Here is a 275,610-nt window from a genome sequence, read left to right as displayed (position 1 = left end):
TCCAAATTTTCAACCACTTCAAAGGATTCTTTCTCTTCAATTCTAGGCTCGATCTATTACATGTATTCATCTGATGGTGCTTCTACTGTATTCAAACAACTCTCATAAATTTCGTTATTTGAGTTATTATCCTTAAAACTCTCTGAATCCTGCACCATTAAATTATCACATAGAGCTTTTACCATGTCCGCCAATCGATTAATCTCTTTTGGAAGTGATAGTATATCCTCCTCTTCTTCAATTGGTTGGGGTGAGTTTGGACAATAAGGAGGGTATTGATGACTCCAACCTTGAAGTGATGGATTCCAATGCCAATCATAATCAAAATGTTGCCATATCATTCAACGATTTATTGCTTCATGGCCTCTCCTTAACAAAGGCTCTCCGGTAACCTCGCTCCATAATCCACCCGACTTTTTGTTTCATCATCAAGTCCATTATAAAAGAGCCACGTAAAACATCCACTTGAGAAAGTGGGATAACATCTGTCTCGGCTCTTTAAATCTCCTCCAAGCGAGAATAGAATGATTCATTGTGTTGTTGGGCAAAATCCTCGAAGATATAGCATACGGATTTATCTTCAGGTCAAACTCATAAGTACAACATTAGTAAAATAAAAAAAAAAACAATAAAACTAAATTAGTAATTAGAAGATAAAAATTCGAAACAACAAAATTAATACTAAAACTAAAAAGAAAAACCAAATTAGAACAAAATTTAATTTTTAATAATATTACAAAATTTAATCTAAAAGAAACAGATTAGAAATAAGCAAAAAGAATTAACCAAAGTAGAAGTTAGTATAATTTTATGTAATATCAATCTTTAAACAATTCCCCGGCAACGGCGCCAAAAACTTGTTGCGAAAATTATTAATTACTACGCAAGTGCACGCAATCAAGTAGTATACTCACGCAAGTGAGAATTGAACCACAGGGAATTGGATTAATTACTACTAAACTATACGTATAATTCTATTTGGCAAATCAAAAGTATTTATGATTGAAAAAGGAAGAAAGAAATTCAAGAAACTTAAAGAAACAAGTGAATATTAATCAAGATGAGAGAATAGGGAGACGAATCCTGTTGTTAAGTTACCAATGTTAATGTCTAATTGCTATCCTTCTCTTGAAGTGAATGACAGATTATAAATTAACCTAGCTCTTTTCAGATCTTCTAGGTTCTAAATCTCATGCTCTCTAATTAATCTCTTAATTAAATTAACATGAAATCAGCATTAAGCAATAATCTAAATGTCACAAAGGCTATGTAAATACTTTCGTTTCACATCAAAACCTAGACTATCCAATTTTAGCATTCTCAATTCTCACTTTTTAGATTTCGAATTGAGATCATAAAACATGTAAAAGGTGATCAATCTTGCACATGGAAATTAAACACAAATATGAATAGTATTCACAATCAAGATGGAGGAATGACAATTAATCATTAACTAGGAAAAACTTAAACAACATTCATCATTCTCCCTAAATAGGAGTTTAGTTCAAAACATCCATAATCAAATCCATAATTAACATTGAAACAGAAAATAGCATAGAAAAATTAAAGAGAAGAGAAAGAACTAGTTGAAGCAATTGATCCGGGTCGCCACAAGCCGCTCTTCTAGCCTCCTTCTTTGTTTCTAGGGTTCTAATTCTGAATCATCCCTAATTTTCACGAACCCTCACTATTTAAACCAATTCTCATCTTTAAAATTCGTGAAATTACGAAACTGCCTAAAAATCCCGTCATTGGGGTCCCCGTCGCGACTGGCAAAGCCCCCGTCGCGACGGGGGTTAACTTTGAAACTTCGAGATCCTCTCGCGATTCCGTCGCGGCGGCATGTTCCGAGTCCGCGGCGCGCATGTTCCCAGTCGCGACTCGAACAGGCAGCGACACAAACTTTGGTTTTTCTTCTCGATTCTTTCACCACTTTTCCTAAATTCTTGTACATACTTTCTTTAAACACCCAAGGACCTGAAACAAAAGAATCAAGCGTAAAATAGCCCTAAAACTAGAAACAAAGAGTGAAAACTAACCGAAAATATAACCCGAAACTTAGACTAATTTTGGCCTAACAGAATATACATATATGGAACACTTCTTAATGGGTAATACCCATTGATGGGAACTAAAAAAAATTAATAAGGTAATAATCCAACAACCTTTTTATGGAAAGTTTCTAAAAATTATTTTTTTTTTTAAAAAAAATATATTTATTTTTTATAAAATTAGAAATAATAATTACAACTAATAATTTAAAAAAAAAAATTATAAATTATTTTTAAAAATTAATTAAAATTACTACTTTATTATTTTATGAAATTATGAGTTTATTAATAATTTATTATTGTAAAACTAAAAATCATTTACATGTATATTAATGTGTTTTTTTTATTAGAAGAATAGGAGCTTGATTGTGGAATCCAGTTGTCTTAATATTATTCATATTCTTAAAAATAAAACGCTACAATACTTCTTAGTTCTTACTTAGGTTATCATTGTTAGAAAAATATTATTACCATCAAATGATTTTTTTGATATTACCATGAATCATTCTCCTAGAATAACTAATGAGGTGTTGTTCATTATTTATATTTTTAAGATTGGAAGATGATAATCTTGTCTAGGGGTCAAATATAATTTTTGTCTTTGAAATTCTTGTGTCGGCAATTGCCATTATTCAATAATGTTTATGACACTTTTTTCTTCTTTCATTTTTTTTTTGTTAAAATTTTCTTCATTGGTTTTGTTCTTATAGATTTGGTAAGCTCAAGTATTTTAAAAAAAAAATAAAAACATATAAATAATTGTTAATTATTATAAAATTAAAGATTTTAGGTTTAAAAAAAAATCTTATACATTTTATGTGTATTACAGTTTAAAGTTTAAAATTATTATTTTTTTTTTATTTTCAGTAATGCAATTTAGAATTCTAGTATGAAGAAATTTTATAAAAAGATAAATATACATTTTTTTTCTTTTTAATCTTTAAAATAATTTTTATTAAAAAAAAAATAGTTTGTTAATTTTTTTAGTTGTGTTTTATTTTCTAAATAATAATTCCATTTATAAATTTTTCATTTCTATTAATAGTTTTATCTATTTTAGGAATATAGAGAATAACAAAATAGGAAATATTAATTTTTTAATATTTAATTAATGATTATAAATATCATCCATTAGATATTTGATCCAATGGTCAAGAATAAAATACCCATATATGGGTAATACCCATTAAGAGCATACCCATACATATATATATTGATACATACTGTACTCAATATATGTATATACGTATATGTACGAATGCATGAATCTGGGAGATCAAATATTTGATGTTTGATGTAATTAAAATTCTTTTGTCTCAACTAACCATAGCGTGGTAACACATATTTAGCTATTGTGAAAGTCGGGTATGTTAGCCACGATCTTTATATATATATATGTATAAATGAATGAAAAAAAAAGAGATTTACTGTGTATAAAAAATATGTGATATACGAAAAGTTAATTAATTACATTCATACATAACAATATGAACATGACTAAAAATACAATCACAATATTTTTCTTGTCAAAAATATTTCTCTCAAACATTATGAAATTTAACTTCATAATATAAGATTCAAATTACTTTTATAAAGACACAAGATTTAGAGTAGTTTTGAATTTTATGTTACAATTCTCATCAAAATAGAATTGTAATCCGAGTGATCTTCCAATTCACTAAAATTAGACCAAAATGAGTTTCGAACCAAAATAAACTCAATGTCTTTAAAGAATAAGAGATCATGAAGATGCAATTTTTTATGAACTACGTTCGATTTGATCCCATTTTGGGTACGTAGGCAACCTAATTGCCAATATTAGGTACAATCAAAATTTCTAAAATTCTCAAAGAGGTCATTAATCTCATCAAATCCCAAATGAGGTCATTCACCTCTATAAAAATTCTAAATGAGGTCATTCACCTCAAAATTCTCAAATGAGGTCTTTTACCTAAAAAAAAAAAAAATCTCAAGTGAGGTTCTCTTATCTCAAAATGCTAAATGAGGTCATTCACCTCAAAATGGCAAAGTGAATTAACTTTCACAAAGATTGTCGGAACTACGTTTGACTTGATTCCTATAAAAGGATACGTAGGCAACTTAGTTGCTAAGACTAAGTGCAGTCCCCGATACCGCAAAATGGTATAAAACATAACTCTCAAAATTCCATAAAAGGTCATACACCTAGGAATATTTCCAAATTTTCAAAATAGCAAATGATTCCTGAAAGTGGTCATCTACCGGAATCCTTATATCCAAATTCTAAAATACCGCATTCTGAACTACAAGTGGCTTGATCCTTCACAAAGAAGGTATGTAGGCAGCTCGGTTAATTGAATGGACTGAGTTCAGCTGCAATTCTAAATTTACCCCAAATTTTCCAAATTTATTTTAATTATTTAATATCGTCGTAATTGGAATCAAATGGTATTTCCTTTATTTGAAAGGATTGTAATTAAGAGGTTATTCTTATAATCTTGGATGGGTCGAACTTAAATTAATAAACTCTTATGCTATAATTTTGGCATAGGTGAAATTATGTTTTGCATTTATTTTTAATATTCTAAATGTGAAATTTTTGCTTAACAGTAGCAACGACATTTTTTTTTTTTTTAGTTTTTTTAATAATTTAATTAATATTTATATTATTATATTTGTAAAATTAAGAATTATTTTTTGGGAAATTTTTTAATACACATTTTTAAAAGTGATGTACGAATCTACTCCTATTTATTTCGGCACCCGACAAACTTTTTTAGTCTATTTTTTTTATATAGTAGTGTATATTATAATAAGACATCCTGTAAAATTTAAAAAAATTTAGAAAAATTTAATAAGCCGAAAATAAAGCACTTCTTTAAAAGTGGTGCACTGATTTACTCCTACCTGTTTCGGCACTGATTTATCGAATTTCGCCGATTTTACAGTATTATTGTCTTTAATCACATTAGTAAGTTTATTTAAATTATTAATTAAATATAACAATTGTGGTAATTTTTGTTAATTAATATGATATTATTTTTTTAATTTATTAAAAAATTAATATAATAATAAGGAATATTTTTTTTAGTGTAATTTTTGGTGTTGTGGTTGGAGTAGAAATAATTTTTGACACCAAATTTAGTGATAGTGTAACACCAAATTTGGTATCTCTTTGGAGATGCTCTTAGTATTACCCTACTCTCTTGTTGACTGTTAATTCCCTATGCACTACATTTATTGAGTATTCTCGAAAATAGACTTTATGTTTTTATTTTTATAACAATATTTACAAAATAAATACATGGCACGAGTGTTCATTCAATTCAATCCCTATTATTTTACTCGTAGTAGTGCATCTGATTCACACTAAGTGTATATTTTATATTTTGGATCCAATCCAATTCAAACAATAGCTCAAATCCAATCTAATTCAATCCGCAAAAGTACGAATTAGATAAGTTATTTTTTAATATTAAATTATTTAATGTCTCCTACAACAAATTAAGATAAATAAAATAACAAACAAATAACAAATTCAAAGGAAGAAAAAAAATTTATATGTTTAAAGAAATGTAATTTTGCTTTAAATTGTATGTACAAAAAATATTATATATAAGAATAGAATATACATTTGATCTATTAAATTTTAAAATATAATTGTATTATATGTATTAGACTTTTAAATTACTATTTTTATTACATTAAAATGTTCATTTTATATATAATTTTTTATTTTATTTTTTATAAATATTTGTAGATTGAATTAGATCGGTTTTTATATTTCAATCAACATTCAATCCGCACAAGTATAGATTTTGAATTTTCCAATCCAATCTAATATGCACAAGTCCGAATATTCACATTTTACGGAATGGATCGACTATTTTATGAACACCCCTAACAGCCACTCTAAAATTGCAATTACATTGTGTCATCTTAAAATGATTTGGATGTGGTTATTTTGTAAATTTTACACTTTTTTATTATTAATTTGACATATTTCTCATATTCAATCAATAAAGAAGTGTTAAAGGATATTTTAATGTGCACTACTATAAAAATAGTTTTTCTTGGCGTTTTTAAACAGTCGTTTAAAGTAATCCTGTCAGTTTCTATAACCGTCGCATATACGATCGTCGTAAAACGGGCAAAATAGGCGACAGTTAAAAAACTGTCGGGAACATAAAAAAAGGGAAAAAAATACAGATTTGTATTTTCCTTTATTTTTTTCCTGCATTAGTTTATAATTTTACCTAAATTAAAATAAAACAACTAATTTAATTTTATTACAATAACAACTAACTTTAAAACACATTAAATTTATATAATAACAAAATAAATATATATAATAAATAAAAAAGTATATAAATAAATGTATTTATACCGAGCTCAGAGAGAGAGAGAGAGAGAGAGAGAGAGAGAGAGAGAGAGAGAGAGAGAGAGAGAGAGAGAGAGAGAGAGAGAGAGAGAGAGAGAGAGAGAGAGAGAGAGAGAGAGAGAGAGAGGAGGTGGTGGTGGTCTGACGTATGAGACGAAGATGAGAGGGACAACGATGGGAGGTGGTGGTGGTCCGATGTATGCGACGAAGAGGAGAGGGAGACCAACGAGAGGAGGGATGGATGGAGATTGATGGATGAGAGAGACGATAAGAGAGATCAAGAGAGGGAGGAAGACGACGAGAGAGGAGGGCGATGGTGCGGATGCGTGGGTGGGGTTTCGGAGAGCTAAGATTTTCGTTTTAGGGTGTGAGAAATAGAGAAGATATAGGTGAGAAGAATTAGGTGGGCATGTGGGAAATAGAAAAAAAAAGTAGGTGGACACGTGAGAAATGTGACGAAAAGTAGGTAACGATTTTTTATTGGGCTCTTATACCTGACGGTTTTAAAACCGTCGCCTATAAGGGCCCAATAAATTTTACTTTAAACAGGTCGTTCCCTTTTCATATTAGGGCTTAAATTCATATTTTATTTTTTTTCATATAAATATATTTTTTATAATTACTAAAATATATGTATATTTTATACATTTAGTTATATTTATATGACTTTTAAATAATATTATATATAAAAAATTATTAGCATCATTAGAATTCAAAAATATTTATTTAGAAATACTTAAATTTTTATATAAATCGTATAAATAAATTAATATATAATCTTAACTTTTTATTTTTTAATATTTTTAATTATAAAATTTTATAATTATTTAACTTATTTATAATTGATAATTCATAACTTATTATTATTACTATAATTATCAATAATAATAATAAATTATATATAAGGTTTTTAATATGTCTTACTTCTGTACTTTTGGGTTTGTCGTATGTCATGTATTTCAGACTGATCTACTAATCTTTCTTATGTGTTGTACTTTTAGTGCTTCCCATGCTATGTCGTGTTTGAAGATATATTTTTGTGTCGTGTAGTGCCATTTTATAGCATCGTGTCTAAACTTATATTTTTTTGTGCCTAATCATGCTCGTGCTAATTTTGTGCTATGTCAAAAAACCCGACCTTTATTTGCAATACTAGATCGAATTTGATTAGTTTAGTTAATTTTGATTGAATTATTAAATGTATAGAGTTTTGTGGTGTGATTTTTCTTTTTTCTTTTTTCAAAAAAAAAGTATTCTCAAAAACGATAAAAGTAATTGAAAATATTCCTTAACAATTGCAGTATGAGAAACTATGTAAGTATAAATTAGCTAAAAATCAAGTTTATTAATAATTTATTATTTTATATATTTATTATATGTATTTTTTATTTGTACTGGGGAGATTAGCATTATTTTATTAGAGTTGTACTAGCAAAAAAATTCAAAAGAATTAATAAACAGAAGAGAGTAATAGAATATTTGGAACAATTTTTATCATTAGAATAAAAAATCAATGGACAAGCTCTACAGCTAATTGTGTATAAAAATTGTGGCTTGAACTTGCTCTCAGTTCACAGCCAAGCTTTTTTTCAATACTGTTACCTCTTTGTTAAGGCAATACGTACAGCTTTTGACAATTAAATCAGTTACATTTCGTTTTCTTATTACTAATTATAATTAATAACGCCCCTCTTGTATTCTGTCCTACACCCTTTAGGTTTTTTCTTCGGCTCCACTCTACAATTAAGCTGTGCATTAATATATGTAGACGCAAAAGCCATATAAGTTAATTTCTTTTAAATCTTGATCCGAAAGTCACTGAACATTATTGACTATGACGACATGAGTAATGGCTCCTCCTCCTCCTATTCTCATACACGCAACTCTTTCAATTATTTATTAGGAAATATATTAATTAAAGAAAACAAAGTGACAAATTAATCACCACAATAAAGAAAGAATAGCCAATTTACATATACGGTATATGCTATGCTGGCACTACAAAAAGCCATACAAAAATACACATCTGTGTTTCTTTGTTTAATTATTATTCAATTCTAATATACGCTATGTATTTTCGATTGGCGTTATTATTTTATTAAGAAGCAAATTAATTTCGTCATACAGTTTCATTAGTCTGTCCTACATTTTAGCTATAAATACGAGTTTAGTCTTTGAGAGTTTGCTTCAAGAAAAACACCTTAAAATATTTGGTTCTTTCTTTAGCTCCAAAATCTTATTGTCTCTTTCTGTCCATAGAGAGATAGAAGAGAGAAGAGAGAGATGGCAGCCTTGAGGTGGGTTGTTCACTCGGCGTGCCACGTTTTGGGGTACACTACTAAGGACACAAACAGCTGTACTCCGTCTAATCAGATGGCCTCTGCAGTGGGGTACCCTAATCACCAAGCCAATATTGTTAATGGGGATCATCATGATCAGGTGAAGAGCTTACAAGTGAATTCTATTACTAAGGAGGGGCTGTCGTCTAATTACCCTTCTGGTTTCCAAATGCCTCTTCATTACCCTCGTTATTCCAAGGCAGACTATGAGAAAATGGACGAGTGGAGATTGGACACTCTTCTCATGGAATATGGTCTTAATTTTAAGGGCACTCTTTATGAGAAAAGGGAATATGCAAAAGGAGCATTTTTGTGGCCTGATCAGTACTAGATTGATGCTATATTGCATGTCTCGTTCCACTTCCAGATATAATAAACAAATTCGCATGTTTTGTGTATTGCTATTACTATATATATATATAAATATATTTCTCTCTGGTTCAATCGTATGAAGCCTTATTGTACTAGCTAGCGCCTAGCGAGCGATCGAGCCTGTAATATTTCAAAAAGTCAGTCTATGAAATTTTCTGGTGGTATTAGTATATGGTACTTTTTCACTTGTCTTTTGTGCATAGAAGAAAATGTAGTAGCTGTACTACTTTAGTTTTGAAGGGGAGAAGGCTGCCATGACATTGAGCTATAGACTATAGTTATTACAAGAAAAAAGTGTATAACAGTCAGAGCTTATGTGGAATTGCTTTTCTGGGAATTAATATACATGCTTTGCTTATTGAATTCCACTTATGGATTTTCAAAATTAGTTAATTCATTAGAAACCACTAGCTGTAATTACGAGGTTGCATTTTTCTTTACAGGGTAATGAACAAGAAATGAGATTTGTCCATATATTGACAAATCGATCACTATTATTGTCAGGGTTATTATCGTATTTTCCCGATGTGGTATAATCGTGTGGCAGATCATGAATACCTTTTTGTTGGTGAGTTACTTTCTGGAAACTTCTGGCAATCTTTCTCTCACGACTCACGAGCACTTAAATGTACACCTATATATATATTTCTGACAATATATATTACCATTATTTTTTTCCGAAAATTATTATATAGTACACATACGTAAGCATATGAGATGTCAAATTTGTGGCTAACCATAGTTAGAGGTCTGATAAATGATAGTATGCTTCTTTGGTTAATTCATCACGTTATATATATTGAGATTGGGTTTATTCCATTTTCTGCATTTTTTAGTACGTAAATATTTTCCCACTTTGCAAGGTTTGTTAGTTTTCAATGTACAAATAATAATTAATTAGCATAATCTTGAATTTTTAACAAATTCTTAGAGCGAAAGATTCTTTATTTTTTTTAAAAAAAACATAATTCATTGTATTTAATTTAGTTAGAAAAACTAGTAATATTTAAATTATAGGGTCGACAAATTCATAATGATTGATAAATTAAAGCTGTAAAATCATTTATTTTTGTAAGGATTTAAGCTGTAAAATCATAAAGATATAACTTTAAATTGAAAAATTCATGTCTAACAAAATTCCCATATATTTTCTCAAAAAAAATAAATGATAATAATATGATATTATAAATCCTAACAATACACTACGCGATTTTAGACATTGTTTGTTTTGTTTAGCTTTGATTAGTTTCCTTTTATTTCTATATATCGCTCGATCGTAGATGACTTTTACAACAAACCTTCTTCATAATAATATTACGTCACAATATATATGCAAAGAAACATTATTTGTCCATGTATACAAATATAATAAAGTATTAGTTTTTATTTAGGAAAAAATAAAGTACTAATTGACATGATGATTAGTTCATACTGAATCAAGTTTCGGGGGTTAAATACTTAATAAGTCATTGAACATAATAATTACTTGTGCTATACTTCTCATAAAATACATATATATTTTCAAATTTCTAGGGTAGATATATATGTGAATCATGCGCTAGCTAACTTCACTTAATCATTTTGATTATTTTTAATGTTTAATTTAGTTGCCTTACGTACTCTACTGTGACTTGATTTTGTTTCTTTCCTTTTATCAATTCTTAGAAGAGGAAATAACTTGGGCCAACAAGCGTTGTATCCATAAATCAATCAATGAAACTTGACGTACTATTCATTTTTTATAAAATATACTTTCGTTTCGAACAAATAGAGTACTTGCACCGTTGACAGACAAATAAATAAATTATATATTAATTGAGCAAAAATAAATTAATATTTTTTCGACCTGACTCACTAGTTTTGGTGGTTACTTGTGGACCCCTTTAATTATTTTATTAATATAGCAAAGAATTATTCTTAATCTAATTTATTCTATCATGTGAATGAGGTGAACAAAAAGACCAATTTTCTCACTGTGACAAGGCTCACATTATCACGTACGGTAGTGGTGACAACTAGAAACTTCAAAAGAATCTGATCTTTTAAGACAAAATCTATATAAATAAATAAAATATAACAGTGATGAAGGGATTTTACAAGTACCTAAATAGTCTACCCTAAAAAAAAAGGTACTTAAATTGTCTCCATAATTAATTGAAAGTTCCATTTTTGCCCATTACTTATTCAATCACAAAGGTCAACATTGGTAATTTGGCAAGTATACCCCATGGAATTATGAAACTGTTAGGACAACTTGTAGGACTAGCTAGTACCTATATATAAAATATAAATAGAGAAGGAGAGACATCGATCATCAATATTCAAAAGAAACTAAAATCAAGAAATTTCATTTTCACATATCAACGAAAGCAATAATTCCCTGTTAAGCTTATTCTTCTCCTTCTCCCTAGCTAGCTTTTGCCTTTTATTATTTTATCTTTCAATTAAAAGAAATAATATAAGTAATATTAATGGATGAAATTCATGAATACCAGAAGCTCCAGTCATATGGTTATGGTGATCATTATTCAATTGTTGCAAAGTCTAACAATAATTATAAAAGTACCAATATTTGTTGAGAAGGACTTTGCAGGTTGTTGTATCAGTCACTATTTTGTCTTTTTTCTATTGTTACTCCCATGGCGTTTCTTTCTTCCCTCATTCATTCAGTGTCTACTTCTCAACTTTCCTTTTCTCATTGTTCACTCGCACACTTGAAAGAAAGTACATGTTCCTTATTTGTAACGGAATCCTTGTTTTTCTCGCCAAAACCTCTGTTTCATCAGGCGATTACATCTCCTCTTGTTTAGACCAAACCACAATTAATTCAGCAAAAACAGCAACAGCAGCAGCAGCAACAGCCGTTGTCGTTGAAGAACATCAAGTACTGGAGTCTAATTCAGCTGATCATGATGTCGTTTTTGAGGAAGAAGCGACAGATCAAGATGAACAAGCTCAACAACAAGAAGCTGATCTTGAACAAGTGAAAAAATGTGCTGATCAGGATGATAATAATGATGGTGGTGATGATCTGAGTCTTATCATGAATAGTACTTCTACTACATTATTTGATGATGAGAATGAAAACGACAATGGTGATGATGGTGGCAGCGACTACATTTTGAGTAAGCAAGAAGCGAGTAAATACGATGAAGAGTTGATAAGTACTGATGAACTCAACAAAAAGATTGAAGAGTTCATTAGGAAAATGAAGGAGGAAATCAGGGTCGAAGCTCAGCAACAACAACAGCAACAACTAATAGCCGTTTAATTATTCATAATAAGGTTATTTACAAATTTAATTTTACTAATAATTATTTATATTGTATCTTTGCATGCATGTATGCACTAGATTGATCAGTATACGTGTTCTTAAGTCTTTTGAATTTAATTATAGCTAGTGTCTTTTTCTACTTCTTCTTCAGAAGTACTTCTTTTTAGATTAGTGCTTTTGAGGATGTTTCAATGATCAACATCATTTATTACGTACCAATATGTTAAATCAATTTCTTAGTTGTGTTTTAAACCAAATTCCATATAGTTCTCATATTTCAAGATTTTGATGTAATTAAGAAGTTTAATTATGATTTATTATTTATTTAATGTGTGACGGGAGTTTTGTAGAAAGAACTAGAAAAGGCAAGACTCGTCTACGTAAAAAATAGGGACATAAAATTTACAGCAATAATAATAAGCCGTACAAATACAAAAGAATAAGATATATCTATCAATTAATAATTTGGGTTGTGTGAGGAGGAAGCGTGATTATATAATTAATCAATCTATATTATAATAATAAGGAATTTTTTTTTTTTTTTGAAAGAAACTTAGTTCTAATAATAAGGAAATTAGTAGAGTAGTTGAAGTAAATAATAGTGAGTGATGTCACGTCATATCAGCAATATCAGGGGCGGACGTACTATATAGCATAAAGAGGCCATGGCCCCCCTAGATATTCTATATGCCTGTGGTTAAGTTTCTATATTTTATTTGATTTTTTTTTCTTCTTTTGCTAGTTATGTAATTCAATTTGTTTTTATAATTGAGTACATTGGAGATCTTGTTTGACAAAGTCAAACTAAAATTATATATATATATGGTATGTTCTAGAATTAATTTTATATACTTAATTTTATAAAATTCTATTCTATTTTCTTTTTTTTTAAGATATTTATTTTTTCTCTAATAATATTAATTTACTTGGTAAGATAAGCTATTTTAGATTTTTCTAAGTATAAAATGATAATTCTTTCTCTTACTCTTTCATTTTTTATAGCTACCACAAAGTAATTTTTCTCAACTACCAATATAGTGAAGACTACATTCTCCGAAAAGATAGAATGAATTTTTATGTGATTGTTTGTAAATATATATTGAAAGAGAAATCACCAAAAATTTAATATAAATTCCTTTATCGATGAATTTTGTGATATACAAGAAAAAAATTATGTATTTTAATTTAATTATGAATTTAATAAAGAATATTTACAATGAAACTCCCATAATATTTGCAGTACACATATGATCCTAAAAAAAATAGCGACAAAATTATCTTATCTTACGATATTAATTATTTATATTTTTAATTAAAAATATACAAATTTGAATAGAAAAATAAAATCAATTTTTCTTAAGTTAAATAAATAAAAGCTTTTTTAGTGAAAAAATCGTAAAGTACAATATTTTTTACTACTTTTTTATATTAGGATCATATGTAATAAATGTAAATGCTAAGAAAATTTTACTACGAATATCTCATTTAATAAAGTATTTCTAATTTATTTATCACCTAAATTTATAATATAGTTTGGCCCCCTTAATTTTTTATCCTGGCTCCGCCCCTGCCCTGAGCAATATGCCAATTGTGCCAATTGCCAAGTTCCAAATGCAAAATCACTATTATTGGCAAATTAATGATGAACACACTGCACTGCACCTCCATACACATGGGTGAAGGGTTCATCATATATATATGGCAATTAAAATGTAATAAAAATCGTATGAGTTGACGAAGATCACATCAATATATATTTTTTCTAAAATTTATTTTACTTAATTCTTTTTTTTTTCTCTTTTCTTTTCTATAAAGCCATATAGTTTATAGTTGTTGGCCGCGTAAATATAATAAAGTTGATCCATCGATAGTAGCGGTAAAAAGAGAAAGCAAAGATAGTAAATTATGTTGATACCTACTGATGTTGTTCTATTTATATAGTCTTAATGAGAATCTGCTTTTTATTTCTGTAAACTTTTGACCACTTGCTACTTCTATTCCAATCTAATTAATCATAATTATTATAATATTAAAATCACCACTCTATTTCATTTATTAATTTTCAAATTAGACTAACATTTCTCCCTTTTTTGTTAGACGTCGCTGGATCAGACCCTTTATTGTTTTTCTTTTTTGAAAGAACCCTTTATTGTTTTTCAAAGAGCGAAGAATAAGTATTTTCAGTCAAAATTCTGCTATTCTAGTCAAACGAGCGTCTTTTTTTTTTATTATTTTTTTTTTTAAAAGGGAATCATCTTTCTTACTAAAAAATTCCATATAAATTAAAAAAAAGTAATAATTTACTTAGAGTAACTCCTCAATATACAGGAGGCTTTTTTATCATTAAATTACTTTTAGAGACTAAAGGAATTGGTTTTGATCCTCCAAAGGAAAAAAAAAAAAGACAATGGAGATTGACACGTTTCCATGAACTTCCATAACTATTATATATATTCTTGTACCTAAAAACAAGGCCTGCCACTATCTAGAATTCATTGAGGGTACGTGTGGGATTTAACTGTCTATACATGCAGCTGAGATATATGAACCATATAGCTATAGTTTTAAAACCTTTCCCAAAGTCACGACTCAACGATCATATATGTGCATATATATTATAAATTTATAATTAATAGCAATGATCTATATTTTACACAAGCAAAAATAAAATTAATCACAAGTTGAAGGGTTGATCCAAAGTATCGGACGTACTCTAATAGTCAGTGCCAACTCCAATAAAAATACTTCTAATTCTTATTCATTTCATTCATTGATATAATCTATGTATTTATATTAACTATTTGTGAAACATGTATCACAATAATTAAGGTGTGAATGTGACGATGTATCATGTATATATATTTATATAAATTATTATCTTTCACGGCAATTTCTGTCAAAATAATTCTACATTATACATGCATTACGTACAGCCACCGACCAATCGAGAATCGAGATACAATTCTACCCATGTGGCTACAATTATGTAGCTTTTCACTTTCACACTTAATATATCATAATATATTCTAATATCATGAAATAACTAATATCATAATATATTCTAGTAGAGGGACCCGATCAATTTCATTATTCATTAAAATGCCAAACTACTACCAGAAATTACAAACCCCCATTATGGACAGAGTTATCTAGAAGGGTACCCCAGATTTGTTATAAGCAACAACATGATGAAAAGTACTTATAGACTCTGTCCCTAGTTAAGTGACATAAAGAATGCCAAATAATAAATCCCTATTTGTTTTCTGTACAGTACATCTCGGCTATCATTTAAACAGAAGAAAACAGTTACGTACAAATTTTCTTAAGAGAAAATTGAAAGGGTAATAATTGTGTTCGTATGCATGAAGATAAGTACAACTTTTGCCACCCTACGTGTCATCCAAACGAGACATGTGAATGTGTGTACGTGTTATTCTATAATTGGTTAGTGATATATATTCTCTAAAAGTTATCAGCAAACTCGATATAGTAAGGTGCATGTGGTTTTATCTTAAAACTAATTGATTACAAGCCGCGGTTCTGGTACAATGTTAGAATTTGGTAAAGATACATGAAATTTTATCTCAAAACTAATTGACAATAATAAAAAATCATCTTATGTATAGTATTTAGTTTCCACTCATTATCATTGTTTGACAATAAAACACCATTTTTTGTAAAATATTTACATTTTTACGTGCAAAGAATATATTTTTTTTTTTTTACATTTGTACGGTTTTCCAAAAAATAACACGAAAAATAACATAAAATCAACAAGAAAACAACATAAAAGTAACATGAAAATAACAAAAAATAACATATATATAACAAAAAATTAACAACAAATGAACAAAATTTCAACATAAAAGATCGTATTTTATGTAAATAAAATCAAAAAAATTGTAAAAATGTTTAAAATTCCGGAAAAAACCGTATTTTTGTTGTTTTTGTGCATTTCTGAAATTAACCCTAAATTATGGCCATGAGAAATATGAACACAAGTAGAAGTATTCACTCTTTATTGGCTTTCTGATGTTACTATAGCTATAAATTACTTTTCTAATCTGCGGAGGATTTGCAGAGTTATGTTTGTAAAGTTATGATTACGCTGAAGGTTAGTCTTGAAATTTAATAAGCTATAAAAAAAAAATTGCATTTTTTAAAATTTATAAAACAAATGTGTAATTTTGAAAGAGGAAAAAAAATTTAGAGTCTCTAAATTAGGTGGATTCCAAACATATGTCTAGTTCGTCTATATATGCCCGGAATCGGGCCTAATTACGTTTAACAAATTGAGCAACGCTACATGTCTTGAAAAATTGTCATGAATTGTCATCTTGAGTGATCGATGTGATAATATATTTATTAAAAAATAATTCAAAAAAGTAAAATATAATAAATTGATAAAATAAGAAATTATAAAATGCTATACCATTCATGATAGGTTTTAATTATAAATTTTCATGATATATAGTATTTTTCTAACAAATTTAATTTCATAATAACTAAACTCTAATGCCATGATAATAATTTGAGAATAAATAATAAAACAAAGAGACTAGAAGGTTGCAAAGTCAAAAAATCAAGTAATACAAATAATAAAAAAGTTTTATATAAACTACTAACATATAGAAAAAAAAAATCAGCTGTCCTCAATTTTCCTATCCCAACCTGTCCTTCCAATAAATAATTAACTTAATTTTTTAAAAAAAAACTAAAAAAAAGTTCCTAAATAATTATTTAACAGTGCATTATATAAATTATAAGCTGGGGCTGCGTACTTGCTACCACATAGCTAGGGCGCACTAATTAACCAGTGGAACCTTTAATTTTTGTTAACCACAATAGGTGATGACAACTTCAGTATGTAAATTTCTAACCTCATTCAAGCGTGCCTATGTTTTGTCCGTTCAAAATTAATCCCTGCCGATAAATGATTTTATAGATAGATTTTAGATAAGACTAATTATTGGGACAAATATAGATAAGTGATTATCAAAATAGAATTTGGTGGGTTAATATATATGTGTTTTTTTTTTATATATATATAAGAATCGATCAGTACGTAAATACATGAGATGAGTTCAAATAAATATCATTTTAGACAAATGAGATGGCGCAATTGTAAGAGACATATATATATATATGTACATTTATATATAATTTTCGAAGGACCTATTCAAGCTAGCAAGATCAGGTCTCATCTTCTTTACTCTCGTAGAAGATACCCAATATTGTTTGTTTGGCAATCCACCAAAAAAGCTATAGCTCTACAAAAATGGAATAACATACGCCGTATTTTTATATATATATTTCAACTAGTTATTACGTACGTGTCGTAATTTTTTGTATCCTTATTTAATCAAATTAAATCCCCAATTAATATGGAAAGTTGATTAATAAAATTAATTCCGAATTAATGTTTGAACAGTCAGCTGCATGCACGTATATCCTTTCATTTGAAACAAATTAAGAAGCTTTTAGACGTGGAGGAGTATTGGCCAATTTGTTAGCCACATAATCCTGTTTTTTTTTACACATTAATTTCTTCTTTTGCTTTTCTCTCTGTCTCTACATTTTCTTCCAAGCTTTTCCATCTTCCGCTTCTGCTTTCATCTTCCATAACGACGGTACAATTTTTAATTTTATATTCTATTTTAATTTTTCTTCATTAATTACGTACTATGTATAAAAATGTATATGCTAATATTGAGATATTAATAGATTACTGTTCTAAATTCCAGTTCGACTTATATTTGATAGTGTAAAAGCTAATTGGTCGATCAATCAATACGTCATATTCTAGTCACATTTCATATTAAATATTATTGGTAATGACATGCATATGCCACTTTTCTATTGAAACGTTACAATTATATTGTCATGGATTATACAGGGGAAATTAAAGATATAATCGATAGCTAGCCTTATGACAGTACTCATTGATGATTGCACAATAGATCTTGATCTTATGGTATAATTAATTCTTAATTATTAATTGAATTGAATTCGAATTCTGCAGGTATATCATCAAACCGAGCCAACCATACCCTTTGGTTATTAGTTAATATTGATCAATGAGTACTAATACCGAAGAAGTTGAAGAAGCTTTGCTTTCGGAATCTAAAAAATATGAGTTTCCTTCCTTTCCAAGAATAAGAAGCCGTCTTCAAGTTCAATATAATAATAGTTATAACACTATTGCATGTACACCTTTTGTAGACGCAAACTGCTCAGATCAGCAAATATACGGATCTGATTATGTAAAACGACAATTTAATATAGTTCAAGTGCTTGTCGTTTTGGCTACTTACTTAGGTGGAGGAACCCTTTGTTTCTTCCTCATCAGAGACCAAATCAAGGGTCAAAAAACAAATGGGTTTCTCGATTCAATGTACTTTTGTGTGGTGACAATGACCACCGTTGGATATGGTGACCTTGTTCCAAATAGTATACTAGCAAAGCTACTTGCTTCAATTTATGTGTTCATTGGTTTATGTCTTGGTGGTTTAATAATTGGTAAGGTGGCTGATTACATAGTAGAAAAACAGGAAATACTTTTGGTCAAAGCTATTCATGTGTCTGAAAAAATTGGTCCAGTTGAGCTTTTAAAGGACATGGAAACTAACAAAGTGAAATATAAGTTTTTTACAGCCATGGCTCAGATTTTGGTGCTCATCATAGTAGGGACTGTATTCTTACACTTAGTTGAAAATCTTGAGTTGATAGATGCTTTTTACTGTGTTTGTTCCACTATTACCACTCTAGGATATGGGGATGAGAGTTTTTCAAGTAAAGGTGGTCGTGTATTTGGGGTTTTTTGGATATTGAGCAGTACAATTTGCTTAGCTCAATTCTTTATCTACCTTGCTGAACTTTACACCGAAACAAGACAAAAGTCATTGATCAAATGGGTTCTTAATCGAAAGTTGACTGAGTCAGATCTTGAAGCAGCGGATCTTGATCAAGACGAAGTTGTAAGGTATGAGAATTTCTCAAACCAAAAAGGAATTTAATATTACTACATATGTAATAATGACCTTAAATCTTGCAATTACCACAATTGCACTGTCTCTGTCCCCGTGACAAGCGTCATCTAATAGTTGTAGTGTATCCCATCATTATAGGTATTTACCGTGCAATTTGGTATTTTCATATTTTTGAAAGAAATTATACAAATTTTGCTCTTAATATTATTAATTTGCTTTGGATTCTGATGCACATGTTTGATGCTTGGCAACTTTTTTTTATTTGCAGTGCTGCAGAGTTTGTCCTGTACAAGCTAAAGGAAATGGGAAAAATAAGTGAGGAAGATATCTCAATGCTGATGGAAACATTTGAGCATCTTGATATTGATCAATCAGGGTCTCTCACACCAGCTGATCTTTTACGTCCTTAATCTCTCTGAAATCATACCATATATATAATCATATGGAATATCTTATTTTTTATTCTCTCTTTCTCTTGCTATTTATAATTTTTTATAGCCATATATTAATTTGATATGTGATCAGTACTACCATATATATATAGATGCACCCACCCACTAATTGGGACCTTAATCGATGCTGTAATATTCTTATTCGGATAATCTAGTTAGAAGTAGAGTACGTAGCTTGCTTATATTCATTAATCCACTAACTGTCACATGAAGAGACTGTGCTCATTGCCATTGGTCCCAAGCAATTGTCAATCAACTATCCCAGTGTAACCATAACTATATATATACATATATTTTGTTTTTATATATATATTTTTAAAAATGGTGGCAAGAATTTGAACCTTCAGCTAAAAATGAAATAAATAAATGTACAATGCCTTTTGTTTTTATTGGTATGATTTGGTTTTTGGAGAAGACATTATTGGTATGATTAAGAATTACACTCTTACCTTTTCCTAAGAAAATAAAATTTGCAACTAATTAAAATTAAATTTGTGGCTTAATTTATTCAGTTAAAATTATCCACATATATAAATATCAAATATAATTTACATAACATGATCAATAATTATTCAATAATTAAATAGGTATGATGTGTTTTCTAATAATGATTTATGGTGTAATAAATTAATTTAACAATATCATATTAGATAAATATCAAATATAATTTACATAGCATGATCAATAATTATTCACTAATTAAATAGGTATGATGTGTTTTCTAATAATGATTTATGGTGTAATAAATTAATTTAATAATATCATATTAGATGATTAAAAAAAATGCAAAAGAGTACAATAGAAAACTCCATCGATTCTCTCCACCCATTAATTTGTGAATCTTAAATAATTCTATGTTAGTGAAGTTTGAATGAAGAATGGAGATACGCATGATGTTTTTTTTAATGAGGATTTCTATTTGGTATCTAAGGTCTAAAATAATAACACTAATGGCATGCATTATGTTATTATATTGTGGTAATTTTCACCTTAAAATATTATTTTTGTATTTTTCTTTTTTGATTAAGGTAAAAAGGGTAAATCATGACGATAAATAATGTCCGTTGATTTATTAATTACATTTATTTATTAATATTTTGGTTATTGAAAGTTAATTATGTATTGATACCAAATGGCAACTAAGATACCAAACACTACAACAATATGTGTCGTATTGTTAATTGTTAATTAGTGTATAATAATATTGAGACTTATATAGTTTGATTTAATAAATAATCAATGTGACATATAACGATACCATATATGTTTTTAAGGGAGCAGCATCGTCTCATAAGGTAAACTAGGGCTGTACATCGGTCGGTTTGGGCGGTTTATCCTATATATTTTCTAACCCAATCTAAAGTTCGGGTTGCTAAAATTTAAGTGCAACCCGCCCAATTTAAAAAAAAAATCTATAAACCGACCAACGGTTTGGGCGGTTTGGTCGGGTTAACCCGCCCAAACCGGCCAATTTTTTTTTTTTTTTTTTTTTTTTTTATAGTTTTAAAGTCAAAATTAACAAAAATTTTAAAAATAAATTTAAAATATCATATTCCACCAAACTACAATACCATATATATGACTTTAAAACTAATAATTAAGTATATAACTTTATATTATTATATATTTAATCATTTATATTATATATAATAAAAACTAAAAAGTTTTAAAAAAAAAATAAAAGTGCAAAATCAGGTTGGTCGGTTTAATTGGGCGGGTTGGACCTATTTTCAACCCGCCCAATTAACAGATTGGGCGGTTTGTAATTTTTTCGGGTTATTTCGGTTTGTAATTTTTATCGGTTTTTTCGGTTCGGTTTGGGCGGGTTATTCGGTTTAGGCGGTTTACAAATTTTTTTGTACAGCCCTAAGGTAAACGACATATAATTTGCGTTAGTGCATGAATTGATGACACGGATTTTTAATTAATTATAAGGCTAATTAGTAATTTTTTTTCCCGAACTTTCACACATACCAAATCATGTCCCTTAAACTTTTTTGGCCGTTAAAAATTCCTCCTGAACTATTGAGATTGTTAAATTTAAGGACTTTTGTCTAATTTCATTCAATTTTACTGTTTCAGGTACTAAATCATGCTCTCAAACTTTGATATCTACCAAATCATGCTCCTCAAACTTTTATATGTATTAAATCATGTTCTGAACTTTCCTCATGTTAGAATTTTATTACTAAAATTAGATAAAAGTCCTTAAATTTAACAATCTTAATAGTTTAGGAGGAATTTTTAACGGCAAAAAAAGTTGAGGGAGAATGATTTAGTGGGGGAAAAATTATTAATTACCCTAATTATAATAAAGCTACAAGTATCGATCTTATTCTAATAAAAACGCGTACGACATGATTTATATAAAGGAAGTAACTGAAGACGACACATTTTTTTCTCCCTCTGCACATGGAGAGAAAGCGACAACATTATTTTTCTCTTGCTCCTCATTCCTCTTTCTTCCTCTTTTATGAAAAAATTAAAACAAGAAACAAATTTGATAGGAAGATAGAATAATGAACAAAATATTTAAACAAGAAATTAATGAGCAACACTACGCCTTTACAATTATTCATTCATTTTACAATATTGTGAGGGGAACTCGTAAAGTTTTCAAAGATATATTATCTAAACTTAAAACATAAGGGATAATACAGATTTCAATTGTAGTACTAGTAGTAACATATCATACATTGATCATCGATTACCACAATAGATTATTAATCAATAACATGATATGATCTAATTAATTATCATCAGCTTTTTAATTCAAAACTTTGACGATCTTCATGTTGATCAATATCATGTTCTTGCAGCCCTGCAACGTAGTCTACGATATCTTCGCCGGCCTTATCGCCACGGTGTGCTTCGACGGCGAGCTTGGATACACCGGTGAAGGCAATTATAGCGACCACGAATAGAGTTGTGGAGGCGAACAAGGGCCCAAAGTAGGCCATTATCGTTGTCAACCGAGGCGCCGCGTATAACACTAATGAAATCACTACCGAAACTGAAATTGCGATGGCCAAGTGGTATTTGTACTGAACAAGCTGTGGTGGGATTTCCATATATATGGCTTCTCTTGATGACTTGAGTAACTTAATTATAATCTGAAAATGAAATTATAATAAAGAGAGAGACAGAGAGAGAGATTAATTGGGATTAATATTATCGTGTGTTGTTATGCATATATCTCTTTTTTCTTTTTTCTTTTTTCTTTCTATAGTTTTTCTCTTTGTTTGGAGAATAATAATATAATGTATAGATACAAAAAAAAAATAAAAAAATTAATAGACAAAGTTTGCTTTCTCCATGTGTACATGTTATTACTATTTTTTTTTTATTTGGGGAGTTCTATTTACACCCCACAAAATGATAAGTACACCCCATTATTAAAAAAAATATAAACTTAAATAATTTTTAAAAAATACTCTTAATATTTTTTTAAAATTTTTTTCTCACATTATTTTATGTTAATTTCAATACTTATTTTGATTTTATTTTCATAATTTTTTCTAACTCATGTATATTTTTTTAAAATTTTTTCTAAGAAAATTTTATATAATTTTTTATTTTAATTTTTTTCTCATAATATTTAAAATATAATTTATTTTTGTTTGATAGGTATATTTTTTAAGAATATGAATTAGAAAAAAAAAGTTAAAAAAATTTAGTACAATTAAAGATATAAATTTTATATAAAATAAAAATTATTAAAATGGGATGCCTTTAGAAAATTTTGGGGTGTAAATAAAATTTCCCTTTTTATTTTTTTGTTTGGACAATTTTGCTTCCCTAAAGTATCCTCACTTCGCTTTTGACTCATAGCTTCTTTAATTACATAATTACCCTCCTACTAATAACATAAATTTCTAATCATGGTTTTTGTGGTTGAAACGTAAGTCCAAACTGTACCAACACTCTTTCAATTATTTTCAGTTTTGTCTATCATTATTTATTGGATTTGGAACCCCATTTGATATAAAAATTGGTTGCATTTTATTATTTTGTGATCCAAATGTGTCTGAGGCTAATTGGTTGGTTGTGACAAAATTGGAGGGTATATTAGTCATTTATGGCAGACACTAAGGAAATGCATTGAGGTAGATGCTTTGTCCATTTCTTTGATTGGTCGGTTACTTTGAACCTTTTAAGCCTTTCAGGGTTTCATCTTTTCAAATGGAATGAATTTCAGTTGATTAGGAAAGGAATGGCATCTTTTATTATTTCTTCTTTGTGGTTATGGATTTCATGATAAAGATAAGCTCATCTAAAACATTAGCATTCAGAATCTTAATCATATCTTGCCTATGTTGATTCTTTGTTTAGCCTAAATATATTATATATTGAAACAGAGGGATAACTTTGTTGAGAGGGCTTTCTTTATAAGTTGGAATGAATTTACAGATAATTAATAGGAAAAATCAAATTAAAAAAGAAAAGGAGAGAATTTGTTGAGGGTTTTCTTGTCAATTCCTTTTTCCACTTTGTGATTCTTGTCTACATAATTCTTTTGTTTTTTTAATTGACAATAGGGTTAGTTGGCAAAATTAGAATAAAATCGTCTAATTTTAGATTTAGTATATGTCAAAAATTTATATTTATTATATTTTCAAAAGATGATTCTTGGTCATTTGGTCATTTACTAACTACTACTATTAGAAGAAGGCTGGGCCTCATCTGAAAGATTTGCGCACATAAATGGCAAGTGCAGTAAGGTCCTTGCACTTGCACAGTCATGATACGGGCCCAAACGTTGACGCTGGGCTTTAAACAGAATGTGATGAAAATGGAAAAATCAAATGAAAAGAGGAGAACACGATTACAAATACAAATGGATAAAAGCACATTTATTGCACTATAATTATTATTCTTAATTTTTGTTTTGATTACATGTATGTTTAGTCATATATATTTTTAAAAAAAGTAGAAAGATTTTTTTTTTCGTAATTATAATAAATAACGAAATTATATATCATAAACAATTTTTCTATTTTATTATTTTTAGAAAATATTAATAAAAATATTTTTTTTTTTCGATATGTATAAAATTAGTAATAGAAATATATATATATTTTTAAATATGTATAAAAAGAATAAAAGAAAAATAAAATAATATATTTTTAGTGAGAATTATTTCATATATCATTTTTTCAATTTTTTTTTTCAAATTTACAGTTTATGTTACTTCGGTAATTTCTATGTAGACTTTTGTTGTGATTTAAGTTATTATGTTAGTTGCTATATGAGTTATTATATAGATATCCGAAAAAAAATATAAAAAAAAACGGCTTTAAAGTGTAAAAATAAAAAATTCTTATATTTTTTATAGATTTTTTTGAAAATATGTGCAGGGAATTTAAATTTAAATTACAATACTTAAAAAAAAAAATACTTTTTATGTTAGCCATATTTAATATAAAAAAGATTTAAAACAAACAAATACAATTCTATTTTTTATAATAATATTTAATTTAATGTCGTATCTCTATTTTTTTTTTTAATATCGTATCTCTTTTTTAAATACCTTATTAAATAGAGCTTCACACCATGTAGGCATGTAAATGTAATGCTTCATATCAATATTCTATTTTTTTTTTTCACAAATATATATTTATTTTTGAGAGGGGGATTAATTAGAACTGCTAACAATATTTTATCAACTCTTGTGTTTCTTTCTCTTTTACTTATATAAAATAGAAATATTTGTGGGAAACCTCCTCTACATTTATAATTATTACACATATAACTTTAATAAAAAAATATTAGTCACAAAAATCACAATTTGTTTTTGTGACTAAATGTATTTTTAGTCACAAAAAATATTGTGACTAAAACTAAATTAATGACAATTTGTATTTAAATACTATGTTTAGTATAAATAACTTTTTTGTTGTGACTAAAAGTCACATTTAGTCACAAAAAAAATTTGTAGTAACTAAAAGGTTGTCACTAAAAGTGACATTTCTTTTTCGTAGTGAGTCCACTGCTCCACTTCATTGTCTGCGTGTAAAATAGGTTATGATGACTTAATAATTTGAATATTATTATTTAATTTACCATAATAAAATAAAACTATATTATACTCATATATAATTCTTGAAATAAACATTTTTAATATATAAATAAAAATATATTACTTTCTGTAACCAAATTAATATTTATTAAAAACAATTATCACAAATAAATGATGCTGGCTCAAAATATTTTTCCAACATATTTACACAACAAATTTAATTCTATTATTAGTACTTCTAACTTGGGAGTAAGTTACATGATAACTTTAGAATAAAATTCATAAGAATCAATCCTCTTTAGTGTTTAAATAGGTAAATTATCCACTTTTGTTGAGGGAATCAATCCCCTACTCCCTTTTCTTCCATTATTCCACCATGCCAGCCAAAATTTAAAATTAAGGACTTGTAAAGTCAAATTTTAGAGTAAATTAATAAATATTTGTTTTCTCAGCTCAAAAAAGAGGCCGAGTACTGAATTATTTCTCATTTATAGACAAATGCAAATTAGAAGCAAAAAGGAAAGAGTCATTGGCTGGCTTACATACATCTATCTAATCAAGAATAACAGAAAAGGGAATATTCTAGAATTGTGTTAGCTAATCATGCTATAATGATTTCTCTTTAACGGATTTGGGGACCACGTACAACATCTTTTGACACCAATGCACATATATGCCATTTGTTCATCTGTATTGCAGACTACAGTAGTGACTTAATTATGAGCTGCACCATTTCATTTCATTTCTTTAAACCTTACTCCAAGTTTGCTTCCTAGGAAATGAAATTGTGATGAGTTTGTTAAACCTTTGGTTAAGCAATCTGCTATTTGATTAGAGGATGGTATGTATCTAATTACTAGCTGTTTGTTGAGTACTTTGTCCCTGACAAAATGAATATCATGTTTAGTCCTCGCATGAAAAATGGGATTGGATGTTAGAGCATTTGCACCAAGATTATCACAACAAGTAACAATAGTTTAAAGAGGAAAATTAAATTCTTTCACTAGAAATTCAATCCAAAAGATCTCATGTACTCAGATTCTGTGCTTGACCTTGAAATACAACATGTTTCTTTTTAGATAACCATGAGACTAAGTAAATGTTTGACATCATGACTAAAACCTGTTTTTTATTTTTAAAAATAGAAAATTATTTTTTAAAAATAATTTGGCTTGTTTGATCTTGTTTTTTGAAAACAGTTTTCAGAAAACAAAGTTACAAAAAACAAGAATTTTAAAAATAACAAAATGTTGTTTTCTGTTTTAAAAACCAATTCACTTTTGGTCAAAATTGTTTTTAAAAAACACTAACTATACACGACTTGTTTTTAAAAACTTCAAAAACTATTTTTTGTTCTCATTTCTAAAAATAATTTTTTGAAAACAAAAAACAGAAAACAATACCAAACATGCTCTAAGGTGTTCCCAGGATACACACAATATCCAACAATTGATTTCCTGTCATCAAGGTAGCATGCCCAGTCCGCATTAGTGAAACATGTTATGTTAAGTCGAGTATCACAACTAATATGAAGATCTTTATTCATAGTTCCTTTGAGATATCTCAAGACAAGTTTGGCACCACTCTATTGCACTGTGGTTGGAGCTTTTAGGAACTAACTCGACTTGTTTACTGCATAAAAGATGTAAAGATGAGCATGACAAAGGTACTGCTGACCTCCAATGATGCTTCTATAAGCTGCGACATCGATGATCGTGTAAAGGCTCTCCTTCATTTAGGGACATTGGTCTTGCTGCTAGCTGTAGATGGTGTAGAGCATGGTTTAAGGTTGATGAAATTAGTTCTTCTCAACAATTTTTCAATGTACTTAGTTTGTATTAAGAAGAGCCTTGTTTCATCTTTTTACACTTAAATTCCCAAGAAATAATATAATAGTTCGATATGAATTTCCTAGTAAGTTTAATAATATATTTTTTATTGTTGTTTCTAGTGATAATAATGTCATCAACATAGATTATAGTATCTGCATTTTTGAAAAAGAAGAGTAAAGTGCTTGCCGTAGAATTCTAAAATCTCCAGCTTATCAATGTTGTTTTCAACTTATCAAACTAAGTTTTAGGTGTTTGTTTTTAGGCCATACAGAGATTTGTTAATTAATTTGCACACAAAATGTTCTTTACCTTTCTCTTCAAAACCTTCAAGTTGTGCCATGAATACATCCTATGTCCCATTAAGGCATTGTTTGTCTAATTTTTCTTGTATCCCAACCACTAGAGACAACAATGGCTAGAATAATTAATTGGACTGAAAGTCTAATTGTACTTAATTAGCATTTTTCAACATTATATCAAAATAACCAAACTTCCTTTTTTTATATTAAAAAAAAAATATTAACAGGTACAATCAACATGATATATTTTATTATAACCTATAGTAATATAATTTAAATATTTACTTCTACAAAGAAAATAGTCATTTAAAAATAGAACCCGTTCCTAAAATAAATAAAAAGAAATGCTCTTATATTTATCTATCAAGAGTAACGTTCCTGGCTTCCACCAGAAAAAAAGGAGTAACTTATGTAATTATGTAATGCAAATAATTGGTAACAATAACGTTTATCCACGTTTAACATCATCATAATTTTAGTAATGATATGTTATCAATTAATTATTACTGTTATTATTATAATGTCCCTACTTGTGCGAAATCGAAAGCATACTTTAGAAAGAAAAACAACAAAGCTATATATATATTTATTATTATTTATTTATGTTGTTTAAGAATAATGTTGTAAGTTCCCGCGTTTTGTTTTGTGTTGGCCTGACCTATATTTATCCACGTTTTTTGAAAAATAGATTATGTCGTGTTGTATCACAGAAAAATATAGGTCATGCCGTGTTGTGTTACTATTTTTAAAAGGTAGCTTTGGTATTTTCGTGTTGTGCTTAAATTCATATAGTGTTTTGTTCATGTAAGTTCATATTTTTTGAATAAGCCAGCTTATTTTCATATCCAAACTTAAATTCGTGCCATACTTTTTTATATATATATTTTTTTGCTATTACTAAAGTATATGCTTATTTTATAGCATTAGTTATATTTATATAATTTTTCAACAACATTTTACAAATAATTATATAAAAAAATTATTAGCATCATTAAAAAATCGTATAGAAACCTTTATTGCAACAAGCGCGGCAACCACTTTAGAAACTCAAACTGTAAATTTTAAAAAATAGTGTATGGAGTAATTTCCCAATTTTATATCACACTCTATAAATAAATTAATATATAATTTTAGTTTTTTATATTTTAATAATTTTAATTATAAAATTATAATATTTAGTTTTATATTTAAATTTTATTATTATTTTAATTTATTTATAATTGATAAATTTATATTTTATTATTAATTTTTAATATATCCTGTTGTCTTGTCGTGTCTTTCGGGTTAATCTATTTGTGCTTACGTGTCATGCCTTTTATTTTTCTTATGCCGTGCTTAAGGATATATTTTTCGTGACATATCGTGCTAATTTGTAGTATCGTGCGATGTCGTACCCAAATTCGTATTTTTTCATACCTAATCGTGTTGTACTTTCTAGACTCGTGCCAATTCCGTGCCTTGTTAAAAAGTCCAACCCGTATTTACAATACTATTTAAGAGTAAAATAATTAATTTTTTTTTCGAAAATATATATATATTAAAGAGTAAGATTATTAATAAGAGTGGAGCTTATTAAGTTATTATATTGGGGTTGAGATTTTCGTTAATAATTTAATTCAGCTTGTGTTGCATCCAAACTAAGGTTATGAGTCTGGAAATAGAACATCGATGAATGATTCAATTGTTTGGACTCCACCAATTGAAAAAGCATTAGCTAATAATAGCCAGGCTAATAAGGTCCAAATCAATAATTATTTATCCTATATTTAATTATATATTATTTAACCCATACTTACTTGAAACTATCTAATTGATCCATGGTTCTACATCTCAACCATTCCATTGAGTTTATTATGTCAACAAAGCCATTAGAAGTCTCTACACTATCTTAAACCTTTGACATCATCATCTTCATAGAAAAATGAACAAAAACACTAAATTTATTAGCTTAAAATATAAGTATGGTACTATTACGAATATTATTGATACAGTATATATTCACCTACTCAAAACTAGCTGGGACACGCAATTATATAATGTAATATATACAATATAATAATATATAAACATATTTATTACATGTACAAGGAGAAGCTTAGCTTGATTCCACTTTGAAATCACTTTCGAAAGGAAGAAAAGTTGTAAATAATTCAATTAAGAAATTATTAGAATGGAAACTCTAAATAAACCTTGTAGATTTCTAATCAAATCCTTATTTGACTGTTTTGGCCAGTAGTGGCACAAGGATTTTGGTCACGGCCTTTTCTCTAATATTAAAAGGGAATATTGGGTGTTGTTGGTAGGCCTAAGTGGTAGTGGAGTCTTTCCTTTTGTCGCTTAAACAAAATTCTAAGTATGATCTTTAAACCCTTTGTCTTTAGACATATGGAAAAGTGTGAATAAAACATAGCTGGAGTTTCAAATAATTTTCTCCTTTTTTTTATTTTAAAAAATTATTCTTATAAGCAAAGATCATCAAAGTTGAGAAACTCTCTATCTCTCTCTTTCTTTAAAATGTATTATTGTTAATTTGATTTGATTCTTTCAAGCCACTTTAGTTGGTCATTTTCATGGTCAGAATCACCAATACCTCATTATCTTTAAGTTTAAATTCAAGAATTCATTTGAGTGACTTCCACTAATAAGAGCACAAAAAATGCAAGTATTAGGGAGAATTTAGCGCTTAAGCAACAAGGTTTACTCTAAAATATATATTTAGGAGCTTTCCATCAACGTAGCCAGATTTTGACAATATAGTCTGTCGTTTTAATCATTTGTTACGGACTTATATCTCTTATCTCTATCTATCTAAGCTAATCTCAGTAAAATAAAATTTTAAATAAATCATATAATATTAAAAAGGGCACAGATCAGCATTTTGTCATCAAGTCACGACAAAACTCCCCAATTAATTAATTTTCTTAATTTTTGTTTTGGCAAACTTTTCGTGGCTCTTATCTATCACATAATAAGGTTGCAACAAATGGCACCAACTAATACACTTTTTTAACACTCTTGACAATGTACCTGTCCAACCTTGATAATTTGAGAGTAAAAAAATATATGAATATTAATTAATTAGGTGAGAGAACATATTTATTTGGTATAGTTATCTAGATATGCAATTACATACGTGGATTTAGAACTTAAGGAAAGAAATAACGGAAGAGATTTCTAATAATTAAGTTCTGAATTAAATAAAGAATATAAATGTTAATAATATAGAGAAAATAAAGAAACCGTTACAATCAAGTTGCGATAATGCCGGCAATTCTTAAAATTTGCTTCACAGCAAGGAAATTCCTATAATCATTTCCTTAAACCTCACACACAATTACCCATTAAAACCCACCATATTCCATTCATTCAGAATCATTAAACCATTCATTACCCACTAATACTCAGCCATTTTCCCAGTCCTTCCTCTATTAATTGGTCTAAGCGTTTCATTTCATTACCAAAAAAAACCAAAAGACCATAACCATGGTGGGTCATGAAGAACACTACAGTTCAGAGGAGTCCTTTCACTCGGACCCTGTTGTCTTAGAACTCAATCGTTTGAAAAATCTTCTCAAAGGTTCTGACTCTGACTCTCTGTCTCCTTACTTGTATCTATATTTTAGGATTATGATGTTTACATTTTTTTGGTTAATATCATGAATATTTTTTAAAAGCTTTAGTATTATTTGATGTCTTTTTTTTTTTTGGTTTGGTTTAGTAAACAAAATTTCCTTTCATATTACTGGTGATAACATGTTTTTTCCTGTTGTGATTGGGTAGTTTCGAATAATCTCCTTAGTTTTAGTTCTCTCACTACTTAACATTTAAAATATATTTATATATATATATATTTATATCTATATAATTTATTGTGAGAACACTATGCAGTTGCAAACATGTATTTCACTGTACTTATGACCTCAAACACCGAAAGAGAATGACTCCGTACTCACTTAAGTATATTCCTTTTCTAATGAAAAACTTTTTTCAAGTACTCTGCTTGAGTAAATTAAGTTGATTATGAATACTTTGTTATGCTCTGATAATATATGTACATAATTATCTTTCTATATCAGTAGTTTATAATGAGAATACTATCTATGCATGTATTTGACTGTTTTAATAAGTTAATTATGAGTATTTAGTTTCATCTCTATATGTGTTCATACAGAGTTGTAAGTAAAACGAGAGACATTTATAGTGATACTATATTTTGCTTCCATCTCATTTTGCAGAAAAGGAAAGAGAGTTGGGGGTTGCTCAAGGTGAAATCAAGTCGCTGAGAGCAACTGAAGCTCTTAAGGATAAGGCAGTAGAAGAGGTACCAAAGTAACTTTTTTCAATATTAACTTGAGTTTCACAAACAATAAATTCAGTATTTTAACACTTAAATTGTGTCTGAAGTTATGGCTTTTCTTTCTTTTTCTGTGTTGTCATTTCTTTTCCAGCTCAAAAACGAGGTTCAGAAAATGGATGAGAAAGTTTCAGTCACTGAAAATCTTCTCGATCACAAGGTGAGTTATGGTCTTTCCATGAGATATATTCAAACATGCGTGTATACTTCAAATTCAAATATGATCTAATAGAGGAGTTTGTCATGTAAAAAACAATATTTCCCAGAATCTTGAAATCAAGAGACTAACAAATGACAAAAAAGATGCGCTGGCCGCACAGTTTGCTGCTGAAGCAGCTCTTAGAAGGGTCCATACAAATCAAAAGGACGATGACTCTCTTCCTCTGGCTTCTGTTATTGCTCCACTTGAGGCTGAAATCAAAATGTACAAGAGTGAGGTACTGCACGAAAGGGAAAATAAGTTTTATTTTGACAATTATGGCTCAGAATGAAACAACTTACTAATCAGTATTGTTTTCATGTTAATACTATTAGATTGCAGCCCTCCAGGAAGATAAGAAGGCTTTGGAACGCCTTACAAAATCGAAAGAATCAGCTCTGCTTGAAGCAGAAAGGATTTTGCGAAGTGCTTTAGAAAGAGCTTTGATTGTTGAAGAGGTTCAAAATCAGAACTTTGAGTTGAGGAGACAGATTGAGATTTGCCAGGTGTATATTCATGTCACACTGATTTGGTATAAGACATATAGTGAAGATGAATTGTCAAGGTAATTGACATGTAATATATTTGCAGGAAGAAAACAGAATCCTTGAGAAAACAAACCGCCAGAAGGTTCTAGAGGTGGAAAAGCTTAGCCAAACCATTAAAGAACTTGAGGAGGTTGTTTTAGCTGGAGGAGCTGCAGCCAATGCTATTCGTGACTACAAACGACAGAATGAAGAATTGAATGTGAGTCAAGTATGAATATACTTGTTGTCTTTTGACAATTGTGTGGTATGCTAAACTCGTTTGAGTAAAATTTTCAGGAGGAAAAGAGAACTCTAGAGCGAGAACTTGCCAGAGCAAAAGTTTCAGCAAACCGTATAGCAACTGTGGTGGCCAATGAGTGGAAGGATGAAAATGATAAAGTTATGCCAGTTAAGCAGTGGCTTGAAGAAAGAAGGCTTATGCAGGTATAGTTTGTTTACCCCAAAAATTTCCACAATTTTATTACTCTTCATTCCCTTTTTTTACTGCTTTTCACTCTCTCTTCACTTAATTCTGTGAATGTTCAATCCTATTATGTAGGCAGATATGCAACGTTTGAAAGATAAACTAACTGTATCAGAGAGAACAGCTAAAGCAGAGGCACAACTGAAGGTAAATATTTTACTTAAAAATGCTTCTTATGATAACACATGAATCCAATTATTAATTGGTGCTCTCTGGCTATAGGAAAAACTTAAGCTGAGGCTGAAGACACTTGAAGATGGGCTAAAGCAAGTTTCATCATTACCCACCAACAGTCCTAATGTTTTTTGTGGATCTCCCAAAACTGAAAAGTCTAGCAACATCTTAGCCTTTCTAACAAGCACTGGAGGCCTTAGAAAGAGGTCAACATCTCAGCCAAGAGCATCCACTTTCATTAGAGGCTCTCCTTTTAGACATACAGATGCAGAAAAGGAAACGGCTGTTGCAGAACTTAAAGGAGAAATGAACTTGAGGAAAAAAACTGGTTTAGGCGAAAATACCACAAAGAAAAGTTTATGGGCATCCAGAAGTAAAGTTGTTGACAGTGGTGAAAAGGAAAACACAGAAATGCAGGCAAATAACAATGTTAACAATTGTGATAGAGCAGTTTCTGGAGAGCATAATGGAGAATCACCTAACCAACAACAAGCTCATACAAACTCTGATGATTTGGTCTCAGGGTTTCTGTATGATAGGCTTCAGAAGGAGGTGATCAGTTTAAGGAAATTTTGTGAAGCCAAAGAGAGTGATTTGAGCTCTAAAGATCAAGAAATAAAGGTAAATTCAGAAACTTCATATTTCTTCCTTACGTATAAAACAACACTTGTTATTATTCAATATATATTGAGAGATGATAAAATTGCTTTACAGACTCTTATGAAGAAGGTTGATGCATTAACAAAAGCCATGGAAGTAGAGTCAAAGAGAATGAAAAGAGAAGCTGCAGCCAGAGAGAAAGAATCTGCATCAGTTAAGTCTGATGACAACAGAAAGAGTAGAGTTAATATCTCTTCGAAAAGGTAATTTCAATAACATAAACAAAGTAGCTTACTTAAAATCTTAACCTCAAGAAGTGGACTTTAAAAATAAAAATATGAAGGGTTGTAATTTACTCAAAATGAACTTTCCACTGCTGCAGGGCGACGAAAGCAACTTGACTAGAAATACTCGAGAAATTTGAAGAGTACCAAATTCGTTGATTTTATCAATTGCTGTATGTGAAACTGATACCTATTCTTGCTTTATTTCTAATGTAAATACAAAGAACAGAGTGTTGCCATTTGCTAGCTAGGGAAATAAAGTCCCAACAGATAACCGATCTTTGTACATGATAGAGTGGATTTGATTTGTGTTTTCTCCTGATTGAGATTCACATAAAGGATAATTATTGTTTCAATAATTTTTCGTGCCTTGATTAGTTGATTGTGCATATATACATATACATATACACTGTGTTTACAAAGCTTGTAAGTGACGAGAAAGAGTTGTCAATGAAATTTGTAATTGAATCGAGCAAAATTGATCATGTTTTTATTTTTTAAATCTAATAAAATGCACAATGAGTTAGTGAAAATGCTATGAAAATTTTACACTGTCAACTATACTTAATCGAGGTAATTTTTTTTCCTTGGTCGATTATGACAGTGCAAATTTTGTTTGTCTCTACATGTAGTTATTTACTCTCAAAATACTAGTGAAGAATTTTGGAGACATTATTCTTATAAGGACAAATTTATATAAACGACACAACCAAATTGACAATAGACACTGATATTTTCCTAACATGATAGTAGACTAGAAAACATCCATAAATTTTAAAATAAAAATGTAATTACTAAATTATTATATAGTGCAACAATCTAGACGAATTGTCACTCTGTTTCTTCCGGAATTCAATTTTCCATTAATAGATTTTGGTTTGACGATGAGTTTTGGTAATTATCAAATGTAATATATTTATTTCCAAAAATATCAACAAGTTACGATTTGATTATAATTATCATGAAAAAACATGATTAGCACTCCAGAATCTACCATAACCAAACCCACCACCACCATAGAAAACTAATTCCTCCACATTCAAAAAAAGCGTACATTACATTAAGATACACAAATTCCTCTTAACCAAGCTTAGCAAGGACAGAGTTAAGGGTAGATACAGTCTCGGCGTAGTATTTCTCTGCTTCAGTTGAGCTCTTGATCTTGGCTGCATAGTCCAACTGTTTTGCACCAAAACAAAAGAAAAAAAAAAGTTAAATTTTTGCCATCAAAGTATTTCCTTAATTATACAAATTCTTTTAAATATAAACAAATGAGGATTTGAATGAGCTTCTCACATTGTTGATGTCTTGGAAGAGCTTTCCAGCGAGTTCCTTAAGGGGCTTTTTCTCTTCTTTGGATTTGGAAGAGATAATAGTGTTGAGATCATAGCGAAGATACTCAGCCCTGAGTCGGAGATCGTTCTGGACATATGGCCAAGCCTTCTTCTCTATCAATCCCTTAACATTAACAATCTCCTTGGCTGACTCCTTAGTTCTCTGAGCAGCCTCAGAAGGAGTTAGTGGCTGCAAGAAGAACCTATTCTTAAGAGGTAAATTAAGGTCTCTTGCCTCATCTGAGTTCAGAGTTCCAGCTGCCACAACACAATTTCTCCATCTTTAGTTACACAAATTCCTTAAAAACACCAAATGGAGATACAATATATACTATTAAGGATCGATAACTTACGCAATCCACCGGAGGGAGGAGGAGGTGGGCCAACTTTGATGGACCTGGCCTCAGCGAACACGGCCTGAACAAAAGACCCAGAAGCCAAACCAGCGGCCACGAGGCCCAACACAGCCCGACGGCTGCTGGTTTCGGTCTCGGTTGACCCCTGTTGGGCCCTGACTGTGAACCCAGTTCGGTTGTTCAGAGCCCGGTTGTTGCTGACAATGTTCAAGCGGTTGGAGCCACTAAGTTGAATGCTGCCTTCCAAGACAGTCTGGGAGGAGCCATGTAAACCAGCCATTGAAGCCATAGCGTGTGCCATTTTCTCAACCTCCCAAGATGATTATAATTGGTTATTTCTTTAGCTCTGTGTTATTGGTATCTAAAGTGATTAGGCTGAGGGAGTGATGTGGAAATATATTTTTGGGTGTTACCAGTGATGCTCTCCTGTTTTGGTTCTTAGTTTTTTGTGATGTAGAGTCATTGTGGACAATAATGCCTTATCTGCCATTTTTCCAAATCGGATAAGCTGGATATGGTTTCTTCCAACCGTATGTCGCCACGTGTTACATTCAACTTTCTTATCGGAAGCTTTTTTCGTTTAATTTCCCTCAATAAAAAATATTTTATTTATTTTTTACTTTAGTACGAAAAACCAAATATGAAAACTCCAAGTAACAAACCAGTTGGACTACAAATGTTTAACGAGAGATAAGATAATAATGGATTAATCGTCATGACTCATGATCAACAATTAATCATTATAAACCTAAACTCACACATAATGCAAACTAGCTTAACTTTACCAAAGAAGCTTGAACACTAACACACTATATGTCCCATGTCACTACACGGTGCTGCTGGTAGTCTTCCCCAGTGGCAGTGGAAGCAACTATCGTATTGATTACATTTACATGGTGAAGCAGGTTGGCTGTGGCTGCTAACATGATCCTATCAACATGGCCCACAAGGTCGTCTACCTTCCAAACACTCCATATACAGCTTCTTTGGTAAAACTGGCCTAGGCAGGGGCAGCTACATGACATTACTACCTACATCTCAAGTTCTCAACCTTTATTATGGGAGCTGGGAACTTTTATCGCAATGCTAATAAGATAGTCTCCAGCCTTGCAGATTGTTGCTGATACAATGAGTAGGTACTTTAATTATCAAAATATGTTGCTGATTGTATGAAAATATAATTTTATGTGTTTTTTTCTTTTTCTTTTGGAGAAGAATGAACTTGTGTTAGTCAAAGTATAACGCCAAAATTACAGCAAACAGGCGCAATACACAAGAAGGAAATCTCGGACACTAAACCTTTGTTTGTTCCATACTCAATGCAAGATTGGCTAAGCAATAGTATTAGTGTCCCTACTGCAATGAAAAAAAAGATATGAAATCAAAGCTGTCACAGAGCACATGATTCTCATGCACTAAACTGCCAATTTATTAACTAGAAAATATTTTTCTTCTGAATTTTATATACGTACAATGATAACATATATATTACATATTAGACGGGAAATTTGCACAGAACTTTTTTGATCTACTTTTTATAGCATACATGACACTTAAGGTCCACCTGCAACACCTTTATCGTAACTTCCTGAATCCTGCTGTAACAAAGTTAAACAAAAATTCCTAAACACATATTTTATATAAAACTAACAACATAGTTAACATGCTGAAATTAAGATCAATACAATTCTAAGAAAAGATTAAATTTTGGCCTTAATTTCCATTTTCCAGACAAAAAACTCCAGATCATGTACCAAGGAATCAATCACTTCTCTAACTGGAAGACAATGGGTATTGCAAGGAGGAAATAGACAAAATTAAAAGAAGACATTGGTTTTGAGCATATATACTTCATCTACCATGGTTGTGAGCCTTCAAAGGTGACCCCTAATACATGTGGTTTTGTTTTGGCGGCAGTATGAGTAAATAAGGTAAACGTAGACAAATTTTGAGTTTTAGATGAACTCTCATCTCATACCAGGTTCCTATTTTTTCGGGTTCTGAAATTTTGATCGCTCAAGGGTTGCTTTGTTTAGTAACTTTTAAGAGATGATTAATGACCAAGATTCAAATTAGTTATTTGATTGATTCTTGTCCTAGAACTTCTGTGATAACGTTCTCAATTTTGTTTATTGCTAACTGGAACCGTGAACTAGCTTTTCAGTTTTCACTACAAGAAACAGGGGACCCCTTAGACTGACTACCACAACAGTTGCCCAGAAAATACAACGGAAGTAAATTCGAGGATTATTCATACAACAATTTTTTTAATGGAAATGATAAATGTTTAGAAACGACATCCCTTCAAATGGCATAACTCTTCATTGAAAACATGATCAAATAATAACCATAGATTATAGATAGATAATCTAAACCAACAAAGATGTAAATAATTCTTAACATTTCTTTAACTCTATAAGCATCAAAGGAAGAGTTCGATTTGAATTCTAAAGTACAAAAATGATCTCTATCTACGAGAGAGAAGATGCCAGCAAGATTAAGATACAACTACAAAAGGTAAAGGAAGAAGTATACCGTGCAATCTAAACCCTTGCATGTCAGTAGTGTGTAGAGAATACATAGAAAAGCAAATCAAGGACGGTACAAAGTTAAGCTGCAACTAACTCCGAAGATTTTCGAGACTCCAACCACGACTTGGCTGCAACCTTCGTGGTCAAAAACCAACCAGCGTTATCCGGAGCCTCATGGAAAGGAGCATTTAATTCCTTCAAGCGGGAATCAAAAACACCTGCCAAAGTAAAGCCTTTGTCCGAGTACTTGTGCTTCCCATGTCCAGTATTAATTCCAAGCAATGGTGGAAATTCTTCTCCAGATTCCAATATCTTGGTCAAATCATTTATCCAAACATGTAATGCAGTGAGAGCAGCCCCAAGAGAAAGACCCTTCAAATTAAGAGACCATTGGGATGGAGACCTGGTCTGTATATCAGTATATACTTCTTGTGTGACCCCAATGTTTAGTATCTCACAAGCTCTGTCTAACTGATCCAGGTTCATGGAAAGATCAATCAAGCAATTGCAGTAAGCCTTTCTTACATCAGCACCAACCGTTTCAAAAAGTTCTGAGGCTTCATTTTTGAAATTTTCACTATTGTCATCTTCTAGCAAAAGTTTTACCACATATCCGAGTTTTGGATAGGCTATTTCGATGCAAGCAGTAAGCTTAGAAAGTTCTTCCTTTGGTGTTTGAGTCATCACATTCAATAGACAACCACAGAAGCGCTCATCTGGACTAATGTCCAATTCCAAGAGGTCATTGAATGTCTTCACAACATCATCTATGCGCTTAGCTTTACCGTAGCACTGAATAAGTGAAGTCAAAACAAATATATTAGGCGCAAAACCTGCTTTCAACATCTCATTCAACATTGCCTCGGCTTCTGGTACTTGCCCGCTGCACGAATATATAGTAATCATTGATGAAAATGTCCAACTATCAGGCATGGTCTCAGAACTTTTCAAGTCTTCAAAAATGGAAATAGCTTCGTCAGTGTAGCCAAGATCAGCACACATAGATAAAATTGTGTTGTACAGAATCACATTCAGCTTCATCCCTTTCTCCTTCATCTCCTTATACACATTAACACAATCATCACCATACCGGGATCTACCAAAAGCCCTCAAGAGAGCAGCATAAGTAACAAAACTCGGTTCAAACCCGCTGCTGATCATCTCTTGGTAAATCTTCTTAGCCTGCCAAGGTCTCTTAGCTCTACCCATAGCATCCAACAAAGTGTTGTAAACAACAACGTTCGGTTTAACCCCTATAGCCTTCATCTCCTCAAACACGTTCAAACACCCATCATAGTTTCCTGATTGACCATGAATTCTGATTAAAGTCGAGAATGTTACTCGGTCAATGCGCCATTTTTCTGTTCTAGCACGGTCATACAAGCTGAAAGCCATATCAACATTACCAGCACGTCCATAAGCATCGATCATAGCCGAGTAAGTAACATCATCTGGGTCACACCCAAAACTACTCATCTTTTCAAACCACTCAACAGCCTTCTCAGGCAAAGAAGAGATCCTAGCGCAACTAATCATGGTCGAAAACGTAACATTATCCGGTTTAATACCTTTCTTGAGCATTTCATCAAACAACTTCTCCGCACCAGGCAAATTCTTAGACTTTCTAAAAACCTTCAAGGTAACATTGTAAAGAATAACCTCCCTCTCAGGTTTCAAGTTCTGCTGAAAGTACTTTAGTGCAAGAACCGCAATCTCGGCATTAACCATATTATTAAGAATAACAACCGCATCTTGCTCTAAAAGTTTACCACTTAAAGTTCCCAAAACTTTTAAAACTTCATCCTCATTTGCATTACAGGAGTTTAAAGATTCAGCTACTTCGACTAGATTAGTGTACCTGGTATGATACGATTTCTTCCGAAGTTGCGGTGCTCTGGGGCTTCTGGGATTGACCCAGATATAGCTTTTTGACGAAGAACCGGAATTTCCATCTGGGTTTCCAGTCGTCGCAGCTTCGCCAACAACCTCACTCTTGGTTTCTTCAGTAACTGGGTCGTGTACAGATACATGGCTTATCTGGAGAGAAGGTGTTTTGTATTGAGAAGAAAGAAAATTGAGCTTCGAAGGGTGATTGACGTTTCTTATTCTAGGGTTTTTGGTTGAAGAAAGAGATAAGGAGAGAGTGTGACGTTCGTGGACGATTGGGGAGTGTGATGAGCAGAGCGAGTAAGCCATGTTCGTTGCTGGCTCTCTAAACTAGAGGAGCAGTGCCTCCGTGGTTGTTTCTCTACGATTGGCTTTATGGATTAGGAGGAGATGACTTTGATTACGATAATACCCTTAGATTTGGACAGTGTGAGATTATGTAGGAATGAACAAAATTGTCCATTGGAATTATCAAAACCGTTGTGGTGTAAAATAGTAGAAACACGTTTGAAATGGGCTTGGGCCATAACTCTGGGTAGTTTGGAGGATTTCCTGATTTGATATTTCTGGGCCTCCTTTCGGTTTGTATTACTGTCATCATTAATGGGCTTGGGCTGATAATAGAATCTGTCTGCAAATGAGTGTTTTATCAAGAATGAAAAAAATACAAAACAACCTCTCAAAAAAAAAAAAAAAATACAAAACAAACTCACAAAGTAGGACATAATCATGTATGTATAACATAATATAATTTTTTTTATTCTTTTCAAAGCAATACAACAGTATAGTCTATGTATACCTAATTATCTGACTACTGCTACTTCCCAAATTGGCAGGTTATTAGCTATTGAAGATAATTTTTTTCTGGGAAAAACAATAAATGGATAAGATTTTAAGGTTTCAAATTAACTGTTAGGATTAGTAAAAAAATTCAATATATTTTGTATCACAGCTGTTGAAAAGAATTACGAAAAATGAGACATTGAACACAATGCACTCTCCACCATTCATTAATGAGGAAATTTGAAGCCACACATAAACTGGATATTCCTCTATGTTATCACCACTCTTAGGATTGAGAAATTCCACGTGGCCCAATAAAAAGTAACACGCAAGCCACATTAGCCAATGACAATCCACTTTTGGATTCACCCAATATCTAATACATACTTCACTGCTTCTTTAATTTCCTACACATACCCAAATCTCTTTGAGTCTTCAACTCTAAAAAAACAATAATAAAAAATGGCAGCAAATACCTTAATGAGCTGTGGCATCGCCACCGCTTTCCCCTCTGTCCTTTCCTCCTCCAAGTCGAAATTCACCACATCCGGCCAGCTTCCCTGTGCCAATGCCTCGTCACGGTTCTCCATGACCGCCGACTGGATGCCGGGTCAGCCCCGCCCTCCTTACCTTGATGGCTCAGCACCCGGGTAACTGGAAAAAAAAAAGTGTTATGTGAAGTGTGTGATTATACTAATGTATTCAACTTTCTCTAACTATATTTTGGTTGATTTTGGGGTTTTAGTGACTTTGGTTTCGACCCACTTCGCCTTGGTGAAGTGCCTGAGAACTTGGAGAGGTTTAAAGAATCCGAGTTGATTCACTGCAGATGGGCTATGCTTGCTGTTGTAAGTCTTTCAAGTTCCACTCTTCACCTAATCAAATTTAATTTCAATTTTATATCATTGGCTAATAAAATCAAACACGTCTGATAGTAAAAATCTGTAGCAAATATACCTTAATCACTACAATTTTTGTTTGGGCAATGAGAACCTTTAAGTTTTGAGTTGATTAACTGCCTCTGAAAATCTCAAACATGGTTGTCCTTAAGCTTTTCCTGCATGAAATTTTGAAAATTTATCTATTTCTGTGTCACCATCAAACGTTTGTTTTTTAAGTTTACAAACCAATCTTTTTGCTGAAAAAAACTATAATATAACAGGGGAGTAGTAGCTCTACCTGAGGGTGCAAATGTCTACATTGCAAACAAAATAAATACGTACGGATCCCAACCAAGTCTCATATGGCCATTATAAAAACCATGAACCAAACTATAGAATGTTCTGAAATGATAGCTGCGTCTGTGGATGAATTAGTCTTTACCAAATCCAAAATCCCCTTAGCGGAGCTTCCCAGATGGCTTAGACAATATTTTTAGGATTTAATTATTTATAATAAGGGTAATTTGGTTATATTAAAAAATGTTAGGATGACAAAATATATATTCTTAATGATTAATATTCTATTCTTTGTTTTTCAATAATTTTGCAGCCAGGAATTTTGGTACCTGAGGCGTTGGGTTTGGGAAACTGGGTGAAGGCTCAAGAATGGGCAGCAGTTCCAGGAGGGCAAGCTACATACTTGGGAAACCCAGTTCCATGGGGTACTTTGCCTACCATTTTAGTCATTGAGTTCCTCTCCATTGCCTTTGTAGAGCACCAGCGTAGCATGGAAAAGGACCCTGAGAAGAGGAAGTACCCTGGTGGAGCTTTTGACCCCTTGGGCTACTCCAAAGACCCAGTCAAATTCAAGGAATACAAAGTCAAGGAGATCAAGAACGGTACGTAGAAATCACTATTGGACCCCATTATTGCCTACACAAAACAAATCTTTTACATATATATACAGTTAACTCACATTTATCAATTTTCGTGGTATGTATATATAGGACGACTTGCATTGTTGGCTTTCGTGGGGTTCTGTATTCAGCAAACAGCTTATCCTGGAACCGGTCCATTAGAGAATTTGGCTACTCACTTGGCTGACCCATGGCACAACAACATTGGAGATATCATTATCCCAAGATCGCTTTGAATTAAAAGTTTTAAATTAATTTACACTGATCGATCACATGTAAAATTCCATGTATCCACTTTGTAATATTGAATCCAAAGTCTTCACTCTTGATTTGTTTGGTAATTAATGTATGTGAAGTGACTACCGGATATTCATTCGGAAGTAACTAGTAAGGATCTGTATGTGACCTCATGCATATGTGTTTAACAGATCTTTATTATTACTGTGTACGACTAATTTTGTTTGTTGGTTTCATATAATAGATAGTTATAACGTACAAACATTGGCCGTCAACTACTCTGCATTCATGGCTTCAAAATTCTTACCGTAAATATGTATAACTGTACGTAATAATTAACATCCACAAGCAATAAAGCTATTATATAGTTTGTTAAGGGACTGAATGTTAATCTTATCATCTCATATATATACCTGATACCACATAAGACACAACTAACGCACCTTAATCTAAAACGTCGTACGTTGCATCGTTTATTTTATTTTATTTTTCTTTGAGGGGAGTAGCATTTAGTTATTAAACAAAGTTTCTTAAAAATAATTAATAAAAACAAATACATATATCATATATGAATGATGACACATAAGAGTTTCTTAATGCATTATGTTTTTAGTTTGGATAATACATTTCTAACAGAAGGTGGCCTAAGTGACGAATTGCCACGCAATGCATTGTATTTCGTTCGTTTGTGTTTTATTCAGGAATCAAATTTAATTTCCATTAATCATTGAACAAATTTATTTGACTAAGATAAGTTTTGGCAATTAATAAAAGATTACATATAACTGTTTAATTTTAATTTATTTTTTTTAAATAATTTATATATAAAAAGTTTCCGAAAATTCTAAAAGATTACCATGAATTTAAAATAATCATGAAATAACATCCATGATCACTACTTTTGTATAGCACACCAGAATCTACCATATCCAAACCCACCCGTACAGAAAACTTTCTTATCTAAAACATTTTTGTTTAATTTATTATTTAGATAGTTCAGTACTAAAAAACCAAATATGAAAATTCCAACAAACAGGAGTCTTGACCGTACAAACATTTCAAATCGATCGATCTTTATGATCAACAATTAATCAAATTATAAACCTATAAACTCACACATAATGCAAACTAGCTAGCTAGCGTAAATTACCAAATAACAAGTTCTGCACACACTTATTAATAACTTTAGTAATATACTTATTATATAATATAATAATACAATTACATGATTGAGCATGGTTCGGGAGTTTGTTGTTGATAGAAGACCAAGTAACAGTCCTTGTCATCACACGGTGGTGCAGTTGGTGGCCTTCCCCAATGGCACTGGCTCCAACAACCATCGTGTTGATGACATGGTTGACATGGTTGGCCGTGCCAGCATGGCCCACCACGTCGACCTTCTAAGCACTCCTTACAACACCGTCTACGAAACTGGCCACCTGGGCAGCCACATGGCGGTAATACCTCAACCTCAACTTCGACCTTAGAAATAGGAACTGGGCCTGGTTTTTCTTTTTGATCAATTTTGCCCATATTATTGTTTGGATTATTTTTATTAGAAATAGGAACTGGGCCTGGTTTTTCTTTTTGATCAATTTTGCCCATATTAATATTGTTATTAGTTCAACTAAATATACTAATTTTATATAATTTAATATAATAATTTTTAAAAAAATTAAGATTATATGTATGGAAATACTATAAGTATCACTGGTATAACCATATCAATAATCTTCTAAACATGAGATATTGAACGTGCCTGTACCTGTACGTAATTGTGCTTGAAAGAAAGTAATGCCAATATATACAGATTACGACAGTGCATGCTCAATATATTTACATAGATTATTAATGTTACCTAATTACCTGATATATATATATAATTTAAATTACATGCAATTATTCTTTAATTTATATCTATGCATGGACCATTAATTAATTTCTTTCGCAGTCCAATCTTTTCTCCACAGGGTGCGTGGAGGTTTCACCTCCCACTTTGATTTAATTTAAAGTTAATTAATTATATCTTCTATATATATATATAATATAAATCGTCTTAATTTTTGGTGCTTTCATTTTTATATTTTTAGCATGGCAGGGTGGGGTTATACTATATTTAATAAAACTAACTCTCAACCTGTCCACTTTCACCAATTGAGCTACCCACAACCAACCACTTTTAAACCCGCAAATAAATTAATTTTGAAAAGTAATTATAAATTCTAATTAAATACGATACACATAATAATTTCCAATATTTTACTTAATTAGTGCCATCCCTTTAAAGAAAAAATTATATATGTATAGTAGGCATTGACTCATAGCCATGCTTTATATTGCTAGTAGTAGGGATAGAAATGGAAAATTGTTATAAGGTATTATGTGTCTGTATTAAATACTTTTATAAGGTGGCATATACTATAAATAATAAATAATTTTTCATAATTATTATTAAAATAAAATAAATAGAACAACTTTTATGTGCTTTAAAATAATGTAATTAGATATATCATAAAAAAAAAAAATTATTTTAGTGAAATTTTTTTAGTTATAATATAACAAAAGGTTGTTTTCCAAAAAATATATATTTTTAACTAAAACATATATATAAATATATATATATACATATACAGCACATCCTCTGTAGAAATTACTATTGCATATTTCTTATGCTTACGTACGTAGTTTTTAAGGATAATTTTGTTAGTGTTAATTCCCCACATTCTGATTCAGCAAAAATGCTCGAATACGAAGCTCCTTAGCATGAGAAATACATAATTTCTGAGTCCAGAACAAATTGTTTTCTAATACATAATTTCTGAATAAAATAGATCCTTGTATACCTATTACATAATTTCTGAATCCAGAACAAATTGTTTTCTTTCTTCCCTTCCCTATAATTACAAATCAAAAAAGAAGATGATAAAGGAAATAGAAGAGAGTGTATATCCCCACTCCAGGCCCCTTAATTGACAAAAACCTACGGGACCAGGCCAGGCCAGGCCATTGGAGTGATATCTATGATTGAATGGGCTAAAGCCCAATAAGTCTCATTCATGGGCCTCAGCAATGGATGTTAAAGATGGGCGCCATTTGGGAGATGGGCCTTGTTCATTCCCATAACTATAAGCCGAATTAGAAATGCCTTTGGTCTGGCACTGCAAAAGAAACTCCAGTTGCTCCCTAGTAATCTTGATCTTGATCTTCTGACTCTTGTTGTTGTAGCTAATAATTTGGTCGTGATCTTGATTATCATTTTTATTCTCAACTTCAGCTCTTTTTGGACAAGTTAATATATTAAACAATATGAGTTCTGAGACCAGAAAGTATACCTCTCCAGCTTCAAGCTTGGTTTTCGGACTTAGTGGAGAAAAGGGTTGGGAGTGGTGAACAAGAATGTAGCCAACGTAAGAGGTAATAATCTTGTTGACTGGAGTTAACCCTTTAAACCTTAGTATTTCTCCATTGTAGCTAACTACTCTAACTATATCATCGTTATTTATGGATTGATAAGACGACATAACTTGTACGCAGTTCCCCATGGTTTTTTTATGTGTGTGGTTTGTTTTTTGTACATGTAATGGATTGAATTGATAAAAGCTAGCTCTGTTTCCTATTCTTAGAACGTGTTAAGATATATATATATATATACGTTCATACACAATAAAATGTAGGAGGTATAAGTTTTTGAAGTGCGAACCACGTTGTACATTTAATTATATTATTGTAATAAACTAGCTAGTTTATATTATTAGGCCTTTCTGTCTTTTGTTTTTGGTTTGTGGGGGGTTGTATACTGGACTGTGCAAGACCTTTGACCTTTAGGAAACGTTAGGGAATAAGAAGTATTATATGTCAAATATATATATATATATCCCAATAAAGTCAAATGCCTCCCTCACTCACATTATGTACATTTCTGTTTGCTGATCAACTAAATAGTGCTAAGGAACATAAAAAGTGCTATTAAATTTAAAATAAATTAAGTCAACTATATATAGAGAATAATAAATTTATGTTTGGTAGAGCTAGCTAGCTTAAATATATATATAGATAATAATAAACTAAGCAATTTTAATACTAAATTGGATTATATATAATCCGGGTGTTAAACTACGGTGACATTATTATCTATAGAATAATTTGAATATGCGAAAAAGAAGAGTGCATATATCATAATATATATTTTTCTTTTCTTATTTATTTAATGAACGAAGAAGAAAAAAGGAATGTTGTTGATCTACAAATTTGCTCTCCTATTCTTTTCCCATTATTCTACTTAGTACGTACGATTTATTTTTAATTTTGATATATTATGAAGACTAATAACTACGGAGAAAGGATAACAGAGCCATCCCTCAATTTTTTTAGGGTAATATCATTTTTTTAAAAAAAAAAAAAAATCAAGCATTTATATGTATAATAACAAATATTTTGTTTTTTAAGGTACACTTTATTTGTTACAATCTCATAAATATAGGACATAAATTAAATTTCTTATATATAGTTTTTTTTTATGTCTTTTTGCATGAAATTTTCCTTTATATATATTTCTTCACGATTGAATTCAGCTGGTAGTTGCAGAATTAATAGTAAACAATTTAGGAAAATATAAGACAATCTTTGTTAAATATCAAAGTATAGTAAGTATTTCCATATAATAATAAATTCTCGTGATGATACCAACATAGATAGACTACATTAATACAAAGTAACTCTATATATAAATTTAATTATTATTTTTTTTAATAAATGTATCTCTATATAATTCCATTTATTATTTATTATTATATATTATGGAAACATGTACAGTAGTCATGTAGTATCAACTACTATACTTTTTTTTCACAAAGTAACTACTATATATACTTCATGTGAAGAAAGAAATGAAAAAAAAAAACATTATTTGATGATATGAATGCAATTGCTATTGGTGCTTCCCGACCAAACCGGCCCGCTGTGGTGTATTTTTATTTATTTTTTATTATACCACTTTTTTATATTGAAAAAAATAAAATTGTTGCATTGTTCATACATACCATATTATTGAACTAATATCATATGTATTACAATAATATTCATAAAAATGTCCTTATAACTTTTACATATATAATACATTTAATATATATTATATATAATTTCGATATATTGATTAAAAAATTTACTAAATATCATGTTTAAATGATTTCAAAGATAAATTATCCCAAGTTTAATCCTAAGTTTTTCTTTTTAAAAAAATGAACATATTTTAAACAATCATTTTGCATTTAATTATTATTATATCTAAAATAATATTATAGGGTTATTAAACCTTACAACAAATTTTAAGTGAGAAAGTGAAATTATTACCCTAATATCAATATATATAATTTATTAAAACTTACTACTTCTAGAAGTTAAAACTTAAAACTACTTTAGTATTTTTTCTTTTAGTCATTTATAGATACTTTGTGACTATGTTTAATTATACATATATTGTTTTATCTTAAATATAAATTATGTCGATGAATCAATATACTCAATAGGACATGAATGAACAGAAGTATAAAAGGAGCATATATAATATGAAAATTAATAAGCCACCCGAATCATGTACATCCTATAATAGTACTAATTTAGATAAGTAGTTTACGTAGGTTTTCAGTATGACTAAGCTAGCCATCTACCACACTATGCTATGCCTTAAATCTTTTTTGAGATAAATATTACTATAATTAAATTAATTAAATATTACTATAATTAAATTAAATTAATTGACCGTAAGGTTATGTAGGGTTGGTTTGTTTTTTTTTTGATGAAATATCAACTTCATTAAATTAACATTCTGAGTACAAAACATCCAGAATAGCAACTGGAGCATTAGACACAGAAATATTACAACCAGATAAGTACCGTGACATTCTAGCAACAACATGTGCTAGACGGTTTGCTGATCGTTTAACAAAACAGATTTTTATTAAAGGCATAGAAAGCAAAAGGGAACGACAGTCTTGAGCTAGATTTCCAAAGATGGAACAAAGAGGCAGAGAGCTACGAATAGCTTGAATAGAGACTAGACTGTCTGATTCCAGAACCACATGTTGCCAACCGTTATGTTTGATCCAACTTAGGGCCTCTTTGATACCCATGATCTCAACAACTTCAGGAGTAAAGGCACCATTAGCGCATTGAGCTGTAGCATCAATAAGAGACCCTGAGTTGTTTCTGGCAACCATTCCATAACCATATTGGTTTTCACTAGCAAATATCGCAGCATCAACATTGACCTTGATTGTATTAGTTTCTGGTTTAGACCATAGCTCAGCTCCATCATCAGAACTACCAAAGTAGATATGAGAGAGAGAGGTGTTATCCTGAGCTTTACGCCAGTGATCAAGAGCGATGCGGGCTGAAGACATAACATTTGCAACAGTAAGAACCTTGTCTTTCCACACAATTGAGTTTCTTGCCTTCCATAAGGACCACGCAACCATAGCCAACGAACAGACCCGATCAGAATCAAGAGACTGAAAGAGGCTGTCCAGCCAGTTGGCAAAGGAGAGATCAAGAGAGACTCCGGCAGGTAGGCCTATATGGTGCCAACAAGAAGAGGCAAAAATGCAAGAAAGCAGGATATGTGAGGTTGTTTCGGGAGCAGCTTGGCAGACAGGGCATACAGGTGGAACATCAACATGCTTGGTTCTAAGATTTACACGGATGTGCTTCAAAGCTCCCCGAAGCTTGGCAAAGACGCCAAAGGAAATTACGAACCTTCGGTGGGATTTTTAGTTGCCAAAGGTTCTTCCAAAAACCTGAATTGTTGCTACCAGTTCTGGGGTCTTTAGAAGCTTGGAGGATGCGATAAGCACTTTTGACAGAGAAATGACCAGAGCTTTCATTAGACCAGGACCAGAAGTCAGAAGAAGCAGAGAAGCTTAAAGGGATGCTTAAAATTAAATTAGCATCCCTTTCATTAAACATGTCTCGAACCAAATCGGTATCCCATCTTCTTTCATCAATTGAAAACAATGAGCTAACGGTATGACCAATAAGACCAATATGAGAAGAAGTGATGTAGGGATTACCAGAGTCAGGGAGCCACGGGTGATGCAGGATACTAGTAGAAGAGCCAGTACTGATAGTTCTTGTAACCCCTTTGCGAAGAAGATCCATAGAACTCCAGATGCTTCGCCAGACGAAACTAGGATTACGCCCCAACCCCGCAGAGAGATAGTCATCATGAGGAAAATAGCGGGCTTTATAGAGCCTGGAGACAAGGGAATCCGGGTAGCACAACAATCTCCAACCTTGTTTAGCTAACATAGCCAAGTTAAAATCATGGAGAAGACGAAAGCCTAAGCCACCTTCATCTTTTGGACGAGAAAGACGGTCCCAATTCATCCAAATAATTCCATTGCCCTGACTACTAGTTGTTTTCCACCAGAAACGAGCCATTAGCTTCTCAATTTCGTCACAAGTACCAAGTGGGATGAGAAAGACACTCATAGCATAAGTAGGGAGAGCTTGAACCACAGTCTTTAAAAGAATTTCCTTGCCCGCACTTGACAACAACTTCCCAGACCAGCTATTGATTCTGTTCAAAACCTTGTTCTTAAGGAAACCAAGAATAGCTTTCTTGTTTCTCCCTATAATGTTGGGGAGTCCCAAGTAAAAGCTATTTTCAAGAGCTTCAGGAATATGAAGAATGGAACAGATACTATCTCGAAGCTGAGCTTGAACATTGGGGCTGAAGAAAACAGAAGATTTAGCCAAATTAATTTGTTGACCCGATGCATTTTCGAATTGCCGAAGCAGAGACAAAACACTACCGGCCGAACCATTATGAGCTTGGCAAAAGACATAGCTGTCATCAGCAAACAGCATGTGAGAGACCATTGGCGCCCCTTGAGCAACACGGCAACCTTGAAGTAAACGCTCCCTCTCAAACTTAGAAATAAGAGCTGAGAAGCCTTCAGCACAGATAATAAATAAATAGGTAGAGAGCGGATCACCTTGGCGAATACCACGAGATGGAGTAATAGGTCCCATGACATGACCGTCATGAAAAATAGAATACCGAACACTAGTAACGCAGGCCATAATCAAAGTGACCCATCTGTGATCAAAGCCCATTTGAAGCATAATAGCTTGTAAGTAACCCCATTCAACGCGATCGTAGGCTTTGCTCATGTCAAGCTTTAGGGCCATGTAGCCTTTCTTCCCATGAACTTTCCTCTTGAGATAGTGCATTACTTCAAAAGCAATCATGATGTTGTCAGAGATCAAGCGACCCGGAATGAACGCACTCTGAGTGGGGGAGATAATGTGATCAATAAGAAGCTTCATACGGTTTGCTAGAACTTTCGCAATCACCTTGTAAGAGACATTGCATAAAGCTATAGGACGGAGATCACTCATAGAGCTTGGAGACTTCTTCTTAGGGACCAACACAAGATTTGTATCATTCAAGTGGTTTGGAAAAGTGGCCGAAGCAAAAAAATCACAAGTGGCATTAATCAAATCTTCCCCAACAATATGCCAATGTTTTTGAAAAAAGCCAGGTCCCATTCCGTCGGATCCCGGGGCCTTGTCGGGATGCATTTGGAAGAGAGCCAGCCGAACTTCCTCACTAGTGACCGGCTTCAACAACTCAAGATTCTGGGCAGTGGTAACCTTACAATGAACCCCATTTACAACCGGGTTCCAATCAACAATCCCAGCAGAATAAATATTGGTGAAGTAATCAACCATTACCTCTTCAAGACCATTGTTCCAAGCAGTCCATACACCAGAACTATTTTTAAGATATTGAATCTTATTGCTGCGTTTCCGATTACTAGCCATAGCATGAAAAAATTTTGAGTTTTTATCCCCACTATTTAGCCAAAATTGCTTTGATCTTTGCTTCCAATAAAGCTCTTGTTGGGCTAAAATCTCAAAATAATTATTTTGTTCATATCCGAAATCAACAATGGAAGAAGGGTCAGTATTACCTTTTAAGGAAGCAAGTTTTGCTTTGCTTTGCCTAATTCTTTTTTTGAAATTGCAAGTTAAGTTTCTGCCCCAAACAGCGAGCTCCTTGCTGCAGAGAGAGATTTTTTCATGAAGAGGCAGTGAGACGTTTTTATCCCAGCAGGCTTGTACGATTTGAACACAAAACGGCTCTCTAGTCCAGGCATTCTCGAAGCGGAACTGATGCACCATATCAGCAAGAACAGCAGGAGAAGGTTCAAGATAAATGGGCGTGTGATCTGAGGAGGAGACATCACCGTTTGATAACACAGCAGAAGGAAAAAGATCGAGCCAGAGGGAAGTAACTAGAGCCTTGTCGAGACGAATTTCTACCCAATTGTTCGTGCCTTTGCCTCGTTCCCATGTATACGGATGGCCATGGAGTTCCATATCAGTCAAATTACAGTTGCATAGCACTTCTTGGAAACCAGTGATCAAAGAAGAAGGATAAAGTCTGCCCCCTTTTTTCTCACTTTGGTTGCCTATGTTGTTGATATCGCCTATGATGCACCATGGAAGTTGAGACTCACCATAAAGAGAGGTGATTAGTTGCCAAGTTTTGAACCGCAAGCTACGATTTGGTTCCCCATATAAACCGGTCAAACGCCAAGTAGGAAGGTTTGGAGTAGAGATTTCGATGTCGATGTGGCTGTGCGAAAAACCCAGCAACCGCACTTCATCACTGTACTTCCATAAAAGTGCAATCCCACCCTTATGACCATTAGCATCAACACTGTAAGCACCCTCAAAGCCCAATTTAATTCTCATTCTTTCAATATTATCACTTTTACACAAAGTTTCACATAAAAAGATAAACTTGGGTTTCTTTTGAACAACAACGTTCTCAAGGAATTGTCTGGCCTGTGGGTTCCCAAGCCCACGGCAATTCCAACTCAAGATACTCATAACAATTGGTGGGCCTGGATACCAGAACCCACCGAATTCAAGTTTTTTGAAACAATCTCAGCCTGGCCCGAAGCATCAGTAGGCCCATTACTCTTCTCTGCAGCAAAACGTTTCCTTTTTAATTCTGCTTGAGTCAATTCCTCATCAGCATGTTGACTATCATAAAGCATAATCCCTTTATTTTTGGTTTTAGATTGAGAGATATCAGGGGAAGATATTCCCATGAATTTCGGATTAGCTGGCTGCCCGAAATCTGCTCCAGCCGGATTGGCGTTCACACCAGGAGCTGAAAATGCAGAAGCTTTTCCTGACCGTAGGAATGGTGATGTAGCAAAGTTCTGGTGTCGACGAGGGAGAGCCTTTAAGCCTATACCGTAAGGCTTCACAATCAGATGGGGAGGTGTATCGAACCTACGAGAACATGACCTCTCGGAGTGTCCCATGAGACCGCAAATGAAACAAAAAGTAGGGACGTTTTCATAGCGAAAAGTAGCATGAAAGAAGTTACCGTCTTTTTTACGGAACTTCATACGTCGTTTAAGTGGAAGATCAAGAGAAAGAGTCACTCTAACCCGAAGGTATTCCCTCCACACCCCAGTGAAGTTATTCGGATCCGATTCAATGAAATTGCCTACATAATTCCCAGCATCCTTAGCCACCTTCATGTTCATAAAACCGGACTGCAAATCGTGAATTTGTAGCCATAAATCAAGAGAATTAAGGCTCAGTGTGCGGGGGTTATCACCGTCTTTGAGTCGGATTAAGACCCGCGGTTTGCGATCGTAAGTCCAAGGACTGCCTTCTATAACACGCTGAATATCTAACTCGTGGTAGAACTGAAACAAGAACCTGTTCTGATCTAGTTGCTTCGCATACATACCCTTACCGGGTCTCCATAAGTCAGCCATCATATTCTGAAAAATTCGAAAGTCTGAGACCTTTCCTATTAGCAGTCGCCCAACGAGACACCATCTGGTGTCAATAGCCTGGTCGTCTTCCTCTTCAGCTTCTTCATAAAAAACCTCCTCTGCATCTTCTTCTTCAAGTTGGACGTTTTTCCAACGTTCATCAATATCATCCATGTTGAGGCTGCTAGAAGCTATATGGAACAAAGCCACGAACCACTCAAAACAAAATACGTACACAGCCAAAGACAGAAAAGAACAAATAGCAGTCAATAGAAAATCACAATGCATACACTCAAAAAGAGAGACAGAACAAAACTCTCAAAACAGAGAGACTAGTAAACATTCGTTATCGTTGTTTTCCGTCATTAAACCACTGTTAAAAGTTTATCAAACACACATAGTTAGTAGGGTTGGTTTGTTTATTAGCTAGCTAGCACAAGAAATTAAAGGCCAACAAAAAGGCATAAAGAGCAAATATAATTGGGTTTTTACACACATATTTAAATTTTTTACTTTTTTACATTTTTATTTTATTGAGGGGTGGAATTTTTTTAAAAAATACTGTGTACTGTGTTAAATTTTTACGGTTGTTTCATTGTTGTTTTTTAATTGTTTCATTGTTATTTTAATTATTTATTTGTTTTGTAGAAATACAATGTTTTTGTAAAAGAATTGAGTGTGACAGTAAAATTATAAACTTTTGTCCAAAATTTCCCATATAATTTTTGAAAAGTAATAATTACCTAAATCTGAAAGTATATTTGATCATTTACACCTACTCAAACAACCACATATGTATAAAGTTGGTTTTGTTTAAAAGCTAGCTTAACAACTAAAGTCTAAAAGAAAGAGCACTTTGCTATTTATATACCACATACATAGCTCTGTTTAATTACTTAATTTTTTATATTTTTGATTTATAAAAAGGACAGCTAATTAAGAAGTTAATAAGAGAATCATAATTAGTAGAATAGCTTAAAGAAACAGTTTTCGTACTGGCCAGTGGCCACCGACAACAACATAAGTCGATTGCTTAAAATATATTTTTATTTTCTTTCCAAGGTCCAATTAATTTTTTCTATATATATCTTAGTTAACAAGAAACGTTAATTGGACTATTCTCCCAAGAAAAAGAGAAAGTACTGTATTAACATAAGTTACCACTAATTTATTAACTCATAATTAATTTAGTACTTGTGCAACGTATACTGTAACTGTATATATATATAGTTTTTCTTTCAGTTAAGATAGGTTAGAACTTAGAATATGTTAAATATAAATTTGATTATTAATTATCCCTCGTAGTTAATTTCTTTAACCAAAGCATTCATAATTTTCGTCATTAAAAAAGAGCAATAAAAAGATTCTTTGCCTATCACATGCTTGGTTGGATATTACCATATAACTGCCCTCGACATATATAAACAATTGTATTATATCAATTTAAATTTGACACGTCAATTAATTTATTATTTATTAAAAAATTAACTATCTATATATACAGTTTTTCCTCTTAAAATACTTAAATTAATTGATGTGTCACAATAAAATTTGTTTAATACACTATAAAACACAATTTTTTAACGGAAGATCTCGATCCAATAATGTGTTATTATACAATAAGAAATTTAATTATGTAACAAACAACCAATTTAATTATTATAAGGTGTTTATGACAACTATTGGAGTAGGCGCATTTCGTTGTAATATTTAAATGAAACGTGAACAATCATTTAAGAAGAGAGTCTTCCTCAATGATCAGATTTGAATTGAATATAGACATAGAAGATTCACAATTGATGTTTATATAAATATGTATATCATCATCTCATATATAAAAATTTATAAACCAATCAATCTTACACTTTGTGATGCTTTGAGTGCCTAAAACCTTATCATTTTAACTTTTTTAATTTCCATGACAACGAGGTTCAAATAAAACAGACAAACATCAATTATATATAAAAATAGGAAAAGTCATGAAAAAGCAGGGACACCAACTGAAGGAAATGATTGATAAAGAAATCTACAACTTCAATAATTATTTTCTGAAAAGAAAAAATCCATGCGCCAACTCATGTATATTTAACTATTTTAATCCACCATAATGATCCATCGATTACGACTACATCGACTCAAAAACATCAGCAATAAAACCAAAATAATTTCATTACCACAATGAAAAAGTAAATCAAAGAAAAATATCACTCATAAAGCAAAAAGTGGTTTCACATTAGAGATGAGATGGCTAAATGTACAATGCACATTACATATATATTGCTAGCTTGATCACCACTTTAATTTCTCGTTCAGTTGTCATTTAACAATACATATACGAGACTCAATTAATTACCCTCATCATCATCATCATCACAGACAATATAAAACATTGGTTACAAATTTTAATTTATTATTTCATGTCTTTTTATTATTTTTGTTGTTCTCTTTTAATAACACGATGAATTAACAGCATTGCTCGCTATCGCCTTGGCCCCATGAGGTGTAACCGTTTTTTGTAATTTACATGACCGTGCAACCTCCAGGGTTATCATCACATACATACTCACACCTGTTCACTTGGTAACCCCTTCCTCCACCGTAACTATCGTACACCGGCCTTCCATAATACCCATCGTATTGATAACATGGGGGTGGGCCTGGTGGGCCCCCAAAACCATTTACACACGGCCCACCACCGTGGCCTCCGTAGCACTCCGAGCAGCACGTGCGGTAGTACGGAAATGGTGGGTACCCAGTACAGGGCGCCGCCGGTGCCGGTTCCTTTGGTGGAGCTGGGGCTGGAGCTGGAGCAGGAGCAGGGGCAGGGGCAGGAGGGTTTGGTTTCGGCTTTTCTGGTTCTTTGGGCTTTTCCTTGGGCTTCTCTGGCTCTTTAGGCTTTTCTTTCGGCTTCTCTGGCTCTTTAGGCTTTTCTTTTGGTTTCTCTGGCTCCTTAGGCTTTTCCTTCGGCTTCTCTGGCTCCTTAGGCTTTTCTTTTGGTTTTTCTGGCTCTTTGGGCTTTTCCTTGGGCTTTTCTGGCTCCTTTGGTTTTTCAGGTACTTTGATAGTAATCTCCTTAAGAGAGTCTCCGGCTTTGCAGATAATCTTTTCTTTGATCTTATCAGGAGAGCAGCAAACCACTTTGATGGTCACTGTGTTGTTTTTTTCATCAAATACCTGGTCTTGTATTTCTCTTGTTCAAAAAAACAGATCACAATACACAGCACATAATAACTCAGTTTTCGTTACATAATAAACTCACACTAATTAAATCTATTCAATTGTTAAAATGTTCAAAACATATATTACCGAACAATGAGAGAGATCTTTCAAAATAAAATTTAGAAATATCATTGGAGAGAGAAACTCACGAGGAAATTTACAGAGTGTTTTCTTGATTTTCTTGTAGCATCGATGGCACTGAAGGTCCACCTTCAGCACCATTATGACAACTTGCTGTGGTTCAATAAATTCATAACACAAAAAGTTAAAACAGAGAAAGAAAGAAAAAAAATCAAATCATGACATATTAATATTCAGGAGGTAGACAAAAATACAGAATTCAGTAATTTTTAATCTGCGAAGAGACACAGTAAGCGCCAGAATAATAGATTCAGGTTCTGACAGAATTAAGAGATAGTAGTATAGTAGAATAGTGGGTGTTTCTTTTTAATTAAGATCAAGAAAAAGATATCCAAAAAAGCATAGCCACAGATTATAAAAGAAAGATAATTTTGAACCACAACAAATATACATTTATCTAAATAAAATGAAAAGTAATTTTAAGTACCTTTTCCCCCATAGCTATGAGGTTCTCAGATCTGAGCCTCAGCCGAAATGGTTTGTGGGAATTATTTAATTTAGAGTAGTAGTGGGAGAGTGGTGCTACTTCTATGAGGAGGGGTTTTAAAGTGTAGGAAGAGAGGAAAAAGCTGGTACAAGTATCTTAAGAGGATATAAACTATACCAAATTGGTGTTAAAGAAGACGCAAGCATTGCATTGATAACAAAATAAAGAAGCCAATGGGAAGTGAACACGTGTCGTTTGGTGTTGAAATTCATGCTATCATTGACATTGTCGTGACATTAGGAGGGGGATGCTAAGTTTTTTGATTGCTGCCTCTTCAATCTTTCACATCTGCATGTGCAATGCCCTGATAGACCCACCTCACCTTCCGGTTAAAAATTTAATAATATTTTATGAGAAAAATGTTATAGGACATTTTAATAGTATCTAATTATAAATTCCTGTAGCAACTAAGAAAATAACTTAAATTATAATAAAAAATCTTATAATAATCTAACATATAAATTATTTTAAAAAATTAAACCGTAAATTTAAAAAAAAAATTAAAAAAATAATATATAGAATAATTTCTCATATTTTTTGTGTGATTTATTTTATTAATGAGAAATGCTATAATAAAGTTGTATAATGAAAATAGAAAATAAAAATATATACTTTTAAGTAAAAATTATACTTTCATAAAATTAAGATTGTTAATATAATGCAGTTAGTTAAAATTAGTAATAATATTTTATTTGATTAATGAAATCCTAAGGTACCAAAAGTTTGGTCAAATCCATTAATGGGCCATGACATATCGACATGTACCCCCACATGGCAAACCTTTCCACGTGTCTTCCATATGTATCGCCACTGGAGTCGGAAAAAGATTTGGTATTAGCTTAATTTGGTTTATGTTTGAAAGAGGTGAGCTGTGAAACTTTGATTTATTGTGGTTGTTATGGTGATGGTGGGGAATTGGGGATGATGATGCGTATGTATGTATGCAAAACTAATTAGGAATTTTGTCCTTTGTGTTGGGTTACACCCAAGTGTCGGCCCAAAATATTAAAATGGTGGAACATTGTTACATTACACAGACGTGGGGACATTAACTTCAAATTACACTATTTTCCATGTTAAAGTGAAAGATGTCAATACTACTTCAACAAACAACACAAAATAATAATAATAATATAATAAATAAAATAAATATTTGTAAAATAATTAAGTACATAAAATATTAAATTTGTAAGTAGTACAAATTTAATCATTTTTTAGCAAAATAAGTACTTAATATTAATAAAATTGTAATTTTATTTAGTTTTATTGGTACAAATTCTGCCATTTTCTTAAATACGAAACATATAAGATCTAAAAAAAATATGAAATATAAACTACTTTTAATTTTTTTTTTAACAAAATTAAAAACTAAGTATGTGAGTACACATTTAAAACACTAACAAAATTTGTACAAAAATTACATTTTTTAAATATTTTTTATGGTAAAAGAAAATCATAGTCTACATAAGACTCAAAACTTTGTGTAGTTATACTACAAATATCCCAAAAATTAAAATAGGAATTATGTAGTCTTGTAATTAAGAAGTTGTTTGATTGTGTTTTCAGTATTTAGTTTTTAGAATTGTATTTTTCAAAAATGAGAGCAGAAAACAGGTTCTTATCATTTTAAAAATTTAATGATGTTTAGTTTAGGTCTTACTATTTTTAGATTTTTTTCCTATAAAAAAATTAATATTTTATATTATACCATGAAATAACTCATCCAACCCCGGACCGGACCCAGAGTCGAACCCAGATCCCAACTTGAATTCGAACCTTGGCCCGAATCTGAACCCGGACCCGGATCCAATACCCGGCCGCACACCTGGACTCCGAACCCCGAACCCGGACTTGGACCAGGACCCGAACACAGACCACGAACTTGGACCAAGACTTGGGGTCCAGGGCCGAATTCCAAGTCTGGGGTCCGTGGTCGTAGGTTTGGGTCTGGGGCCAGAGTTGGGGTCTGATCCGGGTTCGGGGTTCGGGATCGGGGTCAGGGGTTTGGGATCTGAGGACGAAGTTTGGGATACGGGGTTGGGGTCTGGGGTCTAAGGTCGGGATCCTAGGTCTGGGGTCAAGGGTCAGGGGTTTGGGTCTGGGTTCCATAGTCCCAACATAGGGTCCGTGTTTCGGGGTCTGAGGTCCGTGATCTGGGTTCGGGGTTGGGACTGGAGCTGGGGCCGGCCAGGTTCGAGGTCTGGGGTTCAGGGTCTAGGATCTAGGGTCCGGGTTCCATGTTCCAATTCCAAGGTGGTATGTGAGCTAAAAAATAAAATATAATATGTTAGATAAAAATAATATTTTTGAAAATTGAAAACTGCATTTTGATGTTTTTTGTTTTTTAGTTTTTTAAAATTTTAAAAAATTGTTTTAAAAATTTGGTCAAACGACCCCTATTAGTTTTTAAAAGTTATTTTTTAAAGTAAAAAAATAACTGTTTTTAAGTTATGAAGCGAAACAACTTTAATAATCGTACAATAATATTTACCTTAGGGTGCTTCTATAATACATCCCATCAAAATTAGTGTACTGATACAATCCCTAACTGTTTCGGTATCTATAAGAATTTTTTAGTCTAAATTTTTTTTATATTTAAGACATTCTATATAATTTTAGAAAATTTAAAATAATTTACAATATAAAAATTAATGTTTATACCATTTATTTCATACACATATAAAATAAAAAAGTCACAAGTGCAGCAAACTCTTTGAACATTATTTTTCGACGTGTTAAATTTTTTCGAATTTTTTAACATTTTGTCAAATATATTAAATAATTATAATATGTACGACTATATATAAAAAAAATTAGACTAAGTAGTGTTTTAGATATTGAAATAAATAAAAGTATATCAATACAATTATTTGAAAGGAGTGTATTGTAGAATTTTATTTTAGATTGGCTTAAAAAAAAAATAAAAATATGTGCTAAAAAGAAATAACAGTAATAATAGTGCTCTTTTTACACTTTATCTTTCTCGATGCCGATGTTAGTTGTATTATAATATTAGTTTGATGTTTAACTTATTCTTCTTTTTCTTTTGAAAGGAAACATCTTAATTCGAGTGATAATTTATTATACGTTTGAAAATAATTTAACTTAATTCAAAATTTCCAACATTATTATTCTAAATTTGGGACAAAGAATATTATAAATATTCCCAATCGGTTTTTTTTTTCGTCACATTTTAAGTTTCTATATATATAATCATTTGATATTCGAAGATATATATAGCACTATTATCTTAATAAAAATAATTAATAAATTTTATATTTAAATAAATAAAAGGAAAGTGTTCGTAGTTGTTTGCAAAGAGCCAAATATAACAATAATAATGGAGAAAATAATTTTTTTCTTTCTTTTTCAATATATAATTTCAAAAAAATAGATTCTCTTTTGACAAATCACCCTCTTTTAATTTTATCATTTTTCCTATTGAAATCTAATAATTTCTTTTCTCATCAATTTAACATCATACAATATTTAAATTTGGCTAATTAGATTTTTTTTTTCCGAACTTTGATATATATTAAATCATGTTCTTTGAGCTTTTTTAGCCGTTAAAAATTCCCCCTGAACTATTGAGATTGTTAGATTTAATGACTGTTGCCTAATTTTATTTAATTTTACTATTTTAGTGATTATTTATGTACTAAACCATGATCCCCAGACTTTGATATCTACCAAATTATGCTCCTCGAACTTTAACATGTACTAAATCATGCCCCTGAACTTTCATCCATGTTAGACTTTTTTTTTTTTTTACTAAAATTGGATAAAAGTCTTTAAATTCAATAATCTCAATAGTTCAGGGGTATTTTTAACGACCTTAAAAGTTCAGGGGCATAATTTGGTACATGTCAAAGTTCGGGTGTAAAAATCCTAATTAGCCTTATTCTTATCTTGTATTTGCTTATGTGGCAGTGAGTTTGAATATTTCTATCAACCGTAATTTATTGAAATGAGTTATTTAAGTCGTATTAATAATGCAATTTAATACTACAATCATTGAGTTAATTCACATTCTTCCGGAAGTACACGTGTCAAATTTTAGTTGATGGCCGAATTTCGAATATAACACTATTAATTATATCTTTCATGAGAGAACTAAGTACATAAAAATTGATTGTCACTTGGTAATAATGAAAGTACAAGACGTAATCATTAAGACAGCTCACACTTCTAGCAAAAATCAAATAGTTGACATTTGCGCCAAAGTTTTACTGCCTAATTAGTTTCAAACTCTCAAAGACAAGATGGGTTTGTCACTTGGTAATAATGAAAGTACAAGACGTAATCATTAAGACAGCTCACACTTCTAGCAAAAATCAAATAGTTGACATTTGCGCCAAAGTTTTACTGCCTAATTAGTTTCAAACTCTCAAAGACAAGATGGGTTTGTAATATTTACTCTCCATCTTACGGAGGAGTATCAAGATTAGTTAAATAAAGTGTAATGTTAGTTAAGAATTAGTTAAAGTTAGTTGTAAGTTAGTTAGAGTTTTTTATTCTATTTTTAGTTTGTTACAAGCTGTATAGAAACTGTTGGCTAATTAGCAATTTTTTCCCTGAACTTTGACATGTACTAAATCATGTCCCCTGAACTTTTTTGGTCGTTAATAAAAATTCCCCCTGAACTATTAAGATTATTAAATTTAAGGACTTTTATCTAATTTTAGTAAAAAAAAAAAATCTAACATGAATGAAAGTTCAGTGGGCATGATTTAATACATATAAAAGTTTGAGGGACATGATTTGGTAGGTATCAAAGTCTGGGGAGCATGATTTAGTACCTGAAACAGTAAAATTGAATGAAATTAGACAAGAGTCCTTAAATTTAACAATCTCAATAGTTCAGGGGAAATTTTTAACGGCAAAAAAAGTTCAGGAGGCATGATTTGGTATATGTCAAAGTTCAGGAAGAAAAATTACTAATTAGCCTAAACTGTTTGTACCATTCTCTCTCATTACAATAAAATTCGAATTCATTCACTTCCAAAAAAAAACCTTCACCTGTCTTCCAAGAAAGGAAATTGGCACGATCAAGCTTGATCGTGAGGGATGTCGATAAAGAACTGGAAAATGGATTGTGAACAGAGGAGGCAGGGGCAAAGTATTGTGCAGTCACATCTGGTGGAGAAGCAGTAACAGTCGAAGGTGTAGGATCTGGAGATGGAATCGAGGACTGCATGGAAGACTTCTGATACCATGTGGAAGCTATTCAAGCTGAGAAGTGGTAAAAAACCAGAAGAGGTATAAACCAGAGAATAAAACTCAAGGAAGAACAAGAAACAAAACAATAGCAAAAAAAGCTTAACTCATTAATATGAGTAGCTAATTTATTTATAGGCTGAGGTTACAACAACTAAAGCACAAGTTAGTTAAGACTAACAGAAAACTAACTAATTAACGGTTTATAACAGTTTATTTATTGACTAATAATGTGTATCAATTTTTAGTATTACGGTTTTTGACCTATTTTAAAAATCTATAAATTTCTCGATGTATGTATCCACAAATTTTTAAATTTAGATTTAGTCTTGTGAAATTTTTTCAAATGTGACGTTTAGTCATGTAATCTCTTAAAAGTTATTCGTTATATCCACTTTTTGCAGGCCTAAACATGAAATGTCAGATACATCTTTTATAAATAATTAGCCATAAAGTTCTTATTTATCTTAAAAACAATAAACACTATCATCTATATTCATTTTCTAAAAATTTAAAATCAAAATGAAAAATAATGCCAAATATGTTCATATATATTTGTTTTTTTATTTTCACTATCGATTAAAAAAAATCAAAGTGTAATTTTCAACAATATTAACACTCTGAATTGGTTGTCGATGTGGCACAAGACAATCATACTGTTTTTTTGGTAATGTAAATGATTAGATCCCGAGTGGAAGTAAAAGAATTTTGGTCGAACAGTTGAAAGTAAATGATTTTGTTTATCTTTTATTTTAATTAATAAATTTTGGTAGAGAAAATATTAGGCGGCCTCAATCATGGCTATGGCACGAAGGTTTCTAGTCTATAATTATGGGCCTTTCATTTGATATCAATCCAATCTGAATGGGACAAACTGCACGGAAGTTGCACCTTCCACTTCGGCTTCATAAACAATTTATTTATTTTTTTATAATTCTATATTATTCTTTGGTGGTTAGACACCTTATTTTTTCTCCTTCTTCTTATTAATTTATTAAAGAAAAAAAGAAAGGGAAGAAAAAAAAATCATTTTGTTTGCATTAGCGCAATGGGAATCTGAGAGGGCCACATACACAGTTCACTTCTACAATTCATGAGAGGGTATCTTTGTCTATCTGCTGTACAATTATACTTCTTCTTCTCCTTCAATTGGTTTTGCATATTTGCTATTGAAATTTCAATTTGGCTCTATATATAGAAACCTATTTGACATTGATTTGACTATTTTGTTAATATACCAAACTTTTTCAATCCACAATATAAATAAATTTGGGAAGATCAATTTACTAAAATCTTGAAAATAATTTTAGCTGGAAAAAAAAAAATCACAAGATAAACTTATATATGACTCAACTCTCACATGATATGAAGTCAAATTATATGTCTATTTTTGGTTGCTTAACCCCAAAACAGACAGAGACGAGTTGTTATTTGAGTGCATGTTGTATACGGTAATATATATTTATTACTACATATTTCATTTTAGTTTTCGTTTATGAATATGGCATTTTGTGTTCATCAAATAGTTTCAGTTTAATTCTCACGATCTAATTCAATTAAATATGCACATAAGTATGAATTAAATTTAATTAAAAAAAAGTACAAATTGAATATTAATTTACATCGTAAAATTTAATTAAATCTATACATATTTATAAAAATTTTAAAAAATTACATAAATAATTAAAATTTTAATATAAAAAAAATAATTTAAAAATCTAATACATATGATATAAATATATTTCAAAACTTAATAACTCAAATATATATTCCATTCATATATATTTTACATTAAATATTTCTTCATAATACAATTTTTTTTTTCTTCTTTTGAATTTGTTATTTGTTATTTTGTTTATTTTAAATTATTGTTAGAAGCATAAAACAACACTAATTTATTTTATTTTGTTGTTAGTTATATAAATTTTTTTTTATAAATATTAAATAATTTAATATTGAAAAGTAACTCATCTAAAATATCTGATCTAATCTGTATTTTTCTGAATTGAATTGGATTAGATTTAAGTATTTGTGCAATGAATTGGATAAAAAATATAAACTCTACACTTAGTGTGAATCGAATACATTATGGGCCCGTTTGGTACGCAGGACTGGATTGGATTAGACAGGTTAATTTGTCCAATCCAGTGGTTGGGCATGTTAGAAGTCTGGATAACTAATCCAGAATCCAATCCAGTCCTGCGTACCAAACGGACTCTATAAGTAAAATAGTTCGGATTGGATAAAAAGAATACTCCTAACTATTGATTTCTCTATCCCATTCTGCTTGGTTTGTGTTAGACTATTTGATGTTAATTAAGCTCAAGTAGTAACTCTATGTAATTATAATAAGAGGGCATAATCCCCATCTGTTATAAAAACGACCAAACTCTGAATACTTCAGAAAGTCATCGTTCTTTATATGATCTGTTAATTACTTAGAAGAGCTGAAAACCCTGTAGAAATTGAACTTATTCAAATAATTATGATCTGTAAGAAATAATAATGGCGTAGAAATTGAAAGTGTTGTTTATTAAATTCTAACTTTGACAATTAATGAAGGAAAATTATAGGCGGCTGCCGACACTTTTGGGCTTGGCTAATTGTATTAGGGAATTAAATATGTTGGCTATCTTCTCAGGCCCCTTTTCAATTTTCAATTTGTTTTTTTAAAATAAATACTCCCATTCCTTGAATTGAATTCCTTCTATATTTATGTCACTTCTGACGCTACGTTTCTTTGCTGAACAGAAAATCGAGAGAGTATATAAGGTGAGAAAAAAAAGTTATATTTGAAGAATAAATAATTCACCTCCATCTATCCTCCTACAGTCTTACTCATCCATATTTAATTATTATAATTGTTTCTAAAGAAATTACATGACATATCATCAAAATCAAAAATCCCAAAAGTACAATCCAAATATATTGAAAGCAGTGAGATTAAGAATGACACAATTATCAAGTGATACTTGAACACAACTATAAAAAATGAATTAAACATTAAGAAATAAAAGCGATTCAAAGGTGTGCGGAGTGTTTACAAGGTTAAAAGAAAAGAATGGGCCAATGAGGACATGAACCATAACTTATAGTGGGCTTTGATTAGACAAATGATCAATACTGTACAAGGGCCCGTCCTTTCTAAGACTTTAGGATGGACAAGACACACTTGAAATTTAATATCTGCACTTTTTTGACTTTTCACTATTTCAGGCCCGGCAAAAATAATATCACTGTTTAATTTTCTACAATGCTCACACTCAATAATAATTAAGCAATTACTGAGATGGTTTGGTTGGCAATATTGTGAAGTTTGGTCCTCTCTGATGTCATTAATTACCTCTTATACTTTTCGGACTATCATTTATTCATCTGTATGTAGTTTATCGTCATGATTAAAGGTATAGTTTATAACATCGTCAAAAAGTTTATAGACGACATGACATATACCATAAAGAATGAGCAAATTCATTAAGAGGATATAGGCTGTTTTTGATAGAATTTAAATGTGCTATATATAAATATATTTGTATTTATAACACCTTAGTAGTTCTATAAGTATTAAGTATAGGATGGGTACACCATGAAAAGATTTCCTTACAAGAAATAAAAAATTTAATAAAGAATTATGTACTACAAAAACTAAGAAAATTAATCAGAGATTCAGAGATACCTGAATAATGTGAGAACAAATTATGAATGCCGTATCATTTCATTTCATTTTTGTTTCGAAAGGACTGTGAAGTATTGTGAAATGTACAGAAGACATATATATGCTAAAATATAATATATTGAATCGTCACTTTGGCTGTTGATTTTCATAGATACCATAAAAACACTAGTAAATTATAAAAATCACGAGAGGAAGTTGTTTGAAGTACATGCGAAGTTAGTAATTTCAAATAATTTAAGGGCAAATACCATTTTGGACCCTATGTTTTGCAAAATTACAGATTGGACCCTGTGTTTTGTTAAATGACAAAATGAACCCTGTATTTTCTAAAATAGTAAAATAGGACCCTGAGCTTAATTTTTGATAACTTTTTTTTTAATACAACCAACTTGAAGACAATGCTTAATACGAACAGATACAAAAAATGTAAACAGTTTTGTCATATCGCACTTTTAGATCGGATTATAATTAAACTTTATTTTGACAAAAAATCAATTCAGGGTCCTATTTGTACAATTTTAGAAAATACAGGGTCTATTTTGTCATTCAACAAAACACAGGGTCCAATTGGTAACTTTTGTAAAACAGAGGGTCCAAAATGGTATTTATCCATAATTTAATTGCTTCATAAAATGATTAAATTTTTAACATGATTTGCAATGCATGTAAATTCTAGGAGTGTTCAAAAAATATATAATTCAATTCAATCTGCAAAAATGTAGATATATATTTGCACTTATGTGGATTAGATTGAAAAATTTTAAATCCGTCTTTGTACGAATTAAATATTGATTAACATATAAAAGTAACCGATAAAATCCAATTTATACATATTTATATAAAAGTTTAAAAAAATTATATATACAATTACTATTTTAGTGTAAAAAAAAATAGTAATTTAAAATCTAATCTATTTCAAAACTTAATGTATATATATAATTTTTTTTTGTCTACATACAATTAATTAAATAAAATTAAATATTTTTTTTCTACATACAATTTTTTTTCTTGATATAAATTTGTTATTTTTTATTTTATTTATTTTAATTTTTTATTAGAAACATATAAAACAACAATGGTTTGTTTATTTTGTTGTTAGTTAAGTTAGATAAAATTATTTTTAATAAATATTAAATAATTTAATATTGAAATTAGTAATCAATTTAAAATAATTACGGATTGGAATGAATTTGAGTTATTATGCGGATTTGATTCAAAATATGAAATTTGCAAATTGAATGTACTATGAGTAAAATAATACAAACTAAATTAGATGAATACCCTTAATAAAGTTTTGGGTGATTCTACAATGCACTCCCTTAAAAGAGATGTACTGATGCACTCTCTACATGTTTCGGCATCCAAAAAAAATTTTAGTCTATTTTCTTTTCATATTCATATTCATGTACATTATAACTCTTTAAGATATTCTAAAAAATTTTGAAAAATTCGAAATAATTTATAATATAGAAAATAATATTCAAATAGTTTATTTTACACGCGTATAAAATAAAATAGTCACGCGTGAAACACATTGCTTAAACGCAATTTTCGGCGTGTTAAACTTTCTGAATTTAATTTTTAAAATTTTGCAGGATGTCTTAAATAACTAAAATTTCTATGACCATTATGAAAAAAAATTTGACTAAAAAAATATTTTGCCAAAATAAGTAAAGATGTATCGATGTATCCTTTTTAAGGAGGTGCATTATAGAATTCCCCTCAAATTTTTGCAAAGACAATAAAAGCTACATTGACAAGTGCGGTTTATTTTGTAAAATAAAAATATGAAAATGGTCCTCTCTTTTTTCCACTGGGAAAAATGATTTTGTGCGTGTGTGTAATAATTGATTCAGGTGAAAATAATAACCACCAGTAACTTCAATGTCACAGTTTATATGAAGTTTGAAACTCCAAAAATTAGTTATATTTTTTGAAAAAAAAAAAGAAAGAAAGAAAGAGAGAGATCTAGAGAAATTAGTAATTGTTTGGCACTAGGCAACCGCGCGCATTCAATTACAGTATGACCTACTAAGGAAAACAAAGAAATACTGGTCATACATACAGTCATATACACGACTATATATCTATCACATTAATTGATGATTCATTCTAATTTAGATGAGACCTCCTCCTTAAGCATTTTTTTGGGTACGTATCAGCAACCACAACATATATACATGTATCTTATTTTATTTTAATATTTGAAATTTATAATCCACTAAAAAAATAAAATTATAAGAGTAAGGTCCAGACCCTGGTCCGATTAAAGTGGACATGATAAGTCAGCCAGTCAAATCCAATAATAAGAAACAGAAGAAATTCCAACAGAAACTCCAACTGATCAATCCACCTTCTTCTTCTTTTACTTTCATTTTGATCTCTTTTGTTTTTTAATAATTTATTTTGAAGTAGAAAAACTTCTAAGAAAGGGAACAGATGGAGTAGTTTTACTGGGATAGCTAGGTTAGGTCCCAATCTGATTTATGAAATTTGGATTTTGGTAGATGAGATGGTTATTTTGGCAGCATGAACAAGTCATCTTCCACCCTAGAATTATAGTGTGGCCAAAAATGAAAACATTTTACAGCAATCTTATACAAAAATGAAAGGACTACAATTAAAACTTGGATTTTTTTATTTTTTATTTTTTCTTCATTTCGAGTAATAATATAAACTCACTAATTTTCTGCTCATCTTGGGTGTGGACCACTTAACAAATTATGCGTTGTCTTGTGGAATTGTCATGCATGGCTTTTGCTTTGAGGATTCTGAATTGGATTTCAGAATCACCTTTTGATCTACAGGAAGTTGCAGATAATTTATAAGGGTCTTCTTCTTGTCATCTATTCCTTCTATTTAGTGCTTTTTTAAGTTCTTATATATTGGGAAGTCCAGTCTTATTAATTTTCAGGGTTATTTGTATGGAATACCCTTTTATTTATATATTTTTAAATAGATATATATAATTTGAAATATGTTATTTTATTGAGCAATTTGGTTATTAAATTACTACATAGAAAATAAACTTTATTCATTTTTAAAGTACTGTTGCTGCATGAACAAATGACAAGTGTAAAACTAGATCTACGTATAATGATCAGATTAATTCGTTAGACAAGTTCATATATACAATTTTTAAAATTAATTAAGTTACAAATTTATTAATTTGGAGCAGTTATTACTGTTTTAAATTTGAAAAACAATATGGTTTTCATTAGAGACCAGCTTATCTATTCCATGTGAATCCTTGTCCGTGTATATCAATCAAACATGATAGTCGGGACAAGAGAGTACATCTATATTTGCTTATTTCAAAAGGGCAAAAAACTAATAAGAAGAAAAGAAAAAAAAAAATAAAGAAAGGAAATTTCCAGTCTACAAAACGTAATTTATCAGAAAAAGAAAATGTAATTTATTATTGTTAAGTAGTTAATACGTTAAAATTTTGTTAGGGGTGGAACGTGATGATGTACGTAAATTCCAAATTGATGATAAAATTAAGAGATTTGATGAGGTTGTACCCAAATTAAAGGATCCTTCGTACTATATATATGTATGTGTTTCTTATATTTTAATATATCAATTATTTGTAAAGAGAATATGGAATTTTCCAACTCTAATGGGATTCTTCATTATTTGGTTGTCAACTTGTTTACGTGAAGACATGACTATCCACCTCTGAGGCTCTGCCTTTCTTGTTCTCACTTTATTTTTTTCCTTTTTCTCGCTACACTCTTTGAATTGATGATGAGATGAAGCTAACACTTATCCCCACACGTGGCACTAAATGAATGGTGATCTCAAATGATGGGTTCCACTCCCTTTCAAATAAACCTTTATTACGTTTTCCACTCTCAAATCAAGATACCGATAGGCATGGCTGGCTATAGCTAGTGATCGAGAGAGACCTTGGGAATTAGGTTAATGCGTTGCTTGGAATCCGAAACCGTGGGCTCCTTATATTATATTCATTCATTCATATGTATCCGGCGAAGCGATCGACCCGTATATTTCTCTGATCCACATAATTGTATACGCAGTATATACTGATTTAGATATCCACCGAAAATGAAAAATAATAAAAACCTGTTCACAATTAGTTAGATTTAGAATCTTTATGAGAAATTATAAACTTTTGTTTGTGGGCGAAGCTCATCAACATTTGACACACATTGATCATGTGATGAGGATTTTTTTTCTTTCTTTTTTGGTAATAATCGAAATTCTATCGGTCAATTTATTTGAATCTCTTAAATTGGGTTAATAACCAAACTATTCGATTAGAGTCATGCATTCAAATTGAGATTGGTTGAGACTAGAGATCGATCATGGGGTCTTGTCTAAACTTTTTTTAAGGGTCGGGTGGAACATTTTGTTTGGTAGTGATGATATAGTACATGGATACAATATGCAAGAACCTAATTATCTATCTATCTATACATAGAAAAAGGTTTCGCTCATCAATTATTTGTAATAATCATGATTGATCGAATTAGAACATGCAGCTTTACATTATGATTGTAATAATCGCGCGATCTAACGAAAAACAAATAGTACTCACATGCAAATCAATCATTGCTCATTTACTTTAATTTAATTCCTCTTATAACACAGTTTTTTTTTTACAAATTAATATTACATCAAATTAATGTTACAATTCTGTTAGATCGATAAATTCTATTTTCTTCCAACTCTAATTAAAAATAATTTCTAGTTTTCTTTTGTACCAATCACAGACCTATATATATATATCTACACAATTCTATCTGTGTCTATACATAGGCGGACCCACATTGTAGCGAGGGGGGCAGTCGCCCCCCCGAAAAAAAATCGAAAAAAAAATGTATATGTATTTTAATTAGTTATAACATATATTTGTATTAAAAGATGATATTTATAAACATAATAATAACCTTGGTGTAATGGTTAAGGTAGTTGGTAAATAGGTTAGAGGGTAAAGGTTCAAACCCCACTAACTACACTTTATATTTTCTTTTTAAATTTATTTACGCCTCCCTCACTTTAAATTCTGGGTCCGCCACAGTCTCTATATATATATAATCCACTGAAAACTAGTGTGAGTTAATAATAGTAGTAGAGCAAGGATAATTTGGAAGAAAATAAGGGGCAATTTGAAAAGTTGCTGAGTCAGCAAGGACGGATGTCTAGTACGCATTATACATTCCACGTCACATTTTTTTCCGAATCCCCACGTTACTTAAATGCTTTCTTCCCCACACAGACCTACATTACATACACACTTACACTCGATTAAAGAGTGAGTGAGAAAGAGAGAGAGAGTGAGTTTTAAATAGCATCAACTAGGAAGAGGAGCTTCTAGCTAGTTAGTTACTGATCGAGTAAATCTCTCTACTTTGCTGCCGAAAACTTTGCGTTGCTCTTCAAAAAAAAATTTCCATACAGAGTACTTGACAATCATCACAAAAGATGGGTGAAGTAAGTTGTACAGTCTAGTAGTTCTCTCATATATATTTTAATGATGATTTTAGTCTCGTTCTTTTTTCGTTTTTTTTTTCTTTTTATAATAATTTATAAATACATTATTCACTTGCGAACTTTGTGCTTTCAGCTTGATCTTGCTTACTTTATCTCCGTTATTATCTGAAGCCTTAACACCAATATTAGAATTCTTTTTTTTTTTTTGTGTGTGTGTGTGTGTGAGCTGAAACTCACACTATTTTCCTCTATGTTTCGTACAAAATCAGGAGAACAAGGAGGAAAAAAAAGAGGAAGAAAAGAAAGAAGAAGAAAAGAAAGAAGAAGAGAAAAAGGAAGAAGCCCCTCCAGAAATTGTGCTCAAGGTTGATATGCATTGTGAAGCTTGCGCTAGGAAAGTTGCTAGATCCTTGAAGGGTTTCGAAGGTAATTTTTTTCCCCTTTCTTTTTCTATTTATAAACTCAATATAAACTGTCTCACATAAATTTTGAAAGATGAAACATAGTTAAACATAAACTAGCTAGGTAGGTACTGGCTAGTATATAAACTATATAAACTCTTTAAAATATTAAGACCTGGTTAATTAAGGCAGGCCACAGGTATATAAAATATACATATATATTCATATGTTATTAAAGTACTACAAAAGTTGCACCTAAACTTTTTGGACTTTTTATGTTATTTAAGCAATTTTTTTATTTTAAAGTTAGAAATTTGATATTATCCGCTATATATAGAAAAAGTGGGCGGTGGTAATTAAAGTTATTAATGGAGCTGAGTTGGTAAACTTTGGAACAGGGGTTGAGGATGTAATGACAGATAGCAAAGCTAGCAAAGTGGTGGTGAAAGGCAAGGCAGCAGACCCCATAAAGGTGTGCGAGAGATTACAAAAGAAAAGTGGCCGAAAAGTGGAGTTAATCTCGCCTTTGCCTAAACCTCCTGAGGAGGCCGAGAAGGAGGAGAAGAAAGAGGAGAAAAAAGAAGAGAAAAAAGAAGAGGAGAAAAAAGAGGAGGTAAAGTAATAATAATGCAATATACTAATTAAACTAAAATTTAACTTTACTTTAGTTTAGTTTATTAGTCCACTTAGTACTACTAATTAACAACAATTGTAAGACTTTTAATTAGCATAAAAAGTAACACTCCTTTTTCCAACACTTGCTGGCTAGTAGTCTATTATTGACCGATTTGGAAGATTAATTAGTGAGAAAATAAGAGACTAAATTGGAGTGTGAGTTTGACACATTTCCCAAAACAGTGAATTCTGATAGGACTGCCATTTCCACCCTGACATGAAAGAAACAATACAAAATCAGCAAAATGAGACCCCAGCCAACAGAGTACACATTTAACTAGGAGGATGGACACTGTCCTTAAGAAAGCTTTGACCCCACGACCACCCACTAGTTGTGCCGTACTGCCAAACCCTTGGGTTCACGGGTACAACCACCAGTTAATTTTATGTAAATGTCTTAACAGTTTTTTTTTTCTATTAATTAAACAATTCTTTTACTCAATATATATTCCACCAAAAAAAGCCTGATATCTAAAACAAAAAAGACCCATAAGGGTGCGTTTAGAGAACTATTATAATAAGATAATAACAGTGAAAATTAGTGCTCTAAGACAGGTCCTTGTGTGCTGCTTTGTCGAGCAATTTTTAACTATCCTTTCCTTTTCTCTTTGTACAATCTCTCATCAAGTCATTGGGAGTTGGGTCTGTGGGCTTCACGTGTCCATTTCTCATAAATCTATACATGTGTGAGTTTTGAAGTAGTTGGTTGGGTTGGGTTATTCATGATCTCATATATGTATGTCAAAAGTAGGCACATGATTTTTAGTGTTATATAATTCATTTACATAAATAAATATAATAAAAAATAATCATGCATGTACATATTTAAGATGAGAAAACTGACATGCTTTGCATGAGAGGTGATCAGACAATGAAATCTCATATATTTGTACACTTCGTTAATTTGTCTTTCTTCACCGACTGTTTAATTTTAACATCTGACCTACATCTATTACTACATATGGACCACTCATACATCCCTTTCTGACTTCATCAATACGACTTCGCAAATCATTCTCTAACTAACAAAATCATCTTTTTCGATATATATTGTCTCTGATGATCCATTAATTCTCTCTATAATAAGCACATTGTTTTTTTACATATGAAATCCTAATTAGTACGTACGTACGTACGTAATATTTAACGACCTTATATATATACGATTGGCAGCCTCCAACTCCTATTACGGTTATATTAAAAGTTCGAATGCACTGTGAAGCTTGCGCTCAAGGTTTACAGAAGCGAATCAGGAAGATAAAAGGTAATTATTCTAAATCTTAATTATTTACTTATTTATACTATATAATTACCTATATATGCATGTATTGTATTATAATAATGCTATATAGCCCATTTATGGTTTTTCTAGTACTACAATAAATATATGTGGATAAGCTCGGAAATAGGTAATATTTATTGAGTGAAAAAAATAAAGTTGAAAAAAACAGGTAATATACTGTTAACGACTATATATATGACAAGTACAATATTTTTCTCGTTGAACTTGCACAAAACATGCACATAATAAGTTTTGAAGAATTAAAAAAAAAATGCAATTGGTGGTAAGAAAAAAAAGATTTTTACCATGGTCAGTTGTAGGGGCTGACAGAATTTCAATATTATTTATTTGATTTGGTCGGCGATAGGTAGAGGCATAATAACATATAATGGCAGGAACTTATCCTTTCTTTCTATTAATTCTTTTCGATCTTTTCTTTTTTTTTGAAATTTTTCTTCTATCATATTACTTTATGTTTTCTACGATGTGACTTAAGATAACTTTTCTAATAGTCTTTCACTTCAGAAGTATAAAACTTTTTTTTATGTTTTCTGTTTTTCCTCCGTGTTTATTTCTTATGCTGCAGTAGTGAATTTTTTATTAAGAACAGGGAAAATTTACAATTCCGCATTGTTTTGATGTTTATAAATAAAAATAAATAAATAGATAGTTGTGAATGACAACTTCGCAAAAGGACCTTTACTTGGACAAGATGCACTGGAATCTTTTCGTTGATGCTTTGTCCTATAATCCAAAAACTTATATAACAATAACATTACCTTTATCAAAACTCAGAAATTCCAAACAGTATATCTTATGCTTTTTGCAGTAACCAATAGTGTAACCAATTAAAGGTAAGATCAACTAATATTTAATTGATAATTACTATTTTTTTTATATATGATTCACTACTAAATAACAAAACTACTGCTTCTGTCTTCATAATTTTAACCATTAACAATAGAAAAGTGATGCCATTTATGTCTAAATCCAGTAAATATATTCGGGAAGCTAATCTATAACAAAGCCTTCAAAAATATTCAAAATTAACGGAAAACATAATCAGGCCCATAATGAAAGAAATGGGCTTTAGAGGAAGCCCATATAAATCCAGTGGAATAAAAGAAGTTTTGTTTTGTACGTGTGCAGGTGTAGAATCAGTGGAAACGGATGTGGCTAATAACCAAGTGGTAGTAAAGGGTGTGGTGGACCCCGCAAAGTTGGTGGATGACGTGTACAAGAAAACAAAGAAACAGGCATCAATAGTTCCGGAAGAGAAAAAGGAAGAAGAGAAGAAAGAAGAGGAAAAGAAAGAAGAGAAAAAAGAAGAGGAAAAGAAAGAAGGAGAAGAAGAGGACAAAGGAGCAGAAGATGACAAGAAGAGTGATATCAAAAGAAATGAATATTGGCCTTCCAAGTATTATTCGGAGTACGCTTATCCTCCTCCTCAGATGTTTAGTGATGAGAACCCAAACGCTTGCTCCCTCATGTGACCAACAAATAGTTCTAATAATAAATTAATGTCTCTACTTCTCTTCTTTTGTCATTTGTTTAATTTCATGCCAGCTATATATGCAATTTTCTATGTAATAATAAGATATACTGACACTAGAAAAGGAGCAGAACTGGAGATCAAGCAAGCTTGGCCTTATGCCATCTGGGCATCCCTTAGAAAGCTATTCTGTCTGTGGACATATTTATATATAAATGTACGTCTGTGGAGTTCCAAGTAGTATTGTATGTGTAGGTTTTTTCTGAACAAACTAAGTTGTGTCATAATAATTCATATATGTAACTGTTAAGTCATTTTGGCGGCAGATTTTGTATTTATATAAATATATATAAATATAATTGAAAAATTTGACACTGTACCTGGAATGCATTGATGCTGTTCAATCTATTTTGATATTCCAAATAAATTTTTAGTTAAATTTTTTCTCATACTCATTTACATTATATTTATTTAAGATAATTTGTAAAATTTCAAAAAAAATTTAAAAACTTAATATACCAAAAATAAAGTTCACATGCGTGATTATTTTTTCTATACAGACTATTTTTTATATTGTAAATTATTTACTATTTTTCAAAATTTTATAAAATATCTTAATATATAAATATGTAAAAACAATTAAACTAAAATATTATTCTAAATGTCAAAACAAATAAAAAGTATATTAGTGGATAAAGAAGTTGCATTATATTATATGTTTTCTGAAAGTATCACAGTACCTACACCCAGCTAGCTAGCAAAAGAAAGGTGGTTAGTTGAACTAACCAAGGCATATTATTACGAGATATAAAATAAGGTCGATCTCCTTTCTGAAATTTTAATTATCTTTTTTTGAGTAGTTTCTTTTTTTTACTATCCTTACAAAAATTGCTAAGATCAAAACTTGTAGACCATATTAACAAAGAGAAGTGGCTGTCCATTATCATTTTATATTTGCTTTCATATCATTTTGGCAGAACTCCCGGTGGTGCAGTTATATATAGATTGACAATACTTTTTTATTTGGCAGAATATAACAGAAAGTGATAGAAAAGTTCGTTCATACGCAGTGATGGTGTGTACTCATAATATAATTACATCATATTAGTTTGATATATATATGTGTGTATGAGGTAATGCACAGTTTAATTATATGCGCGCGTGCATTACCACCGATTGTGCTAAAATTTAGTACAGCACTCAAGTATAGATTGACTAAACTACCAAAGGTTTGGAACACTTAAAGTGAAAATGACCTGAGCAAATATAATAATTTGACTTGGACGTACGATAATTACCACACTCACTGCACCACTACTAGGGGCCGAGCAAAAGGCCCAATTAAGCCCAATGCATGTTTGTGATTTGAGAATTGAGATGACCAATCTTTTCACACACACAAAATAAAAGAACTACTTCCACAGAGAAACTGAGGTTGTCATTTTAGTTCACTTTCTTCAGTTGTAAGTTCGGAAGTGACCTTATCACCATGCCTACTTTTTTCAAATAAGTATTGTTATTTTACTTTTCACTTTCTTCAGTTACATGTTCAGAAGTAACCATATAACCATGTGTACCTTTTTCAAATAGGTACGAAGTAATTATTGTTATATGGAGCAAGTGGGGAAATTTTATATACCTTTTTCACAACTGGTTTTGTTTGGACCACAATGCCACTTTGGTTGGAATATTAGATAAAAGTGATTGCAAAATTAAGCTTTGGAGTTTGGAAGCAACAGACTTATTTGGCTATATGAAAATGCACGCGTAGTTGAGTGGTACCAATGTATATATGTGAAACATTACTAATCCAGAATTCCATAGAGATATATATAACTCAGTTTAAATCAATTACTGGACCTTAATAAATTTGTTTGATTAGCCAAAAAAGGGACCAAATTGAGAGAGCTAGTGCCCTAGTGGGCACTGGGGGCACCTTTGGGCTGTCGTGTGGGGATATTACTTCCAAACGTTGAAAACAAATAATGCTCAATTTGGTGAGCGGATGTGATTTATTTTATTTTTCAATTTGTGGGGTCAGGAGTTGAGAACACTATTGATAACTTAAGTATATTGATAAATTATATATATGTCCAGACTAAATTTTTGGCTTCATTAATTTTGAGAGGAATAAGAAAACACCCTTTATGCATCAGTCAAAGACTCATAGTGTCATTCATTCTTACATATATAATAATATTCAATCACACATATCATATATGCCAGTCGACTGTCATGTAATTAATATCTATCATATGAAGAAATTGGACAACGTGTAGTAGTACTGTACTATTCACTAAAATGACAGGAAAAAAGATACATATGATATAAACGAACTCTGTCAGTCAATATAGAGCAGATCGTTATTTACTACCTATTAAACATAGTTCTAATAATTCTACTTAAGTACCATCCGAAGATAAGAAAAAAAAAAAAAGAGAGATTCAAGACTAGCTCGATCTGACATAATGTACCTTATATGAAATCATTTTAACTGAAAACTTCAAAAGCATATGTATGATAACTCTGTTTTTACGTACCGATCAAGTATATAGTACTAGCTTCCTTGCATAATGCAAATTCAACATATGCTTAATTATCTCTGCTTTGGCGCTATTCTTAATTTGTACACACTTATTCAAAATCCAAACGCTTTCACGTTTAGTGTTCGCAAAAAACCCAATCCACCAAATTCTCTACAGTCAACTTTTACTATTTGGGGGTAACAGCACAATTGTATGAATTTTCTCTCGCGTAAGGAGCACGAACATGCATATTGATCATCTTTTCTTCCTTGACTAATTTTTGCGTAAAGAGCAAGTTAGTCCTAAAGCAATGCGTATAATTTTCTCACCTCTTGTACTATTAATGTAACGTTTTAAAATGAAAGGACTTGATATGTATTGGAATACTGTATATACACAATGAAATCGATTTGATATTTTGTTACCAAGTGGGGTGAGCCCAGAGACAATGAGACCCACCAATTTTTGTTTTGGTGCGCGGTAGATGCAATGTCCTTTTTCTCTGACATGGTCTCTAGCTATATAATTTTCTTCTCAATCCAACACATCATATCAGTGTGAACGTTCAGACGAAACCCTTATAAATTTTTTTGTTAGCTTGATTATTACAAATTCAGTTCTTTCAGATAAAAAAATATATGTATGATAACATTACTGAAATAGTAGAAGGATGGCGGCTAATGCCTTTTTCATTATATTTTTATAGCTATATATATGCTAGCCAATATACAACACCAATGTTGCTTGGCTCTATATTTGCTATTTCTTGTCGTTTCATTTTGATCAAGTGCTGATTATTCATGTTATTTATTGATAAAAATTACTTGAATGTTGCAGTGTGACAGCGTTACAAGTACATTATCGATTTTAAATCATCTCAGACATTACACACAACACAAGTACACGTGTAATTATTTTGCAGCAACTAATAATTATGAATTCATAGGACTTAATTTCATCTCATTTTATTGCACAGGTGACATACCATTTAATCTGCATATATTCCATAATTCCTCTGTCTTAAAACATTAATTAATTGATATTTTTGATTGATTCTGTTCCAATACAAATTTAGCATTCGGGATCCATCTTCATTGTTATAATAAGAACTATGCATCTTTCATTAGTACATGAGTATTATTAGCATGCACTATCAAATTAATTGCATGTAGATTCATATTAAATAAACACTATTGTTTAGCTAATAAACCATGACATTTTTAATTATTTGAAAATGTTTAAAAAATAATAAATTACTGAGAATCTGAGATTAAGTTTTTGACTAAAAAAAAAAAAACCTGCTTTATGAAGCTCATGATAGAGGCATAGAGTACATACCCTTATTCCACATCATGCATAACCATCAAAAATATATATATGTTATTGTGCTTAATATCGTATCATGTTTTGTTAAATTTCCTTTCAATTATCAAAATACAAATAGCCAACATATTAATCAATAACAACCATGTAATAGTCACACATTTTGCGACAAATATAATAATAAAACACGAACCTTTTAGCTGAAATCAATTAATTGTGTTGCTCATCTCCGAATATCATTCTAAAAGTACAACTAATTTATGTAAGAAACATAGATCATCCAAAGCCCAAAAAGCATCTAAAAAGAAGTATCTAAAGATAAGCTTTGACAGCACGAGAAATTAATAATAGCATAGTTAGAAGTACCTGAAATCTGTGTCCAAACTTAAAAAACCACTGTAATATTATATACTCAAATATTCTCCCAGAAAAATTATATGCATATTGATTTTTGAGAGAAAAACTTTTGATAAATAAATATATCTACAAATGCTTCTGCATATAAATATAAAAGTATAATACACGTGTATCTTTAAAAGGGATTTAATGGGTTTGTTCAAAGTACAATCTTTATCAATTGGAGAAATACAGTAAAATTCTCAAACTTGTTCAAATATAGTTTTGATATATTTGAAGTAGGGATGATTTGTTTGGATTGAGTTGGTTGAATTGATTTGGTTTAGACTAAAAACTAAGCGCACTGAACTGAATGGGGGCAAAGGGCATCACATACACGTGTAGGGTTGTGGAGTCGTGGGTCCCGCATTACTGACACTCGAACAAAAGCGCATCCTTTTGGCATTTGTCAACGCTTCATCACAGGACTTCATAGATCGAGTCGTGGAACCCCCCACTATTGCAAAACCACCGGTGCAAAACTTTCCGTCTGCTATTGGGCCCACTAAGTGGGCCTATTTTTGGGCCTTGACTAACTTCTTGGACCCCTACTATTTCTAAAATTACAAAAAAGACACTCACTCTTCTTATGTTTCACGCCAACAGTCTCTCCCTCTAATATCACATCATCCAAATTTTCAGAAACTAAAGAATAATGTTGAATTCTATTCACAATGTTGCCTATAAAAAAATTTATTAACAAAGTTTATAATCATATGATCCTAATTATAATTACTGGTTAGTATGTGTATTTGTATTCTGTATCGCAAAGTTTAAGGAGTTGTAAGTCTAATCATGATTTGATGACTATTCCAATTTTCTTTTTTTATTTTTGTTTGAATCGCTTTATCTCTGTCTTTTTTTAGTATATATTTAGACGCACCATCTTGGGGTGGTGTGGAATGAGGAGGATAATGATTACTCGGAGATTACATTGTACATTTGTACTTAAATGACTAAATTGAAAAGTTGACTTTGTACTTTTCGTTTCTGGAGATTTTTTGTTCTTTCTATTTTCAGTTAATCTATTAATCAAGCACCATTTTTTATTTTTTATTTTTTTTTAATAATTTTTATGTATAAACATTGTTATTTTGTTAACTGTTCTTTCTCCATGCATTGAAAATTTTAGAAAACAATACTACTTTTATTCTTGCTGATAGGAAAGTATTTAGCACTTACATAAATTATAAATCAAAATTTATATGATATATATTAAGGAGTTGTAGTGTAGCCGTATCCCAACAAAAATTCTATATATTTTTATGGGCATTTTTTGGTTTAACAGTTTAAAAATAAAAGAATATTCTGTTAAAATAAACCCAATAATTAAACCCAAAAAATTAAACAATCTTTTAAATAAACAATCTTTTAAATATTAATAATCTCTTTTTAAATTAAAAAAATCATCTTAGCCACATATTTCTCTAACAAACTGGGAGAATATTAATAATTTTTTTATTTATTTTTGAAAAAAGAAAAATATAGATAAAATATTTAGAGAAGATAATATAAAAGAAGATTGATTGTGTTGGCTTAGAGATTTTTGGGCTTGGGCTTAAAAAAATAATAAAAAAAAAGATAAAATGGGCTGTAATACCTTATATGTTTGTGCTTATTTTTAGTTTTATTTTTAATTTTACCACCAAGAGGAGAAGGTTAAAAAATATTAGAATATGAAAATATTATTGGTGCTTATTAGTAATTTGCAAAGAATGTGAAAGTCTATAAATATATAGTTGTGTAGCTATTATTAGATATGAAATGAGATAATAGAACTTTTTTCAATTAGAAGATTAATGTACATTTTACTATTAATAATATACATTATTATAACACAACTATATTTTACTTACTAAATATACTGACACATATTTTATTTTTATAAAACAAATCGTTCAAATAATTATACTATTTTAATTATTAATTCAAATAAAAAACTAAAATATTAAATAAAACTAACACTACGTGGCTTGGCACGTAACAATCACCTAGTATAGTAAATATGTAAAGAAAAAAAGTTACATAATTCTCTATAATTAATTTTTGCACCCCAAACTAATTTTGTTCAGCACATATCCAGAATTATAGAATCACTGCTAATCAGTTGTTGGGTTATAATTTTGTTTGAATTTCTCCTAATTGTAATATTGTGCCCGTTTGCTAAGTGAGTGCACATTAGCTTTTTTTATTAAGAAATAATTATATAAAATATTTTTTTTTTATAAAAAATTTACATTTTTACGTTTAAAGTTTTATTTTTACATTTTTACAGTTCTATAAAATTACAAGAAAACAACAACAGAAAAATTAAATAAAAGTATCAAAAAAATAATATCGAAATAATAACAAAACAACACAAAAAAATAATATATAAATAATAAACAATTAACAACAAAATAATAAGAGTAAAACATAAAAAAATCGTATTTTATGTAAATAAATTTGAAAAACTATAAAAATATTAAAAAATTTGTACGTAGAGACTATATTTTTGTAATTTTTCTTTTTTTTTTCTTTCATTATCAATGAAAAGACATTTTTTCTAAAAAAAAATTAAATTTCATCATCTATATATCCCCATTTCTTTTGTTGTTAATTAACATAATAATTTATTTAGTTCGGTGTTAAATAATTTAGTTAATTTGTTGGATTTCGAAGTCTGCTGATTAAAAGAGTCCTAACATCCAATAAAAAGTAAATCCGTAACACATTTACTCTCTATATATATAAATTCCAACCATATATGATAGCAAAAGTAACCATAAGGTATAAGCAAATTAATAACTAAATCTATCATCCATGAGCTGGGTATGAAAAGTTTATAAATAATTATTAAATACGTTATACGTATATATTATAATATATAGTGTATATTTTTCAAGACATGTGGAACACATTAATTAAGGAGACTCGAAGAGGAAAAGCAATGCCCCGTGACCAAAAAAATCACTTTTAACATTCAACGATTGGCTAATAAAAAATACATTAATATTTTTTTTTAATTAGCTAGATTGAGTTGGTTTTATTAGAGAAATGCTAAAGGGCACTACTGGTGCCTAACACCATATAGTTTAATATAATAATTTTTATGAGATCACTACCAATCAATGATACATTTAGAAGCTACAGACCACTAAATGTCAATAAAGAATGCCGTTTTATTAATAGAAAGTATGGTTTTATATTATATTTATTTAACTCCAAAAAAAACAAGGTACCATACCACCACCTGGTTCCCACTACACCTGATGTCAACTTTTACACACAGGTCACGAGCCACCACACGAACTCGTTGTCCTACGTGGCAACACATATCGAAACGACGTCATTTGTCTTAGGTTTTTCTTTAGAATTAGAAAGTTCAGAAGTTGACCATAAGGTCAAACAGAAAGTGGGGCCCGCACATTATCTGACATGGACAAAAGCTTAGGGGTCCACGGTGACAGAACCACGTGTATTGCCAGAGTGGCTTTTGTTCAGAACGAGGCGAATGTGTGTCAGATGCTACGGAGCACGTGACATTCACACGCGTTGTAAAGCAGCAGCCTTGTACCTATTTTACACTGACCATAAATGCTATTACTGATTTTATTTTATTTTTTTGCTGAATAAATGGGGCTATTATTGATTGAATGATTCTGTTTTTCTCTAATTCAAACACTTGGAGCACTTCATTTATTATTCTGCTTTCAGGAGACCAATATGTCCATTTACTAAATTACCACTCCTTAATTCAAGATTTTTACAATAAACATTAATGAGGAGCATTTATAATTATGGTTCACCAAGAGCATTCTTATTAATGAGAAAAGAGAAACACTAAAGGGTACCAGTAGTGCATAGTACTTTCTTACATGTTAATATCGTTATTGGTTCAACTAAGTATCGGGTCCCATATAATTTAATATAATAACTTTAAGAGAGTATCACTAATAACCAATCGTAACGCGACATATTAAGAAAGTACTAAGCACCAATGGTACCTCATAACAATGTTCAATGAGAAAAATAGAAATTTTAATATAATTAGATGATAATACATCACTCGAATTAAGAAAAAGGACAAATAAATTGTAGTATTGAAACATCAAATAAGTGTGAAGAATACTATATTTTTCATCCAAATAAATACGTAATAAATTAATCACACTTATAAATGACAATCAATTAAAAATTTTCCAATAAAAATTAAGTGATAACAATTCTATTATTCAATCTAGCTAGAATAAAATGAAATACACAATCAATCAACCACAATAATAACAATCATAACAAATAATCACATCATAGTCATGTTACTAACACAAATTTACTTTTAACCAATTGAGATTCTCACAAAATTCCCTGTCATAAATTAATAAAGCCCTACTACCATAATAATAGCAAGGTGGTAAAGTAACATCATTATTGAAAATAAAAAAAAACATAAAAAAAAAAAACAAAACATATAGCTACTAGAAATAACATACTTATAAGAAGATTAATACCAATGAAGTTTTAATCCAAAGTGAATGAGTAAATCATTGAAATTTACCTTTGAAGAAAAAAGATGGAGAAGAAAAGAAGACATAGCAACAACTCTAGCCAAGTCGAAAATAATGTGGGAATAGATTAGACCAGAGCCACGTCGAAAAGTCAAGAAACGGTCAGCAAGCCTGGTCAGGCAAAAAAAAGTCAAACAACAACTAATAACTTCTAAAGAAAAACTCTAAGAGAATAAAGAAAAAATCAAAATGTGCTAAGGATTACAGTATTAATATATTATTATTCGTACAATTAGTTATCGATTCTACAATTTAATTAGAAGAATAATGAGATATTTTTTTAGAGTAAATACCATTTTGGACCATATGTTTTAGAAAAGTTACTGATTAAACCTTCTATTTTGTTAAACGGCAAAATGGACCTATATTTTCTAAAATAGTAAAAATAGGATCCTGAGCTTAATTTTCAACAATTTTTTTTTAGTATAACTTGAAGACAATTCATAATACGAACAAATATATAAAATGTAATTAGTTTTGTCATAACATTTTTAAATCGGATTATTATTAAATTTTATTTTGATAAAAAATTAGCTCAGGGTCCTATTTATACAATTTTAGAAAATACATAGTCTATTTTATTGTTTAATAAAACAGAAGGTCCAATTAGTAACTATTGCAAAACACAAAGCCCAAAACAGTATTTATCCTATTTTTTATAACAAATAATATAAAAAAAATTACTATCAACTTAAGATACAAATAAATTATGGTATATTTATTTGTATATATATAAAGTAATTAATTTATAAAAATGTGATCACTTCTTCTCATTCTACATAAACAAACTCACACATAAGTAAAGAATTTGGCGAGAGTGCTCTCCCATTCCATTAAGTTGAGGAAAATCTCTTTTTTATATTCATTAATAAAAAATACTCTCATATTATATTTTATTAAAATACCCACTTTGATGAGTGAGTTGTCCCCTCACTCTCTACTTAATCTATCATATAATTTACATTGACCTAAGGGGTCTAATGAGGACATCATCTATAAAAGTTGGCATATTTTAAATAATATGAAAATGAAAGTAAAAACTAAAACACCTAAAATAAAATAGGTATACAATATAATTTCTACCATCCCGTCCATGTTAATAATTTAATCATCATCTCCGCTTATTTTTAGTTGAGTGAGAAGAGAAAAATCTCCTAATAAGAAGGAGATTCCCACAAAAATCCATTTATAATTTAAAATTTTAATATTTCATATTATTTATTATTAAATAAATTAATTATTATTCAAAATATAACTTAAAAATTTATATTTATTAATATAATTTTTTATTTAACGTTATCTTTTTATTTTCTTAACAGAATATTAAATTATTTAACATAATATTCTTAATTAATTTTATATTATGTATATCTAAAAAATACATATATAAATAAAATAAGTAAATTTTATATATTATATATATCTAAAAAAATTAATATAAATATTTTTATATAAGTAAATTAATGCATAAATAAAATAAGTAATATAGAGGAATTATTACTTAAAAAATATAAATTAATACTTTATTTATAAAAATACCTCCATAAGGTGTGAACAATATTTATATATTTTATGTATTTTTAATTACCAAAATACCTCTTACATTATCACTTACACAATCAGATGATGGTTGTTGGGTGGTTGGCTGAAGGTTGCATCAAATGAAGGTTTCTATCAGACGAAAGTTGTTAGGTGGTTGGTCGAAGGTTGCATCAGACGAAAGTTTCTGTCAGACGAATGTTGCTGGGTGGTTAGCTGAAGGATGCATGAGACAAATGTTTCAATCAGACGAAATAACTATTAGCAAAATTAATATTCATGCAACTGTTATGAAACATTAAAATCGTAATAGTGTTTCTACATACGTAACTCTATCTACATGTCTCTTCATGATTTAATATGAACAAATTCACCATTAGATATTTGGAAAACAACAAAAATACATTATGATAAATATTTTATTATAGTGTTGATATAATTTTTTATTTATTATACTTGAGTTGGATTGTTTGGGAACTCCAATTCAACTTTTTGAGATCTGCATTTCATGGATCTGAAAATTAAAGTCAGAATATTAGTTTTAAGCAAATTAAATTAAGTTTCTGGTTGAATTTTAGTTTCGTAGTAGTTTTTCTGCATTTTTTTTCATGAATTTGAAACAGTCCATATTTTGATTGATTCTGGTCGTCTTCTCAAGTGAAGTCGTCGGAATTAATGGTGGTACTCTTTCTGGTTGAATTTTTCATTTCGGCTGCGTTGGGTTATTGCGTGGTTGCGCGATGATTGCCCAAGAAGCATGAATCTTAAGTTGAAGGTGTGCGTAAGGGTAAGTGGTATTTGTATAATTTTTTTTTATTTAGGCTATATAATTATTTATTTTTATAATATTGTTTTTTTTTTGGTTAAAATTAAAAAAAAAAAAATACTATAAGCCATCGTATAAAAAAAATTAAAATTATATCTATTCAAATATTTGGAAAAAAAAAAAGCGTATGGGTGTATATATCTTGAAGAGTGCACGGTAATTAAAAACTCCCATACCTATATATATGTACCCAGTACTCTATTGTCTCTTTCAAAATGTTGGTGGGAAGACAAGCGGACAAAACTACAATAGTAAGTAATTGACAAGTACTTATTATTACATAACTTACACTAATCTGACAAACTTCCCTACAAAATACCAAATTCTAAATCGGATTTAGTGATCCACTCTCATGCCAGATGCCAAAGTACTACACTATAAAATAAGCTTTTCTACCGCTTACACTGTATAATAATATTTCTCTTTAACGTACGTCCAAATAAATGAACTATATGTAACCAAAAATAACTAAGTATATATTTATGTAATTTAAGATAGACTATGATTTGAAGAACTTGTGGTGACAGAGAGTAGATGGAATTTTTTTATTTTCTTTTTATTATATGATCAAAGAACATATAAATTAATCATACTAGCTAAAAGCAGAAACTGAGATATCATTATAAAGTCCGACAATATAGTTAAAAAACATATAAACATTCTGGATGAGGATTTGAGCCCAAATGCGTGCTCTATTATTCCATATTACCAAGAGCTATAACATCACAGCAAATATTATACCAAAATATAGCCAGCCATCAACTGACATTATTCTGCACAAAAACCAGTTGGAATTTAAGATTCTATCACTGTTCGTTGAAACAAAAATTTATTATTCTTACATAAAATAAAACTTGGGAAGGTATACAGCTGCATCACTCCAATTAACGATTATGATGAAAATTAAAGAAGCTGTTATTAGCTAGATTAGTTTTGGAACGAGATATTGATAAATTTGATAGATATTTGGTTAACTTATCACGTAAACCTATTAACCATTATCATTTACTTCCATAATCACAAGGTAATCGAAATTACAATAACATAATACCCTGGTTCTAATGAGAAATGGCATGGAAAAAAAAATGGAACAGTTAATTTTAAAAAAAAATTACGAGGTAAAAACTATGATTTCGAGTGGAACAGTTTAGTTCAATTTGATTTGTATATTTAATTGGTCTAATTTAATTTTAATTTTTTAAAAACTGCAATACTTCTTTTAAAAAACTTATAAAAGTAGGATCATATTTTTTGTTTAAATTAGAATATCTCTTTACAAAGCAAACCAAAAAAAAAAATCTTTACAAAAAGTAAAATTATTTACAACCTACCACTAATTGCACCACCATAACAAATTCTTTGACAATATAATCTTGCCTAATTGTAAAAATAGTATTACTCAAACCTAGCTCTAACTTTAGATAAATATATCGGGTAACTGGCTCTCTGTAAATTTAGTTTGTTAATTTCATGAACTCTCTTATTTGTTGAGACATTTTTGTGCTTTTTAATGAAATTTTTGGTTTTTTTTAAAAATAGAAAACAAATAGAATAATACTAAATCCTAATATGACAATTAGAAGATTTTTACAGCTAATATTTGTTTTCCTAAAAAGGGTATTTTAGTAAGTAAACCTAATGAACGTTGCAAGAGTAGACGTGGGAATTTGGGGAGACTATAGTGTGTGACTTCAGTCCACAGTGTAGAGTAGAGTCCCCTTTGGTAAAAGCAGCAGCGACCAATGAAATGAAGGACATTTTCGTCATAAACGAAACTTTAGTTTTACCCTTCTCAGTGCTCTCTCTCTGTTATGTGTACATATTTTATGTATTTTATATAGAATGTATATATAGATAGACAGAGCTACGGTCTTCACATTTTTCAAACAAGCAACGAACTTGTAAGAAAGATACAGTCTCAGTCTCAGTCTCTGTTATCTTTTTTCTTCTCTTTTATGTGACAGGAAACAGAGAAACAGAGGAAAAGAATCTTCAATGGCGACCAAGACCCAAATTCCAAACGATACAGACACGGAGAAGCCGAACGGCGAATCCACGGAGGAGAGATGTTCAGTGGAGGAAGTGGCTTTAGTGGTGCCGGAAACCGACGACCCAACTATGCCTGTCTTGACTTTCCGGGCATGGGTTTTGGGTCTTGGCTCGTGTGTTCTACTCATCTTCCTCAACACCTTCTTCACCTACCGTACTCAACCCCTTACCATTTCCGCCATTCTCATGCAAATATCCGTTTTGCCCATCGGGAAGTTCATGGCGGCTACTCTTCCCAGAAAGGAGTACAGCTTGTTGGGATGGCGGTTCAGCTTGAATCCAGGTCCCTTTAACATGAAGGAACACGTCATCATCACTATTTTTGCCAACTGTGGAGTTTCCTTTGGTGGCGGCGACGCTTATTCCATCGGAGCCATTACTGTCATGAAAGCCTATTATAAGCAAAACGTCAATTTTCTTTGTGCGCTTCTCATCGTCTTGACCACTCAGGTTTTGCTCACTCTTTCTTCTTTTCTTAAATGATATATCTTAATTTATTTATTAATGAATAATTGAGTTTAGAGGGGGTTTTGGAATTTGCAATGAAATCTATTATTATACTAATTAATATATTCGTTAGAGGGGGAATTAGTTTAATTTATTTATTTATTGAAGGTTTTTTTTTTTCAGAGAAGAATGAAAAGTAGTGACAAAAAGCAAAAAACAATTCAAATAAATAAATTATATGGTATTTTATCTTAATTCAGTGAATTATTGGCGTTAATCCATTGGTCAATCTTAATTTGCAGATATTGGGGTATGGATGGGCTGGAATGCTTAGGAGGTACCTGGTCGAGCCACTTGAGATGTGGTGGCCAGCAAACCTTGCCCAAGTCTCTCTGTTTAGGTTTGACTATTCCCCACTTCTTATTGTACTGATGAACTCGATTTTCTGTTAGGTTAACAAGAAAAAGTAGGATCAAAGATAAGTTTAAAGTTACTTGTATGGACCATTACAGATAAGTAATATATTCCATCACTAGTCTAGTCTCATATAAGCAAAATATGGTCATATATTTTGGCCAATTGGTCACTGATTGTCACTATCAAAATAACAGAACAAACACTACTCAAATTGGCTTTAATTTCTTATTTACCTTTCATTCCAAATTTTATAGACCAACCAAAAGGTGGGTTGTAGTTTATGCCAATTCTTTTTCCAGTTGGTGAAAACTTGCAATCTTTTTCTTTCTTTTATCATTTTTCAAACTGAAAAGGATTTGAGTGAAAGTTAATATGTTGATAAAACTAGATTTTTTTGCCTTCCCTCCCACTCTCTTAATTATCATATTATTCTCTATTGTCACACCATTATGGGTCTTCCCCTTGCTACATGAATATATATATATATATAATTTTTTTTTTAAAAATAAAAACAAGCATAGGTGAAAGCTAGCTTTGATTATTATTATAATAACCTAGAGGCATAGGGTGCTTTTGAAAAGAAAAGTATAAACATCATCATTTGAAAAGTATGGTACAAAAGTGTGGAACCATTTGTAGTAGCTAAGCCTAAGATATAAGCTGGATTGTCCCATACAAGTTTGAAATCTTTTATGAAAAAGTTCATTCCTTACATGATGTCACAAAACCAAGTGCATGTTCACTGGTTCAGAATTTGTTCCATTTAGTGTTTGGCCAGTTACTGCAGTATTATTCCCTTCACTTTTATTTCTTTTCTCTAAATTTAAGGTCAACTGTAAAATGATTATTAATGGATTGGATGGAGAATTTGCATAAGGTGAAAAGTGAAAAATCTAAGCTAAAAGTTTTAATAAATCAGCACAAAATAAAAATATATTGTTTTTAAAATAAAGTACTGTATTGTTTCACTGTTAGCTTTTCTTTTTTGCTTGTTCTCCAATATCTTTGAGCCTTTGTGTTTGAATGAATCTGAGTCATTTTTATCTTTGGAGTTGAAATGTACATGATCCTAAACTTTTTAGGCATGCGAATCAGTATTCTAGTCATACAATTTTGGCTGACAACATAAAAATTTTATTTTTATTACAGAGCACTCCATGAAAATGAGTCTAGAAATAAAGGCATTTCAAGAATGAAATTTTTCCTCATCGCCATGGCAGCAAGTTTTGCCTACTATGCCCTCCCTGGGTATATCTTCCCAATATTGACATTCTTCTCATGGGTTTGCTGGGTTTGGCCACATAGTATCACTGCTCAACAGATTGGTTCAGGTTATCATGGACTTGGGATAGGTGCCTTCGCCCTTGATTGGGCAGGGATTTCTGCTTATCATGGAAGCCCTCTTGTCACTCCTTTCTCTTCTATTCTCAACGTAGGAGTTGGTTTTATCATGTTTATCTACATAATTGTTCCACTTTGTTACTGGAAGTATAACACATTTGATGCTCAGAAATTTCCTATTTTTTCTAATCAACTGTTTACTACCACTGGTCATAAATATGATACCACCAAGGTCTTGACACCACAGTTTGATCTTAATGTGAATGCTTATAATAGTTATGGCAAACTCTACCTAAGCCCCCTTTTTGCTCTATCGATTGGTTCGGGATTTGCTAGATTTACAGCAACTCTCACTCATGTGGCACTCTTTCATGGCAGGTAAGCTGCTAGCTTCCTACCATTCAGACTACAGCTCTTTGGGATAGGTGTAAATTCTTCATCACTCACTAGATGCTTTTTTTTTATGTTTGGCTTCCTTTTTATTAGAGATATAATAAAGCAGAGCAGATCAGCAATGAAGAATGCAAAATTGGACATCCATGCAAAGCTAATGAAAAGCTATAAACAAGTGCCTGAATGGTGGTTCCAAATCTTGTTAGCAGGAAGCATTGTTCTATCATTGGTGATGTCTTTTGTGTGGAAAGATGATGTTCAGTTGCCTTGGTGGGGAATGTTGTTTGCTTTTGCCTTAGCTTGGATTGTCACTCTCCCCATTGGGGTCATTCAAGCAACCACCAACCAGGTTATAAAAGCAATTTTCTGATTTTGAAGAATCCTTTTTCATCTTCGTACTTTTTTTTTTTCAATTATATTGGTAATTTTATGAGGTATTGTTTTTGAACCTATGATTCTTGTGGTTATGCTGCAGCAACCCGGATATGATATTATAGCACAGTTCATCATTGGTTACATTCTACCAGGAAAACCCATTGCAAACTTGCTATTCAAAATTTATGGACGAATTAGTACTGTTCATGCCCTCTCTTTCTTATCTGACCTTAAACTTGGACACTACATGAAGATTCCACCTCGCTGCATGTACACAGCTCAGGTACTTTCATTTCAGAAACTCAGTTCCAACTTTAATTGCTTGCATTACTCTCTCTGACTCAATTCTTCTTGTATAACCAGCTTGTGGGAACTCTAGTTGCTGGAACAGTCAACCTTTCAGTGGCATGGTGGATGCTTGAGAGCATTGAAAACATATGCGACGTCGACTCTCTCCATCCTGACAGTCCATGGACTTGTCCTAAATACCGAGTGACCTTTGATGCCTCTGTCATTTGGGGCCTAATTGGTCCAAAGAGGTTATTTGGACCGGGGGGACTGTACCGCAACTTGGTGTGGTTATTCCTCATTGGGGCTGTCTTACCAATTCCTATTTGGGCGCTGAGCAAAATTTTCCCAGAAAAGAAATGGATTCCCTTGATAAATATTCCAGTCATATCCTACGGGTTCGCTGGAATGCCTCCTGCAACTCCCACCAACATAGCTAGTTGGCTGGTCACGGGAACTATCTTTAACTTCTTCGTTTTCAGATACCACAAACGCTGGTGGCAGAAATATAACTATGTGCTATCAGCAGCATTGGATGCTGGCACTGCTTTCATGGCTGTCCTGCTTTTCTTTGCTTTGCAAAATGAGAAAGTAGAACTCAAGTGGTGGGGCACCTCCCTGGACCACTGCCCTTTGGCCACATGCCCGACTGCACCTGGTATTAAAGTTGATGGGTGCCCAGTTTTCTGAGTAATCATCTCCATTGACATTGTCACAGTGCTGAGAAAGAGAAAAGTGGGAAATGGTGTAGCCACTGAGGGTGAGAGAGAGAGAGATCTTATGATACGGTATTTGTTTAATATTAAAGAATAGAGTTCTCATTGATGCTTTGGTGGAAGAAGAAACTAATAGTATAGTTTAGTAGTAGTTGGAGTGAAATCTATGCTGTTGATAATAACAATAATAATACTATATTGTAAGGATTGCATAGATAGTTAATAATTAGTAGTCATCACTCTCTATCATCTACAGAGATATTAGACTAGTAACCACTTTCTTATTCCAGAAGGTGCATCTATTTCAAACTAAACCTCTCTTTTTCACCAAAAAAAGTACACCTATTTCAACTATGCATGTTGACTTTTGGGGAAAATGAAATTTGTTACTAGGATTTCAGTGCAACTATGTCTAATCTTACTGCTAATTAACCCTAAGTCATGTCCAATCTAACCTTGGGTATCGTAGAGTTCAAACAAATTTAATGCTCCCGTGAGTATCCTGTTCAAGTCTTTCATAAAATAAATAAATAAATCCAAGAACAACGATAAGCATCAGCGAGGTTGCCCAAAATAATTTCAACTCTCTTTATGTTATTCCTTTCACTACAAGACTAACTATTGCCTTCACCACAAGTGTCCTTTACCATCAAGTCTAGTACAGCTGAAGACAACGTGTGTACTATGTAGTCACCAAACAACCAATTAGGATAAAAATGTTCGCAGGATGAATGGTCAAGAAGCAATTGCATTATGTGAAACACTATCTCCAAGTTTCAACTTATACTCCTTCCGAGCTTTATAAGCCATTACAGCATCATTGAAAGCTTAAAATTGTATTAATTAGCTAGATAAATAAATCTACTTTAGTCCTCACGGATGTAGTCAAGATTCACCTCTGCAAGGACTTGTAGAGCACCACCGTCACATACTTGGCGAGAAACCGATGTGTTGTACCTAGTGCAACCACGGATGGGCCGCCAATCCTCCCTTTTTGCATGTAAAGATGGTTGAGCACCACATGTTGAGGACGTGACATAGGCGGTGGAATCTCCGTGTATGATGACGGCGCAGGCAAATTAAGCAATGTCATTTGTAGGTGGGGAGGAACCATTGGTGGCTCCTTTGAAAAATCATCGGCTGCAAGTTGCAGGTTGTTGTAACTTGAATCTGGGGACTGGGGTGGTTCAAAACCAGATATGCTTTCAATGTCTTCCGGAACATAATCCTGGGACAAAATTAGATGTCACCCAAGATGGTCAATTTTAGCCAAACAAAGTAGTATGAAATTCCATGCAGCGGAGTGTCTGTTAAATTCAAGAATCTAAACTGACGGACATGTTAAAACCATTTGAAATTCCATGCAGATGCTAAAACCATTTGAAAATTTAGGCTCATGTTAAAGACCATTCATGCAAGTGCTCCATACCATGACACACATGTCAGCTGCAAAACATTAAAACCAAAATGAGAGAATTTACCTGCAAGTCTAAGATGTTGTAGAAATTTCCGGCATCATCTTGAGCGCAGGGCAAGTCTGGGGTGTACTTCCACTGACCATCAACGATAAATCTATATTGATAAACACCAGATGGCAGCACTTTCATAATGGTGAAGTCTTTCCCTGATCTCTGAAGAGGCAGTCTGACCAAGAAAATGTCTTACGCAGTCAGCAATATATTAGTCACAATTCACATAGCTCAAACTCAACAAAAGAATCAGCACAACAAACCTTGTCTTCCAATTGTCCCATGAACCCTCAACAGCTACATCATTGCCACCGTATGCCCATGTAATCATTGTTGGAATAGCTTGTTCACAAGACATTTCATCAACCCCTGAACCACTTTGCATCCACGAAGGGCTTGGGATGTGAATCTCATCAGGTCTTTGTAGTGGTACCACAGGGACCTGAGAAAAAAGGTGAGAATGAAAACTAAGCGATGAAGATCCTTACAAACCCGAAATTAAATATGCATAACAAAAGGAAACCATAACTCATTAAAAAAAATAAAACTAACTGATTAGTACATTACAACATACAGCAAAAGTTAATGAGTTAAAGCTGCAAATACACCAGCCTAGTATGAAAACTTAAAGTTAAAACCTCATCAAATAAGTATTTTTGAATAATTTACTATCTAATTCTTCCTCACTTCTTCCAAAAACACAACCGTCACATCAGAAAGAACTGCCAAACCACAATTCACCAAAAGAAAATGTAACCACATTGCATGAAATTGAAGCTATGTCACCTCGACTAACTTGCAGACGAAGTGGCAAACAAGATTTCAACCAAAAAAGACATAAAATCAGAGATCGAAAACCCATATATTCTTTCGGGACTTTTAACAAACACCTAAAGTGTGTAAAACCAAACAACCCAAAAAGATGATGAAGAAACAGTTAAGTGATAAGTACTGTGCGGAGAGAACAAATCAACTAAAACATATTTACAATAACAAAAATAATTATGAGCAATTCACAACCTGCAATATTGTAAGACACAAGATCTCGGGCGTTCGCAACAACAGTCTAATCAATTTTAGGAAACCCCGAAAAAAAATGTCGGTAAACAAAAAATCTTTCTTCTACAAGGGATCAAATCTTCGAGACTGAATTATTATCAAATAGGAAAGCGATTAGCCTGAAAAAGCAAAATCAAAAGAACTACTTACTTGGGGAGTGAACAACAAAGGTGAGTGGGTCCTTGGGGTTTGAGGAGGAGACTGGCCCATCATCTCCGGTGCCCCATCAGGCACGGTGGGACTCTGTTCAGCCATGCCTTCTTGCACGCTACCGCCGCCGCCGTTGCCATCGCCTTCTTCCTCAAGCGCAGACGGGCTACTAACCCCATCTTCTCTTCCATTAACATTTCCCATTTCGTTCTTTAATACTATTATTGGCTACTAATAATCTAACCCAAATATTCTAAAGCCAAAAAAGGAGAATTATACAAAAAAAAAAAAAAAAAAAAAAGAAAAACCAGTTGTAGAATCTCAAGTATGATTCTTACCCAAAATAAATCAATTCAAAGAAAAAATAAACGAAAAATTGGGCAACAAAGTAAATCTCTCTATAGATGCCTAATTTAGAGAATTTTTAGATTAGTGAAAAAAAAAAAAAACTCAAAACTTTAGAGAGAAAGAAAACGAAGAGAAAAAAAAAGTATCAGATGAAAGATTAAAAATACGAAAAGAAAATGAAAAAAGAAAAAATTGATTCTCCGATGAGTTTGGAAGATCGAATGGTGGCCCAATGATGTTGGGTTTGGGTATGGAGAAGATGGTCGTCACGTCATGATTGACCAAGTCTTTACCTTTTTTTCCTTTTTTTTTTTTCGGAGGAACGCCCTGCTTCTTCCTTCACTCTCCTCGAGAGAGTGCCTAACCTCAGGGCAGGAGAGGATAGTTTTCAAAGGCAGGCAAGGCAACCTTTTGTTTGTTTGTTTTTAATTATTTACCCAAAAATATGGTTTTACTCTTTACACCTTAAATTTGTGTTTCCTTTCATTTATGCCCTCGAAATTTAAAGATTTTTCTCATCAAGGACACATAGTTGTTAGTTCTTCATGATGGTGTGACCCCACCACACCACCCCCATCAAAATGAACAAGAGTATATACTCTCTTAGGCTTTTAGGCTTAGGATTTAGCATTTATCTTTGTAAACACACAGTAAAATAGCATGACAGAGCATAACAATTATTAGCATATATTTGGTATAATGGCATTCCGTGATAGTCATAATAAGTAGAAAAAGTGTGTAACTGAGTTGAGTATGGATGGAGTTGGATTGATATTCAATAGGGTTAGTGAGATTTTGATTTGGGACTGAGTGAGATAGGAGAGAAGGATGGATAAGTGAAAGTGAATGTGCATTGTTATTGTCAACTAGCTGAAATAATAATTATTTTTAGGAAAGAGAGCAAATTCAAACTTAAATAAGCTTTGTATGGAGAATATGTATTTATTTTATCAAGAAGTAAAAGAATTGTGAGAAAAATGATTTGAGGAAATGTTACAGAAAAACATGTGGTGCAAAGTACCCAGATTTTAGGTGGTGTTTGGTTGTGACTTGTGAGTGTGAGGAATCTATTAGAATGCAAAATAATCAAATGAAAGGTCATTATTATTGTGTTTGATTTCACTCTTTATCATGGAATGACTTTCTCGTATGAACTTTCTTCTCGCCAAAGTAAGAGAAATTGACATTCATGTTATTAGTATTATTTATGAAGATATTTTTTTTGGGGATATTCTTATAAATACTCAAAAAATTCAAAAAACGAAATTACAAAAAAAATTGTTTGTAAATAACTTTTACAATTTTTAAGTTTTTATTTATAAAGAATATGATGTTTTTATATTATACTTGTGTTGTTTTTTTATTTTTTTCAATCTTATTATTTATTTATTTTTATTTTTTTGCAAAGTGTTTTCTTGCTATTTGTATGAGTAAAATTATCATTATGAAGTAAATAAAACACCATAAAATTGAAAATATATATATAATGTAAAAAATAATTAGGAGAATTACTCCATATACTATTTTTTAACTCTTTTTTTCAAATTTACGGTTTGGGTTTCTAAAGTGGTCGCAGCGCTAGTTGCAATAGGGGATTCTGTACGATTTTTTGTTGTAATTTAGGTTGCAGCGCTAGTTGTAATAAGAGTTTCTATGTAGAATTCCGTAAAAATGTAAAAAAAAAAAAAAAAAAAAAAAAAAACTATTTTGAAGTGTAAAAATGAAAAAGCCCCAAATAATTATTTGACCATACAAATATTAAAATGTTGTTGTCAGTTTTGTCCAACATTTTTTCTACATAAAATTTTGAGAATAATCTATTTAAGAATAATTTTTAATTTTCCTAAAAAAAATAAATAAGAGATAAAAAAAAGAAAATAAATCCCAATTTTTTTTTGAACAATCAAATTAAATTAGTTATAAATAAGCATAACCTCTATATTTTATTTAGTTACACATTTTATGAATCCTGTATTAGAAAAATGTGGTTATAAAATAAAATTCTTGATTTAACAGAATAAATATTGTGTAGATTTTTTATAAAAAAAATTACAGAAATATATTTTATATGTGAAAATTTTAATTTTTAATTTTAAATATTTAAAATGTTGTAGATATTTTTAATTACTCTTTTAATTTTGTTGGTTTAACTTTAAATTAAAATAAAAGACAATTTCACTCAATTAGTTATTCACCACGATATCACTTAGTTTTTATTGTACATATAAAATACGTATATATAATCACATCCAAAAATCACACTAATGTATTGCACCATTTCAAAAGTTTAGAAAAAAATATATTACCTTATTAAAAAATTAAACATATGTACTTAACATTACCTAATTACAAAGAAAACGAATTATACATGGATTAAGAATCAAGAATTATATTCTACATTTGAATTAGATACAATAATATGTAACATTATAAAAATATAAATATTATAATATTATATTTATATTGAATATAGTTAAAGTAATTAACGGTTTGAGTTTCTAAAGTGGTTGCAGCGCTAGTTGCAATAGGGGTTTCTAAATGATTTTTTGTTGTAATTTAGGTTGCAGCGGTAGTTGCAATAGAAGTTTCTATGTAGAATTTTGTAAAAATACAAAAAAAAAATATTTTGAAGTGTAAAAATTAAAAAAACCCCCTAAAAAATTAGTCATTTTTTTTTACAGAGAAATTTTATAATACACTCCAATATGACAATATTTTTTTTAAAAAAAAAAAAACTCAATATAATTTTTAAAAATTACTATTAATATTTTTTTAAAATAAGTTTCTCATATTATTTTGTATTAATTTCAATAATTACTTTAATTTTTTTTCCTAATTTTTTTAATAAAATTTTACATTATTCTTTATTATAATTTTTTTTTGTTATAATATTTAAAATATAATGTATATACATTATTATATATACATAAAAATAATATAATTAGACATCAAAAATACAAATAATCTACTTTGGTGTGATTAAAATTAAAAAAATAAAAATAAACTTAAGTGTGTTCACCTAGTAGCTACCAAATTTGAAATAAAATTTTGGTGATAGGATAAATGGTAGTTTGGTGCCTTCAAAAATTAAAAATGTCACCCAAACTAAAAAAACACAAAAATGCACCATCCCCATATGTTGATGGGCTTTTGTTTGATATTTGATGGTGGAGTAGCAGCCCAATCCAGCATACGTCGCCCGCCGACCCTATTCGTTCACAATCACAACAACAAGAGCATAGAGAATCCGTCGTTGTAGCATTTCATCGAACACATTGTCCTCAAGCGCCCACGACTATCGTATCAGACAGAGAAGTGAAAAATAGCAGTATCTGGTCTCGTGAGTCTTCCTTTACACTTTTTTACTTTTCCTATTTCTGTCAATGAACTTCGTCGCTAAGCGTCTCGGTCCAGTTAATCTGTCCGTTAAGTCTACTTCAAATCCTGCTTTTTTCTATTCACACATTGCAAAAATTGAAATTCTTTGTTATGGGTTTCAGTTTTTGACTCCTGGGGTACGAATTAATTTACTGTTTATTTCTATTTTATACTATTACTTTGTAGTTTTAATGGGGTTTCGGGGTGGCTTTATTTTTTTGTCCAACTGATACTGCATTAACTGTATAAACAGTGGCACCAGCCACAAATTTTAACCAATTTATTGAGAATTGTAAGGGAATGTTGAAATGAGTGTAGTGTTTGAGAATTAAGATGGTACCAAATGCATTGATTTAGGCTGTATGCATATTTGGGTTTTGGATTAAGAGTATATGTACACACACTTACTTGGCAAGACATTTTGAACAAGTAGGATCCATCTTAAATGAAAATGATCGGTTTAAGTATCATAGGTGTTTGTTAAATTTGTGTTTGATTTGCGTGTGCACGTATTATTACTCGTTTAATCTTGTTTGCTGTTGTGTCTGGAAGGTATTGCCTGCCTCAACTTCATGCAATGTACTTTTATATGTTACTTCAGCGAATTGATTTTATGTTAGATCTTTTACGTGTTTAGCAATGACCAACACAAGAATAAGTTATTTGATTGTTATCTACATAGTTTTTCTTTGTACATGTGCTATGCTTTAGTTCTTACGTGTGCATAAACTTATCTGTCAATTGCCTTTGTGTTTTTAGCACAGCCCCCTTAAAATCAAGGTAAGGAAGCCTTCAATGGAGGCCACTCAAATTGAGAAAGATGCACTCGAGAAAGTCCCAAATTCAGAAGTAGCTACTTCAGAGATACTTCAGCAACCTTTGTCCAAGAACGCCCAAAAGAAGCTGCTAAAGCAGCAGAAGTATGAGGCAAAGAAAGCAGAGAAGAAAGCACAAGCAAAGGAGCAAAAGAAGAAGGATGGAGAAAGGAAGCGAAAGGAGTGGGAAGAAATGCTGGCCAGCCTCCCTGAGGAAGAGCGCTCAAAGCTTATTGAGTCCCGTAAAAGCATGAGAAAAGAAAGAATGGATAAGAGGTCAGAAGAGAGGGAGAGTAAAATCGAGAGACTCACTAAAGCTAAACTATGTGGCCAGAACATTATCATAGACATGGAGTTCTCTCACCTCATGACGCCTTCTGAGATCAACAGCTTAGTTCAGCAGGTTTTATCTTCTTGGGTTCCCTCTAACCACCTTTTTTGTTATGATGTTTGATACTTGTTCTTTGAAATATTTTTTAGTTCACATATTTGTGTCAGCATTTCCCTTTTTTGTTTCAAATTGTTCTTATAAAAGTGTATCTTTATTGTTTGAGGCCCATTCTCAACTATGAGGTGTTTGGAGAAAATTCTGATAAGTAGTTCATCTAGGTGGCCAATTCAAAGTCATTTGTGCTCTGTGTTCTAACTTCATGTGATGTCCCTTCATATTGAACAAATCTGCAGATTATGTATTCCTATGCAGTTAATGGAAGATGTACCAACCCCGGCCATCTTTGGTTGACTGGATGCGCTGGAGAGGTTGGTACTCAATTGCAAAGGCTCCCAGGATTTGATAAGTGGATAATCGAAAAGGACAACCGACCATATATTGAAGCTTTGCAAGACCAAAAGGAACATTTGGTGTATCTCACAGCTGATTCGGAAACTGTGCTTGATGAACTTGATCCAAAGAAAATGTATATAGTTGGTGGATTAGTGGATCGAAATCGGTGGAAAGGGATAACAATGGAGAAAGCACAAGAGCAGGGCATCCAAACTGCAAAGCTCCCAATAGGGAATTACTTGAAGATGGCTAGTTCCCAGGTATGAAGTTAGTGAGATGCACTTTTTTATTATCATAAGAACTGCATTCCTTTATATATCCATTAAGTTTGTTTTTCATTTTTACACGCTCCACATATTGAATACGGTATGAACTCATTTGATACCATGCAATATGCATTAGCAGCTACCTCAAATGGCACCATTGTTGCCTTTAACAGCTGTTTGGTCTTACTAGTACTACTAGTGCCAACAAACTTTTAAATGCCTAAGCGGAAGCCATCGTGATTTTATGGCAATTGGTCTCTAAATCTGAAGAGTTCTCTTGTTAAGATCTCTGGCCAAGTATTGTGATGCATGCAAGTAGATTATTTAATACTTCAACTTTCAGACAATTGAATTTTTTAAAACTATTAATAATAAATATGATTTGATAACAAGTAATATATTCAGTTTATAATTTTCCTAATCAAAATGATTAATAGACATACATGTGAGGAATACATAGAGGCTTAAAAATAATGGTCAGTGAAGATTACTATCTGGGACGATGTAATATGACATTGTGGTTTTGAATGCAGGTCCTCACAGTGAATCAAGTGATAGAGATACTCATCAAGTTCTTGGAGACCAAGGATTGGAAGGATTCTTTCTTCCAAGTGATTCCTCAGAGGAAAATATGTGAAGCTGACAAAGAAGAGGAACAACATCATGAACTAGTAAAGTTAGAAAGCGATCAGTGTATTGAAAAAGAAGAGGAACAACATCATGAACTAGTAAACTTAGAAAGCCTTGATCAAGTTGATGCCAAAAGGCAGTGTGTTGAAAAAGAAGAGGAACAACATCATGAACTAGTAAACTTAGAAAACCATGATCAAGTTGATTCGAAAAGGCAATGTATTGAGAAAGTTCCTTAATATTGTTTTGTTTATCAGAGGGATCTTCAATTAAAGGATTTTGTCTTGATTTTAGATTTTAGATGACAACCCTTTCATATGTGAGTGCTCAAATTTATCTTTCTTGAATTACTTCTACAGTTTTTTCATTGAATGGAACTGTTGAGAGAAAGTGCACGAGCACAAACTTTGTTCACCTGTCCTATACTTTGATTCCATTTTGAAATATTGGCCCTATTGCAACGTACAACGGCAAAACTATGCCAAAAATATACCTTAAAAAAAGCACCCTTTGGTTTTTATGTTTTGAGTCTTGTCTATCGTTAGATAATGTTATATTAATATAAGAGAAAAAACTTATCAGCGTGGCTTCCATAGCATAGTGGTAGTGCGTTCCCTTCGTAAGGGAAAGGTCGCGAGTTCGATCCTCGCTGGGAGCTTTCAGAAATTATTTGAACTTTTGTTTTTATTTGTTTTCAAAAATCAAATTGGACTTTTCACTTCCAGCACTGTTAAACTTGCATTTCCTATTCAGGTGGTGCAGAATCTGAGTGAGGCATTTTAGCGAACACATTGCGTGGGGCGATTGACTATTGCTTTCATCTACTCTCAAACCGAAAGCTCATACAACGGTGAGTTATCATTAACAGTCTAACACCAATTCTATGTTATTTCTTATGGATTTCTTAAAATGGGTTTTAGGTTTTCAATATTGTTAATTCACTCCCCCCTTTGTTTGAAAAGTTTGTCGCTATACGATTATATTCCAGAGCGTGAACAGTGGAACGGCCACAAACTACAATTTCTTACTATGTTATAGATTAGTCGCTAATTTATTGAAGAGTTTGAAGAAGAGAGATTGAGTTGAGTGAAACGGTGGCGTATAGTGTGAGAGAATTCAGATGGTACTGGTATCCGATAGATAATTCTTGTTTAGACTCTCACCTGTTTGGTAATAGGACATTAGGTTTCTTACTCTGTCTTTTCTCTTTAACATTTTCATGGCACTGTTTCTCTGTTACCCACCGCCATTTTTTTTTTTTCACTTAAGGAGAATTTTTGTGGCTAAGTTAAATTTGGCTGCATGCATTATTGTACCTTAATTACCCTTGCAGTTATCATCCTAGCACTGTGGGATTTAAGCAATATGATGCCATAAATGTACTTAGTTTAAAAATAATTGGATTTAATCTGTGGTTGCCTAGGTCCCTAGGACTGGGATTTTTAAATCCCGTGCATTTTTTTAGCTTAAGTAAAATGGGGGTTATTTGTGGCATTTCCTGAGTTTTTGTTGTTTTTTCATCTTTTGAAAATTTTGATTATATTGCTATTATAGCTCTTCCCAACTTCCTTGTTGTATCATGGAGATAGGAACTCATCTTTAACTAATCCTTTTTTTTTTGTCTATTGGCTAGTAATGAAAATGGCTCCTGTGGTTTATGCCTTGACTTCAGTTTGGTTTCACTAATTTTCAGCTCTTCTGAATATGCAAAGCATTAAAAATGCCATCTTGTCGCATGTCAGAGCAGGGAGATCAGCTGATACACTGCTCTCTGCAAATAGGAATATGCTGAAACGGCTAACCTATCAGATGTCCACATCAACCGCAACCAACACTGATCAAGTAATGGGTCGAGTGATTGGACTTGTTAAGAAATTTGATAAAATTGATGCCTCTAAGGTATGATTTCAATTTACATCTACTTTTGCTGTCCATGTTATACTATCGTGAAATAACAGTCCTTCAGTTGCTTCCTTTAAATTTAAAATAACATGGAATGTTGATCACTCACTCACTTGACTAAATCAGGTTACCGAAACAGCTGATTTTCAAAAGGACTTGAACCTAGACAGCTTAGATCGGGTTGAGCTTGTCATGGCTTTTGAACAAGAATTTTCCATTGAAATTCCTGATGAGAGGGCAGACAAGTTGACTTGCTGTGCTGATGTTGCTAAATTCTTAGTTAAAGGGGCTGAGCAGAAATCTTGATTAGCATTTTAAATGGAATGTTTTTCACTAGCAATGCAACCCTTTTAGGATTTTGTTTGCCTGGTTTTCTGTCACTAATCTAAGCTTTTTAAAATTTATTTATTGGCTGTCCTCTTTGTTTGACTTGTATCCTTTCATATTTAACTTGTAAGGTTTTTTCAATATGCAGAACCCTCTGATTAAGAGAGAACTCATCATCTAATAATAATGGTTTGTTGCGTAATAGCTTGCGCGGAAGAACTTTTAGTACTGTTTAGATACCTTATTAGGAATATATCACACAAAGCATATATATTATAAAAAGAAGATTGTATACACGCATTCATAACTACATTTGCGTTGCGTCATATGTAATATTTTCTCTCGTGTTTCTATTTCTCTTTTCTTACACATCTGCAGCTAAATTGATGGGATTGAACCTCTGTAACTCAATGTTGTGACTGAAGCGCCATCTTCTGAGCTGTGGTGCTGCTACTGCATCCCAATTAAGCTAACAGATGATCTCCCTACAATATCATCTTTCAGCTGTTCTGTTTTCCAACGCATCCTTGTTTTGTTGTAGATGTCAAATGTTGGAACCTAACTGTTCCGGCATCATAGGTTCGAATTCCATTACCGACAGACGACAAACTCAGGCTCTTGTGCCTCTTCACATAAGCCGGTTTGCATAAGGAGTTCTTTGGTATCCTAAGAATTTTAACTGAACATTTTCTGTCCAAGTGGGGAATAGCATGCAAGTGAGAAGGAAGGTCAATGGTGAAATCTCCATATTCATCTGTCACACCTTTTATCCAACTTGATTTACCCTTTTGTCCATTTATATGGCAGGTAACGCCAACAAGAGCACCTGTAGAATATGATGAAATGAATGATCAGTCTGTCATGCATAAAAGATTATGTCAAGAAACTTCTTGCTTTGAATTCAATTCTAGACATGTCAATATTTTATTTATAAGTTGAATCCTTATCAGATTAAGGAATATAAGGTTTTACAACGATGTTTTGCTATGCATTTAAGTCCACATTTATTTGTAGTATAAATAAAAACAAATCTTGTTTCATGATGTGGTTTTCCCTTCCCATGTTTTGATCTACTCTAAGTCTTAAGCAAGCAAAGAGAGTTAAATTATTTCCAAAGAAAATAACATATGTCCAAATCATATTAGGAGCTATATTGATTTTCACCTGCCCAAATTGAATATTAAATTTCTGCCTATTGCTTCAAAAAGGTCTTTTCTTCATATGAAGAAATCAGAAATAAAGAATCCAAAAGTTTATTTATTGGAGGATGAGATTTTATTTGTCTAATTAGATGGTTTGTTAATTATTATAACACACACTCGTAGAAATATATATGTTGATTTTAATATATTGGTAAAATCTCCACATCAAATTAAATTAATCATTGGATGATAAATAACTCAAATCACCATTAATTAGAATGTCATAATGAATACATATATAATCAAACAAAAGTGAACAAGAATATTTATTTTATCGTATACACAATTATCAGTTAATCATCACAGCCATGATAAAATTAAAAAAAATAATCATCATATAGAAATGATAAAAAACAAACATTATCGTGCGATCACTTTATTATTTCATTTTATTGTTACATGTACATATTTGTCGATAAAGCTATAATGAAAAAAGACAGGCAGCATGAATGAAACGAAAAGACTGTAATAAAAGATATAAAAATGTCTTAAAAATAGTTTAATCTATGTACGACGTTTCATCTTAATTTTGCTAATATAACTTTTAATTTATATATTTCATTAACTATTTAATTTCATTCGAAATAATATAAATGGTACAGAGTAGTGGTCAAAGTTAGGCAAACTAGCAATATATATGAAGCAAAGTAAACTTTGATCTTTCAACTCTCTCTAAGAATTAATGAAACGTGGTCTATACATCGAAGACTTAATTTATTATTAATTTACAAAACATAATCAATAATAACTTTATGAAAAATAACACTAATTAATTAATAATAACAAAAATGAATATAATGAAGAAATTATAATATATTATTATTACTGACCTGAAACTGGCCATGCATGGAGATGAGCTGCATGAAGACAAGTCTCACAAAGAACTGAGCCCGTAACAAGAACGGTGGAAAGCTTCTCTTCCCCATATCCGGCTATGGACGATAACTCTTCACCGTTATACGCCCCAAATAACTGGTTTTCTTGATCATGATGGTACTCGGCAGCGGCCATTGAAATAATAATCCCAGAGAGGAAGAAGAAGGAGAGATTGAACCTCATGATGGTCTTCATTTTCTTATGTTATTACGTTTTTTCTCCTTCTAATTCTTGTGCTAGTTATATATATTTATAGAACTAACAATAAGAAGACAATATATTTACAAGAGGTCACTCTGCTTTGGTTTTTATAGGCAATAAAAGAAGTTGTAATATGCATGGTTTATTATATGATCATAAGATATGCCTTTTTCTATGGCTTGTATGTACTACCAAAATTGCAGCCTCTGAAGTTGACTCGATTGAGTTAAATGACTATTTTGCCCTTTGGCCCCATACGTCTCTCTCTCAAATATTTATTAAACTTAAACATAAAGATATGTATATTAATGGTATTTTTATCTTTATTAATACATGATTTAGCTTAAGTAATTCAACTTTCTTTTTCTTAATTCATTGGTAACTAATATGATGGAAATTTAGTAACGTAGAGTAATGTATATTGAAAATGAGGGGTATTTAAGTGAAAGCATAAAAAGGGTGGTGAAGGGCGCAGGAGTTGGGAAGTTTGACAGGAAGTTAATTTGTTGGTGGGTAGCCTACTCTTATCTTCTACGTATATTGGGTCTCTTCAAACTTTTTCCCATTATTAAAAAGAAGTTAATGAATTAATTAGGCTCTAAAACATTAATCAGTTTACCAAAGCCTTTACACGAAGACACGTTTATCTTACTCTTTGGTCATGAAGTAGTATATATGTACATAATAATACATAGCATTCTCTCTCTCTACACAAATTTCTAGCCTGCCTCAACCATCCCCATCTACACAATTAATTCTACACCTATATATATGTACTTTTTTTAAATAAATAAATAAATAAAATAATTGCTTTCTTTTTGCTCATGTTTGGACACTTCTCTTCTCTACACAAATTGTTTTCCCTTTATTTTAAGATCTCACTTTTACCATCGGTAATTTTAAAATGGCTATTTCTTTTCTGTATTTTTTTCAATTATATAACTATAGTATGGAGTTATCATGTGAGGCATTTTCTCATTTTAGAGAAATTATATATTTTTATTTTATTATAACTTAAATATAATTATTATTCTATCATAAATATTTAAGTTTAATTTCGAATTGTAAATAAATATAAATTTAATTTTTAACAGTAATAATAAATTGTTAAACGTCAAGTTATTATTCATCTGTCATTTTCTTATTGATATATTAAAATTAATATTTATTTAAAAAATAAATATTTAACGACTTTAACTAATCAAAAATTTATTATGATAATTTACTTAAAAGTACCAGAATTAATAATTATTTGTATTCTTCTAAGTTAACATATTTACAAAAGATTAGAGAATAATCGAAAACTTTAAACTATATATCAAAATTCAGAAGTATGTTTCGACCCGGAAATACCGATATTGTATAGAAAGGTCAGGTTTAGTAATTTTTTTGAAAATATAAATTATAACGTACACGTTTGCAGATACTTATAATAAACTATTTATACAACTTAATTATTTCAGTGAATATATTATAAGTAAAGCGTCAGTCATTGTTTTAAGTGAAGGAATGGTTAGATACTCTTATCATGATATTCCAAAACAAATAGACAATTTCACTACGAAAATTTCAAACAATAACTAATAAGCATGTGATTTTCTCACTTCATCAATATGCAAGCAATAAAGTTCGTACCCCTTAAGCGAATGATATATTAAAGAAGGGAGCTCGCAGAGTGGTAAGATACTAATATTTAAAGGATTCGTGGTGACATGGAAAGGATTATTTTCTCCCAAAATTTAATAAATCCCCAACTTCTGAATATCATTATACTAAAATAGTTGAGTTGTTAACAAAAAAATGGGACATCCAAAAGTTGAGATGCTTGTTCGATGAAAATAAATGGAAGACTTTCTCGTCAAGGAAGGGATAAATGAGTCTGGATTAAAAAAAATTAGTGGGCCTTTCTCTTGCAAATGGGCTTATCTTGTACAAGCTTTGCATAGTGTCCCTTTGAAGTTGCTCATTCTCTTTGGAATAAGCTTTAAAACAGCAAAATTCTAGAACGCCATAAGATCCTCTGGTGGTGCATTTTGTCGAATGCTCTCCTAATTCGATCTGTTATTCATAAAAAGTATCTATATAAAAAGTATCTATGGTTTTGAAGAAGAATATATCTATGGAGCATACTTTCCTCACGTGTAATGTGGCTTTTCATTTGTGGCGATCTTTACCTGGAGATATTTTTCCTGTCTCGAATACAGGTATTCGTATGTAGGATTTAGTCAAATTCATCTAAAATCTTAATTCTAAAGGCGTAAATGCGGATGAGATTTTTTTGTAGGCTTCAATTGTTGTTGATATTGTCTCGATGATTCAAAATGATAAGGTACATAATATTAATTTGGATAATGTAGAGTGCTATATTGACTATATTTATCATACTTATGCAGGTTACAGAGCTTCCCTCCTCCCTAATCCTACTCCAATCTTGGTGGAAGCTTGGCGTCCCCCCTCCCTCAAGATTGATTTAAACTGAATTGTGACGTTAAATTGGGATTAAAAATCATGCGTATTGCGGTGGCAGCTAGAAACTATGAAGGCGAGGTGGCTTGGGTATGAACGACAAAGTTGGAATTTTCTAATGCCCTTTACGGCGAAGCGGCTGCTTATTGTTTGGCCCTTGACATGGCCATGGCGAAAGGTTACAGATTCATCATTGTGGAGAGCGACTTAAGGGTAATGATCAATTCTCTCAATGACAAGGAGACTCCATGGGAAGTTGAGAATTACTCTTCTATTTGTAATAGTCTTCCTCCTCATTTTTTGGGATGTTTATTTTCTTGTATTAGTAGATGATGTAATTTTGTTGCCCATAATATGATAAAGTGGACTTTTTACCCACTATCATTATGGTTGGTTTTATGTATCCTTTATCCCGAAAAATATCTTGTGTAATAACCGCGAGGTCTAACATTTTTATCAATAGACGTACTAGTTTCTTTTCCAAAAAAAAAACATATCTAAAAAGTACAATTTTATATAGAGAACTACACATTTTAACACGTGTCAAAATAAGAACAAGAAGATCATATAACTTTTCCCAAATAAACTTCAAAACTCATGAAAAGCAATACGCTAAATTTAAATTTAGATAAGTAATTAAATTTATAATGTTATAGGTGTATATATGAAAATTAATTTACTCTTTTTTTTAATTGGATGGATTTAATTTTATCTAATACATACTAGATCTAAAATATTGAATGGATTCAATCTTATCTAAAAAAAATATTAAATTTAAAATATTAAATTTAAAATATTAAATCTTACATATTTAAAAATAATTCATATATACACTATTCATTCAAAACGTCAACCTATATATATAATGAGTTTTTCCTTTAGTAAATATATATGAAACTTTTTTTTTCATTTTCATTTTTTTTTTCAAAAATCTAAGATATATATAATTTTTATTTTTATTTTTCTTTTCTTCTTCAATTTGGTTAAGTATTTATAGTTCTTTTTTTAAAGCTACCATGACTATTAGAAAAATATATAATGCATTTCTTTAAAAAAGAAGCGCACCGATACACTTTTATTTGGTTGATAAATTTTTTGTTTGATTTTACATTTTCATAAAATATGTTGTAGAATTTTGAAAAATTTAGAAAAAAATTAACACACAGAAAGCAAAGTTCAAGCAGTTTATTGCATGTTTGACTCTTTTATTTGATATATATATACGTGTGTGAAATAGACTATTGAACACCGCTTTTTATATTGTAAACTATTCTAAATTTCTCAAAATTTTGTAAGGCGTCTCAAATAATATTATAACGTATGTGATTATGAAAAAAAAAATAGACTAAAAATTAAGTTATCTTAATGCCAAAATAAGTAGGAGTACTGCATCAGTATATCTGTTTTAAGGGATATATTGTAAAATCATTCATAACTATTTTGTTGAGTCTATTATATCTTATTTGTAAGTGCTCTAAACTTACCTAAATGCTAATATTATTAATAAAAAATAATTTATCTCTAAATTATTATTTTTTTCTAAAAATCATTGTTGGACATGAAAATAAAGCACGGGAACTTTCAATGTAATTTTCAAGATCTTGATAAAGTATATATATAATTTGGTTCTACAGACCATCGTAATTGGATTAATAAAAAGTGGTTAACGAGTGCCATCATCACTAGATATAACATATAGTTCGATCTCAACAATATAGGTATATCTGAAAGTGTGGAAAAGGAAGATCACATTTCACCATAAAATTTCTAAGTTTACACACGATTAATCTTTTCAATAAAGTATATTTAGTCACATTTCTAATTGAGTTTATATCGAATCGATCATTGTCTTGGAAAATTAATTTGAAGTTGTAAACATCATTTGAAATCAATTCCGAATCGACCAGCTGAGTCCATGCAATATAAATAGTACTACTCCAAAATTCTAACTATAACTTAAATACTATATATACTATAACTTTAATACTATATGATATATATCCATTAAAATATTGGAGTACAAAAAGAGATTTAAATTAAAAAAAAAAAAAAAAGATTAAAAGATAAATAACACAGTTTTTACATTTGGTTCAAACATTAACTAGTCTTAATTTACAGTATCATAAGCTTAATTTTTAGTAATGGAATTTTACAGTTCAAATGAGTATCTCTTTATGGTAATGAATTTTCCAAACCTTTTACTTAGAAGGTCTAGTGCAATATTTATAGGCAGTTGTATTTAATGGGACGCCTTTTTACTAGAAGGAAGGCTGGCTTTCAGAGACACTACTTGGAATAGAGACAAAAAATGACTCCACTTTGAATATTCTTACTGCCAGGGAGAGTTGTAAATCTAACAAGCTGGTCTCCTTTGAAAGCGGGGTTGCTTAAGAAAACGCCTTTTCTACTACTACGTACGTAGTAGTAGAATGCCAGTTTTTGGGCAGTCCCTTCTCTCTCTCCCGATCTCTTTGGAGCCTTTGTCTATGAGAGGTGGGTTCAATTGGGGCGTTTTTTTTTAAAAAAAAAAAATTAATTTTTATATTGGCATTATCATTCATGCGCACACTATAATTAAATCTCATAATGAAATCAAATCATGCCAATTAACCTCCACAATTAATAAGAAAAGAGATATGTTAAATATTATATTTAAATTAATAGTTATTATAAAATATAGCTAATCATTTAAACTGATGCTATTTTAAAATAATATTAATTACTATGTCTAATAATAATAATGATTTCTTAAAAAAATATATATTTTAAGGTTTACTTTGCTCTCAATTGATCGTGTAATTTCAACTCTCCCTCTCTCCCAATTGCTGAACAGTCAGCTAGTGGTTTATCATGACCTTTTAACAGTCGCAGCACTTTCATGTGAAGTGCAAACAAAGTGTTTCCATGTTTTTCATGCAATGGTGGACTTTACTAATTAGTTTTCATTTCTATGATTAATAATATTTTAATTAGAAGGTAGTTTAATTATATTATTCTAAGATACCTTTTAATTAACAAAATTAAAAAAAAAACCACGCCCCGAGGGGCTAATAATAACAATATAATCAATCGGTAAAGCTAATATTTTGAGATGACAAGCAATATACGCATTGTAGCACATTAATTAACCAATATTGGAGAATTTATGAAGGCATGGGAATATTATAAATATTAAAAATTTTAAGAAAATAACAAAAATATAACATTTCTCTAATAATTATTTTTTAAGGGTAATCATCATACTTTAGAGAAAAAATGATATGGAAGGAAAAAGAAAACAGATTCCTTCTATCCTTTAAACTATCCTTTAAAACTTACTGTTTATCTTAAGGACATCTTAAATTAATTAATAAACCACAACATTAATATTGCCAGTTACATAAAAAAAGATGTACTTTAAAAAGCTACAGAATAAAACTTTATTATGAGATGTAGTGTTTCTGTCTACCAACATATCTACCTGAAAAAAAAAAGATTAAAATCAAATTAAGTAAAATAATTAAAAAAAATTATAATAAAACTTATTTTTATAAAATCTTTGTGTTTTAGAGAATGAGTGAGCGAAATAAAACACACTTATTTGAAATAACTATATAAAGTTAGTTAACCTATTTCTTAATATAGTACTATTAAAAATGAGAAAATTTATTTAGATGTTATAAAAAATAATCCACAATCTAAATTTATGAACGATGTCACTGCTACGCCATGTTACTTTTAAGATAAATTAAAACAAACTATTATATAATATATATATGATACCAAATAATTATGTTAAATTAAATTTACCAAGTATAAATAATGATAATGGAAAAAAAAAAAAAGTCACAGATATAAACAAAATACAATAATATTTAAATGTGGTCTCCATATTAAATCTATTATTTTCTCAGTTTATTAAGGAAAAAAAAAAAAAAGGAAAACACAATATAATTAGTTTGAGCCTTGAGGGTTCAACAAGATGATAATGTGAAAAACAGTAAGTTTTCTTTGATTTTAACCAATTAAAGATGGAGTTAGTGCGAGGGAGGAATGAGAAAATGCTACGTGAAATAATTATTTTGATTTTATAATGAAGTGAGTGATGAGGTGTCACCGACGGTTGAATAAAAGCGATGAAGTGGAGCCACTCCACAATCATCAATATGCCCACGTAGAAAGGACTTTAATTAATCTTTAACCGTCAACAGCTCAGGGACCCACTAAGCATTTTCAAGATGAATCACGGCCGTTGAATGTGGAGAACATGGTGCCACCATGTTCAATCTAATTTTCCTATAGGTTAGTGGTCATCGAGTGTGAATTGTAAGCCTGAAGAGATTAGTCTCTCATTGGTTGCCATATTCGATTTAAATCCAATAGGCAGAGCTCGGCTGTGACCGATTGAAAAGCGGCTAGCTTGGGACGTTTGTGCCTGGCCTGGGTCCGCGCGCAATAATGTCAACAATGGTGTTTACTCCTAACGAGTGAATTTAACTGAACAAAAAATTTATTTACTCCATATATATCCACTATCCAGTACAGTAATATTATAATACATTACACAATCAAATAAATTTATCCAATATTTATACCATGAGTGACAGTATATATAAATGTAATAATGTCATTACTGTCCTTAATTTCATTTTCACATGCCAATCCAATATTTGATCGATACTGTAAAACTGCATAACAAAAATTGGAGAAATGCTAAAAGGTTACTTTGTAGTTTCTTTTTATGTATCAATATATTAAATATTAGCTCTCATATAAGGCAATACATCTAAAAGATAATACTATAATTAAAATCTTTGCTTTACTACTGTATAATTTTCAGTCAAAACTTGATAAACTCACCATACATAGTTTGATAAAAATCTCATTAATAAGATAATAATAATAAAAGAGTCATAAATTAATACAAGTCGTTTTACATTTCTCCTCACAAATGACCACGCATTCTTTCTCTTACACTCTATCCATCTCTCAAACTCCCTTTTTCCCTCACTTGTTTTAAGGACCCTCTTAATTGGAAAGTATTAAGAATTAATATGTATCATGCTAAAAGATATTAGTGATGACTAACATCTTTTTACATATTAATATCTCTATTGATATAATTAAGTGTAATAATTTTTAGGTATTATCATTTACTAATTGTAAAGTAACACGTCTAGAAGATAATAGATAAGTGCCTATTAGCAATGCTTAATTGATATATTGCATCAATACAAATTGGAAGACAAATCTCTTATTTTATCAAAAATCGTCATCTATCCATAAAGCATGTTTAATCAATCTCTACCGCAACGTTAAAGTTACAACTAACATATGAGAATATATACTTATAGAAAATTTTGCAATGCATGTACCTTCTTGAAAGGAATGCACCGAAGCACTTTCATGAAAGGGATGCATTATTGATGCACTCCTATCTATTTCGGTATCCGAAATAATTTTTTTTAAAAAAAAAATTTCTCATGATCTCCATGTTACAGTTTTTTAAAATATTATGTAAAATTTTAAGAAATTTAAAAAAATTTAACACGCCAAAAATATGATTCAAATAGTGTATTGCATGTGTAACTATTTTATTTTATATGCGTGTGAAATAGATTATTTGGATACTATTTTTTATATTTTAAATTTATTTTTTATTTTTTAAAATTTTGTAAGATATTTTAAATAATTATAACATACACAAATATTAAATAAAAAAAATTTAAATGTCTAAATAAGTAAATAATGCATTAGCGCATTCCCATTGTAGAACCACCCTATATTTATTATATGTATATATTATTGGGTGATTCTACAATGCACCCCCTTAAAATGGATGTATTAATGCACTCTCTACTTGTTTCGGCATCCAGAAAAATTTTTTAGTCTAATTTTTTTCATATTCATGTACGTTATAGCTATTTAAGATATCCTACAAAATTTTAAGAAATTCGAAATAATTTACAGTACAGAAAACAATATTCAAACAGTCTATTTTACACGCGTATAAAATAAAATAGTCCAGCATGCAATACACTACTTGAATGCAGTTTTCGACGTGTTAAACTTTTTCGAATTTTTTAAAATTTTGCAAAATATCTTAAATAAGTATAATTACCATGACCGTGAGAAAAAAATTAACTAAAAAATTATTTCAGATACTAAAACAGAGAGAGATATATCGGTGTATCCCTTATAAAGGGTGCATTATAGAATTTCCCTATATTATTTTATATTTTGATCATTTAAAATATAGGAAAATTCTACAATACACCCCCTTAAAATGGATATGTTGATACACCCTATCTGTTTTAGCATCCGAAATAATTTTTTGGTCAAATTTTTTCTCATAGTCATGTACGTTATAGTTATTTAAGACATCCTGCAAAATTTTAAGAAATTCGGAAAAATTTAACACGCCGAAAACTACATTTAAACAGTGTGTTGCACGCGTGACTAATTTATTTTATACGCGTGTAAAATAGACTGTTTGAACATTGTTTTCTATATTGTAAATTATTCCGAATTTTTCAAAATTTTGTAGGATATCTTAAATAGATATAACGTACATGAATATGAAAAAAAAAATAGACTAAAAAATTATTCTAAATGTCAAAATAAGGTAAGGGTGCATCAGTATATCCATTTTAAGGGGTGCAGTGTAGTTACACCCTAAAATATATATCGATAGTAATGAATTAGGAAATGTGTTTTGCAATATATTATTATTATTATTATTATTATTATTATTATTATTATTATTATTATTATTATTTGTGTTAGATTTTTCTCTATTTGATTTGTTGTACATGTTAATTCACGGTTAAATCATCTGAATTTTAAATTTTCAACACTTAATCACAAATATTAATTTTTTGGAGGCAAAACTACCTAAACTTCTATTCTGTTTTGCTCTGTATCTCAATCTATAAATTACAGTTAAATGCTATAATAGACTGCACATGTGTACATTTGTACACGTGGCAAATTTTTAGCGGCCTACAGTCCACTATGGTGATTTTTGGAGCAAGTCCACTATGGTGATTTTTGGAGCAGTACAGTTTAGTTAACTTTGCCCCTAAAAAATCAATTTTTGTAGGTAAGTGTTAAAAAATTTAAAATTTATTAGTTTAGCCGTTAATATTTTTTTATTTATTTATTTATTTTTTATTTTTGCAAGGGTTGTACTTGTACATGTTATTTAATTATTCTGATTTTTAAGTTTTTGCTGTAATAATGTTCTTGTTATGACGTCAGAGGCAAAAAAAAATTTACCGCATGGCTTGCCCTCATGAAATTATAGGATTACTTCCAATTTCAAATTTCAATTACTCGGTCAACACGTACTATCATTTTTCTCAGTTGGTTTTTACCCTAAAGTGAATGGAACAGTACTGAGTAGATACTAGATACCAGGGCCGGCCCAAGCATTTTGGGGGCCTTGTGCAAAATTTTAAAATTGGGCTCTTTAGAAAAAGAAAAAAAAAAAAACAAAAAAACAAAAAAACCATGTACATTATAATTACAATTTTATTAGTAGCTTTTTTTTTTTTTAAGATTGTTTCATAAATTTTTAATTATAGATTTTTTTATTTATGTATATATAATATGAAAAAAAATAAAAAGAAAAAAATAGGCCTTTTTTTAAAAAAAAATTGGCCTTAAAAAATGTGACTCTTGTCAATGGGCAAGCTGCCCAATGCTTGGGCCGGCCCTGCTAGATACACATACCCTTTCTTTGCATTTTACCCTGAAACTATTGCAATAAATAGTATCATTATTATTTTTAATGTTGTTGAAGATTTTCTTTCATTATTCTAATTAATTTTGTACCAACAAAAATTTGTGAGAAAATTCTAGAGCAAAAAAATCAAATAATATATATACGTATATATATTGTTTAATTTTGTAATATATTCTCTTCATATCTATAAATTGTTTATAAAAAAAAACATGCATTAAATTTTTTTCTTCTTTTTTTACTTATTTAAATTTAAGTTCCACAATCTTTAAAAAAAAAACCTCCACAGGTTAAGTAAATTTATTTTAATAGGGAGATAAACTAGATTTTTGCTAAGCCAATAGATATTAAAAAAAATGCTCCACAGGTTAAGTAAATTAATTTTAATAGAGAATTAATATCTATTGGTTACTATAACCATTTTTGCTAAACCAATTGATATTACAAAAATAAAAACAAATAAAAAGGGTGAAATAAGTTAATCTATGTAGAATAATTTATCGTTAAAAGACTATCATTTATCACCAGCATAATATACATGCACATTTACAAATAAAAGATACACTAAGCACACACACAAAAAAACCCTAATGAAACTAAACTATAGATATAAAGTTATAAACTAATTAATTATGAGAATAAGTTATTTTTTCATGAATAGAAGTATATAATATAATTTTTAATTGGTAGTTTGATTAATTTCGTTCGTAATCGTTACGTAGGGAATATATAATACACTCTTATAAATCGAATCTAAAGGGAACAAAATTTGTTAGTAGATTATTAGTTTTATATGCGGCTAAAGTGGAGACTTACTTTAATAAACCGGCTTGAATTTGATGATCAGGTCTTTATCAATTTGTGACTGTATATAAATAAACCCGATCACATGTCAACGTGTGAAACAAAAAACTTATCGTTAAACGAACGGTTCATAATAACGCCACGTGTCAGACCCCAACTCAATATAAGAAAAAAAAAAAGCTATAACTATAACTAATTAAACTCCCCATATGTTCAGATTCACTACTTCAACCATTCCAATCTCAACACACACACACACACTCTCTCTCTCTCTCTCTCTATATATATATATCCAAAATCCAAATTAACATAATAATATTTACATTAAAAAAATCCAGAATCTCATCATCATACTATCCAAAACTGATCTTAAACTATAACAATTAAGTTGAAAGAGAGCATGGCTGACTCGGACAACGACTCGGGTGGTCCAAACTCGGCATCTCCACGAGAACAGGACAGGTTTCTTCCGATTGCTAACGTGAGCCGGATAATGAAGAAGGCTTTACCGGCGAACGCAAAGATCTCTAAAGACGCGAAAGAGACAGTTCAGGAGTGTGTTTCTGAGTTCATAAGCTTCATAACTGGAGAAGCTTCAGACAAGTGTCAACGCGAGAAGAGAAAGACGATCAACGGTGACGATCTGCTCTGGGCCATGACCACTTTGGGATTCGAAGACTACGTTGATCCTCTCAAGATTTACCTCCAAAAGTTTCGGGAGATGGAGGGAGAAAAGACTGCTGGAGCCACCCTAGGCCGCGGTCAGGGCGGCGATAGTGGCGGCTCTGATGATCATGGTAGCTTCGCAGCCAACTCTGGTGGTGGTGGTATGTACGGTCACAGTAGTAATATTAGTACTAGTGGAGTTCAGTCAACGGGGATGATGATGATGATGGGTCAACACCATCATCATCATCATCACCAACAACAATACCATCATATGTTTGGATCATCATCTGATGGTGGTAGTGGAACCTCCACTGGTAGACCTAGGTAGGTTCTAACTGTATTTTGTACTATGTCATGTTTGTAATGTTAGTATATATACTAATAAATAGTAACAAGCAATAGCTAGCTCTAGTACTGTGCTGCTCATTAATTGGGAAATTTAGATTGAGTACTAAAAGAGAGTAACAAAAATTGTGGAAAAATATTGTGGAAAATCAATTAATTTTGTTTGCTAATTTATATTTTTTAATTACTGTTGGGAAAATATATTGATATATATATATGATCATGATATTAATAATTGATTCCTATTCATTTTTAATATTATTGGCCGGCCGGGAAGTCTCGAAAGTCATCACACTTATTAATTAATGGACTTATTACATATGTATAATTCTAGTTTGAATTGCCCACATTTGATATGTACAATGAGAAAGAAGAAATTTATTAGCTTAATTTTGCTTCTCTCTTAGACCAAATAATTTGGTAAAGTTGTAGGCTGATCCGTTGGATGCAATGATGCATATGATCAGATTAGGTTGTAATATATGGGTTTATAATTTCACTAGCTTTTAATGATGTTTAAATTAGGTTGAAATTTATATATAAGTTGTTTTATATTGGCTCCTGACTTTATATACTTTTGGCTCATATTCTGCAAATACTCTCTCCTTTTATTATGTAGCTTAATTAATATTAATTGATATAATATGTATTTTGTACTTTTTATTTTTAATTTTCTGGGTTTGTTTTTATTTCTTTGTGAGAAATTATATATCTTGGGTGATTTTAGAAATTCCCTTGACTCTAGCTAGTTGTTTTGAAAAGAACATTTACAAGAGGAATTAAAGCCGACGAAACATTATTAAATATTAATTATACTACACAATAATATTATAGTTACTTATACCGACTACATTGTGTTCCCTTTTGACACCATTTTGGCTTTTTCTTCAAAATGGATATATAATAAGAATCATGCATATATTATTTGTGAACTCCAATAACTTAATTCAGATTCCCATGTTCATGACTTCTCTCACTCTAGCTAGCTATATTTATAAGTAATATGTTTATATTTACATATTGATTATAGCTAATATAAATAATTATTTAATTTTGTGTACCACTCATATATTAATAAGAATTATGTTTTTTTCTTTGTCTTTCTTTCTGAAACTTGAAAGGCAACAAACTAATATTTAATAACCAATTATTATTATGACTTTTCTTCTCAAAGGTCAAAATAATTTAAAGGGAATAAATTGCCGATAGTCCTTTCAGATTTCCGAATGGTTGCCAAGTGCCAACTTGCCAATATTTAGAAATATAATTAATTAAAGAGCATTGCTATGAGGTACCAGTGATGCTAGCACTTTCTCGACATGTCCTGTTGTGATTGATTAGCGATACTCTCTAAAAACTATTATATTAAATTATATAGGACTCGATACAATGTTGGACCAATAGCGATAACTGACACATAAGAAAGTGCTAGGTACCACTAGTACCCTTTAGCATTGCTCTTAATTAAAATGTTAGGGGAGAATGTCCACTACTTTCTAAACGAAAAAATATATTTGGAGTGATTTTTTTTTTTTTGTATGTTTAACATTTTCCTCATCCTAATAGCCTTTTATATTTTTAACAACCAGCTAGGAAAATATATTTTAAATTTTTTATAATATCTCACAGCTTAATTTTTCTATTTAATTTACAATATAAAGAATGAAGTTCAAAATAGTAACTTACACATATAAAAAAAAATATATAATTATGTGTGCAATTATAAAAAATATATTTAAAAAAAAATTCAAAAAATACAATATAATAATGTACATTATTATATAAAAATCAATTATAACAATGTACATTATTGTTATATAAAGAAAAATTAAGTTATAATTTTTTGATACACCAAAAATTAAAAATGCCCCAACATGTGTATGACAACAATAATGTAAATTGTTATATAAAAGAAATTAAGTTATAATTTTTCGATATACCAAAAAGAGAAAATGCCCTGTGTAGGAAATGAGCAAAAATAATATTTTCATCTAAATTTTTTTTTTTTATGTGTAAGTATTATTATTATTTGTGATTCTTAGTAATGTTTTATATTATTTTTAGAACACTCTTTGAAGCTCATCACTAAAAATCTAAATAGACTTTGGAAGGTAAGCTCGTGAATAGTGTTAATAGTACATATCTTATAATAATAAGATGTATTATGTTTGGGAGTTTCAACGTATTAAAAATTATACTCGTCTCGTCTGAACAGATTTTACACAAGCTCACATGCACAACACGTAAAAAAAAAGAAAATTTCCCACAAGTGCTATCAATGTGGGAATTCGTGCAAATACTCTGACTTATCAATATACTTGTGTTAAGATACGGAAATGTAAAATTGAGAAAGTAAGAATAAATGAGTATATGGTAATATGTAAGAGGTTATATCTTAAAATTAATTGGTGATAAATGAAGTAGCTCATTTTCTTATATATGACTTTTATAATAATCTACTATTTATTCCACGTGTACAATGTCCACAATATTCCCCGACCCCTCAAGATAGTGACTATTTTTTGCTCACCAATCTTAAATTGTATCAGAGTGAACATGGTCACTCACTACAAAAAATTGTTACTTTTAGTGACAACATAATTTTTTCGTAATTAAATGTGACTTTTAGTCACAACAAAATGTTACTTGTGACTAAAACATAGTATTTAGTTACAAGTTGTCACTAATTTAATTTTAGTCACAACAAGTATTGTGACTAAAAATAAATTTAATCACAACAAATTATAATTTTTGTAACTAATACCTTTAGCCATGGACCTTTTAGTCACAACATTGGAATATTAATTTATAATTAGTCACATTTTTTTTATTTTTAGTCATAAATTTTGTTGTGACTAAAAGTAAAAATTTTTGTAGTGACTATCTATATAGGTGTGTATCGACGAATAGGAGCACATGCCCACAAGGGATATGGCTCTGATACCATGTTAAGATGCAAAAGTGTATGGTTGAGGAAGTAAGAATAGGTGAGTGTATGGTAAAGTGCATGATGTTCTATCTCAAAACTAATTAGCGATAAGTAAAGTAGTCTATATGTTCTTATATATGGCTCAATACTCTACTATTTATTTCATGTAGGACAAAGTCCACAATAACTTATCAACCTAACTATTAAATAAATGGCAATCTAATAATAAATTATGGAAAAAATATTTATTTCCATTATTACATCTAATACTTTTCTGTTTAGTGCATTAATTACATTTCAACTAGCATATGTATAAGTTAGTTGAATTGATACTCAATGACTGCTATTGTAATTTTGTGGTTCATAATCACGTAAGCAAATTAAATTGTTTATATAATTAAAGTAAATTTTTCTTTCAAAAAAATAAAGTAAATTTGTATTTCATGCGGGACAATTCCAATAATTTTATTGTTTGGGTGAATTTTTTTCAAAAAAAACATTAATAAAAATAGCAAAAGTCTACAATGGCCTTGAGAGAGAAAAAAAAATCATACTTATTCATTATTATATTTATTGAACAATATGCTTTATTATTATGAAAGTATAATACATATATATGAAATTTATTACATTGAATAAGGAATAATAGAAATAACATATTGCCATTCAATAAAAAATAGAAATAACACATTGGCCCATTATTCGTCAGAGAATGTAAATATATTAAAACAGAAATTAAATAGACAAATTGGCCCATTAGCTCAGTTGGTTAGAGCGTCGTGCTAATAACGCGAAGGTCGCAGGTTCGAAACCTGCATGGGCCAATTATTATTTTTTTTTTATTTTTAAACTATTTTATTCTTTTTATCACTGCCACATTAATGAATAAAAAAATAGAAGGCTAATTATTGCAGCAAATAAAGCTGTACTGTTATTGGCATAGCTCCTTAATATTACTTCAACGATGAAACCAGAGCCCGCAAGGAGAGGAGAAAATTCTGTGTGAACTTTTTTTTTATGATTGAAAATTCAGTGTGAACTTCATCAAGATCCACTTTTTCTTTGTATTTTTCTGTGATGTCTTTCATGAACTCGTTACTTTGGACGTATTTTTGAGTTATATACTCCTCCAATGGCATCCACTGCAGCATATGCATGCAAACACAATATATTAATTTAATTAAATAAAACAATTAAATTACCATCATGACGTACTATGATATTTTATAGTATACATTAATTACCATTGCTGCCTCTATCTCTAATTCCTGTATCTGTATGTCAAAGGTTTTGGGTCGTAGTATGCACACAAAGAAAATTTCTGACTTCCCAAACAATGCCTTATGGCTTTGCCTGTCGTAAATGAATTCATATTTCTTGTTATAGACTAGAAATATATATGTAATATAAAAACTGCACTATATATTATATAATATACATAGATAAAAGTAGTAATAAAATGCAATTAAGGCAAAAAAAAACCCATCCATACTTGAAAGAAAGTATTTCCACAAACTCCGTGTCAATCTGAATTTACACAACCATAAAGTAAATTAATAAACAAAATAAGATTATTATATATATATAATGAGAATTTTCTAAAGTTCAAAAAAATTAATGTGCTTACTCCAGTTTCTTCTTTCACTTCTCTCACAGCAGCATCACATACATCTTCTCCCTGCAGCGGTGAGATATAAAATATTAAAAGGTATATATATATTTACATATATTAGCCTTTGATCAAGTAATAATAACGTGTAGAGTATATAATTAATTAAGAAAATTAAGCTTTTTATAAAAATTAAAGTAAAAAAATGTATACCTCGTCAGCAGTTCCAGTAGGGAACTTCCACATACCCTTCAACGTCTTTCCTATCTTTTCCTTTACAACTAACACCTAACACAATAAAAATTTCATTAATAAGTAAAAGTTTAGATATGATTTGGAAGAGGTTTAATTTGATAAGTAAATTTACTTATATTGAAAAGCTAGCTATAGACTATACATGATATATATACCTCTCTTTTTTGGTTCATGACAAATGCACCAATACTAACTCGGTGTGTGGCATTTGCAGGAATAGTGTTGCCACTTTTAGGAATCCAGTACACTAGCATTATGTACGTTGGTTCAGCGTGGTGATACCAAAATCCTTCCTGCATTTCATCAAGATCGATATTTAATTATTTAATTAAATAAATTACAATATTAATATATTGTCGAAGAAATAATATTTTTAGAAATAATAAACTTACATTGACTGCAGGTTCAACGAGACTCACTAGTTTAATAGGCAATTTGATCCAAACACCTTTTTTTCCCTGCAGAACAGGTACATTTAATTTGGAGAATAGATATATATAATATTTTTTTGTAACAAATAGAGAGCTAGATAGCTAGCACTATATATATACCTGCTGTCTCCAATGCGAAACCGACGTTTTGAGTTTTGAATGAAAGAGTTTAGGATCCATTGGTTCATTCACTTCAACGATGACACCATTAAATTCATCTTCAATTGCATCAAGTATTTTTCCATTTTGGACTACTTCAGCTATTTGTTCTAGAGCCATTGGTCGACGAATATTGAAGTTGCAACTAGACCAGTGATCGTTCGACTTTTGTTCTTGAAATCTTTTAAGAAAACTGCATATATAGAAGGAGCACAACAAAAAAATATAACAAAAGATTAATTCAGTTTGCATATATGTAGTGGTGGGGACGTACGTTTCAAAAACTAGATTGTAAAACTTCATTACCACGCCACTACAAAATATATAATAAAGAGACAGACTAATTCAGTTTGCACATGCAAAAAGATTTAAACGATCAATAATGTATGCATATGGGCCTCCCGCGCTCATTGGAGGAAATCATCATCATAGACCAAGCTTTAATCTTTTTCACCCACCATTATTAATTAATTCTTTTAGTCCAAAAATAAGATAAAACATTATTCGATTGATCCCAAATAATTATACTACCCTTTCCAGAGGCACACATGCAAATATACGCACGTAAGGTTTCGAAATATTTGTTGAATGCAATTTTCGTGATATACTTATTTGGGAACTATGTAAAATAATGAAGCTAGAGAAAAAGACAGAATTAAATCATTTTATTTTAAATCATTGCCACATATACGGTATATATGTAATAACTTATAATGTAATACGATAGCAAATAAATATCTTCATAGATATAATTATTAATAAAGTAAAAAAGAGAGAAAATGTAAACCTGATATACAGTGGATTTAGTAAGGAGAATATAAATGCAATTAGGAAAAAGGATGGAACATATATAAAAAGTGAGAGAGAGAGAGAGATTTATATATGGTCTGGTTATATATTATGAAACTGAAGAAACATTACATATATATAAAGGCGCAATATCTTAGATCGAGGCATTTATTAATAAATTTCTTGCTCTTTGGGTTTATACAGTACTGATGGTGATATGGACAAGGCTGGGGGACTTAGACTTTGATTTCATAAAAATTGAATTTTGAAATTCTTGAAAGAGAAATTAATTAAGACTCCGTCTTCAAAACCTTCTGATTACTTTTACTTTGGGGGGGTTAATTATATATTATTAGTTAATAATCTTTATCATCATATAATATAATATTTTTACGTATACCCCACTTTTTGTGTGGGTATATATATGTTATAATAGTAACAGGTTCTTTAAATAATGCCAAATTTCAAACGCGTAACTAGAAGCTCAGTTACGTATATGCAATTATGCATCCTTGACGGGCTCGGGCTTCGATCCTCTTTGACCAATTCTTTTGAACATATATATATTGTGTATGTTTTGGTCAGGAAATTTCAGTTACCATATTTTCCACAACCAAGAAATACGACTCCGTAATAAGTATATAGTATATACATGTACTTGATGAGAATAAGTAAAACAGTATTCTAAAACTTGACCCAACTCTAATTAATAATATGGACTACCAAATAATGGCTATTAATAATTCTACTTACATTACATGCATGCATGGGTCGGTGATTTTCTTCGTCATCAAAGTATTTACGCTCGAACTTACGTTTAGGTCAAGATGTTTTTGTTTAATTGTCAAAAATAGTCAATAATTAACATGCTGAATTTCTATATAATACTATCATGTACGGTACGGGTACGCTCCTAGCTATTAATGATTTGTCGGCCACATATACCGCATTATATATAAATATATATATTCTCCTGTACTTACTACTTAGTATATAAGCATATACGTACGTATATAACTTTGACCACTAAATAACTAATCAATCCCCCGAAGTCATGTGGGGTATAAAGAGCATTAGATACAAAAATGGCATAATTATGTGAAGAATTTAATAACAAATTAGTTGCCTTGTTTTTAATTTTATAACTTGATATTTGCAAGTGCTAAAAAAAGTTAAAAAGAGTAAAGTAATTTGTGGTATAAAAATTTAAGTTTAAATTTTAGTTATAATAAAATTTAATTTTTGACGATAATAATACATAAATTATATTTTTAAAATATTCGTAATTATCTGACTGTTAATTATCAAATCAATATATATTCACATGTCATTTTTTATTAGTACATATAAATAATTTTTTAAATAAAAAATTAAAAATTAATGACATGAACCAATTGGAGACTATCATCTGTATATTGATTTGACACTTAAAGTCAATTACTTATGAAAGTTTCAGAAATATAATTTAAGTATTATTATTACCATTAAAAATTAAAGTTAAGTATGTACTTAAATAACGTAACTTCTAACTATTAAAGAGAGATCCCTAGGTCGTCTCTAATCTCTAAGCGAGAACAAGAAAAATATTCCTTAAAATTAAGATTTTCTTTCTTTCACAACAATTTTTTTTAATAAAAATAAAATTTTATATATAAAATTAGCTAAATCTCGTGGTTATTACAAAAGAGTTCTTATGATCTCAATATCCAAGCAACCATACTAGTTAATGTTATTACAACTAATATCATTGCAGACTTTCACTATGTATCACATTTTTGTTGTTTTGAATGTAGAAATTTGGTGGGAGTGTGAAAAACATCACTTTTGTAATAGTAGGATTAAAATGAGATAAGTTAAAAAATACATTTTTTTATATTAATTATTTAAAAATACTCTCGTATTATATTTTATTAAAATATACCTACTTTTATAGGTGGGTTATATAATTTAATGGGAATATCATCTATAAAAGTAAGTATATTTTAAAGGATATAAAAATAAAAGTAAAAATTAAAACAAATAAAATAAAGGGGATATAATTTCCTTGATTAAAATCAATTCTCTGTATGAGAGGCTTGAGTTGTGGACACTGGACAATTCTAAATTAAGGATCCAATTTTGAGTAGGCCGGGGTAATTGGGCCTCAGTGCTTGTAGGCCCATACCCATAACATAAACAAAAGAAATGCAAATCAAATTAAAAATGTCTGTAAATTCATTTTACCCCATTATTAGTTACTAAAATCATTATTTCACCCACACCACCTTCCTCAATCAAACCAACATCACCGTTCACTTCACTTCCTCACACCCTAATTTTATTTTTACTTTTATTTTTTCAAATTTTATTTCTTTACCACAAATCAAAAATATTTTACAAACACAGAAGGCACTATTACTATGGAGGCTTTGGCCGGCGACCGGCTAATACCCAACTCTGACGACTTTCCTCAGCTTATTGCTCCTTTCCCGGAGCCGACTGAGGACCTCATTTACGCCCATCCCAAGACTCTGATTCATTCTCCGGACATCATCACTCACCGTCCGATTTCACCTCCCCAGAAACTCCGCCCTATTCGGTGCCACGCCCGGTCCCCGGTTTCTGATGTTCGGGGCAAGGTTGAGCCCGCAGAAACCCTAGCCAAGGGGGTTTCAGGCGACCACTTGGAACCCCTTGACGGAGAGTTTGACTGCGCCGTCAAATTTGAAACCCAGAGAGATGTCGCTGGTAACGGTGGGAACGTCTCCGTTGCGGTGAATAACCCGTTTCAGGTCGGGTTGGGTTCGTTTGGGGAAGATTGGGAGATGAATGGTGTCGAACGTGTAGTGGAGGACGAGTCTAGGTGAGTTTGGTATATCCAACATTTTTATTATCCTATTATTTCTTTTAAGGGTTAGAAGAATGATATAATATTGTGGCATTGTATGTATATTTGAGTCTTTCTCCATTGTTTTTCCCTGTCAAGGGTAACTTTTTAAAAAATAAAAACCCACACTTTTCTGTTTGGTCTACACACCCCACAGCTTTTTTTTTAGAATTATGTTTTGTTTGTGTTGTTTAGTACAACATACAAAGGTCCCCTGATATTGCTTCTTTGCAGTATTGTGGTTTGAGGAGTATTTATCTTTAAATTTCTTTTCAGAGTAAAACAAAAGGGTGCTGTTTCTGGACAGAGCACTACACACAATGGGCCCCTGATATTGCTTCTTAGCAGTATTGTGGTCCAACATAACCAAGTTGAGCTAGCTAGTTTCTTCCAATCCACTAATAATTTAAATCAATAAATAACAATGCCCCCTTGTTTAGATTGTTTTCTTGGAATAGTATAGTGAAACATTTTGGTAGTTAGCTTCGTTTGGTACACTATGTTTATGTGTTATCACTATGCCAAATCAATGCTTGTAAGATGTTTTCCAGTAATTGTTAGTTTACATGTTGCTAGTTTAAGAACATGAATAGTGATATTTTGGTTGAGTTCTTTTCTCCTAATGGGTTTTGTATAATTTTTCCATTTTTTCTAATTCCTTGTTTGCAGTTGAGGTTGGGACACATTGTTATATAAGCACTCTTATAGTGCATGTGCCGTAGTGATATTTTGGTGCATCTCTGGTCTTTGTTTGTTAATGCAATTTTGTTCTCAAATGAGCTGGTTATTTGAGGTGCTTTATGTCTATAAGCAATTATTAGAATGTTAAAAATCTTCCATGGCAATGAATGAATGATACTGTTCTAACAGAATCTTCACTGTTCTCAGTTCTTCTTCTGATGATGAAGTTAATTATTCAGTAGAAAATTGTAAAGGAGTTGTTGAGCAGAAGAGAAGAAAATCCAAAAGGAATATTGAGCATTTTCTTGAAAATATGGCGATGAAAGTTATGGAGAAACAAGAAGAGATGCACAATCAGCTAATAGACATGATAAAGAAGATGGAGAGCGAGAGAATATTGAGAGAAGAAGCTTGGAAACAAATAGAGGTGGAAAGGATGAAAAGGGATGAGTTGGTAAGAACCCAGGAAACATCTCGAAGCTTAGCTCTCATTTCGTTTCTCCAGAACTTGTTGGGTGAAGACATTCAAATCCCTGAACCAGTATCTCAACCATTCATGGAAGAAAATAGGGTAGGTAGTAGTACTGATGCTCAAGCAGATACCAAATGCAATACGGAGAATAAAAGATGGCCAGAAGCGGAAATAGAAGCCCTTATAGCTCTTCGAACTGGTTTAGAACGCAAGTTTCAAACTACAGAATCCAAAGGATGCATTTGGGAGGAGATTTCAGTTGGTATGTGTAGTATGGGCTATAACAGAACAGCAAAAAAGTGTAAAGAGAAATGGGACAACATGAACAAATATTTCAAGAAACCTTATGTTAGTGGGAAGAAGCGTTCTGCCAATGGTAAGACCTGTCCATATTTCCGAAGCTTGGAATCACTTTACAAAAATGGAGCTGCAAATTCAGGAAACAGCAATAGTACCCCAAACAATGAGGATGAAGTCAAATGTGAAAAGGAGTCTGGAGAGTCGCTTTACACCGGTTAGAATCTTTTTGTAGTGCTAAGTAGTCTGAGGTCTTCTCCATCAATTTTCGCCACAAACTTGATGGTAGGTTGATGGAGAAAATTATCCACAAACAATTAAATCTCCTATTCCCGTAGTTTGTAGTTTATTTAATGGTGTTTTGCCATGTTATATTTGATTTTAACTACCAATAATTTTGTCTTGTATTGAACATAGAAGTTTGCATCAAATACTCTGTCTCCAATTGGAATTATTCTAGCATATTTTGTTTGCAGGCAAGTAGAACTTGAGACTTATATATTGACGATCAAATTTTACTATTATTGTATGGGGGTGACAATTTAGACGAACTCTAAATATATATTGTAATACACATTAAGCACCAAACGATTCAATTAACCTGTTAGTTTTTGTTGGTCTATTTAAAACCTAAATTTGTGGCTATAACGATCTTCAATTTATTTATTTGGCTTTTGAGGGAAGACAAAAGAAATCATCAACTTATAGCATAAAATATATAAAAGAACGTAATGAATGAGAATATAATCTCTTTCTATATTTATTTAAATAAAAATGTGAATTAAGAGAACATGTGCATGCTTATTACATATAAATAATGGATTGATTGCATGCACTAAACAAAAGAACAGTTGAAACACATTCACACGTAATATTATATATATTATATAATAATCTTCATTCTTCAATCAGAGCCAGTAGAACTGGAAGTGGACCGAGAGAGGAAGATGAAAACAACGAGCAAGACAATGGGAAAGATAAGGAGAGTGAAAACAGAAGGTGGCTGCACTGCTCCCATTCCCAGTGGAAGAAATAGCAGCAAAGCCGCTACCACCATTATCATCACCACCGAGACCAGATTGCACACATGTCCATCACTATTCTTGTGTCCTTCCATTATATTTCAATTTGAATATTTGTTTATTTACGAACCCTATATCTGACAATTCTCCGACTCTATAAGTATTGTGCATGGTGACTATTGGAAGTGACACAACGGTTGGCCAATACCAACCGATGTATGTAACATTCCATACACGTATATATACGACTACTCATAAGGGAAAATTTGCATATGGTTCGTAACGTTTCGGGATCAAGTATAGGCTGGTGCCCAAGTATAAATGTTTTTCTAAATTTCAGTCTCTTTATTTATTGACCGACTAAATGTTCTTTTATTTAATTGTGATTGGTGAGGGAAGGGTTATAATATTTTATCCAACATAAAAAGTAATAATAAAAAAAACCTTTTAGTCACTTGTTCTGATTGTCATTAGGTGTTATTATTATTGAAGTTTTAAATATATATTTTCCTAGCAAAAAAAAAAATGTATTATATGTCCTATATCATTAAGACATTCCCAAAATTAAATAAAGGATCATTTCTATCATTAAGCCATGCTATCTAATATTTATCATTTCTATTAGATAAGTAAAGTCAGATTAAGTTACTACAAAATATTATTTTAAACCAGATTTCAAACAAAAACGTAATCTATACTGTTGGCAACATAACTTAATTTCTTTCTTTTTTATGATTACGAATGAGTAACGCACTAAAAATTTTACTATAAGAATAAATAAATCTTGAATTTTGTAGCCAACCCTTGCACAGTAACTTAATTTTTTTAAAATTTATTTCTTTATTTTTAGTGGTTAATTTGATTAAAAATTTAATAAAACACTCGATGTGGGATTAAGGTACGCTTCTATTGATGATACTTTTAGTATGTGCGAATGCAGGTAACGATTAGTGTAACGTGCATGTCAAGATGGCACGTTACAATCTAAGTGATGCTCACAAGTTGGCCAAGTGGTGGTCAAGTGGTGGCACATGTTGTGGTACATGCTGGTGGCATGCTGATGCTTAGTTTATAAGGCAGTGGCATTTTCGTAAATATTTTCAATATTGTCCGGATTGGGACGGGATTTGGTATTTGCCGTTTATTTGAGTTTACAAATACAATGGTGCAATCGGTTTGGCGAAACTATGTGGTTTGGTTTATGGTTTGGCCGTATGTCTACAGAGCCAAAATCATGCATGTTCCTGGTAGAAGGCTAAAAGCTAAGAATACTCTTTAAGGGGTACCCTGGTGTCAGCTCTCCACCACCTCTTGCACCTTGGTACTAAGTGAGCTACTAATAGTCAGCGGGGCTAGTAGGACGAGCATATGAGGACCACGAGGGGACTCATATGTCTCCATGAATTGGAGTACTCATGGACATGATCGGGCCGACCCGGTAGTGCGTTTAAGAAGCTGCCAGAGGTTAACAGGCACGTTTCCATTGGCTTGCCGGTATGCCGCTTGCACGGGACGTGACCCAAACTTCCAAGAGACGTCGTGGTGCTCCTTGGCCATGAGTCTCAACACGAGATGACATGGTCATTCGTGGGCTAGTTTGCATACGCGCATGGGACGGATGCACCATGTTGGAAAGGGACAGAGGTCTAGTGTATGCTGCTAGTTTGGTGGCTTGTCTCGAGAGCTTGCCAACATGCGTGGAGGCATGGCGCCTTGAGGATTGGTCCATGGATGTATGGGAGTTCTTGGGCAACGAGGGAGACTGTTCAGATAGTATCGAAAGGGGCATGATAGAAGCGTTAGCACGTTGACTTGGTGTTGTCATCTTGCCACACATACTACCTTGGTCACGAGTGATGAGGCGAGCGTCGGTGTGATAAGCCCCGAGATCTCTAAACTCAAGAACACAATAAAACAGTAGCAATAATAGGAGTAGAACAATAGCAAAACAATAGAAAATGTGTATTGAAAGTAGGAGAAACTCAATTACAAAGTAGGGGAGCCCTTAGGCCCCTTTGAAGCAATTAGAGATTTACTCAAAACATTGCATACCACTCAATTCCCCTTAATATTCTATATATACTATTCTATTCCCTCCAAAACACTACCCTCAATACAAAGACTCAATTACCCTTTTATTCACTATATGTTAGCACACCCCACTAATCCTAAGTCCTAACACGGTGTTGGGATTTGCCTTATCATAGTGGGAACCTATGGACAGTGTGAGTATCTTGGCTAGAGAGCCTCAATGCATGGATGCACTCATGGATGCTTGCGAGCATGACTCAACGGGAGTTGTTCGAGAGAGGGAAGTGTGCAGGAAGGCACACGGTCATGCGAAAAATGAGCCCATTGTTACTCGGATGGTTGGAAGGTTGACCTTGGTTTAGAGAAGTCAAGGTGCCGCATGGGTATTCCGCTGCCTGAAAAGATGAGTCCATTTTTTATTTTTAATATAATTTAACAATAAAGTATCCAATAAAATCAAAGATAAAAATAAATAAATAAATAGAGAGCCTGGCTGCTGAGCAGGGCGCTAATGTTTTTGTTAAAAAGTTATTTTTGTGTAGAAAATTTGCAATAGAGATGCGCTGAGTAATTCTTGAATTTTGTAAAATAAATTATTTTAAACACAAGAAACTTAGTGCATTGTTGGCAAGGTAACTTTAACTTTTTTTAAAAAAATATTTCTTTATTCTGATTGGTGAATTTGATTAAAAAAAATAATAAAATACTTGATGTGGAGCCAAGCAAGCTTACATTGATGATGCTCTTAGTAAAATTAATTATTTTCTAATACTCCTTTAATTATTTTGCCTATTAATAAATGAGTAATTCTTAAATTTTGTATAATTAATTAATTTGTAATACTCCTTTAATTATTTTAAGAATTGGGGTGGGCAATTTTATCTTACCATGACATTCAATAATATAAGAATTAAATATTTGAAATTATCAAAACAAGAAAAAGCATAGGAAAAGGAAGAAAACATTTCAGTTCTATTTTTTTCTTTTTCTGTTTTTCCTTTTGTTTTTGTTATCTAAAAATTAACTCAAACTTGAAAATTAACTGACGCAAAAAGAAAAGTGCCTGTCAGCTCATTTTTATTCAAAAAAGTGAGTAGCAGCTAATTTTCATGAAAAAATTGTTGATATAAAAATAGATGGGCCTCTTGGGCTAAAAGATTAATAAAAATAAGCCCACTTACGTTGTACAAGTACGAGGGAGCAAAGTAACCTACGACTGCCGGTAACATCAAAGTCCATGTGAATTATGAGACAGTGGTGTCCATCAGGGAAAGCTAATAAGTACCGGCAAACGCCGGGTTCCTCGTCCAACTCACTAATGGCTGCCACATTAGTTGTGCTTTTTCACTTTCTATAAGTTTGACTCTTGCCATTATTAACCAACTTAGTGCCTTTTGTTTACTACTGGATTTTCAAAATCGAATTTTTTACAGAGAAACACATAAACCCATCTTGGTATTTTTATCTAGCTCGGCAGAGAGATCCATCGAAATGGAACGTGGAGCTTTTCATGGCTACCGCAAGATCTCCAATGCAAGCTCTGGTAAACATATATAAATATATATACAGAATATTTTATAGGCAAAATTTAATTTGATATTCATTTTTCATATTATTATACAATATTCTTGTATTACATATTATCGATCGATCGGGTATCACAAACGTACCATAAAAACTAAATTTAACGTGTGTTTAGAATATTAGCTTGTGAATATATCATCCATCATGCATGCAATAGTTTTTAATATATATGTATAATATAATCGTGTATATAAATAAACTAATAAGTCACCTTTTTTTATTAGTGTGATCGTGAATCTCTTACCAGCTGGGTTTTGTTCTGGCTAGTGATACTCACGATTTTGTAATTATGTATATATGTATATATATGTTACATACAAATCATGCATTTCTTCACATATCGTCTTGTTGGTCATTAATAATAACGTCATTCACTTAATCTGTATATCTAAAATGCACTTGAAGGTATACACAACTGCTTCGATCTTTTCTGTTTTCCTATTTTTCTTGAAATGAATTAGAACAAAAATATTTTAAAAAAACTGATCAATATCAGTTCAGTGGTAGTAGTGTAAGGAAGATGGCAAAGGAAGGTACTGTGTTTGTTTGTTTGCAGCTATGATGATGAAAACCGTAGAATAATAGTGCACTGTGTATGGGGAATATGACCAGAGAGTGTACAGGTGGCATTTACCCTGCATGCAATGCATGACCCCACATAAACAAGTGGCACTCATGCATGCTTTCTCAGCCAATAATACTTTTCTCTTAGACCCACCCCCACTCTATATATATAAAATAGTTTGAAATTTGACCTTTTATGATAATTATTAACATACAAAGCTAGTCGTAAATATATATATATTTACACAATACATGCATGTAATGTATATATATATATGATTTCCAGCCGTTTCTTCATTGTTAGTATTGCCTAGCGACTACCTAAGGTAGTAGTGATCACAATAAATTCTACTTTTTCTCTCCTCCTTTTCGAAGTCAAAAGTACGTGAAACTAATGAATAAGAGGAATAGGAGCATAATGAGGCTTCATCCACAACTCGGTGGGTCGGTCATTCGATTAGGTGGCAATGGCATGACAAGAAACCAAATTATATGTATAAACTTTTTAAGTTTTTATGTTAAATGGAACGAAAAACATGAATACGGTTGGTTGGTTCGACCTCTTTTGTCTTTTTCTTCTTTCTATGTCAGCTCCCTTCTGAAAGCTACAAACTTTGTCGTTGTCTTTATTCTTTCTTCTTTCTTTTTACTTTTTTATTTGCCTATAAAATTTCAAATATATATTCACCTAAAAGCCCAATAGCCTTTCGTATATTAATTAAAAGAAAGAAAAGACTTCCTAGTTTCATATTAATGAACCTCTGATCACCAGTTATTACTCTCTCGGTACCACGTCATCACCATATCTGATTGGCTTAAGTAGGTCCAACGGCTTTATACCGTGGAGCTGGAGCTGGTTCTATGGCCCACCCACATACTGCGTTTTCATAGTCCACGTGCGTTACCGCCACTCACGTGCGTTTTGAGGGGTCCATCACCCTCTGTGGCAGGATCTTCTGCTTCTCAAGACAGATGTTTTTTTTTGTTTTTATCATTTTCCCCTTTTTTCTTAACTCATACATATTACTTAATTTATCGAGGCTTTTTTAATTTTTACATTTTAAAACATTTTCTTTATTAAATTTTACATAGATTTTCCTATTGCAACTATAGCTTAGAGCTGTAACCTAAACTGTAACAAAAAAAATTGTATAAAAATCTTTATTGCATTCAAACCGTAAATTAAAAAAAAAAAAAAAATTAAAAAATAATATATAAATTAATTTCTCAAAATTATTTTTTTAAATTATATACAATTTAATATTTAGTTATATAACAGTGAAACTATCTTTTAACATTTCTCAAATTATTTAGGTTCCTAATTATTTTCAATAGCGTATTTTTAATTTTTTTTTATATTATCATTAATCAATTATACTTAATCAACTAAGTAATGATTAAATATATGAGAATGATAGATGTGTGTTTTATGATTTTAATTAATTAGCAGGAACCAAACTATCAGAAATCAACGGAAGCAGAGTAAACGAGATCAGCAACACCCAATCGAGCGCCGATGAGAACGAATGTACGGTTCGAGAACAAGATCGGTTCATGCCCATCGCGAACGTCATCCGAATCATGCGCAAGATACTTCCACCGCACGCCAAAATCTCTGACGATGCAAAGGAGACGATCCAGGAATGCGTTTCGGAATACATCAGCTTCATCACTGGAGAAGCCAACGAGCGATGCCAGCGGGAGCAGAGAAAGACCATAACCGCCGAGGATGTGCTGTGGGCCATGAGTAAGCTAGGCTTCGATGACTACATCGAGCCCCTCACACTCTACCTCCACCGCTACCGGGAGACCGAAGGCGATCGTACCACCATCAGGGGAGGTGGTGGTGGTGGTGCAGGTGGGAGTGGCTCTGATTTAGTTTCTTCTCCATTCATGAAGAGGCTCGGAAGCTTAGACTACTCAGCCTTAGCAGCCACGGGTTTTGCACCCAATACGGCACCGTTTCATAACGGGTTCTTTGGGTATTTCAAAGATGCTACTGGCTCTACTACTGCTTCCGGTGCTGGAGGTGGGTCGTCCCAGGCTGCGGTGGCCAATGGAGAACAAATACATGGGCAGTATAAATGAAGATATATATATATATATGTATGCGACTGTGAAATCTTATTGGATTTGATGATATTGTGATCATCTGCTATAGCTAGAGCTAGTACTGTTGTGGTGGTGGTTTTTATTTATTTCTGTTTATGGCTGTTTCTTCTGGTATTGGATTATATCTCCAAATCAAGACTTTTTAATTAAAGTTTAATATTAACTTTTCCGTTGCCATTTTCGATGACTCAATAACTCTATATGCCTCTCATTTTATCTATGTCATTTTACAAGTTATTAAATAAAGACACAATAACTACTTATATAACAGAGATTAATATTATTTTGCACCTGGCTTTTTCAAAAGTTATACTGTATTTTTTAAAATAGTACAAAAATACTATTTTAAATTTAATATTCGATACACATTGTTGAAAATATTATTTACCCAATATAATAAAACAGATTAAACATATATTTGGTCCTCTAAAATGTTAAATAAATTAACAATTAACCCAAGATCTATTTGTATATAACATAGAACACAATAGTAGTATATGATAATTGAGTATGTGTACCTGATTGATCCATAGCAATTATCTCTGATTGATCCACTGCAGTTACTCCAATTTGATAGTGCAATACTATCAACTAAGTCTTCCTCCCTAGATCTCTGATTATCAAAAGGTATACAATTGTGATGAGACAATATGTATTTATAGAGTTAGGGAGGGGACTTAGCTACAAAACCCTAGTTGGGCTGGGCCTGCTCATCAAAGGCTTCAGTCAACTAGAAAAGCCCACACTTCTACTTCACCTAGACTTTACTCACAGATGCTAAGCCCATTAACAATTGATCACCAACAACATGGGCTAACACAGCAAAGAACTATCCAATCAACCCAAGTTTTAATAAAACCAATAAAATATAATGTAAGCCCAAATAAAAGTCTAACATTCTCCCACTTGGGCTACATTGATTTTAATACATATATATTATATATCAAAATAATTTTGTTTGAAAACGACTCATGGGTTGAACAACAAGAAAACATTTATGGCCACTTTAAAAAAACTGATAGTTCTCTGATAGCATCTCAACATACCGGTCCAATTTAACCTTTGATAATGAACTATGACAGTCATATTGTTTTTAGCTCAACAAAAGACATTCATAATCACAAATACCAAAGTATTAAATCGACATGGTCAATAAGTCTAGTAGTGTGGTAAGGAATTATGTTCAACATGTGATCAATTTAAAATAACATAATATCCTTATCAGTCCTCAATTTCACTGATACCGTGATGCTTAATAAATAAGCCAGTGAAATTAAACATACACCACTTAAAATAAGTAAGTGTCACTAAACTTGCTTAAAGAATTAAGCCAACAACATATCATTGTCAATAAGCAAATAGATTTAAAAGACAATGATCACAACAATATGAACCACATGCTTTCAATTCAATCATTCTCGAGAATATAACAAAACATAATTGAAAACATATCCATTCAATAATAAAAAATATTGAAACATAAAATGTAGTTCATAACTTTATTCAGAAAATTATAAATAATAATTTCTGAAAAACAAACAGAAAACAAAACTCCCACTAACCCAAAAGATCAAAAGATTCTAAAATGCCCATATTAACAACATGTTTATTAAACAAGACGCACTTAACCCTTTGGTTAGAGGATCGCCTAACATCGACTCGGTCTTGCAATTTTCAATGACAATGTCTCCTTTCTTGACCAAGTCTCCGATGCTGAGATACTTTATTTCCATATGTTTAGAAGCACTACTAATCTTGTTATTCTTTGAAAAGAAAACAAGAAGATTATTATCACAATAGATTAGCATAGGTGTGGAAATAATCAACCACTCGTATCTCCGAAATAAAATTCTTCACCACAAAGCTTGCAAAGATGCCCCATAACATGCAACAAACTCAAAGCATACATAGTAGATGACGTGATCAAAGTCCGTTTGACACTCTTCCAAGAAATAGCAAGACTCGCCAAGGTGAAAATATAGCCGAAGTTGACTTTAAATCATCTACACAACCACCAAAATCCGAATCCGAATAACCAACAACTCGAAGATTGTCAACATGCTTATACACAAGCATAAAACTCTTCGTTCTTTGCAAATATCTCAAAACTTTCTTGGCCGCAACCCAATGATCGAGGCCAGGATCGGTATAAATATCTCCCAAGAACATTTACTACGAAAGCTATGTCGTGTCGAGTGCAAACCCGAGCATACATCAAACTCCCTACTACACTTGCATAAGGGATGTTCTTCATTGCTCCTCTTTCCAAGTCGTTCTTAGGACATTGCTGCTTAGTGAACTTGTCCCCTTTCGTAATAGGAACTAAACCGGCTTTACACAAATCCATGTTGAACCTTTTGAGCACACGATTAATGTAAGCTTCTTGAGATAAGCCAAGAACTTTTCGATTCCCGTCACGATGGATCTCAATCCCCAAAACATAGGATGCCTCTCCAAGATCTTTCATATCAAAATTGGAAGACAAAATTTTTTGTCTCATTTAGTAGTGACAAATCACCGCCGGCAAGTAAAATGTCATCTACATAAAGAACAAGAAAAATATAACGACTCCCACCGATCTTCATATAAATACACCGATCAAACTTGTTCTCTACGAAACCAAACGATGTCACAACCTTGTCAAACTTCAAGTACCACCGGCGAGATGCCCGTTTGAGACCATAAATGGATCGTTTCAACTTGCAAACCAAGTGTTCTTTTCCATTCTCCTTGTAGCCTTCAAAGTTGAGACATATAGACTTCCTCATTCAATTCTCCATTCGTAAAAGCAGCTTTTAACATCCATTTGATGCAACTCTAAATCAAAATGCGCAACTAAGGCCATAATAATTCGAATGAATCTTTAGTGGAAACAGTGAGAAAGTTTCGGTGTAATCAATACCTTCTCTTTCGAGTAAAGCCTTTAGCCACTAAACGCGCTTTAAACCTTTCAATCATTCCTTTTTATCCCTTTTAGCCTTTAAAATCCACTTACAACCTATTGGTTTAAAACCATCGTGTAATAACACTAAAGCTCCTATACACCATTTTTCTTCATGGAGTCGATCTCATCATCCGTAGTCGCTAACCATTTTGAAGATTGTGGACTATTAAGTGCTTCACTAAAAGTGACAGGATCCACAAAATGATCAATATCATATTCTCCTTCTCCAAGATAAACAAAATTATCATGACACTTTGTTGACTTCTTTGTCTCCGAGATCTTCTGGAGGAGGTACTTCGGAATAACTTCTCTTTGTTGATCATTGTTTTGAATAACATCTTCCACAACTGGAATTTCTTCAATAACAGGATTCTCATTAACAATAGGAGCTTCATCATTAATAGGCCCTTCATCAATAATAGGACCTTCATCATCTTCGATATCGGGAGCAATATATTCATCAACACTAGGAGCATTACCAACTGGAGTAGGATGGAGACTACTATTATCATCTCTTGAAAATGACATAGGAATACAAATTCCTTTAGAGGACTCCCCCATTTCAAGAGATGTTGAAGGAATTTTTTCAAGAACATCAAATTCCGTAAATTTAGCAAATTCGAGATTCAACAATTCGCGTACCACGAGTAGGACAGTAAAAGCGATAGCCTTTTGAGCGCATTGGATAACCAATGAAATAACAGCGATTTGTTCTCGGATCTAACTTTTTCAAATTAGGATCATAAATCTTTACTTCAAATTGGACAACCCCATACTCGAAGATGATTTAGACTAGGCTTCCGCCTACCCACAACTCAAAAGTGGGTCTTGGGAATGCATTTACCGGGAACACGATTTAAAATATAAGTTGCGATCATAAGTGCTTCACCCCATAAAAACTCTGGAAGATTTGTTCTACTCATCATACTTCTAACCATATCCATGAGAGTGCGATTTCTCCTTTCAAAGCAACGCCATTTTGCTCACAGTGAACCGTGCATAGTGTATTGAGCAACTATACCATTTTCTTGTAAGTACTCTGCAAAAAGCCCCATGTGTTGTCCGGATTACGTATAACGACCATAATATTCTCCTCCACGATCGTAATGAACAACTTTGATGACTCTTCCTAATTGTTTCTCAACCTCATTTCGAAAAATTTTGAGTTTATCAAGGGCGTCAGATTTTTCTTTAATTAAATAGGTGAATCCATAACGAGAAAAATCATCGATAAAAGTGATAAAATACTTATTTCTGCACAACGTGGTGGAATAAGGACCACTGATGTCTGTGTGGATAATTTCCAATAAAGATTGATCATGGTTTGCGCCTTCTTTCTTGTTTTAGTTAATTTTCCACGAGTACAATCAACACAAGTATCCCAATCAGAAGCATCAAGAGGAGGAAGTATTTCAGATTTAATTAAACGATCAACCCTTTCTCTGGAAATATGACCCAATCTTTTGTGCCATAACAATAAGGATGTTTCCTTAATATGAGGTCTTTTACCCACAGTATTCACAACGTTAAAAGAGGAATCTAAAGGAGCCAATGACAACTTGTAAAGACCATCAGAATAAAAGCAATTTCCAATAATTCGAGAGTCAAGCATAATGTCAACATTATCATTTGCAAAATGAAAAGAATATCCTTGTTTAACCAAAAGCGGAAGCGAAACTAAATTCCTTTTAAAAGTAGGAACATAAAAAGTATTGTTCGAATAATCTTATCACGAGACTGTAATTCAAGAATAAATGTTCCAACATAGATAACGTCAACTCCAACATCATTGCCCACTTTAAGCTTGGACTCCCTCTCACTTGGCTTCCCGAGATCCCTTAGCCCCCGTAAGGAAGCAGTAAACATGAACAAGAGCACCACCGTCTAACCACCAAGAATCAATAGGAACATCAACTAGATTAGATTCAAAACAAACACATGCCAATGGATTACCCGATTGTGCTTGCTTCTTTTCTAACCAAGTCTTAAATTTGTGATGTCCGTTCTCCGATGCCCCAATTTTTCACAAAAGTAACACTTCACATTAGAGTATTTGGACTTTCCATTGTTATTCTTCTCCGTTTATTCTTATGCTCCTTACCATTACCATTCGTTTTGTAGAACCATCATTTTTATTCTTGAATTTTCCTTTTCCTTTGTTGGGCTTCGAGGTGAGAAACATAGTTAGCATTCATTCTTCTCCCTTTTAAGCTTGCTTTCTTCGCCTACACACCGAGAAATTAGGTCGCCGATAGTCCATGTTTGATTGTAAGTGTTGTAGGTCGTCTTGATGAGGCCGAAAGAGGTGAAGAGCATGAAGAGCTCGATGAATAATGAAAGAGTCGGGAAGAGGAATATTATGATCTTTCAACTTGGACCGAACATTCACCAATTTCGTAATAAAATCTCGCACTCATTTTAATTCATCATACTTAATGGTTGTCATTTCATCCATAAGATGTCCAAATTTTCGCCGTTTTCACCAAAGGTCGTATAATTTTTCTACGGCATTGAAAAACTCTTTGGCATTTGTAGTGTCCGGCAAACCACTCAATAGATGTTCGTGAATGGATCTTTTCATAGTAAGAAGACCGAGACGACTTGACTTTTCCCATTGTGCATGATGAGTTCTCTCGCGTCAGACGAGTCAGTAAGTTCAGCAGGTTTTTCTTCTCGTAGGCACAAGTCCATATCCATTATGCCTAAAGTAAATTCCACATCTCGTTTCCATGTCTTGTAATTGGAAGCATTCAAAATATGGATGGAAGCATTATTGTTGTTCACAGAAAAGGAGACTGAAAAATTCAAAATGAAAACTTGAATAAGCAATATGAGCAATGTATTAGAAAATATTGTAGAATCAACTGGTCATTATAAACTCCCCTTTGGGGTGAGAATATAACACACACATGATCTACCTTCATGAAGTTAATAACAAAGAAAAAAATACATATCATTTAAGAATTTTATTACCTTTGGGCAAATAAATTTCTTAAAAAATATGTATTAATTCAAGCAAAATAATAATAATAAATTTATATATTTAAATTATTACCTTTGGGCAAATAATTAAAATATATACATTTAATATTAACTCACTTCATGGAATGTGAACTAATATATGTAAATACTACCTTTGGGCAAGTAATTACACATATAGTCAACCAAAAAAAAATAATATTTTCTTCAACATGTGAAATTTGGTGATAAAACAATCATTGAAAATTAATAATTTTCAACCAAATTTCCAAAAGAGATATATAATTGCTTTTATTATATTGATAATAAAAAAAAAAAATAAAGTGTCCACCATAACACATTATTTTTATATCAAATAATCAAGTTTTATAACTTTAGAACAACAATTAATGGAAAATGTGAAATAAAGAATATTGGTGGAGATTACATAGTCAAGACAAATTAAATAAGAGAGTGACTATGTTTTATGGAACGAGAAGAAACTCAAAAAATTTTCTATGATTGACAAATTTCGAAAAATTATCAAAAAATATTTTTAATAATTTTTTAACTACATAATTATCATTAAAATAATAATAATTATTAAACAGAGTCAAAAAATTAATTAAAAATCATAGAAAAATCAGAAATTTAATTCTAATAACGCTGAAAAAAAAAATCGTCGAAAACGGACCTCCCAGCCGGCCCCACGCGCCCCCACGCGCCGCCTGCGCGAGTGGGCTTCGCTACGGGAGTTGTCTTCAACCTCCACCGGTCCATCACGGGTCGACGACCGGCCGGCCCCGCCGGGTCTGTCCCGTTTTCCGGCCAAAAAATCGTCGAAAAGAATGGATTTTCGATGGGTTTTGCTCGGGATGTAATTTCTAATCAATCTAAGCTACTAATTTCGGGTATTAATTGCTAAAAAACAATAGATCTAAAGAAAAGCTATTCAAAAATAAATAACATAAAAAAAAATTGATTTGGAATATCAATCTTAATCAAAATACAAAATTAATCATGCAAGAACATTCTTAAACAATTGATAATGAGTTATCTATAATCAATTTTAGATCAAAAACTATAAAATTAAAAAACACAAATTATAATTTCATATTATAATTATATAAACCCTAAAACTTTAAATTTAAAATTCTCTTAATATACATAATGATTTCATGCATATAATATATCAATTGAAAGAGAATTTAACGATCAATAAAACCCCTAAAGTTTCAAGATTAATAAACAAAAAATTGCACATAAAATAATAACGAAATTCATATGTAATTATGGATAATTAACATATGCAAATTAATTATACTAATTATAGGTTCTAAATCATATACAATAGGCAATCTGATACCACATGTTAAATAAATTAACAATTAACCCAAGATCTATTTGTATATAACATAGAACACAATAGTAGTATATGATAATTGAGTATGTGTACCTGATTGATCCATAGCAATTATCTCTGATTGATCCACTGCAGTTACTCCAATTTGATAGTGCAATACTATCAACTAAGTCTTCCTCCCTAGATCTCTAAATCAGAAGCAGTTTATTTTCTCTGATTATCAAAAGGTATACAATTGTGATGAGACAATATGTATTTATAGAGTTAGGGAGGGGACTTAGCTACAAAACCCTAGTTGGCCGGGCCTCGCTCATCAAAGGCTTCAGTCAACTAGAAAAGCCCACACTTCTGCTTCACCTAGACTTTACTCACAGATGCTAAGCCCATTAACAATTGATCACCAACAACATGGGCTAACACAGCAAAGAACTATCCAATCAACCCAAGTTTTAATAAAACCAATAAAATATAATGTAAGCCCAAATAAAAGTCTAACATAAAAAAGTTAAAAAGGTTTATTTGAGAGAACCTTTTAAAATGCTTTTTGTAAATACATGCCAAGTGATGAGCTAGTTGATCGATCTGTATATGAACTACTACTTATGACACGTTTACTATACAGTATTCAGAATCGGAATAAATTAATGGATAAATATAACAGAATAAATGAAAAATAATCGGAATCAATATTTGAAATATGTTGTTTACTAATTTTTTTTGTAAATGTAATAGTTGTGATTTATCTTGTTTACTTTATTAGGAAACGTAATCGGAATGCTTAAGTTGACTAAATTGCCCATTTGAGTTAAACTATATTATATGGTAGTTATTTTGTAAGACATATTTTAAAGGACAAAATTGTCATTATATATTTAATATTAAAAAATAAAATAAAAATATTTAAAATCAATTACCCTTAATGGCATTCCTTACAAAATTGGTGGGGGAAGTTCTCCTTTTTTTTTTCTCCCTTATTTAATCAAGTTCCCTTTTTTCTAATTTTAATAATGTAAGTAAACAAATGTAAGGGAATGATTACCTTACAATTAATTCTCATTACTTATTAGTAAACATGTCATTATAGTTCTACAAAGTCCCATTCAGATTTCAGTGTAAGATTTTTAAAATTTGATTGTTGTGAACAAATTATTATTGTTTCCTTTTACTTTTGAATTTTGAACTATATATGTTTTGAAGGAGGGAAAGAGGTAAAGGAAAGTAAAATGAATTGTTTGGCAAGAGAGAGAAAGAGGGATATAAATTGGATAGATGCCAAAATATAAGTTCCCAATAGATCTTCAAAAATGAATTCTTTAGAAAAATAGACTGAACATGAAAAAAAATTACAAAGATATTTTAGGAGAAAATTTATAAAAATATTAGAGCACGTAGATTCTAATAATGATTTCTTGGAGTTTGGGGTTAGGGGTTGGAGCCATGGTTTGGGTCTGGGGCTGGCCCATGGTCTAAGTGTAGAGACAGGTTCGAGTTCAAGATTTGTGTTGGAGATTTTGGTTCGGGTTCGAAGTCTGGGTCTAGGATTTAGGTCCAGATTCAAATTCGAGTTCGCGACTAGAATTTAGAGTCTAAGTACGTTTGGATCCGTGTTTCAGGATCTATGATATTAATGAAATAAAATAAAAATAGATTATAATTTATAAAATGTTTAAAATAAAATATATAGCTTTTGGGCACTGGCTATTGAAGTGAAGCTAGTGCTCAAAAGAAAACATTTAAAAAATCATTTTAAAAAAAATACACCAAATTTTTTAACAATTCTCAAAAAAAAAAAAAAATCCAAAACAAAGGCCCAATAATTCAATTTCTTAAGATCCACACATTCAAAAGTCTTGTCAAGTTATTTGAGATTAAGTTATTTGTTATTAAAATTATTTAAGTTTATTTCTGAAAAGGAAATTTGAGAAATTCTTTGTTGGAGTACACATGAATCTTTTTTCTTTCATAGTATTTTTTTTAAAAGTTTAATGTCCTTTTAATAATTAGAGAATGTGAATAAATAATTGATTAGATCAACTTGTTTGAGAAAATTAGAGTGAATTATGTCATCCTACATCAATTTAAAATTGAGAATTTAGAGTGATAATTCCCAAAACACATGGGTTTGTCACTCTCAATCTTTCTTAAATTATGAATTATTAATTTTACTTTTATTTTGTTATATATTTCTTATACAAAAATTTATATATAAAAAATTTTAATTAAGGGTATTTTTGAAATTTAAAATAGTATAATACTGATTATAAAATAATTGTAAACACATCAATGAAAATACTGCTTAATTAAATTATAATTCTTGCAGGTAAAAATTGTTTTTAATTCCGATTTATTAATCTAATTAATAGTCAATCTCATTCTTAGTCATTCTAATTATGTGTAAATAAACACACCATAAATATCACTTTGGACTTTATTTTTTCTTATTACTATTATTATTTTAAGCTTGTGTGTTCATTACTTTTTAGAATATATATGTTTGATTAAACTGTATTAATGAATATTTATAGATTAATAGCCAATATAGGTATATTAAGCTAATTTCAAACTATAAACTCAAGAAAGAAAGAAAAAAACTTGTACATAAATTTAATAACAAATGGGTTTATTGATATAAGACTAAAAATAATAACTTAAAACGGTATAAGGCATGATTGATTGTGAAAGGATTTAGCGAGAAGAAATGTATTAATGTTGAAGAAATAATTTTTTCCTATTGTAAAAATATCATCTATTAGAGTTGTTCTTGGTTTAGTTGGTCGCTTGACTTTAGATGTAGAATAACTTGATGTGAAAACTGCATTTCTTCATGGTGACTTGAAATAATAAATTTACATGGAGGAGCTAGAAGTTTCAAAGTCAAAGAAAAGAGAATATTGTGTGCAATCTTAGAAAAAGTTTATATGGACTCAAATAGGCACCTAGACAATGGTACAAGAAGTTTGATTCCTTCGTGTTGAGTCATGGATATACTAGAACTATTTTTGATCATTGTGTGTTTACAAAGAAGTTTTCTAATGATGATTTCATTATTCTCCTACTGGTTGTGATGTCATAATGATTAAAAAGTTAAAGGAAGAGTTAAGTATGTCCTTTGCTATTAAAGACTTAGGATTGACAAAACAAATACTTGGAATGAGGATTTCTCGTGACAGAGAGAATGGAAAATTTTGGCTATCTTAAGAAACTTATGTTGGAAAAGTTATTGAAAGATTTAACATGAGCAAAGCTAAAGCAATTTGTTCTCCACTTGCATGTCATTTTCAAGCTAAGCTTCAAATAATGTCTTACAAGTCAGAAGGATAAACAATAAATGGCTTCAATACCTTAATCGTCTGCAGTGGGTGATTTGATGTATGCTATGGTATGTACGATGCCAAATATTGCTCATGTAGTTGGAGTTGTTAACCAATTCCTCTCTAATCCTGGTAAGGATCAATGAGAATCAGTGAAATTGATATTGAGATGTCTACGAGCTACTTCTAGGTTGTAATTATGCTTTGGCAGTGATGAACCTATGCTTTATTGGTACACAGATGCATACATGGCTGATGATTGTGATTTCAGGAAATTCACTTTAGGATTCTTGATGATATTTGCAGGGGGAGTTGTTTTATGGCAATCAAAGTTACAAAAATGTGTTGCTTTGTCTGTTACATAATTTGAATATATAATGCTTGTAAGGAGGTTTTATGGATGAAAAAGTTTCTACAAGAATTGAGCTTTGAGTAAGAAAGATATATTGTCTACTGTGACAGACAGAGTGTCATTCACCTCTCCAAGAATTCAACATTTTATTTAAGATTTAAGCATATTGATGTTAGATATCACTGATTCGTGATGTGCTTGAAATGAAAGAATTACACTTAAAAATATGCATACTAGTAAGAATGGTTATGATATGCTGACATAGACTTTACCTAAGGACAAGCTTAAAGCTTGTAAGCGAAGAGCGGGCTTAGCTGAGCCCACTAACTGAGGCAGATAGGGGAGATTTGTTGGGTCCGCCCCTTTAATGGGTCTTGGACCAAAATAAGGGTAGCAACCCATTTGTAATATAAAGAAAAAAAAAACAAAAAACAAAATAGAAGTTAATAGTGTGTGTCATAGAGAACAAGAACTATCAACCAAGAAAAAGAAAGAAAAAGGGAGAGAAATAAGAGGAGAAATTTAGAGAGGGAAAGTGGGTTTTTGCCACTTTACTTTGAAGATCAAGTGGTTGATTTTTATCGATTTTAGCTCAAAATTTGAGTGATGGTGAATCCTTGCAAGGTGCTCTACCAATCTATCAGTTCCAATTTGGCAATTATTCTCTCTAAGATGCTCTTCTACAATACCCAAAGCCAACCATGTACCCGTGCAAGAAGTGCTAATCCACATGGCCCAGAACTTAAAAAGGCTCAATATATTACTTTTCAATTTTTTTTTAACCAAGCATTCTATCATGCCAACTTAAAAAAAAAAAAGCAATATAATTTTTTTCCTTACTTAACGCCCTCTTAATTTTTTTTCCATGATATTTGATAATTAAACAGTGGATAGAATGTAGATATCTTGAAGCTGTATCGAAAATAATAACAATTTTAATAAAATTATTTGAATTTTCGGGTGCTTAATTATGTAACAATATTATTTGTAATTTATAATTTTTTTTGTTAGGGGCTTACTTTTTAAAATTAGAATAAGACCTCTAAAATATTTGTGACGACCCTGACAACAGGGGCGGAGGTATGTAGCCACCAAAGGTGGCCTTGGCCCCCCACACCCAAATATGAATATATGAATATGTATTATTTTATTATTTTTATTATATATATAATTATTTCTTATTTTGCGTAAATTTTTTATTATTCTTTATTTATTATTAAATTTCAATAAGTAATATATACACTTAATATATATATTTAGAAAATTATATAATACACCATTTAAAAAGAATGTACCGATACATCTTTATCTGTTTTGGTATTCGAAATAATTTTTTAGTTAATTTTTTTTTTATAATTATGTACGTTATAGTTATTTAAGGTATCCTACAAAATTTTAAAAAATTTAAAAAAATTTAACACGCCGAAAATAGGATTCAAATATTGTGTTGCACACGTGACTATTTTATTTTATACACGTGTGAAATAGACTGTTTGAACACTACTTTCTATATTATAAATTATTTAAATTTCTCAAAATAACGTACACGGATATAAAAAAAAATCGGACTAATTTTTTTTTCTGGATGCTGAAACAGCTAGAGGGTGCATCAGTGCATCCCTTTTAAGGGTCTGCATTATAGAAGCACCCTATATTTTTTTTCTTTTTTTAGAAAAATGAAAACTAAAATATTAAGGAAAAAAATATCAAAATACCTACCTAATAAAATTAATATAAGGTTTAGTATAAATTCACTTATAAATGAATTTCGCAATATGCTAAAGAGACATTCCATGTATTTTAATTTTAATTATTAGTTTAATAATATATTTTAAAATATTTATTACTTAAAGTTTACTATAATTTTGGCCCCCCTTAACATATACTCCTGGCTCCGCCCTTAACATATACTCCTGGCTCCGCCCCTGCCTGACAATACTCACTTGGTGAGACTCAAAGTTTTTCTATTTGTGTATCAATTTTCTGAGATGATGATGATTGTATCAGTGATCTAATATTGCTTAATCTTGATGTTACCATGAGCCTCTAGTTATACTAGAGAAGAATATTATAATCCCATTATTAAACATTGGTGATAATGAATGATTTAATCGGACTACGGTCCTCGTAATTTTTTTCCACATTGAGTTTCTACGAAAAAATTTTGGTGTCTCACTTTTATGCATGTTTTGTGTATTTTCTATTGCTTGTGGTACTTTGCTTGATATTTTATATTGTTTATTGTGATGTTTGATAAGTATCACATTTTTAACATACAAAGAGGAAAAGTATTGTGATTAATTGCAATAGATTTTCCCAACAAGTGGTATCAGAGTCGTATCTCAAAATTAATCATGTGAATGAATCATCAGGATGCCAAACAAAAGAGATGAGCCTCGGTAATCTCACGATAGGATTTGTGGATGTGCTCTGGTAGACAAGACGGTGTGCTTTGGAAGAGATGGCTTGAGAAAAGAGCAAGAACTCTCGAGGTAGAGTGGATGTATAGAGAATCGTTTGAGGGGAGGCAAGATGGTCCTTTGTTTGAGGATAAATTTTTTGGGTGTGCAGCTAAAGTCCCACATTGTCTAAAAATAAAAAATATCATGGGTATATAAAAATGTACAATATTTCCATTAAATGAGATCTTTTGGAAATGTGCCTAAAAACAAATTTAGTGAAAATACAAATTGCTAAGAGAGATAACATTAGATTTGGAAAAATTGATAAATTAGTAGTTGATACTTAATTTAACCCAAATTTCCAATTACTATTTCATATGTTTCCAAGTTTAATCATTTATTTCACATCAATTTTGTTAAAAATTAAAAAATTGATCAAATTAGGGAATTTTTTTCATAGTTTTTTGATATAATCTTATAATACCGCGTTGAGTAGTGTTTTTTTTGAATAAAATTTTATGAAAGGTGTATAAGTGAAATTGTTTTGAATGTAAAGCGGTCACAATTGGAAATAAAGTGAAAAAGTAGGATAAAAGAGCAAAAGTTCGGAATATCACTAACAAAACTCGGGTTTTATACTTATGTGAAGTGTGTGTGTAACTTGGTGCAAATTTCGTTTTGTTGTTCGAAAAAGCCCCTTCGCCAAAGACAGAAACTCATAGAGAAGAAAAGAAAACAGAGAGAGAGAGAGAGAGAAAACCCATCTGTTCTCCCTCGCGAGGCGTGACCTTCAAACTTCTCAACCCTTGCGGACCAGATGAGAGAGCTGTAACGCTCTGAAACGGCACAATCTTTTACCTCTACGAAGAAAATGGCTCTGAAGCTCGAGCAGCAACTCAAGGAGTTGGGATCCAAACTCGAGACCCTTCCGCCTACCAAAGACGCTCTTGTCAAGCTCTTAAAGGTTCGCATTTTTTTCATTAATTTGAAAATTTGCTTCGTTTTCACGGTTTTCAGCGAGTAAATTTGAAAAATTTGTTCTTCTTCGTTGAGAATTCATGCCCTCATGCGGTAGTTATTTCAGTTATATTTTTTCTTCCTGCTGTTCCTTTGAAAACTTATTGGAAACGAATTAAGGAAGGTGTTTGCAAGTTACGTTTCTTTGCTACGAGTTTTTCTAAATTTATTTGCTTTTTTTAAATACTAGTGAAATACTGTAATTTTCAGCTCCATTGTGTAACAGAAGTAGTTGAATTAGGGTTTAGTAAGGAATTTTTTTGTTTTTATAGCGTTAAACTTTGAAATTTCTGAAGATATAAGTTTTTAATTCAATTTAATTCTGTGAGGTTGGGGCGGGAGTGTTTCGCGAGTTTAGGGATTTGAATTTTGTGAAATTGGATGTTTGGTCAAAATTTATTCGAACTAGGATTGTATATTTGGTACTTTTCACATTGCCAATTTTGCATGTTTAATTTTTCTCTAGAAAAAGAAAAACATTTTTGAAACACGTCTATACGTGAATACCAAAATTTTATGATTTTAGATTAGAAATTTTAAGTTCTGATGTTAAAATTGTGGTTTCGCATTGCATTAGTTAAAATTTTCAGGATAATACTTTCATTTCACTTCTAGTGTTTCACATAAATGTAGAGTTTAACACAGAAAATTGTGTTAGTGATTTTCTTTGAATTTCTTATAAATGTTAGAAAGACCGTAAAAATGAATTGGTTTCATGATATATACAGCAATGATGTTTAAACTTGTGAGACATTCGTGTTTCCTCTGTAAAGCTAGGATCTTGGATTGATTTTTGGCTACTCCTAAAGTTTTGCCTTTTATTTTATTTTGGACTGCAGCAAGCTGCAACATGCCTGTCTGAGTTGGATCAATCACCATCTGCATCCATCTTAGAGTCGATGCAGCCTTTCATCAATGAAGTTGTTAAACCTGAGCTGCTTAAGCATCAAGATAGGGATGTGAAACTTTTAGTTGCTACAAGCATATGTGAGATAACACGAATTACAGCACCTGAAGCTCCTTACAGCGATGATGTTCTAAAGGTGCTTTTTTCATTGGCTATCAATCATGCATTTAGTGACTAATTATCATACATATGGTTTTCAAATATTGCCTATTGTAAGCTGGATCCTTTTGCAGGATATCTTTCAATTGATTGTTGGTACTTTTGGTGGATTACGTGACACAAGTGGTCCATCATTTGGTAGAAGGGTTGTCATTTTGGAGACTCTTGCAAAATATAGATCATGCGTTGTAATGTTGGATCTTGAATGCGATGATCTGGTGAATGAAATGTTCAGTACATTTTTGGCTGTTGCCAGGTTTGTTTCATTGCAATATTGATTTGTCTCAGTTATTTGTTCCGATAGCTATTTGAAACTTATTCCTGCAAAAGCTTCTGGTTCACATCCTTCTTAGTAATTGTTTATGTATGACATATTATACAGGCCCATTGTTTGGTCATTTGATATTTTTTCCCCTCCCCTTTTGTGAAGCAAGCTTAATAAGTTGTTTATATATTTGTAAGTTGAAATGTTGCAAGAATACTACTTTAGAATGACTGAAGTAAACCATGTAAAAGAGGTCTATTAGATAAGATCTGTTGAAATGGATGCTTCTATGTTTCCTTTGAATTGGGATATCTGTTGCTGGCTTTATCAAATGGATTAATTGTAACACAATTTTGACCTTTCTCTCAATCTTAATAATTGCTTTAATTATAAGTTATTTCATCTTCTTGTGTATGCAGTGATGATCATCCAGACAGTGTTATTTCATCAATGGAGACAATTATGGTTGTTCTATTAGAGGAGAGTGAGGATGTTCGAGACGATCTTTTGTTTATTATATTATCTGTGTTGGGCCGTGGTAAAAATGTGAGCATGTCTTCTCTACTCTAGCATAAATAATTTATGTATGATTGACATACTACTGGTACTGATATGTCGTGTAGCCATTTACTGAGGTTTTCCAGCCTTTTTTCTCTTCTTCAATTAACTTAGTAAACTTTCAATTCCAGGATGTTAGTATGGCTGCAAGGAAGCTTGCTATGAATGTTATAGAAAAATGTGCTGTAAAACTTGAAGCTGGAATCAAGCAGTTCCTTATATCATCAATGTCGGGAGATAGTAAATCAGTGAAGTGTCAGATTGATCACCATGAAGTTATTTATGATGTTTACCGTTGTGCACCACAGATCTTAACTGGAGTTGCCCCATACTTAACTGGAGAACTATTGGTAATCCAGTGGTTTGCATTTCTTTCTTCTTTTTCGTACAGATGGAATTTTATGATTTGTTTGTGGTCGCAGAATCTCTTGTGTTGATTATAGTTTCTATTTTCCATATGTTAGAAGAATGTGTGCAATTAAAGTTTCTCTTATTCTGAATTAGAGTTTGTCAGTAGAAAGCAAATCACCTTGTTTTATCTCCGGGCTAACATTGCTCTTGGGATGACTTATATGCTGTCATAAATCTTCAGCAAGCATGTTCATATCTTTGTATCAGCCATTGGAGAATTTTGAAATTTTGGCCAATAGTTTCTCAGTGAAATTTTTCAAAATTTGCAGACTGACCAGCTAGATACTCGCCTAAAGGCGGTTGGCTTAGTTGGAGACCTATTTGCACTACCTGGCTCTGTTATCTCTGAAGCTTTTCAGCCAATCTTTTCAGAATTTTTGAAGAGGTTGACAGACAGAAATGTTACAGTGAGAATGTCTGTCGTTGAACATGTGAAGAGTTGTCTACTGTCAAATACTTCCAGGACTGAAGCACCTGAAATAATTTGTAAGTGCATTGAATTGCTGCAATGTAAAATTCACCTGTGTACACCCATCCTGATGTATTATTGGGTTTTTATTTCCTAGCTGCCCTCTGTGACCGACTCTTAGACTTTGATGAAAATGTAAGGAAGCAAGTTGTTGCCGTTATTTGTGACGTAGCCTGCTATGCTTTAAGTTCCACTCTACTTGAAACAGTGAAACTTGTTGCTGAACGTCTTCGAGACAAATCTGTAAATATGCTTTCCCCTTTTCATCTATACTTGTTATCATCTGAATTTCAAAATCTCCATCTGACAGATTCATATTACTTTTCCCCCTCCTTACTCTACAGTTGCTTGTTAAAAAGTATACCTTGGAGAGGCTGGCCGAGATTTACAGGGTCTGTTGCATGATTAGTACTGAATCTGCAGATGCTTCAATTAAGTCTGATGAGTTTGATTGGATACCTGGAAAGATTTTAAGATGTTTCTATGACAAAGATTTCAGGTAAAGCCTAAGGTTTCAGAGTTCACAGGATCAACATTACTCAACTCTCTTCTTTTTTGAATTATTGTGTTGTGGTACATAAATATCAACATTGATAGGTAGATGTTTATCCATTGTATTTTTTTAAATACAACTGTGAAATTAATTTGCTCAGGAACTTTTAGTGATCTTTGGTTATAATGAATCTTCAGAAGTAATCATGGAAGTATTTACCATTGTCTCTGCATTTTCTAATTTTTAAATTATTAGAATTCATATTTTTAAATAATTGAAACTGCAGATCTGATACAATTGAGTCTGTTATTTGCGAATCGCTGTTCCCAACTAAGTTTTCGATCAAAGATAAAGTTCGGCATTGGGCAAGAGTCTTTTCAGGATTTGATAAAGTTGAGGTGAAGGCTCTTGAGAAGATAATGGAGCAGAAGCAAAGGTATTGTAAATTCTAGTTTCACCTGGCTGCGACTTGGATAAACCGCACAGACTTCTTGTTTGACTCTTGATGAAATGCAAACTAATTTCCAGGGGGTTCATTTTTGGATTGCAGGTTACAGCAAGAGATGCAGAGGTATCTGTCTCTCAGGCAGATGTATCAGGTTAGCAAAATGTTAAAGTTGAAAAATAGGGATTAATTGTGGAAATGAAATGAACAATGGAATTTTAACAATGATCAAATGCAGGATGGTGATGGTCCTGAGATCCAAAAAAAAGTTCTGTTTTGCTTCCGTGTAATGTCACGTTCGTTTGCTGATCCTGCCAAGGCTGAAGAGAATTTTCAAATTCTTGATCAGTTGAAAGATGCTAAAATCTGGAAGATTCTTACTAGTCTTGTTGATCCGAATACTAGCTTTCATCAAGCTTGTACTTATCGGGTGAGAATGATCTATTGATGATGCAACTTTTTAAGAGTACATTACATTCAGCCATTCAATTAGCTAGTAGTAAGGTCTTCAATGTGAGGTCCTTGACCATTTAGAATGATATTGATGAATGCTTTTAGATTTCAGAATTGCATACTTATTAAAAGAAAAAATCTTTTACCAAAATCTGACTGACTACCAATTGATTCCTTTTCACTGCTGTATCATTCTTGTCTTGTTGGTCGGTCCTTTTTATTCACATGTTGCCATGCAAAAGTGTCTACCACTGTCATGAACACCTTTTCCCAGAAATCTCTCAACAACCCTCAGCTTTTTATATCTGTTTCCGACCTCTGAAAACTGGAATGTGAACTCTTGTATAGAATTTTATCAATTGAGAGACTGGGGTAGGTACCAAGTCCTACAATCACCACCAACAGAGTGGCTGTTTGATTATTTTTTTTTTTCAAAAAAAGATAGTTAAGATTGGAATTTGGTTTGTAATTTCAAGTAGTTTCACATTTTCAAAAATTGAAGGGGTGCCAAGTCCATTTCTATCTCTTGAACCCGCTTTCTACTTTTCATTGGAAGATATTGAAAGACCCATATGCTGTAGCTATTAATGACTTTTGTTGTTTTCATATTTAATTTCAGGAAGAATTACTTAGGATTCTTGGCGAGCAGCATCGGTTATATGATTTCCTTAGCACTCTTTCTGTGAAGATTTCTTATCTACTTTTCAACAAGGAACATGTGAAGGAACTTCTTCTGGAGGTTGCTGCTCAAAAATTGGCAGGGAATTCATTATATACATCATCGTGTATGAATATACTGGTGGTAAGAGTATATCCTTCATGTGTTTCAAGTTATTTTTTTCTGCCTTTAGAAATGTTCACAATATTTGCTTGTAGTATTTCATAATATCGTTCATGCATATCGTATGTTAGTTGTGTACTGTCTTTTTCCTCAATATGCTTTCTCTGTGTGAAATGTTTCCTCTGTCCACTGATCAGCAATTAATGTGCCATATTTTTTCTTTATTCTAATTGTTATCTTATGTTGGGTTGTTTATGTTTGTTGTGTGTTAAAATATATTAAAACAGTTCAACTTGGAATTTTATTTTCTTTATTTTCATTAATTTTATTTATACCAGAAGAACTTTTTGGTAAAATTATCTGTAAAATTTAAGTCTTACATATGGTTCTCAAGTGTTCAAAATATTCTATGACTATTTTTCAGATTCTTGCACGCTTCAGCCCAATGCTACTGAGTGGGGCAGAAGAAGAATTAATAAGCTTTCTTAAAGATGGTGATGAAATTATAACAGAAGGTGTTTTGCATATCTTGGCAAAGGCTGGTGGTATTATCCGCGAACAACTAGCCGTATCGACAAGGTGCAATTCGAAAGGATGTCTTGCATGCTCATGGATTAATATATATTAACTTAGTATAGTGCTTATATGTTACTATTTACTTGCAGTTCCATAGATCTTTTGTTAGAGAGGCTATGTTTAGAAGGGAGTCGAAGGCAGGCAAAGTATGCTGTACATGCCCTTGCAGCGATTACAAAGGATGATGGACTTAAGTCACTTTCTGTTCTTTACAAGGTGTATTTTATTTTAAATATTATACTTTTTATATATTTTTTGCGTCTATAATTATATCATCACTTTTACTTGGTTTTAACTTCCTTTGTGCACGATTAGTATTAACATTTGTAAGACATGGTGTTTTTCAATGTTCAGAGGCTTGTGGGCATGCTGGAGGAGAAGACTCATTTGCCTTCTGTGCTGCAATCCCTGGGTTGCATAGCTCAGACTGCGATGCCTGTTTTTGAGACCAGAGAGAGTGAAATTGAAGAATTTATAATAAATAAGATTTTAAAATGCAATAACGTATGACTGCTTAGTTTTATTGGACTTACTATATCTCCATGTATGATGTTCTTATAAATAGATCTCATTCATTCTCTTGCTGCACTCTTGCAGAAGACAGAAGGTGGAACATCTTGGGATGAAAGAAGCGAGCTATGTTTGTTAAAGGTTGAAAGTTTGGCTGTTTTAAATGTTTGAACATAAAAAAGTCAACATAGACATGGCTTTGCACTGTAACCCTCTATTGTGAGGTTATCTTTTCATGAAGTTTATTATCCTATTACACCTTTATATTTTTTCTCCTCATTTTGGCTACAGATATATGGTATTAAAACACTGGTCAAAAGCTACTTGCCTGTTAAAGATGCAAATGTTCGGCCTGGCATTGATGGTCTCCTCGAAATTTTGAGGAATATACTTTTATTTGGAGAAATGTCAAAAGATATAGGATCAAGGTACTTATATGACTAAATCCCCTCTTTTTTTAGGACGAATAATTTCTTCCATATTATCGCATGACGAGAAGCTTAAAACTTTAATGAACATGTTGGTCTGTACAGTTCAGTGGACAAGGCCCATTTTCGACTTGCCGCTGCAAAGGCAATCCTTCGTCTGTCAAAGTTCTGGGATCATAAAATCCCTCTTGATGTGTTCCACTTAACCTTGAGGATATCTGAGGTGTGGCCCTGAAGATTTTTCTTAGTACTGTGATTTAGTTGTCATTTTATGATTTAGATAGCTCCTTTGCTGGCTTTTTCTTGTATTTACAAATAACAAGCTGGACACAGGTACTTATTTGTTTTATTTTGGTTCATAGATTAATTTCCCCGAAGCTAAGAGCCTGTTTTTAAGTAAAGTTCATCAGTACATAAAGGATCGGATTTTGGATGGAAAATATGCTTGTGCGTTGTTGTTTAATATTTTTGGATCCACACCATCAGAGTTCCAGGAGGTATTTGCTCTATTCTTGCTTGGTTTGAAGTAGATTATTCATGCCAGTGCCTTCGTGGTTGAGTTTTGTTCCTCATTGAATTTACAGGAGAAGCAGAACCTGGCAGACATTATCCAAATGTATCACCAAACGAAGGCACGACAACTCTCTATCCAGAGTGATGCAAATTCCTTGACTGCTTATCCCGAATACATTCTCGCATACTTGGTTCATGTGCTTGCTCATCATTCATGTCCAAATATTGACGAATGCAAGGATGTCAAAGCTTATGAATTATTATACAGGTAGATCGTTTTCAAATTTGTTTTTTCATTTACGATATCATCTCATAATGTAGGCTACGTATAATGTTGAAAATTTACTTAGCTAAGACTTGACAGTACTGAAATGTGTTATATCGTATCATCCAACATAAGTTACGAATTTTGGTTTTGTAATTTTCAGGCAGTTGTACTTGATTATTTCTATGCTGGTGCATAGAGATGAAGATGTTAAATCTGAAGCGAGTAACGACATGTTGAAAGAAACCATTCTTGCAACAATCTCTATATTTCAAAGTATCAAACGATCTGAAGATATAGTCGATACAGCAAAGTCAAAGGTTGGTAATAGAGATCTCACATCCATAGTGATTGTTATTTCCAGTTACTATGAGCACAATCGGCTAAACTGCCACCACCCAACCATGAAAAAAGTGTAAAGATAAACGAAATTTAAAATTGTAGAATAGATTGTAAAACTGTGAGCTTATGCTTTTTTAAATGTATACTTTTAATTTTTTTTGTTTGAATTGATTTTATTAGAATTCACATGCAATTTGTGACCTGGGATTGTCAATTACCAAGCGCTTAGCCCCAAAGGAATATGATACCCAAGACTCGACCACATCTGTCCCCCTGCCTCCAATGATGTATAAACCATACGAAAAGAAAGAAGGGGATGATTCCGTGGTTAGTAATATTCTCATTATATTTAGTTTTCTGTATTGTAAAAAATGTTGATAGATTGAGGCAATTGATATTATACATATGGTATGATTACTCCTAGAAGTCATGGTTAATGAAAATCGTTTGATCCATACCTTTGATGAGTTTAGATGTTGCAGTACATGTAAATCTCCTTTACATATTCTCTTGTGCTTTTTCAATGAAATCAAACCAGATTAATGATTTGCATGTGTATGACAGGCCAGAGAAGAGCAAACGTGGCTGGCTGATGAAAGTTCCTTGAAACACTTTGAATCGCTTAAGCTGGAAACCAGTGAAACAGTATGTTACACTAACAGCATTTCAAGCTTATTATTAATATTCTGCTTATGTCTTGCAGTGTTGACTAACTTGTGATGTATTTCTTTTCCCTTATTTACTTTTATTCTTGTTTTTTTGCTACAGCTTGTTTCAGAAACTGCTGAAGATGAGAATCTTAAAGAAGGTGAAGGAGATGGAAATGAAGTACCTTTGGGGAAAATAATCAAACACTTACGATCTAAGGGTGCCAAGGCCAAAAAATCTAAAAAGGCCAAGTCTACGTTGCCTGAATCAGGGATTGCTGAAAATCAAGTTGATGTCTTAAAAATGGTGAGGGAAATAAACTTGGATAACTTGGGAAAATCTAATAAATTTGAATCAAGCAATGGTCACGAACGTTCTCCCAGCAAGATATCGACCCCTGATATACAACATAAACAGAATGAAAAAAGAAAAGCTAGTGATGAGACACCAGTTCCAGTTCCAAAACGAAGAAGATCAGCATCTGGGCAAAGTGCCTTCAGGTCACCAAGCAGCACTTTAAAGGTCTCATCTACAGATACCAGGGATGATTCACTTAAAGTAAGCGTCTACTAATTTCCATATGTTGATATTGAACCCGAGACCCTTTCTGATCCAAAACACTAAATGTGCATGCAGAGAACATTGGCTAGAAGCAACAAGTCAGATATATCAACACCACGCTTTCAAAAGAATGTTTCTTCATCAAAACTTAAAGGAAGAGGTTTGGGCTGGAGTAATGATGAGACAAATGAGGTTGGGGAAACTAGCGACCGTGAGGTAGGTTGCTTATCTTATTAATGCTTCTTTAATGCTGTTAATTGCAGATAACAATTACTCTTTCTTTGTTCCTGCAGATGGAAACTGACAGGATTGGCACAAATAATGATGCCCAGTTTTCTTCAGGGACTGTCAAGAAGCGGAAACGAAAAAGCGTTTCAGTTTTGGCAAAGGTATACCTCTTCCATACCAACATCAATTATCTCTCCTTAAATGTAACATTTGATATGATCTCCAACCTGACATGCATTATCATGTAATAATAATTAATAAAATGCTGATGTCATGGTGATAGGCTGATTGCTAATGGATGTGCAAGTAATATGCATCTATATGCTACTTATGAACCTGTTCACAATGTACTGATTCTAACTTGTACCTAGCAGTATGCCCTCAAGTCATGGTTATTATTCCTATTCATTTTAAAACTTATAGGTCAACATGCCAACGTTTATAAGAGTAAATACTTTTTAGTCTTCTTGGATTAAGTATGTATTTTGAGAATTGAGAAGTTTATAAGATCTGTAACTGGTAACTAAATCTCGTATATTTCAACTTTATTTGCCCCCAGTTTTAGCATTCTTAGCTGCATGTTGTGTGAGAATCATTGTGGATAGTTGTTCTGGTGCACTTGCTAGTGAACACCCCCTCTCTCTCTGTCTGTGTTTCTAATTCATTTCAGCACCTTGGAAAGTGTATACAACATGGTTTAGCAAGTCTATAAATACTAGCGAGCATGACTTAGGTGTATGTGTGCATGAATGTGCTTACACTTAGGCTTTGCTCATTGCTTACTTTCTTGAGTTGTTCCCTCATCAAGTTTGATTCTACAACTATGTCACTCCTCAACATATTTACTTATTTATTATTATTTTGTTTGAAGTGCAAGACTAAGGAAGGTGGAAAGGATATTGAAGACTTGATTGGCTGCAGAATAAAAGTGTGGTGGCCTTTGGATAAGGAGTAAGTTCTCTTTTGATAAACAAAAGTTGAAGGGGAGGCTTTTGATGAATTTGATTTCTGTTTATTATTTGCTTAAATTCTGTTCAGTTGGTGAAGTCAAAGTAGTTGTAGGAGTAATATAAATCTGATCAAATTGCTAATTGTTAGCAATTTATGTGAATTAGTTTTACATCTGGCTACTTTTCAGAGATAAGTTGTAGTTATAGTATTTCTCAAGGGGTCTAAGGCCAATTAATTTTGTAAACTTGTACATTTCGACCTTCTTGTGCAATGGTGTAGCTTTTGTTTTCATCAAATGAACCTGCTGTCTTATTTATTAATTTTTCCCATTGGAATTTGTGAACTTTTGCTCTTTCATATAATACTAATGGATTACGTTTTGGTAAAAGAGTTGGTTTGTTAGTTTTATTTCCATTTCTTAACCACAATGTATTGATTTAAACTTTAATTAAATATTTACTGTTACACTTGCAGATTTTATGAAGGCACTGTGAAGTCATTTGATACTACGAAAAAGAAGCATGTGGTAAGCTACACGTTCTTGCTTCCGATATCTCTTTTTGAAGATTACTAGACAGAACGTCAGGAGCCTATTTTCTCATGATTTTTCTAATTTATCTCATCTTTATATGTAACATGGAAGATATTATATGATGATGGAGATGTAGAAGTACTTCGTCTGGAGAGAGAGCGCTGGGAACTTGTTGACAATGGCCGCAAGCCTACAAAGGTCTATGATTCTGATTGTAGCATTTCTGATTTCTCTTCTTTTATTTTCTTTAATGGTAGGACTAGAAATCATGACATTATCCTTACACTGGTACTTTTCATAATCTACAGAAATCAAATTCATCAAAAGCCTCCCCTTCAAAAGACATGTAAGTTTCTCTTTCTAATGCACAATTATTCACTCTATCCTGTAGTTGGTGCTGAAGATATTTTATAATGGTTCTTTGGTGCAGTATTGATAAAATTCGTTTCTTCTGATAGACACATAAAGTATTGATTACAGTTGTTTTTTTAATGTCATCTTGTTTGTCACTTATGTCTTGCAGATCGCCTGGGAAGACTAAAAATATTGATGCTTTACGTCCGAAGAAGAGAACAACCAAGATGTGAGTAGATGCTGGACGCTCTTGTTTTGCTGTACTTTTTACATAATTTCGTATTTATAACATGGATGATGTTTCATCTTTATAGAGCTAAGGGAAAAAGAACACCAAAAAAAGCTTTGAAGCATGGAAAAAAGGGTGCGTCAAAAGGTAATCATTTGGAAACTGAAGACAAAGAGAGTTCAGATGTGTCAAATCTTGAACCGAGCAGGACATCTGAAGTTGAGGATGAAATGAACTCAGGTACAAGTGTCTTTCATTTACAGATTATGTATTTGATCATGTGTGATCTGTTTAAACTTCATTTCGTGTTGGGATGTGGAAAACTAATCAACTGCCACATGGAAAATGTTGTTTTATCTAAACTTTCACTTTCCCTTTCCTTTTTTCTGGTTCTATTTTTCATTATTTCTTTCTTATTCCTAGGTGGTTCTGAAGGGGAGCATGATGAAAAGATGGATGAAAACATGTCTGAGGAGAGAGAATCTGATATTGAAGTGAAGCCAGTGCCCAAAAGAAAACAGTTAAAAGGTAAGAAGAGGAGCCCAATTGTTAAGGAGTCTGATGAAGAGAAACCTGATACGGGAGAAAAGGTTGCTGAAGATATGGACATGAGCCAGAATAGTGATGAAGAGAAGCAACATTCAGAAGAGGACCATGAACATGACTCAAGTGATGCCTCAGGGGAGCAGGCTAAAGAGGAAGAGAAAACAGATTCTGAAGATAATCAAGTAGTGCAAGCTGAAGAGGACGAGAAAACAGATTCTGAAGATAATCAAGTAGAGCAGACTAAAGATGAAGAGAAAACAGATTCTGAAGATAATCAAGTAGAGCAGGCTAAAGAGGAAGAAAAAACAGATTCTGAAGATAATCAAGAAGAGCAGTCTAAAGAGGAAGACAAATCGGATTCGGAAGATAATCAAGAAGGGCATTCCAAAGAGGAAGAAAAAACAGAATCAGAAGATAATCAAGAAGAACAGGCTAAAGAAGAGAATACAGATTCCGAAGATAATCAAGCAGAGAAGACTAAAGAGATGGAGAGATCAGATTCTGAAGATGAGAGAACAGATTCCGATGATAATCAGCAAGAGAGGGAAGAAGAGAAATCAGATTCTGAAGATAATCAAGAGACAAATAGTCTCCCAAAGTCAAAAATACCCGATAAAGGGCCTCAAAGTTCTGTTGCTGATGACGATGAACTTTCAGACGATGAGCCTCTGGTAAATCTACTCTCTGGTGTTGAACACATTTTTATTTCTGTACCCTAATCCCAATGGTGGTTTCATATACATTTTTTTTGGGTGATTTTCTACTGACCTTCTCCTAATGCAGAGCAACTGGAAGAATCGAGTGGCAAAGAAAGTTTCAAACCGTGTCCGATAATAATGACTCTCGAGTTCGCTTGGAGAGTTGTGAAGAGGCTGATGGAGTATAAGCATCCAAGCACAGACAGTAATAAACGTAGCAAGCAGTCACCGGCAGCCCCATATGTAGATTGTAAAAATGACAGTTTAGACCCTCTCCCACGTTTAGGTAGGTTAGTGCGTGTAACAATGTTGGGACATGATTAGGTGGTAGAGAGATATAGGTTGACATATGGTTGGCGGGGACGTTGTGAATCCTTCTTCCCCGCCATTACTGATAAAATCCATCGCCTACATGTACATACAGTTTATACGTGGGGAAAGTTAGTTGTATGTTTATTCATGATTGGATTCTAACATCCATCCATCGAAGTGGTACTTTTGCCTACTTTGGTATATTGGTTGAGAGATTGTTATGCATTTTTTATCTTGGGCAATGTAGAAGAATCAAATATTGACAAACCCCAAGTATTTTTAATTTTATTTTATCTGTGAAACCCGTCACTTGGTAAACTATATTTTACTTCTTTGATCAAATTATTTCCAGGTTTATTATGTTTTGTTGACGAGAAATTTTTTAAAGACCATTTGATACCTTGGATGACAACTTGAAACCCACGTGTCGTCCTAAATCGAAAATTTGGTTTTTGACCAAGTCGAATGAGGAAGTGGAAACTGAGCCAACCTTTCTTTTTAAGAAATATTTGTTGAGAAATATTGGTAAAGGTTAAAAAAACACTTATTAGGTATCGATCGATTTGTTAGACCGATAACCGATGACGTGATAAATTTTAATCTTGTGCAATTGCAAACTCACGCTTACCATTTTGGTGTATATTTTTCAAACAATTTTAATAATTTTAACACCAATGATTACAAAATTAATAAATTAATAAATTAAAATATGAAATTTTGGTGTATATTTTTCACTAATTTTTTTTTATTTAAATTTTAAGAAAGATTAGGGTAAAAAGAAAGATTAATAATGTAAAATTATTATATTCAAAAAAAAAATAATGTAAAATTATAAATAATGTAAATTTTAATTTTTTTTTTATGGAAACCGTACTTATGACAAATAGCAAAGCAGTTAGACCTCTCGGTCATTACATAAAAGTTCTATAAGGATAGTTGAAAGCGAGGTACAACCAAACCTCTTGTCGGAGAACACACACTTAGCCACATTATGGGCGACAAAATTACAAGTTCTACTAATATAATCAAAAATATAACTAATAAACGAAGGAGAAGACTTGGTACAAAAAGTGGTATAGTTCTCAAGTGCTCAATGAGACTCATTACCATTAAGAGCATTGATAACTACCATCGAGCCATTCTCAACAATAATAAACTTGGATCCGAGCTCAAGAGCAACCGTCACCGCCAAACAGCAGGCCGCCGTTTCTCCTCATAAAGCATCAAAAAAGTTTAGCCTCAAAGTTTAAATCCGAACCACATAGGTGATTCCTTGCAACTACTGCAATGCACATGCTATCCAAACTCACTTTAACATCACAATTCAGTTTAATCCAGTCCTGAGAAGGAGGAGACCAGACCTCTGGCAAGCACGGAGCATGGCAAGGGAGCAAAGATGCATGTATATCTGCAAAGGAAGTACAAATAGAGTCAATACACTTCTTCACATCTACAGAATAGTTATTGTATACCTTGTCATTGCGAGTCCTCCAGATAGTGTCAATAAAAATGGATGTATAAAGGAAGACATCCTCAACACGAATACCCCTATAATTGAGGTTCCAGATGAATTTGATCCAGTCCCACAGGCGAATACCAGTATTACAGATAGGATAAATACCCCAGGGAGAAGATTGCCATAAATGAAAAGTCACATCACAAGACAGAAATAAATGTTCAGGAGAGTCCTCTTCCATCCTACAAAGAGGGCAGCTGTGGAATCTTTTCCTAATCATGGACAGGAAGGGCACTGAATAATCATGAACAGGAAGGACACTGAATAGGATACACCACCAAAAAATTTTATGACGCTCCAAAATTTATTTTATCATTAGAGTTAAATAGTGAGAAAATATCCAAATAATTTAATAAAATAGTGTACCATTCTGAATTTTGATGTTCCACATTATGTACCACGCTTCGTTCAACGTTCAAACGTAATCTTTACTAATTATTCTTTGGTCAACAACACTTGGTTCGAAAAGCTTGACTTATCAACTTTAAAATTCCTATTTAACTTCTTGATCCGAAATGGAAATCTGAATAAGCTGTAATGTTATTATGCTACCCTACCTTTCTTCTTTTCTTCACCTTTAAACAATAAACTTAAGTATTCAGCAAAAAGTAAATAAATTATTAATACATAAAATAAGAAACTTACGTTTTAAATCACACGAGCTTCGTCCACCGACCATACTTAAATAATTTTTTTCCTTTTCTTTTCCAAGAGGAGGAGCTACTCCATCAATGAAATTATACTGGTGCCAATCAATTATTACTATTTTTTTTCTTTACTTTTTGGTTCTTTCACCTTTTTAAATTTGTCAGTTTCAAGGCCTATTCAGAATTCAGATGCTTCTTTTCTTTTTTCTTTAGAAAAGGGATCTCATTTATTCGTTACAAAGGAATAGGGTCATATACTCATATCTGCTAAATCACAGTATATGTAAGTCCAACAAAAGAGGGGGTACCCCCACCAAACTACAATTATTTTTCACCTTTCTACTTTTACAACCTGTCTTCTATGTTGTTTTTCGTTTTCTCTTAAAAGAAAATGTGATCACCAATTTCATTTTTTTTTTCCTGAAAATAATAATAATAAATAGACGTAGTCCAGACAAGGGGGGAGTTAGTGTGGAGTGGACCGCACTGGTACTTACTGACTGGTCTGGTTTGAAACCAAAGTAAATGAATGAACTGGTCTAGTCAAAGCTATGATAATATCATCCTTATGACCATTGACCGGTAAATGCCGGTTACAAGTACATTAGTTCTCACTTGCTTTTGTTGGAAATTTACATCCTCACCAGCAACCTGTTGTTGCCGGTAGCCAAGCCACTCAAATCCAAAACTCTGGTATAGCTCACACACTCTATGGTAGCGAACCAAATATCACATACCTTTTCTTGGTTTGGCTGAGCAAAACTACATTACCAACTTCCGAGACCATATATCAAATTCAAAACTATCAACAAAACCTTTTTCTCGGTTGTAAGTTTCCATCTTTAACTTGTATGTTTCTCTTCTTTTCTCTTCAAAAAGTTGCTCTTTTTAAAAAAAAATTATATTTGCTGGGGCTCGTTCTTCTCAATCTGTTGCCTTTTATTGTTATTACTTTAGATCTTATGTTGAGTAACAATTCGATATTTGTAGCTTTTGAGTTGTGATATAAAGCTTTTTCTTTTTATATAATTCATTGCAAAGTTAATTGGGACTACTTTCTTTTCTTGTTTTCACGGAAAAATCACAGAGCTTTGATCTAATTTAAGCTTGTTCCTGCATAATCAGTTGGCTGTTTTTGTGAATTAACTTCCTTTTTTTCTTTGCTTTGAACTCATTAAGGTTTTCTCACTCTCCCTTGATATATGTATAAGTATAACCGAATATATTTGATATATGTATTGGTAGGTAATGATATGATTGTCTGATGGTAATACGCTTACCCAAATTTACAAGTCAATGTGGCATTGGTTAAATATATTGGGGAGTGATATTTACAAACAGACTCTGTTCTCAACAACCCCCCCTTTTTTTTTTGCAATAATCTGGTTGAATCTTTGGTTAAGTTGAAGTTTTTTTTTTTTAATCAAGCAGATTATGGAGGGGCAATTGGGGCTGCTAAAAGTTGTTGTTGTGCAAGGGAAGAAACTGGTCATCCGGGATTTCAAGAGTAGTGATCCTTACGTTGTAGTCAAGTTAGGCAATCAGGTGAGCTCTTCTTTTGATTCATTCCCAACGTGGTACACTTTGTCAGTAGTCCTAGGATGTTGATATGATATTCCCCCTCAATCTTGGCTGAACTCCACAAATTCTTCATTCATTTTGGAGATGACAACATAAGGGGGGCCTACATGGTCTCTTTTACTGGTTTTTATACTTTTGTTTTGTACCTACAATTGTATCTTGATGAGATTGATACAGTTCTTTGGACTCTTAAGCACAATAGTGACTTTAATGTTTGTTTACTTTTGTTTTTTCTTTCTTTGAATTTATTTCTGTAACAGACAGCAAAAACAAAGGTTATAAATAGTTGCCTTAATCCAGTCTGGAATGAAGAGCTGACTTTCTCCCTCAAAGAACCTAATGGGATTTTAAATTTGGTAAGTTTCCAAGATTTTGAATGTCTAGCTATCTATATCACTGCCACATAGTTTCAATTTCAAGATATATTTTGGTTTAGCACTCATCTCTGCTTCTGCTATGTAAAAATCCTGAACCTGTATTTTGGTTAGCCTGTACATTGTTAAAGGCTTCATATACAACTTTGTTTTAGGTGGACTCTAACTAGCGTTTGGTTGGAAGGAATGAAAACGTAGAAATAGGAATAGAATGGAATCAAATTTAAAATGCATAAATCCTAAAATAAAATGGAATTCAAATGGAATAGTCATTCCACCAAAATGATGAAAAAATAATTTTATTGGAATGACATATTATTTCATTACCTTTAACAAAACGCCACTTAAACAAGCTTATTTTTCTTGCGTTTATTAGTCTTAACTTGAAGTATTACAACATTTCAATTGTTATATTTCTTTCTTACTCAAGCCAACTATTGTTTTTGTCTTTCTATTTGTAATATTCTCCATGTATTTCACTGAAGACATAATTAATGATTAGTATGTTATATGACTAAAGTGCTTTTTCCCCTTAGGAAGTGTTTGATAAAGACCTATTAAAGACAGATGACAAAATGGGACATGCACAACTCAGCCTTCAACCACTTGTCTCTGCAGCTAGACTCAGGCAGATTCTGCAGAACTTCAATGGGGAGACAGTGTTAAGGAAGGTTGTCCCAGATGGCGATAACTGTTTGGTCAGAGAGAGCTCCATCACTTGTGTCAATGGTGAGGTGGTGCAGGGTGTTTGGTTAAGGCTGTGTGATGTCGAATCCGGGGAGATCGAATTGAAGATCAAGCTAGCTGATCAACCTCCTGTTGGTCTTCCTAATGCTACCTCAAGAAAGAGTGGAAACTAAGGTTGGAGTAGTTTTGTGTAGGATGTAGACGTGTTTCTAACAATGGAAAATTTAAAAAGAGTGGAAATATTATTGTAGTTTAGCTATCTTGGGATAAAACACTATTTGATAATATAAGCAGATTTAAATTTAGCTTAGCATTGATTTGAGTTTGAAATATGAGATTGCCAAGATTGTTTGTGCTTGTGAGTCCTGTAATCTGTATGTGTACATACTTTATGTTCCTTTTTTTAAAATGATTTTTGATCAAAAAGCTACTGATGTTGTTTTCTTATTAATTAGCATGAAGTCACCATTCTTAAATATGTTTTGGAATGATGATTCCCTTTCTAATTATTTATTTTAGAAATGGTGATTCTAATTCTTTTTTGAAATAGAATCACCATTCCTGTCAATTTTTCTTCTGAAATAGTGATTCTAATCCTAATTTTTAATGGAATCACTGTTTATGGATATTTTTGAAAATCTATCTAGTTCTTGCAGATTCGTGGCTGCTATTGACAACCCAGTCTTAAATGTTGACTTTGTTATTATGATAATCCAATTCCTAATTTTCACTTTTTTATTGAATAATATTCCTCATTTTTTACTCAAAGTTTTGAGATTGTGATGAGTATAAAGTCAATGGTTTTTTTAGTTCAATATCCAATGATAATAAAAATATAACTTTGTCTGTTAGTTTTTAAATTAGACAAATGTAAATTCCAAATTTTAAATCATCGAGTAAGGACGAGATGGAGTAGTATAACTGTATAAGTGATTTTCAAATAAGTTTGATTATAAGTTTAAGACATTAATGAAATTTTTACAAATGAGCAAAAATTATAGTTTTACTGATATTAAGTGTTTATGCCGTTTTCAAATTTAAAATTTTATATACAGGGAAATATTCCTATTAATTAATCCTACAAAGAAAAAAAGCTCTTTCGAAAATATTAACTTGAAAATCACGCTGAGTATACTTAAAGTTTGTTTAACAGAGTTTCAAGCCAATTTTTGATGTGAAAATATTAGAACTGCCCCTAGTTAAGATTTGTTAAACAACTATATTTTGTAAACATAATTAGCCAATTCTTTTTGGGTTAATTTCACAAATGCACAAAAACAATAAAAATACAGTTTCACGGAATTTTAAATATTTTTACGATTTTTTTAATTTTATTTACATAAAATACGGTTTTTTTATGTTAAAATTTTGTTCATTTGTTGTTAATTTTTTGTTATATGTATGTTATTTTTTGTTGTTTTTTTGTTGTTATTTTGATGTTATTTTTATGTTACTTTTATGTTGTTTTCTGTTAATTTTATGTTGTTTTCGTATTGTTTTTTAGAAAACTGTAAAAATGTAAAAAAATATTTTTTGAACATAAAAATGTAAATATTTTACAAATGCCTTATGTAATTATTCCATTTTTTTTTTCTTTGATAATATATAGTTTAGCTAATTGTTACATGATAAAAATAAAAATAAAGTTAATCGGGCTTAATCGAAGAGCCCATATGATATGGGCTATTGGCCCAATAACAACCAGAAGAAATAGGAAAGACGTTATGGGTGCTTGGCGCGTAAATTGGAGGTTGCTGTTGAAGAGTGGTGAAAGACAACCGATGTACGATGATGAGTTTGAAATTGAAGCCAGAAGAATTCTTCGAAAAAAACCCTAACCAAAATGAAACCCCAAAGACACAGACACTGGACCTCGGCGATGAAAGCCAAATTCTATACATACCCAGGTTCATGAGCTTTGATCAGGCGTGGAGATTTTTCGATTACCTCAACAATGAAATCCCTTGGACCCGACCCACCATTCGTGTTTTCGGAAGATCATGCCTCCAGGTCTCTTTCTCTTTCTCACCCTCTGAATATGTAAATGTCAATTTCTGTAGTAAAAAGGAAAAAAAAATTAATTTTGAACAAATGGGTTATTAGTTTTATAAGAACATATCTATGATTGGTTGGTATGTATGTATGTTTGGGTTTTTAGGTTTCGCTTTGTGAATTCGAACTCTGCTTACATTTTTATGTAGCCTAGAGATACTTGCTATGTTGCCAATCCTGGATTGCCAGATTTGATTTACAGTGGATATCAGCCACGTGCTTATAGTTGGGATGATTTTCCTCCCTTAAAGGACATTTTAGATGCTGTAAGTAAGAAGGCTTCTCTTTCTTAATTGTCTAATTAGCTTCAGATTTATCATGTTGAGTTCTTCAATCTTGATATTATCCCACTCATATGTCTATGAAGGTTCACAAAGCTATTCCTGGGAGTAGTTTCAACAGCTTGCTTCTAAACAAGTACAAAGATGGTAATGACTATGTTGCTTGGCATTCTGATAATGAGAAGCTATACGGATCAGCTCCTGATATAGCTTCAGTGTCTTTTGGATGTGACCGTGAATTCTTGTTGAAGAAGAAGCCCGGAAACAAGTCCAAAGGTATGTTATACCGTGGTCTCATCTCTTGATTATTTGATATTTTCCCTCTGTTTGAAAGAGAACTTTGGACACAACATTTTCATTTGGTGTGTTGTACATTTCCTTTTTATGGTAGAACAACTTAGTATGCTACTGTTTTCTGCAATTAACACAGCTAATTGCTTCTATGTTTTGCTGTGATTTTCAGAAAAAAGAAATGAAGAAGAGCCAGCCAGCAAACGATTAAAGAAAAGCATTAATCAAGTTGACCAACACTCTTTCACACTCAAGCACGGATCACTTCTAGTGATGAGAGGTTACACTCAAAGGGATTGGCTTCATTCGGTGCCTAAGCGTGCAAAAGCTGGTGCAACTCGTATTAATCTTACATTTAGGCATGTTGTGTGATGGTGTTTGGAATCAAGGGATAATCTCATTTCATCTGCTGTGCTTGTTTTGTGTATCACCTGCCGTTTTTGGCATTTGGAGCATGGCTTGGCAGCTACGAGGTATATTATTTTTAGTTTTGTGTAACACTTGGTGTCTGCTGATGCTATTCACCTTTACAGTTAATCTGTCTGATTAAGCGATATAACTTGCCATATTTCTATGTAGCTTTTGTTGTTGATTCATCCCTTGTTATTGGACTTTTTACTTATATGTTATAATATACTAGGCGCTTTTCATTCCACGGCAGTAGACTGACATTCGTATTCCACAAGTTTTATTCAATTTGAAACACGTTTCCAATCTTTAATATGCAAACCAAACGTAAGAAATTCTACATTTATAGGAATGGGATCATCATTCCTACTTTTTCTTTTTTTTTGGAAGGCCGATTTCATTACAAATTATTTAGGAATGGTGTCCCAGTTTTATTATATTATTTTCAATAGAATCACCATTACTAAACATGTTTTAAAATTTCTTTTTGAAACTAGAATCCTGCCCAACCCTACAATATTTGGGGACCTAGAGACTTGAACCTCCGATCTTATGGGAGCAAACTACATGTCTCATGATTTGAGCTACCCCTCTTGGCTAGTATGTTCAGAAAATTTTTATTTGGATTGTACAATTGAATCATAATTAATTAGTTTGGTTAGCTGTGATAATAATATTAAGTGTTGTGAATTCCTAATTTAATATATTAATAATAATAATAATAATAATTTACATTTACTAGTTCGGGTAAGATAGTAATTTTTTTTAGAATCGAAAAAATATTTCCGTAGTATAATATTGTTCTTATTCAACTAGTCGTTTCTGATGTTTAGTATGGAAACCATATATAGCAAGGGCGATTCCTAATTATTTTTATGGAAAGGTAATTCAATTCCTAATTACAGTAGAACCTCTATCCAAGAATACACTTGGGACTCAGAAAATAATATTCTAATTGAGAGGTTATAACTAAATAGAGTTACACTTGAAAAAAAAAAAAAATCAAAATATCAAAAAATATCAATGTAACAAAAATACCAATAAACAATTCTTAATACTATATTATATTAAAATTATTTTCGAGTACATATAATATTTATATATGTACTATTTGAAATAAAATTATTAATTCTACATAAGTAAATTTATAAAATATATGTATATATTTTTTTAAGATGTAATTATTCTTATATAGAGGTATGTTTTATTAATACGGTACTTAAAAAATGTATAACTAATTACAATATAGAGGTTATTCTTATTTATAACTGGCCAAAGTTATTCTTAAATAGAGTATTCTTAAATAGATGTTCTACTGTATTTATACTTGGAGTGGTGGATCCATTCCCATATTTTACCTTTTTGAATGGAATCATCATTCTTATTTTTTTTTTGGAACAGTACCGGTTTTTTTTTTTAGAATGGTGATTCCATTCCAATTTACTTAAGTTGGAATAATCATTCATTTTTCTAATAAAATCACCATCCAAAACATTTTCGGAAATTTTAATTTGTGAAATGAAATATTGGAATCATTAACTTAGAATTCTAATATTAATTATTTTTAAAATTTTGCCTTTTAATCCCTTGACGTTTTAATTTATAAATGGATATTGACGTGAAAATCATCTAAACTCTATGATTAGTAACACTTATTTATATAAACCAATTTTTTAGATGATAAGTTGAGAAATATTTTTTTTTTGTATTCATTAATTAAAAATACTTTTACATTAAATTTTATTAAAATGTACTCGCTTTTATGGTTGGGTTGTCTAATATACTCTTACTCTCCACTTAAGTCTAGCACATAATTTACATTAACCTAAAGGGTATAATGGTGACATTATCTATAAAAGTGAATATTTCTTAAAGAATATGAAAATAAAGGTCAAAATTAAAATAAATAAAATAAAGTGGGTATACAATGTAATTTCTTTATTTTTTTAGTGAAACCTCCAAACTTTAAAGTGCTCCAGTGAACATACCACAAGTGTACACGTGACAACTTATTAGTGTGGATATTGACAGTAAAACTACCTGAATTCTATGATTAGTAGGGCTGTACAGAAATTTTCGTAAACCGCCCAACCCGAATAACCCGACTAAACCAAACCGACAAAACCGAAAAAAAATACAAACCGACATAACTTGACAAAATTCTAAACCGCCCAATCTGTAAATTGGGCGGGTTGAATTTTGACCCAAACCGCCCAATGAACCCGCCCAAACCGATTTAACCCGATTAAGAGTTTTTTTTTTTTTTTTTATATATATTATATATATTATATAATATATAATAATATATAATATATATTAAAAAAAACCCAATCCCTAAATTGAATTTAGATTTGGAATATCATGTATTTAATGTTATTAATTTTTATTTTAGTTGAATCTAAAAAAAAAAAAAAAAAAAAAAAAAAAAAAAACTCCTAATTCGGTTTGGGCGGGTTAACTCTAACCCGCCCAACCCGTCGGTCGGGTCCAGAATTTTTTTTTTTTAAATTGGGCAGTTTGCATGCAGAATTTTATAACCCGATCTTTATGTCGGGTTGGAAAATATATAGTATAAACCGACTAAACCGACCGATGTACAGCCCTAATGATTAGTGACACTTAACTACATAAACAATTTTTTGGGGGTAAAACCCTCCAAACCTTACTTCTATTAGCTATTTACCCCTTTCGTTCAATAAACTTTGTTAAGTATCATGGTGGACATGCCACAGTGTACACAAGTGTACTTAGTGGTCCACATAATTTTAATTGATTAAGTATTTTAAAAAATAATTTAAAAATTATAAAAATAATTAAAAATAATTTTTTTCCCTCTTCTTTTCGTTCTTTTACATTTTTCTCCATGTCACCCTAATTTTCACCCACACTACCTTTCTCTTCCCTTCTCCTTCTTGCACAACTTCGGCAAGTCAGCTCCATCCAACTTCAACCCAAACGAACCCCAAAATCGACTTCCCGACCTTACAAACCCAACTCTTCAACCTCCCTCTATGCCTCAAGACCCAACTCTTCTTTTAAGTTTCTCTTTCTTGCCTCGACCTTGCCAGATCTAATTCTCTCTCCCGCAACTCTTCGTCAATACCACCACAGTTGGAGGGGTTCGTTGGGATCGCAGGTTCATCCTTGGATTTGTTGTAGTCTGGTGGGTTTGTCGTAGAAGAAGAAGGAACAAGGGAGATCTGATGGTTCTAATCACAGAGCACTTAACAAAGCATTTTGAACGAAAAGGATAAATAGCTAATATAAGTAAGATTTGGAGGATTTTACTATTAAAAAATTTGTTTATATGACTAAACGTCACTAATTATAGAATTTAAATAGTTTTATAGTTACTATTCTTACTAAAAATTTGGTATACTTGTGTGATATGTATACCGTAACACTTATCAGAAAGAATAACTAACTAATAAAAGTGAGGATAGAATAATTTAACCCAAAAAAATTATTTTATGCAGTTAAGTATAGTAGAGTTTAGTTATTAAAATGTTGAATTATAGAAATTACGGTTCTCTATTTCTTGTTGTTAGTTTTGACAGAGTGGAGACGTATCTATTTAGCATTCCAAAGTAGATAAATGATCGAACGTCATCATTTTTATTCTTATCTCGCCAATTACAAACATTAAAATTAATACAACTTAATAACACTACGAAAACAAAACCAAGAAAAGAAAAACACTACAACTGTGATCAGATCACATCCCCTGTTCTTTCGCCTAATTTCTCATTCCATTAATAAAAACCAAAACTCGAATCATCCCATGGCTCCATCTTCTACTTCTTCTTCTATTGAACCACGAGGTATTATATTTCTATTTTAATCAGCCTTTTTATTTCTTCTTATTCTTATCATTAATTATGGAAGATCCTGTTTTTAATATTTCTATTTGGACATAGATGTTTGTATAGTCGGTGTTGCAAGAACCCCCTTGGGGGGTTTTCTCGGTTCCCTCTCCTCTTTCTCAGCTACTCAGCTTGGCTCTTTTTCCATTCGTGGTAATTCAACGTGTTTTTTTTTTTTTTTGGTTTTAAAGAATAAAACTTTCACTCAATTTGGTTTCGGAAGAGTATTCATTGAAATGGCTTCCCTCTCTCTTTGCAGCTGCCCTTACCAGGGCAAAAGTGGATCCCTCACTTGTGCAAGAGGTCTTCTTTGGCAATGTCCTCAGTGCCAACTTGGGACAAGCTCCAGCTAGGCAGGCTGCCCTTGGTGCTGGTATACCCAATTCTGTCATTTGCACCACTATTAACAAAGTTTGTGCATCTGGGATGAAAGGTGACTGATTTAATTATAAAAAATAAAACTAAGCTTTCTAATTTCCATTTGTGCCATTTTTTTTTTAAGTTAACTGGTGATCACCCTCTTTTTTTTTTTCGTTTACTTTGTTTAGCTATAATGCTTGCATCACAAAGTATTCAGCTTGGTTCCAATGACATTGTTGTGGCTGGTGGAATGGAGAGTATGTCTAATACCCCTAAGTACCTTCCAGATGTAAGGTTAGACCATTTTGCCTCTGGAACAGAATAAAATTGGAAGATGAATAGTTAACTCTAGTCTAGTTATGCTTGAGTGAATAGGAAAAAAAAAAACTCTAGTCTAGTTATGAAATGGTTCAATATGCTTAAATTGGTCATGTATGGAAATTCATCATTAACAACTCAATTAGACCATACATGAGTTTTGGATCTATTGCTGCTTCACTTGATTGAAAAGTTTATGTTTTTATGGTACTTGATTCAACAAGCAAGACTTTCTTTGATGAAATAATTTCATTGTGTATTTGTCTAAACCCTTTCATTTACACTTTTATAAACCATTATGACTCATTTTGTTACCAGAAAAGGATCTCGATTAGGACATGAAAAGATAATTGATGGCATGCTTAAAGATGGCTTGTGGGATGTCTATAATGATTTTGGAATGGGAGTTTGTGCGGAGATATGTGCTGAAAAATATACTATCTCGAGAGAAGAACAGGTATTATTCTGCAAAAAATTGTTCAAATGTCAGGTCTAGGATATTATGATAGTACACGTTGTTCAGAAATCAAATGAACCTTCTCAAACAAATATGAGTTCACTTCATTTATTTTTGCACAAGGTAGTTTATTAATCATTACCAAAACTTTGTAAGTAGTTGGAAGAGACATAGATGTACGTTGGATAACAATAAGACTGTAAATTTTCAGTGTTCAGTTTCATTTAATATGTTTCATCATATCATGTTAGCTTGTTCTTACCATCAGTCCCTGGTGAGCTTTAATTATTTTTTTGCTTTTATGGGTTTTTTTAACTGCAGGATGCTTATGCAATACAAAGCTTTAACCGAGGAATGGCTGCACAAAAAAATGGTTTATTTGCATGGGAAATAGCTCCCGTACGACTTACTGCTTTATAAAACTATTATTTTATGTTTGAAATTAATTTAAAATATCCATCTTAGTTCACAATTTTCTGTAGGTTGAAGTGCCTGGGGGGCGAGGGAAGCCATCCATAATTGTTGACAAGGATGAAGGTCTGGAAAAGGTATGTACATATTATAGAAATAGTAAATTGTTCTTCTGACAGTAAATTACATAAGCTACTGTTGTAATTTCTGTTATTTTTTTCACAGTGCAAATATTAAAATTATAGTCAGTTCAGTATCCATATTTCTTCTCTGCTTGCCCATTTGAAAGACAGTTTTATTCCATAACTAGAAGTTTCTTCTCTGATTGCTTTTAGGTACTAGGATTTCCTGAGGTCCATTCGTTTGTTTTTTAAGAATGGGATATGGGTGATTTTTATACTAAATGGTAAATACCAAATTTTGCAATACTTGCTTCATATTGTTTTTCTTTTGTATCTCTTCATAGTTCGATGCTGCAAAATTGAGAAAACTCAGACCTAGTTTCAAGCAGAACGGGGGCTCTGTTACGGCTGGCAATGCTTCTATCATAAGGTTCTCCCCTCTCTCTCTCTCCCCCAACATAAATATAGAAAGTAGAATTGTTTCAAGTGTGGTAATGCAATTGGATATGTTGTTTTAAGCAGGCATGTGCTGTCTAAAATATTCATATACATTTCAGCAACTGGTTTAGTAATTGTGATTCTTGAAGTTTATACTACAACAAAACTGGTTTATTTTCTAGGGTTGCAGATTTTAAGTTGCCTTAATATAGTTTGGTTCTTTTATCATGAATAGTGATGGTGCTGCTGCATTAGTCCTAGTGAGTGGAGAGAAAGCGCTTCAACTTGGATTGCACGTAATTGCAAAGATTAAGGGATACGCTGATGCAGCTCAGGTACTCTTAAAAATGTATTGGCTTCCTAGTTCTATTTTACTGTTGCTGAAACATAGCTCAAAGAAGATTATCTTTGCAGGCACCTGAATTCTTCACAACTGCTCCAGCCCTTGTGATTCCGAAAGCCATTTTAAGCGCTGGTTTAGATGCTTCTCAGATTGATTACTATGAAATAAATGAAGCGTTTTCTGTAAGATTTTAGTACTTATAATCTCTCTCTGTTCCTGATTTAGTAAGCATTTTTTTTGGGTTTCATTCATTTATATTTGTTCTTTTCCACTCCAGGTTGTAGCTCTAGCGAATCAAAAGCTGCTTGGTCTGAATCCTGTGAGTTAGGAGAAAACTAGATCATTTCTTTCAAGTTGGTGTAGCGCGCTATAAGTCTAAAATATCTGCTATTGCAAATCTGATCATTCCTACATTTTCTGCATTTGCTATAGTCATTCATCTGTCCACTTTCATTTGATTTTCTTCATTTTGCTCAATATCCTTATCTACATTTTTTTCCCTTCCAATTTCTGTGTATTTCAGGAAAGCCTTAATGTTCATGGTGGGGCTGTATCATTGGGACACCCACTTGGATGCAGTGGAGCTCGTATCTTGGTCACATTGTTAGGGGTAATTTTAATTTATAAGATTCCCATCCCTGCTCTGTGTACCTAGTTTAATGTTCTAATGTCATTATATAGTTCTCTGGTTTTGTTTACGTGTTCTCTTAATGATCTAAAATCATAATCCATGGTCATATGTATGGACACATTCTCTACATATAGACATGTGAAGTGATATTCTTTTAAATATCTGTTGAGAGTTTAGCTGCGGTGGAAATAAAAGAGTTCTCTCTGGTGTATTTAACTTGTTGGAATTTTGGAAATGAATAATATTGTTGCAGGTACTAAGACATAAAAATGGAAAGTACGGGGTTGGTGCCATATGCAATGGTGGCGGGGGAGCTTCTTCACTTGTTCTTGAGCTCATGTAAGACCTGTAATTGTTTTTGAGCTTATCTTGATTGAATTTTTATTTTCTTGTTATCATCTCGATTTGTTTTCAGTATCTAAGAACTGAAAGATAATTTTGATCTTTGCCTCCTTTGAATTTTCTGAAGCTTAATAATAATTTAAAAAGGTTTTAATTTCATATTGCAGGTCGGTATCAAGGATAGGACTATCTTCCTTATGATCTTGAATTTATTGTTTACCATAATCATGGCCAGTATTATGTTTAAAATTTGTTGCTAAAAAAATAAGTAGCAATAATAATATTGATAATAATAATAATAATTCTGTAACGGATTTATTAAGAAAAAAAGAAAAGCAATGTTCTCTGTTCCAACTTATCATGCCTTCAGTGTTTATGTCTTGCATTCTTTGTTCTTTTTAATCCTTCCCTTTCCTGTGCTATTATAAACTGGAGTTATAAGTTTCTCCAAGGTCTTATACTCTGGCATATGGTATGTGAGCAATTTGCAATCGAGTCGTCCACGAAAAGAAGCAGCTTATTTATTCTAATGCATGCAATGAAATTGGTCCAAAGAATACATCACATGAAGGTTCAGCTTATTCAATTACAAATACATTGAGCAGGGTACTTCAAGTCGGCTTGATCAATTACTGGTCATTAATTAAAATATTAAGTTATCTTTACCAATGATTCTAATAAAGAACGATGGAGCATGCAACTAAAGTGAGCATAATTGACTGGTAAATCACTGAGTTGGGCAGTCTACCCTTATCCTTTCTTAAAAAGATGGCTTCGTAAATTGGCAGGTTGACGAAAACCAGCAGACCAGAAAGAACGACCTGCAGTGCAAATGGGTTCATATACAAACTCTGTTGAGTGAAGATTAACTTCTTCAATCCCCAGATAAAACCCAAGGCATTAAGCAATGCAAGTGCTGTCAAGATGGTAAACATTGGTGAAGCAATACCGAACTCCATTAGCTCTTGCTTGTATCTCTCAGAAACATCGTCATCAGCTACCTTTGCAGTTATGATGAAGGCTTCATCAGTGAACCCCAATAACTTTAGCATGTGGTCCAAGACAGTAAAGAAATAGGAAGTTGTCCTGTTAAACAGCCACATTCTTTGATTGTTCAACCATTCCCGGTAGGTTCCTCCACACATCAGAAATTCTCCAAGGCTGTACCCTCGGTTGCCTAAGAAGACATAGAGAAATGGTGCAACCCATATGCTGGAGATCTGCCATGACAAGGTACTATTTATTTTGATGCATTATTCTACTTAAGAAATCATAAGATAACAATTTACCTGAGGAAATAAGGAGATTCCTTTGAGTAGACAGAGTGATGGCACAGTGACATAATAGAGTGAAGCAAAGGAGTTTAGGGACCATAGCAAGTAGACTAAGTATGAAACTCGAAGTCCTAGGGGAATCTTTTTGTAGCCATAGGTCATGGGACAATACTTTGAGAGAAAGATTTGAAGACATCCTTCAGCCCATCTCTTGTGCTGCACAAGTGTTTGCAGCAGTGTTGTAGGAGCAGCTCCTAGAAAGGCCTTTTTCTCTGGATTATAATAAACTGATCTCCATCCTCTACACTGTATCACAAGTCCTGTTAAAACGTCTTCCACCAAACACCCATACATCACACCCATCTGCATATCAGTATAATGTAAGCACAAATATTAATAGCAGAATATAATTACCACTCATACTGATTTTGCCACCGTACGTTATTTTCAACTAATCAGAAATTGTTAAAGAAAAACTTATTATTCGACTCTTGAAGAGGAGAATATAAGTGCAACCTCTTTTCCCCACTGAGTGTTCTCTTCGAAAGTACAACTAGCAAGAACTTTGGTTGTTTCTTCAAGAGCTTCTGCACTAATTCCCTCATCTTCATTCTTTCTTTTCCAGTCTAGTATTACTTTACTCGCTTCGTTGTATTTCTTACCAGAAAGAGATTCCCTTCTGTGAAAGCACCCAGTGCCAATATAGCAAGGACCTCCACTAGTGTCGAATCCTCGAAGCTCAACCTAGGGATCATCATGCATGGTCTTATCAAATCAAGAGTACTAACTTGGAACCAAAAATAGAAAGGGTTTGTTTGTACTAATATAGTAAGTACAAACAAGACTAACCTCCATTATAACTCTCAAGGAACTACTGTAAATATCATGCTGGGTGAGGTTCTCAAATGCCTGCGGAAACTGAACGAAGGCAATCTCGTAGCCCTTCTCTTTATCCAGAAAGAAGCACATTGCATCTTTCACTGATTCAGAATGGTTTGAATACATGTCGCAGTCTAAGTTGAGGATTATCGGAGCATTGCTAATGTTTGCCAATACTCTTATCTAGAAAAGAAAATTCAGCTCTTAGTTAGCTATTACATTGATTAAAAGAAGGAACTGATTAATTATAGCTTAAGTATTATTATATAACCAGTGAGTTCATCGCCCCTGCTTTGAAGTTATGGTGGTATTGAGGTCTCTTTTCACGTGCCAAATATACTAAAGTTGGCAAAGGATGTCCATCAATGTCCATAGCCTCGGGGTCTCTTCCATCGATAAGAATCTGTACGATGCATGTATGATTAAGATCCTGATTCTCTACTATTGACAAGTATAGCATTAATATCATGATTGGAATTATAACGGTAGTAGGATAGTAATACTTGAATAATGGTCTGATGATCACGTTTGCTTAAGACATAGTCCCACTCACGAAATCCCTTGTGTCCCCTACGTATCGATTCTGAAATTTGACCAGCTTTTGTGGCACTTTCAATCCTTCTCTTCATGTCCTCATATAGTCTCTATAAAATGAGGAAAATATAGGAGGAAATTAATTTTCAAATATAATCATGCATACTCAATGAGGGAGCTAGGGGCCGGAGATTAAATGGGTCATTATTTGTGTATACTCTGTTTTTATTAAAAATTTGAAATCTCTCTCTTTTATTTATTTATTTTTTTATGCTAAAAATCTTTCTTACTTAGATTGTTATATATATGAAAGTAAGCCACTAAGGCTAGTTTAGTGGTGAAGGAGGGATGGGAAAAAAGGAGAGGCGTAGGTTTGAGCACCTGTGACTAAGCCTATTAATTTATTAAATGATCGTAAAATATATGTATATGTTTATATGAAAGTGAAAATATAACACTTTTTTATTGTTTATTTTTTTATCAAATAAGAATCAAGGTTTTTATAAACAAAAATGAGTTATTTTAAATTTATTTTGAATAATTTCAGTATAATCTATTTTCTAGTCTATGTCTATCATATCAATATTCACTCCGTTTTATCTCTCATAAGTCGTACTTTTCTTTCACCACTTTCTATCACCTTATTTTCTTTTGTTTTCATTTCAGAAAAAACAAAAGAAGAAAACTTGTATGTTAATAGTATATGAATGATTTGGAATATTGGACAATATATATTACAGTTGACTGTCATTTTCCATTCTCCATTGATCAGAAAAGACAAAATCGAAAATCTAATTTTTGTTTAAATGTCAAGTTAAAGTTTTAGACGCAAACATAATGATTTTATTGATGAGTTATTGGGCCAACTCTAATGGGGTGACTCATATTGTTGTCGAGTGATTATTTCATAAATAAAATTAAAAAATTATTATAGAAATATGATTATTAATTTTAAATACGGTTGATTTTTTTTTATTATTTGTATGTTATTTTTTTTGTTGTTATTTTGATACTATTTTTTTTGTTACTTTTATATAATTTTGTTATTATTTTTGTATTTTTTTATACAATAAAAATATATAAAAAAAAATTAAATTTTTTAAAAAAATAATACATTATCTAATTCGATCACTATAAAAAATTATTATTATAAAAGATAACATTAAATTTTATACAATACATTATTTTTTAGAGTTGAAGAAGGGTTGCTTTCTTTGTCTGGTCCACCAGAGGACGACGATTAGGAAAGCATATACGCTAATTGGATCGACCAAGTAATGTGCCGAAACAAAAGTTGTGTTAACGAATCAACAATTTACATAATTTGTTATTTATTACTTTTAAATAATATTATTTTAAAAAATTAGATTGTCAGAAATTGGTTCTCAAAGTTTTTTATTTTTTGAATAATTTATATTGTTTGGAATATCTCCATTATTTGGTCTATCTATTTTTATATTTAAATAATTAATGTGCAATCAAATGAAGTAAAAACAAATTATTTTGTTTAAAAAGGAAAAAAATATTACTAATTAGTTTGAAAAGTAGATATAATAGACTAATGAAATTTGTTTTGAAACACGAGCTGGGTGTGTGTGTGCATGAAAGTGAAATAATAAAAAGAAATAGTAGTATTTTTGACTAATAATTATATATCTAAAAAATATATATAAAAAAATAATATTAAATATGTATAGATATAAAATAAAATAATGACACAAATTAAAAAAAAATAACTCTTATTTTTACTGAGACATTATCCTATAACAGATTTCATATATAAGTGCAGATACAAATTTAACCATAATTAATAACCTTATATTAACTAAAAATATATTACGTACACATTGTAACAATTTTATTAATCAACACGTTATTTAAATTAACACTCACTACTCAAAAAAGACAAAAGAGAAAAAAAAAAAAAAGACGATCTCTCTTAAAAAAAAACAGTACTGCTATAAATCATACATATATATAAACCTTCTTAATTATTATTTTATTTGTATTTAATCTTTAAGCTTAAATTTTGGTAGTAATAAAATCCTCCAAATTTAATTTGTTACAATATTAAAATATCATTTCTTTTTCATAATTAACTATCAACATAAATTATTTACATATATATACTCTTGTATATGTAATATATTTATATTGATATACCTAATATTATTATTTAAAAATTATAAAAAGATATTTCAACATTGATAATATATTTTTTAAATATTTTATTTTTTATTTATAAGATTTTATTTAATTTTAAAATAAATTTTGAAATAATATAATATTTACGTATTAATATAATTGTGTCACGTCTATAAAACTATCCAAGTATACATATAATAGTTTATGTAAGTCAACCGACTGATATTAATTTGAACTTGAAGGATTATGTGCAATAGAAACTATTAATTAAAAAAGTTTAGCCACCAAAAACTCTATATAATATGTTTACGTTTTAACTAAATATATTTATGTGAGTTTGCATGTAGAAGAGGAGAGCAACTTCACATATAATTAATATATAATATACCTTGATGGAGGCCCATTGACCATGATGATCATCGAGTGGTTGAGAAGCTTCATTGTTTGTGAAATAAACCTCAGGAGATCTGGGTTCTACTTCGAACTTGCTACAGAAAGGAAGCCATTTCTTTGAGAATTCAGAGGCCTCTAACAGAGCATAAAATGTCAACTCCGAAGCACCATCGTCAGAAAGGTAGACGCTAAGCTTGTGTGGAGGGTAGTCATAAGCCATCACTGACAACACCGTGTTCACCACCATTAACGGTGGCTCTGCTTTTGGGTTAGCTGTGCACACAAATATGTCCACCCCTGGCAAATCCTTCTCCCCATACCTGCTATTTAAATCCAAATTACATATTACTATTAGAATAGAATATATATTATACATACATGGTAGAGATATGGATAATAATATGCTGACTTGAGAATTAGCCTGTCATTGAAAGTGTGACGATATATGGGATTCCATCGAACTACAAGTGTGACAAACCAATAAAGAGTGAACCAAAGGTCAGACACAAACAATCCAATCCAAACCAATAAGATGACTACTGCACCTTCTTCTTCTTTGGTTGAGAATGGCATATACCTTAGTCTGTACACAAAAATAGAGCATATCCCCACTAACATGGATACTATGAACAATTTAAATTGGGTACGCCTCTTGGCAGATTTGGTTTCGAAAAGAGGAAGACCATCATGATTTTTTCCCATATTTTTCTACTTATTTTTAGTTTTCATTTATCAATATTTCACAAATTTAACAAGTATATATATAGTAGATTTTTGGAGCAACTTATCGACACCAAACTTGAAGATATGGATGAGGTAGAATTCAAGAGTAATCAGCACGTGGCTCTAATAAATCTATATATAATATAAAGGAAAGCATCAACAAGTTTATGTGGCACTCTATATGAGTTTTTTCATCTATTCTTAATTTTCTCATATTTGTCATTTTTTTATTTTTTTCAATTATTTTTAAAGTTAAAAATTTATATATAAAACATCTACATTAATGTATAACACATTTATTATCTATTATTATTACTAATAATTAATAATGAAATAACTTATAACCACATCTAACTATTAATCTATTATAAATATCAATATATACAAAATATGTTAAATGATGTTATGTATATTTTTTAATCTATTTTTACTCTTTTTTTAGTGTTTCATATTTTGTTTTTTCTTTTTTAAAAAAATTCCTATACCAACATATGCATTAATATAAATTATTTTAAAAATCAATATATCTATCTAAGCAAGGTGATGTGGCATCATAAGATTTTTCTAATGTGTTTTATCATTTTTTATACTTAACAAAATTTATTTTCATTTAAGAATCTATCTATATAAAGGAGAGTTTTAGGAAAGTTGATGTGGCATCTTATATGTCATTTTTGTCTAACCTCTCTTCTCTCAATTTTTTAGATTTACTAAAAATATTTAATTATATATTTAGTCTATTCTTTTCTTTTAATTAGTACCATTTAAACCCATGAAATAGTTTTAAAATTTATTACATTAATTTATCACTGTCAAAGGTTACTAAAAAATTTGTACCATTTTTGTTAATTTTTTCACATGTAACATTTTTTAACATTTAATAATAATGTAACATATATTAATAAAGGTTATTATATAACCGTTGCTCTTCATATAAATTTTTATTGATTATTAATTTTTTTTATCATTTAAGAATAATTATATAGCATTTAAACAAAACTTTAACCATATAATAATATAAGAATTAACTATTAACCTTTCACTTTTTTTTTAAAAAATTAACTATTAACCTTTCACTTTTTTTTTAATAAATCTATATATCAATAAATCATCAATATATCAATATCAATATATAGGAAAGTATAAAACTTTCCATGTGGCAACTCATATAAGCTTATTTCCTAATCTTGCTTCTCTCAAATTTTCAATTTTTTTTTTTCAATTTTAATAATTTTTTGGTCTGTTTTCTCATTTAATTAACTTTCTATATTCTCTGATTTAATTATTTTTTTTTTCACTTTTTTTTGAACAAATAATAAGTAACCGTAATTCCCTCAAAAAAATAAAATAATAAGTAACCGTAATTAATTGGTTAACTAGACTTTTCATTTTTCTTTCAAAAAAAAAAAAAAAAAAAAAGCTAGACTTTTCATTTCACTACTTATTATATGACTTTTGTATTGGTCTCATTTATTTTAGTGATTTAAGTGCTCTCTTTCTCTCAATATATATATATGATTCCTTTTTACTTTTCATCATAGCCATCTTTTGTTCTTTGTACTAATTTTTTATTTCTATTTTTTACTTTTCTTTCTCTTAAGCTTAATTATCATATGTTTAAATTTTCTTCTTTTATTATGGCATTGATCTCTAAATTTTTTTATTTATTATGTTATATTTGCAGTACTCAAGAATTAGTCAACATTTTGGATCATTTATAATCAAAGAATTTGATGTTGTGGTAAGTGTTTTTATGTTGATATATGATTCAATAATATTCAAAATATAAACTAAGTATTTCAGATGCTAAAATGTTTTTTTGAAACACAGATACTAAAATGTTAAGTTCACTCTATATACATATTTCATATTTGTATACACATGTTTATTCTACTTCTTTTTTTTTTTATATATATATAATTAATTAGTTCTTAATCACAATATCAATATATATAAAGGAGAGTCATGTGGCAGTTTATATGTCATTTTTTTCAATTTCTCTTCTCTCAATTTTCTAAATTTATTCTTTTTTTAAAAAAATTTAATTATATATTATATATTGATGTAAGTTGGAGTAAAAAAATTCAAAATATAACCAAAAGTTGAACATGATGTGTGAGGCTCGAAGAATGATGAAAGCATGTTCTCAAAATTTTACCTTACGAGAAGTATGCTCTTTTTTTTATTTATTGGTAAGTATTTTTATGTTCTCAAAATTTTAACATTTTTAATGCATTTTAAGTATGTCATTGTCATTGTTATATAATTATGGTCATTCAATATTTAAAGAGTAGAAAAAAATAAAACAATTTTATTATCTGTTTATTCTATTAAATTAAATTTATATATTTCATTACAATTTAATTTTAATCTATAATAAAAAGGCCAATATAATATTTCATTGTTTGTAGTACTTTCTTATTTTTTAGTTACTATTTTAATAGTAAAATTTCTAATTAATTGAAATTGAAAATTAAATAGATGATAGAATAGATTCATCTTTTGATTTTTATAAAAATAATTTTTATTTTTTACATAAATTTGTATTCTTAAGAGAATTTGGATGGCAAAACTTTATATGATATATTAGTGATCTAATACAACAACTTACAAAAATAGGATAATAATTAGAGTGAATATAATTTTTTTAATGGTAAGACATCTGTACACAATTTTATTCTTCAATTATTATCGCAAATTAACTTTGTTATTCGATTACCAAAAAGCATCCCTACTTACACGATAGGGACATCCCCACCTAACATTTCCCTATAAATATAAAAATTACGCTTGGCAAAAATTTATTTACATGATATTCTCAATTTTTTCCATTCTATTTTTAAATGTTTTTTTTTAGACTTTCATATTTTGTCCAAAAAAATAACTAAAAAAATGTTTATAACAATAAAACTATGTAAATATTCTTTTTTAAAATAAAAACTATTAGCATTCTTATAAAAACTATTTGTATTCCTTAAAAAAAACATGTTTACATTAGTTATATGAAAAAATGCATATATTAATCATTCCATTTATCTTTGATGTAAAAAGAACAATGTATACCTTAAACTATTAAAATTTATGTTATAACATTTCAACACAGGTAAACATTTTATGTATTTAGAGCAAATATAAAGAGTAATAAATTTTATAGTTTTAAATTGTAAAGTATTTTGAAGTGACCGTTATATTATTAATGATGTATTACTGTGTTATAGTTCCGTGTGACCCTTAGGTAGCATATATCTTTGAATTGAATTTCTTAAAAATAAAACCATTTTTAGCTTATATTTTTGTTTAAGCTTTCATTTTTTTTTTATTATTGAGTTTCTTCTCTCATTTCTAACCCATAAATTCCTAGAAAGGAAGATTTTTTTTTGTAATTTGATGTTTTGTTATGGAATTCTCAAACTCTAATTCAAAACTATTTTTCTTAATTTTTAAGAAAGCGATGTCCTTCTTGCAAAATAATAAATATAGTAATAATAATTTTTTATTATTTTCTTTGCATTTATATGTATCCTATATTTTTATTATGTAGGCATATCAATATATGAAAGCTCCAAAATTTAGAAAAGTAGTAAGAACATGAGCAATCGATAATCTCACTTATAAAGTGTCAAAAGACACTTGATCTTATTTATATATGTCATAATGAGTGTCACAATCTTTGGGTCAAATATGGTGGAGGCAATGTATGTCTATCTATTTTTATTTTGTTTGTAATAAAGAATATTATTATTTATTTATTTATTTATTTTGGTTTTCTTTTTGTGACATATGTTATTATTCATGAGCTTCTTTCAATTTTTTTTTTGTGTAGTTTTCATTATGTCAAAATTTAAAGACTTTAAAGATTGTGAACTATCTTAAAATTAATTTTAGGATGTCTTTAAAATTGGTCGACAATGATTTTAGGCAAGGTTAATTAGTTCATTTACTCAAAATAGTTGAGTTGTTGTAATAGAATTATTATTACATGACTATTGTATGGGTTTCAAAAGTTTTATTGGGGAAATCCTACAAGAGAGAAGATTCTTCAATTACAAGTTTCAAAAGTTTTAATGAAGTAATTTTTCACAAAACAACCAATTATGCCTATTTTAACCAATTGTAAGAAGACATTCACTAATTATCAAAAGAAAAAAAAAACAAAATAGTATAAAGCCAATCACAACTATAACATCTTGATTATTTAATAGTGTGTTAAATATATATTTTTAATTAATTAATATTTTAATTATATAAGTTTTGTGTTTAAAGAAAAACAATTAAACGATAATGACAACAATAATGATGATTATAAGAATATTAAAAACAACCGAAACAATAATAATATTTGATATTATGCTACATACGTTTTATTATGACAATTTTTGGAGTTAAAGTTTTTAAGTTAAAAAATAATTAGGATAATTAATAGTTATTTTTATTCTATTTGAAAAATATAACGTAATATATAATTATATAAATAATTCAATATTCATGTGAAATGCTAAAAGATTATCCTAAAAAATTGTACAAAATATTGAAAAAAAAAAAAAGATGAACATGTTTTAAAATTAAATATTTAATTCAAAACGATATCTTTTAATTTAAAAAGAATAAAGAATAATATTAAAACCGTTGAATTTATCACTAAAATTATACACATTTAAATATAAAAAACATAAAAAAATCTAATAATTTTCACAATATAATATTATGTTTTATATCATATCACTAATTCAGTAAAAAAAAAATTACAACATACAAAGAATAACAAATATTATCTAACACCGCGCGAAGCGCGGATTAAGTCTCTAGTTACTTATTAAAGTAAAGAGCATTATTGCTAGCTACATAGCATTTCTTTAAATCAAAATATTTGAGATATTGTGTGTTGTAATTGCATTAGTAAATTTAAGTATAATTTTGGAAAAGAACAAAATTTGCCACCTATATAAATATAACAAATATAGAAGCTACTCGAATAAGAGGTAGAGGACTAGGGTCCACAATTAATAAAAGTACAGAAACAAGACTTAAATGTAGTAACCTATACTATAGATATTGGACTTAAATTTATGCTAGGCAGGATTATTTGATATGGACCTACATAGATAAGGGTCAGTATACGGTCAAAAGTGAGTATTGGAGTTCTGTGGTAAGGTTGGAGTGGGGCCAAGTAGCAGCCTCTTCTGGTCCGTCTTGTTGGTGGATATTCTTGTGGTCCCTCTCTGTTTCACCATTAAGAATTTTATTTGGAAAGCGGGCTTAAATTTTTTACCTTGTTATCCTAATCTTTCTAAATATGAAATGGATGCTACAAATGTTTGTCCTATTTACTTTTGAAATAATAAGACTATTGTGCATGCTTTTGGGTTTTGCCCTTCTTTTAAAGGGATTAGATAAGGGTAGCTGCTGAAAGATCTTGATGTGCTAAAAGGGGCTTCTAACTTTTATGAGGTCTTAGTGTTGGTGGGTTGTATAGATATTCTTTCCAAGCATGAAATGGAGGAGTTTGTTGTTTTTTGTCGGCGGATATGACACAAATGAAACACTTTTGTCCATGACCGTAACTTGCTCTCGGATTCTAGAGTTTTTTTTGCAAGATGCTGAGCTTGTTTGGCTGTGTTTTCAATTTTCAATTTTTAAAATTGTGTTTTTAAAATGAGAATAGAAAATAATTTTTTGTCATTTTAAAAATTTAATGGTGTTTGGCACAAATTTTTAAAAACTGTTTTTAGATTTTTTCTTACGAAAAAAAATTAATATTTTAGCACCATACCATGACATTAACCCATCCGGATTTAAATTCGGATATAGTTTCGAGTCTAGGATCCGAATATGTGAGCAAAATATAAAATATAATATGTTAGACAAAAAAAATTATTTTTGAAAATTAAAAACAATATTTTGATGTTTTTTATTTTCTATTTTTTTTAAAACTCAATTTTTAAAAAACATTTTTTAAAAATTTTTGCCAAATGACTCCTAATAGTTTTTAAAAACTGTTTTCAGTTTTAAAAAACAGAAAACAATTTTTAAATTATAAAGTCAAACAGCCTCTCAAATTCTTTCGGTCTCCGGATGTGGTACTAAGTGTTCCACGCGCGAGTAATCCTTCTCATGGAAACTCAAATACTGATTTGGTGTTGAGTGATGTCAATCTATATTTGTGGATAAATCAAGACTGAATGATTGGGCTTGGGGCGGTGTTGATTAATCAGGCTGGCAGATGCAGTGACTTTATTGCAAGATCTTCTTCTTTGTCTCAGGCTTGGTTATTTAAGGTTTACAATGTTCTTTGATTGTCTCCGCTTGGTGCAAGCTATCTCATGTAATGATAAAATGTTTATTGAGTATGGTACAATTGTACAGATATTAAAAGTGCTTCTCTTTTTTTTCACAACGTAGTCAGGCTACTAATTCTCTAGTTCGTATTGCTTTATTTTTTTAAATGTCTCTCAAATTTGGTAGCCTGGTTTACACTCGCTCTCCAAGTCTGATTATTTTTCAATGTCTGTGACTCTATTGGATTTGTGCCTTTCAATGGGATTATTCCTTCCTTTAAAAAAAAAATCTTAATACATGCATTCCTTAAAAATACAATACAATGTGTAACTAGAACAATAATAATTCTCAAGTGCTTTTTCTTTATAACATCCAAGCATCCAAGTCTTGCATCACTAGCTATGTTCATGACCTACATAAGACTGAGAGAAAATAAACTTTTTTTTTTTTGAGTAAACTTTTTTTTTTGAGAGAAAATAAACTTATATATTAGATTTCCTAATAAATTTTATATATATTAAAGATGATAATTCAGATAACTTCGTTTCATCTAAAAACAAATCCCATAGTAACAAAGATGGCCTGGGAATGCGAATTCGATTGCGAACTAATTCATCATCAAGAATTGGACAATGATTCAAACCTTGATTAAAACACTATAAAATACTGAAAATAAATGAGTAAATATTTAAAAAAGGCTCAGAAGGTAAAATGGGCCTTTACTTATAAGAAATGAACAGTCTGCAAGCATTAATTAGTGCTAAAATTTCAAAATGTAATGAAATTGAATGAGCTTCTTTTGCACCTGCAAGTCATATTTGCTCGCATATATTGGATGAACTATCCTAGTTAAAATATAGATCTATAAAATGAAGCTTTCACCTCTCATAAGATTGTAGAGCACTAATAGTGACCATTATCTATGCCTCGTAAGATTATGAAGTTGTGTCTATTTTTTCTCCCAACAAATATGAGGTTTCCTATGAAGTTTAACAAACCTGCATAAAAACGAAAAAGATTCCAATTATCATGTAGACTTTTTACCATCTAAAAAAAAAGTCATTTCCAAAACTATTTTGCACAAAAAGGGATCAAGTGTGATACATTGAATAGTGAATTTGAAAATCACCTTTTTGGTACTCTGGTCCTAGCCCTTGTCCGGTGTTGAAAAACAACTTTACTTTAGAGATACACAGTTAAATGCTTTCCACCTTAATTATGTACAAAATACCAAAAACACATCAAATCAATTAAACAAAACAAGACAAAACACAAGTTCTAAATGTTGATGGTGTTGTTATCATTCTTACTGCTTTTGTTCACCTTGCCATGCCCAAACAACAATTTCATTTAAAGCTTGTCTTATATGTATCTTAATTTGTTCATTTTGCTTACCTAATCAGGTGAAAGGAGAGTGTAAATTCATATATCTCAGGGTGACTTGAAATTCGTCCTTCTCTACCTTCCATTTTCAGAGACTCTGTCCTTTTTCACATCCAACCTGAAATGTTGAGCAGCCAATCTTGACATGACCGACAAGGCAGGGAGTGTGGATTCTGTAAACAAACCAGAAAGATCAAATCCATTTGAAAGAAGAATGATAGTTTGCCTTGCTAATTATTTTCGTGTACAGTTCCATGAGATTTGTATCATGGAAAGGAAAATAACCAGCTAAAGGGCAAACAAGATCACCCCATATATCAGCAATTTTTTGACAGATTAGTGAAAATGAATTAATTATAGAAGTCTAGCTTACAAATTGATAAAACAGCTAGAAACTAAAAACCATATTTTACAAAAGTACTTGAAAGGAAGAAAGCTCCGAACTTATTATATTGTAGAAGAAAGATTAGAGTCGTTATTCGTTTTGTATCACACGTACATGAGCTAGAAGAAAGAAGTAATTTTATGTTAGCATCAAAAGATAAAATTGTTCAATAGAAATGTCAAAGAAACAAACAGATCATACCCCTGGATCCAGTATGAAATTCCTTTCACAAAAAGATTATGTCCAGTAAGTTGTGCAGCAAAGCAAGATTGATCATGTCAAACACAATATTTCTACCTCTTTATAAACATACTCCAGTTTCCAATCGTACTATATACTATATATGTATCTAAACGACAACACTTGATTCATTTGGGTTTTATATAGATCTTAATATATAACTGAAACAATCACATTAATACTTTTAACTTTTAAGCATAAATCATTCTTCATAAAAATTAATGACAAAAAAGAAAACAAAACATACAAACAAAAATAGAGTGACTGACTGATCAGAAACATTTATATCATCTAATTCATTTTCACATTTTCATCATCAACTTTTTCTTTTTAATAACCACTAGCTCCACCACAGAGGATCTACCTGGACTTTTTTCTTTTTAACAAAAAATTTTAAAAAATAACTAAAACGCATCAACCAATAAGAAGACGCCACGTCTACAGTCTCATCCAATTGTTTCCCTACGTCGATACGTACACAATTTAGTTACATCTGAATCCACCGAGCCAGTTGGGTCGGGTTGACGACATCCGGAATGTGGGCCCCATCGCTCTTCAAAATGCTCGCAACCTCAGCGTAACTCTGGTGCTCCTTCTTCAAACTCCCCTCTTTTCCTCCTCCTGCCTTCTGACTCTTCCACTCCGCTGCGCCGCCTCCCACAGGAACCGCCTCCGCTCTAGCCGGATCGAACTTCTGACCGAACAGCGTCCCCTTAGTCAAAAACTCGTAAGCCATATATCCGGCTAAGAGCCGGTTCGATGAGGCCGGCTCCTCCGGCTTTGATACTGGTTGCTGCCTCTTAGCTGCGGCCTGAGCCTGAGCCGAAGCCGAAACAGAGAGAGGATGAGTCGAGGGTTTGAAAGAGTAGAAAGCTTCTCTCTCTTTTTTCTTTCTTGAGGCTCCAGGTGTCAACATCCGACGAGAATTGTGATTCTTTCTTGTTACTTCCTTAATTGTTCTTTCACTGTAACGCAGTATCTTTCAGAATTTTCTTAGATTGTAAATACAAACAATATTTCATAATATAACTTATCAAATAACAACTTTCAAATTTTAAATCTCAAATTAACATAAATTCCATATAAAATATCTAAAAAACAGTAAATAAAGTAGAATATATAAAACCTAAAGGTACAGAGCATGGCCAATAAAGTAGAATTTTGTTTTATTGAATAACTTTGATTTCCTTTGTTGTAATTTGTAGCATCAATCACCAATCATAAGAACTTTGATAAAAAAAATTGACTAAATCAGAATGTATGTAGAAATAGAGGCACTTCTAGTCTAGATCACTATAATCATGGTTCTAGTGACAAAATTAACAAAGAAAATAAGGATAGATCCATATATTTACCAATGAATCAACGATTAAACATACAAAAACGGAAAATCAAATGCAGTGAAGGTTAGGGGATGTACTTACCCATGCCGAGGAGAACTTGACAACAATGGTGATGGTTTTGGTGATAAGAAATTGAAAGGAGCGATAGCAAGAGAGAGAGAGTCGAGAGAGAAAGATGAGACTTGTGAAATTAGAAATTAAATTTATTATTTCAAAATATTATTAACTGCCATTTACTGGTGTCTTCGCGTGTTTGTGCAATCAGCAGAGAAGCCCTTAGATGGATTATGCCCCTCAACTTTGATGATGTTAAAAATACTGCTTAAACTATTGATTGTTAAATTTATGTATTTTTTTCTAATTTTAATAAAAAAAAAGTTTGGATAAAAGTTAATTATCATGATTTAGTATATATTAAAGTTTGAGGCCATGATTTGCTACATATCAAAATATGGGGAGCATTAAAATATAGGGAGCATGATTTAATACCTAAACAGTAAAATTGAATAAAATTAAATAAGTCATTAAATCTAACAATTTCAATAGTTGAGGGAAAATTTTTAATAGCCAAAAAAATTCAAACAACATGATTTAGTACAGTTAAAATTTAGGAGTAAAAATCCTAATTAGATAAAAATAAAATAAACATCAATTTTTCATTGATTTTTATGCCATTTTTATATTATATGATCACAAACATAATATATTTGGGTGACATTTCTTTCTAGCCCCTTCCATTTCTCCTAGTCCTAGTATGGGAGTTATAGAGAAAATTATCCATGAAAAGAAACAGCATGATGAAAAGTTTTTAGACAAATGAAATTAGTCTACAAAAAGAAAACCATAGCATAAAGATCATAGTTCAACTTATATAAATTACAAATGGAATGACCAGAGTAATTCAAGCTGGCTTGACCAAGTACAACTATTACTTTTTTTTTTGCCAAATATTCTAATAAAGTACAATCGAACATACTACTAGATTGAGCATAATCGATTGGTAAATCACTGAGTTGGGCAGTCTACCCTTATCCTTTCTTGTAAAAATAGCTTGGTAAATCGGAAGATTGATGAAAACCAACAAACAACAAAGAGCCACTTGCAATAGAAATGGGTTCAGAACCAAACCCTGCTCTGTGAAGAGCAACCTCTTCAAACCCCAAATCAAGCCCAAGGCATTGAGCAATGCAAGGGTCGTCAAAATGGTGAACATTGGCGAAGTAGTACCAAATTCTATTAACTCTTTCTTGTATCTTTCAGAAACATCATCATCAACCACCTTTGCAGTTATGATGAAGGTTGCACCACTGTATCCCAATAGCCTTATCATGTTATCCAAGAAACCAAAGAAAAAAGAAGTTGTCCTTTTGAACAACCACATTCTTTGACAGTTGAACCATTCTCGGTATGACCCTCCACACATCAGATGTTCTCCAAGGCTGTACACTCGGTTGCCAAAGAAGACATAGACAAATGGTACAAACCATATGTTGGACATCTGCCATGACAAGTTTCGATTTAATCTTATGATATTGTATTATTCTACTCATCAGCACTACTCTTATTTAGAATCCCAAATGGTTAATTTGTTACCTGAGGAAATAAGGAGATTCCTTTGAGAAGACAAAGTGATGGGACGATGACATAGTAGAGTGAAGCGAAGCAATTAAGGGACCATAGAAAGTAGACTAAGTATGAAAGTCGAAGTCCAAGGGGAATTTTTCCGTAGCCATAGGTCAATGGACAATACCTTGACAAAAGTATTTGAAGATCTCCTTCAGCCCATCTCTTCTGCTGCACAAGGACCTGGAGCAGAGTTGTAGGAGCAGCTCCTAGAAAAGCTTTTCTCTCTGGACTATAATACACTGATCTCCATCCTCTACATTGTATCACAAGTCCTGTTAACATGTCTTCCACTAAACACCCATACATCAAACCCATCTGCATATAAGCACAAATATTGATATTAGTACAAAAACACGGCGCAATTTACCAAAGCTGAACATATTTTATTTGAGTGCAATTAACCTCTTTTCCCCACAGAGTGTTTTCTTCATAGCTACAGTTAGCAAGAACTTTGCTTGTTTCTTCTAGAGCTTCTGCACTAATTCCCTCATCTTCACTCTTTCTTTTACAATCTAGTAATATTTTATCCGCTTCATTGTATTTCTTACCAGACAGAGATTCCCTTCTATGAAAGCACCCAGTTCCAATATAGCAAGGCCCTCCATTAGAGTCAAATCCTCGAAGATCAACCTTGGGATCATCATATTACATGCATAGTCTTATCAAATCAAGAGAAGTAAGGACATGTACTATTATATAATATGGTAATTAATTAAGCACATGCCAACCTCCATTAAATCTCTTAAAGAATTGTTGTAAATATCATTCTCAGTGATGTTCTCAAATGCCTGGGGAAATTGAATATAAGCAATCTCCTGACCTTTCTTTTCATCTAAAAAGAAGCACATTGCATCTCTCACTGACTCTGAATTGTTCGAATACATGTCGCAATCCACGTTGAGAATTATCGGAGCATTGCTAATTTGTCCCGATACTCTTATCTACGAAACAGAAAATTAAGCTTTTAGTGTAAGTTAAACTTTCTTAATTAGTAATAGCTAATACTAAATTATCATTATAACCAGTGAGTTCATGGCTCCAGCTTTGAAGTTATGGTGGTACTGGGGTCTCTTTTCACGTGCCAAGTATACTAAAGTAGGCAGAGGATGTTGATCAATGTCTACTGCCTTGGGGTCTCTTCCATCGATAAGAATCTACAATTCATACATATTATTTATATAGTTGCTAGTAATTTAATCTCAACTGGAAACTTTTAAAGGACCAATCAATCGATTAAGATCATATGGTTTTGTTACTAGTAAGAATGGCAATACTTGAATAATGGTCTGATGATCACGTTTGCTTAAAATAGAGTCCCACTCACAAAACCCCTTGTGTTCTCTTCGCATAATTTCTGAAATTTGGCCAACTTTTGTGGCACTTTCAATTCTTGTCTTCATGTCCACATATAGTCTCTATAGAATATAGATTAAATGAGGGAAATATATCATTCTCTATTGTATATAATCAAAGTAGCAGATATTAATTTTCAAATAGAAACATACATGACTACTATCTGCTTCAAGTATCTTTTTATTTATTTTTCTTAGTGATTCTATCAGTAGTTAGTTGGAAGTATTGTGTGCTTTGGAATATTGGCCAATATATGATTCCAGGAAATAATATTGCCATTTTCCATTGAGAGAAGAAAAAAACGTACATCCAGTTTTGTTTAAATGTAAGTTAATTAGACTTAAACACAACGCTCCCACATATTGACCCAACCAGCCAATAATTTAACTTTTGATTTAAAAAGGTGATAATGAATAATGATATTATTGAAGAAAATTCAGATTAACTTTGTTAGGAAATACTTTTACATGATTTGTCACTTTCATATAAATTTTAATATATTTGATTGAGAAATAAATTAAATACAAATTAAGGGTTTGTTTTTCAAGCTTTGAATTGATGTAATTTATATATTTGAAATATTTATATTTTGTATAGGTTTTTTTTATTATTTATTTAAATAGTATGCAATTAATAGAAATTTCTCCAGAAAAAAAAGTAAGAATAGAAATTTCTCCGGAAAAAAGAAGTAAGAGAACTGTAAAACTAAGAGCATGTTTGGTATTATTTTTTGTTTTTTGTTTTCAAAAAATTATTTTTAAAAATGAGAAAAAAAATAGTTTTTGAAGTTTTTAAAAACAAATCATGTTTGGTTAGTATTTTTTAAAAACAATATTGACTAAAAGTAAATTGGTTTTTAAAACAGTTTGTTGTTTTCAAAATTCTTATTTTTTGTAACTTTGTTTTTTGAAAACTGTTTTCAAAAAACAAAGCCAAACAAGCCAAATTGTTTTCAAAAAACAATTTTCTGTTTTTAAAAACAAAAAACAGTTTTTTAGTTATGATGACAAACATGCACTAAATAACTAGGAAATTGAGTGTGGAAATTAGATTTTTAAGGCTAGAATTTGGGGGTAGACCACATTATTGCATACTTTTATGTGATAATATTTATGCTTAGTTTTCTATCTATATATAATATAAAGGAAAGCATCAACAAGTTTATGTGGCACTCTATATGAGTTTTTTCATCTATTCTTAATTTTCTCATATTTGTCATTTTTTTATTTTTTTCAATTGTTTTTAAAGTTAAAAATTTATATATAAAACATCTACATTAATGTATAACACATTTATTATCTATTATTATTACTAATAATTAATAATGAAATAACTTATAACCACATCTAACTATTAATCTATTATAAATATCAATATATACAAAATATGTTAAATGATGTTATGTATATTTTTTAATCTATTTTTACTCTTTTTTTAGTGTTTCATATTTTGTTTTTTCTTTTTTAAAAAAATTCCTATACCAACATATGCATTAATATAAATTATTTTAAAAATCAATATATCTATCTAAGCAAGGTGATGTGGCATCATAAGATTTTTCTAATGTGTTTTATCATTTTTTATACTTAACAAAATTTATTTTCATTTAAGAATCTATCTATATAAAGGAGAGTTTTAGGAAAGTTGATGTGGCATCTTATATGTCATTTTTGTCTAACCTCTCTTCTCTCAATTTTTTAGATTTACTAAAAATATTTAATTATATATTTAGTCTATTCTTTTCTTTTAATTAGTACCATTTAAACCCATGAAATAGTTTTAAAATTTATTACATTAATTTATCACTGTCAAAGGTTACTAAAAAATTTGTACCATTTTTGTTAATTTTTTCACATGTAACATTTTTTAACATTTAATAATAATGTAACATATATTAATAAAGGTTATTATATAACCGTTGCTCTTCATATAAATTTTTATTGATTATTAATTTTTTTTATCATTTAAGAATAATTATATAGCATTTAAACAAAACTTTAACCATATCATAATATAAGAATTAACTATTAACCTTTCACTTTTTTTTTTTTAAAACTAACTATTAACCTTTCACTTTTTTTTTTAATAAATCTATATATCAATAAATCATCAATATATCAATATCAATATATAGGAAAGTATAAAACTTTCCATGTGGCAACTCATATAAGCTTATTTCCTAATCTTGCTTCTCTCAAATTTTCAATTTTTTTTTTCAATTTTAATAATTTTTTGGTCTGTTTTCTCATTTAATTAACTTTCTATATTCTCTGATTTAATTATTTTTTTTTCACTTTTTTTTGAACAAATAATAAGTAACCGTAATTCCCTCAAAAAAATAAAATAATAAGTAACCGTAATTAATTGGTTAACTAGACTTTTCATTTTTCTTTCAAAAAAAAAAAAAAAAAAAAAAACTAGACTTTTCATTTCACTACTTATTATATGACTTTTGTATTGGTCTCATTTATTTTAGTGATTTAAGTGCTCTCTTTCTCTCAATATATATATATGATTCCTTTTTACTTTTCATCATAGCCATCTTTTGTTCTTTGTACTAATTTTTTATTTCTATTTTTTACTTTTCTTTCTCTTAAGCTTAATTATCATATGTTTAAATTTTCTTCTTTTATTATGGCATTGATCTCTAAATTTTTTTATTTATTATGTTATATTTGCAGTACTCAAGAATTAGTCAACATTTTGGATCATTTATAATCAAAGAATTTGATGTTGTGGTAAGTGTTTTTATGTTGATATATGATTCAATAATATTCAAAATATAAACTAAGTATTTCAGATGCTAAAATGTTTTTTTGAAACACAGATACTAAAATGTTAAGTTCACTCTATATACATATTTCATATTTGTATACACATGTTTATTCTACTTCTTTTTTTTTTTATATATATATAATTAATTAGTTCTTAATCACAATATCAATATATATAAAGGAGAGTCATGTGGCAGTTTATATGTCATTTTTTTCAATTTCTCTTCTCTCAATTTTCTAAATTTATTCTTTTTTTAAAAAAATTTAATTATATATTATATATTGATGTAAGTTGGAGTAAAAAAATTCAAAATATAACCAAAAGTTGAACATGATGTGTGAGGCTCGAAGAATGATGAAAGCATGTTCTCAAAATTTTACCTTACGAGAAGTATGCTCTTTTTTTTTTTTTATTTATTGGTAAGTATTTTTATGTTCTCAAAATTTTAACATTTTTAATGCATTTTAAGTATGTCATTGTCATTGTTATATAATTATGGTCATTCAATATTTAAAGAGTAGAAAAAAATAAAACAATTTTATTATCTGTTTATTCTATTAAATTAAATTTATATATTTCATTACAATTTAATTTTAATCTATAATAAAAAGGCCAATATAATATTTCATTGTTTGTAGTACTTTCTTATTTTTTAGTTACTATTTTAATAGTAAAATTTCTAATTAATTGAAATTGAAAATTAAATAGATGATAGAATAGATTCATCTTTTGATTTTTATAAAAATAATTTTTATTTTTTACATAAATTTGTATTCTTAAGAGAATTTGGATGGCAAAACTTTATATGATATATTAGTGATCTAATACAACAACTTACAAAAATAGGATAATAATTAGAGTGAATATAATTTTTTTAATGGTAAGACATCTGTACACAATTTTATTCTTCAATTATTATCGCAAATTAACTTTGTTATTCGATTACCAAAAAGCATCCCTACTTACACGATAGGGACATCCCCACCTAACATTTCCCTATAAATATAAAAATTACGCTTGGCAAAAATTTATTTACATGATATTCTCAATTTTTTCCATTCTATTTTTAAATGTTTTTTTTTAGACTTTCATATTTTGTCCAAAAAAAAAAAAATAACTAAAAAAATGTTTATAACAATAAAACTATGTAAATATTCTTTTTTAAAATAAAAACTATTAGCATTCTTATAAAAACTATTTGTATTCCTTAAAAAAAACATGTTTACATTAGTTATATGAAAAAATGCATATATTAATCATTCCATTTATCTTTGATGTAAAAAGAACAATGTATACCTTAAACTATTAAAATTTATGTTATAACATTTCAACACAGGTAAACATTTTATGTATTTAGAGCAAATATAAAGAGTAATAAATTTTATAGTTTTAAATTGTAAAGTATTTTGAAGTGACCGTTATATTATTAATGATGTATTACTCTGTGTTAGTCTCTGTGTGACCCTTCAGTAGCATATATCTTTGAATTGAATTTCTTAAAAATAAAACCACTTTTAGCTTATATTTTTGTTTAAGCTTTCATTTTTTTTTATTATTGAGTTTCTTCTCTCATTTCTAACCCATAAATTCCTAGAAAGGAAGATTTTTTTTTGTAATTTGATGTTTTGTTATGGAATTCTCAAACTCTAATTCAAAACTATTTTTCTTAATTTTTAAGAAAGCGATGTCCTTCTTGCAAAATAATAAATATAGTAATAATAATTTTTTATTATTTTCTTTGCATTTATATGTATCCTATATTTTTATTATGTAGGCATATCAATATATGAAAGCTCCAAAATTTAGAAAAGTAGTAAGAACATGAGCAATCGATAATCTCACTTATAAAGTGTCAAAAGACACTTGATCTTATTTATATATGTCATAATGAGTGTCACAATCTTTGGGTCAAATATGGTGGAGGCAATGTATGTCTATCTATTTTTATTTTGTTTGTAATAAAGAATATTATTATTTATTTATTTATTTATTTTGGTTTTCTTTTTGTGACATATGTTATTATTCATGAGCTTCTTTCAATTTTTTTTTTGTGTAGTTTTCATTATGTCAAAATTTAAAGACTTTAAAGATTGTGAACTATCTTAAAATTAATTTTAGGATGTCTTTAAAATTGGTCGACAATGATTTTAGGCAAGGTTAATTAGTTCATTTACTCAAAATAGTTGAGTTGTTGTAATAGAATTATTATTACATGACTATTGTATGGGTTTCAAAAGTTTTATTGGGGAAATCCTACAAGAGAGAAGATTCTTCAATTACAAGTTTCAAAAGTTTTAATGAAGTAATTTTTCACAAAACAACCAATTATGCCTATTTTAACCAATTGTAAGAAGACATTCACTAATTATCAAAAGAAAAAAAAACAAAATAGTATAAAGCCAATCACAACTATAACATCTTGATTATTTAATAGTGTGTTAAATATATATTTTTAATTAATTAATATTTTAATTATATAAGTTTTGTGTTTAAAGAAAAACAATTAAACGATAATGACAACAATAATGATGATTATAAGAATATTAAAAACAACCGAAACAATAATAATATTTGATATTATGCTACATACGTTTTATTATGACAATTTTTGGAGTTAAAGTTTTTAAGTTAAAAAATAATTAGGATAATTAATAGTTATTTTTATTCTATTTGAAAAATATAACGTAATATATAATTATATAAATAATTCAATATTCATGTGAAATGCTAAAAGATTATCCTAAAAAATTGTACAAAATATTGAAAAAAAAAAAAAGATGAACATGTTTTAAAATTAAATATTTAATTCAAAACGATATCTTTTAATTTAAAAAGAATAAAGAATAATATTAAAACCGTTGAATTTATCACTAAAATTATACACATTTAAATATAAAAAACATAAAAAAATCTAATAATTTTCACAATATAATATTATGTTTTATATCATATCACTAATTCAGTAAAAAAAAAATTACAACATACAAAGAATAACAAATATTATCTAACACCGCGCGAAGCGCGGATTAAGTCTCTAGTTTATATATAAATTTCGATTAGATTACCAAAAAAATATGATGCGCATTTTCAGAAAATTCTAAATTATAGGGGTGTTGATAAAATACCAAAATACCATAACCCTAAAATAATTTAAAATTACCGTGTACCATTAGAATTTGCTAACCACTGTCACCTCATGTGGTCGAGTACAAAAATAGCAATGCTGATGTTTCTAATATGTTGAATATAGGGAGAACTGAATTGAATGCAAAATATATATTAAATGCTAGCCAGAAAACGACAAGGCCAGTTGCATGTTGAGTACATTTACCTTGATGGAGGCCCACTGACTATGATTAGGATTATGATCATCATCATCATCATCGAGTGGTTGAGAAACTTTAATTTCGGTGAAATAAGCCTCAGGAGACCTGGGTTCTACTTTGAACTTGTTACAGAAAGGAAGCCATTCCTTTGAGAATTCAGAGGCCTCTAACAGAGCATAAAATGTCAATTCCGAAGCACCATCGTCAGAAAGGTAGACGCTAAGCTTGTGTGGAGGATAATCATAAGCCATCACTGACAACACCGTGTTCACCACCATCAACGGTGGCTCTGCTTTTGGGTCAGCTGTGCACACAAATATGTCTACTCCCGGCAAATCCTTCTCCCCATACCTGCTATTTAAATACAAATTATATATTACTATTAGAATATATATTATACATACATGATTGAGATATGGATAATAATATGCTAACTTGAGAATTAGTCTGTCTTTGAAAGTGTGACGATATACGGGATTCCACCGAACCACAAGTGTGACAAACCAATAAAGAGTGAACCAAAACTCAGACACAAACAATCCAATCCAAACCAATAAGATGACTACTGCACCTTCTTCTTCTTTTGTTGGGAATGGTATATACCTTAATCTGTACACAAAAATAGAGCATATCCCCACTAACATGGATACTACGAACAATCTAAATTGTGTACGGCTCTTGGCTGACTTTGTTTCGAAAAGAGGAAGATAACCATCATCATCATCATGATTTTTATCCATATTCTTCTACTCATTAGTTTTTATTTATCAGTTCACAAATTTAACAAGTATATATATAGGAGATTTTGAGAAGTGGAACTAAAATAATTTGAGTTAAAAAAAAATATATTATTTTTTTCTACAGTGGTTATCCGTTTGGATAATAATTTTTTTTTCAGTTTTTAGAAATGAAAGAGTAGTGTTTGGACCAAAAAAGATGAGAAGACTTTTGAAGAAGTTCAGATTTGTAAAGTTGCACATTTTTTTTTTTTTTTGGAGCTATGCTGAAACAAACAAAAATATAATTTTAAAAACCAAAATTTTGCTTCAGCTATTATAACTGTAATCTTGCACTTCTTTTTTTCTCAATGCCCTTTTGTAAATATAGCTAAGATCTTTTTTTGTTTCATCATACTTCTTTCATGCCATTCTTTAAATGCTTGCTGGTTGCTATCTTTCAGTTTACTAATACAAAATCTCATTAATTTAGTCAAGTAAAATCTGATTAACCCAAAAACATATCATAAAGATAGAGCTTATATACAATTACATTATTACATATAGATTGAGCAAAGTAGTTCAATTTGGCTTGACCAAGTACTACAACTGCTCTTAAGTTAAAACATGTTTCGCCAAATATTCTAACAAACAACAATCGAACATGCTACTAGAGTGAGCATAATCGATTGATAAATCACTGAGTTGGGAAGTCTACCCTTATCCTTTCTTAAAAAGATAGCTTGGTAAATTGGCATGTTGATGAAAACCAGCAGAGCACAAAGACTAGCCTGCAATACAAATGGGTTCAGAACCAAACTTTGGTCAGTGAAGACCAACCTCTTCAAACCCCAAATCAAGCCCAAGGCATTAAGCAATGCAAGGGTGGTCAAAATGGTGAACATTGGCGAAGTAGTACCAAATTCTATCAACTCTCGCTCGTATCTCTCAGAAACATCATCATCAACCACCTTTGCAGTTACGATAAAGGTTGCATCAGTGAATCCCAATAGCCTAATGACGTGGTCCAAGACGCTAAAGAAATAGGAAGTGGTCCTTTTAAACAACCACATTCTTTGATAGTTCAACCATTCCCAGTATGTCCCTCCACACATCAAAAGTTCTCCAAGGCTGTACACCCGGTTGCCAAAGAAGACGTAGAGAAATGATAAACCCCATATGTTGGAAATCTGTCATGAGATCGTAAGATAACATTTAAGAGTTCAGAGTTCAAAAACTACTAGAATTAAGATTATTAATTTGGTTATTAATTACCTGAGGAAATAAGGAGATTCCTTTGAGAAGAAAAAGTGATGGCACAATGACATAGTAGAGTGAAGCGAAGCAGTTTAGAGACCAGAGCAAGCTGATAAAGTAGGAAAGTTGAAGTCGTAGGGGAATCTTTTTGTAGCCGTACGTTAAGGGACAGTATTTTGAGAGAAAGATTTGAAGATTCCCTTCACCCCATCTCTTGTGTTGCACAAGTGCTTGTTGAAGTGTTATAGGAGCAACTCCTAGAAAGGCCTTTCTAATGGGATTATAATAAACTGATTTCCATCCTCTACATTGTATCACAAGTCCTGTTAAAATATCTTCCACTGCACACCCATACATCACACCCATCTGCATATCAGTAAGCACAAATACAAAAGGCAGTATAACTATTCATACTAATGTGAAATCGTTAAAGAAATCTTATTATTTGACACAATTAAAGGAGAGAATATGAGAATTAATGTAAGTGCAACAACCTCTTTTCCCCAACTAGTGTTTTCTTCGTAGGTACAACTAGCAAGAAGTTTACATGTTTCTTCGAGAGCTTCTGCACTAATTCCCTTATCTTCATTCTTTCTTTTCCATTCGAGTAATACTTTATTACTTGCCTCGTATTTCTTACCAGAAAGAGATTCCCTTCTATGAAAGCACCCGGTACCAATATAGCAAGGCCCTCCATTAGAGTCAAATCCTCGAAGATCAACCTTGGGATCATCATATACATGCATTGGTTTGGTCTTTATCAAATCAAATTAAAGAAAAGGGTGCTCAAAATCACTAGCTATGGGCTAATTTACCTCCATTATAAGTCTCAAGGAACCGCTGTAAATATCATTCTCTGTGAGGTTCTCAAACGCCTGTGGAAACTGAATATATGCAATCTCATGACCCTTTTCTTTATCCAAAAAGAAGCACATTGCATCTCTCACGGATTCTGAATAGTTCGAATACATGTCACAGTCCACGTTGAGAATTATGGGAGCATTGCTGATTTGGGCCGATACTCTTATCTAGTAGGACACAGAAAGATTAGCTTGTAAGTTTTCTTTCTTAGCTAGTTATAAAAAAGAAAAATATTCAGCCAAAAAAATAGCTTAAAACCAGTGAGTTCATCGCCCCTGCTTTGAAGTTGTGGTGGTATTGGGGTCTCTTTTCACGTGCCAAATATACCAAAGTTGGCAAAGCATGCCCATCAATGTCCACAGCCTTGGGATCTCTTCCATCGATAATAATCTGTACAAAGCATATATGCATGGGAAAGGAATGAGCATGCTAACATACATAATATAGTTACTTGTTATTTAACTTTAATCGCAGACGATTACTTTTACAGGATTTAATTATCAAGATCCTAATTTTTACTTTTAGTAAGTAAAGCATCAATACCATCAGAATTATAATGGTAGTAGGATATTAATTAATATGTACGAATAGGTAAATGGTAATGCCTGGATAATGGTGTGATGATCTCGTTTGCTTGAAACAGAGTCCCAGTCAAGAAACCCCTTGTGTGTTCTTCGTAACATTTCTGAAATTTTACCAACTTTTGTAGCACTTTCAATTCTTGTCTTCATGTCTTCATATAGCCTCTATAAAAAGAAAAAAAAAATACTTGATTCTCTTTCACATATGATCTAATTAATTTTTAAATAAAAATATAACTACTCCCTGTTTTGATTAGATATCTCTGTTTTGTTTTGTTTTTATGACAAAAGGTGTCTCTGTTTTAATTAGTATGCAAATTAGATTTATTATAATATGTGAGAGAACTATGACTTGACTCTCATATTCATATACATGAGAATGTAAAAAGCCATATATTTTTTAGAACTTGAAAAAAAAAATTGTACAAAGATTAACAAATTGAAATTTCAGTAAAAATAATTAAAAGCCATGCAAATTGCACTACATAGAAAAGTATAATGCAAACCCAGACAACCACCATGTAGAAGAGAAGAGTTGCTTCACATATAAATATAATATACCTTGATGGAGGTCCATTGATCACGATGGTCATCGACATCGAGTGGCTGAGAAGCTTTATTGTTGGTGAAATAAGCCTCAGGAGATCTGGGTTCTACTTTGAACTTGTTACAGAAAGGAAGCCATTTCTTTGAGAATTCAGAGGCCTCTAACAAAGCATAAAATGTCAATTCCGAAGCACCATCGTCAGAAAGGTAGACGCTAAGCTTGTGTGGAGGGTAGTCATAAGCCATCACTGACAACACCGTGTTCACCACCATTAACGGTGGCTCTGCTTTTGGGTCAGCTGTGCACACAAATATGTCCACCCTCGGCAAATCCTTCTCCCCATACCTGCTATTTAAATACAAATTATATATTACCATTAGAATATATATTATCTATACATACATGATAAAGATATGGATAATAATATGCTGACGTGTGAATTAGCCTGTCTTTGAAAGTGTGACGATATACGGGATTCCATCGAACTACAAGTGTGACAAACCAATAAAGAGTGAACCAAAGCTCAGACACAAACAATCCAATCCAAACCAATAAGATGACTACTGCACCTTCTTCTTCTTTGGTTGGGAATGGCATATACCTTAATCTGTACACAAAAATAGAGAATATCCCCACTAACATCGTTCCTACAAACAATCTAAATTGGGTACGCCTCTGGGCAGACTTTGTTTCGAAAAGAGGAAGATCATCATCATCACCATGATTTTTTCCCATATTCTTGTACAATATGTGGTGAGACTAATGATATGAAATGAAGTGTTCAATTATATTTAAAGAGTAACAAGCTCGCTTCAGTAGGAAAGAATGACTTCTTGGTAGCTACTGAAGTTCTAGACCATTTGGTAACAAAAAGAGTTGTAGTTGTGAAATCTAATGAAAAAAAAAACCTACCAAAAAAGATACCAGTCAATAATATAAAGATTAATGTGGAAAATATCTAGCATGTTTTGATACAAATTAAGTGTTAAACTGTGCTATTCATACAATTAATTATCAAATCTATATCAACTAAATAATTATAAGGTGTTAGGCACTACTATTAATACTCCATAAGAATGTTCTAATACAACCCATAAACTGAGCAAAAACATAAATTATCTTAGTTGCAAATAAAATAAAGTATTTTAATCACCAAATTTGATATGAGAGTTGTTGTAACTAAATTTTAATACAATATTTAATGCTCACTTAATAATTTATTAAAAAGATATAAAATAATAATAATATAAAATTAAATGTAGAATTTAATAATAAAATAATAATAATACTGCAAGTTTAAATGAGTATATTATTAGCTAAAATTTAATATTAAACATAGTATTAGTGAGAGAATGAGATATTAGAGAGGATAATGTTAAATTTTTGTCTATATATTTTCTTTTTGTTAAGAGTAAAATGTTTAAGAAACTTTTATGATGTACTCTTAAAAGAATGCACTGATTGATGGACTTCAGGGTTGGCTCAAGAGTGAGCAGCAGGGGCTACATCCAATGCTCCCATTCAAGCTAAAAAAATCTTTTAATAAAAAAGCCAGAAAAATTATATTTTATATTTTTACTATTGTTTTTTTAAAATTTTTATTATATTCTAAAAAGAATACTTAATTTATTTGTTAAGATACTATATTTAATATTTTATTAAAAAATATCAAATTACATTTTTAAAATATTAAATTTTAAATTTTTACCAAAATATATAAAAAAATATAAAAATTTTAATATAAAAAAGCTTAATTAGATTTCTTGGCCCAAAACCTCCAATTAGCTTGAGACGGGCCTGCTGCACTCTCTAGTCTAATTATTTTCATAATTGTAGTTATTTAATATATCTAGTAAAATTTTGAAAAATTTGAAAAAAATTAACACAAAAAGTAAGATTTATATAGTCTATTACACACATAGTTTTTATTTCATACACGTGTAAAATTTACCATTTAAACACCGATTTTTATATTATAAATTATTTTTAATTTTTAAAAATTTTACGAAATATCTTAAACTTAAATAATTACTACACAACCATAAAATATTAATAAATAAATTGAACTAGATGACAAAATAGTAAGAGATGTATTAGTATAGTTTTTTTAAGGGCACATTATAGAAGATATGAGAAATGCTAAAGTGCACCAATAGTGCCTAACATCCTCCTATGTGTCAATATCGCTATTGGTCTAACTAAGTATCGGGTCCCATATAATTTAATATAATAGCTTTTAGGGAGTATCGCCAGTCAATTGCAACGCGATATGTCGAAAAAGTGCTAGGCACCACTGGTGCCTAATAGCAATGCTCTAAAAGATATAGGGTATTGCTGCTCCTACATAATTAAGTTGTTGTAATCTTTCTCCATTCCCATAATAAAATTCTTCTTAATTTATTTTAAAAGTTTCGATCCCTTTTATATTTCTGACTGTAATTTTACCACAACATCCTAACACACTACAATCTCAGAGCGATACATCTGGTACTGAATTTGATGCTGGTTATCAATACGACGTTCTGGAAATAGTTCTAGGCAAAAAATCTGACTATCAAAGAGGCGTGGGTAAAAGACTCAAAAGGCAAAGGAAAGAAGTCATTTACTCAAAGTCAGTCAACGGTGCCTCCTCCGCCATCTGCTGAAATGATGAACACTATGGCAGAAAAATTCTCAACTATGTGTGCCACATGGGGGGTAATTTGACGCCTGAAAAACGTGCTCATTTATATAACCCACGATTTGAGAACTTTATTCAAACATATAGTCAATCGCAGTCGTCTGGTGGTTCGTCTTCTCAGAGTTCTGCTGCTCCTCCACAACATCAACAACAACCTCCTTCACAATCACAATTTCAGCCTTCTTCGCAACAACAATTTCCAAAAATTTCGCAGCAGCAACATCAATCTTTTCCTCAACAGCAACAACATCAATCTTTTCCTCAACAGCAACAACAGTCTCGTCCACCATTGGGAAATCAGTTCTTATATAGAACACCATCAGAGTCTCCTATGCTCGGCTCAAATTTTGCTGATTTAGGATTATTTGGGAGTTCGTCACAAGAGCAACAATTTTTTTCAACTCCTATTTTTTACCAAGCTGAACTAGGGAATCTAACACTAGGTTTATCATCAGATCAAGCATATGTTCCTTCTTTGCCACGGGCTTCGGGAACTCGTAACGATAATAATCCAGATTAAGACTTTATAATTCGAGACCTTAATGAAGATGTTATGGAATAATTTGTTTATGTTTTTTAATAATTTAGTTTAATTTTGAGATAATATTGTAATAGAATTAACGTTAAAGTAATTTATTTTGAGATAATTTTAAATTATTAATAAATTTTATTGGATTTAAATTATACTAATTGTAATTTAATTTATTATATATTTATAATTAATAATTATTTATATATTTATATAACATTATTTATAAAATTATTTTTTTATTTTTAATTGGCATTAGCGGCTGTACCCCGCCGCTAATGTTCTCTGCTGTTTCAAAACACGAAACTTACAGACTGCATTAGCGGTAAAAACCAAGTCCGCCGCTAATACCCTATTACAGCCGATTTGGAGGGCGTTAGTGGTCCGCCGCTAATATAGTAATATGTTGTAGTGACATTATAAATTTGACTATGTGTATACAGGGATGTGGACTATATCACTAGAATGAAAAGGATGGTATTAATTAGTAGGATATGTGGATCTATTTCTGTGGTCTTTATGTAAGTATTTGTGTTGATATTTTCACATGTATCAACATACTAGGTGATTGTTACGTGCCAAGCCACGTAGTGTTAGTTTTATTTAATATTTAAGTTTTTTATTTTACTTAATAATTAAAATAGTATAATTATTTAAACGATTTGTTTTATAAGTTAAAAATTATGCCTCTTGCAAGAATGTTATTGAGCATTCATTGAACACCATCAAGTTCTTATCCAATTCCATGGAGTTTTATGGATAAAAATCAATTTTTTAATCAAGAAATTAATTTTAATTAATGTCCTATCAAGATGGACATCGAGCTTCTATCCAAATTCTACATAAACAAAAATATATAAATTAGTATTTAAATGATAGTTTTATTCTAAATCATAAAATAATAAAAAAAATTACCTTTTTGTCAAGAACATATTATATGAGTGCCACGAAACATAAATTTTCCTTTCATAAAGTGGGTGTGATAGAAATCGAATGGTTCTAACTTTCTAGTTTCTATGAATACTACTCAAATTCACCAGTATTTGCTAGAAATATATCCTAGAAATTAAAAAAAAAAAAAAAAAGCAAATAAAAGGCCAGGTGCTGCTACGATGGATCACCTAAGTAAGGTTGAGCTGACGGAGACAGCGATGGAGATGGAGTTGGAGACGGAGACGAAGACGGAGACACAGACGGTGGCTCAGCCTCAGGAAGTTCCAGCAAATGCCAGCAGCAGCAACATCAACAACATCAATGGGTATGCTCGTATGGAACTTGCTCACATTTGCTCGCCAGCTTATCAACCAGGGAAAGCCTTCTCAGGCCCTCCAAGCGGTAAAATTCTCCATTTCTTTCTTTCTTTAAACTTTGCATGCCGAGGAAGCCATGGGCGTCTTCCCCGACTTTGGTGCCCTCCTTGCTGCTGCCATTGACTTAGATTGAGCAGGAGTCAATTGCGATCTAAGTCGAGAGGTATATCCAATGGCTTTCTGATAATCACTGGTTCGACAGGGCCAACGTTGCTACCATTCCGTCTTATATATTATCGCTACTATTCATTCTCCTAAAAATCGAAACTGAAAAACTGAAAAATTGGGTTTCAGTTTCGATTTTTAGGGTACGGGATACCATTTTGATTTCAATTACTGATTTCTATTTTTAATTTATATTTAGTTTTTTTTTAAAAAAAAAAAAAAAAAACTAAACAGACCTTAAATTAAGGATTGAAAATCGTTAAACAAGAATTGATTAGATAGCCAAAAAAAAATGTTACTATTCAAAAATTGGATTTCGATTTTTAGGGTACAGAATGTGTGTGTTTTTTTTAATAAAATAATATTATGTTAACGGAATGTGTGTTTTTTTTTTAATAAATTTTTGTTAAAAAAATAATATAAATTAATTGGGAATATTCTGTTAAAGTTAACGGAGGAAATAAAACAACATCGTTAAACCAAGAATTGCCGTTACATAGGCACTTTTAATATATAAAGATAAAGATATATAAAACATATTTGATATTAGGTCACTTAGGTACCTACAGACTTCCAGAAATATAATTTAAGTATTATTATCGTTAAAATTTAAATTTAATTATTTATTTACAAATAAGAGTTAAACTTAAATATTTGTACCTTAATCCATATCCATTTGATATTTTTATTTATATATATATATCCATTTTAATACCTTTCTTTTATTTGAAATACTAATTTGACATATGAAATTAGGAAGATCTTTTAAGAATGAAAAAAATGGCCTCTTCATTGATTGGAGAACATATGATATGGGTGGTGTTTGTTGGTTACTTATTTTAATGGCAGCAAGGATGAGGACAAGAAAGGTCTATTCTTCAATTGTTTTCTTATTTACTACTATACCCCTCATTTAATGTGATTACTATCACTCAAACTAAAATATTTAAAGACTGCCAAACACTACTCAAAGAGATGTGATATTGTAGTCCCAAAAATATTTTAAATATATAATCACGTTATATATATTTATAATGACAACTAAGAATAATAGAATTAATAGCAGATCTTTATGTATTGATAATACTAAAAAAAAATTGACAAAACAGATCACATAAATTTAATTGTGATAAAAAAGGAACAATTTGTTTTGGGGAATACAGTAAGATTGTAAATAATATACAACAGCTAATTCAGTCAATACTATTCCAAAACAGAAAAAAAAAAAAAAAAAAAAAAAAAAAATCAGTCAACCTAATTGGAAGTTAAAAAGGGCAGTTATGTCATTCTATGTTTAACTGAAACGGTTGGAATCGTCAATTAACCATCGCAAATCTTTGGTGTGATTCACCCTAAAATAACCAAGGCATTTGTTGTTCCACAATGGCAAAGTTCTTTTAGGCATTTTATTTTCTAGCTTTTGTTTTCAAATTAACTCGAAATCAAACACAGAGGTCTAATTCTAGCCCTAGCTAATTCTGTTTTAATCATTGATTTCTTTGGTTGTGGCAGTTGGTACTCGTTGCGTGCATTAATTTTGACCCATTTATCAAAGGTACGTGCACTCGTGTGTTTTTCTTAAGATCTCATCTTCCATTTGAATATTTATTTATTAATGATGGGAATGGAATGATTGTATTCATTGATCAATTGATTTGTATTTATGATGGAATAAATTGTTCAACTAATTATGCTATTTAAACCATTCTCTTATGTGTATGCGTGTGATTATTAGATATGAGATACATGTTAATCTTATCAACGTGATTTTGAATCCATATAAATCTAGAAATATTGAATCAAACTTGAGGCAATATACGTAAACAGCTTCGTTTGAAGATGTGATCATATCCCCATTTTGAATAATGATGTGTATGTTGCTTTTCATATCTCAAATATAGGTGGTGACATTCTAAACATCGAAGAAGAAGAAGAAGAACAACAACAACAATGTCTAATCTTCGCATAAAATTTAGTGAAAAGGTCTCCAGTTCTCCAAGAACGGAGGTGGGAGAGATTGACACAAGGGCTCCATTTCAATCAGTAAAAGCTGCTGTTAATTTGTTTGGCGTAGTAGCTTCCCCAAAAGGAAGACCTGTCATCAAGAGAAGAGCTTCTTCAGAGGTATGTATTTTATTTGCAACAACTTGGATTAATTTCTCCTTTTGGGAAGAAAACAATGTCAAAATAATATGCTGACATTTTTATTCAATAACACAACAGAATGTTCTGCACAAGGAAACAGAACTTGTCTTAGCTCAGAGAGAACTTAACAAGATAAAGGAAAATCTTGAAAAGGTCGAAACCACAAAATCTCGAGCAATTTCAGAGCTTGAAAGGGCTAAGAAGACATTATATGAGTTGACCACAAAGCTCAATGCAGTGAAGGATTCCAAGCAAACAGCAAATGCAGCCGCAGAAGTTGTTAAAGAACGAGCCAAGAAGCTTGAGGTCGAAAAATCAAAGAAACTGATTGGAACCGAAGCTTGGAAAACAGAACTAGACCAAATCAGAAAGGAATACGCATCTACTGTTATTGAACTTGATGCTACTAAGCAAGAATTGAACATGATCCGCCAAGATTTTGATGCAGCTTTGGAAGCTAAACTAGCTGCATTTCAACAGGCAGGAGAAGCTCAGCGTTTAGCCAAGGTGAATTCTGAGAAGGCTGTAGAGTTTTCAAGGCAAATCGCTGAGATGCGAGCATCAGCTGGTCAGTTCAAGCTCGCTTTTATACAAGCTCAAGAAGAGCAATCAAAGCTCATCCAAGAACGAGAGGCTAGTTTACAGTCTTATATAATAGCTAAAGAAGAAGCAAAGGAAAAATTGGAGTCCTTAAAGAAAGAAGTTAATATTGTACAGAATCAAGAGGCCAGAGATCTCGAGGTAAAGCTTGATGAAACAAATGCTGAGATTGAAGTCTTGCAAGAGGAGATGAGAAAGTCTCATGCTGTCGAAATGGATAATGTTAGAATTGTAACTATGGAGCTCAACGAAGCAACAACAACACTACAAAAAGCTTCTGAAGAAGAGAGCTCTCTTAAAAGCTTAGTGAACTCGCTAAAGCTAGAGTTGGAGAATGTGAAAAAGGAAATGGAGACAGAATCTCTATTTGCCAATTATGATGCTGAAATACTGAACAAAAAACAAAAGGAAATAGAACTCTCTGATGAACTCAGCTTCAAACTAAAAAATCTATTAGAAGAAACTAATAGTGCAAGGCAAGAAGAAGAAGAAATGAAGAATAAAGCCAACAAGATGAAGCAAGAGGCAGACAAGTTTCAAGGAGTGGCACAGGAAGCGGAGAAAAAGCTAGAGCTGACTCTGATTGAAGCTGAGAAAGTGAAAGAAGCAGAGCAAAAGGTACTTGATGCGGTTAAGGTTGTTAATGCAGAAAGCAATGCTAAGATAAAACTGTCCTTAGAGAAGTTTCAGTCTTTTACTAAAAAAGTTCAGGAGTTCCAAAACATGGCCGATGCAAAAGAGGCAGAGAACGAGGCCCATGTGGGAGAAATCAAGCAGAGAAAAATGGAAGCTGAAAGAAAGGTAGAAGCTAATTTGAAAGCAATTGAGGAAATCAAGATTGCAACTGATATGGCTTTGAGGAAAGCAGAGATGGCAGATTCAGCAAAAACTGTGGTTGAAGGTGAACTTCATAAATGGCGTCAACAGCAAGAACAAAGGAATGGCAGCTAAGAAGCTCATACAACAGAGACTTTGTTATCGTTAGGTCTCATCTCAGCTTATAAAGATTTAAAAGATAGGGGTGAAATTGATCATTGCATGGACTGCATGGCAAACACGCCATATAAACTGAATCAAGAAAACCAGACAACCCCTTTGGTAAGACTCATTTAGAGCTTTGCTCATCATTGTTTTATTAAGAAATTTGAGATAATTGACAAGCTAGAAAGAATTTTTTTGCTTTCACATGATTTGTTGAAGGCTGGACAAGTGTACTAGCTAAAATATCAATGCATTAAATTTAATGGGAAATATATATATAATATGTGCAATTACTATTTAACTAAAAACTGTGGAAGCAAAAGATGGTGTTCTCTGCAGCTGCCGCTCCACTTGATCATGTTAAGCATAACTATGAACTATTTATCCAGCTAACATGTCAAGTTACGTAGATTACACTAATAATTTCTTTTCCCTGCTTAAACTCTCGTAGATAATGTGAGACATTACTATTACACACGATTTATATTGTATAGCTGCAACTAACCGGGCTACGAAGACCAAACTTCTTTCACAGTCCTCTCAGGTTGAGATAGTAATAGGGTAGAAGAAACACCTCCATGGTAGGCTACACACGCATTCAGCTCCATCATTTCAAGCACCATTTATTCTTAGTCCATTGAGAGAATCAGATAGACCATTTGCACAATTTTTCTTTCCGATCTTGTTAAACTCGGATTCTAATGTTTTTACAATCTCTGTTCCTTCTGGAGCTGGCTCAGGCAGATCCACATGAAAAGAACCCTGTTTAATTGGTTCAGTAGGTTCGTTATTCACAGATTGCTGCTTAATGTAGTTGTAGAGTTGTTGGTGAAAGGGATGATCAAAGGAAAAACAATTTTCAGCCATATCGTCTGAATGTCGAGATGATCCCGAACCTTCTTTTCTACAGAAATGTGGTAGAGATGCATAATCCATAATCTATAGCAAACACAGCCAACAATAGATAGTCAGTAATCAGTTCCAATCCTCAACAATTGTTTCCATGTTTTCCTTGTTTGATTTGAGCAAGTTACTCATGTCTGGAGGAATAGAACACTTGATTCCCAAGGGACTTAAGGAACTACAAAGAGAACTAAATAATAACAACCAGAAACAGTATTAGTAATAATACCATACCTTTAACAGCTCATCTCTCCCACTGCCTGATAACACCTGTACTTTTTTCCTTGTCCTTTCCTGCAAAAGAGGCTTGACAACCTGAAAAGTGCAAAGAGTTAAGGTAACACTTGCAATGTAACAAATAACATATAAGGAATCGTTATTATACTAGGGGAAAAGAGTACCGAGAAACAGTTCATCAGACAAAAAGAGAAGAGAAGGCATGGGAGGAGCAAAGGGTTTGACCAAAGGTTAAGTCACAATAATCATATTAATGTAAGTAAAGGCTTACCTTCCAACAGGCTGAAAATATATATGGAACATTTACAATGTAGTAGGTGTTTGTCTTCTCTGGATAATTCAAGTCATCAATGGTTGATATGATTGTCAATAACTGTGTGAGAATATTACAAAATTAGTACAAAAAATCCACAGAGAGTTCCTTTCACATTACAGGTTGGGATACTAATTAGTTCATAGGTATAGATTCCCAAATTTTAGGATAAATCATTACTCGAATCCCACACAAGAATTTCGATATTATAAACAACAGAAGTCACAACTTCCTTTCCAATAAAATTCACTTGATGTTTATCTCTCAACTAATTGGAACATTTTCTTTTTCCACTTATTTTATAAATTTAATCCAAACATAAAACATACACAGTTTACATAAAAATGAAACAGTGCATAAGTTGATTATCATAGATAGTAAATTGAATATATGATTAACCTAAAACTATCATGAACAAATAAAAATTTAATTATGATAGTTGATGTAATAGTGCAATACCTTAATTTGACTTAGTGCTGAAAGCTTCAGTCCGGTCATATCTAAAACCTTCACACAGGTGGTGATAGGCTTTCCGTACTTTTTCGAAGCACCAGGCTACAGCAAGAAATAATAGTCAATACAGATACTCATAAATCATTCAACATAAAATAGTTTTACTTCTAATACCCACCAAGATTACACGGTCTCTGTATTCATTAATTTGAATGTGTGACTGCACATAGTAGTGGACCTGCAAGGAAAAATAAATTTCCATGATTATGCTAACAACATAATAGAAAAGCTAAGGGGCCCCTGGATAAAAGAAAAGTGCCAAAATACTTACAGACGCTCTATCAAATGTACTGAGGCCCACACCAATAGCAAAGACTGGCAAACCCTGAAAAGGATAAAAGGTAAGACAAAGGCATTACAAAATGTTCATCAAAATAATCTTATGAATAGATGTACAATAACAATGATTCAGTGCAACTGCAAGCGTTCAACGCGTGCAAAACATATTGAAGTTTTGAAATTGTCAACCCTTGTTTTATTTACGAAATAGATTTTATCACAGTATAAGGTTTTACAAGGAATGAGCACCTCTCTCGAGTAACCTGAAAGTCCTATCAGCTGTGAATCACGTACTCCTCTATACAATTCAGCAGGAACTATGGGTTTCTGCACAAACAAATAACACAATAGATGTAACAATTCACAAACCATCAGCAGGTAATGGTAATTTCACAAGAAATAGCAAACATAAAAATGCAAATTAGAAAACAGGATGAATGTTTGCATTGTGAGACGAGTAATGTATTGATGGCTCTTTTTTATCCGTTCAAAGATTTATTCATGAATTAGGCAACATCAGCACCACTTGCTATTCCTAGCCTCCTAGGCATTCAGTTGCTTTCCCTAAGCATAAACTTTTCTTAGTGAATTTGACATCACACAACAGTTAATATTTCAAATAAGGAATTTCACTGACAATAGGTATTCAGAGAAATTTTAGTGCAAATCAAAAACTTACCGCTAATATGTTGTCAATCTCATTTTGTACCCTCCAATTTAAACTGTCCATCAACTGGACATCATAGAAGCATTATCAGAACACGATACAAGGGATATCAACGAAAAGAACAAACATAAATATCCCAATCTTCAAAACTATTACAATCAAAGGAGCTGCATCTAACCATTTTGTGGGCTTTGGAAACATTCCAATCTCTTGCTTTTAGAAAACGCTTCAAAGTTTCAGCCAGATGTCCTTGATGAACATTCTGAGAAAGCCATGAAAAAACTGTCAAGGAATTATCCATATATTATAGCATCACCAAAGCATGCAGCAAACATCAAATAAACAACGGTTTCCTTGTATCTCACACTAAAATAATAAAGGGATAATGAATAATATAAATATATAATGCAATGGCTACTGTCCTTTCGGGCCCTTAATACTAGCATACATAATAAATGTCCATGTTCTCAATCAGACAGTATAGTAACAATGTGCACCCGTTTTTTAAATACATTTTCTACTATTTTCCCTCCAATCTTGGCACACATCCAAAGAGTATTATTAAGGCAATAACTAAGTATTTAAACACTTCAAGTTGAGTCTGACTCAGGAATAATAAAGATCCCTTCTCAACCCAACTAGTGCTAGTACATTCATCTTCTACCAACTTTAAGCCACAACACTCGGGATCATCTTAACTAAATCAGTGATGGACATGAAATTCATGAATCCTCTAATTCCTTATGTGAGAAAAAAGATTTTAGAAATTATTTGTATAATTAGTGAGCATGAAAAACGGTTGAATTGGATTTGTATTTTGTAGTGCCAATAATTAAATTAATTTTAACTAATTATAATATAAAATGAAATAACGGTTGAATTGGAGTTGTATGGTGAATCAGATCAAAACCCAGGAAACCGATAACGACGGGGTCAACTCAAACGTCTCAGATCAACGGGCCTAATTTGGCTAGGCAAGGCTCAAAGTCGTCACCACACATTTCTTATCAAAACCAAAAAAGTCACCGCTTCACATTTTGCCATACAACATTTTCCATCGGTATTAAAAAAAAAAAAACCAGCAACCGACCAAGCCCAGAAGAGTCGCTATACTGGATTGGTGGAGAAACAGTCAGAGATACTGATGTAGCTGAAGGATAAAGACGTAATTTTGCATATTCAGGAAGGAAGAGTAATAGGAAGAAAGAAAGGGAAGGGGGGAATATAAAATACTAGAAGAGTTTTCTTTGAGTCAAAGCAGCACATCAGATCGGACATATTATTACCCAAAAATAAAATAAAAAGTAGAAAATAAAAAAGTTCAAAAACGAAAAGGAACGAACCTGAAATGTTATCTTCAGAGGCTCCTCAACTGCCATTGTTGTTAAAAAGAAAAAAAAAATGTCAGTGAAGACGAAGAAGGAAAAAGGGAAATTGCTAATTTTACAGTCCAGAGAGAAAGAGACTACTGACCTTGATCCATGAGAGCTTGTAAAAGCTTGATCGCTTCCTGAGGAACATTTGCCATTTCTTCAAGTGTTTTTTTTTTTCTCCAACAAAATCCAAAATTATCAGAAAAGTTGCTTCTACTTCCAAAAATTCCTGCTTTTTTTTTAACCAGCTAATAATCTATTATGTTGTGTTCTAATTGGGCTCGTTTTTTTCTCTGTACTCCTAATATGGTAGATTTTAGAGCCAAAAAAAGACAAAAAATTATTAGCTAAATATTTATACACATAATATACAAGAGTGGGAGAGAGGAGAAAGACTAGAAAAGAAAGAAGAAAATGAAAAGCGAAAGAGGGTCAAGATTCAATAAAGGCGGACCTACGATACGAACCACTACTACTACTGCTCTCACTAAAGGGCTCACCCTCTCTCTCTCTCTCTCCTCCACCAACAACGTACAATATTTCTCTCTTACACATATTTATTGTGAGAAGAAGAAAAAGGAAAGTGAAAAAGATTGAAGGATATTATTATTAGTGTAGAATTCTGTAGCTTCCTAAATCGTTTTCACCGCTGCAATTAGGGTCCTACTGTTGGAACGTGGCTATAATTTGAAGGTTGACTTTTAATGTTGATTTGATTCTAATTGAGATTGTAATTTGGAAAGGCTTCGTTGTGTAATATCTAATTCAATTACTTTCATCAATTATTGGATGGTAATTTGAAAATCTAATTGAAAACTGTTTCAATCCAACTATATTTATATTTAGTTTTTATTTTACAAAATTATAAAAATATAATAGTAAAAATTTTTAACTATTTTAATAATTTTTACAAATTTATTTATAGAAAAATACATTATTTTTATGTTAAGATTCTATTATAATAATGATAATGTTATAATCTAGTTCATTATAATCAAAAATATATTAAAAAATATGTTATATAAAATTTATTTTTTATATATTTTTATTTATTTTTTTCACTATATAAATTTATATGTTTTTAATAAAAATAATTTATTATATATTTATCATTTCTAAAAAAAAATGTAATTTATAAGAAATTCTAGACTGATGTGCTTTATTAATAATAAAAACAAAAATATAAATATAAAATACTTTTTAAAACAAAATAAAAAAAAAATAAGAATTTTGTTAAAAAAGTATTTTTTATTTTTTATAATATACAATAAATAATTAAATATATTTTAGTGCAAAATAATTTTTTATGGAGTCTTTTAATTAAAATAATCTTTTTCAAAATAGGGTTTTACCAATTTTAAGATTAACGGTAATTAACTTCTCTATAAAATTAGCCTTTAATTTTTTCAAAAATTTTGTCAAACAAACTATAAAATTAGTACAACGTATAAAAAATATAGGAAAATTTTACAATGCACCCCCTTAAAATGGATATATTGATGCACCCCTATCTATTTTAGCATCCGAAATAATTTTTTAGTCAAATTTTTTCTCATGGTCATGTACGCTATAGTTATTTAAGACATCCTGCAAAATTTTAAGAAATTTAGAAAAATTTAACACACCGAAAATTATGTTCAAACAGTGTGTTGCACGCGTGACTATTTTATTTTATACGCGTGTAAAATAGATTATTTGAACATTATTTTTTATATTGTAAATCATTCCGAATTTTTCAAAATTTTGTAGGATATCTTAAATAGCTATAACGTACATGAATATGAAAAAAAATTAGACTAAAAAATTTTTCTGGATGCCGAAACAAGTTAAGGGTGCATCAATATATCCCTTTTAAGGGGGTGCATTATAGAATCACCCAAAAATATAAATATCTTAGAAGTTAGAATTACTTGTAGAAAAATAAGTCACATAATTTTTCTTGTCAATATTATTAAAGATTTTTGTAATTATAAAAATGTAACCAGTTAAATTCTAACTTACAATTTCTTATCCTACTATTATTTTTTTTGAGTAATTTGCGGCATAAATACTTAAATTTAACTTCCAGTTACAAATAAATAGCTAAGTATAATTTTTGACAGTAATAATACTTAAGTTATAATTTTAGAACTTCTATAGGTACATGGTTAAATAAATTACCACGTGGCACTTCCTGATTGGTACAAGTCATTAAATTTTTATTATTTAAAAAAAATTAGTTCAAATATACCAATAAGAAAATGACACATGGATTTAATGGCTTAATTGAGTAATTTGCAACATAAATACTTAAGTTTAATTCTCAGTTGCAAATAAATACTTAAGTTTAATTTTTTGCGGTAATAATACCTAAGTTATATTTCTGGAACTCTGTAGGTATCTAACCGTTAAATGTTAAGGCATTATATCTACGTGTCATTTTTTTATTGATATATTTGAACTAATTTTTTTAAAATAATAAAAATTTAATGACTTTGACCAATTAGCAATTGCCACGTGGCAATTTATTTAACGAGGTACCTACAGAAGTTCCAAAATTATAACTTACGTATTATTACTACCAAAAATTAAACTTAGGTATTTATTTACAACTAAAACTTAAACTTAAGTATTTATGGCATAAATTATTCTAATATTTAATGTTTAAGTACCTACAAAGTTCCGGAAATCAATATAATTTAGGTATTATTATCGCAAAAAATTAAACTTAGATATTTATTTACAACTGGAAGTTAAACTTAAACATTTATGCAACAAATTACTCTTATTTTTTTACAAAACTTGATTTTCTTATAATGAAAAATTACCTTATCTTCAAAGGAACTTTGTTTGTTTTCTGTAATTAAGTGGTTTTGTTTCAAAAAAAATATTTTTTATACCAACTATAACTATAATGTTTCATTAAAAAAAACCTCTAACTATTAATGTATTTGTTTTTCACTTGCGTATAATTTGTAGAATCTATATGTTTCTTCCTTAAAAAAAGTATTTTGATGTGTTTTGCTCAATATGTTAAAGTCATTATTATATGGGTTTTTATATTAAACCATATACAATTAAGAATATTTCTCTAGAGATCGTAGCCATTTGAACTTGGGTGCAATTTAAAATAATTATTAATTAATGTGTGAGACTTTGAGTTCCCTTCAAATTAAATAAATGTATTACTCACTATGTTTTTGGTATTTTAAATTGAAAAACAAAACATCTAACCAAGAAATAGTGAGTTATATTTGTATCCCATAATAATAAATAAAATTAATATTAGGTCTTACTGTAACTGGTTTGTCTGGAAATATACGTACCCATATTTTTCCGCCGCGGCGGGCGTTTCGTGTCATTGCTCGTCGCCCTGCTTCTATTTGTCTAGATGTGATCCAAGCGAGTTCAAGTGCTTGAAGAGCATATCTACTGAAGCAAATACGATTACCTCGATAAGATATTCCTTTCATTCTTCCTCTATGGTGTTTACGGAATCGGGTTCTTTTGGGGTTATAGTTGAGGGTTTTTTATTAATTCCATCTAAAAAAATTAAGTTTAAAATAATTTTTTTACATTATTTTGTATTAATTTGAGTACTTATTTTAATTGTATTTTCATAAATTTTTATTTTATTTTTCTAATAAAATTTTATATTATTTTTATTATAATATTTAAAATATAATTTATTTTTGTTTGATAGTTATAAATTAAGAGAAAAAATTAAAAGAAAATAATATAATTAAAAATTTATATTTTATGTAAAATAAAAATTATTAAAATAAAATACATTTATAAATTTTTTAGTACAAATAAAACTCTTCATATTACTACACTGATTATTCCGGATCATAACAGTGATCCTCTCCCGGTTTTCGAACGATCATCGTTTAGCATAATTACTTATTAATATGTTTTTCTTTTTTAGCAAAGTTACAAAGTTGCGACAAACCAACTATTTGTTATTTTTTTATTTTTGAAAGAACTGTGACAAACCAATCTATAATTTCCAACAGTTGCACAGTACTGTACCCTCTACTTCTTGTCCACTAAAGTTTTGTTTTTCTTTTAATTATTAAATTTACTTATTTTTTTTAAAAGAAACCGGTTGTTAAAAATTGTTTCATGTTATTTTTATTCTTTTTTAACAAATTTTTAGGCTATGCTTAGAAGTGGATTTTGGGGAGCAAATAAAAAGGTAGGAAAAAATATATAAAGAAAAAAAATTTGATATTGAATTTGGTATGAAAAGAAAAATTATATAGAAAAATACTTAATTCAATCAAATTTTTCATATTAAACTTGAAAAGTTAATTTCTTTTTCTATTCTACACAGTTTTTTTTCTTAAAAATTTCATACAATTTTCTTTTCTTATGAAAATCTAATTTCTAAATATAACCTTAAATAAAAGGTTGTTCGTTGTTACCTAATTTACACGTTGCAGAAAATTCATACGAAGGAAAAGAAAATGACCATAGTTTTTTAATTTGACTTTTCTTAAAACTGGTTTTTTTTTTATTATTTTATATAAAAAAAGGGTTTTGTTAATTTAACTCTGTTTAAACACGTTTAAATTTTAAACATTCTTTAAAGATTATTATTATTTTTTAAACAGGCCCGCCAGCTGTCGTCATCATCTCGTCCAAATTGGCGTCACCCATAATTTGCTTATTACACATAGCACGTCCATGTTTTATTTTATTACCATATTTTATTTCACTTTTCATTTTTTACGTGGTCAAACTTTGATTCATGATTTTGTTTTTTTTATTCTTTATCACGATTTAGATTTTTCTCATCCTTTATAATATTTTGAAAGTTAAATGTTAATAATAGAATTAAAGTTATTAGTTATTATTATTAGTATAAACTTATTGAGTTACTAGAATGAGTTTTTGGAATATTGTAGTGACTTTACAAGATTTGTTTACTTTGCTAACAGATGAGTTTTTCTTTCTTTCGTACTTTTATTCTGATTATAAATAATATATTTAATAATTATAATTAGTTGCTAATTATTCTTTTAGTATATGTAGCTTTCATCTGATTATTTTCAAGTAAAACATTGAACTTTACTCATCCGGGTATTTTGACCTATATGTACTAATTTCTCTTTAATCAGCATTTGGTCAATTTTGTGGAAAAAAAAAATACTTTGAGTCATCATTTCTACTTTGTGACTCCCTTATTTTAAGAACAAATGAATATTAACAAAAAACTGAGTTTCCACACCGTTCAAAACTCCAAGGCAACTGATTTAGTTTCAGTCAAAGCTAGCTAATAATTTCAAGTCAGGAGATTGGAAAACAATACCAGTAATGCCAGCCACATGAATTTATTACATATATATAATAATGTTTATTTATATAAAATTTAAATAATTTTAAGTGAGGATAGATTATTTTTAATTGTATATTTATTCTTTTCCGTAAGATGCTACAAAAAAAACTAATTATCATAGTTATTATATATTTTACAACATATTGATTGTATAGTTAAATTAACAATAATGATTAATAAACGAAAAATATGTGATCAATAATTAAAAATATTGATTAAGCAATTAAAAATATATATCCTAATTTTAGCTATACAATTAAAAAATATATCGAAATGCTACGAAAAAACCTAATTACCATAGTTATTATATATTTTACAACATATATATATTGCTGAATATTAATTTACATCATATTGATTTAAACAAAATAAAGATTTCATCACATGAGTCAAGAATGAAGGGATAAACTTAAAAACAGAATAATTATTATTTCAAATTAATTATCGCCACTAGGGTATAATGTGTAAATTAAGTTAATAAGGTATTGCATATTATATTTTGAGTTGTTAGAATAATAATAAATTTTTTAAAAAAAACATGTTCAGCTCGTTGTTGTTATGTCACACTTGCAATTTTTTTTATTTATATATATAATATAATAATACACATATTTGTAATCAAATTAATATAGTAGGTAGACAATAAAGAACCTGTACTCACATCACATTAATATATGACTTCTCCTTAATTTCTAAAAGACAATATATCTGTTGAATTATTAAAAGTGTCTTGTTTTTTTTTAATATTTGTTTCAAATTTAGTGGCCAATTAGATGATATTGGTGATATTAGAATAAACAAATGAATTAATATAAATCGGACAATTAAATTTAGTAGAGTGTGAACTTTTAAGATAATAGATATAATTATATATGAGTGAATTTTTTTTAATTTGAAGAGGCTTGAAAGGCTTCACTATTTAAACTAAGTAACACAACCTAAGAGAAACCGAGTTATTTGACCATGATTTCTTGTAAAACTTGTAAAAATATATATTTTTATAAGCTTTCTTAGAAATTTGAAATATCCGGGGAGTGGAGTTATATATAATGAAAAATTTATAATTATTAAAATATCATTATTAGTAGGCTTTTTAGAGCAAATTAAAGATTGAAGAGAACTTCGACACTTGAGGTCGTGATAACTCTATGTTATAGAGTTAATTTTTATGCTTTTAAACTAAAGTATTGTGAGGAGAGTAGTGAAAATGTGTTTACTTTGCTTAATTTTAATTAGTTTTAGTGTTATTTTCTATTTAGTAATCTAACCTTTAAGTTTTGTAAATATTGATATTGTTGGGTGTGTTTTTCCAATTAACTGTGCTTATTTTGTTGAAAAAGGAGGAACTAAATTGACAGGTAAAAGAGAAAGAAGCAAGGAAGAAAAGGAGTACAAGCTGGAACTGGGTTGATTGCTGAAGCGATGCTAAAGCAATGCTGAAGTGAATTCAGCATCCTGGCAGTGACGTGGAAACACGAATTTCACTTATCCACCTCAGCAATTTCGGTCCAATCATTCAAATTGCATCAGCTAGCTGACATGGAAGAAAGAGGTCTCACCCTAGTGGGCCAAAGTGGAAAAGTTTGGGCTTCTATTTTGGGTGAGGAGGTTGGTACCCTAAAAACCCAACATCAAAAAGAAAAAGAAAGAGGAAGTACACCATTATCATCTTCATCATCTTGTATGTACAGTACGGGGCAGCTGCCATTTTTTCTATGGAGGAGCTTTAATTGCAGCAGGAAGTACAACAAAGAAGAAAGAAGAGGGGACCAAGCCTAGTGTTTGAATTTTCTTTTACCCTTTCTTGATAGTCTTCTTTATTTTTCTCTTTGTTATTGTTGTTTGTACTTAGTATTCAAAACTTCTTGAGACTGTAAATTTGGGCAACAGCCATGGATGAAGTATTTTTAGCTTGGATTTTATCTTCTTACTTGAATATGAGCTAAACTTTTGAGGCTTGAATGACTATGAACTTCTAAGTTGGGTATGATTAAATTTTAAGCTTACTTTAGTATTTGTTTGCCTTTGTTCATTCAAGTGAGTTTCATTTTAATTGATTGTTGTTTCTTGGCCATGAATAACAATTTGCTAAGCTAGATCTTGTACCGGAAGGGCTAGATCTAGTAGTTCAATTTGAATGAAGCAAGTGAAAACCTAGACTTAGGCTATTCTTTGTAAGTGGGATAGGAATATTTCATTTACCTTGCATAACTCACCAAATTAATGCTTGAATAGTGTTCTGCTTGCTGGTTTGATATAGGAATATATTAAGCTAAATGGTAGAACTAAAGTTGTGAGTGTTGGAAAATTCTCACAAGCCTAGAGGAATTTGTTGTTATCTCTGTGCAGAATGCTGAAGTAATGCTGAACCAATGCTGTACTGACTGTAAAAAAAACCTGACTAGAAGGAATTAGTTATTCAAGCCATTTTTGCCATATTATATATTTTTATATTGCAAACAATTTTTCTAGCAGCAGTAGTTTTAATTTTAGCAGGTTTAATTCTTGTCAATTTTAATTTTGAACCAGTACTCAACCATTTGCATATTATTTCTTTTTATTTTAAGTTGTAATTAGTTGGTTTTACAAGATATTTTTTGTTTGCAATCCCTGTGGAGACGATCTTACTTATTACTTTATTACTTGTGTGACTGCGTATACTTGCGTATATAATTTTCGCAACAAGTTTTTGGCGCCGTTGCCGGGGATTGAAACTAAAAATTGTGTATTATCAACTATTTTGCAATTTATTTTCTGGTTTAAAGTTTTAATCCTATTTGGTGCGCTGAATTTTTCTTTTTCAGGTGTAATCTAGTGTATGACCGAACAAGAAGAAGACATTGAACTTGCTCCTATTGACCCCGAAATTGAACGCACTTTTAGACAAAGGAGGAAGGAACAAAAGGCTAAAAACCGCTGCAATATGGCCGATGGGTTTGAAATTGGAGGTGCTCATAATGAAGCCAATCCTATTGCTTTGGCCGATGATAGAGCCCGAGCAATAAGAGAGTATGCAACCCCTATGTTCAATGAGCTAAATCCGGGTATTGTGAGACCCGAAATCCAAGCACCTCACTTTGAGCTCAAGCCTGTCATGTTTCAAATGCTCCAAACGGTTGGTCAATTTGGTGGGTCGCCAACGGAAGATCCTCACCTCCATATTCGCTCATTTTTGGAGGTGAGTGATTCTTTCAAGCTACAAGGAGTAAGTGAAGAGGCTTTAAGATTAAAGTTGTTCCCATTTTCCTTGAGGGATCGGGCTAGAGCATGGCTTAACACTCTTCCTCCCGATTCGGTGACTAATTGGAATGACTTGGCTGAAAAATTCTTGAGAAAGTACTTTCCTCCAACAAGAAATGCAAAGTTTCGAAGCGAGATCATGTCTTTTCAACAATTGGAAGACGAGACTACTAGTGATGCATGGGAAAGATTCAAGGAGTTGTTGAGGAAGTGCCCACACCATGGTATTCCCCATTGTATCCAACTTGAGACTTTTTACAATGGTCTCAATGCGGCTTCTAGGATGGTGTTGGACGCTTCGGCTAATGGAGCCATTCTTTCCAAGTCTTACAATGAAGCTTTTGAGATTTTGGAAAGGATAGCTAGCAACAACTATCAATGGTCAACTAATAGAGCTCCTACAAGCCGAAAAGTAGCGGGTGTTCTTGAAGTAGATGCTTTGACCGCTCTAACTGCTCAAATGGCCTCAATGACCAACATTTTGAAGAATATGAATATGGGAGGAAGTGTACAACCAGCCGCTGCCATTCAAAGGGCAGAAATCTCTTGTGTGTATTGTGGTGATGGGCATACTTTTGAAAATTGCCCCTCAAATCCAGCTTCGGTGTGTTATGTGGGTAATCAAAACTTCAACCGCAACAACAATCCATACTCAAACTCCTACAATCCGGGATGGAAGCATCATCCGAACTTCTCATGGGGAGGTCAAGGGGCAAGTTCAAGTGGAGCACAAGGACAAGGAAAGCAATCATTTCCACCGGGTTTTTCTCAACAACCAAGACCTCAACAACCTCAAGGCTCTCAAACTAGTTCTTTGGAGAGTTTAATGAGAGATTATATGGCCAAGAATGACGCTGTAATTCAAAGCCAAGCAGCATCTCTTCGGAATCTTGAAGTTCAATTGGGGCAATTGGCCAATGATTTGAAGAATAGACCACAAGGCACCTTGCCTAGTGACACCGAAAACCCAAGAAGAGATGGCAAAGAACATTGCAAAGCGGTAACCTTGAGAAGTGGAAAAATAATTGAGTCAAATGTGGCTGCAACAGGCAGTAAAGAGCCCTCTTCAATCCAAAAAGAGGGGGAAATGAAGAAAAAACCAGCAACTTCAGAAATTCCCCAAGTAGTTACGGCATCCGATCGGCATTCTCTCGAGAAAAGTCTTTGCAAAAGCCACCGCTACCATTTCCTCAACGGTTCAAGAAGCAACAAGACGATGGTCAATTCCGGAGATTTCTTGATGTTCTAAAGCAGCTCCACATCAATATACCTTTAGTGGAAGCTTTGGAGCAAATGCCAACTTATGTGAAGTTTTTGAAGGATATTTTGACAAAGAAAAGGAGGCTTGGCGAGTTTGAAACGGTCGCTTTGACGGAGGGATGTAGTGCTATGTTGAAAAGTAAAATTCCACCCAAATTGAAAGATCCGGCGGCTTTACAATTCCTATTTCTATAGGGGTCGAGATGTTGGAAGAGCTCTTTGTGACTTGGGAGCTAGTATTAATCTCATGCCTATGTCTATTTTTAGGAAGTTGGGAATTGGAGAAGCAAGGCCAACCACCGTCACTTTGCAATTAGCGGATCGTTCCATGGCTCATCCGGAAGGGAAAATTGAAGATGTATTGGTACAAGTGGATAAGTTCATTTTTCTCGCCGATTTCATTATTCTTGACTATGAGGAAGATAGGGAAGTTCCAATCATTTTAGGGAGGCCATTTCTTGCCACGGGAAGAACTTTGATAGATGTTGAAAAGGGAGAGCTTACCATGAGAGCTCAAGATGAGCAAGCCACATTCAAGGTCTTTCATCCTATGCGTGCTCCGGATGCAATAGGAGAATGCTTAGCAATTGGAGATATGGATCCTAATATGGTTGAGGAGTCCAAATTCAAAAATAGTAAGAAGGTGAGAAAGAAGATTCCCCTTAAAGAAATTGCTAAGGATCACGAGCCGCAAGAAAGCAAAGACAAAACATCATTTGACCCTAAAAAACCACCCAAAAGGAAGAGAAAGAAAAAGAAGTTTAGTAGAAAATTTTGGTCTCAAATGTTTGAAGTTGGGCAACAAGTGATTTTTGCTAACTCTTTAACGAAGGCTACTCATGGACGACTAGATTCAAGGTGTGATGGATCTTTCTTGGTGGTGAGAGTGTACCCCGATGGGGTGGTAGAACTACGTGATGCACTTTCAAGAAGAAAATTTTTGGTGAAAGGCCAAGGAGTGAAGTTTGGGGGTGGTGAGGGTGATCGAGCAAAGACCTCCATCACATTGGAAGAGGCTTAAGGAAGAAGGGCCTCGGGTTGTCATGGCTTTAGTGAATCACATTTGGGCAACCCAAGAGCGGAGGAACAAGATTATATTTAGTTATATATATGCTATGTAATAAGTTTGGGGTGTGTCACCCCTTGAAGAAAAAGAAAAAAAAAAAAATGAGGAAAAGAAGAAAAAGAAAAAAAAAAGAGGAAAAGAAGAAAAAAAAATTTTAGTATATACATACTTATATAATTACATATATATATATATAACTTTTAATTTCCTACATTTACTAGTGATTTTTCTGTAGTGTGGCGATCTTTATTGCTGGTGCAAAGCAGGGAATGATAGAAAAAAGGGGCTGCTGTAATATGGTGTGAGCAAATTTGTATGTTGAAGCAGTAGGTCCCAGTACAGCATTGGATCAGCATCGCTTCAGCATTTTGAAGCAGAGACTCTGGTGGTGGAGATTCAGATTGTTGAGGGAGTATTTCTTTTCTCCTTAATTAATTACCTTAGTTTAACTGTGATGTGTTAGTTAAGTGTGCTACTGTTTGTGTTTGTTATGTGTTTACTGTGGTTGTTCAATTTAGTAGTGTGTGTAGTAAGCTTTGTTTGTGTTGATCATTTCTTTTGTCATGTGTGTTATAATTTGTGTTAGCTTGCAAATGAGAAACATATTGCTTGTTTTTTCAGCTTGGTTTAGGGTAGCGCTCGATGATGAAACATATCCATTTTCCTCCATTTGTGGAGTGCCTTGGTTTGTGTGTTGAAAATGCTAATTTTAAGTGTTATTTTTGTCTACATGCTAGCTTATGAGGAATCCTTTCAAATATTGTGTGCTTGTGTTATCCCACCATACTTGAGTTTTTAGAATAGCCAACGCTTTGAGAGAGTTTAAGCGTCTAGAATTAGCTAGTGTAATCCTTGAGGCGAAATCCTAGCGAGCTTTATAACTTAGAAATGATTTAGGCCATCTTTGGACGTTTGAGCCTTTCTAACCTTCCCTATGAATTCAAATTTTCCCTAGTCACCCAAGTTTGAGCTATTTAGCCTATTATTGTTGTGCAACCCAATCCTACATCTAACGCCAATCTTAATTTGCATTTCCACATATGTCCTAACTTAATTACTCACTTGTCAAGAGCCAAGTTTCACATTAAGTTTGGGGTGAGTGTAACTTGTGGCGAGCTAATTCAAGGTTCTACTTTTAGCCACATTGGGGACAATGTTGGGTTGTAAGTTTGGGGTGGGGGAATTAGCTCACAAAGTATATGAGTATGAACTTTCAATTAACCTTCTCTTGCTATTTATTATATAAATATAATATAGTAATAAATGTTTTTCTAATATATGAAAAAAAAAAAAAATCAGCAATGAAAAAAAAAAAACAAAAAAATACATATGCTTGCAACTAAGTTTGGGGTGTTCCACCCATTTTAGTTCAAAAAAAAAAAAAAAAGAGAGAGTAAACATAGCAAGAGAAGTCAATTTTAATATCAAGTACTTGTGAGTATTGAATTAGGGAAGAGGGTCAAGAGAAAAATTTTTAAGGAAGAGGCTCGGTTTTTGACAAGTGAAGTGGTTAGGTGTTGAGCTAGCTTAAATACATCCTATACCATACCCTAACCCAAGCCTAACATTCAAGCCTAGTCAAGTCCTTTTGATCTAAGTTGTAAAGCTAAGCTACATTAGTGGAGAGGATTACACTAGTTCAACTTATGGAAGCAAACTTTTTAAACTTGAGGATCGAGGGGTAGTTGTGATAGAAATTCAAAGTGTTGGTGGGAAGTATTTGCACACTTTATTGATTGAGTTACTCTTGATAAGTTTTAAAGACATAAATAGCATGCAAAATTCTGTTGACACACACAAGTTCAAGGCATATTCACTACTGCCAATTACACTTCCATTTCATCTAATTCTGAGAGCAAATTTTGTCCCTAGACCAAGTGTGAAAGTGCAAGATTTTCTCTACTGCAAGCGTGTTAGTGTCGCTGTCATTTTCTGTTCTTATTGTTTAGTTCTTTGTGTTTTTCATTACTCGAGGACGAGCAATACTCTAAGTTTGGGGTGGACCAGGTCGTGACTTAGATTATTCTAGGCTACATGTTTTCAGGTCCATGTTGCACTGCAACGGTAGTCACATAGTTAGTTTTACTATAAAAGGGATATCTTTAGGGGATTTCTATTAGTTTTGCAAAAATTAATTATTATGTTTGTAAGTTAGATTTTGGTGTGGAAAGAAAAAAAAAATTAGTATGAAAAGAAAAATTGTATAGAATATTCAATTCAACAAAATTTTTAATATCAAATTTGAAAATTAGTTTTTTTTTTTGTATGGTTCTACACATTTTTTTTCTACATTTTTTTCCTCAGCTAAATCCAACTTCTAAACATAGCTTAAGAAAATTTATTAGAAACACTTCATGAGCGCAATTAATAGATTTATCATCTACTTTAGGTTTCATTTAGTACAACTTTTTGAAAAATTAAGAGTTACTTTAAAAAAAAATGTGATAAAAAAGTATTTGGTAATCAGTTAAAAAATAACTTATTGAAAAATTTATTAAAAAAAAATAAAGCTAAAAAGCTAAAGTTGGTACAACTCAAATTTTTTTTTTTTTTAAAAAAAAAACTGTTTTGATTAAAAGACTATAATAAATTATTTTTTTTACTAAAAATGTATGTAATTATTTGTTATATATTAAAAAAATAAATTAACATAAATAATATTTAAAATTTTTATTGTTTTAAAAAATATTTTATATTTATATTTTTATTTTTATTATTAACAAACAACATCAACTTAAATTTCTTATAAACTACAATTTTTTTAGTAAGTGATAAAAAATATAATTTAAAATTATACAAATTATTTTAGAGGAATCACTCCATATTTTTTAACTTTTTTTTTCGGTTTAAGTTATTTCGGTGGTTGCTATGTAGATTTGGATTGTGATTTAGGTTGCTATATGGATTGTTGTAAACATGCCAAAAAAAAAAAACTACTTTGAAATGTACAAATAAACAAACCCCATTATTTCAATCAAATAAATATAAATTTATAGTATGAGAAATATAATTAAAAATATATAGAAAATCAAAATTTTATATATATTTATAATTATAATGAATTAGATTATAGCATTATCATTATTATAATAAAATCTTAACAATTGCTAATATTTTAAAATTTATAATTTACCACACTCAATTCTGTTTTTTTCACATTTCTGCTACAAAATTTTCTCACAGCGTACAACTGTAGCTATTTTTTATTTTCACAGCACAGCTGTGTCAAACTGACCGATTTTTTTTAAACTAATGCAGTTTGCATTAAATTTATGAACATAAAATAGTCATATTTTCTAGGATCTTAAATGTATAGTCACATGAATCTTTATTATTAGTTATGCTAATTAATTTATGATTTCTTATTGAAATGTTAAATTTATGCTTAAAATAACTTGAAAATCATTCACGTATTTTATGATTATAAATTTAGGTATCGTTTGGTAACATTTTTGTTTTTCAATTTTTTAATTACAAAATGAAAGTAAAAAAATTTTTTTTAAAAAAATTATTTTTGAAAAACAAAAATGCGTTCTGTAACAACTTTTATTTTTCAATTTTAAAAACGAAAAACAAAAGTGTGTTCTGTAAAATTCATTTTTATTTTTATTTTTTGATTTTATTTAAGTCGGGTCTAGGTCCGGGTTCGGATCAGAAGCCGCGTTCAGTGTCAGGGCCGTGGGGAGGAGATTTGGTCCGGGTCTGGTCGTAATCCAAAAGATTGATTACGAAAAAAAACTATTTAAAAAAATATTGAAAGTGATTTTTTTTTTGTTTTTAAAATTTTGATTTCTAATTATAAAATTGAAAAGTAAAAACAGTTTTATAGAATATATTTTTCAAAAATATTTTCGCTTTTTTACTTTTAAAAACAGAAAACTGATTAAAAAAGTGTTAACCTTAATGTTTTAAAAGTGGATTTTCTTTTTCTGATTTCTTTTCTCTTTCACCATCCCTCGAAATTTGCAATTCATACTAGTTGTAACCGAATTACGTACAAATTTGTTATTGTCAAGAAAAGGAAATCAGGAGACAAATTTTATGGGCTTACCGATGCATCCAACCTTAAAAGACAAACGGGCCATGCCAGACCCAATTTTGTGATGCACCCAATGTTCTTTTTCATATGTCAATAATCAGTATTTAACTAATTATGTTGGATTCTGCCAAAACTAAAACTGGAAATGATGATTAAATTGCACAAATGAAAATATATAATGCAATAATATGATATACTTTTATCGGTTCTCACATAATTAATACGACAATATTATGATAAAGGCTCCCTAAAATTTATGACATTTTTAAGAAAAATGATCTCGAGAAGTAATTAAAGAAAGAAGAAAAATTAGTGTGTACTAAGATTTTTAATGAGGCCAAATTCTTCTTAAAAAAAGAAAACTAAAAATTAGTTTCGTTTATCCGCTCTTGCAATATATTACCTTGAGGTTGTACTCTTTTTCGTTTAGAGTTCTTTATTATTATTTATATATTATAGTTTCACTTTTAAAATTGACTATTGAAAGGGCATGTATGTTGTAGTAATTATTATATATATATATAACATTTATATAACTTTATTTCAAAAATAGTTTCAGAAGTTGAAATCACTTATCAGAGCATCCGAGAACAAAATTCATCCATAGGAACCATAGTAGGAGTAGGACACTTTATATTATCATCAAGTTGTGTACAATACTATGCATGCATGACATCGATCATACACGATCAGTTATGACTTGTACGAATACACACACATATATATATAGAAAAATAATGATGATGACGACAATGGTGTTGGAGGACTTTCCCCTCCCCTTCATAAATCATAGAGTCCACAATTACAATCATATATGATATATATATGTCGCATCTTATTATCTTATTAATGACCACACAATTGTGTGGTATTTAAGTTTGTTTATAAATAATACATGTATATTATGTATGTAGAAAAATGCTACCTTTGTTATTCTTAATTTGACTATTATATACTCTGACTCGCATATTCGCATATTCTATACGTGTTATATCACTCTTCATAGTATTATTATTATTATTACATACATAATTGCTTCATCTGATCTCATTTCATTATTAATTTTACAATTACCGTACGGTCCCTTAATTAAAAAAAAGATAATATGAATCAATTGAGCACCTTTGCCCTCGTCGTCTCTCATCTTATTATATTATTTTATCTTTAATTATTTTGTCTCTTTTAAGATCCAACTGAAAAATAAAAAGGTTCTGAAAGTAGACTGAATCTCCTAATTTCAAGCTTGGCTAGAGTTGTACCTTCTAGGCCACGTAAGTGCCTATCTCCAAAACGTACTACCCAACAAAGCACCGAACCACACTAATGCTTCTAACAAAGAAAAAGACAGAAACGCCCTTTTCATATTAATACATTATAATGTTCCTTTACAGACATGATTTCAAGTCATTAATATATAGATATTTCTGCCTCTTTCTTTTCCGAAATTTCGAAACTTCAAATCTTAGCAACAATTCAGATCAGATAATAATAAAGACATTTTCGGGGAAAAAGAAAAAGTAGCCCAAAAATGTCGGTTTCGTTAACGGAAAACAATAACGACAACAACAAAGTAAGTAATATTGGTCCCCGTGATGATGAGTACTACGGCTACTTCCACAGAAGCAGCAGTAGCATAAGCGAAATAGAGGAAGAAGACGAAGGATCAGGAGGAGGAGTTGGAGGAATTATTAGCCAAAACGACGACGTTACGAGGGATATAAAGGAACTATTCGAGATCAAGAAGTTTGCGCCGATGCCGGCCATCGGAGAAGAACAATCATCGAGCGGTGCCGGCGGCGAGAATTGCATTTACGTGGCGGTTGGGAAAAGCACGTCGAGCATGGACGCCTTGAATTGGACTTTGAGACAGGTTATGGATCTGTCACCGGCGATCATCGTTTATCTCATTCATATTTATCCTGAGATCCGCCAAATCCCTACTCCATGTAAGTGCTCGATCTTCTTTTTTTTGCTGGTGCATGAGTCAACGATCATAATAATAATAATAATATTCAAACCGACTTTTTTTTTTGACAATTTTATGTATAGTGCAAGGTACTTGATTATATATGTTGCTTGGCTTATTATTAAATAAACCAGTTAATATACTGTGTATATATATATATATACGATCATTTCATTATTGATATTTATAAGATTATATATTTTATTTTTAAATTAATTACATGGTCTAAATGATGCCGTTAATGTCAATGCCTAGGGTTAATTTGTCCTACTCATTCATGATATTATGTAAACTTTTGTTTGCACTGAAAATTTTAGAGATGTATATACTCGTTAGCATTGAATCAATTATATATATTAGTTAATCTATGCTGTTGTGTTGGTATAATTATTTTGAAATATAATTTGACAGTAGGAAAGCTTCCGTTAAGTCAAGTGAGTCCAGAGCAGGTGGAGAATTACATGGCACAGGAAAGAGGCAAGAGAAGAGAGCTTCTAAATACCTTCCTCCGTAAATGTTCGTCTGCCAATGTAATAATAAGAAACTATTTATCAATTATAAAATTGAATTACTCTGTTGACTAAACTATAGAATAATAAATTAATAATATAATACCAATTTATTAATATTTTTTTTATGACGAAACAGATTAAGGTGGATACCGTGTTGATTGAGAGTGATGCGCTGGCGAAGGCAATCATAGATCTTGTTGCAATTCTAAACATAAGGAAACTCGTCATTGGAATCGCCAAACCCAACTTAAGGTAATACATAATTTTTTTGTATATATACATAAATAACAATTATGAATATTATGATAATTGCATAAGTAATTATTTTAATTAAATACAATGATATTAGGAAATTAAGGTCAGGAAGAGGAACAGGATTGGCTGATCAAATACTAAAAAGTGCACCGGAAAATTGCGAGGTTAACATCATTTGCGAAGGAAACCGAGTCGAGAACATGGACCAACCGATCATAAGTGAACCGCCATCGCCAGCTCCACGTGTCAGTGTTGATAAATCCAATGATTCTGAGCATAACTCCACAAAGTCCTTGCAAGAAGAAGATAAACCCGAAAAGGAAGCGCCCGTCTCCTGCATGTGTTTTAGATCTAAAAGTTTAACTAAAAGGTAAGACTAAATTTATCACGAAGCGGGGATAGCTCAGTTGGGAGAGCGTCAGACTGAAGATCTGAAGGTCGCGTGTTCGATCCACGCTCACCGCATGCTTTTGTATATTTTTAAAACCATTTTTTTTTGGGAATCTTACATTTTTTACATATTATAAATTATAAATATCCTAAAGAAAGAAAACAAAAATATAGCACAGCCCCGAGATATTTTTTGGTGATTTTATGAAATTTTTTCTCCCAAGAAATGTGATTATTAATTTATTTTGTATAATTTGGTGGTGATGATTTTTTATTTATTTTTTATTTTAAGTTGATGTACAACAAAAATTTGAATTCATGAATCATGAGTAGTCAATAAAATGTGTAGCTTAGCTGAGCGAAACGTTGGGCGATTACAGGTACAGTTGGTAGCAGCCTTTGTATTCTCGTGACAAAGGACAAACAAAAAGTAAAGGGTAAAAAAACAAGTTTGGGGCACCATTTTCATGCCTTGAAGGTGAAAGAGAATCCATACAAAATAAGTATGCAATACAAATTTGAAAATTGTCAAAGTAGGCAACAACACTAACAAACATAAGATTGATTCCTCAGCATATCTATCAAGAAAATGAAACCCACTAAACCTTCACCTCACTAATTAAGGATCCCTGAAATGTCCAGAGACATAAACCATTTTGTCTTGTTTAACATCCCTAAAAGAAATCAAACTCTAGATAATTGTTTGACCCTTTTTGTTCTGGAGCTCCTATAATGGTGGGAGCTTTTTCACTTGTTGATGCTGGTGGTGGGGTAGGTATACGCTCAAGCTCAACCGGCTTTGGGATCTCCGGTGGGGTCGCGCAGCGTATCAAAGCCCAATTTACACCTTCAAAGAAGGGGTGTTGCCTAATTTCTGTTGCTCCTCGTTTGTATGCCAGTCTGTTCTGTGGTTCCTTAACAAGTAGACCCCTAATAAGATCTCTAGCAGCAAAACTCACAACAGGTGATTCTGGAAATCTTAGAGGCTGTCCCACAACATTGAACAATGTTGCTCGATTCCCCGATCCTTTAAATGGAGTTTTACCAAACAAGAGTTCATACAAAAAGATACCAAACGTCCACCAGTCAACTGCACTTCCATGGCCTTCGCCCTTAATGATTTCCGGTGCTAAATACTCGTGGGTCCCAACAAATGACATAGAACGAGCATCTGTTGGCTCTGCAATGAGCTCTGGTAAAGGGCTAACTTGATTTCCAACCTCGTTTTTGGGTTTTCTGTCTTTTTTGGACTTGCTAGAAAATAGTCGGGGAGAAAAGCAAGTCGTGGGAGCTACACATGATGGCTGGATGCATGAAGGAGGCTCAATGCAGGTTGGCTGCACACAGTACACATTCTTTCGCATGGGGTCTGACTCCATTATTGTGCCTTTCACGAGAGTTGGACTAACAGTGCATCGCAGGGAAAGGTCAAAGTCAGAGAGCATTATATGCCCATCTTCCCTCACCAGTACATTTTCTGGCTTAAGGTCACGGTAGACAATCCCAAGCATGTGCAGATATTCAAGAGCTAGCAGCACTTCAGCTACATAAAATCTGCAGTTGACAATAGCAAAAAAAGATTGACACAATTACTCTTTGCACTCAAATATGACCTGTTATGGTGTAATCCTTCTTTATGAAGATGCTACAAGATACTATTCACGTTCCCTAGTTACTGGGTAACTCAAATCTTACTACATTTATTTAGTTTAAGTCTCTGCAATCTGTCCTGGAGTACATACCAAAATGACTCATTAAATGTTCCTAGCAACAAGACATTTTCCGATAATATTAAGTAGTTGGTTACAATAAAATCACCATCTTACAAGAATCAGATTGAATAAGCACGAAGATAAATAGAGGTAGGTTTGGCACTTTATGACAACAGGTATGCATGACTGCACCAAATTTGGAAGAATGCAGACAGTAAATGGGGAGTTCTGAGAAATTTTGTTTTTTATAATCAGATTTTGGTGGGATATAGATGCTTATATAAACAGGAGAATCTGACGAACCACCTACCAGACATAAAGTGTAATGCATGTGAAATACTAGCAATAATAGAAAAGTTAAATTAAACAACCAATTTCCACAACACTAAAATGTATTGAATCACTAATGATTCCTGAAAAAACAGTGAGTGAGATATCTACTTTTTTGTTTCACATATCACTTAATCATGGATAATGCAAAAGATGACCAAGAACACACAGAACGTAAGGTAATAAAGTTAATTGAGCATACTTTACTGCTTGCTCAGGGAAATATTTCCCTGGCTGCCTCTGCCGAAGCGTGTGCAAGTCTCCTCCAGGGCAGAACTCCATCACCAAGCAAGAGAACTTCTCAGTCTCAAAGTGAGTGTATAACGATGGAAGAAAGGGGTGATCCAAAGATTGAAGTATTTCTCTTTCAGTCTGAGCACGCAGAAGCTTCTTACGACTTGCTAGAGAACCTTTGTCCATAACTTTCATTGCAAAATAACACTTAGTACCACTTAACTCTGACAGATAAACACTTCCAATATCCCCACAACCCAACCTCTTTAGCAGTCTAAAATGTGTCAAACCGAGCATCCCCTCTTTTTCTCGGACAGCTTGGATAGCTTCCCATTTGAAGTCATTCGCTTTGTGAGGTTTGTTTACACTGCTACTAAAGCTGCTACAACTGCTCTCATCACTAACATCACTGCTTGTACTCCCTCTACACATACTACTCTTTCCACTCTCAACAAAATCAATCCGATCACTGATCTTTGCACTTCCACTAGTCTTGCCAAGACTGCTGGCCCCATCACTAACTTTTCCGGACACAGAACTGTTCTTCACACTTCCATACTCAGATATCTTCTTTTCTTGATCTACTGAACTCTCTATAGAGCCACGAGTATCAGTAGCAGACGAATCTGGTTCTACTGAAGTTTGTTCTGACAATGAACTTGCATTTAATTTATTCATCAAGGAATCCAAAGAGCCATTTTGATTCGAATTCGGAAACTTTTTCTTTTCAAAAGCTTCTACTACACCCTTTGATGTGTTTTGTAAATATTTGGGACCCTCTTCTTCAGGAGTAGTGGCAAGAGTGGGTTTGCTTGTCCCTAAAACAGGTGGTCTAATATCATTACTCTGTATAGTTTGAACACCAGATGTTTTCTGATGCTGATTCGAAGAGCCTCTAAAACCAGTTTTTGAAGCCATTAGTGATACCAATGGTTTCTAATGTCAATCAGACTTGAAATCATTTGACATCAATCATTATCAACAATAACTTATCCTCCCTCAGCAACCTTAAATATCCCTCCTCAACTCTGCCAACAGCAATGCTTTATCTATCAGAATCAGAAACATTTTTAATGAGTTACACAACATTATTTGCAAACAATTTCATGAATCTTCATATCAAATCCATACTGGTAAATCTAAATCAAAAATAGAAAACAATAACAGAGAAAAAGCCCCAAAATTTAATAAATAGAAATCCTAGCAAAAATGAAAAGAAAAAAAAAATTCCATTTTACCCCATAATGGATCGCACAGTATGATCAAAGATCAGCACTAACAGAAGAAAGAAAAATGAGAAATACATAAAACTCCGATTTCCCAATAAGACGATAGATTGGTTAGAAGTTTTCGTACGAACAAGGCCAAAAGCAAATTTTCAAGAGCAAACAAGAACATTACAAAAAAACAATTGATCAGTAAATTAAATTACTTTCTTCTGCTGCATGCAAGCCCTGATCAGAAGATATGAAATATATATACAGGTTTACATATCGGTTAAATACGAAGCAGCTATATATGCAAATCCCAAACCCAAAAACTAAGGAGAAAAAAAAAACAGAGAGACAGAGAGAGAAAGAGTGAACAAATGGAAAACTGAAAGATCCAGAGGGCAAGCAAAAATAATAAACAAGCAAACGAAGGGGAAAAAGAGCAGTTTTTAGAAAGTTTTTTTTTTTCCAAGCATATCTAAAATGGGCGAAAGTGCTAGAACCATCAACTACCTTACTAAACATGATCAAAACCAGATCTAAAATCACATAAACACAAATTTGAAGGAAAACCCAGTACAGATCCAAATACAGAGAAAACCCAGATGAAAACTAAGAGGACTCATCAGGGGAAGAACGCCATAACAGACCCTAAAATTAAAAGGGGAAAACTGAAATGAAGAAAATAGTATACCTATTAATTTGAAAGACGATAAACCTGAGAGTTGAGGTGCTTTGCTTTTGCAGTGAAAAAGGAGAAGCACTGTAGAAAAGAGAGCTCTTGTAGTTGTAGCATAAGAATAACAATAGCAATAATAATAAAAGAAAAAAAAAGCAAGCCTAGTTTAGTGAGTGTGAGAAACTAAATAAAGAATAGAACAAACAGAAAACTTGAGAAAGCAATACAAAATGAAACCGGCCCTCCGCTTCTGGTGGACTATTAGGCAGAGAAAGAAAGAGACAGAGAGGGGTCAAAGCCAAAGTAAAGTTTTTTCTTTTCTTTTTCAATAAATTATAATAATAATAATATTTATTTTCTTTTTTTGGTGACAAATAATATTTATTTTCTTGATGCAATTATTTCATTGGTTTTTTTTGGTCCGGAAACTGAAGGCTTCCTAATCACCAAAGAGAAGAGACTCTCTCATATCAAAGAAGTGATGCACTTCACACTTGTCTCCCATGCCTTTTTTTACTTAACTGCACTTATACTCTTTGGACCAAAAATTGGACTCTTCTCATCTTATTATTATTTTATTATTTTATTTTTTAATTAGTGAAAGAATGAACTGTTATTAGTTTATTAACAGAAAAAAATATACAAAGTTTAAAACAATACTTTTTTCTAATTTGATTAAGAAAAAAAATAGTAAAATTATATTCTTAAATATTTTTCTTATTTGTTAAATATTTTATATATTATTTTAGGTAGGTATTTTTAAGCTATGATCACCGTATTTACTCCTTTTTTAGGGGAATCGTTATTCAAATTTATAATTATTGGTTGTTCAAAAAAAAATAGTTATAAATTTTATGCTTTCTATTCTCTCAAAAAAAAAAATTATGCTTTCTATTTATAGACATGACCAGTAGCAATGTAGCATTGCCATTCTTCTAAAAAAACAATTATAGAATTTTAAACATAGGCATGAATATTTTCAAAATTTCAATAAATAACCAACCTCATGGGCTACATTTTTATATTTATATTATCTATATATATATTTGTACAGATATTATTTTTTTTCTTTGAATGCTCAAGACACTTGTGGCTCGTGAACTTATAACATTCACCGATCGATCGATCCCATTTTTTAAAGCTTCAACCATTCAATTCAAAGCAAACTGTAGTGGCTGGTCCATCAAAACATGCACCTCTCATTTCTTTAAAATTTATTATAATTTAATTAAACTCATGATTAACATTGTTACATGTCTAAACTCTCTTAATCCATATTCAATGTATCATTTTTTTTAGCATTCATCATCTCCTATACATATCATTAATACAAAAAAAATCATATATATAAGATAAAGAGATTAGTAAGAGGGAAAAAAAACTAGAGAGACAAATTATAGTTTTCTTCTAAAAAAATTAAAAAATTAATAATTTGATCCCATATAGTTTATTCATTTTTTCCCACCATTCAATGAAAGTTGTTGAACGATTTTTAATATTTATGATTTATTTGGTTCAGAAGAAAAATGGATGTTAATAGGAAAAGTGAAGCGATTGAGTCGAGCCCTTTGATCGGAGAGTTTGTAGCATAAATTTGGTGTACCCTATTTTCTTAAAGTCAAAACAAATCACAATTGTAATAATGGACCAATTTCCGATGGGAATGTTTGATGATTCACACAATATTAATATTATTCGAGTGGACGATATTTATAAGTCATTCATTCAGTGGTCCTATTTTTTATATATAAAAATAATTTAAATATATATACATGAAAAGTGATTGGAAATGCATTCATGGTTTGATTTTGAGTGTCGGGTTACATATATCTATTTAAGGTTGTCACTACTATATATAATGACCTCTTTTCTTTGAGACCCATATTATTAGCATCAAAAAAATTTACAGTTTACATCGTAATTATGTATGGTGTATTCGTGTTATTGTTTAAGCCACACAAATTTTATTACATACATTCCACTTTTTTTAAAAAAAATAATAATAAATAATCTGATCTACATACTTCATGTCATTCCTTTGATGGGACAAACCCTCAAATTTGGATCACTCAACAAATCCAGTTGTAATAGTTTACATAAGTTTTTTTTTTAATTTATTAATTTTTAGAGATAAATAGATCGAAGACCTGACCGAATTAATTAAATAACACCTCGAGTGATTAAACTTCATATATCGATATAATAAATATATATTGTGCATGTGTGTATAGTGAAACTATATCTTATATTTATATTTGTATATATATACGAGGTCGACATGTGAAAGTTTGGATGAGATCAAACCTTTTACAAGGTGGGCAATAGAAAAAAAAAAAGGATTTTTAACAACTGTATGAGGTCCCGAATGACCATGAAATCTCATTAATATTAACGATTTTGATTGGTTAGAATTCATTGATAGTCGTTATCACATCGATTGCGCGATACACCCAACTAATTAATATTATTTATCATAAGTAATGACATACAAATATATATAATATATAATTAATATCAATCTTTCCAGCTGATAATCGACCACGCCAACTACTACATAAGTTTCTCCCTCTTCTCTACCCAGCTAGCTAGTTTTGTGCATCTAAATTTACAAATACATAATAATATCTTAACTAATTCATTTGGACAACGAATTAAAGATCATATATATTACGCATCTTAACTCTAAATTAATTAATTATCTCAAAAAAAAAAACTCTAAATTAATTAATTAATATCCGTTATTATATTTATAGTAATATATTACTAAAATATGAATTGTAATATCATACAATATTACCTAGATAGCTAGTTAGTTGTAAAGAAGAATTAAGCTTACGTGGTTCCAATAATCTTGGTCGGAAATTCATAGTTACAAAAATTATATATAAATTAATTTATAATAAAGAAATATACCACAAAATAAAATTCCACGCAAAATGATCAGAAATAGACGACAGTACATATAAATTTAAAACATGGCACATTTCTTGGTTTTCAATTTAATATTTTATTATTACTATTATTGTTTGATCAAAGATGCATGTCGATTTCAACTCAAGTGAAATTCGTCATGTGTTTTCTTGCAGGCTATTTTATTTTATATTTTTTTAAGCTGAAAATAGGAATACCTAATTAATATATATTTTCCTGAAAAAGTAAAAGCCTAAATACGACGACAGGGAATCATTTTTGGCAATGAAAACTTTTGCTTTATAATACTAATGTTATTTATTTATAATTTTGTTGGGACTGTTTTTGTCGTTAACTAATTAAAACTTTAATTTTGCCGGTTGAAGTCACAATCCAATTAGACGCCCACTCACAACCACCATGGTGCTTTGGCTTTGCTATTTAATTAGTTTGCCATACTCATTTATTAATTAATTAATGACTACTGGATTTTGGATTAAAAAAAAATAAGAGTAAATACTATTTTGGATCTTGTGTTTTGCAAAAGTTACAGATTGGACTCTGTGTTTTGTTAAATAACAAAATGGACCATGTATTTTTTAAAATAGTAAAAATAGGACCCTGAGCTTAATTTTTGACAACTTTTTTTTTAATACAACCAACTTGAAGACAATGCTTAATACGAACAGATACAAAAAATGTAAACAGTTTTGTCATAGCACTTTTAGATCGGATTATAATTAAACTTTATTTTGATAAAAAATCAGTTCAGGGTCCTATTTGTACTATTTTAGAAAATACAGGTTCTATTTTGTCAATTAACAAAACACAGGGTCCAATTGGTAACTTTTGTAAAACAGAGGATCCAAAATGTTATCTACCCTTAATATAATTAGAAATCAACAGTGTTTAATTATTCCATCAAGGTCATTCACGAAGGTGCCCAACAGTGTTTCCCTTCCACCACTGTATATTATAAGAGTATTGTTATTCAACACTCCAACCCAATAACTTTTATTGATAGTGTTATAATTGGTTAACAATATTTCTTAAAAATTATTTTTTTAAGTTATATAAGACTCGAGTTTTAATTACACTAATAACAAAATTATACCAAAAAAAAAATGCTAAACACTAAAAATATATTTTAGCAATTATCATATTATAAATTTCAGCCTTGAGTAGCTAAATCTCATGACTTCTTTAATTAGTTGAGTGATTAACAAAAAATTATAGTTTAATTATATAATGGCGATCATGACATCCCACACCTGACCATAATAAATGTTTTTTACTTACAAATTCACATTCTCACATTTTTTTTCTTCTATATAGTTGGAGAATCATAAAGAGTTTAGGAAAATAAAGGACTCTCATATATTTTAATTTAATAAATAATAATAAAAATTACTAATTAATTATAAAACGCTAATATATTAGAATAATTTTAGCCACCTTAAAATATTCAATAACAATAATACTCCTAAATACACATATAAATGTGTTCGTAGATAATAGAATTTAGGAGTGATAACATAAATTGTAGCATGTAGTGAGTTGAGATGAGCTGAAATTATATGTCTAAATTCAATTCAACTACCAGAATAGCTACTACAAAAGCAACTAAATTGTCATCTACATGCCCTCCACGTCACTACATTGATTATTTTTTTTAGAAAATTTTAAAAAAATACTCTTCTTTTATATTTTTATTTATAATTTTATTACCTAAAATTTTTAATTATAAAAATACGTTTATAAATTTATAAAAATATATTTTTCTCAGCAAAAAGTAAAAAAAAAAAATAAAATAAAATAATTTTACGACAATTATAAATAAACTATAAAACAATAAAAAATAACTAAAAAAATAATCTAATGATAATAATATAATGATAAATAAACTATATACAACAAAAAGTTTATTCTTTTTATATACTAGGTATTTTTATAAATTATAAAGTTCAAAAAGTAAAAATGATTTTTTCTTTGTTGACGTATTTTTGTAATTATTTTTTAAAATTTTTTGTCTATTATTTATTTTTTAACCATACGTCCTTAATAACTATTGTAGTTTTAGTTATTTTTCAAGTATCTTTATCATATAAAATGTAGTTATTTAACGGTTTTTATTTGTTTAACAAAATATTTTATTAAATTTAACGGTGTTAGTAGTATTAGTTTTGTATATATATATATATATAAATATAAATATAAATATTATTTATTTTAAGTTAATTGAACTTATATCAATTTTAATATATTATTTGCGACATTATTATTATCTATTATTATTTTTAATAATGAGAAAATGTTCAATTTAATATTTTTAAACTATATATTTATTTTCCTCAAATTTTTTATACTTTAAATATTATTTTTAAAAAAATTAAAAAACTAATAAATGGCTTCTTTTAATTTATAAAATTAAAAAAATACATATAACAGAATTAAAAACTAAAAAAATATAAGTAAGTATAACTAAGTATACGTTAACAATAATCTAGTTTATATATTGATTTTTTATTGAAAAAAAAACTACTGCAGTTTAATTAATTGTTTAAAAAAAATTACTGGGTTTAATTATCATTATAATTATTATTATTTCAAAAGCAGTTTAATTTTTATTTTAGTTTTTCAAAAAAAAAAAAACAATCTAGTTGATTCACTCTCTCTAACACTACGTATCAAAATTTAAAAAAAAGCATTTTAATCCTAATTTAAAAAAGCAATGTATATATACATTGGTACTTTGTCATTTATTATAGTTTTATTTTTATTCAAAATTCTTTATATCAATTATATTGAAATTCACAAAGGATAGATATATATTAAATTCTTTTTTCAAAATATAGAGAAAAAATAACTATTTCAAATAAATAAATGAATATAAACATAAAACAACAGGTCCATGCATGCATAGAGTTACGAGCTAGACCCACATGCACCCATATGTAATTATGTACTTGTTATTTATTTATTTATTTTTTAATAGAAATACTTGATAGTTAATTCATTGATAAACACAAACAGTTTGTTGTTCTATAGTCATAGTGTAGTGGTCCATTGGTTTCGTGATTACTGAATATTGTACTACTTATATCTATATGCACACATATATAGTCTGATAAATAAGTAGTGCAAACCAAATTCTGACACGTGTCATACACGTGAAATATGGCCCTCACTAAATCCATGGATATTGGAACTTGGAATTTCCACTCTTTTTATTGTATTTAATTTTTGCTCATTGACAATAATGGAGTATATTCCTCAAGATGCTCACCCTTTTATTGGTGATCATCATATTACTGAGTATACTGTATATATATATAAATATTAATTACTAAACTATGGCCATTATATTAATATTAATTACTTTATTTCATTAATCAAAGGTTATTTTAAGTGTTTATCCATATATATACTCGATGTTAAACTATTTGATTTATGCTTAACTTATCTTTGGAGACTTTGGGCAAATTATATTGCTTATTAGACTTTGATCGATGCTATGCTATATATTAGTTAATGATCAATTAAGAAAAAAGAAAAAAAAAATTGTAGAAAAGCAACCAATGAACATGGTAACTTAATTTGGTGAAAATAAAGAAACCAATAATAGTAAAATACTGAAATAAGTGAAAAGTCATATTCAAAGTAAGTTATTGGTTTGGTGAAAAAAACAAATGAAGAAGTGGAGCTAAGTAAGGGTAGCTCGAAGAATCAAATGGCAATGGGCAATTTTTATTTAAAAATAAATAAATAAAATTTGGAAAATGGTGAGTGGGACGGGGACCTCCCAACAGCAAGGAATCCGACAAGTCTATTTATTGAGTTCATCTTCAAATTCAGAGTACGTGTCGTAGACTAGAGTATCCCACATTTAATTAGGGAAATTTTTTTATTTAAGAAAATAGCTTCAAAAAACAACACTAAATAGCAAAGAGTTGTAAGCTAAAGGTTGAGAATTAAGAGATATCATTAATAGATGGTCTCAATTATAAATAAAAATTTAAATTTAGTGTTATATCAACACTAAAAAATTACTATTTCAATAGAATTTTTGTTTTTTTTTCAATTTTAATCACTTAACACTAAAAATTATACCAAATTTTATATTATTTATTATTCAATTATTTTATTAATATAATAAAAATATTTTAATACTAAATATATATAATTATTTAATTTTTTTTTTCTTAAAAGTATTATTTAATTATTGAAAATTTGAAAAGAAAAAATAGTATAGTCTACAATACCCCACTAAATTTAGTGGGACACTGTAGACAAAGTTATTTATAAGTATAGATTTAGTGTCCTATTAGAGTAAATCTGATGTGAAACTACATTATATTTAGTGTTTTGAAATGTTAGATATGCCCTAAAGATATCCAAGTCACTAGAATGTACTAAATGTTGTTATTAAGAAATTTTTACTATACATAATACATTAGTAATTAAGTGTTTTTACCTTGCATTTCCATTTTAATTTGTATGGATTAAGCATATTTTTGAACTAAAATAACATAAACTTTAATATATTACTCCTTACTAATTCATTCTCGATGTCTCTCAAGAAAAATCTCGAATCAGATTCTAAATTAATGGGTTATGGTATGAGCTTATTTATGCGGTTATGTATGCATAAATTATTAATATTGTGGACATTGTCCCACATGAAATAAATATAGGGGCTTTTTTATTTTTACACTTCAAAATAATTTTTTTTTTACATTTTTACGAAATTCTACATAGAAACTCATATTGCAACTAGCGCTGCAACCTAAATTGCAACAAAAAATCGTATAGAAACCCTTATTGCAACTAGCGCTGCAACCACTTTAGAAACCCACCCGTAATTTTGAAAAAAATATTATATGGGCTAATAAATTACGTCATAATACAAATTTAGTTATTATATAATACTATAATACTATATATTTACATTTATATTAATAGTGCAAGACAATATTTGAATCTATTGCTTATATAAATTAAAATAAAATAAATATTTTGACAAGTATTTTTTTAAAGTAAAATATTTTGACAAGTGGAAAGATCAATTGGCCGTATTTAAGAGTGTGATAGTGACATTTAAAGATGTAGTTCTAGAGTAATACAAATTAAGATTGAATTATTTTAAAGAAATATTGCACAAATTAAATAATGCAGTATGTCATAAGGGAGGAATAAGTTTTTTTTTTTTCTTTTTTCTTTTGAAATGGAGAGCCACAAATTGGTTTATGTAAATGTAACGTAAAAGAAAGGGAATAAATTCCTTAGCCATGCATCTATGACTATGATGCATTATGTTTCACCTTTTTAAGACAGTTTCCAAATATTGCTCACTTGCTATTGATTCACGTCATTTGTATAATTAAGAATGTATATGCTTATTTATAATAATAATAATAATAATAATATAAAAAAGAGTTTATGCTTAGCTTAGGCTATGTATATGAATAGACAAAATATACATAATTCTAGTTTTTCTTTCTTCCTAAAATAATTTTTTTTTTGTAACTAAATGTTATTTTAGTCGTAACAAAAATTAATCTATATTTATGACTAAAATATATATAATTTATGTTGACAGAAATCATCACAATATATTCTAAGATCACTTATAACAATAAATTATATATACATTATACATATATTTTTTTACTAATAAATTATTAGGTATGCATTCTAATTGTTTTTACCAAATTTCGTTATGAATAAAAATAATTAAATGGTAACTGATTGTAGAGTGCTCATACTTTTCTTTTTCTTCAGTTGGTACGAAAATTTGTAGGTTGTATTATTTTATGTAAGACTTCATAAGATCGATCAGTTGATGAAATTGAATTTTTCTAAAGGGTTAGATCACATATTGAAAATTTTCATTTTTTTACTTTTTTATTGTAAGGTAAATTTCTTTTTTCAAAAAAATATTGTGTTTTTTTTTCAAAAATACTGTGTAAGTTTATACTGTATACTTTGTTAAGTTTTCACTGTTGTTCTACGATTATTTTTTAGTTATTTTACTATTTGTTTTGTTGTTTTACGATTATTTTATAAAAAATACAGTATTTTTATAAAAAATTCTGTGTGAGTAAAATTATAAATTTTTATTCAAAATCTAGTATTGTTGTAAAAACTCTTATTTCTAATTTGATAACTTTATGCTTTAAAGTTTAGTTCACTAACTGCATTCGCAAATGACCGACCAACTCTATCTCCAAGTCGAGACAGATGGGTCAAATTTATTGGGCTTGGGCCTAGGCTTGTGCTTGGGCTAGTCTATTGGGCTTTCCTTGGTACTCACATTATCCACAAGAGGAAATTACACTTAGTATGGGATTTTAAAAGTTCTTATGATAAATATGGCACATTTAAGTTTGGCCAATTTATATGGTATTTTTTTATTTTTAGGTTTTTTTATGGTATTTGATATGCCATATATATGTAATTAGGTTTCTAAATCCCATATATAATGTTTTTATTTGTTTAGGAATTTTTATTTGTCATTGATGCCGGAAAAGTCACCGGAGTTTGTCTTTCGGTGTGAAAAGTCACCGAGTAGCGGTCGGTGCGGAAAATTCGTCGGAGTTGTTGCCGGCGCCGAAAATTCGTCGGAGTTGGCATTTTTGCGGAAAAATCGAAAAATCACCAAGAAAGTTTCGGTCTAAGAAACCGGTTTCTTGGTGATTTTTACGTTGACAATGCCAATTCGACGACTTTTCTCGACGCTAGTACTCTCCGACTTTTCCTAAGCAATGACAAGAACTTCGTAAAAGTCATCAGAATTGGCATAGTCGCCGGAAAAATTACCAAGAAACTGGTTTCTGGTTTCTTGATGAAGAAACCAGTTTTTTGGTAATTTTTTCAGTAATTTTTCTGACGACAATGGCAATTATGACGAATTTTCTAGCATTGGTAGCAACTCTGACGACTAATACACCGACATCTACTCCGGTGACTTTTTCAATGAACTCGAGAAATTCGTCAAAATTGGCATTGTCACCGGAAAAATTATCGGACTAATCACCAAGAAAGCTGGTTTTTTTCGGTTTCTTGATGAAGAAACCGATTTCTTGGTAATTTTTTTTGTATTTTTTTTTCTCTATTTGGTTGATTGATGAAACTGGTTTCAATTATTTTCAGTGTATATCATTTTTGTTTTGTTTTCATAATCTTTATTATTGTTGTGTAACAAAATTAGTTCCTTGATGAAGAAACCACTTTCTTGGTGAAGAAACCAGTTTCTTGATGAAAAAACCACTTTCTTGGTGATTTTTCTAATGATTTTGCTGGCGACAATGCCAATTATGACGACTTTTTTTACGCCGGCAATAACTCTGGCAATTTTTCCAACACCAGGAACTACTCCGGCAACTTTTTCGGCACCGACATCAAACTCCAGAATAGTCGTCGGACTTGGCATTGTCACCAGTAAAATTACCGGAAAAATCACCAAGAAACTAGTTTCTTGATGTTAAAGCGGTTTCTTGGTGATTTTTCCGGCGACAATGCTAATTACGATGACTTTTTCGGCGCGGCGGCTTAACTCCGCGACTTTTCCGGCACCGACGGCTACTCCGGCGACTTTCCGGTGTCGGCAGTAAACTCCGATGACTTTTCCAGCACAAGTGACAACTTCGGCAATCACTATAGTATTATTTGTTTTATTTTTTAAAAAAAATAAATATGAAGAGAATTTTAATATTTTTTATGGTAATTTAATTAAGTTTTTATTTTTTATGAATTTTAAATTCAGATTTCTTTTTAATGTCTTATATGGTTTTTTTTAGAAAAAAACCCATATTTTTAGTTTGATTGGTTAGATAATGCCATATTTAGTGGCATTTACTTTTTATGCCATATTTATCATAACCTTAATAATTTTTCCCATATTTTTGAAAATAGCCCTTGTGGACATCACAGAGAGAGAATTGCATAATTTTTTATTGGGCTATTTACAAAAATATGGGAAAATAAAGATAAGTTTTGATATATATGGCATAAAAACTTATTACACTAAATATGACATTTTTTAAAAAAACTTACAAATATGGGAAATAGTCTTGAGTAATGCCATAAAAAACTTAAAATTTGTGTTTCTTTTTATTTATTTTTTCTTTTTTAAAAAAATAAAATACTAAAATAAATAAAAAATGATCTCAACTATAGATATTATTTTTTTTTTACAGAAATTAAACTTGTTTTTTTTTTATTTAAACTACTATTTTTTTTTCTTTGTTTTTTTGTTAAAAACTAATTATTTCATTAAAAGCAACAGAAAAAAAAAAACCAGTTTCATCAACATCATCCTGAAGAAAAAACAATATAAAAAATTATAATCTAAAGATAATATAAACTTTAAAAATCAGTTTCATCAACATTGAAAGAAACTATTAATTTCATAGAATAAAAAAAATAGTTTCATTATGTTATTAGAATTTTTTTTCAAGTTACTTTTTTATTATTTTGTTTCTAGGTTGGAAACTTACACTTATATTTTGTTATTAAATTATTGGTAGGCATTATGTGTTGTTTTGATTATATTTGTGATTAGTATTTTTTTTTTTTGTATATTTGTGTGTGTGTATGTTTTTTATTTGATTGTCTGATGAAACTGGTTTCAATTAACTTTATTATTAACATTTGTATTTTGTTATGATTTTTTATAACGTCAAAATTGGTTTCACATGTCGAAACTAGTTTCACATGTTTTAACTATTCTGTAATGGGGTTGCTCAATTTTTATGATATTATTATATATTTTTTCGTTTGTATAAAACCAGTTTTATTATTGTTTGATATTTGAACAACAATTTTTATTTTATTTTAATTAATCAGTTTCTGACATACATATTATTTTATTATTTTCATAACTGGTTTTTTTAAGTAATTAATTTTTTTTTATTGTTGTTCATAATTGAGTTTTATTCAATTTTTTATTAATTTATCTCAAGAAACTGGTTTTTATTTTGGTTGTTTTACTAACTGGTTTCTCACATTCCACTGTTTTTTTTTTGTTATTCTTTTATGGTTTTTATTGCACTTTTGTCTCTTTAATTTTCTTTGTTTCTTTTTTTTCTCTTTGATTTTAATTTGTGATTCTCTTTGTTATATTTGCTGCATATTGTATGTTTAAATTAACTCTAATTTTTGAGCAAGCAAATAAAAAATTAAATGCCAAAATAAAGAATGAAGTTAGAAGTTTGATTATTAGGTATTGATATAAATTTTATATGTTCGAAACTGGTTCTTAAATTTAGTATCGTTAATTTGTAAAAGTTTAGTTATTAGGCATTGTGTATTTTTTATTATGTTATTGTTGAAACTATATTTTTTTTTTTGCCTCTTTTAATGAAATAATTCGTTTATTTTAATATTGATGAAACTGGTTTTTAAAGTTAGTATCGTCTTTAGATTGTAATTTTTTTCATTATCTTGTTGATGAAACTATTTTTTGTATTCTTTAAATGAAATTATTAGTTTCTTTCAATGTTGATGAAACTAGTTTTTAAAGTTTGGATTCTTTTTAGATTATGATTTTTTATATTGTTTTTTTTTTTTCAGGATGATATTGATGAAACTGGTTTTTTTTTCTGTTGTTTTTAATGGAATAATTAGTTTTTAACAAAAAAAAAAAACGAATAGTAGTTTAAATAAAAAAACAAGTTTAATTTTTGTAAAAAAAAAATGAAATATAAAAATGTACAGTTATTATATATATTAAGAGAAAAAAATTAGGTTGAGAAAAAAATTGAAAAAAAAAAGAGAGACACAAAGAGAAATTAGAAAAAAAAATAGAGAGAGATAAGCGAAAGAAAGAAAAAAAAAAGTAGCAACTGACTTAAAAGTTGAAAAGAAAAAAGAGAGCCAAAATTGACTAAAAAATATATAAAAAAGACAAAAAAAAAACTTTTTGAAGTTTCAATAAGTAAAAAAGAAAAAAAAAATTAATAAAAGTATAAAAGTAAAATGTTCTTGTCAAATTAAAAATGTAATGTTTGAAAAAAAATGTAGTATTTGGTATAAATTTTTCAAATAAAAAGAAACCCTAAAATGTAAGTGTAAAATAAATTAAAAAAATAAATAAAACTAATTAAGCTAAAAACAAAAACATAAAATATGGGATTGAATAATAAGTTTATAAAAATATGGCATATCAAATACCATAAAAAACTTAAATGTGAAAAAATGTCATAGAAAAGTGGCAAACCTAAAAATGCCATATTTTTCTAACTTTGTTAAGAAATCCCATATTTCATGTAATTTTCACTTTTTTATTTTTGAGATTGGGCTGTCAGTCAAGTGGCTAAGGTCCATCTCAAAATTATTTAGCTATGGTAATAACTCATAGATTTTATATATTCTATTATTTTCCCACACCTTAACAATGTAAGATTCTCTAACATATCTTCAAGATGGTAGCTATGTTTTGCTTACCATATTGGATAACTCGATCACAATCGGTTCTTTTTATGACTTAGTATTCTCAAATCACAAATAACTATTTTAGCTTTATTTTGTTAGACTTTTGGTGGCTCTTTTTAACTCACTATCACAAGTGGCTTTTTTTTTTTTTTGGATCAGTTTTGGAAAGTATGAACATAAATAGACAATCGAGTACAGAGATTTACAACAAAAAATTGTTACAAAAAAAACTAATCAACTGTAGCTAACCGAACTGACTTAATAACTAAGTTACACATTTTTACTAATAGGATGCAATTGGTTCTCCTTTATTTTTCTCCAATTTAATGCCACCCCATCTTGTAATTATTGACTAGGAACGTTTCCATGGCCATAGAATTTCATTGTGATTAGTTTGTCTTGACCTGCACTTGCTTTCAACTCTGATTCCATTCTCTTATTATTTTATGGAAATGCAAAATTCTCAGAGTTGCTCAAGACTTATTTAGTTGTGTTGACAATATTCCTACGGTTGATGTTTTGTTGAGGGAACATATATTTTTGAGTGTAGGGGATTATTGCTCTACCTCAAAATCAAAATCTAAGAAAATTTGTTGTCAACTCTCATTATTAATACTTTGTATGAAATGAAATGGTAGTTGAATATACTTATCAAAAGTAACCTTATAATTTTAATTAAGAATAAATTGCGTTATAAATATTTAAGTTTAATAAAACCTAACTTTAATTTACAAAACTTTCATAAATATTAAGTCGTTAAGTGTTCAGTAAATGACACTTGACGGGTCATAGATTGGTCTAGGTTAAAATTTTATTTTTTTGATTAAAAATTAATTAAAATATACATGTAATAAATAATCACTTTGACAACCGTAAATTAGTCTTTAATTAAATGCCAAGCTCATCATTGTACCTCATACGTGAACGTGATGCCGATAGGGCGGCTTTTATATTATGATTCTTGCGTTGCGTTAATGGCAGTTATGGATGGATATCGATATGCCGATGGGCGATGGTAATACGTACTGAACAGAATTAATAGCGATTAAATGCGCCTTTGATTTTTTTGTGGAAGTAATAATGCTGCTAATGCATGTTCTAGATGGATAATTTATATATTTGCTAGCTTCTCCGTTTTCAGTAACAATAAATCTCCTCTTTTAACTCCCTTGACAACATATATATCTCATATGACTTTTGGACTTTGAACTTTAGTTCATGAATTTTTACCGGTTTTATGAGGTTTGGAGTTTCTTTTACCTCATTATATTATACACTAGCTATAAAAAAGATTCTGGCTCTTTCTTAGTTTAGACTTTAGAGGGTTTCATTTATTAAAAAGATTCTCACTTTTGGACATTTTAAATCAGTAGTGTTGCGTTTGAACTGGTCAATCATTATACTGAGAAATTATAGAAGAAAATGACAAGACAAGTAAAGTTGTGTTACTTGAATTATTGGCTGAGCTTATCCCTATATACATTGGCTTAGCATGACCATACTTAAATTGACAAGCACTATGGAACATGCTGTGATCCCTCTCTCATATCACAATAACAACAAGCTTAATGATCATCTTGATACTCAAAATCATATACCTGAAAGTTATGGTAATCCTTTTCTTACAAGTTGAACTACTAAATTAACTGGCACTGAGAATTTTACCCTTCTTCTTCTTTTTTATTTTTTGGTGTGTAGATCAAGATGAAGTAAATGATTCTCCAATCGAGCAAGTCAGGCTAACGGTTCCCATCACAGACGACCCGTCGTTGGCATGCCTGACTTTCCGAACATGGGTTCTGGGGATTGTTTCATGTGCCGTTTTGGCATTTCTAAACCAATTCTTTGGTTACCGTCAAAATGCTCTATACATTTCATCTGTTTCAGCTCAAATTGTGGTTCTTCCAGTTGGGATGTTTATGGCAGCAAAACTACCAAACAAATCGATTCGGATACCAGTTTTGAATTGGTCATTTTCACTGAATCCAGGACCCTTTAACTTGAAAGAGCATGTTTTGATCACAATATTTGCTAATTCTGGTTCAAACTCTGTTTATGCTGTGAACATCATCACCATTGTCAAGGCTTTCTACTTCAGGGACATTCATCCTCTTGCAGCTATATTGTTAACACTAACTACTCAGGTTAGTTATTAATTAAATTCACAAATAATATCTTATAATAGTAATATCAGATAACTTGGTCCCAACTAAATCTTTGTACTAATATTATAAAGTATATATGATGGAATATTCAGATGCTGGGGTATGGCTGGGCAGGAATTTTTCGGAAGTTTCTTGTTGATTCTCCTTACATGTGGTGGCCAGCCAACTTGGTTCAAGTGTCCCTCTTCAGGTACATCTTATGCATATGTACATGTAATTAAGTTCATTTTCTAATCTATTCCTTTCTATTGATATCTCTTTTTATCTAATAGGGCGTTACATGATGTAGAGAAAAGGCCAAAAGGAGGCTTAACAAGGCTACAGTTTTTCATATTGGTCCTTGCATCAAGTTTTGCATACTATGTTGTTCCCAACTATCTATTTCCATCAATAACAGCTCTTTCCTTTGTTTGTTGGATATGGAAGGACTCAGTCACAGCCCAGCAGATTGGTTCTGGTCTTCGTGGACTCGGTGTTGGCTCGTTCGCCCTTGATTGGTCAACAGTAGCTGGCTTCTTGGGATCTCCCTTAGCCACCCCTGGATTTGCTATCATTAACATTATGGCTGGTTTCTGCATAATTGTCTACATATTAATCCCAATTGCATACTGGACTAACTCTTACCAGGCCAAGAGATTTCCCATTTTCTCATCACATGTGTTCGATGCCAATGGCCAAAATTATAATGTTTCACTAGTTTTGAATGAGGCTACCTTCCAATTTAATCAGCAGGGATATGATCAATATAGCAAAATTAATCTCAGCATCTTCTTTGCTTATGCTTATGGTTTGAGCTTTGCAACTTTGGCTGCAACACTTTCTCACGTTGCTCTCTTTCACGGAAGGTATGATTTTTAGTACTGGATTCCTTCCCAAAGTAAACAATTTTTTTGGTATTTTGTATAGGGATTTTTCTTATTCTCCTTGTAGTTTTTTAATAATGAAAAAGCTTTGTTTTTTTATTTTGGATTTTTGTTATTGGACTTAAATATATGCAGATCAATTTGGCAACAGACAAAAGCAACATTCAGAGATAAGTTTGGTGATGTCCACACGAGACTGATGAAGAAGAATTATGAGGCTGTTCCAGACTGGTGGTTCTACACACTCTTAGCTGTGGTTCTTGCACTTGCTATGCTTGCTTGTGAAGGCTTTGGTAGACAATTGCAGCTCCCTTACTGGGGTGTCCTTCTAGCTATTAGCATGGCCCTGATTTTCACTCTCCCAATTGGGGTCATCACAGCCACTACAAATCAAGTATAATAATCTCATCACTAATCAACATTTTTACCCTACTTATTATTTCCCTCTAAAACTAATTTCAATCAACAACACTATCACTGTGTTGTAAATTTCTTTTGCAGCAACCAGGACTAAATGTAATCACTGAACTCATCATTGGTTATATATATCCAGGAAAACCATTAGCAAATGTTGCATTTAAGACCTATGGTTACATAAGCATGACTCAAGCAATAATGTTCCTTTCGGATTTCAAATTGGGACACTACATGAAAATCCCTCCCAAGTCCATGTTCCTAGTTCAGGTATACACATATTCCATTCAATAAAAACAAAACAAAATAAAAGACCAATTAAGATTTAAAGATACCAAATCGTTAAGAGTCTTTGTTTATGTTGTTAATGAAGCTAGTGGGAACAATAGTAGCCACCTCAGTCTACTTCGGCACAGCATGGTGGCTACTCACATCAGTAGAAAATATTTGCCAACCCTCAAAGCTACCAGAAGGAAGCCCATGGACGTGTCCAGGAGACGACGTTTTCTACAACGCCTCGATTATCTGGGGCGTTGTGGGCCCACGTCGAATGTTCGGCCCATTGGGCTTGTACCCAAAGATGAACTACTTCTTCCTTATTGGAGCTCTAGCTCCGGTGCCGGCATGGCTCCTCTCCCGGGCGTTTCCCACCAAAAAATATGGGGTCTGATTCATATGCCCATTATTCTTAGTGGCGCCGGATCAATGCCACCGGCGAGAGCCGTGAACTACATATGCTGGGGCGTGGTGGGGGTGTTCTTCAACTTTGTTGTTTACCGGCGATTCAAAGAGTGGTGGGCTCGGCATAACTATATATTGTCAGCTGGGCTGGATGCGGGAGTGGCATTCATGGCGATTCTGTGCTATTTTACTTTGCAGATTAAGGACATAAATGGAATGAGATGGTGGGGTTTGGATTTGGACGATCACTGCCCTTTGGCCAGCTGTCCTACGGCGCCGGGAATCAAAGTCGATGGTTGCCCTGTTTTCAGTTGATAAAAGTATAAGATAAAAAAAATGTAAATTTGGGCTCTGTGCATTCCAATCTGACCACGTGGCATTGTTGGATTGGTAAGATATCGTGTAAAGTTGTTGCTCAGTAGTGTTGCACGCACTCAGTTCAACTTCAAACCCATATTTGCACATTTTTGAAAGTTTTAAAAGATAGTTAAAGCAAAAGAAAATAGCTATAAAAAATTAGATAAAATAATAATAATAATTTCATAAATCACTATTTTATTTTTAAATTTTTATATATTTTTACAGTATTTTATAAAAATAATACAATAAAATAAACAAAATTACATAAAAATAACAAAAAAAACCATATTCAAACAATAACATACAAATTATAAAAATATTAATAATAAATTAATAAAAAATAACATAAAAAATATATAAAAAACAGTATTATTTATAAATAAAATCATAAAAATAAAATATTTGAAATTCTATACAAACTGTATTTTTTATAATTTTTTTTTTTTTTTGTTATTTTAGTGTCTTTGTGAAATAATCTAAAAAAAATGTGAATTAATTTAGTCGAACCCAACTAATATGGCCCTGTTTATTTTAATATATAATATCTATATACTATTTTATTTAACATATATAAACTTAAATTTTAAAAAATAAATTATATTTGTTATAACATTTTTCTTATATTGAATTTCAAGATTTTTTTTTTGTCAAGAAGAATTGTTAGTTCTATTGAAAATTACTGAAAATTTATTTTGATTAAATATATGATATTGTTTTTTCTTAATAAATAATTAATTTAATAAAATTATAAATTAATCCAAAAAAATTACTTTATACTTCATCTCGTAATAAACTATAAGAAAAGAAATCATACGAAATTGCTAATAGAGTCTACTCTAATTCAATCTTAAGTACAACAGACTTGAAGAATTACTTGACAATTTAACTTTACTTGATGATTCAATCTGTTAAGTTATATCTTAATTTGTCAATGATATATTTTCCTGCCAGACAATCATTGTTCAAAAGGACAATCACTCAAAAAGTCTGTCAATATAGTTCATTGAGCACAACAATGAAGGTTGCACTTCACAATTTTAAACATTATTCATAAATAATATTGGTATGAAGAATATTAGAATAACCGGTCACCAGATCAGAGTTCCTCCCATCAAGACATCAAGTCAAAAATGTCGGACACCTTGCTGGTATAATAATCTGGTAGGATAGTGTTTGAAGGATCTTCAAGGGTTGGGAGGGTTGTCACACCTGTCATGATAAATTACAAGCCTCAGCAACGAAAAGTATTAACTCCTTGTGGTCAGAGTTACATGACATAGAAATTGGATTACAAAGAAAAAAACCTGAAAGAACAAGGAGAGTTTTACAGCCAGCATTCTGCCCAAACAAAATATCAGTGTCTAATCTGTCACCAACCATACACATTCTGGAGCAGCTTATATTATATCTGAAGAAAAAAAATAATAACAAAAATTATTCCAGTGTTTTGGACAGTAATCTTGCAGCAGAAAACAAAGCTTTGCTGCAGTGCAATTATGCTCCCTCTTTTAGATGCATGACATGTTCATGCTTTTTGCTATGACAAGGAGAAGTGCAGCAGGGGAAAAAGGAACAGATATGCCTTGCCTACCTTTCTAGCAAAAAGTCCATCATGAAAGTAGAGGGCTTCCCAACTACAATTGGCTCCTTCTGAGTTGATCCACATATGGCTGCAACCATGCACCCGGCACCTAAAACCCAAACGCAAACCCTGAAATAACTAGAATAAATTGCTTAATATCTTCAAATAAAATATCAGAAACAAATAAACGAACCTGGCCATTCCTGTAAATTAGTCATGTGCCCCACAGAGTCTCGGTTGGTGGCGATGAACAAGCATCCTGGATTCTCACGAATGCATAGAGTGCCATATCTACAGTTCAGATAACATTATAAAGACATCAATCAATACAGGATAGATAACATTTTACTTTTAATAGACGATGAGAAAGTTTGGAAGTGTAAACAAAAATGATGTCTTTTAAGAAAGGAAGAAAAGTAACACTTACTGAAGCTTGTAATAGTTGATACGTGGGTCCAATCCAACTACAACTGCTCCTACCTGAAAAACAACTATTACATGTTTAAATGCTCTTAATTGCTAGCAGAAATAACAACCAAACAACTCAATAAAATAGTGAAGCTGTTACTTTACACTCTTATCGTGTTCAAAGAGAGAATTTGGTTTCAGCTCTGCTGTCTTTTCACCATCTTCCTGCAATACAACATTGTTTTACGAACAATTCAAATCAAAACAATAAAGTGAAAGGAAAACAAGTAACTGCCAACATATGGGATAGGCTGAGTCCTGTATTTCTCTATTGGCCAGAATATTGTGTATACATGATGACATTTAATTAAAAACTATAAAACTAAGGTCTCTTTATTTGTTAATCTAGAAAGGAATAAAAGAATTGACTTACTGGGCCACCAAGACCTGTAAAGCCAGCTAGCTGCAACTCTTCTAATATCCCTTCTCCACCTATAACATAGACCTACAACACATAATATAAATATCAGTATTCAGTTTGGACTTGGAACATCCATACCCCAATCCATTGCCAATGTTCCATGCTTTTATAAAGTAAATTAAATTCCAAACCTTCTTATCTTGGGGAAATTTACGGACTTTCAAGAACATAGCAGCTGCAAATGAGGAAGAGAATATCTCATCCTACAATTAAAGAGGGGAAATATATAATTCCGAAATCGCAAATCAGAAACTAACTATATTGAATATGGACTGATAAATGATATTCCAAAACCCATGTTCCATTTATCTTTATTATTATTATTGTTTTGAAAAAAAAACCTGGTTGACTGAAATGCCGAGGGATTGGAACTTTTTGGCGTATTGGCTTCTTGATTTCGTGGAATTGTTGGTAACAAACACGAGCTTCTTTCCCTGCAATTAAACCCAAAATGAGTTAAATGGATAAAAAAAGAATGGAAGACAAAACTGGAAAAATAAGAATGAGAAAGATTGCCTTTGATCGAAGCCAGTCAAGTGTGTGTGGGACGCCATCGATGAGGGAGTCGCCCTTCCAGATGACACCTGAGTATTATTAATAATTATAAAAATTAAAATCAATTTAATTTTTTTAATAAAAAGGATTAAGAAAAAGTTAGTAGGAAATAGTACCATCGCAGTCGAAGAGAAAAGCATCGACGGAATCGATGAGGTGTCCGATGTTGTGAGCGGAGAGTTGGTGAGTTGAAGGAGAAGAAGAGTTCATTTTGGATTTTATTTTCAGAGGAGACTTAGTAAATTTATATGCATGCTTCCTCTTTTAATTATTTATCCAGAAATGAATAGAATATGCTTTGCTTAAAAAGTCTTTCAAAATCGAATATTTTTCGTCCACTGTTGTCAAAGGCCATCACACTTCCACTAGTCTAATATAGAGCATGTTAATAGTGATTTGCGTGTGTGATATTTGGGTGCAATTGAATGTGTGCATATATATATACTAGACGCCATCACACTTCCAATGCTGTGGATGCAAGGTATCACGTTGGCAAGGTGATCTGGGTGATTACTTCTAAGATGGATTTTTCCAATGATCTCTGTGGGAAAGCAATGGCGTGCTGTCTGGCCCTTCAGGAAGTTAAAGTTCGAGGTGTCAAGTTTCTTATTCTAGAGAGTGATTCGAGGGTGGTGATCAATGCTCTTAATGGGAAGGAGTCTAGGGCTGTTCATCCGATCCAATCCGCACTTTTTTGGTCAAACAATATCCAATCCGCACCAAGTGCGGATTTCATTTTTTGGATCTAATCTAATCCACACAATAGCTCAAATCCAATCCAATCCAATCCAATCCGCAAAAGTGCGGATTGGATCGGTTACTTTGGATTGGTTACTTTTTAATATTAAATTATTTAATATTTATGAAAAAAATATTTTTTTTCACATAACTAGCAACAAATTAAAATAAATTATAGTTATTTTATGTCTACAACAACACATTAAATAAATAAAATAACAAATAACAAATTCAAAGAAAAAAAAAATTGTATATATAAAAAAATATTTAATTTTATTTTAAATTGTATGTAGAAAAAAAAATATATAAGAATAGAATATAAATTTTATCTATTAAGTTTTGCAATATAATTGTATCATATGTATTAGACTTTTAAATTACTATTTTCTTTACATTAAAATGTTATTTTTTTATATATAATTTTTTTAATTTTGTTATAAATATGTGTGGATTGGATTGGATCGGTTACTTTTACATGTCAATCAACATCCAATCCGCACAAGTGCGGATTTTGAATTTTCCAATCCAATCCAATCCGCACAAGTGCGGATATCCGTACTTTGCGGATTGGATTGGATTGGATCGTGCGGATTGGATTGGATCAGTTATTTTATGAACACCCGTACGAGTCCCGGTGGGAGCTTGATAACTTCGTCTCCTTTTGTAAAATCACATCCCCTTTCTTTATTGGTTGTATGTTTGAATATGTTAGTAGACGGTGTAATTTTATGGCCCATAATGTGGCCAAGTGGGCGTTTTCTCATCAGAGGTTCGGCTTTTTGCCTCTATCCTCTATGCCCGAAACTATACTTTGTAATGACCGCGAGGTCTAACAGTATTTTTTGTAATTTCTCAACCGTGACATTTTAAAACTGTAAAAATTACACTGTAAAAATACGGTACACTACTAGCATTATCGAACATTATAATAAAAATTTAAATACCAATTTATAAAGTTTTAACAGTACAAAAAAAAAACTTATTAAAATTTTAATATCATAACATATATATAATATTCATTAAACTATTATATTAAATTCCCTCCAAAAAAAAATTGTTATATTAAATTATTTTTAAAAAATAATGTAATCTATACATATATTTGTAATGGATGGTGTATTTTATTGAAGTTGCTGCTGTCAAGAAGTTTGGGCAGCTAGATCCTCTTATTGCTGAAGCAATATCCTTAAAAGAGGCTCTAAGTTGAGTGAAAAGAAGTTCGGCAGCGGCGGCTGCTTTTGAAGGTGTCAGGGCATCTTCAATGTTCAAACTTAAATATAGTGTTAAAATAACACTAAAAAAATATAATTTTAGCACTAAATTTTTTTTTATTCCAAAACACTAAAATTTACACTAAAAAATATTTTTTATTATTATATTATTTTATTAAACTATCTCACATTATAATATTTATATAAATATAAAAATTTAATCATAAATATATTATTTTAATATTAAGAACTAAAAAACAAAAAAATTAGTATAGCATATAGTGTCCCACTATTTTTAGTGTAACACTATAGACTCCCACATATATAGGATAATATTTAGAGCTCCATTAGAATAATTTTGTATCTGAACTCCACTATTTTTGAGGTTTTAGTGTCCCATTAGAGAAGCCTTTAATCCTACTGCTGTGGTAGTAGAAACGGATTATCTAATGTTAGTTCAAGCTATTTAAAGTAACAACTAGATTTTGTCTCTTCCTGGTCTTATTATTTCAGATCGTATTAATCTTCTGCAGTCTATTTTTTTATTTCCTATTTCAATTAAATTTGTTAAACGATTTAGGAACCAAGCGGCTAATGGATTAACTTGTTCTTCTAGTTCATTATCTGATCGTATTTCCAACGGGGCTGTCCTAAATAATTTGAAAGCTATCTTAATAGTTGATTTGCTTTAATGAAATTTGTAATTTTTGGTTAAAAAAAAAGATAAAAACAGAAAATATAATTTCAACTAATGAAATAATCCTCTCCAATACTCAAACAAAACTAATGTACAATTAATTGTAAAAATCCTACCATAGAATATCACACTATGAAAATCGTCAACGCAGAAGAATTTCCAGTCAAACAAGCTAATTGTCTAGCCAAAGATATACATAGTCAGAATATAAGTCACTACAAAAAAGCGACTTATATAAGACCAAATTATCTCAGAAATTTAGACTTGAGACCACCTTCAAGACGCATTCGATGTAAACAAACACCTGGATCAAAACTACCTACAAAATAAATAAATGTATAAATGTGGATTAGCACACTGTACAATGATAATGTTGTGAATTTTTAAATTAAAGATAAAATGCAATTATTATTATAACAAGAAAAAACTTATCTTTGAAGCCTTTTTATTGTAAGAGCTAAGTCTTTCAAGGTAGAACTATACTAACCAATATAACCTACAACATACATAAGATTTAATAGATTAATCAAACTAAATAAATCAAATCCCAAATAAATTAACTATTTTTCAAAAAATGTAACAAAACTTAATTGCCTAATAAATAAATGATACGAAAACAATGATAGAAAGAAATTCCTCCAAACTTATTAAAATATAATTAAAAGTAAAATTTAAAATTTATCTGTGAAAATCTACAATAGTAAGAGGTTGAATCCATGCGTAAACGAGCTAACAACAAACTCTAAACTAGCTAACTAATATAGTATAAAATTGCCAAAACAAAATGGCACAAACTAACAAAAAAAAAATGGCACAAATTACAAACATAAACTATAAACTATCCCCGTAAAACCAAACTAGATAAAAAATAACTATATATAAATTATTTTTTAAATACTACGAAAATTTATAAAAAAAACCTTTATTAATATAATTATAAACTCAATTACTAAAATATATAAAATAAGAATAATTTAAAAATATTAAAATCTAATAAAATATAATTAAAACACATTTAAAGATATAAATATCAAATAAAATACTACTTATTCCTTAAACATATACATACAATAATGACTTTAAACATGTATACTATTTATCGTAAAAAATAGTTTAAGAAATAGTAAATGTTGATAATATTAAACATAAATAACCTATAAAAATACAGTAAGAAAAATGACTTAACAAAATTTAGAAGAATAAATTTTTTCAAAGAAGAAAATAAAATTTGCATAAAATTATAAATTAAAATTATTCTAAAAAATAAGAAACTTAACAAAATAGAAATTAGATCCACAAAGTAAATGTAAAATTAATATATATATATATAAAATATGAAAAATAATTAAAATATAAATTAAAGTTGAGTTATAAGAATAAATAAATGACTAATAAATAATAAAATAATAAATAATTTGAAGTTACCAAATTAACAGAACACCAATTACGACATGATATGCGATAATTTCTTCGGCACCCCTACCATCTCCGGCACGACGTCTTCACTGACCTCTGTCAAATCACTTTTGCAGAGAAAATGCAGAGAACTCTGGCCTTGGCAGCTATATCAACCTGGGGATTAAAATTAATACCATCCACATAATGAAAATGAAACCAAATCAAATCACGTCCGCACTACAAAATCAATAGTAAACATTCATACAAATATATAAATATATTTAGATTTATTAGAAAATTAAAAAAATTAGAAATATTATTAAGAAAGTATTGGGAGAGCATGATGAACAAGAACACGAGGTTTGTGGCGTAGAGAGATTCCCGATAATAAACGGAGATAAGGATGTCCACACATCGACGACAATGGCGTAGAAACTAAAAGACTCGGTCGAGAAAACCCCAGCAATGGCAAAGCTTTGTCTTCTCTCTCTACGCTCGATCCGTTCTCCTCCGCCGGTGACTGAAGTATTTTGTCTCCTCGTACGTCATAATCAATAATAATAATAGACTATAAAATAGGGGAAAAACAAAACACATGAATAAACATTTCTAATCCAATTAATTAACAATCCAGAGGCACTTTTACTCAAATTGATAAATTAATACAGCTTTTGGTTCAATGATCCAAAATATCTTAAAGAGTCAAACCGAAAGAAACATCAAAATAAAAATATATAAAATAAAAAGTAACCATAGATTTAGAAAGAAGGGAATATACTTATTTGGTACCCTGCATTTTATTAAATACCAAAAATGCCCTGCATTTTAACTAATGATTATTTTTATATATTATTCATATTTTAAAAGAAATTATATATAAATATATATATAAATTATATTTTGTATTAAATAAATAAGATAAATATAACATTTATCGTTTTCTTTATAGTTTAGTTCTAAACATATCCAATATTTTAAAAAAATTGAAGTTATAATTTAGAAATTCAAACAAATCCAGTTCAAAAAATTCTAAACGCATTATTAAAGTCAAATAAAAAAATAATAATAAGAAACAATTAAAATCAAGCTATTATAGAACAAAGAGAGATAATTAATATGAGTTTATGATATACATTCTATCTAAAGTGAATTGAAAATTTAATTTTTTAACATTTACTAATACCTATATATGTCCATACTCAAAAACACATATACGATTTATAGGATTTTGATTCATTATTTTAATCGTAATGTTGATCACAGCTAGTAAATAGATATCATATACTTTATATATATATGACTAGAAAATTGATCAAATATAATTTTTTTTTCTCTCCATGAATTATTAAAGGCATCTTTTCAAGAGACATGACAACTTAAGCTATATAGACTTTAAATACAAATGTGCACACACATAAATATATTATATATAATGATTTGGATATTCAATTATATATATTCCAGTAATTTTAACATGATATACAGTTAGTTACTTATTGTAAGAAAATAATGCATTTTCTTTTGCCCCATTATAATGTAACTGATAAGAAAACATAAAAAATAGTATGTTACAAAGAATGAAAGAAAAAAAAACACACCTGAAGACGACTAATGCTACAATACAATGAGGTGTGAGTGTAGTGTCCGATGATGTCCACTCACTCCCCTTGGGTCTATACCTTGTGAGAGACGAAAATGCACACATATATTTTTCATTTACTATTTTACATCTATTTTAATGCGGTTTTTTTTTTTTTTACTTTAAATAATATTAATTCTTTTTCAAAATATGGAAAACAAACAACATAATTTAACTAATTGAAAATAGAGGGTAAATTTGGCCATATGAAAAGATTATTGACCAAAATCGTGTGTAAGGTACTTTTTTTTACTAATTTTACAAATAGAGGGTACCTGATAAACATTTTTCATATTAGAGGGTACCAAAGTTATATTTAAGTATAATACAGGGTACCAAATAAGTATATTCCCTAGAAAGAAAGAAGAAAGTGTGCACCGTACATGAAATATACTCGAAGCTTTAGAATGAAGATAACGATGACTCTCCTATGGAAGAAATATTACTCTACTTTCATCTCGTACAAAGTTAGTAAAAAGGTACTCTTTCACCCCTAATTAATTTATATTGTCTAGATTTGCTCTGCTACAAGTGTGTATTCAAGCGATAGTACTCGCTAATCAAAAGCTCAATTTAAACTAGTTTCAATTATATTGTCTAAGTGTGTATCCAAGCGATAGTACTCTCTAATCAAAAGCCGTGATTTCATCAATAACTATTTTAGTTGATACACAACTAATTGAGTAATTAATCAATCACAAATAAATTAAAATTAATATCAGGTTACATTAAAATAAAAAAATAAGAATTTTATTTATAAACTACATGAGCAACACTTAAACTATTTTTAAACAATGTGGGATATTTTACTAAATTAGTAAAAATGGATATGATATTTTTCTTTAGTTTGAAGCTCTCAAAGAAATTATAAAATTACATTGAAAAAAAAATATGAAATACCACCTCATCAATCATAAATTCTCCTTTATATAAATCTATAGATAGATAAATTACTTAGGATTAATAAGTAATAACTGTCATAAAGTATAATAATTTTAACTATAAAATTAAATATAACTAAATTAAATAGATATTATTTTACGCAAAAAAAATGTTTATAAGTGTGTGTAACATTATTTATAATACATTAGTCATCTTAAAGTGTTGAGAGGCTTAAAGCAAAATTTGAAATGAGATATTATTTTTTTATATATATATAAAAGTTAAAATAAATATTATTTAAATTTTGACATAATTTCAATTTTATAACTCTTTTATCTCATATAACAAATAATTTTTCTTACCATGTAAGCTAACTTAAAATAATATTTGATTATAATAGAATATCTATTGAAGTGTTATATATTTTATCACTTTTATAAAAAAAAAAAAAGACACAATACTATTTTGAAATATTTGATTTATTTATTATTATTGTGATAATTTCTTTTTTACATAATTATATATATAATCATTTATTAAAATATATATGTATAACCTTGAATTAAGAAAAAAAAAAAACAAAAGTGGTTGCAAGGGGATCAAACCTTGCACCATATCACCAATATACATTCCAATTAACTAATTGTGCTACAATTTTTTATGGAATATATTATATATTGATCTAAGATTTATACATTATATTTTATTTTCATATATATAATATATATAAATTTTAATTTTTAAGGGCCTTTAAAATTGTGGAGCCTAAAGCCTAAATCACGACTGCCCCAACCTCTGGCCGACATGCATTAGTCACAGCCCAACAGAGATTGGTTTTGGCCTTCGTGCACAGTAATATTGCTCAAGAGTGGCTGGCTTCCTAGGATCTTCCTTCGCAGCTCCTGGATTTTGTCATCAGTAATATTTATTAAAACATCACCAAATGCTACATGAGATGGTTGTCATGAATGGGTCCAAGGAGATAAGATAGGAATGAGAAAAAAAGTAATCTTAAATCTACAATATTATTATTAGGCACAAGTAATGTTAGCACTATCTTGAAGTGATGCTTACAAATAATTAACCATATTTTATAATAATTATTAAACTAAATTAATTGTGAGGAAGTTAATACATAATTACAATAATAGTGAGATGACCTCTTAAATGTGCTAAGTACTAAGTAGTTGTCTCAAGGTCAGAAGATGCGGCAAAATTTAAAAATAAACTTTTTTTTAATATAAAAATTAAAGATAAATATTAATTATATTTTTGACACAATATCAATTTTAATTATTTTATGTGATAAATAAATTTTTGCCGTATAATTCTTTTTGAAAGATTAATAGTGGGAAAGATCGAACCTACAACCTCTCCCCTCATAGATAACACCAATTACCAGTTGTGCTATAAGATTCTCATGTAACTAATGGAATTAAATATTAATATATTATAGAGCAATTTGCGGCGAAACCCCCTTATGTTTTGATTTTTATACACTTAACCCCCTTATCTTTATTTTTGGTGGCAAAACCCCCTTATGTTTTAATTTTTATACACTTAACCCCTTTATCTTTTTTTTTGGTGGCAAAACTCCCTTATGTTTTCATTTTTATACACTTAACCCCCTTATCTTTTTTTTGGTGGCAAAACCCCTTATGTTTATTTTTCTTTGCAAATTTGACACGCCAGTTAAATATTACCGTTAAATATCAACTGGATGACCACTGTATACATCTTTGTATATGTAACGGTAAAACCTCGAAGTCGATACAGTAGTAATCCAGTTAGTATTTAACGGTAATATTTAACTAAAACTTTAAATTTGCAAAGAAAAGTAAACTGAAGGGTTTTGCCACCAAAACAAAAGATAGAGGGGTTAAGTGTATAAAAATTAAAACATAAGGGGGTTTTGCCACCAAAAAAAAGATAAGGAGGTTAAGTGTATAAAAATTAAAACATAAGGGTTTTGCCACCAAAAATAAAGATAAGGGTTAAGTGTATAAAAATCAAAACATAAGTGTTTCGCCGCAAATCGCTCTATATTATAAGTTTTTATATATATATATATTATTTAAATTTTTTCGAGGCCTCGAAAATTATGGGGCTTGGGGCGTATGCCCCGGCTGCCCCACCCTCTGGCCGGCCCTGCTAGGTACTAGTGCTTTTAACATTATTCTTCTCTATATTCTTATACTTGAATTGATGTCAAAACTTGATACCGACATATTTTATTTGAAACAAATTTTTTTAATTGATTGTAATTGATAGTAGAACCGCTTCGACACTTTTTTTGGGTACCACCGTTTGAAATACTTGGCTGATTTCTGTACAATTATCTACATATTAATCCTTATTGCATACTAGACTAAATCTTACCAGGCTAAGAGTTTTCCCATTTTCTCATCACGTGTTCGATGCCAATGTTTCACTAGTTTTGAAGAGGCTACCTTCCAATTTTATCAGCAATGATATGATCAATATAGCAAAATTAATTTCAGCATCCTCTTTGCTTATGCTCATGGTTTAACCTTTGCAACTTTGGCTGCAACACTATCTCATGTTTTTCTTGTATTATATAGTATTATTTAATATAATATTATGTTTGATATTGATTTATATTGATAGGTTAAATAAAATTGTACTAAATTCAACTTTGATTTCGACACCAGCCCAAATCAGGACAAGGGCCGGTCCTAGGCTAAAGCGAGCTAGACCTGTGATTAGAGCCCACTCTTATTAGGGACCCAAATAAAAAAAAAAAAAACTTTTAATAAATATACATATATTTTTTTTTTAATAATTTTTAAAAATACCATTTATCATTATTATAAAAAGGGTCTAAAAAATTGTTTTTTCTAGAGCCCAAATTAACTCAGGACCGGCTCTGACCAAGACTCGGCCCTAGAGTATACCCCAGACTCAACCCTAGACCCTAGTCTCAGATCCTAGATCCTAGACCCCAAACCTGACCCTAGACCCGATCCAGACTCAGGACTAATAAAGAAGAATTATGAGGCTAATTAAAATGATGTCCATTCAAAAAAAAAAATGATGTCCAAATTTAACACAACTAATCAATCTATCATAATTAAAAAAAAAAATACTAATTAAAATAATTCCCAAATTTAGACCATATATGTTCAATGGATTTTTTTTTTTTTTGAATGGAAATTTCATCTTTTATTAAAATTAAACTCTCACATCCGCTACCAAACAAGGTAGCAACTCAGTTGGAACAGACTCCAAACTGAACGTACAATCAGGATATAATCTAGCAGCTTTGGCAAAAGTATGAGCCACTACATTAGCTGATCGCTTAACAAAAGACACAACAACATTATGACAAGAGGCAAGCAAATCTTTACATTCTTGAATGACACTACCAAACAAAGATATCATATGAATTGAACTATGAAGAGCTTGCACCACACACAGGGAATCAGTTTCGATGGAAACTTGGGGCCAATGTCTATCCTTTAACCAACTCAGCACTTCACGGATGCCTATTGCCTCTGCAACAGCCACATCCACTTGAGCCGGGGTGAACTTCAGCCGTCCTTCAACCAAAAAACCAGCAGAGTTTCGGGCAACCATGCCCAAACCAAAGCTCCTACCATTTTCAAAAATAGCCGCATCGACGTTAACCTTGATGCTATTATCAACCGGTGGAGTCCACTGCTCACACACATCAGCAGCCATAAGGATTGGCCAAGATGAATCCGAGGATTTTTGAGCAGATTTCCATTGATCAAGGTAGCGAAACGCAAAGGCAACAACATCTTCAAAAACGAAAGGTTTATTATTCCAAACCAGGTTGTTTCTGGCTCCCCACACGGCCCAACAGATGGCCACAATTCTGCAATTCACTTCAGCCGTGTTGTTGCAGAAAGTAGCAGCACACCAGTCAAGAAAGCTTGCACCAGCGTTTACTATGGTGCCGATTCCCACACGGTTCCAGCACTTCTGAACCTCCCGACAAGTAATCAAGGCATGGACTATGGTTTCTTCTTCATTTTGACATAAAGGGCACATGGGGCTGACTCCAACGTGCTTTGTACGTAACTGAACTACCGTTGGCAAGCAATTATTACAAGCTCGCCAAACCAAATTCTGCATTTTTGAAGGTAACTTCAGCTGCCACAATCTTCGCCAAAAGGAGCTATCAGAATCATTACACCATTGGCCTTTCAGTTTTTGCAAAAGAGCATAAGCACTCTTGACAGAGTACATGCCCGAATTCTCCTTGGTCCAAACAAGATGATCAAAGGTCCTAGTGACATTAAGAGGGATTGTTTGAATGAGCTCTCGGTCTCTATCTTCAAAAATATCAGCTAAGATTTCATCATCCCAAACCAATTCCCCTATCTTCATTAAAGCGTTCACCGTGGCATTTTCCAAAGCTGGGTGAGATGACATTACTTTGGGATTTTCTTCATGGGGGAGCCAAGGCTCATCAAGGATCGGTATCCGACTCCCATCACCCACACACCATCTAGTACCTTGCCGAATTAGTGACTGTGATTCCAAGATGCTTCTCCATACAAAGCTTGGATTCGAACCCAGTTGTGCATTAAGGAAAGTACCATTCGGATAATACCTTGCTTTGAACAATCGGGCTGCTAATGATTGAGGACGAGTAAGCAGACGCCATCCTTGCTTTCCTAAAAGAGAGAGATTGAAATCTCGTAAATTACGAAAGCCCATTCCACCACCTCGTTTATGAGCACAAAGTTTGTCCCAAGCCATCCAGTGAATACCTTTATTATCATCTTTGGAAGTATTCCACCAGAATTTGCACATGGCTCTTTCAATGTCGTTACTGATCTCAAGAGGAAGCAAGAACACGTTCATAGCATAGCTGGGGAGAGCTTGAACGACTGATTTTATGAGAACTTCTTTACCCCCTTTCGATAACAACTTTCCTTCCCAACTTTGCAACCTTTTCCTCACCTTTTCACGCAGAAAGCCCAACACAGCAGTTTTATTTCTACTCATTGTACTTGGTAAGCCCAAGTAAAAACTGCCATCATCAGCAACATCCATATTCAAGTAATTACATATCTGAGTTTGAACATTAGAATCGGTGTTGTTGCTGAAAAAAATTGAGGACTTAGCAAAGTTCACTTGCTGGCCCGAAGCACTTTCAAATTTGAGTAATAATTCTTGTATTCGTTGTGCTTCTTGAAGCGTGGCCTTACAATAGAGGTAGCTGTCATCCGCAAACAGCATGTGAGTTATTCTTGGGGCGCCATTTGCAACTTTGCAGCCATGTAACCACCCATTTCTCTCATACTTACACAATAAAGATGACAATCCTTCCGCACAGATAATGAACAAATAAGGAGATAAAGGATCCCCTTGCCTTATGCCTCTCGTAGGATGAATCGGACCAACCTCATAAGCATCATGAATTACTGTATACTTGGCTGTGGAGACACAACTCATCACTAAACGTATCCAGCTTTCCAAGAAACCCATTTTCCTCAACATTGCTTCTAGGAATGGCCATTCAATTCTATCGTACGCTTTGCTCATATCAAGTTTGAGTGCCATGAAACCAGTTTTCCCCTTCCTTTTCCGCTTTAAGTAGTGGAGAACCTCGAAAGACACAAGCACATTGTCTGAGATAAGTCTACCCGGCACAAACGCACTTTGTGAGTCCGCAATGATACCGTCCATGAAAGGCTTCATACGGTTGGTCATAACTTTAGTGATCACTTTGTATAGGACATTGCAAAGAGCTATAGGGCGTAACTCCTTCATATGTTGCGGA

The 275,610-nt window shown here is 31.0% G+C and overlaps 32 protein-coding genes, 1 long non-coding RNA gene and 4 other non-coding genes across 54 annotated transcripts; 22 read left to right on the top strand and 15 right to left on the bottom strand.

The window, feature by feature from the left end:
* Positions 1-8,538: 8,538 nt before the first annotated feature.
* Positions 8,539-9,294, top strand: LOC115707288 (uncharacterized). Its single transcript, XM_030635200.2, has one exon. It carries the CDS (start codon positions 8,695-8,697, stop codon positions 9,079-9,081), a length of 387 nt encoding a protein of 128 aa, XP_030491060.1. The 5' UTR covers positions 8,539-8,694; the 3' UTR covers positions 9,082-9,294.
* Positions 9,295-11,452: 2,158 nt separating this feature from the next.
* Positions 11,453-12,994, top strand: LOC115706871 (pheromone-processing carboxypeptidase KEX1-like). The gene has a single exon (XM_030634629.2). The coding sequence runs from the start codon at positions 11,851-11,853 to the stop codon at positions 12,391-12,393; it is 543 nt and encodes a 180-aa protein (XP_030490489.2). The 5' UTR covers positions 11,453-11,850; the 3' UTR covers positions 12,394-12,994.
* A 4,505-nt stretch (positions 12,995-17,499) lies between these two features.
* On the top strand, positions 17,500-20,087 carry LOC115704562 (two-pore potassium channel 1-like). The gene is made up of 3 exons (XM_030631764.2): positions 17,500-18,026; positions 18,419-19,378; positions 19,654-20,087. The coding sequence occupies exons 2-3, from the start codon at positions 18,474-18,476 to the stop codon at positions 19,793-19,795; spliced, it is 1,047 nt and encodes a 348-aa protein (XP_030487624.1). The 5' UTR covers positions 17,500-18,026; positions 18,419-18,473; the 3' UTR covers positions 19,796-20,087.
* Positions 20,088-31,170: 11,083 nt separating this feature from the next.
* On the top strand, positions 31,171-34,968 carry LOC115707279 (microtubule-associated protein 70-5). 2 transcript variants are annotated; one of them, XM_030635190.2, is made up of 11 exons: positions 31,171-31,564; positions 32,223-32,308; positions 32,436-32,501; positions 32,608-32,778; positions 32,876-33,046; positions 33,132-33,287; positions 33,365-33,511; positions 33,627-33,698; positions 33,774-34,346; positions 34,440-34,588; positions 34,708-34,968. In XM_030635190.2, the coding sequence occupies exons 1-11, from the start codon at positions 31,471-31,473 to the stop codon at positions 34,724-34,726; spliced, it is 1,704 nt and encodes a 567-aa protein (XP_030491050.2). In that variant the 5' UTR covers positions 31,171-31,470; the 3' UTR covers positions 34,727-34,968. The 2 variants fall into 2 exon arrangements, with proteins under 2 accessions (XP_030491050.2, XP_030491051.2); XM_030635191.2 differs by lacking the exon at positions 31,171-31,564 and adding an exon at positions 31,856-31,944.
* Positions 34,969-35,498: 530 nt separating this feature from the next.
* On the bottom strand, positions 35,499-36,940 carry LOC115707282 (oxygen-evolving enhancer protein 3-2, chloroplastic). Its single transcript, XM_030635193.2, has 3 exons — positions 36,297-36,940; positions 35,906-36,201; positions 35,499-35,788 (listed from the first exon to the last, which is right to left on the bottom strand). Exons 1-3 carry the CDS (start codon positions 36,598-36,600, stop codon positions 35,690-35,692), a joined length of 699 nt encoding a protein of 232 aa, XP_030491053.1. The 5' UTR covers positions 36,601-36,940; the 3' UTR covers positions 35,499-35,689.
* A 131-nt stretch (positions 36,941-37,071) lies between these two features.
* On the bottom strand, positions 37,072-41,178 carry LOC115720001 (pentatricopeptide repeat-containing protein At4g16390, chloroplastic). 3 transcript variants are annotated; one of them, XM_061116630.1, is made up of 3 exons: positions 38,835-41,178; positions 37,427-37,897; positions 37,072-37,385 (listed from the first exon to the last, which is right to left on the bottom strand). In XM_061116630.1, exon 1 carries the CDS (start codon positions 41,024-41,026, stop codon positions 38,909-38,911), a length of 2,118 nt encoding a protein of 705 aa, XP_060972613.1. In that variant the 5' UTR covers positions 41,027-41,178; the 3' UTR covers positions 37,072-37,385; positions 37,427-37,897; positions 38,835-38,908. The 3 variants fall into 3 exon arrangements, with proteins under 3 accessions (XP_060972613.1, XP_060972608.1, XP_060972611.1); XM_061116625.1 differs by having other exon boundaries at positions 37,072-37,897; XM_061116628.1 differs by having other exon boundaries at positions 37,072-37,894.
* Positions 41,179-41,691: 513 nt separating this feature from the next.
* LOC115707281 (chlorophyll a-b binding protein 6, chloroplastic) lies at positions 41,692-43,810 on the top strand. The gene is made up of 4 exons (XM_030635192.2): positions 41,692-42,150; positions 42,246-42,348; positions 42,992-43,280; positions 43,389-43,810. The coding sequence occupies exons 1-4, from the start codon at positions 41,963-41,965 to the stop codon at positions 43,532-43,534; spliced, it is 726 nt and encodes a 241-aa protein (XP_030491052.1). The 5' UTR covers positions 41,692-41,962; the 3' UTR covers positions 43,535-43,810.
* Positions 43,811-56,551: 12,741 nt separating this feature from the next.
* On the bottom strand, positions 56,552-58,502 carry LOC115707276 (protein PYRICULARIA ORYZAE RESISTANCE 21). Its single transcript, XM_030635187.2, has 3 exons — positions 58,128-58,502; positions 57,709-57,793; positions 56,552-57,528 (listed from the first exon to the last, which is right to left on the bottom strand). The coding sequence occupies exons 1-3, from the start codon at positions 58,137-58,139 to the stop codon at positions 56,861-56,863; spliced, it is 765 nt and encodes a 254-aa protein (XP_030491047.1). The 5' UTR covers positions 58,140-58,502; the 3' UTR covers positions 56,552-56,860.
* Positions 58,503-72,137: 13,635 nt separating this feature from the next.
* Positions 72,138-76,715, top strand: LOC115707274 (heavy metal-associated isoprenylated plant protein 7). Its single transcript, XM_030635186.2, has 5 exons — positions 72,138-72,540; positions 72,810-72,966; positions 73,340-73,554; positions 74,790-74,880; positions 76,048-76,715. The coding sequence occupies exons 1-5, from the start codon at positions 72,532-72,534 to the stop codon at positions 76,389-76,391; spliced, it is 816 nt and encodes a 271-aa protein (XP_030491046.1). The 5' UTR covers positions 72,138-72,531; the 3' UTR covers positions 76,392-76,715.
* A 12,508-nt stretch (positions 76,716-89,223) lies between these two features.
* Positions 89,224-93,949, top strand: LOC115707272 (oligopeptide transporter 3). The gene is made up of 6 exons (XM_030635183.2): positions 89,224-90,045; positions 90,345-90,442; positions 91,609-92,178; positions 92,287-92,542; positions 92,669-92,851; positions 92,932-93,949. Exons 1-6 carry the CDS (start codon positions 89,542-89,544, stop codon positions 93,544-93,546), a joined length of 2,226 nt encoding a protein of 741 aa, XP_030491043.2. The 5' UTR covers positions 89,224-89,541; the 3' UTR covers positions 93,547-93,949.
* Positions 93,950-94,136: 187 nt separating this feature from the next.
* Positions 94,137-98,295, bottom strand: LOC115707273 (SNF1-related protein kinase regulatory subunit beta-2). The gene is made up of 4 exons (XM_030635184.2): positions 96,251-98,295; positions 95,305-95,483; positions 95,054-95,216; positions 94,137-94,800 (listed from the first exon to the last, which is right to left on the bottom strand). Exons 1-4 carry the CDS (start codon positions 96,452-96,454, stop codon positions 94,465-94,467), a joined length of 882 nt encoding a protein of 293 aa, XP_030491044.1. The 5' UTR covers positions 96,455-98,295; the 3' UTR covers positions 94,137-94,464.
* Positions 98,296-99,710: 1,415 nt separating this feature from the next.
* LOC115707270 (tRNA (guanine(9)-N1)-methyltransferase) lies at positions 99,711-102,861 on the top strand. Of its 4 annotated transcripts, none has more exons than XM_030635179.2 (4): positions 99,711-100,113; positions 100,736-101,194; positions 101,476-101,835; positions 102,375-102,861. In XM_030635179.2, the coding sequence occupies exons 1-4, from the start codon at positions 99,982-99,984 to the stop codon at positions 102,708-102,710; spliced, it is 1,287 nt and encodes a 428-aa protein (XP_030491039.2). In that variant the 5' UTR covers positions 99,711-99,981; the 3' UTR covers positions 102,711-102,861. The 4 variants fall into 4 exon arrangements, with proteins under 4 accessions (XP_030491039.2, XP_060972575.1, XP_030491041.2 ...); XM_061116592.1 differs by having other exon boundaries at positions 99,714-99,933; positions 100,741-101,194; XM_030635181.2 differs by having other exon boundaries at positions 99,715-99,938; positions 100,741-101,194.
* Positions 102,862-103,057: 196 nt separating this feature from the next.
* On the top strand, positions 103,058-103,129 carry TRNAT-CGU (transfer RNA threonine (anticodon CGU)). The gene has a single exon. It is a non-coding gene; the product is annotated as a tRNA-Thr (tRNA).
* LOC115707269 (acyl carrier protein 3, mitochondrial) lies at positions 103,075-104,902 on the top strand. Its single transcript, XM_030635178.2, has 3 exons — positions 103,075-103,321; positions 104,165-104,370; positions 104,500-104,902. Exons 2-3 carry the CDS (start codon positions 104,176-104,178, stop codon positions 104,677-104,679), a joined length of 375 nt encoding a protein of 124 aa, XP_030491038.1. The 5' UTR covers positions 103,075-103,321; positions 104,165-104,175; the 3' UTR covers positions 104,680-104,902.
* Positions 104,903-104,944: 42 nt separating this feature from the next.
* Positions 104,945-107,116, bottom strand: LOC115707268 (uncharacterized). The gene is made up of 2 exons (XM_030635177.2): positions 106,733-107,116; positions 104,945-105,526 (listed from the first exon to the last, which is right to left on the bottom strand). The coding sequence occupies exons 1-2, from the start codon at positions 106,971-106,973 to the stop codon at positions 105,201-105,203; spliced, it is 567 nt and encodes a 188-aa protein (XP_030491037.1). The 5' UTR covers positions 106,974-107,116; the 3' UTR covers positions 104,945-105,200.
* Positions 107,117-118,171: 11,055 nt separating this feature from the next.
* Positions 118,172-119,156, top strand: LOC115704882 (nuclear transcription factor Y subunit B-3). The gene has a single exon (XM_030632094.2). It carries the CDS (start codon positions 118,373-118,375, stop codon positions 118,967-118,969), a length of 597 nt encoding a protein of 198 aa, XP_030487954.2. The 5' UTR covers positions 118,172-118,372; the 3' UTR covers positions 118,970-119,156.
* Positions 119,157-122,606: 3,450 nt separating this feature from the next.
* LOC115704561 (nudix hydrolase 2) lies at positions 122,607-124,813 on the bottom strand. The gene is made up of 8 exons (XM_061116583.1): positions 124,331-124,813; positions 124,172-124,237; positions 123,935-124,072; positions 123,738-123,812; positions 123,543-123,593; positions 123,408-123,442; positions 123,160-123,268; positions 122,607-123,057 (listed from the first exon to the last, which is right to left on the bottom strand). The coding sequence occupies exons 1-8, from the start codon at positions 124,670-124,672 to the stop codon at positions 122,869-122,871; spliced, it is 1,005 nt and encodes a 334-aa protein (XP_060972566.1). The 5' UTR covers positions 124,673-124,813; the 3' UTR covers positions 122,607-122,868.
* On the top strand, positions 122,666-122,739 carry TRNAI-AAU (transfer RNA isoleucine (anticodon AAU)). The gene has a single exon. It is a non-coding gene; the product is annotated as a tRNA-Ile (tRNA).
* A 2,450-nt stretch (positions 124,814-127,263) lies between the features above and the next one.
* LOC115707714 (trihelix transcription factor DF1) lies at positions 127,264-129,954 on the top strand. 2 transcript variants are annotated; one of them, XM_030635745.2, is made up of 2 exons: positions 127,264-128,000; positions 128,913-129,954. In XM_030635745.2, exons 1-2 carry the CDS (start codon positions 127,558-127,560, stop codon positions 129,694-129,696), a joined length of 1,227 nt encoding a protein of 408 aa, XP_030491605.2. In that variant the 5' UTR covers positions 127,264-127,557; the 3' UTR covers positions 129,697-129,954. The 2 variants fall into 2 exon arrangements, with proteins under 2 accessions (XP_030491605.2, XP_030491604.2); XM_030635744.2 differs by having other exon boundaries at positions 128,895-129,954.
* Positions 129,955-133,690: 3,736 nt separating this feature from the next.
* Positions 133,691-136,956, top strand: LOC115706971 (nuclear transcription factor Y subunit B-3). Of its 2 annotated transcripts, none has more exons than XM_030634757.2 (2): positions 133,691-134,070; positions 136,126-136,956. In XM_030634757.2, exons 1-2 carry the CDS (start codon positions 134,019-134,021, stop codon positions 136,761-136,763), a joined length of 690 nt encoding a protein of 229 aa, XP_030490617.1. In that variant the 5' UTR covers positions 133,691-134,018; the 3' UTR covers positions 136,764-136,956. The 2 variants fall into 2 exon arrangements, with proteins under 2 accessions (XP_030490617.1, XP_030490615.1); XM_030634755.2 differs by having other exon boundaries at positions 133,838-134,070; positions 136,123-136,956.
* A 13,815-nt stretch (positions 136,957-150,771) lies between these two features.
* Positions 150,772-164,110, top strand: LOC115707265 (sister chromatid cohesion protein PDS5 homolog A). The gene is made up of 34 exons (XM_030635175.2): positions 150,772-151,081; positions 151,974-152,177; positions 152,275-152,456; positions 152,885-153,011; positions 153,155-153,373; positions 153,704-153,920; positions 154,001-154,146; positions 154,248-154,402; positions 154,683-154,832; positions 154,947-154,995; positions 155,080-155,271; positions 155,914-156,096; positions 156,500-156,654; positions 156,741-156,867; positions 157,006-157,155; positions 157,249-157,302; positions 157,453-157,589; positions 157,695-157,812; positions 157,952-158,086; positions 158,174-158,370; positions 158,531-158,687; positions 158,890-159,036; positions 159,274-159,354; positions 159,478-159,915; positions 159,994-160,134; positions 160,212-160,307; positions 161,018-161,097; positions 161,572-161,623; positions 161,741-161,827; positions 161,938-161,975; positions 162,153-162,212; positions 162,298-162,452; positions 162,636-163,429; positions 163,542-164,110. Exons 1-34 carry the CDS (start codon positions 150,989-150,991, stop codon positions 163,590-163,592), a joined length of 5,367 nt encoding a protein of 1,788 aa, XP_030491035.2. The 5' UTR covers positions 150,772-150,988; the 3' UTR covers positions 163,593-164,110.
* A 1,704-nt stretch (positions 164,111-165,814) lies between these two features.
* LOC115707606 (protein C2-DOMAIN ABA-RELATED 11) lies at positions 165,815-168,999 on the top strand. Of its 2 annotated transcripts, none has more exons than XM_030635618.2 (4): positions 165,815-166,759; positions 167,363-167,476; positions 167,773-167,868; positions 168,423-168,999. In XM_030635618.2, exons 2-4 carry the CDS (start codon positions 167,366-167,368, stop codon positions 168,744-168,746), a joined length of 531 nt encoding a protein of 176 aa, XP_030491478.2. In that variant the 5' UTR covers positions 165,815-166,759; positions 167,363-167,365; the 3' UTR covers positions 168,747-168,999. The 2 variants fall into 2 exon arrangements, with proteins under 2 accessions (XP_030491478.2, XP_030491479.2); XM_030635619.2 differs by having other exon boundaries at positions 166,375-166,780.
* A 1,149-nt stretch (positions 169,000-170,148) lies between these two features.
* Positions 170,149-171,852, top strand: LOC115704892 (DNA oxidative demethylase ALKBH2). The gene is made up of 4 exons (XM_030632101.2): positions 170,149-170,583; positions 170,775-170,891; positions 170,993-171,182; positions 171,370-171,852. Exons 1-4 carry the CDS (start codon positions 170,362-170,364, stop codon positions 171,567-171,569), a joined length of 729 nt encoding a protein of 242 aa, XP_030487961.2. The 5' UTR covers positions 170,149-170,361; the 3' UTR covers positions 171,570-171,852.
* Positions 171,853-175,211: 3,359 nt separating this feature from the next.
* Positions 175,212-179,251, top strand: LOC115707261 (acetyl-CoA acetyltransferase 1). The gene is made up of 14 exons (XM_030635169.2): positions 175,212-175,426; positions 175,523-175,621; positions 175,728-175,901; positions 176,017-176,122; positions 176,465-176,603; positions 176,925-177,002; positions 177,086-177,151; positions 177,481-177,566; positions 177,810-177,909; positions 177,989-178,099; positions 178,195-178,236; positions 178,441-178,527; positions 178,802-178,887; positions 179,058-179,251. Exons 1-14 carry the CDS (start codon positions 175,387-175,389, stop codon positions 179,089-179,091), a joined length of 1,248 nt encoding a protein of 415 aa, XP_030491029.2. The 5' UTR covers positions 175,212-175,386; the 3' UTR covers positions 179,092-179,251.
* A 183-nt stretch (positions 179,252-179,434) lies between these two features.
* On the bottom strand, positions 179,435-184,970 carry LOC115707260 (cellulose synthase-like protein E6). Of its 3 annotated transcripts, none has more exons than XM_030635164.2 (8): positions 184,525-184,970; positions 184,111-184,435; positions 181,547-181,687; positions 181,315-181,446; positions 181,014-181,226; positions 180,681-180,908; positions 180,180-180,527; positions 179,435-180,110 (listed from the first exon to the last, which is right to left on the bottom strand). In XM_030635164.2, exons 1-8 carry the CDS (start codon positions 184,815-184,817, stop codon positions 179,565-179,567), a joined length of 2,226 nt encoding a protein of 741 aa, XP_030491024.2. In that variant the 5' UTR covers positions 184,818-184,970; the 3' UTR covers positions 179,435-179,564. The 3 variants fall into 3 exon arrangements, with proteins under 3 accessions (XP_030491024.2, XP_030491023.2, XP_030491027.2); XM_030635163.2 differs by having other exon boundaries at positions 184,111-184,438; positions 184,525-184,892; XM_030635167.2 differs by having other exon boundaries at positions 184,693-184,892.
* Positions 184,971-190,956: 5,986 nt separating this feature from the next.
* On the bottom strand, positions 190,957-192,669 carry LOC133033550 (uncharacterized). Of its 2 annotated transcripts, XR_009685670.1 has the most exons (4): positions 192,510-192,669; positions 192,244-192,325; positions 191,997-192,112; positions 190,957-191,536 (listed from the first exon to the last, which is right to left on the bottom strand). It is a non-coding gene; the product is annotated as an uncharacterized LOC133033550 (long non-coding RNA). The 2 variants fall into 2 exon arrangements; XR_009685669.1 differs by lacking the exon at positions 190,957-191,536 and having other exon boundaries at positions 191,600-192,112.
* A 609-nt stretch (positions 192,670-193,278) lies between these two features.
* LOC115707263 (uncharacterized) lies at positions 193,279-194,779 on the bottom strand. Its single transcript, XM_030635171.2, has 2 exons — positions 194,547-194,779; positions 193,279-194,087 (listed from the first exon to the last, which is right to left on the bottom strand). Exon 2 carries the CDS (start codon positions 194,036-194,038, stop codon positions 193,610-193,612), a length of 429 nt encoding a protein of 142 aa, XP_030491031.1. The 5' UTR covers positions 194,039-194,087; positions 194,547-194,779; the 3' UTR covers positions 193,279-193,609.
* A 481-nt stretch (positions 194,780-195,260) lies between these two features.
* On the bottom strand, positions 195,261-204,567 carry LOC115707257 (cellulose synthase-like protein E1). 4 transcript variants are annotated; one of them, XM_030635155.2, is made up of 8 exons: positions 203,981-204,567; positions 203,551-203,896; positions 197,366-197,506; positions 197,114-197,245; positions 196,820-197,032; positions 196,494-196,721; positions 196,059-196,406; positions 195,261-195,963 (listed from the first exon to the last, which is right to left on the bottom strand). In XM_030635155.2, the coding sequence occupies exons 1-8, from the start codon at positions 204,283-204,285 to the stop codon at positions 195,418-195,420; spliced, it is 2,259 nt and encodes a 752-aa protein (XP_030491015.2). In that variant the 5' UTR covers positions 204,286-204,567; the 3' UTR covers positions 195,261-195,417. The 4 variants fall into 4 exon arrangements, with proteins under 4 accessions (XP_030491015.2, XP_030491014.2, XP_030491016.2 ...); XM_030635154.2 differs by having other exon boundaries at positions 203,551-203,899; positions 203,981-204,562; XM_030635156.2 differs by having other exon boundaries at positions 203,551-203,899; positions 204,149-204,460.
* A 182-nt stretch (positions 204,568-204,749) lies between these two features.
* On the bottom strand, positions 204,750-208,533 carry LOC115707259 (cellulose synthase-like protein E6). Of its 2 annotated transcripts, none has more exons than XM_030635158.2 (8): positions 207,941-208,533; positions 207,522-207,855; positions 206,985-207,125; positions 206,638-206,769; positions 206,334-206,546; positions 206,013-206,240; positions 205,537-205,884; positions 204,750-205,451 (listed from the first exon to the last, which is right to left on the bottom strand). In XM_030635158.2, exons 1-8 carry the CDS (start codon positions 208,240-208,242, stop codon positions 204,906-204,908), a joined length of 2,244 nt encoding a protein of 747 aa, XP_030491018.2. In that variant the 5' UTR covers positions 208,243-208,533; the 3' UTR covers positions 204,750-204,905. The 2 variants fall into 2 exon arrangements, with proteins under 2 accessions (XP_030491018.2, XP_030491019.2); XM_030635159.2 differs by having other exon boundaries at positions 207,522-207,852; positions 207,941-208,499.
* A 5,029-nt stretch (positions 208,534-213,562) lies between these two features.
* LOC115707255 (WEB family protein At1g12150) lies at positions 213,563-216,216 on the top strand. The gene is made up of 2 exons (XM_061108395.1): positions 213,563-214,315; positions 214,415-216,216. The coding sequence occupies exons 1-2, from the start codon at positions 214,142-214,144 to the stop codon at positions 215,885-215,887; spliced, it is 1,647 nt and encodes a 548-aa protein (XP_060964378.1). The 5' UTR covers positions 213,563-214,141; the 3' UTR covers positions 215,888-216,216.
* On the bottom strand, positions 216,192-221,004 carry LOC115707256 (phosphatidylinositol/phosphatidylcholine transfer protein SFH11). The gene is made up of 11 exons (XM_030635153.2): positions 220,303-221,004; positions 220,173-220,201; positions 219,008-219,091; positions 218,842-218,895; positions 218,412-218,489; positions 218,155-218,208; positions 218,002-218,061; positions 217,830-217,925; positions 217,329-217,430; positions 217,055-217,135; positions 216,192-216,856 (listed from the first exon to the last, which is right to left on the bottom strand). Exons 1-11 carry the CDS (start codon positions 220,355-220,357, stop codon positions 216,530-216,532), a joined length of 1,020 nt encoding a protein of 339 aa, XP_030491013.1. The 5' UTR covers positions 220,358-221,004; the 3' UTR covers positions 216,192-216,529.
* Positions 221,005-228,883: 7,879 nt separating this feature from the next.
* Positions 228,884-228,990, bottom strand: LOC133033806 (small nucleolar RNA R71). The gene has a single exon (XR_009685869.1). It is a non-coding gene; the product is annotated as a small nucleolar RNA R71 (small nucleolar RNA).
* Positions 228,991-236,375: 7,385 nt separating this feature from the next.
* On the top strand, positions 236,376-238,477 carry LOC115705007 (uncharacterized). The gene is made up of 4 exons (XM_030632238.2): positions 236,376-237,073; positions 237,505-237,623; positions 237,742-237,857; positions 237,955-238,477. The coding sequence occupies exons 1-4, from the start codon at positions 236,656-236,658 to the stop codon at positions 238,232-238,234; spliced, it is 933 nt and encodes a 310-aa protein (XP_030488098.2). The 5' UTR covers positions 236,376-236,655; the 3' UTR covers positions 238,235-238,477.
* On the top strand, positions 238,253-238,325 carry TRNAF-GAA (transfer RNA phenylalanine (anticodon GAA)). Its single transcript has one exon. It is a non-coding gene; the product is annotated as a tRNA-Phe (tRNA).
* Positions 238,478-238,700: 223 nt separating the features above from the next.
* Positions 238,701-242,914, bottom strand: LOC115707252 (serine/threonine-protein kinase D6PKL2). Of its 2 annotated transcripts, none has more exons than XM_030635148.2 (3): positions 242,432-242,914; positions 240,495-241,575; positions 238,701-239,804 (listed from the first exon to the last, which is right to left on the bottom strand). In XM_030635148.2, exons 2-3 carry the CDS (start codon positions 241,442-241,444, stop codon positions 238,925-238,927), a joined length of 1,830 nt encoding a protein of 609 aa, XP_030491008.2. In that variant the 5' UTR covers positions 241,445-241,575; positions 242,432-242,914; the 3' UTR covers positions 238,701-238,924. The 2 variants fall into 2 exon arrangements, with proteins under 2 accessions (XP_030491008.2, XP_030491009.2); XM_030635149.2 differs by having other exon boundaries at positions 240,495-241,554; positions 242,432-242,711.
* A 14,183-nt stretch (positions 242,915-257,097) lies between these two features.
* Positions 257,098-260,386, top strand: LOC115707419 (oligopeptide transporter 1). The gene is given in 8 exon segments (XM_030635377.2): positions 257,098-257,370; positions 257,459-257,904; positions 258,018-258,115; positions 258,198-258,770; positions 258,924-259,182; positions 259,290-259,472; positions 259,576-259,861; positions 259,864-260,386. Coding segments are annotated over 8 exon segments (2,298 nt in total). The 5' UTR covers positions 257,098-257,252; the 3' UTR covers positions 260,199-260,386.
* An 833-nt stretch (positions 260,387-261,219) lies between these two features.
* Positions 261,220-263,735, bottom strand: LOC115707245 (phosphoglycolate phosphatase 2-like). Its single transcript, XM_030635141.2, has 11 exons — positions 263,386-263,735; positions 263,231-263,298; positions 263,056-263,148; positions 262,846-262,917; positions 262,667-262,738; positions 262,399-262,458; positions 262,253-262,305; positions 262,019-262,116; positions 261,835-261,934; positions 261,548-261,651; positions 261,220-261,452 (listed from the first exon to the last, which is right to left on the bottom strand). Exons 1-11 carry the CDS (start codon positions 263,477-263,479, stop codon positions 261,355-261,357), a joined length of 912 nt encoding a protein of 303 aa, XP_030491001.1. The 5' UTR covers positions 263,480-263,735; the 3' UTR covers positions 261,220-261,354.
* Positions 263,736-275,610: the final 11,875 nt, after the last annotated feature.

Source organism: Cannabis sativa, chromosome 1, assembly GCF_029168945.1.
Source record: "Cannabis sativa cultivar Pink pepper isolate KNU-18-1 chromosome 1, ASM2916894v1, whole genome shotgun sequence".
NCBI lineage: Eukaryota > Viridiplantae > Streptophyta > Magnoliopsida > Rosales > Cannabaceae > Cannabis > Cannabis sativa.
The sequence above is the reverse complement of the archived record's forward strand: the minus strand, read 5'-3'. Positions and strand labels throughout refer to the sequence as shown.

Excerpts from the sequence above, each read along its gene's own strand:
- LOC115707261 (XM_030635169.2), top strand. The coding sequence starts at position 175,387 with ATGGCTCCATCTTCTACTTCTTCTTCTATTGAACCACGAG. Across the intron at positions 176,604-176,924 it reads CTATCTCGAGAGAAGAACAG|GATGCTTATGCAATACAAAG; the intron begins GTATTATTCTGC and ends TTTTAACTGCAG. Across the intron at positions 177,003-177,085 it reads TTGCATGGGAAATAGCTCCC|GTTGAAGTGCCTGGGGGGCG; the intron begins GTACGACTTACT and ends AATTTTCTGTAG.
- LOC115707606 (XM_030635618.2), top strand. The coding sequence starts at position 167,366 with ATGGAGGGGCAATTGGGGCTGCTAAAAGTTGTTGTTGTGCAAGGGAAG. Across the intron at positions 167,477-167,772 it reads TAGTCAAGTTAGGCAATCAG|ACAGCAAAAACAAAGGTTAT; the intron begins GTGAGCTCTTCT and ends TTTCTGTAACAG. Across the intron at positions 167,869-168,422 it reads CTAATGGGATTTTAAATTTG|GAAGTGTTTGATAAAGACCT; the intron begins GTAAGTTTCCAA and ends TTTTCCCCTTAG.
- LOC115704892 (XM_030632101.2), top strand. The coding sequence starts at position 170,362 with ATGATGAGTTTGAAATTGAAGCCAGAAGAATTCTTCGAAAAAAACCCT. Across the intron at positions 170,584-170,774 it reads TCGGAAGATCATGCCTCCAG|CCTAGAGATACTTGCTATGT; the intron begins GTCTCTTTCTCT and ends ATTTTTATGTAG. Across the intron at positions 171,183-171,369 it reads GCCCGGAAACAAGTCCAAAG|AAAAAAGAAATGAAGAAGAG; the intron begins GTATGTTATACC and ends TGTGATTTTCAG.
- LOC115707255 (XM_061108395.1), top strand. The coding sequence starts at position 214,142 with ATGTCTAATCTTCGCATAAAATTTAGTGAAAAGGTCTCCAGTTCTCCA. Across the intron at positions 214,316-214,414 it reads AGAGAAGAGCTTCTTCAGAG|AATGTTCTGCACAAGGAAAC; the intron begins GTATGTATTTTA and ends ATAACACAACAG.
- LOC115707279 (XM_030635190.2), top strand. The coding sequence starts at position 31,471 with ATGGTGGGTCATGAAGAACACTACAGTTCAGAGGAGTCCTTTCACTCG. Across the intron at positions 33,288-33,364 it reads GACAGAATGAAGAATTGAAT|GAGGAAAAGAGAACTCTAGA; the intron begins GTGAGTCAAGTA and ends TAAAATTTTCAG. Across the intron at positions 33,512-33,626 it reads AAGAAAGAAGGCTTATGCAG|GCAGATATGCAACGTTTGAA; the intron begins GTATAGTTTGTT and ends CCTATTATGTAG.
- LOC115705007 (XM_030632238.2), top strand. The coding sequence starts at position 236,656 with ATGTCGGTTTCGTTAACGGAAAACAATAACGACAACAACAAAGTAAGT. Across the intron at positions 237,074-237,504 it reads CCGCCAAATCCCTACTCCAT|TAGGAAAGCTTCCGTTAAGT; the intron begins GTAAGTGCTCGA and ends ATAATTTGACAG. Across the intron at positions 237,624-237,741 it reads GTAAATGTTCGTCTGCCAAT|ATTAAGGTGGATACCGTGTT; the intron begins GTAATAATAAGA and ends ATGACGAAACAG.
- LOC115707257 (XM_030635154.2), bottom strand. The coding sequence starts at position 204,285 with ATGGATAAAAATCATGATGATGATGATGGTTATCTTCCTCTTTTCGAA. Across the intron at positions 197,246-197,365 it reads ATCATCAGACCATTATTCAA|ATTCTTATCGATGGAAGAGA; the intron begins GTATTGCCATTC and ends TATGAATTGTAG. Across the intron at positions 197,033-197,113 it reads CTGGAGCCATGAACTCACTG|ATAAGAGTATCGGGACAAAT; the intron begins GTTATAATGATA and ends TCTGTTTCGTAG.
- LOC115707282 (XM_030635193.2), bottom strand. The coding sequence starts at position 36,600 with ATGGCACACGCTATGGCTTCAATGGCTGGTTTACATGGCTCCTCCCAG. Across the intron at positions 36,202-36,296 it reads TCCTCCCTCCGGTGGATTGC|CTGGAACTCTGAACTCAGAT; the intron begins GTAAGTTATCGA and ends GTGTTGTGGCAG. Across the intron at positions 35,789-35,905 it reads TCTTCCAAGACATCAACAAT|TTGGACTATGCAGCCAAGAT; the intron begins GTGAGAAGCTCA and ends GGTGCAAAACAG.
- LOC115707263 (XM_030635171.2), bottom strand. The coding sequence starts at position 194,038 with ATGTTGACACCTGGAGCCTCAAGAAAGAAAAAAGAGAGAGAAGCTTTC.
- LOC115706871 (XM_030634629.2), top strand. The coding sequence starts at position 11,851 with ATGTTCCTTATTTGTAACGGAATCCTTGTTTTTCTCGCCAAAACCTCT.
- LOC115707270 (XM_030635179.2), top strand. The coding sequence starts at position 99,982 with ATGAACTTCGTCGCTAAGCGTCTCGGTCCAGTTAATCTGTCCGTTAAG. Across the intron at positions 100,114-100,735 it reads TTCAGTTTTTGACTCCTGGG|CACAGCCCCCTTAAAATCAA; the intron begins GTACGAATTAAT and ends TTGTGTTTTTAG. Across the intron at positions 101,195-101,475 it reads TCAACAGCTTAGTTCAGCAG|ATTATGTATTCCTATGCAGT; the intron begins GTTTTATCTTCT and ends ACAAATCTGCAG.
- LOC115704562 (XM_030631764.2), top strand. The coding sequence starts at position 18,474 with ATGAGTACTAATACCGAAGAAGTTGAAGAAGCTTTGCTTTCGGAATCT. Across the intron at positions 19,379-19,653 it reads GATCAAGACGAAGTTGTAAG|TGCTGCAGAGTTTGTCCTGT; the intron begins GTATGAGAATTT and ends TTTTATTTGCAG.
- LOC115707281 (XM_030635192.2), top strand. The coding sequence starts at position 41,963 with ATGGCAGCAAATACCTTAATGAGCTGTGGCATCGCCACCGCTTTCCCC. Across the intron at positions 42,151-42,245 it reads CTTGATGGCTCAGCACCCGG|TGACTTTGGTTTCGACCCAC; the intron begins GTAACTGGAAAA and ends TTGGGGTTTTAG. Across the intron at positions 42,349-42,991 it reads GATGGGCTATGCTTGCTGTT|CCAGGAATTTTGGTACCTGA; the intron begins GTAAGTCTTTCA and ends ATAATTTTGCAG.
- LOC115706971 (XM_030634755.2), top strand. The coding sequence starts at position 134,019 with ATGGAACGTGGAGCTTTTCATGGCTACCGCAAGATCTCCAATGCAAGC. Across the intron at positions 134,071-136,122 it reads GATCTCCAATGCAAGCTCTG|CAGGAACCAAACTATCAGAA; the intron begins GTAAACATATAT and ends TTAATTAATTAG.
- LOC115720001 (XM_061116625.1), bottom strand. The coding sequence starts at position 41,026 with ATGGCTTACTCGCTCTGCTCATCACACTCCCCAATCGTCCACGAACGT.
- LOC115707272 (XM_030635183.2), top strand. The coding sequence starts at position 89,542 with ATGGCGACCAAGACCCAAATTCCAAACGATACAGACACGGAGAAGCCG. Across the intron at positions 92,179-92,286 it reads GTGGCACTCTTTCATGGCAG|AGATATAATAAAGCAGAGCA; the intron begins GTAAGCTGCTAG and ends CCTTTTTATTAG. Across the intron at positions 92,852-92,931 it reads GCTGCATGTACACAGCTCAG|CTTGTGGGAACTCTAGTTGC; the intron begins GTACTTTCATTT and ends TTGTATAACCAG.
- LOC115707265 (XM_030635175.2), top strand. The coding sequence starts at position 150,989 with ATGGCTCTGAAGCTCGAGCAGCAACTCAAGGAGTTGGGATCCAAACTC. Across the intron at positions 154,147-154,247 it reads AACGTCTTCGAGACAAATCT|TTGCTTGTTAAAAAGTATAC; the intron begins GTAAATATGCTT and ends CTTACTCTACAG. Across the intron at positions 154,996-155,079 it reads CTCTCAGGCAGATGTATCAG|GATGGTGATGGTCCTGAGAT; the intron begins GTTAGCAAAATG and ends GATCAAATGCAG.
- LOC115707245 (XM_030635141.2), bottom strand. The coding sequence starts at position 263,479 with ATGAACTCTTCTTCTCCTTCAACTCACCAACTCTCCGCTCACAACATC. Across the intron at positions 263,299-263,385 it reads TTTTCTCTTCGACTGCGATG|GTGTCATCTGGAAGGGCGAC; the intron begins GTACTATTTCCT and ends AATAATACTCAG. Across the intron at positions 263,149-263,230 it reads TTGACTGGCTTCGATCAAAG|GGAAAGAAGCTCGTGTTTGT; the intron begins GCAATCTTTCTC and ends GTTTAATTGCAG.
- LOC115707252 (XM_030635148.2), bottom strand. The coding sequence starts at position 241,444 with ATGGCTTCAAAAACTGGTTTTAGAGGCTCTTCGAATCAGCATCAGAAA. Across the intron at positions 239,805-240,494 it reads TTCCCTGAGCAAGCAGTAAA|ATTTTATGTAGCTGAAGTGC; the intron begins GTATGCTCAATT and ends TGTCAACTGCAG.
- LOC115704561 (XM_061116583.1), bottom strand. The coding sequence starts at position 124,672 with ATGAAGTTTTACAATCTAGTTTTTGAAACGTACGTCCCCACCACTACA. Across the intron at positions 124,073-124,171 it reads TCGTTGAACCTGCAGTCAAT|GAAGGATTTTGGTATCACCA; the intron begins GTAAGTTTATTA and ends GATGAAATGCAG. Across the intron at positions 123,443-123,542 it reads AAGTGAAAGAAGAAACTGGA|ATTGACACGGAGTTTGTGGA; the intron begins GTAAGCACATTA and ends GTGTAAATTCAG.
- LOC115707288 (XM_030635200.2), top strand. The coding sequence starts at position 8,695 with ATGGCAGCCTTGAGGTGGGTTGTTCACTCGGCGTGCCACGTTTTGGGG.
- LOC115707260 (XM_030635163.2), bottom strand. The coding sequence starts at position 184,817 with ATGGGAAAAAATCATGATGGTCTTCCTCTTTTCGAAACCAAATCTGCC. Across the intron at positions 181,447-181,546 it reads ATCATCAGACCATTATTCAA|ATTCTTATCGATGGAAGAGA; the intron begins GTATTACTATCC and ends TGCATCGTACAG. Across the intron at positions 180,111-180,179 it reads GAATCTCCTTATTTCCTCAG|ATCTCCAGCATATGGGTTGC; the intron begins GTAAATTGTTAT and ends TTGTCATGGCAG.
- LOC115707269 (XM_030635178.2), top strand. The coding sequence starts at position 104,176 with ATGCAAAGCATTAAAAATGCCATCTTGTCGCATGTCAGAGCAGGGAGA. Across the intron at positions 104,371-104,499 it reads ATAAAATTGATGCCTCTAAG|GTTACCGAAACAGCTGATTT; the intron begins GTATGATTTCAA and ends TGACTAAATCAG.
- LOC115707256 (XM_030635153.2), bottom strand. The coding sequence starts at position 220,357 with ATGGCAAATGTTCCTCAGGAAGCGATCAAGCTTTTACAAGCTCTCATG. Across the intron at positions 219,092-220,172 it reads CTCTGAAGATAACATTTCAG|AATGTTCATCAAGGACATCT; the intron begins GTTCGTTCCTTT and ends TGGCTTTCTCAG. Across the intron at positions 218,490-218,841 it reads AGATTGACAACATATTAGCG|AAACCCATAGTTCCTGCTGA; the intron begins GTAAGTTTTTGA and ends TTGTTTGTGCAG.
- LOC115707274 (XM_030635186.2), top strand. Across the intron at positions 73,555-74,789 it reads AAGAGGAGAAAAAAGAGGAG|CCTCCAACTCCTATTACGGT; the intron begins GTAAAGTAATAA and ends TACGATTGGCAG. Across the intron at positions 74,881-76,047 it reads GCGAATCAGGAAGATAAAAG|GTGTAGAATCAGTGGAAACG; the intron begins GTAATTATTCTA and ends GTACGTGTGCAG.
- LOC115707259 (XM_030635158.2), bottom strand. The coding sequence starts at position 208,242 with ATGGGAAAAAATCATGGTGATGATGATGATCTTCCTCTTTTCGAAACA. Across the intron at positions 206,547-206,637 it reads CAGGGGCGATGAACTCACTG|ATAAGAGTATCGGCCCAAAT; the intron begins GTTTTAAGCTAT and ends GTGTCCTACTAG. Across the intron at positions 206,241-206,333 it reads CCTTGAGACTTATAATGGAG|GTTGATCTTCGAGGATTTGA; the intron begins GTAAATTAGCCC and ends GATGATCCCAAG.
- LOC115707268 (XM_030635177.2), bottom strand. The coding sequence starts at position 106,973 with ATGAAGACCATCATGAGGTTCAATCTCTCCTTCTTCTTCCTCTCTGGG. Across the intron at positions 105,527-106,732 it reads CCATGCATGGCCAGTTTCAG|GTGCTCTTGTTGGCGTTACC; the intron begins GTCAGTAATAAT and ends CATATTCTACAG.
- LOC115707714 (XM_030635744.2), top strand. The coding sequence starts at position 127,558 with ATGGAGGCTTTGGCCGGCGACCGGCTAATACCCAACTCTGACGACTTT. Across the intron at positions 128,001-128,894 it reads GTAGTGGAGGACGAGTCTAG|AATCTTCACTGTTCTCAGTT; the intron begins GTGAGTTTGGTA and ends CTGTTCTAACAG.
- LOC115707276 (XM_030635187.2), bottom strand. Across the intron at positions 57,529-57,708 it reads AACACTCTGTAAATTTCCTC|AAATACAAGACCAGGTATTT; the intron begins GTGAGTTTCTCT and ends TTTGAACAAGAG.
- LOC115704882 (XM_030632094.2), top strand. The coding sequence starts at position 118,373 with ATGGCTGACTCGGACAACGACTCGGGTGGTCCAAACTCGGCATCTCCA.
- LOC115707273 (XM_030635184.2), bottom strand. The coding sequence starts at position 96,454 with ATGGGAAATGTTAATGGAAGAGAAGATGGGGTTAGTAGCCCGTCTGCG. Across the intron at positions 95,484-96,250 it reads CTTTGTTGTTCACTCCCCAA|GTCCCTGTGGTACCACTACA; the intron begins GTAAGTAGTTCT and ends CTTTTTTCTCAG. Across the intron at positions 94,801-95,053 it reads ACAACATCTTAGACTTGCAG|GATTATGTTCCGGAAGACAT; the intron begins GTAAATTCTCTC and ends ATTTTGTCCCAG.